This window comes from Melanerpes formicivorus, unplaced genomic scaffold (genome assembly GCF_026170545.1).
Source record: "Melanerpes formicivorus ecotype bairdi unplaced genomic scaffold, bMelFor1.0.p_v2 SCAF_36, whole genome shotgun sequence".
Classification (NCBI taxonomy): Eukaryota; Metazoa; Chordata; class Aves; order Piciformes; family Picidae; genus Melanerpes; species Melanerpes formicivorus.
In genome coordinates, this window is record NW_027142388.1 from 1067991 (window position 1) to 1319932 (window position 251942).

Consider the following 251942-nt stretch of genomic DNA (forward strand, 5'->3'; position numbering starts at 1 on the left):
TTATACACATAAAAAACCCCATTTCTTATCTGTCTAGGGCTTGGGGTAAGATTGGAGTCATCAACATTCTGCAATGGGTCTCTTTGTAATTCAACAAGTGAACAGAGAAGCAGAGAGCAAACCTTTCAGCAGAGCCTCCTCAGAAAAAGCAGGATGCAGGGCAATTTACAATGCATAGCGCTCACCTCTGGGCCTGATTCTCTTAGCTGCCCTGCAAGCAGATAACACCATCGGCACTGAGGGCCCGTGAAAGGCCTCTCTCCACAGGTGTTTGCCTGAAGGCTGTGGGAGGAGTAGTTTGGTTTGGAAGTTGCCCCCTGTACTTCCTGTGCAGAAAGGCAAACCTCTTTTTTGTCTCTGGGTTGCACACGTGCCATAGGCATGCAGAGAGCCCTTTTCACAGCTCTGCTGCATGCACCTGGACTTTTATACAACTATTTATGAAAGCAAAGACTCTGTTCCTTAAATATATTTACAGGGAAATTGGGGAACCCTCTGTTGTTTTTGCCACTCTTCTAGAAAGTGTGGGCTCAAACTGTTAACACCACAAAAGGAGGCAAAGACAGGAAGGAAGAAAGGTAGAGTGAAGTTTTACCTCATACTTCACTTCTTTCATTGGAGTAGAATGGTGTTGAGTTAGAACACAGTGACTAATGCCCCAGCACCTGAGGGAGGAAGGTCCAGAAGCCAAAAATGTATTCATATACCCTGTCACATTTTTATTTTCACTGCCTTCCAGGTATTCAGTGAAAACAATACCCAATTTCGTGCAGGTACTTGTTACTCCATCCTCGTATGCTAGAAGAATGCAAGAAATGTCATCACACCAGAAAAGTGCTTTTCTAGTCAGTGAGGCCATCCTGATACAGTGTCACAACCTGCCCACCACACTATGGGTCTTCACACAGAGCTGTGGGGATGGGCCAAGGCTGGAACTGTCTCTGACAAGAGGAAGATTTGGAGGCACCAAGAAGAAATACAGGCTCTCTGTGTCTCTGCTCTCCATCTCCAGGAAATGAATGCATGCAGCCTGCAGAGTTTAATTCTCTTTTGGTTTATTACTATTTGAAAATCAGTTTTTGTATCCCCTTCTACAGAGGCTTCACCTTCCAACAGAACATACAAAAAATACACACAATAGAAAAAAAATTGGAAAAAAAAAAAAAGATAGGTAGGTAAGTTGCTTTATACAAACAGGTCCCTAAGAACCCAAAAAGGCTAAAACAGGCTCGGTTTCAACAGAAGCAGGCCCATAAATAGGCAAGAGACTTCATTCAAGTAGGGAAAGAGTCATTCATCCTCACCTAAGATCCTTTCTTGCTCACACTGAAGACAATGGGAGGATTCCCAACAACTTCAGCAGGAGCAGGATTGGGATTCATCAGAGCCAATGGCAAACTTTCTGCTCCTTCCCTTCCAAGGCACTGTCTCTTCCATATGGCATGCAGCCAGGGAAAAATGCCAGTTTTCCTGGCTCATCCCACACTCATGTTTCAGTTGTTCACTCTACAGGACATCTGAGAACAGCTTTTTGTTTTCTCTCTTACACTCTGTATTTGCAATAAGCGAAGCAAACTTCCAGATCACAGCAGTACTGAAGACAGATTCTGAGCCCAAGAGGCCAAGAGCAAGTCTTGGTTGATTCTTTAAGAGCCGGCAGTCAGTCTGACAACTTTGCAGAGGGCATGTAAAAATTGCCTGGAGAAGGCACTGGTTTGTAGACACAGCAGTCAAAAAGCTATTAGCAAGCATGAGACTGATTTATTACAAAAGCACTTACCCAGGCTCGCTGTGTGACTGCAGGAAGCTCAAGAGCATTTATGGCTGCCAGTGGTTGTATGAGGTGACCCCATGGTCCAAATGGAACCCAGGAGCGAGAAGTGAGTCACTGGAACTTCAGTGAGACACCAGCTACCTGCTTCCTTTAGCACTTCTCAGCTCAGAGAACTCCTAGGTCTCCAAAACTGCAGTGCAGGTAGAGAGGCCACACAGGAAAAACTTCATTCACATAAACCCTGAGAGCAGATCTGCCAGGCAGCCTTTAAATGAATGTAAATATTTCACCTTTCAGGAACAATCATGGCCAAATGTTGCACTTTGCATTACCCCTGAAGTCAGCGAGGCCAAACATTGTGTAGCACAATTTGGCAGGTCAATCAGATCTTGGAACATTCTTACCCAGTGCTTTTCATCACCTCTTTTCATAGCTGGGAACAAAACACAGGAAGAGGCTGTGGAGGACACAAGGTGTTGATTCTTTACAATAAGGAAGTCATTATCTGCAACCACAGAGCAAACAGCTGTGGTTTTTCACTAACCTGCTTCAATCATTCCAGCCCTTAGCACAACCCCTTCCAGTCAGGGCTCTGCACCACTCTGCAGTTATAGCACAATGCTATTTTTAAATTGTTGGTGTTTTAGCCAAATAGTTCTCTGTTTTGCTTTACAGCTGCTAACACAGCTATCTGCAGGGCTCTACACATCTGAGTAGGTACCATACTGGTGTAGGAATGTGTGGAGGGTGAGGGCTTCAAGGGAGCAGGCCAGAAGACATTAGGCCAATGTTGCTCCTGCAACAGTAAGCATGGCCTCAGGCTGCAGCCCAGGAGCCCTGCTCAGGCTCGGGGAGTGCTCCAGGACCTGCTGCCTTCTGACAGGGACAGAGGACACAGAGCAGCAGATTGGGCTGAAAGCCAAATCTGTTCCCAAAGGCTCATTCACGGCAGCTGAAGGATCTTGTTCTAAAATGACATTCAGGATAAAAACCAGGACTCTCTCAGGGGACATGAGAATATTCCAGAATCTGTTTTCCTATTGGATTTGCTCATTTGTTTTGTCTCTCGGGGTGGAGCCGAGAGCATCAGCTCAGAGACTCACTGTGAGCTGACGTTCTAGTCAGTTACACTTGGGTACTGTGCCCTGCAAAAGGTGAATGGTACCAAGCTGATTTAACTTTCGTTCCAATATTCATAGTGCTGTTAAGCTGTACTCATTATGCTGAAAAAGCCAACACATGTGGTGATTTTGTTTGGCACTTGCTCTCAGAGGTTCTGCCACGCTGAACAATTGAAAGTATCTGATTGTTTTTGTGGGTGACAAAGAAAAGCCTTTCCTGTTTCACTGCTTAGAATTTTGGTAGCTGGTTTTTACTTTGTCCATTTATCTCTCATGAAACCCAAAGAGAGCTCTCTCTCTCTCTCTCTCTCTCATTCTTCCAACACTGAAGTCTGGAGTTCCTTTGAAGTTTACTTTGGCATCTACTTCCTCAAGCAAGCACCTTAAAAAAAACATTAAAGCTGAAAGTGGCATCCCACTCCAGACTCAAAGACACGAGTTCGGATACTGATTGCAAGGAACAAAGATTTAGTGAAAAAACAAGACACTAAAGTTACAACAGAGCCTACAAAATCTAGGTTAGCTTTCATACTATCCATTAGTTGAGTTAGATAGACATTCAGTTACACAGCTCTTCTATTCAAGTCATTCCTTACTGCTGACAGCAGCTGAGGGAGGAACAATAATTTCAGGGAATACATGGGAAATAACAAATATTCCCTAAGTCACTGGCACTCAAACAGCTCTAAAACTGTGACTGGGCGTTTGCAATTACTCAAAAGATTGGTAGGAAGACCAATTCCACACAATCTTATAGTTCTAGGCTTCAAAAAACAAACAAAACGATCAACCCCCACATATAATACTTTGCCCTACTGTAATTAAGGCACTGGATTGAGAGAAGGAAAAATCTGTGTTCAATTTCTGGTTCTGCTATCAATTTCCCACATCATCGCTTCAGCCTGAGTGCTCACACGCACCATGTGACTGTGCAGCAGGTGAGCCACGCTGGGATGTTTGCACACACCTAACACGTGACAAATGCAAGGTAATGTCACTTAATTCAACCCAGTAAGTTCACATTAAACTGCTTTACCTTGCATTTGTTATGGATTAACAGTACATAAAGATAAAATTCAGGCAAGAAAAGAAGCCTGAGGATAAGTCTGCGCCCCTATAGCCAACAACACTTAAGCATGCATGCAAGCAGTTTCTAGTCCTTCATATTTCTTTCACTCATTCACCTATAAGCACCTTTTTTTGTCTATCTTTAATGTTTAGATTATAAATGGTTTAGATATTTTCATCATACCTAATACACAAGGGTCTGAGCCTCAGCTGAGGAGTTTAGGGGCTCCTATTATTACAAAGCAATACTGCAGCTCTGATTATCTAAGCCTGTATGAACTGAAGTTCCCTTCCTAGCTGAAAAGAGGGCTGACTCAAACTCTGGATTGCAGTCCCACTGAGACAAGAAGGAAAGGAATGCTGGCCCAAAATGAGAACAGCAATGTCACAGAAACAAGTGAGGCTGCAGCTCAGGGCCCTGAGTTTTCAGCTGGAGTCTGTCTTCGGCTGCACGAAAAGCAGACGTTTCCCGAAGTGGGGAACAGAAAGTATTTGCATGTAGTTTAAATTGCTACCCAGAGCAAAACAACATGCCTCTAAAGAAGCAAAATGCTCTGAAAACACAACACTGCTAGAAATCTGCCCAGCCTCCTGCTGGCACTAGTCTGCACCAGTCAGCGTGCAGGATTGTTAACCATCACGTCAGGATTGTTAACTTCCTGCCCAATTGTCTCCCTGACCACTAGACTGACAAGTGAGTACTTTTCATTCGGTGTATTCATGACAACTTAGTAAGCACTTCCTTTGACAAGCAAAATGCACAGTTAGTGTTTTAGGTTTCCTTTTTAGTGCAAGGCTTTTCTTTCATCAGGTCAAATCTTGTAGTGTTCAGAATTAAATACACATGGTCAAAATTCAGCCTGCCTGTAACACTGAGGAGAGTGGAGCTAAAAGTAGGATGGAAATATACTGTGTTGTGGACTTGGCTTTTGGAGTTGGATGTTATGACCAGTGCACCCTAGGATAGGTGCATACAGAATGCTGAGGATATAAAGAAGAAAGCCTCAGTTCAACAGACACTTTCCTGGGGGCTTGACCACGAGCTACTAGTTAATCAGTGACTGCAGCTGCATTTGGCAATCCCAGTGAGTCATTACACTGACTGGAATGCCTGCTCTACCTGGCTTTCCTGGCAGCTTACAAGGTTGTCTCAGCTTGGTCTAGATTTCAGTATTTTGAAATGTTCTGTTTCCTTTCTGAAATGTCCTGTTTCTACTTGTCCCCTAAGCTTACCAGTACAGCAACAGCAATTCCATGAAGTTTTAGTTGAAGGTGGGTTGGTTTGGGTTTCGATGTTTTTCCCTTTTAAATGAGACTCATACCTAATGCCAGGGATTCTGGGGGAACAGGAATGGAGAAGAACAAGTCCTTCAGTCTCCTAACACAGATTAATAGCAAAACAACAAGTCCACGGCAACATGCTCTCAGTTTAGAAAGTGCTGGTGCTATAAAGAGAAAGCCATTGAGTATTCATCCCTGGTTTGGAATACTTGAGAGCAAGTACAAAAAAGTCGCTTCTTACAGGAGAGAAGCTGGGGCTTCTAAGTCTGTAGGATTTAGAACACCACTCCAAAATCCATGTACTTACAAAAGGCTCTGTAATTCTACAGAGAACCACAACAGGAATGTGCCATATTTCAGTGATGCACCAGCTGCAGGGTCTGGACTGGGAGCATCAGGGCAAGGCGAGGTGTTGCACAGCAGCAGTTTGTGGCTACATTCACATTTACTACAGACGGAGCTCCTGCCGAGGGTGTAGGTCCTGGGCTGAGGTGGTCAGTCCTGCTCCAGCACTGCAGTGATGATGGAGGCAGCTATTTTTTCATAGAATGCAAGCTTGGTGTGGGACTTGGGCTCTTGAGAGTGGCCTTTCTAGAAACGTTCAGTACACACAGCAACTTATTTTACCAGATCACTGCTCAAACCTTGGCTCATTTGCTCACAATTGTGATGCAGAGAAAACTCTTAGCACACAGAAAATGAAGGAATAAATGTTGGGAGCTGTCCTATGTGACCTTGAGCATCAACAGCAGAACCATAATTATAACTCAGAGTCTTCCTAACTCCTAACCCTGTGTTAAACAACATTTATACCTGGATTTGGTACATAAGACCAAGACAAACTACATGGGAAGAAAGGGAGGGTCAAGAAGGGACATTATTTATGCACAAGTGGTACTTTCAGATTATTTGGAACCTCCAACAGCCTAAAGCCCAGCTTCTTTGCATTTTGTCATCAATTATTCTACAGAAATATCCTTGGAAAAGAAAGGAGTTAAGACTGGCTTTTGCAAACCTGACCAGAGGCAGATCAGGAAAGCACAACTGCATCCAAAAAGGCCAGCACCCCAAGAATACAGCAGTGTGCAGTGGGGCCAACGCCTTAGCTCCTGGTTCTCACTTGCACACCTTTTGGGACAGGTGGCTAAGCTGCTCAAAAACCAGACCAAACGAGGGGAATGTAAAGCAACATACTAACTTCTTTAATAAGAGTCCAGTCCAATTCAGCCAAAAGCACTCTGTGAACCCCTGGGTTCATTCACACTAAACAAGTCAGTGGTACATAGTGTTAACCCGAGAGCTGATCGTCTTCACACCCTAGGTCCCCACATGACAAATGAGCACCAGTCAAGGAGACTGCAATGGTATTTTTCCTTCCTTTTTTGCTTTTTTCCTGTTTCTTTTTCTTTTTTTCTTTTTCTTTTTTTTTTTTTTTCCCCATAAAACTATTTCTTTCATAGACTTAAAACAATCAACTAGCCAAGGTATTAATTATGGTACATCTAATAAAAAAAAAAGATGAAAAATACTAACCCTACTGTGACTGCTGCTTTAAGAGTGCTCTGTGTATCGCCTCAGGCCGGCTTTTCAGTAGCCATTCACTACAACAGGTCCTAAAATAATAATAGTAGAGGATCAAAAACTTGACAGCAAGTTTAATAGTTAGAAGTAACAAAAAACAACCTCTTCTGAATAGTGATTTTTGTCAGCAGCTCAGTCCTGCTGCAGCACTCACAGCCTCACAAATCGCAGAAGGGGTTCAAATTGTTTCAGCGTTTCTGGGTTTAAAAGGACAGCTGCACTGTACCTGCTAGGTACCAGGGGCACTCCACTTCATGAAGGATTCAACAAGGGGGCTGCTTTTCAAACTTACTGTTTTCTCTGGGGTAGGTTAGGGAGGGTGGGGACTGGAGAGAGAACAAAAGCATAGCTCCCTGTAGCTGTAGCTCCCCGGGTGCCTCGGTCTCTAGGACTGTCTGATTCTCAGCTCAGTGCTGGCAACTTCTGTTTATTCTAGACCACCACAAAACACCAGCAGCGGCCTCTGAAGCTCCACTGGGTGTTTTGGGTCATCTCTTTACTCAAGGTCACCATCTTCTGTAATTTATCAGCTACGAAGCATTTTCTCCCTCTCCCCAGTAATGGTTTAAAGGTGGGGTAGGGCATGAGAGAAGGAGGGAAGCTAAAATGAATACAAAATTCTCAGCTATAGAACCACATTTCATTATTTCCTCTTTCATTCACAGCATCTTATCATTATAGCCAGACTGCTGCTTTGCTTTGTTAGGATCAAACCCATCTCATTTCCCCTCTGGCCCCATTGGTTGCTGGTCGACCTCTGGATCCACTAAGGATGATGCAAATGCTGACTGGACGATCTGAAACCCAAATGACTCCAGGAGAGACATGTTCTGTTGGGGTGAAAAGGGGGATCCTAGAGCAGGACCAAGGTCCCCCAGTGGCCCTCCAAGGGCCCTGACGTGAACTTTCTGTATGTGTTTGTTCAGATAAGACTTTGATCTGAAAAAGCTGCCACACTCAGGGCAAGGGTACTTCTTCTCTCCTTCTGTCTCCATTTTGTTTTTGCTGACTGCCATGTCACAGGAGAAGGACCCATTGGTGCTCTGTTTCTCAGGAGTCTTGAGGTCACTGGTGTCAGAGAGGTCTCCGTATGAATCAGAACTCTCAATCGGGTCCGAATGTGAACATTTCTGGCCTTCTATGGGAGAAAGAGAAGAGAGCAGTTTTCAGAACCTTGTGTCTCCAAAGCAGTATTTAGCATGCATTCAAACAGAGGACACTGTTAGCAGCATGACAGAATGGCACACACTCAACAGCTTCTAAAGCCCTTGACTATAGGTCCTTTTGGTAAACCACTGGGCTGCTATCAGAGCAAGCTGGCATGATACTGGATGCAACCATAACGGGTCTCTGGTTTATGGATCTCCTTTTTGAATCCCAGAGATGTCTCACAATGCTTATAGCTCAAACACTGCAGAAGGATGGACCTAATGATGAGTTTTTAGCTGTACACTTCACCCCCACACTTCTGAAGTACTGTTGACACTTTGGGGAGAGCCTATAAAGCTAATAAAGTACAACAGGCTGCAGCAAGCTGTGAAGAAACCTGGAAACAGTCAGCAAAGCATCAGGGAGCTACTGTAATGTAAGAAGTGCAAAGCCAGTTAGTCTTGAGGAACTCTTTTCTACAAGGTAAGCACAACACTGGTAGAAGTCACCTTCATAATCTAAAATTGTTCCATCTTTACATACTGCAGTGTGAACCAGGAGAGAGGTTAGGGACACTACTTTAAGTCATTTGGATACATATCCTGGCAAAGCCACTGGAACGTTTGGAGTGTTCCCTGTTCTCCTCTGGCATTGTGCCAATGAAGTTTGTCCACACTTTTTTGCTCAGCACATCTGAATGAGCGTGGGAAACCCAGCCCTAGCCCCCATACAAGTCTCTGCATACAAATGAGCTGTAGCTACTGTTACCTCCCAAAGACCAAAGAACCAGCTGGCACAACCCAAAAGGCAGACTGGCTCTGGACTAGGCATTACAAACCGAACAGGATATGCATGAAATCAACACACCACTGAGCTGGAGTAAATCTCTTGTTAAGCCAGCACACCACCCAAAACCAAAGGGCTCCTGGAGTAACTCAATCAGGACTTCAACAGAGATAAATTACACAACTGTAACTTTCTGCTGGCACAGACCTTGTTTAACCCAGCCTGCTGTGCTCTCCTGGGCAAGAGAAACAGAACTCTTCAGGACAGCCATGGCTTTGAAGAATTTTCTGCTGTTTCAGCTACACCAGGAATACTGACAGCTCAAACCAAGAAGCAAAACAAACTGCTCTATACAGATTAACACACAGCTTTACCTATTCAGAAGTTAAACACTCTTTGGCTAGTCTTCTGGTAACACGTATTTTTTCTTTCCTCCCAGAAGTTAATCACAGGTTTAGTAACAAAGCAAGTAACAGTACTATTATCACCTTCTACCTGTCCTTCTCAACAACAGCACTCAAAAGTATAGTGCAGCTACAGACAGCTGTGTGACTCCTCATCCACCTGAGGATGAATATTGCTTTCACCATTCAAGACTCTTTCTGAACTGCATTCTGCAGCTTCCCCTTGCTTCGCCAGAAATCAGAGACATGGTTTGACTGACATGAGATTCAAGTATAGTGAGACTAAGGAACTATCAAGGATCTGCACATTCAAATACTGACTGCTCCTAGGAAGATGGTGAAGATGAACTAACACGACTTTTTCAGTCCCTAAAATCAAAGAGGCTGCCAAACATTCACATACCCTTATGTGTCCACCTTCTTCCCCCAGACCTGTTCAACTGCCTACCAAGGACAGATGTTACACACTGTGTGATGCTATGTCACTTCTCTACATCTCCCTAAGCTTCTCTCCAGTATTTTCCCTGTCCTTCCTCCCTCCCCCTTCTCATGCCCAGCCCAACATCCCACAACACAACGTTCTACACAGAGCAGCAAGGTGCAGAGCAGCGAGTCTCTTGCCTTTGATGCCATAGGTCCTGACGCAGTGGAACGCTGCTCCCCCATTCGGGATGGACTCCTGGTGCCTGGAGACCTGGGGAAGGGGAACACCGTGGTGGGTTTTAACATGGACCTTTAAGTAGGAGGCAGAGGAGAAACCTAAACAAGATAAAAGGAGATGAGATCCTGCCATCAGCAAAGACACACATCTGCCTTCCCTCTTCCTTTAACCATTCTCTTGCTCCCACTCCCTATGACATTGTACTGGCTTGGCTTCTGCTTACCTACAACATGCTCACCTAGCGCTCCTAGACACAGGCAGGCAGTGAATGCAGGGCATGCCCTTCATTAGACTTCAGCTGCATTCTGGAAGTCATGATGAAAGAACAGCCTCCTTCAGAAACAAACCCTACATAAGCAAACCTAGCAGATGACATCAAACTCTCTCAAAAAAAGGCGTCAGAGACACAACACAAAGAGGCACCCATGTCTCGTTTTTTGTGCTGGTTTACTCATTTGATTTCAAAACATAATCACAACCTGATAATACTTTGGGAGATGCTTCAAATCAGTTCATTTTGTGCTGTTAACCCTTTAAGGAATGCTATTCAGTAACACCTCTCCTTGGTAAAGTGTGTTTCCCCTTTAGGTTGCTAGCACTGAGAGTGAATACCAACAAGAAGCTGAAACTGTTGAGCTTCTGAGGAATAAAATCTTGTCCTCTAATTTATTCCATTCAGCTCACCCTGAGTTTTAAAAACCACCCTAGCACTAATGTTTTGTCTGCAGTTAATAACAACAACAACAGAACAACAAAATTATACTATTAGCTCTGATCTGGAAGCCCAAACCAATGAAATTAAAAACTGACTTCTGAACCAGAGAGTTTGTTACATTTGTGCATCTCAAGGGTTAACATGAGTTGGCTCTTTTTTTAAGTCTCACAAATATGGTCTTTGGCTTTATTTAATGCAACAAGTTATCTCAGGTGTAGTGTGGAGTGGCTTTAAATTCAGTTTTAATAAGATTTGCAATTAGCATTAGGACATTTGCACCGTGTACAAGGCACAAGGAGGACACAGTGAGGAAGACTTCCTGCACAGGTAAGCCTGTCAATAAGTGTCTTCATTTTCTATGATATTTGTAACAGAGCACTATGGCACTTTCCTATTACAAACATTTGCCTTCAACAACTGAGAACACAACACAAGTTTCACCATCACAGACACAGAGTCCAGGTTCCCTTTCTGAACAGAGAAAGCCCAAGGCCAAGATTATTTTCAGCCAATACAGCTTCTACAGCACAAGCCCTTGCAAGAGAACTTCCACAGCAATGCATCACCTCAAGTAAGAACAGATCTACTGCTGGGAAACCATTCTTACGATGATATAACTGCATTTACATTTGGTGACACATAATGCTGTGTTAGGAAAGCTGCAAAACCAGCACTGGCACCTCTCTGGGGTGGATCTTCTGACAGCAGCTGTTAATTTCAGGCGCTGAATTTAACAATGAATGGGGCTTTAATATAGAATTCCCTGTGCCTACCCAACAGAATCGCTCTGCCCATGCTTTTCTTCAAAGCTGGGATTAAAGAGCATTCAGAGGTTGAGAATGATACATACAGGACCTGCAGAGCAAAACACAACCCCACAGCAACCTGCTGAAGGCAAAAAAAGGGCAGGTTGCTGAGAATGAACAAGAGGGAGGTGCTGCAGACCCCTGAGTTGAAGATAAAAGTACAGAAAAGTAGACACATGACAAATGAAGAAACAAGCACACAGAACTCTCAAAGTACAATGGAGCAGAATCACCCAAGTCAAGTCATTCAGTGAATTAATGTCCTCTGAAATAATGCCAGACTTACTCTCAGACACAAATTCTGTGCTAAAAATCACACTGGGCCACAAAAGAATGCATGTGGTCCAAATACCAAGACTGACTGTAGCCATGGAAAGAACCAGTGTTTGACTCAGAGAGAAAAGGCCACGATACACAGATGTATGCTTCAGCTGCAATGTACTCCTCCTATTTCATACAGGTGTCTTAACAAACAAATGCTTGCTGAGATGAGGGTCTTTATGTAGCAATGCATTAAAATCTCACTGCCTACCAATACAAAAACCAACTCAGCTGCTCCCTCTTACTCTCTATAATGCTTGACACAGGCAAATCTGAAGTTGTAATCTCTGCCACACAAGACTTTTTCTGAACTCTGCAGTTCTATTTGCAGAGTACATTGTTTCACCTACTGCAAAGTGCCCTCAAAGAGTGCTAGCTTCCCTGTGTGCACTTGGCAGATGAACATGTGAGTCATCAGCTTCCACCACAGCAGTAAGAATGCCAACTGCTTCACAGGAAAGGGAGATTTGTTTGTTCATTTGCCTTTATCTTTGTTATTTTTTCTGAAGCACTGGCACTGGCCTTTTCTTTTGTTTCCACCAGACCTTAATTATGAGTGCCTGTCCTAGGAAGATGAGTGATTCATGGACAACAATCCCTTAGAATCAAAGTCGGGCCAGTGCAAAGGACTAAGTGGCAGTAGCTTCCAAAGCAGGAAGGTATTTACTGCTTTACCCATAGACATTTTTCAGCTCTGCAGAACAGATCATTTCTTCATTTCACAGGAACCAACATTTTTAATGCATAGAGAATAAATTATCTGCTTTATATAAATGGGACCTATCCCTTGATCTCTTAGAGAACATCCATAAGGAGATAGAATATAGAAGTAATTGCAGGATGCTCCTTTGTCAAAAATTCTCATTTGGATTTATCTGGAACATCCAGACAACGTGTCCTGCTTTAATCAACTCTCTATTCACCATGAAATACATGAGAATTCAGCTTATTATGAAAAAAAAAGGTTAAAAAAGACCCATCTAACTTGTGACTGGAATATTCACCCATCTCCTCTCTCAGCTGAGTTCTGTGAAACAAACAATTTGTATGTGTCTGAAACAGAAAAGGGATCTCCTGAGCTGCACATCATTACAAAGTACCAGTTCTACACTTGCCAGAGTCATTCATCTACTCTGAAAAAGCCCCCGCAGGCAAATCAAGTTCCTAAGGATGGCAACAGAAGATTATGTAACAAAAAAAGCAGGAGCAGGTCTTCTTTATTTAAACTGATTAAAGAGAATTTGCCTTAAATAGTGAGGATTAGTTTTCATCATTCATTTAGAATTTAGATGAATTCTTAAGGGAAAAACAAACAGAAAATCCCAGGAATAAAAAACAAACACTGCACAGCTTCCCTGATTTAACAAGATTTAATTGCTTTCATCATTATTTTAAGCATAAAGGCCCCAAGTAAGAAAATAATCTGGAAAAAGATTAAATCAGAGATGGTTGTCTTCAGGCATTCTACTGCCACTTTCTAAAATAGGTAAATAAATAGAATCAGCAAATGGGTACATGCCTGCCATGGCAAACCAGTGGCTCCTGCTTTCAGTCATCTCCTAAGTCCAATAAACCTTTAGGGGAACGTGAGACACACGAGTTTCCACAGGCAAGGCTTCAGTCTGATGGGCTCAGTTGAGAGACTCAAAGGTCTCTTTTTAACACTAGGATATGTTCAGCTCTAAGAGGCACTTTTTCATCCTTTTGGGTTCTTTTTTCTCTTTGGTGGGCCAACATCCAAAATTCTCTCTACAACCAGTTTGGGCATTCTTGATGACAGTTACTATATCCAGAGCTTGATAACAACTGCACCCAGAACCTGACAATTACTATATCCAGAACTAGCTAAGTTCCAATTAACAAAGCACACCAGCAGGTTAGCTGAGGTCAGAATGAAACATCATGCCATTACAGCCACTTCACAGTCATACTCATGGGGACAGTGAGTAGCTTCTGACTGCACCAAAGCCTATCAAAGCCATGTTTCTAACCCAGGAATTTCCTCTATAATTCACCTCATCAGGCTGTTCGATTTTAAAAGATACTCTTTTAAAACAATGAACACCACAATTTGATTCTAGAACACTTTAGGTTAACAGTTCTGCTGTCTTGGGTCATAAATGTATAATCAAAATTCATGGTATACAACGAGATCACAAGCCAGTGTGTTGACAAATCCAGTGTGCATCTTCCCTTTCCAATGACTTTTAAGGATGGGTAGCTATATGTGGCAATAATTCACCAGGTTTAATTACATTTTCTAAGCACTGAGGTAAACTGAAATTCACAGCAGACTAAGTTCTGACTACAGACATGAAATACACAAACTATGAGAAGAAAGCAGTCACCTAAAGTCTGATGTACAACAGGCTCCCTACCCCTCTACAGAGAAGGGTGTATTTTATGCCAATTTCCCTGCACATTTAAACCATTCAGTCTTTTCATTGTTTGAATGCCAGACCTGCCTTTGTCATGCCTGCTCAGTGTTGAAAGAACTGCAGTGACATCCAGTGGTAGCCAAGCTGAAACTCGAGCCTGCAAAATCTTGGCAGCAAGATGATTCCAACCCACCCACAGGAGTTTCTGTTTGGCACCATGTTCAACTGAAGGAATGCAGGAGAGCACCTGGATCTTGGACAACGTCTTCCATATTGTTACACAAAATGAACTGGGATAACTTAAGCAACTTTTGCAGCAGACAGGCCTTCAGCTGAAAAGGAGGCCAAGCTTCATTCCATGACATCTACCTGCATCTTCAGAACCTGAAGATTTCCAGCCTTTTCAACTCAAACTATCAACATCACTTTCAGGACCTAAGGGACTGTTCAACTAATGGAAATATCTGCCTTGTAATTTAATGTCTCATTACTCATCAACTCCTAGTCATCCAATAGTTCCCTCTGCAAGTCCTCACATTAAATGCAGAACAGCTTCATTCTCAGATTTAACCTCTCTTAAATTACAAAAGGGAACATACATCATAAAAAGAATGACTCATCAGAAAAAGAAAGGTCCCAGAACACTGCAGCAGCCTCTTACACTTACTAGGCACATGTGTGTAAGCCAACAACATACTTTGAACTTGGGTATTCATCATTCAAAAAGAAAAGGACACCAGCAAGTACAAATTATTTTTCCAGTTTGCTGTACATGCCACAAAGTCTAAATTTACATCTCTCTTCACCTGAAGAGTACCATAAACAGATGGGAAAGCTTCAAAAGCTCTTACTCATATCGTTCAGTTTTAGGTAGTCCTGTGAGGAGCAGGGAGTTGGCCTCAACACCCACTTGAGATACTCTAGACAGCTATGAGAAGCTGTCTTTGTACAAATCCAGGTAAAGCACATTTCCAGTGCTCTTTACAGACCCTGGTTTAGAAACACATGTTGATGGGAAGCAATTTCTTGTGTTTAGAGGGAGAAATGGCTTGACTCTACTGCTGCACCAGGAGGTTAAGCAAAACTGATCATGTAGGTTATTTTTTTAATGTCCAGGGTAGAATTTTCAGCTTGGTGTGTATTTCAAAGATTCATCTTCCAAATGGACTCCAATCTAACCAGGTACAGAAAGGAAAAGAGGTGCACAGTGAACAACAGCAAGGCAAGTACCATGGCTACTGTATAGAGCTCCAGCTATCAAGCAAATCAAATTCTAAAAACTGTCTAGGAACAATTTGGTTCAGCTCTAAGCTGAGCTTCTTCAGGAGCTCTCAGCCATGTAAAAAGGCCAGATCTACAGCTCCACCAGTTTCAAATTTTTAACCATTCAGTAGGAAAACCAAAGCATATGGTGTAACCTCCTGCTGCAGGCAGCCCCAGAGCCTCACAGCTTCCCCTCAAGCATTGTCCCACCCTGCTGAAATAACAAAAGAGTTTCTTCATTACCTCGGTTACAGATAGTGCAGAAATTGCTTGGTCCTTCACTATGCTTCTTCAAATGATCTGCCATGTATGCTGCTCTCAAGTACTTCCCACACACCTGGCACGGAACTTTGTCTTCATGACATGCTAGGTGTGAGCGCAGTCGGTCACGAGTGGCAAAGGAAGCGTTACAGGTCTGCAGGTATAATGAGAACCATGTGACTGATCAACTCCGCTAAGAGCACTGCTGCTTAGTACTCTTTAAATACCTCAGATCCTGTGCAAACACACAGATGACATGATGCACAAGCCATTTTCCCACAAAAAAGTCAGGTGACCAGCACAGTGCACAAAATGTGATACTAACTCAGAGGAATTAAAAAGGCAAGAAAACAGCTCTAACATACTACAGGCAGTAAAGCTTAAATCAGGATAGAATTGTAAGGCCTTCACTCCTATTTGAGAATGAAGGTACTAAAACTTTAAGTAATGTTTAAGAAAAGAAATAGCATAAACCATTGCCTTTACAGTAAGTTCTGCCATTTCACTGAGCCATTACAATCACTTTAGACCACATAAAATGCCCTCCCTGTCCTCTTCTTAAATTTTATTCCCTGTCTGATCGGTCTAACTGGTACACAGAATCTCTTTGAGTGTGAAGACGTTACAAACAAAGCATCAGAGAATTGGCTGGGATGAAAACATGGTGACAGACAGTAGAAGAGCCATCCTGGTATCCACATTAGCAGTGCAGACAAATTATAGAAGTGAAGCCTCAGAACTGAGCAGGTATCAAAATAACGGCATGACATTGTAATCTCCTTACAACTTACCCCTGACCAAGGCATACCAGGAAACAAGCTTGATGTGGCATAGGTAATATTGATGCTACTTGCCCCACTTCCCATACGTTATCCACATGATGAGGGAAGGCTCCCTCCCATTATTACAAGCACAGCAGTTGGCAGGCACACAGGCTATGTGTGCAGCCCATTACAACAGCCTGCCAGTTCTGAAAGGCTTGCTCTGTCTCCAACAGGTGAAGGGAAATAAATCACCAGCAATACACTGTACAAGGTATTAAAGATCTAGTCTGAAACCACTGCTCACAAGTGCAAGAGGAAAACCAAGAATACACACGTTAGAACTGACCAGAGCAAGCAGGCAACAGTGGCATTCAGGATGTACCAGTGTTTTGTTTATACCACCTTGAGAGAAAATGAGGCAGTTTTAAGCTGTATAACCAGAACCCCCCAGGAGATAATGTTAGGCCGTGATGAGACCTGGGAACTGGATATATTCTGTCTTTTCAGGTATCAGTGTGCAATTCAACAACTATTTTAACAAAGACAGACTTGTTAAGTTAACAGTCCTAGTACAATTCTAAAATTGTAGCTTCAAATAAATGAAATTGATAATGCAGAGGAGGATAAACTATGTCATTTTACATAATTTAGGCAGTCAACAGCTGAATAAAAACAAAACATTGAAGGCAGCTGAAAAGTACCTATCAATTTCAGCAGGCTTTACACTCACTCGATCCTATGAGATGCTTAAGTACAGCAAACTCCCGCAGAGCTGAGGCTACTCTGCAGCAAGCACAAGACTTAGCACCTCAGAGGATCAGGACTTAATGAACTTAGAAAGACAACAGTCAAATGATCTAGATTTCTGCGACACACAGAGTTTAACTAAGCTCACAAGACAAAGATTTGTAAATTACAAGCAGTAAGGAGGCAAATCCTTGAATGTGAACATTTCTCCTCCTCTGAAATTTCTGTACACAGCGCTGAGCAAAACAGGTGCAGCTTTCACTTACTGAAATGTCCTTAGAGGTAAACACCTATTTAAGGCAGGATTCCAGCACTGATGCTAAGCAATCTGTTGGCTATCAACTAAAGATGTATAACTAGGCAATCAAGGATGACAGCCAAGAGATCTTTCATCAATGGGTCTAAAAAACACTGAGCCCCAGTAAGCATCCACACAAAGCATTGGGAGTGCATCAGTTGATGAAGCAGATCAGAGACAAATCACAAACACAGGGATGCCAGAAGGAAAACTCTTTATCTGTCCCAAACTGAATTTATCAGGTTGAAAGCTTAGGGAAAGGCAATATAATAATTTCTGTGTTTCTCACTCTTGCTGCTGAGTTGTGCAAAGCTCAACTTTGCACAAATTATATAGCAAATGTATCTGCAAAGAAGCTTAAAAATAATAATAATAGTAATAATATTAAGTCCAGTGGAGAAAGCAAAAACCACTTTAGCTGAATTGTAACAATGGGAGACAGGACTAGCTTTAAAGAAAACCCCAAAGTTAATATTCCAATAGTTAATATATATAAAAGGTATAGAGAAAAAAAAAAAAGTTTTACTTTACAAAAGATGTGAAGTGCTAAATGAGTGCTAAGTATTTATAATTAATTGTTAATCATAGAAGAAAACTCTCCAGTGCTTTCCTATCAAACATTGCACAGGTATATAAATAGATCAAAAAGAATAATAAAGTTTAAAAAACATTGTTTAAGAAATACCTCTTGAAGGTTCAACTTTTCTATGGATGTGGATGTCTCTGAGCTTATTCCATGGTGGCTGCCATTTTCCTGCTAATAGGCAGGAAGTAAGAGAAATTAGGACAGAAAGAAACTCATTCTGCATTGAAATCAATGGGAAAAGCACTGGACTTGGAATGCCAATTTTAGGTTTACTTAAATAAATAGACCTTTTTCTTTGTTAAAAGTTACACTTTAATTCAACCTCTTTGTTTTTGGTTTTTTTAGTTATATTTAAATTGCCAGAGGAGTAACCTGTCTCTTGCTTCTGAGAAGGAGCAAACTTCTGTTTTCTCCCCATGTGCTATCATACCTACATGTATTCAGATCACTGCTTCTTCCCAAATTGCAGACTAACTCTCACACCCTTCCCTCAAAGCCAACAATCTAACTTCACCCCTTCCCACAACAAGTCAGCAAACTGAGATATCCCAATCTGGCTAGAAAACTGACTTACCCCTTCTCCTACATCCTCAACTCACTGTCAGATCAATAAAAACAAACACACAAATAAATCACAGCGCAACAATCCAGTAGCCTTTTTGTGTTTTGACTGGATACCAAAGCAACTTCTTGGATTTGACTTCTCAGCTGCCTTGGCTCTGTGGAGGTCTTTCCTATGCTGAGTCTATCTCAGCAGTAATGAAAAAGCTCAGGTCTTTGTCTGGCATCAGGTGCTACAGGTGCTGGAACTTAGGGGTAGTTCACAGATCTGTGACGCACAGTTGTTATTTTAGGGGGGTGAATGCAATGTTGAGCACTGAACACTATAGCTATTACTGTCATGTCCAGCTTGCACGTGTCCTGCTTCTCACAGTGTCACTTTATATTTATACTGAGGTTGGCTTGACACCTTCATGCTTTTGTTTTGGTAGTACAAAAGGCATATTAGATAGCCACTGGTCTGCAAAGATGTACAAGAGCTCCAGTAAAATGCCAGCAGACTTAGTTAAATGATTTTTAACTGACAGGATTTCTCTTTTGCAGTAAACATAATCAAAGCATGAAAACAATGGGAATTTTCAGCAGGAATGGATTCAAAGAGGATACTCAAAGCTGTTCAGGCTACTCTCATGGGGGAGCTAATCTGCCAAACAAAATCAGTGAAAAGAGAATGGAAAATGAAGAAACACCATACCAATATTAAGCTATTTTCCTTCTCAGTGGCCAGATTCTGTGTTTAGATACATGTAATGGAAAAGAAGTGTCACTGGTTATGAGATAATCACAAAGAGAACTCCATCAGTTCATGCATCGGCTTTGAAACAAATTTTCAGTGTGACAGCACCCCTTCTGTGGTTTGTACCATCTACACCAGACCTGGGCACACTTTAGAAGTCTGACAGGGTATTATCAAGTATTGCAAAGACACACAACAGCTTCTTTAACAGATGTTCTACACCTTAAAGATTCATGAAAAATTAACTTTGCAGGGTTAAGCAGTCAAAAATCAAGAACAAACCAAGCCTGAATGACATCCTCTACTCTGTCCTGATCTTTGTAGTATACAGCCCCACACCTTTTAACTGAAAAGCATCATGCATACAGTATTATTCTCACAAGGAGAGAGGCTATTCTTAGAAACTGCTATCATAAATACAAGTGTGCAAGGAAACAGAGTAGAGCTTGGCTCTACAATCTCAGCTTCCGCAGTCCTTTACTCCCTAGCTCTTAGCGTGTCCTCTAATTCACACTTTTACAGAGTGCATATTTAACATTCTTAAACCAGTCAGAAAAATACAAAAGAAATTGTCAGGCATTAGCTGGCAAAGGACAATTCACCTCTGTGAACCTTATTCATAAGCTGTGTTAGTTTGGTAACCTTGACATCAATCGGCAAAAGCCTGAGGAGTTTCTGCTCTGGTCAGGACCTAAACATTCATTTCCATATTTGCACACAAATACCTGCTTATGGAAAAAAAATTGTAGTCATGTTCAGTTCATCCCCCCAGACACCTTGCTATCCCCAAAGTGTGAAGTCTTTTTGTGAGAGGAATCTTCCATTTACATAAATCTATAACCCCTAAATCATCTTAAGAAGCATAAACCAATTTAATGCTTCATATAGGCTAGCCAGTTAGATCAATGTGAGGGCTCTATGGCCTGATTTTCAAAGGTGCTGGGCTTCCACATGGGGCTCAACAGAAACTTTTAGATGGCTTCTGAAAAAAAATGTTCACTGGATTAGTCAAGTTGCAAAATGGCTCAAAACTCCCATTGTTTGGAGGAAACACAGGAGAGAAGAAACAAATGCAGAGCAGAAGGCAGCACTGACACAGGATGGGCCAGGTTTATAAAATGTGGCTAAAAAAAATCTAGAAGAAAGAAAATCCTCAAACCTTCACTGCCTTCAAAGAGAACAAAAATTACCTCACAACAACTTTTTGAAAAGAAATAATTAAATAAATCTTTTTTTCCAGAGACCAAGCATGGACACTGTGAGCCTAACAAATGGCTCATAACTTTGCCCAGCAACTAGGTGAAGGCAGTGGGTGATAGTGGAAGCTAATTCTCAACTTTGGTTTTAATTAAAACTTTGAGGCTCCTTTTAAGTCTCTCTACAAATGAATTACAAAGTATCTTTCTTGATTTGATCTTTAAACCCTAAGGAATAATGTATTGACTGTAAACCCCACATATAACATCAAGACATTGTATTACAAAGAATACTGTAATGATGTTAGTTACATTTTCCCCCAGATAAAAAAAAAAACCTTCCAACTTTGCTCAGTGCAATGTTCTGAAAGTTATGTGATTAAAAGTATCTTGGCAAGTTATGACAATTCACCAATTCTGTTTGAAATTATTCTCTAAAAAAAAAGAAGTCAGCATTTGAGCTTCCTGTTGGCAACAAACAACTGCAATAAAAAAGTGGGGGGGGGATGGGGTGGAGGGAATCACTGATGCCACTGACTTGCCTAGGGACAAGGTGGCTGGGTATGAGATGCAGGGTAAGACTGGGATAGAGCAGCAGGGAATAACATCTGGTAAAAGGGGAGGGAGGCAGGAGGACCACAGCTGTAGCTGACAAAAGGGGTTGGGGGACAGGGGGGATGTAATGCAGCTATCACTAGTGAACACTTATTTACCAACAGTCATCCCAGTTCACACACTGACACTTCACAACTGTCTGCACACATGAATGCAATGCCAAAGATTACCCAAACATCATTCTAAACCCCTCCAGCTCTTACCTGACACTTGTGAGGTCTCTCTGAGGTATGCACCTGTTTGATGTGTCCATTCAAGTGGTCCGGCCTTAAAAGAAAATACACAGAAGCACACTTAAAAAAAAATACTCAAAACAAACTTACCGTTTCAACAAAAAAACAACCAAACAAAGAAGTTAAGATCTGAACCCAGTGGTGGATCTGCTACAACAGGAGTGATATCGAACTTTCTAGGAACCAGGTCACCAGCTGGGACTCTACCTTGGCAAGCACCCTCTCCAACTGGCTAAAAAGGCATCATTTTCTCTGGAAAAAAAGTCTGCAACTGAATGATCAGAGAAAACAGGAAACACAAGCTACAATTTTCAAGCCTGCACATCCCCTTCCCAAATCCTATTTAGATCTGACAGTCAGGGCACTTTGATTTACAATTGCTGCATGTTTGAAAAATCAGACCCTTTTGGTTCATGTCCCGAGCACCGATGTAAGAAGCCAACTTTAAGCACCTCTGCGCAAATAGAAGGACTCCAAACTGTTGCTGGGACATTATTTTCCACCAGCAAGATGAAAAAATCCTGTCCTAACACAACTTGGTGGGGAGACTGCATTACTACAAATAAAGTGCTCCGAAGGTCCCCACTAGAAGGTGCAATGGAAGAGCAAATTATTACTGGAGGAAGTTAGACAATTCTTCAAAACCAGTAAAGCCTATTTTGAAGAAGTGAGGACTGAATAGCTGCAGATTTTCCTGGTGGGAGTTTCTCCTAGTGGGAAGAAAGCTTTTCATTGTATTAAGCCAAAACTGCTTGGAAACAAGTTCTCCTCCCTCTCCTCCCCCAACTTTCCAGCTGCACCAATGAGAGGGCTGGGGATGGAATTCACGCACCGAAGAAAGAAAATAGACTGAACTTTGCAGCCAGGCTGTTAAACCTGATGCTCCAGCAAATGGGCTGGAGCGGTGTAACCGGAAAGACTGGTTGGGGGGGTGGTCCTTCTAGGTACCTCAAGCCTAGCAACCTCACGTGCGGTGCTACTGAATGAAGGAAAGGATACTAAAATTAGCCATCATGGTTTCCAACCTCCTCTGGCTGCTCCTAGGGCTGAATACTGAAACTCCACGAATGAGTCTCCACTCTCCATTCATACTTGGGTTTACAAAGACAGACAAGACATTTGTGGCGTTTACTTTTGCAACAGCACTCCTGCCTGTTCACACCGCAACTGGAAAAAGGGAGAACTCCACATCTGCCTTCCAGTTTCCCTTGATGACAAAATCCTTTCACACAGCAACAGTGGGAATCTTGTAATAAAAGCTGGGAGATGGTCCTAGGTAGCACTTTCACTTCTAGCTACAGATAAATGTTTCATGTTGTGACTTTCCATCACTAAATGTGCAGTCCTTATGAAGGTGCACCCCTCATGTCGGTTTGAACAAAACCAAAACAAAGCAAAGAAAAAAAAAGGAGTCTAGGATTTTGCGATTCACGTCAGTAACCGAAAGTTCCTCTATCAAAAGGAGAGCTAGCGGGGCACAATTTCTACATCGATGTAACTGTGTCATTTCTAGCCCTCGCAGCACTTTGATTTGGTTTTGGACCCCAATTCCTTCCCTCCTGCTAGCGCAAATGAACCGCCGCAGAAAACCGACTGCTGCTACAAAACGAAAACAGAGCGTCCGCATCCCCCTCCCCCCACTACTGCTAGTCTCAAAGCGAGCATCAAACTTCCAAAGGCGCTTCAAATGCATTAACTCGGACTGCAAGATACCACTAACACGACTACGTGTATCAAGCTACTTATTAACTCCCACAAACAGCGACAACAATCAGCAACATTAAATGCACGGATCTTACGTATGTTGCAGGGCAGAAACAGGATCCCCTTCAGAAGGATGTAAACCCAAAGGACACAAAGATCATGTATTAAAAGATACTTGATGATGCAGCCTTTGAAATCTCACCTCTTCCTTCACATTTGGGTGATAAAAAACATTACGAACTAAGAGAAATGAAGGGAAGTTAAGAAAAAGAAAATTTTAAATGGATACCAAAAAAGTAATAATCTCGAGATGTATTAATATTTTGCACTTCAACAGCACCTTCAAACTACCTACAAATCAGTAGTCTCAAGACACCTACGTGAGGCAGGTAACTATTTCAGCACTCATTTCACAGAAGAGTCATTTGAGGGAGAGACCAACTGATTTGCATAAGGGCACGCATACACCAAGCCTGGGACAAAGCTAGGAATGTTACCCAGAAGCTAACTGACTCCCAGTTCTGTGTCTTAATTACTTTTAAACCCTTTCAAGAGACTGTAGAATAGCATCCCAGAGGAAACGCTGGAAGTATCGTTTCTCGAGACATTTCTAAGTGGAACAGTCAAACTGTCCCAAGTACAAATTGCACATTTCCCAAGGGATAGGAAGTACAACTTCCTAGGTTTCCATTTGTGCCTACGGTCCTTACAGGTATTCTCTTACCTGGAAAAGCCTTTTCCACAGCTCTGGCAGATGTAGGGCTTTCCCACAGAGCCGTCGTGAGATCGAACATGATAGGACATCCTGTCCTTCCGCTTGAACCGTAAGCCACACACTGGACAAGAGTAAGGCTTCTCGCCAGAGTGCGACAGCTTGTGCCGATTCAGGTGGTACACATCCCGAAAAATCTTGCCACAGATTTCACAGGCCACCTGTTTCCTCGTCCTGCTTCTTTTTCGGGGTGCATCGGGGTCATCCGGACCAGGGATACCATTTTCACCCAGTCTTGGGGGAGGGATGTCTATGTAGCCCAGCTGTAGGCTCGTCACCCCATGTTGAGCCTCATGTTGACGAAGACGATTGGCATCTGTAAACACTTTCCCGCAGAGGCCACAAGGCAGGATACCAGCCTCTCGCAGGCCTCCTGGGGCACCAAACATCATGGAGTCCAAGAGATTGGCTTTACGTGGACGCCCTCTGCCCCTCTTGGTGCTTAAAGTAGGAGCACTAGCAGTGACATTTTGGAAGGGTGAGGCCAGCAGAGGTGGGGACAGAGGTCCTGCCACCATGGGTAGGCGGTCCACACCCTGCAGCACAGGCAGGGAGGACTGTGCAGCAGTGAGCGCAGCCCGCGTGGCCTCGTCTTCAGGCATGCCAGCAATGCCATTGCCATTGGGTGCCAAAGTGGCACCGTTGGTCATGTCAAGAGGGAAGCCGAGGTCAGCAGCCCCCGGACGGAAGAGCATAATGTCGGGGCGCGCAGGGGGAACGAGGATCTGCACGTTGGATTGCTTGATGACCTCCTGGCAGATGTCAATCACGGAGCGCATCAGCAGGAACTTGGCGGCCGTCATGAGCTCCGGGAAGCTCTCCAGCCGCACCACGATGCGCGACGTGTAGGCGAAGTCCAGGATGTCTCCGAACACCTTGGAGCTGATGGTGTGCATCTCCAGCTCCCGCCCGCCCCCGGGGGCACCGCCGGCCGCCCCCTCCGTCGCGCCCCCCTCCGCGCCGCCGCCGCCGCCACCTGCCCCGTCGCCCAACTGCGCGCTGAACACCGACTCGAAGTACTCGCTGCAAGCGGCCAGCACCGCCCGGTGCGCCGGGAAGCTCTCGTCGCCCACGCGCAGGAGTACGTCGCAGAAGCGGCCGCCGTTCTTGCGCTGTTGGTTGAGGCTGTGCAGCATGTCGGCGCTGTGCCGGCTCACCTGGTACGTGTAGCAGCCCGCCGAGGGGCCGCAGGCGGCGGCTTCGCTCACCCGCTCCATGGGGCTGCGCCGCCCCGCTGGCGCCCGCAGGGGGCGCGCGCTCTCAGGCCGCCCGGCGGCGCGCGCCGCCTCCTCCTCCCCGCCCCTGTCCGGGCCGACGGCGGCGGCGCGCGCTGCGCTCCCTGCACAGCGCGAGGGGATTGCGGGGGGGGGCGAGACAAAAGGCTCGGGCGGCGGAGGGGCGCGCGCCGCGCGGGGCCGCCGCGGCCGCCGGCGCGCGAGCTCGGCCCGGGCCCGGCCGCCACGAGGCGCTGCGGCCGCCGGAGGCCAGGGGCGTGCGCGGCGCGGCTGCAGCGAGCCGGGAGGGAGGGGGGGCGGCTCCGGCGGCTGCGGCTCCGGGCTGCCGGCTCCGTCCGTCCCTGTGTGTTTGGAGCGGAGGAAAGATGGCAGCGGCTGCACTTCCTCTTGCACTTTCACCCCTGGGGGGAGGAGAAGGAGGGGGGCGATACCACCCCCCCTACAAAAATCCAGCGGGGGCCCCCCGGCTGCTGCTCCCCGACCAAGCGCCGCCGCCGTCGCCGCCGGCTCCCGTCCGAGCCCCGCCCGCTTCGCCGCACCCCGCACCACCGGCACCGCAAACTTTCCTCTCTTCTTTGGGCGAGAAGACCCCCACCCTATTCATAGAGACCCCCCCCTTCAGCCACTCGGGCTCCCCCCTGCCCCCCCGCTTCCTGCCCCCCTCCCTCCCCGCATCCGCCAATGCAAGAGCAGCCAGAGCCAGCAGGCCGGCCCCCACCCCGCCCGCCCGCGGGGGCTGGGGGCTGCAGTCTCCCCCTTCCCCAGCACCGATCCTCCAATGCCGAGCCGGCAGTGAAGGCCCCCGCCCGCGGCACACGGGGGTGGCCGGGCTGTGCTCGCCCCCTCCCCCAAATATCCGGGCTGCAGCTCGCCCCCCAGGTCCCCCTCCCGTCGGAGAGAGGGGGAGGGGCCGGGGGGGAGACAGAGGGGGGGGTGGGGGTGGGCTGCAGGCCTTCTACCCCCCCCCTTCCCAGGCACAAATTGTCCAATGCAAAGCCCTCCCGGAGCTGCAGAGGAGTAGAGTGGCCCCCACCTCTCCGCCTCGCCTGAGGAGAGCCCATCCCAGAGGGGCCAGGGTCTGCGGAGTAAACCGGCCTCCCCCCGGTCTTTCATTGCATTTCTCACCCCCACACCCACCCCCCCTCCGTACTAGGATCAACTCTCAGCCTGCCTGAAAGAGCAAGGCGCAGGCATTGTGGGGGAGGGAAGGGGTACAGCGGGGATTCTTCCCGTGCAAAAACGCCCGCCCCGCGGGAGCAGTTGAGAGAAACGATGCCCGCGGGCCGGGGGCTGCGGGAGGCATGGGCAATTGCACAACCCCCACTGCCAGCCTCCATGTTGGGGAAACTTTGCCCCGCTGATCCCTGCGCTGCCCGGGCTTTCCCACGGCACGCAGCGCACCCCCTGCTCCAGCGCTGCCGGGTTCCCGCTCCCCGCACTCAGCCTTCCCCAGGCCCTCGTTTCAACGCTCCTAACTGCACCGCTCCAACACGCTGGCAGGGCTGCTTGGACTGTCCTAGTGCTGAATCTTCCCGGAGTGCTCAAGATCTCTGTATGAAGAGGTTCTATTTCAGCAGCATCATTACTCACTTTCAGCTGAAATTTGCTTTCTGTCTCGGAGAAGTTTTTTTTTCTCCACTGTTGAAGATATATTCCCCCTCCATGCCTGATACACAGGCACACTCCCCAAAGGGGTCTTTGTTTTGGGAAAGACAACACTTTCCAGAGTGTTCGAGGGCACTTTTTGGATTTGTAACATCAAGCCTAATTAAGAATCCTTGGATGACCTATTCACCATCCAATATCTCACTTCAACTATTCTGTGGGAAACACTGAAATCAGCACATGGGAGGGCATCACCAGCTACAGAAGCCTTCCAAGAGCTCCAACTCAGCACTTGAATTGAAGAGTGGTGGAACTGAAAAAACATGCTGGGTACTGATGTGCAAATGAGTGCACCAAGCTTCCAGCTTCCAAAACGCAAAGTTACACTGTTGCTTAAGGCCAGGCAGTGCCCTCAGCCCGTACACCGATTTCTCCTGCTGTGGGTAGGAATTGTTTGTCTCCACTGCAGGCAGAAGAGTAGCAGCAGCAACTTTGTGTTGCTGCGTTGTGTATGCACACACCCTGATAGGAATGTGTATTTTTAGCAATATGAGGTTGGTTGAGTGGTGGCAATGCTGATGAACCCTGCTCAAACACACTGTACTGTACAGATAATACAGCACTCACAGTCTGTAGGTCTGTATGCCACAGACACAGGAGTTGTACTTGCTGCAGTGAGGTAAAAGGATTCAACTTAAACACGCTAGCTAGGCTGCGCACACACACGCACACACAGAGCAGTTAAAGAATCTGGAATTTGATTATCTTTCCTAGTGGCTTTGGTCAGTTCTGCATCTTTCCCCTCGGTGGTTTATTAATTTGCTTTTTTATCCCTCAGCCTCCTGACATGGTTCCTGCTTCCCATTTCAGTTCCCTCCTTGCCTGTTCTTTGTCTCTCCTCTAGGCAGGGGGAGGGGGGGGGGGTCCTGCCGCTCCCATTGCACTTTCCTCAGAACTTTCTCCAGTTGCTATGGAATGTTCTGGTTTCAGCTTCCAGCCCTCCTGTTTAAAAGGCACCATCCAACACACCCTGCCTGCTTCTTTAGGTAAAAGCTGAGTATTTACCCCAAATCGTGGATTATTTCTTGGCAAGTGATCCATTCAGCCTTGCCATGAGGACACCAGAGCAGCATGCTGGGAGCTGATGTTCTGGGTGATTGCTGGATGCCGGTCAAGATGACCAGCAGTATCTTGCACTCCCAAGGAAATCACGAGGAGACCAACACAGCCATGTGCCTTAGTTTCCCAGTGCTCTGAAGTGGGAAGGACTGCATCTCTCCTTTTCAGTACTTCCACTCTAAGTATACTGGCCTCCCCCACCTTGTGGCTTCACCAACATACTTAAAGGACCACTTCTTATAACTTCTTCTGGTCTCAAATCTACCGTGTCTCAGAGAATGAGGCTATCAGAGTAGTTGTTCAGTTTCTGTTTGCCACAACATAGCCAAATTCCTTCCCTTTGCAATAAGCAGTTTGTCCCACACTGAGACAAAATTTGGCTGATCAGTATAAACAGGCTTGGAAGAAGTTCCCTAAACATACTGTGATCACGAAATGTCATTTCCCTGTACTTAACTATGTATGTGCCCAGGTGTGGTTACCTGTGAACTCATTCATCACCACAGCTGGCTAGTTTCTGTCTTGAAAGCAAAGTCCCCCATGATATGAAAGAGGGTTTAAAATTTTAATTCAAAAATTTGCACTTTCAGTACACATAATTTCCTCTCCTTTTCAGATGACCTTAATTTATGTTTTCTGACATCTTCTGCACTGGGATTCGCTGAAGCTCCTCTGAATTCACCTCTCTTTTAAATAAACACATTTTCCTTGGCTATTTTATTCAGGTTCTCACTATTTCCTGTCTCACTTCTGCTCATGGGAATTCCTGAGCTGTCCCTAAATGCTTTGCAGCTGCCTGGTGTCTGCTGAAGCACTTTGATTGTATTTCAATAGTATTAAAAATCCTCTTTTGCTCTGAACATGTGTGCACCATTTGGGACTACATTGCTCACTTCACTGCAGATCAGCCGCTACTGGCCTTACTCAGAAGGGCAGACCTTAAACTGGTCTGCAAATACAGGAGGTAACAAAGGACTGCATCACAGTCCTATCTGTTCAGAGGTATTTGGGTGCATGCTCCTGAGACTTGAGTCACACTCATTTGTTGAACTTTTCTCAGCTCATGAGCCTGTGTAAGTTTGGAGGCTACTGGACTGTTTCAGATACCCTTTAAGCAGGTTAGTCACCGTTTCAGATGGATTATAACATTAGCAGCGAGGTGGTTTCTGCACAGGGCTTGTGCCAGCTAATTCAGTCATATGAGCCGCTTCCTTTCCATGCGTTCCACAGAAGTATGTAACGCTGCGTTTCATGGCACGCTTGCTGTTTCCATGAGTAGCTGTCAGTTCTTCTGAGCTTTCACTGGAATTTTAATTAACTGCGACTGATCCAACAAGCAATTAATTCAGCATTCATTACTTGTTAGGTTGATTATTACTTAAATTTAGTTTTGAAAGGCTTGCTCTTTTTTTTTTTTTTCACTGGGATTCGTCCCATGAGAATTCTAACCCTAGCAACAAGGACTCTCAGACCTGCAGGTAGCAGTTTCCTCTGTAATCTAGGTGTGAGTTGGTGATTTAGCAGCTTTCTCCTCCAGAAGCAGGCAAACGGCACTCTTGGTTAAAACTACTTAGCGGTCTCCCAAACCCGACATATCATGCTATAAAAAGTGCGCACAGAATGATTTTAGAAAGGGAAAACTGCACTGTTTGCTTTTCCTCAGTGCTGTATAGTCATTCTGTTCCGTGGCAGTCCAGCACAAACTCCTGGGAGCTGATGCTAAACTACAGAACTTTTTGTTGTTAAACTAATTTAACAGAGTCTCGGAAGCCAACCTTTGATACTTAATCTCCCTTTTGTTCCCTTCATTTCTTCACTCTGCCCAGTTTAACTTAATTCTAGACTGCCTGGAACCAAAGCAACCTGAGCCATTCAAAACAAGATTGCCACATTAAGAATCTGGTCAAAATGGGAATACAGCCTAGGATTCCATCTAATCGAAATTAATTAATTAGGCATCCATGCCCAGCTAGGCAAACCTGACAGACAACTTTCTTATGTAAAACATACATTTACAATACAATCCTAAATATGCAATGCAAGTGGTGAATGGTTGCTGTTTACAGATTAATAGCTAAACTACTGTGCTGGCCTGAGGACAACTTCAGATATGCCAAGTAAACTGGCATTAAAACGTTAATCCAGGAAGACAACTAAGAATGGATTCATCTGTATTTCTTACAACACTCAAAAGGCACAACTTTGTATTGCCTCAAGAGTCAATTAAGATGTTAATTGTGACAACTTCCTGAGTCACTTCACCTCAGGCAAAGGGTTTCATGGTCCCACTGAAATTTCAGTACTACAGATCTCAAAAATCTTACCTCTTGATAGGGAGTTCTCAAAATCTCCTTCCTCCAAGTGTGTATGGGGCTGGCCCTGAGTCAGCTCATGATAAGCACCTTAAGAAGGTGTGTCTCCTCTTCAGCATGAGCCATTCTTCCCTGAAGTACAACAATAGGGTTAATTAGCAGCCAGTTCTCAAATCGAAGTACAATTCATCGTGGGGAAAACAAAAAGAAAAAAAAAAAGAAATAGGGGGAAAAAAAGTACATTTGTAAAAATTGCAACAGAAAAAAAAACCAACAAACCAACAACAAACCAAACTCCAAGCCCAGAAAAATCACCTTTAAACTAACAGATTCTCTATATGCCTTCGCTTGCAGTTACGCTCTTTTCCACGAGGGAACTCTGGCAAGCTCGTTACAGTCCCATACCCCTAATTCTTAAAATCTAAGTACTCAGGTTATCATTTGATACAGATTCTTTTTCACTGGACTGATGAGGGTATGACATTTCAAGAGCCTTGTTTCGCCTGTGCTCACTGCTGAATTTCCTCCCTGTCATCTCCCTCCCACTTTTTTTAAACCTTGCATAAATCCTCACCACTAAGGTAAAAGCCTGGGGCCCATCAAGTCCACAAACATGCAGGTAGCATTAGCACAGCTGGAGGTCAGAAGGTAAACTGCCAAAACCCACAAGCACTGTACCACGTGAGCTAAACCGACCTTCTCAGTGTACTGTGAACAGACTTGATATCCACAAGTACTCGAGTTATTAGAATAAAAAGGAGGGAAAGAATCAAAGAATGAAAAAATAGCTAACTGAGCAAGAATGCATTTCTTGTTCTTAAGAAGGGTCTTTGTGCAGCTGATTGAGGCACAGGCTGCAGAAGTTATGCTTATTTCATAGTCGCAGATTTTACCACGTGCCTTACAATGGTAAATTTCACACGGTTATCCAAGTGTCTTGCAAGCCTCTTCTCAGCTTAGTTTACACCTCACATAAGTGTAACTCTTAGTGAAACTAAATTAATAGCTGTTTCAGAAAGAATTTCAGAATTTGACACATAATGAAGCAGCTTATTTAAATCAGGTAGTTTGACAGAGAATACTAAATGCATTAATGCTCGGCTCTCTATTGAAGTGATCTACAGTTATCAAACAGAGCAGTGCTATGGAAACACGAAAGTTTCAATCATTCTGCGGCAACTGCACATTCCTCTTGGGCAAAAATAAAACTGAGGCACAAGAAAAGGAAATGACTTGCTGAAAATTAATGAGTCAGCAGGACTGGAGTGTGTAGAATACGAGTTTTGGAAACCCATTTTTGCTACAGCTCCCCATCATTCAGGTCTTGCTAATGAGGTATGTGTCATTTCAGTCACATTCCTACCATTCTAGCTTGATGAAACAAACACTCCTGTCTGTGCCCAACCACTGATTCCATACCATGTCATGTTTCTTAATTGTTTGATGAGATAGCCTTCACTTCAGATGCAGCCTGCCTACACTTTCTGAACATCCTATGGTATGTTGCTTTCCTTACCTGATCAGAAATGTTATTGTAAAAGTGCTATTGTTATCTGCTTCCAGTTTACCCGTTAGTAATTCATCCCACTGCTTCATCACTTGGGTCTTTTACTCATCTATTCTGTGCTGACACAGCAGGCAGTTGCCACCTGAGAGACTGACTCTGCAACTCCTGTGCAATTCACAGCCTTTGGAAATGCACCCTCTTACAGATGATGCAGATTTCCCCAATGCAGTTCTTTCCATTTAACCCCCATACATGGACACTGTAATTAAAACCTGACAATTCACTACATCTCCCTTCAGCGTCCACTGTAAAACTCAGTTAACCTTTCCAACATATCTCTGTCTCTTGCATCTCCTTTCATCTTCTCTCAGGTTCCACTGGGGGCTTTTTCCTCTTCTGACATTGTGTCCAGTTTTCTGTATTTTTCCTGATTTTTCTCTTCTCTGACTAACCTTTCTGTTTAATAGTTTTCTATCATTTGCATTCCATTTCCTAGGCTTGACTGCTGTCCTCAGAGGACATCGTATCAATTCTTAATTTCCCAGGTGCCACACCTAACTCCCCATGGTCATAACCAGCCTATTTTCCAAGTGCCACATCACATAGAGCAACTTTGTGTTTAAAAATTCACAAGTCATCCCAGTTAATAAAAATAACTGCACTCCATTCTCTACTGGACAAGCCTTTCTGAAGCTTACAAGAGGGTGCTGTTATAGAATAGAAAATGGAATAGAATAAACCAGGTTGGAAGAGACTATCAAGATCATCGTGTCCAACCCATGAACCAATCCAACCCACCTAAACAACTAAACCATGGCACCAAGCACCCCATCAAGTCTCCATATGAGACTTATATACATATAAGCCAGGGGAGGTTTAGGCTGGAGGTTAGGAGGAAGTTTTACACAGAGAGAGTGATTGCCCATTGGAATGGGCTGCCTGGGGAGGTGTTGGAGTCACCATCATTGGAGGTGTTCAGGAGGAGACTTGATGGGGTGCTTGGCGCCATGGTTTAGTTGGTTGGGTGGTGTTGGATGATAGGTTGGATGTGATGATCTTGAAGGTCTCTTCCAACCTGGTCTATTCTATTCTATTCTATTCTATTCTATTCTATTCTATTCTATTCTATTCTATTCTATTCTATTCTATTCTATCCTATCCTATCCTATCCTATCCTATCCTATCCTATCCTATCCTATCCTATATAAGCATATACATATAACTGAATATGAACTACTTCAATATTCTAACCAATTAGAAAATGTTAACCTGGCTAGAAAAAAAAAATCAGACAAATTATTAATCTCTTACTACCTTCAGGTAACTAAGGACAATACACTGGGGAAAAAAAAAAAGTTAGGTGCCTAAATTCCTGATAGGATCTTTGTTTTAGTAAGTTTCTGGGGAAAAAGGGTTTAAGGGCACATACTGAGCAGCTGTGCATTAAGTACACTATGAATACCTAAACCAGGAAAACAAAACCACCCTGTTAAGTAAATCTTCAAACCACATCTTCTACTGACATCTTCATTCAGTCAGTCAACACTTGGAAAAATGGGTTTTAATTAGAGTCAGTGTGTGGGATTTGGAGGGAGTTTGTGAGAAAAACTATTACTGCCACCAGCAGCAAGTTCAGAAGTTAGCTGTCATTTACTGCAAAAACAGAGGTGGTCTTAAACCCTGAGTGAGAATCCAGGATTTGCCCTGTTGCTAAAAAGGACCACAAATACGGTCTGATAGTGTGGCTGAATTTAGCTGAGGCATAAACAACTCCATCTGAACTATCTGCTCTCCTACACTGGAAATGGATATTGTTCACAAGGAATAATTAGAAAACCCTGGACAAATACACGGTGGTGGGTGCTTTTATATTTACCCTGGCTTAGCTGTGCCAACATTGCCAGGAATAGTAACCCTGTTTTATTTGACGTTCTATTTTAGTAAGTTCTGGATAAACTTGCATTAATGACAACTCTGAACAGCTTATGAGATAAAAGTAGGCTTTTTTTGGTTAACATGAGACAAGCATGGGATGTGCAGAGGCAGAGACAGAAAATAGCATTTTATTTCCCTTTGCAGTAATTCTCTTCTTTTTGCTGTGTTAAGGAAAGACTTAACAACCCATAACAATTCTGTTGCCAAATTGTTGTAAGGCTAGTGAAGTTTTGTCATACTCAGAATCCTGACTGAAGATGTGGCAGGTGATTCTGCAAGTGTCGGTGTAAACACTTCCACCATATGCATGCAAGAGAGCATATTTCTGTTCAAAAACATTTTTATATTTAGATGCATCATATAAACCAGACTTTGTGATAAACTGGGACAGAAAAACCCTCCTGAAAGGGTACTAAACGTGGAGAAAAAGGTTTCTATGAATGCTGCTCATTCAGACAAGATAGGACAGGGAAACAAACACCGAGGCTCTAAGATCCTGAAAACATCATAGTATCATAGCATCAGTCAGGGTTGGAAGGGACCACAAGGATCATCTAGTTCCAACCCCCCTGCCATGGGCAGGGACACCCCACACTAGATCAGGCTGGCCAGAGCCTCATCCAGCCTGGGCTTAAACACCTCCAGGGACGGGGCCCCAACCACCTCCCTGGACAACCCATTCCAGGGTTTCACCACTCTCATGGTGAAGAACCTCCTCCTCACATCTAGCCTGAATCTCCCCACCTCCAGCTTCATTCCATTCCCCCTAGTCCTATCACTACCTGAGATCCTGAGAAGTCCTTCCCCAGCCTTCCTGTAGGCCCCCTTCAGATACTGGAAGGCCACAATGAGGTCACCTTGGAGCCTTCTCTTCTGCAGACTGAACAGCCCCAACTCCTTCAGTCTGCCCTCACAGGAGAGGTGCTCCAGCCCTCTGATCATCCTTGTGGCCCTTCTCTGGACATGTTCCAGCACCTCCACATCCCTCTTGTAATAGGGGCTCCAGAATTGGACACAGTACTCCAGGTGGGGTCTCACCAGAGCTGAGTAGAGGGGGAGAATCACCTCCCTCGACCTGCTAGCCACACTTCTCCTGATGCAGCCCAGGATCTGATTGGCTTTGTGGGCTGCAAGTGCACACTGAGAGCTCATGTTGAGCTTTTTGTCCACCAGCACCCCCAAGTCTCTCTCCTCAGGGCTGCTTTCCAGCCAGTCCCTGCCCAGCCTGGATTTGTGCCTGGGATTGCCTCAACCCAGATGCAGGACCCTGCACTTGCTCTTACTGAACCTCATGAGGTTGGCTTGTGCCCACCTCTCCAGCCTGTCCAGGTCCCTCTGGATGGCCTCCCTTCCCTCCAGCCTGTCTGCTGCACCACACAGCTTGGTGTCATCAGCAAACTTGCTGAGGGTGCACTCAATGCCACTGTCCATGGCACCCACAAAGATGTTGAACAAGCCTGGTCCCAGGACTGATCCCTGAGGGACTCTGCTTGTCCCTGGCCTCCACTGGGACATGATGTATTTCTTTCTGTTGTAAAGTACTTTTTCTTCCAGATCTGTTTGGTTGTGATACTACTGAAAGCTGGTTGAAAAAAATCCATGTTTGATTAGCTGGCATTCAACGGGCAGTTACAGACGGCCCTGGGGCAAAGTGGTGTGGCCTGGGCTCAGCTAAAAGGAGCACCGAGAAAACTTCAGCATGGAAGTTCCAGGTTTTACAAAGCATCAGCAAGAGGCTCTCCTACAAGCAGCAGAGCAGCTCTCTCCGATTCAGCAAGGCCGTGGCATGCTTTTGCGCACTGCACACCTGGCGATGGGCAGTACTGCAAGCGCAACACAGGCAGGACGAGGGCAGAGGCAGACCTCGGCCTGTGTGCAAGCACCAGGCACAGTTTAACCCGAGGGAAAGGCGGACGCCTCGTCACCCTCACTGGCAGCGAGTGCCTGGCGCGCACGCAGGTCTCTGTCTCTCACACACCTGCGAGACACCGGCCTCACCACTCAGCCCTTTCTCCCACGGCCAGACGCTGTCGCACCTCACAGAACAGCAGGCAGAACTTCGGCCTTACACCGGCTGCTGCAAGCACTGCGGCCCTACCGCCTCTCTGGCAGAGCCCCTCAGCCTCGCAACAGCCAGCTTTCTCCCCTCAGTCCCTCACCTCTGGTCAGTTCTGTCACTCGTGCCGATTCCTAGACCTCCACAGCTGCCTCAGCTCTGCTCTCTGCACACACACTACACGGGGTCGCACACGCACACGGAGGTATCACACACACACACACGCGCACGGAGGTGTCACACACACACACACGCACACGGAGGTGTCACACACACACACGCGCACACAGGTGTCACGCACACTACCCAGGTGTCACGCGCTCTTTCCCGCCGCCTCGCACCGCTGCCCACCGCCGTGAGGCGGCGCCAGCGCCGCGCAGGAGGCACCCCGGCGCCTCCAGCCGGGTCGCGCGGACTGAGAGGCGCGCGCCGCGAGCTCTTTCCCGCCCGACGGTGAGGCGCGCAACCGCCGCTTCTCGCGAGCTCTGGGGCCGCGCTCCCGCGAGAGGCCGCAGTCCGCCTGCGCGCTGCCGGGGCCGGGGAGGGGGCCGGGGAGAGGCGCTCCGGAGGTGGCTGCCGCTGGCGGCGGGGATCTACCGCCAAGATGAGCGGCACGCTGGCCAAGATCGCGGAGATCGAGGCTGAGGTAAGGCGCCGGCCTTCTCCCCGTTCGGAGGCGGACCAGGCATCGGGCGGCCGCGGTGCCGCGCCGTGAGGGGATGACAGGGCCCTGCCGGGTCGTGAGGCCCAGCGCGGGCGCCCGGGAGTGGTGCGGCCCGGCAGAACCTCTGCCGGCGGTGAGCCCTCGGTTCCGTGCTCTTGCAGATGGCTCGGACGCAGAAGAATAAGGCCACGGCTCACCACCTGGGGCTGCTGAAGGCCCGCTTGGCAAAGCTGCGCCGGGAGCTCATCACGCCCAAGGGAGGCGGCGGCGGCGGCCCCGGGGAAGGTGCGTTGTGCTGCGGGAAGGTGTCGGCCGCCTCTGCAGAAGTGGCCGCTCCACGCTGCCCAAGTGCGGGCTGTGCGACAGAAACCCATCTAACCGATGTGGCTTGTCCGCTTAAATCCTGCCAGGCTGTCTGCTGAATATAGCGTAGCAACCTTCCTCTGTCCCTCTTGTCCACATCGCTGCAGCACCTTACCGTGGTTTGTGGCCCCTTGTGGGATGTGGCCCACGTTGAAGTGTAAATGAACGGGCTCCCGCTTTCTGAGTAACAAAATGTTGTGTTTGCAGGAAATGTGGGCGTTTTACATGAAAAAGCATCTTGCAGCAGCCACCTGTTCTTGTGTATAAAGATACGGATTGTCTAAGCTGCAAGGAAAGGGAATGCTTCTCTTAGACTCAAGTCAGGTATAGGCCACTGAGAAGCCTTGCAGCCCACACTTCACTGGCAGGTACATGCTTTGTAGTGGTCCCAGGCTGTATAGTGAACTCTCTGTATTACACTGACACCCTCTTTGTAGGGAAGCCTGCCTGGCTTTCACTCAGGCAGCATTAAAGGTAATAGCAGGATGGCTGTTGAGAGCCTTAGAAGACAGAAAATATCAATTTTTAAAACAAATATTTTTGCTCCTTATTTGCAGGTTTTGATGTTGCAAAGACAGGTGATGCCCGAATTGGGTTTGTGGGTTTTCCATCAGTGGGGAAATCTACTCTTCTAAGTAATCTCGCTGGTGTGTACTCTGAAGTGGCAGCGTATGAATTCACCACCCTAACTACTGTGCCTGGAGTCATTAGGTACAAGGGAGCAAAGATACAGGTGAGATCTGTGTCTGTGAGGATAAGGTGGTATATATAGATGCAGTGGTCTTGTGGCTGAATGGTTAGAAGTGACATGTGGAGATGTTTGAGAAGACACTGGAAATGTTTCCATGATGTCCTGGTGTATCCTGCTTTTCATTTCTCCCTGAGCAGAAGTTACTGTGGTAGTTAGTGGTATCTAGTGTGGGGTGTCCCCGCCCATGGCAGGGGGGTTGGAACTAGATGATCCTTGTGGTCCCTTCCAACCCTGAATGATACTATGATACTGTGGTAGTTGTCCTGTTCTCTCTGAGGTGATGTGTTCCAGTAGGGCACGTGGGTTAACAATATCTAAGAGTCAGAGGGGAAACAATTGTGCCATGCTTCATTCAGATTTGCAGTAGAGTCAGCTGGTGTAGGGGAAAGGTAAAATTGGGATTTATTTTCTCTATGAAGAAAACCATTTTTCTCATGAGTTGCTTTCCTTCCTCTAAACAAGTAGCTGCTTGATCTCCCAGGAATTATTGAAGGTGCAAAGGATGGTAAAGGCAGAGGACGGCAAGTCATTGCAGGTGAGTACATTAGAGCTGGTGGCAGCACCCTATCACTGGTTCAGTTACTTATGAGAGTGCAGGGGTGAATCCCCACTTCAGATGTCTTTAAAAAGCTGAGGTTCGTGCTAGAATTGAGCTGCCTGCTGTGAAGCAGTAGCCATTCTCCTTTTGGTCTGTTTTCTGTGCTGGCCTTAGGCATTTGCTGAGTTTCTGCTCTGCCTCGAGGCTGCAGTGAGAGTATGTTACCACTTTGGATGGCAGATATGATCCCATATTAAACAAGGCTGCTGTCTTCATTTCTGGAGTTTGAATTCAGACAGGAAGGAATTATTTTTCCACCCTCTGTCATTGTTGAAAGATGTGAGGATCTGTCTGTCAGTAATGCTTGGCCAGCACTGCAAACTTCAGTCTTCTACTGGAATTTAAAAGCAAGCCACGTGCTGGCCCTGAGGGGTTTGGTAGTGTCATTACCAGTGCACTGTGCCATGCTTTTTGTTGTTTCCTCTGTGTGAGCCTACTGTTTTAAGAGACAGCTTTATTTTTGTGGCTCTTAGTTGCTCGAACCTGTAATCTCATTCTGATTGTTCTGGATGTGCTGAAACCCCTTGGTCACAAGAAAATCATTGAGAATGAACTGGAGGGATTTGGAATTCGTCTGAATAGTAAGCCCCCCAACATCGGCTTTAAGAAAAAGGACAAGGGAGGCATTAACCTGACAGCCACAGTAAGTTGGAAGTTTTCTTTAACTAAAAAAATACAGAGAAAGAAACATTCCCAGTTAATGCTATGCCTGGGACCATTCTTGTGCTATGACTTCCTTAGAAGCTGCACTGCTGTGCTGTGCCATAGTCAGTGTCTTGTCTTGGGGACCATCCATTCCAGTTCTAGGGCCTGGCCACCTCCTCACCCCCAAGTGACAGGCATGGCTGCTTTCCAACAGCTACAAGTTCTGAGGCCCAAAGGAGAATGTGCAAAAACTGCCTCTGGCTTGGGTGCTACAGCATTCTGCTGGAGAAGACTGCTCAAAGCTCCAGGCTTTCCAAGCTCAACTACTCACTTCCCTTTTGCAGCTGAACCTTTGAAAGCATAGAAATAGGTAGCAAAATAGATACTAAAAGCCAGAACTCTGCCCTGGGGTCAGAATACTTAATGTGGTGTTGTCTGGGCACTGAACCCACTGTGTGGGTTTGTACTGCAGCTGGTCCCAGATGGACAGGAAGCACTACATCTGACAGGCCTGATTGCAGCTGTCAGTGGGGCTTTACTATAACTAACGCTTTTCGGAGGTAAATCTTTTTTCACACTCCTAAGGCTAACTGGTAAAATCCCAGTCAAGTCCAGTAACCTGCAACACAGCTGTTCTTCCTAGTATTGTGCATGCAGACAGCTAGGTGACAGCATTAGGAACTGTGGCACTTGCTTTGACTTTAACTTCTGCCAGTCCTTAACCTCTGTCCACTTTCAGTGCCCTCAGAGTGAGCTGGATACTGAAACAGTGAAGAGCATCCTGGCAGAGTATAAGATCCACAATGCTGACGTCACGCTGCGCAGTGATGCCACGGCCGATGACCTGATCGATGTCGTTGAAGGAAACAGGTACTGCTGGACTCTGCCTTTGGCACACCTGCACTTGCTGTTAGAAAGAAAAGAAATGTCTTTCAAGTTTGCTTCCCACAGGAGCTAGGCTTGGCAATGTGCTATCCACAGAGGGATATCCCTTTAGAAGAATGAAGACTCCCCTTGCCAGCGAAGGTGCTGCCAGGCTGCTGTAACAGCATTTCCTTCTCTTCCCAGGGTTTACATCCCATGCATTTATGTCCTAAATAAAATTGACCAAATTTCCATTGAGGAACTAGACATTATCTACAAAGTACCCCACTGTGTACCCATATCTGCTCATCATCGCTGGAACTTTGACGATCTGCTGGAGAAGATCTGGGACTACTTGAAGCTAGTACGAATGTGAGTCCCAGTTTCTGCCTTCTCTGGAGCTGAGTGTGAGGCTGAGACCAAAGGATGCCTGCAGAATAGCTGAATGCTGATTAGTTTGTAGTGTTTTTCTCCTAGCTAAGCATGGCTAGTGGAAGCTGGCTTTTGTCACTGAAGTACATCAGAAATGTTCTCTTGTCTGCTGAGTGATGGACAGGCTGAACAACCCCAGGTCCCTCAGCTGCTCCTCACCAGCCTTGTTCTCTAGGTCCTTCATCAGATCCATTGCCCTACTCTGGGGTTCTGGAGTAGGTCCAAGATGTTAGGAAGAAATTCTTCCCAGCAAGAGAGGTTGGCCATTGGGATGTGCTGCCCAGGGAGGTGGTGGAGTCACCATCTCTGGAGGTGCTTAGGAAGAGCCTGGCTGAGGCACTTGGTGCTATGGTTTAGTTGATTAGATGGTGCTGGGTGAGAGGTTGGACTTGATGATCTCCAAGGTCTTTTCCAACCTGTTCTATTCTATTCTATTCTGTTTCCTTTGTGGAGTGAGGGACACAAAACTGAAGCCAGTATTTGAGGTGTGTCCTCACCAGTGCCCAGCTCAAGGGGATGATCACTGCCCTGGTCCCCCTGCCCACACTCTCCAGCACTGTCTTGTCTTGTGTTGACTCAAGATCAGGTCTTGTGGTTGCTAGGTCTGGATAGTGGCTTCCAGTTTTCTAGCAGAACTAGAAGGAGGTTTAGTTAGTCAGGAGGTGTTTGTTAGGTTGGACTTGATGATCTCTGAGGTCTTTTCCAACCTTATTGGTGCTGTGATTCTAACCATCACAAGTGCTCTTTGGAATTTGTAGGAAAATTCAGTTAGGACCTTGTGAAACTGAGTCCTAAGTACATCTTAAAGATTTCTGAAAACATGGAATTGTGGTCAGCCAGTGCAAAATTGTGAACTTCAGAGGTAGTCCTCTTTTCAGTCTGTCCTGCATTCATCTCTCTTAACTGAATGTAGTTGTTCAGCATTTCAGGTGTTTTTACTGTAAAGCATTCCAGGTTCACCTCAGACTTCTATTGCATTTCCTTAGATTAATTTGTGACTGAACCTCTGAACACTCAGAGTAACTGCAGCCTTTTAAACTTGTGACAATACCAAATCTGTTGTGAGAAGGGATTTGGTATGTCAAGGTATCTGGGCTGCAAGCTTTGTCTGATTTTTCCTAATATATGTTGTGCTTTTCACCTAAAACCCCTCAGTAGTTGGACCCCTAGTGCTATAGGTGTTCTTTCCATCAACTGTTCCCATCTCCTGTTTGTTGAGCACCAAACAGAAAGCTCCCTAGTAATAAGGCTCTGCAGTTAGAAGGAAAACCTACTGCACCCACTGGCTACTAGATACATTTGCAGCTTAAGAATGTCAAACAATTTGCAGAGTGTCTGCTGTCAGCACTGAAAGAGGAGAACCTGGCACAAGTGCCCAGCATGACAGTGCAAATGGCCTGTGAAATTTCCTGATGGGTTGACAGAGAAGGGTTTGGTATTGACTGACTGCTCCCTCTGCCTCACAGCTACACCAAACCTAAAGGACAGCTCCCAGACTACACCTCTCCTGTGGTACTGCCTTACTGCAAGACCACAGTGGAGGACTTTTGCATGAAGATCCACAAAAATCTCATTAAAGACTTCAAATAGTAAGTATTATTGTAACAATCATTTACAGGGATTAGAAAATCTCTGCCTCCTGCTGTATACTTCCATGCCTGCTGTGTACTTTCATTCCCCTGTAAGCTGGAAGGGAAAACAGGATTCTTTATGGAATAATCTGCCTGTGACAATTAATACTTAAATTACTGTATTTAATGTTTCTGTGCTCTTTCCTGGATGAAAGAGGGGAAAATGTTTTCCTTTATATTTGGGAAGGAGCAGTAGATGCAGCACCACGGGCCATTGGCCTGGGTGCACGAGTATTTTATGTGACTTCATGCTTTGTTTTGCTCTGCTTGTACCCTGGATCATACAGGCCACTCACCCAGGTACTTGCAGAATAAAAATAGGTTTGAGGCATTGCTCTCTGTGGTAGCTGGGTGACAGAAATAGCTGTTGCTCTGCTGAGTGCATGTTACACTCGTTTGAGTGTTGTGCCTTTTTAAACTGGGTTTTTCTTGTCCTTTCAGTGCACTGGTCTGGGGCTCATCAGTTAAGCACAACCCTCAGAAAGTTGGGAAGGACCACACTCTTGAGGATGAGGATGTCATTCAGATTGTGAAGAAATAAAGTTGTTCTTACAGCTTTTGCCAGTGTGGCTGAAGTTTGTCATTGGTTGTAGGTGGCAAAGAACAGACCATTTCCATCCAACTACAGCACTGGTTTTTATGGTAGTTCCTTACTGCCTGGTGAGAGTGGTGTAGTGCTGTGCCCCTTTCTGGCAGCACCTCAGGGTGAGTGAGGATGTGGGAGCTCTGGGGCCTGGGCTGATTCTCTGCTGTGCTGTGTGTGCATAGCTTTTCACACTGGAGGGAAGTCCACACACCAGTGATTGTTCTGTTCTAAATTGGAGCAAAACATGAAAAGCAGAGGCTGAAGAAAACTGCATCTTAAAAACAGTGCTAGAGGACAGAGAGTCCTAGCTGCCTTCATCTGAAATGTGATTGTTTGAATACTCAAGGCTATTAATAGTCCTGCAGTTGTGGCAACAGTAGGTTCTGCTCACAAGCACTCACTCCTGCAGTTCCACCCTGGCAGAGGATGCCTGCATTTTACTGTGTTAAAGACCTGTCGTCATTACATTTCTTACAAGAATTTCCTGCTCAGTTTAGAGAAGTCAAGTAAGTTGCCCAGGAGAAGCAGCCTGCTCCAAAAGCAGGGGTTTTGGTGCTTTTCAACAGAAGTTATAGCTTTAACAGAAGCAGAAAGCTTATCAAATGTGTTAGTCTGCCCTGCAAAAAAGCAGGAAGATGTGCTTTGATGGCAAAAATGCTGTGGACTTACTACACAGCACAGAAGTGCAGTGATTTCAAGACATCCATTCAAGTACAACAGGTTGTTACTGAGCCTAGTAAAAGATTCAAGCCTTGATTCTGCTCTGTATTGGTTTAAGCTGAGTGGCCCCACTCCTAAGGGCAAGGAGTGGAACACAGGGTTACACCTGCCCCACACAGTGCCAGAGGAAGCTGCATTGTGTCTCCCACAGCATGCTGACATGATGGGAGAGGGGGTGGCTGGGGTCTGTGGGACTCAAGATACATTCTATAGCTTGTGAAGGTTCCTGTTCAGGGCTTTTTGCACTCCTAGTTTCTGGGCTGGGGTCTGTCCCTCCTGTTCTGGTTTGCATGCAGCAGTGGCTGTTTTTCCACAGGTCTGTCCACTGTGGACCCTGGTACCTTTTCTCCAGGTTTGTTTTCCCTTTGTGTGATCTGATGACCCTGCAACAGAGTAGGCAGTTGTCCTTAACTGACAGTTCAGCTTTGCAAGCTCCTCTCCTTGCCTACAGAGAGGAAAGAGAGGGGTTTTCTCCTTCCCTACCTCCCAAGTGAACTGCTTGGGGCTGATCTGCCAACTGAATTCAAACTAGGCCATAAGCCCAACACAGTAGTAGTGCATAGGTGAGGTGCAGTGCAGGGGGGCTGTTGTTACCAGCATCAAGGGGAAGGGGCAGGGTGGAGGCTATGGACAGTAAACCTCCTTCACCACTTCCTTGGAGCTGGTTAGTTTTAGGAGTTCTAGTACCCTAGGGCCTCTCATTCCTTACTCATTCAGTGCTCAACAGTTCTGGGGCAGCAAGTCCAAGCTACCTTCAGCAAAGCAGACTGTTCCTCTGCCCCCAGGAAAGAGAAACTGAAGGTGACAGTTTGTGAGCTGGACCTGCAAACCATGGCCTCACCTTGCACAGGAACAGTGTTATGAACTCCCCCCCGCCCCCTTCTAGTAGCAGGTAACCAAGTTGAAGAGCAGTGGATACAGAGAGCTGGTAGAATCAACTTTATTTACAGAATGTCACTGGGAAAGTGTCAAGTTAAAAAAGTATGAAAACAGCCTTACAAGGACAAGCTGGTGATTGCATGTTCTACACAGATTGCTTTTGGAACAATCACTACAAGTACAGGTGACCCCCAACAGACTCCAGGCTGGAGCTTTCAGCTTGCTATTTCTGTACAACACTGTCTCTGCCCAACTGAAACAAACCCACCACAGCATGCTGGCAATTGTTAGAATACAGGCAAGTGGTTTCTCTTTTCTCTCCCCTGCTGCTGGTTTTGCATTCAGTGAGACCTAAGAGCGAGCAAGGACATGAGAGATTTGGCTTTGCTTTTCACCTTTTAAAAGCACAATAGCCTAAGCTAGAGAGAAGACATGACAGCAGTACTAGACAACACCAGTGAGAAGTGAAGTGAGGAACCATGCAGTAGAAGGATGTAAGAGAACACAGAACTGTTAGGAAAGTGAAACAGGCTTAAAAGGAACACAGTATATTAAAACCAGTCAGATCACAAAACTACCCCATCCTCCCCCTTTCAAGCCACAGAACAAGACTCCAAAGCCAAGGTTCACAGCAACTGCATCGAGAGATGCAACTAGACTGAGGGCAGCTCTTGGGACTCGCTTCATACACAGACCTGAAAGCAGCATAGAACAGACCACAACTATGACTGAGTTGAAGGGTGAGGATTCAAAGGCTCCATTTTGATGACCTTCAGTAGCTTTAGGTTTGAAATATTAAAACAAGGAAAACACTGCAGCTAAACAAAGACCAGCACCAGCCCTCTGACTAGTACAAGGATACCTCCAGACTCTTTGCTTATGGCACACCAAAGATCTGGCTTTATCAGCATTTCTGTAGCAGGTCCCATCCTCAGGGCTATTCAAAGACTAAACAACTTATGTGGTGGCAGCAGTCACACAAAAGGACTCAGACCTTTATTACAGACAGCAGGACACGGGCTTTTAGACACCTCAGCTACACTGAGTGTGCGGCGCGTAACAAGGTGAGAGGGAGGCCTGGAGGAGATGAGCAGCAAGAAAAGGCAAAGCAACTTTATCCTGTTGGCTCACACTTGGGATATGCAACTTTAATCTTAAAGAAAGCCCCACACGTACAATGGAGAAAGATCCAAACCATAGGCACAACTAAAGCTCAACTCTGATCAGCTACTCTTATGTACAGGCTGTAGAGATTCAAAAAGGCTACTCTAGGTGTGTATGTACAAAAGATTGTTTATACACAAGTCTGTACACAAGGGTCTATACATTTAGTCTTCTGCAGGAGGAATCCTTAGCTGCTACCTCTACACTAGAGAATATCAGCACTTAATTCACATATCTTACAAAAACAACAACAACAAAAAATAGACACTTCCAGGATTAAACTGGCTTTGTCTTGCATCTACATTGCTTCAGGCTTCACTACTCAAGCCATAATGGATCCTTTAGTCTTGATGCAGACATGAGACCAGGACAGGTGCCATGTGCTTTAGTCTCTTGAAAGCAAATCTTGCACAGAGTGCTAAAAAATAAACGCCCCCCCAAAAAAAAACCCAAACAGAGGTGAAGTCCTGACTAGGGACATTTGTATCCAGTCTAAAGAATCACAGAAGTGTTCCACCCAGTGGTCACGGCTCACTGCCGGAACTCCAGTTCATCCACACTGATGACTTTGGATGGCATGGAAGGGAGAGGCTGCTGCAAGACATCTGACCCAAACCATTTTGCAAGGCCAATGGGAGAGCCACTCCTCTGGCTGGGGCGGTGGTCCAGCTGTGTGTGTCCATGGGACAATCCAGTCCTAGGCAGCACGTTCTGAGAGGTTGTTTGTGCACCAGAAGCTGATCCCTGTGCTCCAGTACCTGTGGAATACAAAGCCATTAGAAGTACAGTATACTGAGGTCTGTCCTAGAGCAAGCCCCTGACAGCAGGGCTGAACATTTGATCAGCCCTGGGAATTCCAGGTGTCAGCTTTATTCATTTGTTGACATTGCCAGAAACCACCTGCCACTGCCAGCTCTAGACAACACCCATGCAGGGTTTAACTGGAAGAGCAGCACCAAACAGCATTTTGTTTGAGAGGGGTGGGTGGCCTGGAAGGAGACTGCACACATGCTGCAGAAGGCAGACCTGTCAACAGCAGCATCTGCCTTGGGACTCAGTGTTTCACTTGGACTTCCTTCTGGCAGAGGAAGCCTGCAGTGACCACAGTCCCTGATACCCACAAGCACTACTTTTATGTGCCTAAGTTAAAGCAGGTTCCAGTTAGCACAGCACACTGCTGTGGGCCAACAACTAAAGTGGCTGGAGCAGCCAGCAAGCCCCCTGCAACTGACTGCTGCCTGCTTCCCACCTACCTGATCGTTGTAGCTGCTGCTGCATCATCGCTAGCTGCAGAGGTGTCCCAGAACGTGGATTCAGGATGTGGTGGCTTGTTGTTGGTAGTGGATAAAAAGGCTGACCAAGGATGGGAGCAGATATTCCCTGCAGGTGAGAAAGGTCCACTCCAGGAGGAAGCATACCTGATGAACAAGATGAGGAAACCATAAGAAACTTGGAGCAAATCAAGCTTCTGTACATTTAGTTGGGCTAGAATTTCCTGCCTGGTTTTAGAGGTGAGCTTTGGTGCAACCAATCTGACCCATGAAGGGCATCAGCTGGTGCTGTCCCCCACCAAGCCAGCCTCAACAGAGAACATGCAGGAACTTCAGGGGTATGCATTACCTGCTTGCAGCAGAGGAAGGTGCTGTGGATGAACCCCCTGTGCCAGCATTCTCTGGACCAGTCCTGGGTGCAGTTGATGAGCAGGTCGTACGATCGGCACATGGGGAACAAGGGGTACTTGATGAACAGGACGAAGGAAAGGGCCTCCTGGGACAGGGGAGGCCATTGTAGGAGTCTTTCTACCAGTTGACTTAGGCCTGTAGTCTTGCTCTTTGGTGCAACGATTTGCTTGGGTAAGAGGTGTGGAACATGCAGAGCGCTGCAGTGCAGGTAGTTTGGTACCTAAGGTGGGCAAAGTTTCTTGATCTGCATTCTCCACAGAACTAGACAGTAGGTTATCTGTAGCTAGAATTGAATACAACTATTACAGTCCACAGCTAGAGACTACCTATGGAAAAATCAGACCTAATGACTGGATTTGCTAGCTGGATGCTGGGACTGACTGAACTGCAGCCACTTACTCCACAGTAAGCGTCTTATCTCCCTAAGGCTTTTGGACAAATGTGCTAACAATAAGCTTAAATTAGGTCAGAACCAGCAGTTCATTTCTCCTCTTTCAGAAATTTTGAGCTGGCAGCATAGATGAGCCAGTTCCAAAAGGTGACAGGAGGTACAAAGGATCCTCCTTAGACAAGATAATTTGGAGTTGTGCTGTAAAACCAGTCTAGAGTGGTTTTTCAGTTTAGATGTGTCCAGGGGTTAGCAGTAGCCTTCTATCCAACATCTGTTTAGCAAGATTTGGAACACTAAAGCACCTCAAGAAGCTACTTCCACTTAAGTAGATCAGTTAGAGCCTGAAATACCCTAGAATCATCTGCTATCAGCTGGGGTACCAGTGACAGCTGCAGTGCTCCAAGGAAAAAGTCAGCTGCACACCAGGGCCTGCAAGCTGCCTCTAGCTCTCAGCACTGAAGTACAATATCCCAGCAACTTTAGTGTTGCTGGATCAGGTCACTGGTGTTGAGCACTCCCTTTTGACAGCCACAGACATCAGTTAGGGTGACTAAGCGCTTCCTTCATCTGCTACAGTTAGAGCTGAGACCAGTTAAGCTTTTAACTGTTCAGTTAAGAGGTCTCCAGAGGGTTGTAACTGCTGGTGCAGAGAGATCCAGAAGCATTAGCAGTAAAAGCTTGTTCAGCAAGACCAGTTGCAAACAGTTTTGGACTCACTACTGCTCATGAAATGATAGAAAAAGCTAGAAAAGGATTGAAACCCAACACTGCTGAAGTCTGCACCTGGCAGAAACTCCTCTCCACAGCTGTAACCCTTTCTCTCTTTATAGACTCATTTCTACACTCTCATTTCCACAAACTGGGAATGTCTAAAGTTAACCTGAGCACGTGTGCTGAAGCTCTTGAATTCTACTCCAAAACTCATGTCTGTCTTAAAGCCATTACAATACCTTCATTTGGCCTCTGATTTTCATCTTTGCCATCCCCAGCTTTCATTTTCCCAGGAACTGGCTCCTCTTTGCTCTTCTCCTTGCTCTCGTACATCTTGCGAATCACTGAGGTAGGTGTGAAGGAAGGAGACAGCTGCAGAGAACATCACAAGGAGCAAACTTCAGTACCAACACACCAGGGCCTGAGTTTTCATAGCTATCTTCCCAGGGTTTCAGAAGACCAGATCAAGGCAATACTAATGGTGCTGCTTTGGTTTTGGAGAAGACAGTGGTCAGCAAAGCATCTGTGCCAAAGTGAAGTTACTCAGTGAACACGAAGCGCAATTCTTTCTTTCAAGTGGCCAGCAGTAACCTGACTGATTCACTCCTGTGGCCTCACCCTCTCCCACCAATCACAGCTGCTGTAATCTAGTTACTGCAGACAGTCTCACAGCTTCTGCTGCCATCAGTGTGCACCAGGTACTGACCATGCTGGTAATGGATGCTGCGGGGGCTGGAGAAGAAGCATTGCCTCTGTGTCCTGGGGCAGGTGACTTTGTCACTCGCTGTTGCCTGTTAACAGACAATAAGTCAATAAGCAGCAGCTCTACTCTTGGCACAGAGCCAACACAAGCTAAGTCATTAGTGCTAATATCTAGTGAAAGACAACACTCAAAAGAAAAATCAATCACTTGACAGTGTACCCCTCACGCTCCACAGTCAGACTCACCTGTTCCTGTAGCCATCTCTGCTTTTGTCCATTTGTGGTTTACCAAACCCATGCTGGTAGAAGTTTGCTGCCTGTATGGCTAAATCGTGTGGCAGTGCCAGTCCCTCCAGGGCAGCTTGCTGCATTTCCAAGGGACTCATCTGCAAGAGTTGCACAAAACCCCCATGAATCAAAGCTTAGCTTTGGTTGGGTTTTCTCCAAAGATACTGAAGATTTACTGCTGTAGCTACCTAAGCCTTCACAAAGTGTCTGCAAGGAAGTTTTGAGGCTATACCACATCAGGCTTTACATCCTCAACCCCAGTGAACTGTATTTGGCACAGACAGCTGAATGCAACAGCTAGCACATGCTTCCACCAGTTGGTTCTAGAGCACCCTGAGATGAACACAAACAAGCAGCACTCAAGCTCACCTGTGTAGCAACTGGACTCATGGGCTTCCTTACACCTGGAAATGGATCACCAAGCAATTGCTGAGAACCTTGTCCAAAACCTAAGGAACATTCAACAGCTCTGGTTAAAAGGGCTGAGGGTTTCTTTCACCACACACAGTATGTATTCCTAATCAACAAGTTCCACAGGGACTAAGGATTCCTTTAAGGCACAGCTCATGCCTGAAGTCTGCACAGATCACCAGGCTGGAGGCTGCTAAGTGTTTTGCAATAGAAATGGCCAAGCAGACCCTGAAAATGAGCTTTTCAGAGCAAGTGAGCCCATTCCTGCACATGGACACTCTCTGGGATGCCAAGCTGAGCCACCAGAGACAACCACATTGTTTGGAGACGAGTTTAGCACTAGAGACCAGTAAATAAACAAGCATCTTACACAAGAGGCAGACACTGAGGTGCCCACCAGGTGCTAGGAAATTCCTGTTCTGGAAAGCACTCCTCACAAGCTCCAGCAATAAACACCCCCCTGGCTTCCCAGCCAGCCTTCACTCATAGTTTAAAGCTAAGTGCCTTAGCTTAGTCTCCTAACTGTAAACAAACCCACAAACTTTCTGGAGACATTTGAGTAAAAAGTAAATATAATTGGCTGCTGCCTACAGAAGAAAAATAATGATAGGGCCTCTCTAATCCCATTGGTTTGCTAATGAGAGTAAAAGTTAGCTGCATAAACTACTTCTCTATTTGCTTCTTCTCTTTGCAATTTCTGCTTTTGCATTGCTCCCTTATCTCTTTCCTGACCTTCTGTCAGTGTATATTGTGTCTGTGAGGTACCAAGAAGGGAGGGAGGGTGAAAGGGAGAAGGAAGATTGGAAGCAGCTCCCTGGACTGTCTAGAGAGGCCTGGGAACAACTCCAGGGGGTCTTTGTGTTGCTACCTAAGTAGCAAATCCATATATACATATTCTGTATGTATTAGTGGCATTTTATATTTTCCCTTGCTTTGTAAATACAGCTTCATTTTGCTTCCAAACCTTCTGAGCTAGTCTGGTAATTTATTCTGGGGGCAATTCTCCCATTTTTAGGGGACAAGGGGATTCCAACCCCCCCACTCACCGATGGGTGATGATATTCTGTGGCGCAGGTAATCTGCAGAAGCAGCTCGAGCTGGGAACACAGGGGGAATGGGGGGAGAAGGTGTCCTCTGTGGCAGTAAAGAGGCTCCAGGTTCCAAACCACCTATCAGGCCACTTAAGACATTTGATGAAGCAGGTCTGGTAATGGGTGGACCAAGAAGTTCCTAGGAATAAGCCATGCAAGAACGTTCAGCACGTGCTCAGCTTGCACAAACCAGTCCACTGCACTGCAGGCTGCCAGTCACAGACAAGAGGCAGCTGGGCAGCTAGACAGCACTCCTGGATTGCCCTTAGAGCCAGGCACTTGGCCAGGCTTATCAAGTTGTGATCATGGAAAACAGCATGACCAGAGACATTTCTAAGTGAACTGCCTAGTGCCCAGCTCCTTCTTCACAGTCAGACTGCTGATGCCACAAGGCTGCCTTAAGTGCCCTGTGTTCTGATACCTTTTGCCTTCTGACTAAGCCATGATTTGAAGCACCTCCCCCCCATGGAGTACCTGCAGAATGTTCTTTGACAGAGGCTGACCCGGCATCTCTGGAGGTGACATTAAGTGGCTCTCAAGGCTCTGCTAAGAAAATGAAAACAAAGCAAGTTGATGCTTACTGAGATGTAGGTGACAGACAGTCTGATGTCTGTGGCAAATACTTCCACCTGTCCTATTAAAAGTAGAGGTCTGTGGCTCTGTTTAACAGTAGCACTCAGGCAGCAACTGAACTAACACCAATGAGTCTCCTGTAAAGAGTGGGCTAAGGTCTGCCATCCAGACAGTGCCTTTGCTACAGGTGCATGTTCTCAGTACATAAGGTTCAGACATGGTAAGCTCAAGCACAGGAGAATCTCAGACACTAATCAAAGCATCCCCTGCAGTACAGCATTCAGCCTCTTCATTACACAGGATCTTTTCTGGAGCTAGCATTTAGTCTCCAACTCTAGAAATCCAACAGCTAGACTAGACCTTCATACAGGTCCACTTCCAAGGTGGCAGTTATTTCACTTTAGAGTTCTGGGGCTTTCAGAAACTTAACATGAAACAAACCCAGTGAACTCTGAAGGAAGGAAATCTCTACTTCAGTTACTCTGGCTAGGGAATAAATGACCAAAGTAGCTCCCTTACTTTTCCCTCCAAGCAGCAATATTCCAAGTGTAAGGCTAAACTCAATCTGCTGCTGCAGCAGCCAGTTGTGGCTCACTGCTACCAGAAGGAGTTTTCAGGTCAGAGCCCCCCACCTTAGGACAGTTCAGAAGAGCCAGGTGTCTGCTACTCACATTGACTTTGGGCTGTGAAGGCAAAGTGCCACTGGCTTTCATGCTGCTGACCAGTTTGTTGAATGCAGTCATGTCTCCATCTTTCTTGATCTGCCTGGAGCCAGAAACATTCAATGCATCCTCCATCTGCTCAGCCATAAATGGAGTGCCAAGTTTACCCTCCTGGTCCACTTTCAGGCCTTTTAGCCCAGCTTCAACTTCTTCCACTGAAAGTACAACTCCTGAATGTGCTGAGAAACACAAGAGAAAACCTGGTAAACCATGGTTCTGTTCACAGGTGAGCTAAAAGTTCTTGTGCAGGCACTGAACACAGCTTGAGAGTAAGGAACAGCCAAAAGCTTGCTCAGATTGCTCTTCTAGCTCCCAGCTCAGGAGTGCTGCCATGCAAGACTCCACAAGAACATGCTTAGGTTTCAACTGACAGGTTCTCATCAGCTTTCCTCCTCCAGGACATGCTCTCACCACATTTTACACACTTCCTCTGCTCCTAATAAAGAATATTCATCTGACAACTGAGTTGTTCTTTGCCAACTGGGAAAACTCCTTCTGTCTCATACTCCAAGAGACTGGAGAGTCTTACAGCACAGTGTAAGTGATGGCTAACTGTCTGCAGTTCTCCTGAGCAGAGAATACATACCTGGAAACTCTAGATCCTCTGGAGACACTTACACACCTTGGTGTGCAGGGAATTTGAAGATTTTCTTTCTTCAAAATTAAAGCCACCACAGAAAGACTTCCCTGGCACACCCAGAATAAGGTACAAGCAATATTTTTGTCCTGTCTGCATTCACACACACCTGTTAGCACCTGACATCAAGGCTAGACATGCTTTATGGACCAGCTAACACACATCACAAGACACCTTAAGAGCAAAGGCAGAAGACAGGAGCATGCCATGAGGTGCTGTAGCAGATGATGGCCCAAAGAAGTAAGATTTACTAGAAATTTGGGCAAGAGGGTGGAAAAAAGAAGCAATGATGCAGACATGCAGTATGGAGCATGAGGAAGAAGTTGATGCTGGTAGAGAGGAACTGCCCTGAGAACTCTGCAACACTGGAGCTGTGCAGCATTTTATGGGAATACAGAGCCCACATCAGGAACTTTGGAACAAATGGAAGCTTCCCCAGGATTTTTGTGTCCCTTCATCCTTGGCTCATGAGAATCAAAGTTTTAAAAGCTTTTAGTAGGAAAGTCAGACTAAGAACACAGAAGAGACTGAAGTTCTACTGAAGTCAAATTAAGAAGTTCTCCACATGTTAGCCAACACTCTCTGCTCCCAGAATGGATGCTTGGGAATACCTGTAGTGCTTGGATGATTTCCTTCCTAGCCACTTCACACTGAACAGTAGCATTTGGTTCAGTCCACTTTACATGGCAATACATGCTGCTTGCCAAAGAGAAGCCAATTCAGAGGCAGACCTTCAGGTTTCCAAGAACACATGCACCCTGCACCCTCCATGCATGCTATGGGTCCAGACATGCAAATCCCTACCTTGGAGGTGGCCTCAAACATGAAGTTTAAAGTCAGCCTTAAACTCTGTTCAGAACAGCTGATGCTAGCAAGGGAATTCTAACTGACTAAGCTCCCTGGAACAGTCTTGAGAAGCTCAAGCTACAGCATGCACTTAACACCTCCATCCTCAGGCCACTCTTCATCTTTCGGATACCAAAGCTTAAATGGATCAATGTGATCCATCACAGATGCTTGCAAGAACGACTTACACTAAGGCTTTGGTAAAGCCAGAGTTTAAGTGCCAGCTTCAGAGCTGACATCACCAGTCTCCAGCATGAACAGCTCATGTCAATGCCACAGCCAGTACTGGAAACTCCCATCAAGACTTGCATCATCTTAACTTATGATTATCACTGGCCAGCAAAGTGCTCTGATACTGCTGATGTCATCCTGTGATCAGGATGAGAAGAATCAGTGATGATATCAGCCCAGCTAGGATCTGATAGTGGGTTTTCAGTAGCATCAGTAAACCTACACCACTTCCTACTCCTGGACTTGGCAGTTGAGGCCTCCAGAACACCAAGCCTCTTGCCTTAAGATTCTGCATCACAAGAACTCGACAACATCTGAAGAGGCACTTACTGCTCTCTCTAAGCTTTTCCTTGTTGGCTGAAAGACTTGAGAGAAGAGGTTTTAAGTCCACTTTGGCTTTCTGTAGCATTTCTAGGATGTCCACTTTGTTTTCAGAGTGGTCTTCCAATGGAATGGGAGCAAAGTAGTTTCCAGAGTTCTGGCCAGGGGAGAGAATGGCTTGCTCTAGACCTGAAACAGCAAAACCAGGAGCACTGCGACATCAGTTCACCAACCCAAGGTCTCCAGATGACCACACACTGGTAACCAACCTCAGCATGGGACTGCAAAGCTCTGCCTCACACCCCTTGCCCAAGGCCAGCTGGAAAATCACCAGGAAGCATGACTGGAACATTTATCAAAGAGATCTTACAGCTGCTTACTCAGCTTCCAAAAGAATGCCCAGTACTTCAACTGTGGGAGAACTTGGTGTCCTGAAGCTTTGGCTGCCATATTCTTACTGAAGGAGTAGGAAGGAATACGGAAGAAGAACCTCTAGCCCTACATTGTCCTGAAGTCTTACCTGCTAGCCTCTCCAGTTCCTCGTGTGGTGTAGATCTCAAGCTGCTTGACCGACTTCCAGAACGACTGGGATTAGAAAACCATCTGCTGAACCTGCTGGCAGACACTGAGCCTTCCCCCAGCACATCTTCGATCATCTGGGTGGTGAGAAAAAAACAGAAGCAAGATCAGCAACAGAGAAGTTTCACTGTGCAGCCAAGATTCTTCTGCTGAAGGCAACCAGATACTGCTCCCAGAGTCTGCAAGCTTTGAACTGCTTCTTGCCTTGCAATATGGCAGCATTTGTCTAGTCAGCATAACCCACCACACATCTGGTGCTGACACCAACCAGTGTGGAACAGCTTCATCTGAGCATCCAAAGCCCACCAACCATACCATTTTCAACTGCATGTGCCAGAAGTGAGCAGCATTTGCTACAAGAATGAAACCAAATTCCAAGGACAGGCAATTCTCAGATGGCTCAGGGTGGACCCTGTCACTGTACAGAAGCAGCACTCCAGAGCCACTGAGTTTTTGACCACCATAATTTAGTTCAGTTCCAGCACTGGCCAAGGACAGGGCCTGGAATGAAGCACAGACCACTCCCTGCCTTGTGAACACCCTACAAGGGCTAAGGCAGAAGGCCAGTAGCTGAGGGCTGCCTACTTGCACTGCATAGGCTGAACCATTCTGGGAAGAAGAGAGTGTCATCAGCAAAGCACTGGCAGCTAACAGCTCTCCCTCCAGACAGAGCTGAGGTCACTCTGCAGCACCTCAGTCTGAGGTCATTGCATTTTACAGCAGCTGTTTACTCTGCTAATCATCACCAGCACTTTAAAAAGGGTGCATTACTTCTGTCTTGCTAATAAACATCCAGTTCAAAGTCTGCTTTATAGGCAGAGATGCAGTTTCAGCATGCAGCACACAAAAGAACAGCTTCCTTCTGCCAGAGAAGCTCAAACAAGGGGCATGCAACAGGATTTCCAGCAGCAAAACCAAGATAGCATCGATCCATTTGGGTCTGACTGAATCAAACACATAAGAATTATGGGCATCATGTCAGGAAGGGCACAAATCTGCAGGAAGACTTGGTACAGACAGCAGCAATGCAAAGAGAACACTGCTGAGTCTGAACCTGACAAAGCATCTGCTCAGTACAGCTTCAGCAGCAGGTACTGCATGGCTTGGGAATTCCTTGCTTCTGAGAAGAGTCACTATCTTGCAGGTGTGCTGAAGAAATATCAGTGTCAGGTCTGAAGACAGTGTCAGTTAAGTAGAACAAACCCTCCACTGTGTCAAATCACTGCCACCATGTGACAAACATTTACCACAAGCAGCTCCCCCCATTAAAGTCTAACTCAGGATGCTCTCTGGCAAACCTGCATGCTTCTAAACTGCAGATCAAGTCTGTTTGGGCTTGTACAAAACCCTTCTCTTTCTACAACACTAAGCCTTTTAACTCCAGTTCTATCTACTCATCAGTTAGACCACCTAGAACAGTCAAGAATGGCTGCTTTAGGGAAAGCAGCCAGGTCAGACTAGAAACACCAGCAGATTAGGTATCAGGCCCATGCTTAGTCAATACTTGCTGGACCTGTCTTCCTGTTAAAAGCATGCCACGGTGCTGTGATGCCCAGACCTCGCTGCAGATAATTGTTTTCAACTATGCCAATTCATACAGAGACTTTTCTCTGAACACACCTGGAATACTTCCACAGAAGACCCACCCAAGACATCAATTTTGAGCCTTGAGGTAATGATGACAAGAAATGAACAGCAGTCAGCTGGCCTTAATCACACTGGCTTTGGAGAGCCAAGCCCATGGACACTACTTCAGAATCACACAACCAGGTTAGTTCAGGTTGGAAAAGACCTTTAAGATCCTTGAGTCCAACTGGGCTAAGTAGCTTCCTAACACTACAAAGCTAAACCTCTGCAAGCTTATCTTAGGCTTACATGCTGCACAAAGCACCTTTCACAAAGCAAGGAGGTTTAGCTTCCAATGAAAGCAGCAGGAGCAGCAAAAAAAGCTTCTCATAAATACAGCCAGACGTGAAAATCAAACAGCCTCACCGAAGCCAGGCCAGGAACACTTTTATCCAAATTGAAGAACTCATTGAAGTCAAACTCTCCTGGAGCTGGTTCTTGCAAGACAGCTTCCCTAGGAACTTCTTGATCTGCTGGAGTATCATTGGTGAGGACAGTTTGCGTCTCATCCTCTTCTGCCACTCCACCATTGCACTCTATCCCTTAAAAAGAAAACCAAGTCGTTGCTGAGTCACCAAACTTGCTTTCCAATGGGAACAGTGTCTAAAACTTCAAGCACCTGCCTAGGAATCAGAAGCACAGGACCAAACCTGTGATGTTTCACCAGTTACTGCGCTGGCTGCAGAATGCCCCAACTAGGACCCCTAGCTGAGAGCTTCTAGCATGTTGTTAAGACCAGATCAGGGAAAGTAAGGAACCATGTGTAAACAATGGCCTGCTGCTCAACCCAGGAAGCACACAGAACATGCCAGATGATCTGTAATGCCAAACAGGCACAACTAGCCTCAAAAAAAGACTCAACTTGCATAGCTACTGCTGCAAAACCAGCTACAACACAAGTATGAAAACTGCTGTGCTTGAAACTGCCACATTTCAGTTCAGGGAGCACACAACTATACCTGAACTGTGTCTACCTGGGGTATTTATAGCATTAAGAAGTCATCTTCTCTTGCCCTAGAACTTGGCACTAGAGCTTTTGCAGTGGTAGTACCTGTAGACTTGCAGTCCAGTGACTGCAGACAAAGCCAAACTCCAAACTCAGCTCACAGCTGTATGCCCAGTTCAGGGTTCCTAATATTCACCCTCAGTGTAAGGAAAAAACCAACTTCGAAGTCCCTCAGAAAAAGAGCTTAAACCAAACCTTTTGCACCCAGCAGGATGCAGAAATGGATAGTTCTAATAGCCTACATATCCCTGGTATCATTCAGCATCCACAAGGTTTTTCCCCCAAGCCTCTCACTCCTGTCCATCTTTTTTGAGAAACAAACAAAAAGAAATTATCATTTCAAGGCACTTGCTATCTGAAAGATCATAGAATGGCTTAAGTTGGATGGGACCTCAGAGATCTGCTCCAATGTCCCCACCATGGGCAGAGACTTACATCACATGCTTCAGGATGACCCAAGAGCCAGGCAAGTGTAAAATCAAAGCTGATAAATTCCATTACTCTCTACACGTGCCTGGCTTGCCAACCAGCACCCCTACACCCCACACACGCCAAGCCAGCAGGCCATTACCCTCTTTCAGGGAGGCTGTGCGTCGCCGTGTCCGTTTCCTCCCCTTGTGGTCCTCCTCCAGAATCTTGTCATCGAAGCCTGTGAGCTCAATGGTTTCAGACTGGCTGGTGGGGCCAGCCGAGAACCACTCCGGTTCCTCCTCCGTGTACGAGTCGTTCCTCCTCCGCTCCCCAAAGACACGCTTGCTGTCACCAAACTCCCTCTGAAGCAGGAGATTAAAAACATTTAGCCATGAAGATACAGCCTCTCAAGATCCCTCCCTGAGCTCCAAAGCAGATGTCCAACCTTCCCACACCAGTTCTGAGTTTAAAGGTTTATCACACACTCAGCTCACCAAGCTTCTAAGTTTTAAACTTCACAGTTGAGCTTGCTTCCTTACACTGAAGGCTGCAAGTGCCTGCATAAACCCAGCTTTGTATCCTGAGGTAGGCTAATGGTTCCTCCTTAAAAAAATAAGGACTGAAAGCATGGGAAGCTTCTACTGAGGTAAAAGACCTAGTACTTGTCAGTGAGTGTTGTCAAGAACCACACATGAACTACTACTCCTTTGAACATCTTGCTATTAAGTCTACCACAGGCAGTGTTTGTGAGGTAACCACAGGAGCTGCATCCCAGCTGAGCTGCCCAAAGGACTGACACCTAAGATTTTGAAGCACCCTTTACACCATAAAGCAGCAGCCTCCCTGCACAGAACACAGCTGCTCTGTGAGCACCCTGCCCCTGCTGCAGGGTCCCAAAGCAGCCAGGCAAGGAACCCACCCTGAAGCGCTTGTCCTTGTAGTCCCTGTCGCGCTCGCGGTCCCTCAGGTCCCGCAGGTCTTTCTCAGCGCCCCTGTGGTCCTTGTCGAAGTTCCGAGCAGAGATGATCCTCCCACTGCCAATCCGGCGGCCCCCGATGACGCGGACACCGTCGCTCTCCTTCTCCAGTGGGCTGCCGGCACGCCGCGAGCTGACCGCTGCTGTCACATGGCAGCCACCGCCGAAGCTTCGCCTCTGCGGACTTAAAACCACATCCAAGTCATCTTCTTTCACTCGCTCCCTGGGATCTGCAAGTCAAAGGCCACACAAAGAGCACCGAATGCAGCGTGTTAGCAGACACACCCAGGTTATCTGTACAGCAGCCTCCTGCTCATAGCCTTGCTGCTGTCCCACGGCCTTCTGGAGAACACTCCAGAGTTTTGTGAGGCCAGCCTAGGCGAGAGCACAGGAAGTGTGGAAGAAAACAATCCCATTTACAGCTAGATAAGGAGGAATGCATGCAGGCTGCTGGAAAGCACCTCCTTTCCCACCACAGACCTCTCAAGGACTCGGCCCTGAACTGGAGGGAAGCTGTCCCTGGCCCTTGCTCTCTTCTGTGGCTCTGTACACAGCCAGCACAGTAGGGGCAAAGCTGACTGCTGCCTCAGTGTGTTATCACAGTCACCACAACAGCAGGAACCACCACCAGAGAATCCTAGGCAAACAATTCCCAGAGACTTTCTTCAGCCTTACTGGTGGTATCCCAAAGGAAAGGTCTTGCCAACAGCCCATGAGCAGCGCTGTGTCTGGGCTGGAAGCACACTCACCAACTATCCTGCGCATGAGAGAGGTCCGGTCCGAATCCAAGTCTTTTTTAAAGCTCTCCACTGGTGAGGTTCTTCCTGAACTTGGATACAGAGATGCATGCCACTTCTCTGGGTCCCACACACCATCACTATGAAAAAAGAAATTGCAGCATTGTTTGATACTTGTAGTCTATTATTCACAGTACTGCTGCTGAAAACCTAGAGTTCAGTGACTAGCAATCTGCACTAGTGACACATCTCTACCCACCCTCTAAACCTTTGCCTTCATTCCCTCATCCCTGGCACACTGGACCCCTTCTGCAGCACTGAGGACTGTTAACACCCAATGTCAGATTATAAAAGGAACAACATATGGCCTTGTTGTTCCACTAGTTACTGAAGCTTGGTACACTGAAGCCCAGCTCAAGCAGATCATAGCACACTCTTTGAAGCATTTAGAAAACATCAGTTCATTGTAAAAGTATGAAAGTGAGGTTATCTGGCTAGTCAAATACTGCTCCTTAACAAGCTTACCAACAAGCCATCAGCACTCACTTCTGTTGTTAAATGAGGTACACTGTCAACATGGGAGAGCCATCCATCAAGTCAGCTTGCTGCAACATGACCTGGTCAGTCTGTGCTATACGGCCACCTATATTCTTGGGAGTTTGTCCTGCAGTCTGGAAGACTTGTGTGGTGTGAAGTTATTTTCTGCTGGATGTCATGTTAGAATCTTCCTTCAAAGCACAAAACTCCTAGCTAGAGCATTAGGCCTTTCTTAGTAGGTGAGTACATCTGAACACACTGCCAGGCACTCAGCTCTGGAGCATGCTCATCTTGCATCACTACAAATGCTAAACTTGCACAAATGCACACTTGCTACACTTTTTGCAATTAGAACTCTTATTTCCAAAGAAATGTCTACAGTTTGGGTACAAGGAGGAAAATACCTGTCATATTTTTCAGACAGACAAGAAGGTCTTTGCTTAGAGTAGGGACGCTCTTTAATGTCCAACAGCTCCTCCTAGAAAAAGCAAGAAGTTAGTTCCAGCTCTCACTCAGACAAGGTTTCAAGTGACCCAAAACATCTATTCCAGATTGCACATTCAGTTTAGTGTTTTACCCTAACAGCCCAAGGTTCCCAGTAAGTGGTTTCACTTCCTGTGACACTGCAGTGAAAGGCTGACACTAGACAGCAAGGTTGTCACTCCAGCTACCTGTGGCCACTGCACACTTGTGTAATGTCTTATGAGGGGATGTTCATTCCTCCTTAAACACATCACAGGCTGTTCACATCACACCTTTACCTATCCGCTTCCCTGGACAGGTCAGCTTATCAACCAGACAGGTATCATTGATACCAGAGCTGGTAAGTCCAAGATAGAATCAAGACTGCTCTGTTTAATGCTATGTAAGAATCAGCATTACCACAGCAGTAGTTAGTAATGCAGATGTGGAAACTCCAGCCAAGCTTGTCGTTTCTGAATGCTACCAGGCCAAAGATATCTAAAAGTAAGTTATACAATTACCCACACTACTCAACACCAAATCTATGCTGAGTGATTACTTCAGTGTTCCCCACCTTCTATCACTTTCAAACAGCCCTTAGTTTACTATGGCACACCCCTGAGGAGACATGTGATCAATCTACAGCCTCCCTGGAGCCTGCTGCATTTAAGAAGCATTCTAATGGTGTGCCAATCAGTGCTTTGGATCAGCTTTAACACAGCAGTGGTCAAGATGAATACTTCTAATTAAACTTTCTCATTCTCCTTAGATTAACTTTCTCCAATCCATCTCACTCCCAGTGAATTGATTCAGAACTGCACAGAAACCAGTGGGCAGCTAGAAAGGACCAAGAAATCCTAACAGCAGACACCACAGATCAAAACTGAAGCAGGAAACCTCTTCACCTTTTCCCAAGGATACAGCAGCCTCTAGAGTGCCTACATAATTTTCCCCATGTGATTAAAATCAGTTCATTAAACACAGGAGCTTGATACTTGAAAGTTTCTAGATGGCAGCTTGGTAGCCGGACAAAACCTTCATGTGCACACACACACATCCAAGCATCAGTTTGGAGTAGCTCTCAAAGTTCCATTAAAGGGAGGGGACCGGCCTCTGCCCACAGCTTCCCAAAATAAACCCTGACCTAGGAGGAGCATCAGTGCTGTAACAGTGTCACAGCCTGATGCAGCTATTACAGGCACTGACAGCACTGGCCACCACCAGACCAGGAGCTGACCATGCTGCTGGCCATGAGGGAGTCCAGAGGCTCCCACCCAGGCTCTATCACAATTCCTGCACTGAAGTGAAGAGCATTTGGATTGTTCCTTGGCTGTGCACCCTTGGAGCAAAAGCTTCCACAGAACCAGAAGAGACACTCAGAGCAGAGTAGCACTGGTGCTTCCATACTGTGTTTTGGTTTTTAACTCACACAATAGTACCTTCAGGTAAGGGGGGGAAGACTGTTTAGATAAGGATCCATAGTATGAGCAGATTATTTTCTTCCCAACAGTAAATCAAACTGTTAAAGGTGATCAGCATCCAAATCAGCAGCACATGTCCTCAGTAGCCCTCCCATCCTTAATGAGCTGAAACTGAATCATGTGCAAATGCTTTACAGTGTTGATTACTTGAGCACCTTGAACCAGCTACATTTAGGATGCTACTTGTAAAACAAAGAACAACCCACATGATGCAAGGTATTTTAACAGATTGATTTCTGGTGATTCTTGACTTGAAACTCCTTGGAAACCCACAGTTAAACAAGACTGGATGCCTTCTGGCACTAGTTCTGCCACTTCATACAGAGCAGAAACCATGGGTTCTGAATTAACAGAACTAAAGCTACACATGCACTGATTTCCATGCAGGGCTACCACCAGCACTAGCTGAATACTGCCCCAAAAACACAAACAGAAATTGAAGCTGCATTCAGTCATTACCCCTGAGAGAAGCTGCGCAAGACTGAGTACAGATACCACTTCTCCAGCAGCAAAAGTTCAAAGCCAGCTCCTCTCCTTCACTTCAGTTAACTGAATTACAAGGTCTGAACAATAATATACTTTGCATCCAAGAAGGTTAAGGGTGCAGCTTTCCTAAGAAGTTAGAACAAGGTTCCCACATAAGCTTTGCCAGCTCTGAATCCTCTGGTTTATTGCTGATGCCCAGTTAAAAAAAGCTGGCTCTACTATCTCAGCAGAGCAGAGCCAGGATAATGTATTCTTTTCAAAAACAACCTCCTAGGAAGCTAACAGTTCCCAGCTCAAGATAACACAGCCCAAGCACACTGTCTTGCCCTGTTTCACACTCCACCCTATTTGTTGCCAAGTGTCTAAATTCCCACAAAACACTGACCACCTGCTCCCAGAGCTTTCAGCAGTGGGAAGATCAGCCACCACTAGTTTCTAAAACCATGTTCCAGCAGTGGCACCACAACCCCAAGTAATATTTGAACCTTAAGGAGCACAAGCATATCAAACCCACTCAGTACTAAAAGAATCTTCCTTTGCCAGCTATTCAGTTGTTGTTCTCTCCCTCATGTGTGCCGTTAGGCACCACTGCTAAACAAGAGCACCTGTGTGCAAGTGTTAACACTAAGCACTGTCTGGAGTAAGTAAGTGCTTCAGCCTCCAGCAGCCAAATAGGAGCAACTCTAAAATTACAGAAGGCACCTTACTAAACACATGAAAGCTTCTGATAAGATCTGGTGGGCTACGTGTTCCAAGGAAGTGGCACCTACTAAAAGGAAACATTTTGGCCAAGTTCTTAAAGGAGCATTACTGAAAGCCAGCACCATGAGGTGCGAGTGTTTGAGCAAGCTCGTAGAACAACATACTTCATCATAATCTCTCCACAGCACATGCTGTGGGTGCTCAGATATTGAAATAAGGTGGTGGGAATCAGGAGCATACCCAAGACAGGATTGCACAGCTATGCCACATTTGACAAGTTGCTTATTTTATAGCCTCTTGCCAATCCTAACCCAGACAAAGGCTTTCCAGCCTTCGCATTGCTGCTTCCCTCTCACAGAGGCCTCCAGCCATACCTCTGCTTCTGTGATCAACAGCCCCACGCACAACTGTGAGAGGGAAAGGGGAGAGAGCCAACCTTTGTGTAGCGATGTGGGTACTTCGTTGTAACCCTGTTCAGCTCCAGGAAAGCATCACCATTTTCAGTGTCTGCCACACCACCTCTTTTATCCATGGTTACTGCAAAGTCTTTGGCCACGGACCTAATGAAAACAAAACCAAGCGATCAAATTGAGATGCGCGTTTCTAGCGAGTGCATTTTCCCTCCACCTTCAGCCTATTTAGCACATGATACAACAGCTCAGCAGCACATTCCCCAGATGTGCCGTTTTCATACTCGCAGCTTCCCCCGTTCCAGCCATGCGGCTCTCGCCCAAACGCCCGACCCGCGGCCGGAGGCACCCCGCGCCCCGGGACGGCAGCCCAGCTCCTAAGCAGCTTTAGCACAACAAAGATCCCTCCGTGGGCACGACCGGGAGAAGGAGGTGCCGAGCGTCCGGGCCGGAGGGAATGGGGCCGCCGAGACACCCCTCCTACTCTGCGACGCCCCGAGAGGACGAGCTCTACTCGCGTGGCGGCGTGGGCACCGCGGCGCGGCCGAGGCCCCGTCCCAAAGCACGGGAGCCGAGAGGGAGGACGTCGGCGGGGCAGGTGACTCAGCGGATCCTCACCTGCACCGGCGGCCCCGCCACCCCCAAGTCCTGCGCCCAGGCGCTAGTACTCACCGCGCCGGCGGCGGGCCTCCCAATAGCGCTCCGCCGAAGGCCTTACCGCCGCCCGCAGCGTTTCCTGCTCCCGGCCACCAGCTCCGCTCGGTCCCTGTCCGCTCCCCCTGCGTCGCGCTCGGCCCCCGTGACGCGCCACACGCGCACAGGGCCGGCGCCGTCCCCCGCCCGCCTCCGTTCGCGCGGCTCCGGCCCCCTCCGCGCTGGCTCGCGCGCCCTCTCCCTATTCGCCCGACTCTGTCTCTCCTCAGCCGCCGTAACCGGGGCCTTCCGCTACCCGCCCCGCACCCATTTAATGCACCGCGCGCAGGCGCGGCGGCGGGCGCGCGCACCGGGGCTCCCTCGCGCGGCGCCTGACTGGGAAAAGCGGGCGGCAGTGGCGGGTTGTGCCCCCCCGCGCTCCCCGGTGCCCTGTTCCGCGCTGCGATCTAGCCCTCCGAGACGGCGTCTCACTTTGCAGGCCCTGCGGTGGGTGAGGAAAACCCCCGGGGCCCCCGAGGGCCCGCAGGCACTCTCGCCGGGCAGCCCTGCGAGGGAGGTGGCGGCCGGGAACAGTGGCGGCGGGACGTGGTGCGCGCCTTGTGCCGGGTGCGGGACGCCGGGCGGCAGAGGCGACAGGGCAGATCCTGCGGCGGGCGGGCCCGCGGCTGTAGGGAAAGCGCAGGATGAAAGGGCGGGAAGCGGCAGGGCGCGCGCGGCCCCTTCAGCGCTTCGGACCGAGCCCGACACCAACGGCGATGCAGGGCGGCGCGGCTGACAGCTTCGTTCGCGCCTTCGCTGGACTCACCCCTTACTCGTAACGCGGCGTAATCCACGGGCTGGGGGAATTCTCCCTGACAGCGCCCGTCTGGAGCCGAGCACCTTCGTGCGTTCCCCGCGAGACAGTGAGAGGAGGTCTGACAGGGCCTCCCTCTGCTGCCCGAACCTGCCCTCAGCCCCTTCGCGCGGAGCCTGCGGTGCTGAGGGACCAACAGGAACGCGAACGGCAAATTCCGGTGCCCCCCCGCACACTGCCCTGTCATTTGTGTGTGTTTTAAAACACCCTCTATCCATCTTCAAAACCGAAATTCGGCATTTCCACGGGACAGCAGGAGGTGAATCGATGTAGTGAGCAGAGCAGCCTACGCAGAGGTTCGTGATGTCTTTAGCTGTTGCCAATAAGGAACAGAAATTGTTTCTGTCATGGGCTTCAGGAGTTAGTGAGCAAGACTCTGGCACTGTTGGGGAGCAGCACCCCAGTCCCTGCGACCACACAAAACGGCCCTGCTTTGCCAAACTCCTTGGCCAGAGAGGTCAGTGCAGGAGCAAGGAAGTGCTGTCAGGATCTGGTGAATAAAGTGTTCTCTTCCCTGCTCTCTAATGACGTGGAATACCACCATTAAAAAAACGGCCTTTCCTCTCGTTCTCTCAAACAGCAAAGTGCTGTGTTAGAAGTAAGCATTGCAGCCATTGCTAGTGAGCTTGCTTTTTCAACATGCACCGAGGTTGGAGAGCAGCCAGTGGGCCGCGAGCTGTCAGTGCTGTCAGTGGGCGGCCCCGGCGGGCTGTCATCCAGCCGCTCTCTGCTGCTGTGCTCAGTGCGGCTTCTGTGCGCGCTGTTCTGCTAGCGGGAGCTCTTCTGCTGGCTCCTGGAGGCGCGTCTCTGGTAGATGCTGCCACAGACACAGACGTGGCAAAATACGGGGTTTTTCTCTACTTGCAGTGCTTGTCGTCCCGAGGGCCTATGGCTGGACCAGTCTCGACCGGTGCGGGGGCATTGCACAGAGCCGGCAGCGCTGCAGGCGGGCCGTAAGCCTCCCTTCCGCCGCGGGGCGCTGCCTCTCCACCTCCGAGAGGTGTGGACAGCACGCTGCTCCTCGGTGGTGGTGGGTGGGGCGTGTCCCGTCCCGCCGTGAGGACAGCGGGGCGCGGGTGCTTTGGTTACGGTCACTGTAGACGCTGCAGCTCCCTCCCCTCGGACGCTGCTTGTGAAGGCAGCCGGGGCTGTGCGGGCGCCAGCGAGAACGTCCCGGTGAGGGGCAGGGTGTCGATACCCCGTGCGGAACTAACTTCGGCCAAACGGCCGGGAGGGAGGGAGGCGCTGCGGGGTCTGTAGAGCCTTCAGAGAGGCGAGAGCCAGCAGGATCAGTTCGTGGGATTGCTCGGGAGACCGGCACCGTGGCCTCCAGTGCCTCCAGGCAGAGCTCTGGAGTATCTCCGTGTGATTGTCCATAAGCACAAAAAGCGTTCAGATTGTAATTCCCTTCTGCCGACAGCAGTTTGGTGCAGGCAGATTTACTACAGTAAGTTTTTGTTTGATGTTTTTCCTGTCGCACCATAAACTTGCTTATAGAAACATCCCCTTTAGATCTCACGCTTAGGAGATCGCTGGTCATGAGTGTTAAGTGCTTGCACAGTGTCTTACTTTCTGAGACCTTTAGCAAGTAGAAGGTTCTGTGTGTACAGAAGTTCTCACTGGAGGAGGTGGAATTAATTTTCTTAATTTTCTTGTGCTTGGGAAGGGAGAGAAGCTTAGTAACCTTAAAAAAAAAAGGTGAAAAGGGTCAGTTTGATTAGATACTGATTTTGTCACCCTTGATTATTACTTTATTTCTGAATAAGGGAATGTAACTGAGGTTCGTCTCTATATAGCATCATTCTAAGAGAGCTTTGTTGAGTTAGGTGCAGTTGCTCTCAAGATTCAAATGGTTTTGATTTAATTACCAAGAGATAACATGAACACAGTATCATTCAACTCAGCAGGGCAGTGAGTGTGCAGACAGATGCTTTCTATGTTAAACATCTAGAGTTGCCTTAGGCTCTCTGTGTGCAGGTGAAGCAGGTGGAATTCCTGTCGTTGTTAAAATGCAAACTGCATTCAGCATAGATCCGTTTGCTGGATTCATCATAAATAACATGAGCCAATTTATTCTTTGTCCAGAGCTAGTAAATAACATTGCAGAGCAGAGGGTGCATTTGTTTGGTGCAGGCTTGGAACTACAGCAAAATGGAGCAGTACAGAAGCAGGTAAGCAATAACAAAATGCTACCTTGTTAAAGATCTTAGCTGCATTTTAATTGTTAAAAAATTATGGCACCTTGAGCATTCTTTGGGACAGAACAAAGTTGAGTTATTCTTATATGTAGGCCTATTGGTCTCTGTGCAACATTATTAACCATAAGGTGTTTCTTTTAAAAAGAAAACAAAACCCCCCAAAACAACAAGCAAACACACCACCCCCAAACTCATCACAAAACCAACTTTGGTGAGATTATGATAGAACATTCAGATATAAAAATGTTTTCAGCTACCTAGAGTTCCTAGAGAAATATGTCCCAGTTCAAGTCTTGCAGTCATCCTTGAGCCTCTATTTATATTTAGTGAACAGTCCTGTTACAGGTACTAATGTCAGGGTGTAAATATTTTGTATGTGCATTGATCTCTGAAGGCCAGATCCTTAGCTGTGAAACTGGCATAGAAGTTCCTATTTTTCTGCTGCCTGGGAATTACAGAGGAAGAGTACAAAGACAACTAACTAACTAACTTTGCCTTATTTCCAGATACCTAGCAAGGAAATTCTTCTTTCTGTGGGCAAAAAAGACATTTGGAGAAGTTCTCCCTTCCATAGCCAGGTATATAAAATGACACAAATCAAGGGCAGGGTTGTTTTTGAGGTTGGTTTGTTTGTGTTTGAAGTTTTAGTGCTGTTCCATCAGGCTAAGAGAGCACTGACTGCCAAGAAAATGTTTGGATGTATTTTGAGATGACTTGAAGGTTTCCTTTGACTACCCTTCTTGCTTCTGCTTTTAGTTTAATAGTTATGGTTAAAGTAAACAAATTCATAGGAGTTGTGGTTGTCTTGATAAAGTTGAGCTGTACATATAATGATGGGGTATGATTGTGCTACCTGCTTTAAATGGAATGGTTTTTCAAAGTTATAATGAGAAATTCAGCTCATTTTACTGTTTGCACAGTTCTTAATGTGTATCTACATGTGCTTTCTGTCTGTCTGGCTGAAGTACCTGATGCATTTCTGGGTTTAGTGTTCTGTCAGCTGCTGAAAACCAACACTTGGATTCTCTTGCCTGGTTCTGCTTTAATTTGCCTGTTGGTTCTTGTTTGGCCAGGCCCTTGGGGACTGAAGCAGTTCCCAGTAGGAAGACCTGCGTTTGTTACAGTCAGAAGATAGTGCCCTACATTCTCCAGTTTTGTTGTACAGTATCAAATATACTGTGTCTGTTTTGCTTGGCAAACAAGCTGTACTGTGACCCTTACCACCCTGCCTCTCCCATGTACTCAACGTGCACTGCTTTGTCTCTGGAAATTCAGGACAATGATTGATTATTTTTTCAGGAGGATGAGTGAAAATATGTCTTATAAAGCTCAGCAAGGAACATAAGCAATAATTAATGGCCTTTTTAGGTTTAAGAGTCCCCAGTTCTCCATAGCTTTTGTTTGCAATGCTCTCTTAATGCACTGCATAAAAAAACCCAACAAACAGTACAGCACATTTATTTTTTTGTTGTTTTCCTTTTCTGCTTGAGTGCTGGGAATGCAACTTGGCTCGGGGTAGGTAGCTGTGTATTGTGCTTTTCTGAGAGGCCTCTAGGTGCACTGGCCCTAATCCTTTTGTTATTATGCACATGACCAATTTCATTGAGCCAGTAGGATAGTTGTGAGCAAAGCTTGTGTGTTTGTTAGCTTGTGTTCTCATGGCTCCTTCTGTTTTCCTTCTATCACAAGGAGAAAGTGGTGATAAATTCTTTGAAAGCATTCATACTCCAGCTGATCAGACTTTCCAGTTCTTGGCTCATCTTGGCCACATGGAAGAATATTTGAGACACTATTTCAAAATTAAAAAAAAATATGCTTGAAATATTAGATTATGACCATTATTTTTAGTTAGGTGGTCAAAGTTCTCATTCCCTCATGCAGACTCTCCTGTATTTGAATTTTCTGTTGTTCACAATTCAGCTGAACTGTAGCATCTCTTCTTACTTGGTATCTGTTAATTAAAGCTTCTACTGAGGTGGAAGAATTTGAAGGTCCTCTGTGACTTGTGAATCCATTCTGTGCATGGCTTAGCATCCATTGGAAGGGACGGTACATGAGCAGATGAACACCTTCCTTTTTAGTACAGATGATGCACAGCTAGCTGGAAGAATTCTTAAGCCTGTTCATGTGTTCTTTGGGAAGATTTTAAAGAACACAGTGGAAATGCCAAAGCATTGTGCAGTCTGAAATGGCTTTTGTATGGATTTCCTATGTATACCTAAGATATTTTGAGTTAAAGAACAGAATCAGCAAGGACAACACGTGCATTGTTACCAGCTGGTGCTGGGTGTTGGAGCAGAACACAGAGCTGAGGGTAAAAGAGGGGAGGTTTTTGTAGGTCTGGTCAGCTGGCATTCTGATAGTTGGCAAGTCTGTTAGTTTTCCTTGGCTTTTGGTGGAGTATTTACAGACAGCTGCTTGCTTCTTGCCATACTTCACAGAGTATTGGAATGAAATCTCACAGCAGGGTGGTGGTTTCTAAATGCCATTAGAGGCCGTTAGGCTGATCAGACAAGGCTGGAAAAGAGGTATTGTAATCTTCATTAAAACAGATTTGTGGCCAAGACAGATACAAAACTGTATGAAATTTCCCATGTCCAAATCTTTCGACCATTTAGATGTTTTTATGACCAGAAGATCCTTCAGAAAACCTTTGGAGAATGGAAGGAGTGGTGGACTGCTAGCAGAGAAAGGAAGCTCAGCCTCAGAGCAGCCAGCCATGACAGGTTTGTGAAAGGACTTCCTGGTACTATATGTGTATAGCAGTAGGAGAAACTTTCTTAGGTTCTGAAGGAACTAATACCAGCAAGCAAGGTACATCAGCAGTACCTCTAGGCCAAGAGGTTAGTTTTATAAGGGTTTTCCCCTCTTTTGTCTTTTTGTTGCTGTTTTCTTAGGATGAAGTAAAAATTTCCTATCCAACACATATTTACAGTGCAACTGATCTTAAAAGAATCTTCCTTCTAGACACTGGGAGCTATTTCAGTAATGGCATTCTTTTTTCTTTGTTTGTTTGTTTGTTTTCCCCCCAGCCATCTACTCCCTAAATTGGTTTTCAAGGCCTGGAGAGCCTATGTATGCCAGCAGCAAGAAAAGGGGAACAAATATTCCATTGCTGAGTCTCATGGTGAGTGAAGTGATGGTAACTACCCTTATTGGGGGACATTCTGAGATGGGAGTTTCCAAGGGAAATAATTACACAGTCTCTGTCCCTTGTCAATGTTTGCAGAGTGACCTCCCTTCCCCGGGAGGTGTAATGCTTTTAAGTACAGATGGTTGTCTGTCTAAAAGCTGGCAGGGGGGTTCTGGCTGATGCACTGCTGTGTAGCTATGTGGTTATTTAGGGATGCCAGCGAATGAGCTTAAGGGCCTCTCCATCTGTTCTGGATTGCCTTGTTTGGATTTTGGGGGTAGCTTGGTTGGTGGTTGGTTTGTTTTGCTTTTTTAGTTTCTCACAATATGTGTTCAAACAGATAATTTTTGTATAATGTGTTACAGGAATTCTCTATCAACTGTGGCTACAGAAATTACTAAATTCCCTGTGGTATTATTTTATCTGTGTTCCTTATTCCTTCAGCTTGTGCCTTGTGATTGAAAAGAGGCCCAAGCTTTTGAAGTGCCTCTAGTCTTTCTGTGTAGATTTTGTTCTACAGTGGATGTATTCTGCTGGTGAAGTTGTCTGTCTTGGTTGCAGCTTCTTTTGGTCTAAGGGAGTATCTGTTTCCCTAAAGGGGCAGATATCTCTTTTAAAGATGATACTATGGGCTTGTTCTGTGTTGATTTGCAACAGAAGTTATCTGGTGTTCTCATGTATGGCTGTAGCCTTGGAATATAACAGGGAGTGGCACCTTTGGTAACAAACTGGTAGGCTCCCTAGATTTCCTTTTGCTGGGTGAGGCCAGAGTGCTTAGAGAAGCAGCAGTGTGTTACCAAGAGAAAACGTGGCCTGTTTTAAGGTAGGTTAATGCTCAATTCCCCAATCACAAGGAAATTTGTTTTTTAAAGTGCTTGTTTTAGTGTGTGAAGTGTGATCAAATCAGTCATGTTACTTTCTAGTAACTTTGCTTCAGCAGTGTCAGTTCTGCCAACGCAGACTGCTCTGAGGAGAAAGTGCAGTGCCCTGCACCCAGTGGTAAACTGGAGCTGGTGACATCACTTCTGGTTTGAGCTGCATCACCAGCCTGCTAAATAAACTGGGCTTGGTGCTGGTTGATTTCTGTGCTTGTAGTAGAGAGTGACTCCTGAAAAGCCACTAGTGAACCTGATGAACTTTTTTTTCCCCAAACGAGCCAAAGAAAAGGCTGTAGTTGTTGCCCAGGAAAGCTGCTGTGCGGAGTGTTGGTATCCAGCTCTATACACTGTAAGTGCCGAGGACAAAGCAGCGCCATTGTCTGATCGTTCACGCTGCTCTGAACAAGCGGCACGGTGCTGCCCGCTTTTCAGAGGTTCCTGTGGGTGTGACACCCGCAGCCAGGGCGGATGGGCGATCTGCCGCTCCGCTGGCCGCTGTCGTCTCAGGGTCTCCCATGAGGTGTCTGTGCGGGCTGAAGGGACTGGCGGTGGGGGACAAGTAGTGTTAGGGGCTGGATAAAACCTGCCAGGTTCATGCGTTTATGTTTGCAAACGCTGTGACCCGTTTGTTCTGCACAGCAAAGAAGCAAGCGTTGCTCAGGACCTGGCAGTGCTGGCTGGCGTATGTCGGTGTCCAAAGGACGAAGCATGGGATGCAGAGGGTGGCGCTGGCCTTCAGGGAGAGAAGCTGCTTGCGGTAAGCATGGAAACCGGCAGAGGGGCACTGAGCACAGGCCACGGCGTTCACCCGTGTTCTGCTGGCGTCCTACAGTGACTTTGTTCCATGTTCAATTTTTATTTATTGTTTTGATGCATTCAACATTGTTTTGGCAGCATACCCTGGGCAGTATGGAGAAGACGACACCAGCAGAGCTGTGCTGGGCGTAAAATGGATGTTTTGGCTCTGCAGCATTGGGCCCAGAGCCTGCAAATTCGAGTAAGTCCCAGGAGCTTCAGCTGCACCCATTACTAGCATTTTCAGTTGTACACACGTGTGACTCAAGTTCAGACTAATAAAAAATAGGCTCTGTTCTCATTTGCTTTGCAAAGTGCAGTCCTTATGATGGATGAACATAATGGAGTGAAGCTGTGTGAGGGGAAGTTCAGGCTGGACATTAGGAAAAGATTGCAGTGACTGACTACTCTCTCAGTGAATGATAGGATCCCCAGAGAAGTGGGCACAGCACCAAGCCTGTCAGAGTTCAAGAAGCATCTTGATGATGGGGTTTAGTTTTAAGTAGTCCTGTGGGAAGCAGGGAGTTGAACTTGGTGATCCTTATGGGTCCCTTCCAACTTGGGATATTCTGCGATTTTACAAAGAAAGTAAACATTTTATTACAAGAGCAATTTTTTGGCAAGAAATCTAGGCAAAGCAAGCTGGATCCATGTCTTATATTTGCTAGGAAGCAGACTGTCCAAATGAATTGTTGCTGTCATGTACAATTCTTGATGATAGTGAATGTATCAGAGTTCTCTCCACTAGAGAAACTAGCTACAGGTAAATAAGAGGTAAAAAAAGTGTGTAGGTATCCCCCCCAAAAAAAAAGTTTATTGGCATTCTTTGTCTTTGACCTTTTCTGGCCACACTGACATTCCTTTGGCATTTGTTTTGGAGGGGGATTTTTCCCTTTTATGGGGAGGGACCTCATTGTTCGTGGCTTTCACGTCTGGATCTCACTTGGAGCTTCCTGTTGCTGGTGCTCTTCATCTTCTCTTCTTTGTTCTGTTTCCTTAACCTTGTCTGTTTTTTTGTCCTCTTACTGCCCCTCCCCCCCCCCCCCCCCCAATTGCTGTCAGGCTTGGCTGCAATGGCGAGAGCTGTACTTACACAGACAGAAGGACAAGCAGAAGGAGATGAGGGCAGTAACTCACCATCGGTGCTGGGAACTGAAGAGATGCATGGAAGCATGGCTGGGCTACTTAAACCTGCAGAAAGCAAAGAAGCTTCAGAATGGTGAGTTAGGATAGAATAGGGCTCAGCCCCTTTGCTTAGGGCACTGTGATGCTTTTGTTTTCTAGAAGGTGCTGCGATGTTTATGTTTGCTCAGCATGTGATGAGATCCAATGTGGACTGTACAGTCACAGGCCTGCCTAGCTAGGGTTATATACTGAGCTGTCAGGAAGACTGGTTCCATAGCTGAGGGTGACTGTGAATTTATACTCCCATTTTTCAGTGCTAGGGCAATTGTCACTTTAGAACCAGTGACATAAATCTCATCTGGTCAAAATGAGCCCAGGATGGCATAAGCCCTGAATAATTTGTGTTTGTTTCCTAGAGCTGGCCCAAGAGCACCACCGCAGCAGGTTAGCCTGGCAGTGTTTCTCCGCTTGGTGCCTGTCATGGGAGTATAGGAGGAGAATGCGTGCTCACCAAGAGGACATGAAACACTTCGCAGCAAGGATTGCCTTGTGGAGAGCCTTTGCCCCCTGGAAGCATTGTATCCAAGCTCTATTTAGTTCCTGCCAGGGACAGGCAAAATCATTCCTGTAAGGGAAAGATCTGATTCATAAGCAGGACTGCTGTGCAGTAGTGTGAGTGACAGCAAACGTGTTAGTATTAGAAAGAAGGATGTAAGGTTGTGCTAACAACTAGCAAAACCCCTTCAGAGACACTATGTTAGTTTGTTGACAGCTAAGGGCCTGCAGAAGGTAATGTAAGGTTGAGGAGGAATTCCTTATTTAACAGTGAATCAGAAATTTATTGTAATTAAAAAAAAAAGTAAAAACTTGACTGTAATCAAAACTTGCAGAGGTAACAGTGCTGGCAGTTCAAATGTGGAAACAAATTTAGGTGGAGACCTGGTGCCCATCTGTGGGAGAAGGGTATGGGTATCTCTGAGTGAAATGTACTTTAACTCAGTGACAGATGTTGTGCTGTGTGTGGAAGAGACTCGACAGTGTCAGCTGGCTGAAGACCACTACAGGCATCATCTGTTGGTAAGAATGCTGCTGTGCACTGGGTGGAAGAGGCTGTGGAGGGAACTGGGGGAGTGCCTTCAATACTAACAGCAGTGGGGGGGGGGGGGTGGTAAGTGGGGGATGCCCCATTTTCTGCCATGATGAGTTTGGATCAGACTGCTAAATTCCAGCTATTGTGAAATGTGCTAGCTGAGTGGGGAAACTGTGCTGCTCAACAAAACAGTTGCTCCTCCAACTGGAAAACTGGTGAAGCAGCAGATTAATCTCGATGGTATCAGGCTACGATGCTTCCCACCCATTTCACCAGGGCACTGCATTTCCCCCCTTTATTTTACCTTGGTTTTTTTAAATGTATTTATTCCCACCTCCACCCCAAAGGTTTCTGTTTGCTTACACTCTTTTGCTACAAGAATTATTTTTTCCTCACTCCAGTAATGCATAAGACCTTGTGTAGAGGAGACCTAAAAAGGAAGTGGATCTTTCCTGTTTTTAATAAGGAGCAAGTTATGAGGAGGTGGATTGGGAAAGGATGTGGGTAGTGATGTTGATAGCTGAATTAGGAGTTGGATGTCTCACAATAGAACCCTGGGAAAGTGGAAGGGAATTTTAGTTTAGCTGGAGAACTGATAATCTGTGAGAGGAAGTGGGTGCATGGCTTGTGTGACAAGTTCTTAGCTGTTGCAAGGGGTAGCATCACACACAGATGATCTGTAAGGAGCGACCTGTTCTAAACTGCTCAGTACTTGGTGATTTGGATTGCAGGCAAGTTGTGTTTCCTGTTGTTACAGAAACTGGGGCTCAGGGGTCTCTATCAGAATATGGTGAGTGCTCGTCTGCAGCAAATGAGAAGAAACCTGTCAGTCCGTCAGCACCAAGTGACAGTGAGTCCTACCTAAGCTGTGCTACATAATGCCTTCTTGCTCGTGGCCACAGGCAGTCTCCTGTGTGAGCCAACCAGCAGCTGTAGACAAGGTGTGGTAGCTTCCTGTTCTGGGTTCACAGGGACTTTTACCAGAGAAATTCACAGCAGGCTGTAGAGCAAGTTGTATGAGGCAGCCAAGGCAGTGTGCAGTTCCATTAGGACATTTATAATTTCTTTCTTTTCTCTCTTCTCCCCCTTTGTCTGTGCTTCTCATGATTTGTTTTAGCTGCTGCAGAAGTGCTGGAGCCGCTGGAAGTCCCGTTTGGAAGAGAAGGAGGAAGAACAGCAGCAGGCCTTGACTTCAGTGGCTCATGCCCGCTACAGGTAGGCAGTTTGTGTGATGTGGAATCTGTGAGCCCTGGCTGTCTTTTCAATTCCAGTATACCTGTGGAGGCATGACCATCCTGATGCTAATTGCTTTTACATTTTCTGTGAGTGCTGGGGCCATAGATGGACTGGTCTTCTGACTTTCATGCACTGGTCTCTTTTGGTGAAGGAGTTCTGTGCTGCCATTCTCCCTTTTTGCTTGCAGGAGGGTGTTGATGAGACAGGTATTTGACACGTGGTTGCTGAAGGCTGGCAAGCTGCAAGAGTACAGAATGGGGAAGAGGAAGGTAAGGGTAACTGTTTGCCTTGCTTGAGACAGAAAGGGGATGATTCCTTAGTCCCTGTGTATGAATATGAGATAGCATGCAATGGACTTGGGTGTTGTAAGCTGCCTTTTCCCTCATCAGGGTTAAAGCTGGGGAAACCAATTACAACCAATATTTACTAATCACCTTTTTCAAGTCAAGCTGTCTATTAATAATAGAATCAAGTTGTTATTAATAGAGGATAGCTATTCACAGTTCATTCACTTACTCCCTCGCCCAGTAAACGTGTGTGTGCTCTCTCTCAAACTGTTTCATAATTACCTGGTTGAAATAGTAATAAAGAGCCAGACTGAACCCATGCAAGAGGTGCAGGGCTGTACCGACAAACTAACTGCTTCTGGGTCGGTGTCCCTAAAGTTCTCTAAGGGGTCCTTCATTTCCTAAGGTGTGTGTATAATCCTGCAGTCTTTACGTGGAGCAGCCACTGCCCCCTTCTGTGTGGTCAGAGTTATACAACTTGTAGTTGGTGGTAGTGTGTGCGTGGCCCTGTGCAGATAGGGCAGACTCTTGGTGTTCTGAGATTATCAGTTCTTGCAAATTCAACAGGATTGGTTTCAGGAGTTTGTTTCTTGGGAACCTTTCACATGCTACCTGCCAGCTTGTGGTTTTCCTCTCTGTGGCCTGCTGTTCTCTGGTAACAGTTGTCTACCTGCATGCATACAGATGCATGCAAATCAAGTTCCCAGAACTCACAGCAGAGGCGCTTTGATGTGTCCATTGCTGTTCAGTGTGATAAGAGGACAGCAAACAATAGACAGTTCTGTGCATGTCATGGTCAAGGAACTGTCTTCTGTTGTTTGTGACTCTTCTGTCCTGAATTCACTGCCACCTTCTTTCCATGGCAGGCTGTACTGCATTCTGACAGGCAGCTGTTGCGCCACTTCTGGTGCTTGTGGCGTGGGAGAACAGCTGCACGTCTGGAGGAGCGAGAGGGCTTGGTTCGTGCAAGGGATCATTACAGTAACCTGCTGCTGCTAAAGGCTTTCTGCCTCTGGAAGCAAAACACTCAGGAGAGAATTACAGTGTAAGAAGATTTTTATAAAGGAGAGTGACTTGGATTGGCCCTGTGGTGGCCTGCTTTGGACAAAGCTGCATTTAATTCATGATGATTCTGGCTCCTTATTTGTGCTCTGGAATCTACAACTTGTTTTGCAGTAAATAACTTGCTGAAAGTAACAAATGTGAACTCAAGTCTGTGCAGTAATGTGTATTACATTTGTTTCTTTTTCCTACAGGAGACTCAAGGAGATGCAGGCCTTAAGATTTCACAATTCTAAGTGTCTGCAGCAGATGTGGAACAAGTGGAGGAAGGTGAGAGAGTTAACAGATGGAGAAGAGCTTGAATCCTTTTTATATTTAGACTGCTTGTAGCTGTGTGGCTAGAAATTATTTATTTTAAACTCTGGTCATTCCTAAGCTCTCCTTCCTTCCCAGGTGGTCCTTTTCTCTCTGCTCTCTGCCATGCTCTGTTTTCACTCCCTCGTGTGTATATAGCTCTTTTTTTTTGTTTTCTTCCCCCCTCCTAGTACGTGGGACATCAGCGTGAGAAGTGGAGGAAGCTGGTGCAAGCAGATGTGCACTATCAACACACATTACTGGGCAGGACCCTGGCAGCCTGGAAGGTAGGTGGCAATGCCATTTGCTTGGAGGGACCTGTCTGGGTGCACTTCAGTGTTTCAGTGAGAACTGAATGAAGAGCTGCCACACTATCACTCTAGGCACTTACACACTAAGTGTCTTCTTAGGTAATAATAATGTCTACTATAGCCTAAATTGCTATTAGGAGTTGGCAGTGTCTCCTCTCTTCAGAGCTCTTGGCAATTGAGGGAATTTTACCTGCTGCTGCTTCTTTTGCAGAGTTACCAAGGTACAATCCAGTGTATTCTGCAGCAAGCAGCTGAACGGGAGCAGCACCACAGCAGGCTCCTGCTGCGGTAAGCCCGAGTTCCCTTGTGCAGGGCAGCCACTGCACCACACCTCTGGGAGATTTGGAGTGTGTAGTGCTGGAATGGACTCCTGTGCATTGCTGTTTCTGTGCAGGTCTTCCAGCTAAAAAGTCCTGCATTGCCATCTGTTTTGCTTCAACTCTTTTAATCTTTGTTTAGTTTGTTTTAGCGACAGCAGACAGCAAACTGTACCACTGCCTGCAGTGCATGGGTTCTGACTGCTGTGATACTAAAGCAGCCTGGAAGATGTAGAGGTTGTCTTGCATTGTAGCGAGGAGAGCAATTAAAGATGATGTCACTTTGGATTGGTTGTAGCTGCTTTAATTTTAGCTCCCTCATTTGGTTTAATGCTGTACAACTTGAATCACTTGCAGAGCTTGTCTGGCTCAGCTCAAGGTGCTAGATTTAAGGGTGTGTTCTGCCAAAGCACTGCATTCCCTTCAGCACAGACCTGAAGGGGCATAAGCTGATTTGCATGACTGAGTTTGAGAGTTGTGGTTTGATTTACCTGTGAGTGGGAAGATGCCAAATGAACAAGTGAGAATCATTCTTACTAATTCTTGTTTGTTGTTTTTCTTTTCTTTAATGCATTTTGGCTTCAGACAAATTCTACATACCTGGAGAAAAAACACCCTTGCTCTTATGTATGAAGCTAAGGCAGATGAGCACTACAGAAGAGCAGTCCTGGCCAAGGTAGGCTTCCTACAGCAGATACCAAGGCCTGAGTACAGGTGCTAGTTCAGGCAGGAGTCAGGTAGAGCAATTAGAAGAATTAAAAACTTAATCCAAGAACCACTGCTAAGATGTCAAAAGTGGGAGTCCCATCTTGTTTTTACAGGTGTCTCGAAAACACTCTTACTCTAAGTGAGCTCATGTCCTCTTCCTCTCCTTTGTTTCTCCCCATTTCCTTGAAGGAATGGAAAGCCAGTAGTATGATACAATGTACTAGTGTTACCTTGGGACAGGGCATAGATGGATGGAAGAGAAGAATGCCTTAAAAATTGCCAGAGGGACTCTCTGAAATGCTGCTGTGTTTTATTTGTAGGCACTATGCACTGTCTTGCTGAGCCTTACCTGAAAAAAGCCAACCACTTACTTGGAAGTGGTTGTGGTGGCAGCAAAGTGGAGTACATGGCTTCTCCTTCCAAAGAACATTGCAGTCTGCATCCTCTTCTTGCTTGCTCTTTCTCTGTAGGTGTTGTTGCAGTGGAGACAAGCTGCCCTGCTGCAAACACGTTGCCATCAGCAGAAGGTGGTGGCTGTGATGGAGGCCAGAAAACATTTGGATATAGGTGAGCTGATGCAGATCCTAAAGTCTCAAAAGACAATCAACTGTGTACAGTCCTTAGACATGGAAGTCTTGTGTGCCATCTCTACAGAAGTGACTGGGTGGTCTATTAAGCCCCATAGAATGGGGAATTACTTGGGTCTCCAGTGGTCTACTGAAGGTTGCTTGTGTGACTTTTGCTTCTCAATTGGTTCCCTACCCACATAAGACATGGTAACACTTCCTTCCTCAAAGGCATTTCCCATTACTAATTTGGAGAAGCTGAGAAGTCTCTGCTACGAGGGCAGTACAAGTAGTCTTACCAATTCCTGCCTCAGTCCTTCTCCAGGGATTACTACTGAAAGGCTATCTAACTCTGCAAGCATTTTCATGGCTTCAGCAACATTCTTGAAGTCTCTGAGTCACATTTCCTAAAGATAATAAAAAATATTACTGGCAGGAGGGAAGACTTGCAAGCCACAGCTCACTGGTACCTGAAGTGTTTTCATGATCCTCCCTTGCACTGAGTATTGCCCATGTTAAGTATTGCTAAAAGAGTCTGAAGAATAGCTGGTCACTTGGGACTCTCAGATTGTGTCCTTTTGGTATCTCAGATAATTTGTCTTCTTCCAACAGCACGTTTACAGACCCTCTTTCTTCACTGGAAGGAGTTAACTAGGGAGTCTCTGATGCTGAGGGCTCGGCAGCACAGGGCAGTACAGCACCACCACCAGCACCTACTCCAGAAGTACCTGGTGAAATGGAAGAGACATCATCAGCAGTGCCTTGGGAAAGTGGTGAGCAGGATCAGCAGTAAGCCAGGGTGGGAAGCTGCAGGTGTGGAGCAGCAGTTCATATCTATCCCCTGGTGAAGGCAATAGTGGTCCTGAGTGGGGAGGAGCATGGCTGCCTTGTGCCTTGAGGAGGAAGGTTGTATCTATGTGGTTCTTGCTGGGTTCGCAGCTACTTGCAAGTGGGATTACACTGTAGGGCACTTGGATATTGAGGGTGGCCTCGGCAGAACAAAGGGATGGTGGCAAAGGCTGCTTGGTGCCTGTTCTGCTCTAGTAGCACTTGGCTCAAGTGAGTGGGGTTTGTCTGCAGGTGGCTCACTGTTTCGGTTGCCTTGCAGCTGCTACAGAGACAGGGAGATCAGCTAAGGACTCGTAGGCTTTGCTCTGCTTCCTTCGCATGCTGGAAGACACGGGTAAGGAATTGTCCCCTTGTCCCTTTCTCTCCTTCATGTTCCACTGACACATGAGGACCACAGAAAAATTGTGTAGATATTTTCTGGATCTTTGATTCCACTGGCCCAGGAGACATCTTGCCATATAGTGGGTGAACTGAGTAGGTTATTCTGCTGTGGCTCAAGCAGCACCTCCTGCTGGGTTGATGCTCTGGCTAGTGTTCCTGGTGTGGGATATGTTAGCTCCTGACCTGGTTGCTGTGCAATTTTTTTCCCTGCCAGCTGTTGCAGCAGCAATGGGAAAAGCAGAAGACAGTACAAGCATTGTGGCACTGGTCCCTTTGGTTGCAGAGAAAGGTAAGGGTGTGGGGGTGCCAGGGGCAGGCAAGTGAATTTGCAGATCACATGCAGAGCTGCCTACAGTCAGAGTGCACATTGGATCTGTTCCCTTTCATTTTGGGGTGCTCTGTGTTGTTTCAGGATGCTGGAAAACTGTTATGAAATCCTCTTATCCGAGTAAAAAAATACTCACGTTTTTCCCTAGCCAACCTCAGCTGACTTCAATCCCTGTCCCTTTGTCCTTGTGTTGGTGTCCTGCTCTTGCTGTAGCCCTGCCTAGTACTGCCCAGAGGAAGTGCTCCTGTCTGCAGGGGAAGTCCCTGGCCCACAACCTGTCTTTCTGATGCTGCCAGCTCTCTGCTCCTGGTTTTGCAGGTATTTGATGCTTGGCTCAGGTTTGCAAGGGAGCAACAGCAGAAGAAAGTTCACACTGAAAATGCTGCAGGAGCTTACCACACTGCCCTTCTGAGAGAAGGTGTAACCCCTGCCTTGAGATACACCACCAACAGGAAACAGCTGCATGGACAGCTCCAAGCCCAGCACCAGCTGAAAGTAAGAGATAAGTGCTTGTTCTGATACATCCAGGCCTGGTCTGCCGTGATCTGCTCTGTGTTTTTATCTTGGAGCTCTCATTTGGATCTGGTGCACACTTTAGCCTGTGGTTTAAAGTACCCTATCCTTGCATCCACCTGAGACTTCAGACTTGTGTTGCTGTTTGGTATCCTTTGTTAATGAATCTATTTCAAAACTGGCCAATTCCTGCCATGGGCAATATTGCAGGTGAAGCCTTAGCATGTAGCAAGGGACTGGTCTCTCAGTTCTGTTCTAGAATAAAGTGAGGAGCTGCATTTAATCCTGCCTTAGCTTTAGCACCACTGATACCTTCAAAAGTGTGCTTCTGTCACTTTTGCCTTGGAGTATCAGCCCAGCCCTGCATGTGGAAAGGAAGGCAGGGATGCCTGTATTGGTTGCACTCTTCCTGCCCCTAGGCAGCTTTCCCAGCTCTTTCCCAGGATTTCAAGTCACTGGTTGTTCTGTTTGCTGATGTGCAGCCTGCCCCATTGCAGAAGTACTCAGTTAATTCTCCTTACCCCAATTTTACCACAGTGGACCTACTAATAGTGTTTAGAGAGCTGGTATGACTGTGAGGCCCTTGGAAAGCTCAGCTCCTTTCTGTGGTGCTCTGCCTGGGATGGGCTGTGGCTCACTGCTCTCAGCTGTTGCACACTGCTAAACTTTGTGTGTCGGGCAGCCTACAGCCTTCACCACTCAGGGGAGGGATCCTTGTACCATGCTGTGGAAACAGAAGGCTGTCTGCAAGAACTTAAAAAATCCTTGTTCTTTTCTGTCACCTCTGAAGAAGCAAGTGACATTTGAAGTGCCTGCTGTCAGCCCTGAGACAAGAGGACACTCAGCAGAGGAAGAGCCATGCAGTCGCCGACCTTTTCAGCTCACTTCTGGGGGCTCAGCTCTCAGTCACCTGTGAGTGTGCATCACTTGTTCCACAACAGGTTTGCGCTGGACTGAGGTCACCTACTGGCCAATCATTAGGGATTCTCATATTGCAGAGCCAGAACAGAGAGTTTTTTCTCTCTTGGATGAATTGGTCTTGCTGACCTTAAAGTTGCTGCTTTTGACTTTTTACTTTCTCCAAATTACAGCTCTGAAATTTTTCAGCTAAGCAGTGCTTTCACTCTGCTGGCTGTTCTGTGCTCCTTTTAGTTATGGTATCATTTCTTAGCCCTGAAGTGAGGGACCTGAAACTGCTCTGATTATAGAAGCTGAAACTGGTTTTAAGCAGGTGTTCATACTGAGCTTTCTTTTGGTGAAACTGTTCCATAATTAGCTTTAGAGAAGGGAAATTATCTCTCAATTTCCTGTCAAAACCCATCTGAGATTGGTTTGGGGACAAGATAAAGAGGGGAGCAGAAACAGCAAACTAAGGCAGGATTTTGTTAATGGTTTGAACTCACAGCTCTAAAGAAATCATTTCAGCTTGAATTGATGTGGAGGGTTTGGAGCAGGACAGGTAGCAGCAATGGAAACCTCTGCTTTGCTGCCTGACTTTATTAAAACCCCCAACATTGTGGTGGTTTGGTCTTGGGCAGTTTTTCAGTTGTTTGTTTTAGATGGAGGTTTCCCCTGCATGGGAAAGCAGCTCACTGGAAGGCTGGCTGCAAGGGAATTGCAAGGGTCTCCTCTCTTTTGCTCTGACTGCACAGGCAAGACCAACAGGTTGTAATGCACAGACCTCATCCCTCTTCCTTTACAGATCAGAGGCACCCTTTCAGCAAACATCTGTGAACAGATGTTCTGCACAGAGTGGGGCTTTAATGCCAGCACCTCAGCTGAAAGAAAGCCTGTCTGGAAGAGGCAGTGCCACTGCTTCCCACCCAGCTCTCACACCTCCTGCTTTGGGATCTGTACTGCTGTGGACACGCGATGTATGCCGTGCTGGTCAGAGCCCAGAGCCGTGGCCTCCCTCACCTCTCCTGCTCCAGATGAAAGCTGGAGCAGAAATGGTAAGTGTATTGTTAGAGGAAAAAGGAGCATGCTTACTGGGCTACTGTCAACATGCATGCTGCCAACTGCTGCCCTGGCCTGCCTGCCTGGTTGTTGAGCTTCTCCTTTCTTGTTCTAGCTAGCATCTTAAAAGCTGAATGGCTCTGAATGCCCAGCAGCTGTTTACCAGCAGTCTGAAGCAGTATTTCACGTGTGTTGTACTGTTAACTCATGCCATTGTTCCTGGTCATGTCCTTCCCAGCAGTTGGCTTGAGAGTGCTGCTCCTTCAGACTTCAGAGCAGCTACAGTTTGCCAGCCAGCTTACAGGGATTTAAGAGTAGCTCAATTTAGTAGCAGTGGCTGTAGCTGGGAGTGTATAGGTGCCTGCATTTTAAACTCCTCTGTTCCACACAGAATGGTAAGTGATGAAATATCTCCATGCAAGAAATTAAAGAGCCCATTTCTTAAGCTCTGCTTCTTCTGTGGTGTTTTAAGAGAGGAGATCAGTGCCTGCATCAGGTGTCTTGAGTGGGAGTAGGGCTTAGTAGGTCAGGTACATGCTACTTGGGCTTACGTAAGAAAACTCTTTGAGGGCAAAAACTCAGTATCATTCTGCCTTGTAGAGAGGAGATCAGCCTGTGAGTGGGCTCAAAGGAACCCATTTCCAAGACTCTCAACAGGACTCTGTGAAGTTGCAACCAAACTGGCAGCCACATTTGTTGTCACCTGAAGACTTGGTGGGGAAATGGAGTCACCAAACTGCAGGTAGGTCCTCAGATCTCAACTGCAGAAGTTGTGAGTCCTCCAATCTATGCAGGACTGCAAGTGAGCCCCACATGTAAGGGAGACAAGGCAGTCTTGTATGTCTGCATCAGGAGGTGAAGAATGTCAGGCACTTGTGTTTGGGATGGTGATAGAGTTCTGTGGGTTCTGCTGAGTCAGGGGGCTAAAGCCATGTTCTAGGGACTGAAGGATGGAAACTGCTGGGGTTGCTTCTTTTAGCAAGAAAAGCTCAGGTGTGGGGGCTTTGGTGCACACAAAGCTGTGTGCAGCAGGACTCACTTTGGAAGAATTCACACAGGAAGGTGCTTCATGTTTTCCCTGTTCTTACAGTATGATTGTAAAAGGTGGTGTCTAAGCACCTCTCATTGTGGTGGTTTTAATGATACAAGGACATGACATTTGTGTTCCATGGGACTAGACTTCCTACCTAGTTCTAGAGTAGATGTAAAACACCAAAGAATGAATAGTCCAAAATAGCATTTGTAGTATGACACCACTCACTAGAGCACTTGTGAGCTTTTTTTGGTAGGTTTAAACTGAGTCTTCAGAGTTTGCAGTGCTTAGGACTCCTGACCCCTCACTATACCTGTCCAAGGGTGACAGAACCTGTGAAAGGAGTTGGGAGGATTCCACATATCCTGTCTACTAACCTGACTTGCCTTGGTAAGAACAGTGAGAGTGTGCTCTGCTTCCCTTGTCAGTGCCTTGTATCTTCCATTCAGCTGGAGGGGAAGAAAGGCAGCGTGGTTGCAGAGAAGCCCTGGTGTTAGAGGGGGAGCTGGAGACTGAGCTCCGACACATCCAGCAGCAGTTGCAGTACTATTTCAGCAGGAAGCAAGAACTCAAGTATGTTGCTGGCCCCTTTGACCAGCCTTTCTCCTGGCTGCCAGCCCAGCACTGCAGCTCTCTGTCTGTCTACCTGGAGAATAACCAGGCTGTTCACAGCACAACTGGGAACAAAATAGAAACTTCTAGAGGGTTTTATTTTCTCCTGTTACGAGTATACTCCAGGTGAGAGGGTGCATGCACAACCTCCCCTGGAGTCAGCAAGTGGTTTAGTTCTACCTGTGGCAGCTGCTGGAGAACTGTGACAAAGGTATCCTTGGGTTCATCTGCAGGCAGTATAAAGGACCTAGGCAGAGGGGCTGAGGTGCAGCTTCTAGCACTTCTGTCATGAGGAGTGAAATGAGAGCTTTTCAGCTGCCAGTTACAAACAGTAGGGCTGGTATTTGAAGAAGGATCAGCTTCTCTACCACAACAAGGACATTCAGCTGTCAGAAAAGGAAGTCAGGAACTAGGAGCAGGAAATGGAGACAGCAGTCCTCAGACAAATTTATCTGATTTCTTGCAGCTTAATTTTTTTTTAAAGACTTTGATTATTCAGTACTTTGAGACAAAGAAAAAAAAAAAGGGTGTTATTGCAAGTATCAATTGCAGGTCTAAGTTGGCTTAGACTGTTGAGCTCCTAATTGGGTTAACAACACTTCTAATCCATTTTCCAGGTTCTGTCAGCAGCAGGCACAGATCCTGCAGAAGTGGCTAGAAATGAGCATGCAGCCAGGATGGATGTTCAAGGGACTAGATGGTGTACAAGGAGTTCAGGAAGAATTGGACCAGGTGTGTAAACAGCAGACAAACTGAAGTTCCTTAAGTGACTATCACTGTGCTTTGTACTCCACCTGAAGGCTGATAGAAGGAACTGCAGAGGAAGCTGTTAGTAACATACCAAAAGGGAAACCTGTCATGAGAGCAGACTGGGGTGTAGATCCATCTCCCTCGTTGTTCATAATGCAGCTCCAGTAGACCTTTCTAAGGCCACTTCAGAGCTGCACTGCAGGCTTTCCCACGTTCAGGGTTTTCTCAGCGGTTTCTCAGGACAGTGTAGCTCTGCCACACTAACTGCACCTGCACTGCTCTCTCCTACAGCTCCCAGGTGGTTGGTACTGCAGGAACCTCTAAAGCATGCCAGTACCTGTCACAATCCTATCATTTCATAGTTCTTAAATGGGATAATACATAAAGGCTGCTAGAGCTCCTTCCCTCTTCTGTCAGAAAGCCTAACTGTGCTCTTGCTGTACAGCTCATGCACTTGTCTTCACTTCCAGTTGCAGGCAAGGATCAGCACCCTCAGCAAAGCACAAGGAGCAGAGAGGCAGCACGTACAGATCCTGCTTGCCCGCCTGCGCCACATCCAGATCGCTCTAGATCTGTAATGCAGCTGAACCAGCAGTGCAGCTCCTGGGTGGGACTCTGCCTCCCTTTTGTGGCAGGGGTGAGAGAGGTCTGTACATGGTCTTACTGTCTGATCAATTGGGGAGGGTGAGAGAGGTCTGTGCATGGCATTCCCTGCTGATAAATTAACTGAGAGCTATTTGCTTGGTTTATTTTGTTCCTACAGCTGGCTGAAGGCCAAAGCAAAGAGTAACTAAATCTAGCTCCTACTGCACCCAGTACCTAGTTTAGGTTACCTTGCCACTTCACACAGATAAGCAACACTGAGAAGTCTCTTTATTTCAAAATGTTTGCAAGTAAATGAGTTCATGTCAGTAAGTCACACTTTGACATACAAAAATACTGTGCTACTGATACAGTTGAATTAAAGGGATTCTCCATGCAGGAGAAGTTCACAGCATTATCAGCACCCTCTAGGACCTCTGCTTTCAGTGCAGGGCATGCTGCTGAGCACTGCATGACACCAGTGCTTGGGGAGCAGCCAGCTCTGCACAGTACTGACACCCTCCCAAGAATAGCCACCTGCATGCTGAATCCTTTCCACCTTCTTACACTGCTAATAAAGCAAACAGCAGGTAACCCACCCTCTATTGTGACCCTCAGATACTGTGGATGATGATGTTGGGTAGGAAGGAATTAAAGCTTAGGATTGCTTTGGCTGTGTCTGGATGCCCTAGGCCCCAGTGGAAAAGGGGGAAAAGATTCAATTGTCTTTTCTCCCATCCACAGGAACAAATTTGCTTTCTACTGTTAATGTGACACTGAAATTTAGTTGAAAGGTTAGTCAGAGCTTTATCCTCTTGGGGGTGACGCTTGCCTTAGTCTCTTATCAGCAGCAGTTTAAAAACAGAGCACACTCCTCTAACCTGTACATGGCACTATACTGCTGCAGGAGGAAACTTGCTAGGGCCAACAAGTTCAACAAGATAGGTGGCAGAGAACCACTTCAAGCTTTCAGACTCCTCCCCATGTAAAGTGAGGAAACATTGACTCTTGGAGCCAAAGGAATTTTCTCCTGCTTGTCACCCAAGCAGCCACCATCATCCAAGTCAGGGCTCTGGCAGTTTCTCATCCCTCCTTTCCTGATGACAAGCTAAGCATACAGGACGTGGCAAACTGCACATTTGTACAACAAAGTTAATATTCTATTTTCTGCAGTGCATACAAAGAAGAAGTTTTACTTTAGGAAATTGGAGGTGGGCAAAGCCTACTCTCCGTGAAGTATCAGAAAAGCAGCTCAAGCAAGGAAGTAATAGCAGAACTCTCTCAGAGCACAAAGGCAGGTGTCTCAGGCAGCTCCATTCCCACCAGCTCTGAACAGCAGTCAGCTCTGTGTCAAGTGCCTGGACTTGAAACAGTTTGTCTAAAGACAAGTGATACATTGCTTGGAAACTCCGTTCCTCTTCGGTGCTTGGGCACGAGGTTTAGTCAGGGCCACATTCAACAGATTCAGGGCGTTAGGTTATAACTCTCCTTGATGTGAAGTTACAAAGAGGCTCTGAAGTTTTGCTCTAGGATGGAGCTTCAGCATAGAGCTTCCAGCCCTCAGCACATTCCTAGCACTAAGTACAGGAGTCGGAGCCACGTGGAGTGTTTGTATTCTGAGTAAGATGGAATTAGTGCCAGTGCATTAGAGGACCAGGATGGCAACTTGGGATTGCTTCCCAGATCCATAATGCTTTTATACGCAGTCAGTGCATAGGGCATTGGTCCTGAAGCATCTGAAACTGTTCTGTTAATAAAGGACTTTCCCAAGAATTCAGTGACAAAACAGCAATGATGATAAAAAGCAGAAAGTAAACCCACATTCTGGTTACCCTCTCATTGCACCCCACAAGGAGAACATCCCCTTTGTTTTCTAATCCCTTACTCCCAGAGCTGAAGTAACCATCTTCCACGCAAACAAAAATCTTTAAGGCCTGAAACAGCAAAATGAAACCCTGGATTGGAAACAGCACAGAGGCCTTGGGGTTTTTTGGTGGGGGTTTTGTTTCTTTTTTACAAAGCCTCTCTGGAGCTGAGAGGTTCTGTGAGATGGAATGTGGGCACAGTGATTCCAGGTTTAAAATACAGTGCAAAGTTCATTTTTAAAGGGACAGTGTCAGAGCTGGCTAACAGAAAAGCTGGCTGAATGTAAGTTCCTGTGCATTTTGCTCTAGACTGTGAAGCCACATCAGCCAGTTTAACTCTGGCTGTGCACAGGCACAGGCTGCCTTTTGCTAAAAGCTTCTTAAAATTAAATAAATATGAGAGCACATTCTTTACTCAAGGTCTGAAGAACAGATACTGCAGATATAAAGTACAAAGTCTGGCTCAGCCTGTCACTGTCCCTTTAAATACAGCTAATCTCTATCGCCACCCTTCTCCATTGCACCTGCACAGCCTAGAAAGGCTTAAAAGGGACTTACAGGTTCTGAGAACATCCTGTGGCACATTGAGGGGACAACATGAGAGACTACAGGCACAGGGTGAGACAGAAAGCTCCACAGGTGACCTCTTGAAAGGCAGCTGTCCCTCATTCAATTCTTTCTGCATGCAGCAGCATGCAAATGTAGGCCAAAAGTGTTTAACACAACAACCACATCTTCTGTTTTCCTCACCCAGGTCCTGCTGAGTGATGCATACTCGTTAAGGGGAACACTCAGTGGTGTGATAGGAATCCTTTTGGATAGAAAAAACCCTGCTGAGACAATGTCTATAGAGAGCCCAGCGCTTCTCCAAAACGGATTTTCTGCCCAGCTTTGAGGTGGAATTTGAAGTCCTTGGGTGCCTCAAAGATGAGTACAATCGTGGAGCCTAGGTTGAATTCCCCCAAGTGCTCTCCTTTCCTCATGGGGATTCCTTCCTTGTTGTTGTTGGATATGAAGCTGAAGTCGTTGTAGGAGCCTTTTGAGTAAGAAGGACTGTTGGTATGCAAGTCCTGTGCAGAGAAGGAAGCAATCATTAGTGGAGTGCAGGGTTCTGTGCTCCTCAGCACAGCTGCAGCTGTGCATTTCAGAGCAGCATCTGACTACTCAAGAAGTCTTCACTGCAGATGGCTCCCTTTAAATCACTGAGATCATCAGTGGTGTGAAACACCTTCATTTCAGGGTAACAGGGCTTCTTTTGTAATTTTCTGGGGTAGTTTCACTGTCCTGTCCCAAGCCCACCCAATACAAGGACAGCTGCCCACTGCCCTCTCACCTGGTCAAAGTAGATGCGGATGGAGCCCACGTTTGTGGCTCCTACAGCTGTCAAGGAGAAAAAGCCATGCTTCCAGTCCCCCGTGAGCACCACCCGCTCGTTGTGGCAGAACAGCTCCTTGATCCAGCGAGCCACCCCGGGGTTCACAGACATCAGAGAGCCTGCCACAGGGAAAAGCCCTTAGTATCCAAAGGCCAGCCTCAGGCTAACTGCAGCACTTGTGTCCCTTCAGTGTGGGAAGAGAGGCAAGTGCTGGGCAAAGGAGAAAGACAAAGCTGGAGGAAACACAAAGTAGTCAACAAAAGGCGCACTCTTCATTCTCTCCAGGAAGATCACCACTTTTGGGCAGAACCGCAGGGAACCTGCAAACCATGCTGATGAGTCACTGTCAGGCTTAAATGCCACCTGGAGCACCATCTAAGCTTCTCTTTGTTAAAGAATGCCAGGGGTTCACTTTCACACCAGGAAACGGTGCTTTTCAGGCTGCAGGCACCTCCATCTCCCTTGGCTTTCACATACTTCCATCTACAGCCTCACCTTGACTGCATTTGCAGGCAGGGACAGCCTGTCGGGGGTGGTAGTCCCTTTCAAAATAGCTGCCGTTTCTGAAGCCTGTCCTAGCATCAGTCACACCTACTCCTCTGTCACCAAACTGAGGAGGCAGGGACTCATTTCACACGATCTGATGCTATTCCTCTACCAAAGATGTAACCAACCACCTCCACGCTAATGTCACCTACAAATTCACAAATGACAGCTACTGTTGTCATCTATAGGCCCTTGAGAAAGCAGAATCAGGACAAAGGCAGAGCTAGTCCTTAGTCTCAGCCCTGAGACAATTGAAAGAGACATTTAATAAGCACATCAGATCCATCTGAAAAAAAACAAAACTGATGGCTACCAAAAGGAAGCTAAAGAAATTCTACAGCTCAGAACAGGTTTCAGTGGCTAGTTGTCCAGTGCCTGAGAGCAGCCCCTTCCAGTTCTCCTTGGTAAGTGCACAGAAGTAGTTCCTGAGACTGTGGCTGAACACCAAGCACCTCTGGCTGAGCTGCCCAGGAATTACTGATGTGCTCCTCTCCACAGCTGCTCTGCCTTCATTTTCCAGGGACAGAAACCTACCTGGGAAGTGGCGTCGGTGGGACACTCTCCAGTCAGTGGGCGAGTGGAAGCAGTGATAATCCCCTGGTGCAAGGTAGATGACACAGTGATAGAGCTCATTGCCCTCCTTTGTGACTAGCTGTTGCTGAAAAGAGTTGCCAGCTGGGGCTGCAAAGAAAGCAGGGAGAGGATAAGGGTTATTTCCCCAGTCAAATTATTTCAGCTGGACAGTCTGCCCTAGGACTAGTAGCAGCTGCAGAGGACTAAGTGCAGCCCATGTGTGTTGCTGAGACTACGGAAAGATACACTTCATCCAGGCCATCTGGTGCTGGGAAGTTTTACTTTCTCTTTAAAACAAAATTAGGTCCTGTGTTGTTCTAATGATTCTGGAAATTCCTTAATTGTGGAGTTTGCCCTTCCCTAAACAGAAGAGCAGAAACTCAAATCCAGTGAAACAGGCCCCTTGCCAGTTTAGATGCTTTCATCAAGACCCAAGGCCTTGGAGACAGCACTAGAGGTGCAGCAGACCAGACCAGTGACAGCAGCACAGGGTCACTACAGGTACAGGGCTTGACATAAATCTTGTCAGGGAGCCACCTAACCCTGCCTTGCTAACAAGGTGCTTAGGCACATTTCAGCAGGAGTGCTACAGCCTTGTTACAGGGGCAGATCTTGGAGTCGGTTATAGGAACCAAGGTGGTTTGGATCAGAATGAGCCAGGCAAGACACTAGAAGGCTACTGGGGAGAAAATGAAGAGCTAGAACAGTGACTTGCTTATCCCTAAATGAAAAAATCAGACCTGTTTTCGTTCCTGACAAGGTGAGAAAGAGAAGGGAAAAGTCCTCTCTTCCCTGCTGACCCTGCAGGAGCCAAGCAGAATTAGTGCATAAGTGGTGCAGCACTCACCCTGGCCGAAGCTCAGCTCCTCTCTGCAGATGCGAGGGCCCAAGAAAGACTCCAGAGAGTAAGTGACCCCTTTCACTTGCTCCACTTCACAGTTTTTCACCTGCCCAAAGTTCAGGATCTTTCCATCAGAGGGACTAATCTAGAACAAAGAGAGAAGCCCGTTGTGATCCCTTCCTTGCCCAGCAAGCAGAGGGGTGCCCCTGAGGGCCGGGTCAGCCCTGCTGTGCTGGTGCTCACCACACTGTGCAGGCAGCAGACCGGCCGCGCCTGTGGCTTCAGCTTCCTGCGGAAGAACTCGCTGAGGTTTCTGTAGTGGTGCAGATCCTCTACAGCTGCCTCCTTCATGTTAACTCCAAAGGTCCAGATGTAGAGGCTGTAGACAGGCTTCCGCAGCCAGGTGGGCAGCTCCACCTGGTTCAGGCGCCCCCAGGCTCGCGAAAGCAGGCGAGTTGGCACCGATTTGTAGAGCGCAACCTGCAGAGAGATGAACTGCACTGTGGCACTCAGGTCTTCCCACTGATGGCTCTCCCCTACTCCCTGGGAACCAGGAAGCTCTTCCAGGTGACTGCTCCCCTGAATTCAGGGGGTTACACCAGACACAAAGTAGCCTTCAGGTCAGCAGTAACGCTGCACTTCACCCTCCCTTCATTCTGATGAAGGACAGGATGAAGCTTGCTATAGCCTTAGACTGAACCCAGAATCTCCACATTCAAGTCAGTGGAAACAGCCTCACATGAGGCTTGCAGAAAACATTTTCTAGTAGAACACTCAGCAGCAGGATTTAATATCAATATATTCATATTTATGAATAACCAACCAAATGAAAGTTGACTGAAAAATACTTTCTGTGTTTGATGACACGCTCCTCAGATGCCTCTACTAATGAGGCCATTTCCCACACCCCAGTGCTGGGCTGCTTCAGTGATACCAGCACAGGTGAAGAAATGTGCCCACGTGACGCAGCTACACCAGCATGAACTTAGCCCAGCCTTGGTAGCTGCCAATTCCAAGAGTAGGAATTTCCTTTCTTCCTGCAGAAATACAGCCCAAAGCCTAAGACTGAGTAGCAAAGAACCAAATCAGTGTTGGTCAGAGTTGTCAGTGTTGTCGATGCAGCTGGACAGGTGACAGTGTCTTCCTGCTGGCAGTCTCAGAAAGTCACTCCTCTGGGGTTTGTGGGACCATCAGCCAAAACCCTCACATGATTGTGAGGTCACTGGAGAAGTAGTGGGTGTGGACCAGGGACTCCAGCCCTCTCTAACTAGCTTGGCAAAACAGAGTGACCTGCTGAGTCTGGGACTGGGGCTTGGAACAGTACAGTTCAGCTGTGTTTAAATCCCACCTAAACATTGCTTTTTATTTCCTCTTAGTCAGAGCCATCATCTCTTGTCAGCATTAACCACATCCTTCACAATCAAATATTGCAAAACATCCCACAAACTGCAAGAGAAGCAAGCTGGCTGAGCACTTGTCTGGTGTATCCCATACAGCAAATGAAGGCTTCACTCACTGCTCACCTGGCTGCAGCACACTGGAGTGCAGTGAGACTGCACACAGAAAACACTAACATAATCCTACCCCACTTCAACAACTTAAGTGTACAGTAGGTTATAAATGCTGAAGTACTGAGGGAAAAAGTGGTTTGCCATTTTGGGGTTTTGCCATGCCTTATCCAGTGTTAACTTTGAAGATGAGTTGTGCTTCCCAGAGACACTGAGAAGCAGCAGGTGCAGCTGGAAAATCCCATCAGGTGTCCAAAGGACTATTTCCTAGCCACCTTCTCTTCCAAAAGAACCTGGCTTTCAAGTTGTTGGGATCAAAGACATAAGAATGGCAATTCTGTTGCAGTTTTCAATCCAGCTATCTGTGTGGTTGTTGCATTCTGCAATTTTGTGGGGAGAATACCCTTGTGCAAGGCAACCTGCACCCTGCTCTCAGCAGAGTCAGAGCAGAGATTTGCAAATGTTCAAAGAATGTGGGGAACAAACCACGCAAAAACAACAGGAAGCAAGAGACTGTCTCAGTGTGGCCAGGAAAGGGAAGTGAAGAAGAGATTTGGTCTGTGTTACCCTAGCCTTGATACTTCAAAGTGATTAAATTAATTCACAAGTTTCTGTTGATGTTCCTGGGTACATCCCTGACTGTTAGAGGACAAAGAAATACTCTGCTACTGAATAAACCCTATCACTTGTCTGTGAAGCAATTGCCAACACCACTAGGAACAGTAAAAACTGAAGGGAAACATGAACTGCATTTCTCTGCTCTCACACAGGTGACCATCAGCCTGTCCTGTATCAAGGCTATCTCCACCCCACTGCCGCCAGCTGCTCAGGTACCCGAAGCGCAGGAGCCCTGCTCGCACTTACCCTGCTCATAGGCCTCCATCCCACTCTGGTCAGGGGCTTAAGGGCACCGAAAGGCAGAAGGTAATAGAGAATAGTCAGGGGCCAAGAACGGAGTTTCAGAGCAGGCCTAGACATACAGCTCAGCTGGCCCAACCTTCGCCTCAGGGCCAGCTGGGGAAACTGCAACCTGAAAGATTACATACACAACACAAGAGGGTCAGCAGGCTCTGCTCACAGCCACCAGCTGCTGCCAGCTGGCAGTCATTTCTTCCTGCTCATCTTTACTTCAACACTGATTCCCCAAGTCTCTACTCCTTCATTTGGATCAGGTCTTCCCTCTCCCAAAACAGAAGGCCAGTTTATCTCAAAAATAAATTGAAAAAACCCAAGTCCTCTGTACCCAGAAGTCATGGTCACTCTCACAGGTCACCTTTGTGAAGGGGACACTCAAGAAATGAAGGCAAGATGCCTTTGCAGATGACACTTGAAAACAAACTCACTGCTGCTTCACCTAGCTACCCAAGAGGAAAGGTGATTCTTCCACATAGCAGATTACATCTCCCAGAAAACATTTCTGTGCTCTAGCCATGAGATGGCCAAGGTGGGCAGCAAACAATGTTCCAAAAGACAGGAATCTTTGATGTTGGGACTTTAATAAGAACTCTGTGGAGGGACAATTTTAAGGAAAGAACAGATACTCAGAGGAGAAAAAAAAAAAATCCTTGAAACCTAATAAACAGAGGTCCCTCAGAGGGTTCACCCATTGAAGGCACCTTGACTAGATCATGCCTCAAGTTGTGCTGGAGCCCAGCTTACACAGACCTGTGGTACATTCCCTGGCCTTGGGAAACAAGCAGTGACTGGAGAAGCAACAGGAGAGGCACTCCTGAGCTTATTAACACAATTTACAGAAAATGGACTTCAGAAGGTTCTGGTGCTGAGCAGAGACCACATGGACACAGCCACAACACCCTGCTAGTGCTGCAAGGCAGTCTGAGCTTGACAGCCCAAGAACTAGCTCCTTTGGTCCTGACTGAGAAGGAACTCCTTTTGCACACATGGTCACAGGGAGAAGCTGAACTTGTAATTCTCAGAGGGAAAAGCTGCTCAGCTTCCTAGCAGAGGACATCATGGGCCTCAGTTCAGATCCTTGCAGGAGGTCTGGATGAGACAACACCCTTCAGGTTCCCATTTATTCTTTGGTTTCTTCTCATGAAGAAACCTTCTTCTTCTCATCAAATCAAAGTCTGCCCAGCTGAGGGCCAAACACTCAGATCTGGGCACTGCCTACATCCTGGCTAAGAGACTGTTCACACAGTGCTGAGGGCAGCCTGCCTGCAGCCTGGCTACAGCTGTGTATGCAGAGTGGGAACAGCAGGCTCCTCCTGCACAGCTCTCTGTCTCTCACTACACTACAGGATATAAAACACTGTGTGTGCCTTCCCAAGGTGGAAGGGCACTGGGAAATTGAAAGAAAATTCCCTTGCCAACATGTTCCTTACACAACTTGAATCACAATTCAAATATCCTTCAGGCAGGTACAGCTGTCACCACTTTGGGATGCAAAAATGGTGCTTTTGGCTCAGAGGTTTTTCCCTGAAGTGAACACTTCTTTCCCACCAAAAAAATGCTAAATAAAACCCAGAGTCATCTGTGCAAGGGGAAAAGAACCCCTGAGGAGCCAAGACGCTGTCTCAGCAGAGGTACCGATGGCTTCCTTCTCAGCAGGAGGTGGGACTGACTTCATGGCAAGAGGAAGGGACATTTCATGTTCTTCCCTCCCCTGCTTGCCACCCACCAGGCTGTGCCCTGCTCAGGAGCTGGTGGGGTGCATCGAGCAGAGGTCCCTTTAGGTTTCTCTTCCCGCTGCTCTCTCCCTCCCTCCCCACCCCCCCCTTCACTGCAGTCGATCCTGGACCAATCCCTGCAGAGCTGCATCCTGGCAGCTCGCTCTGGAGCCCTCAGGCTTCCCACTGCCTTGGCCTGGTTTCAGAGCAGTCCCTCGCTAATTTTTCCATTCTCCCAGTGATGGAGAGTAGAAAGGAAAGGCATAGAAGCCTCATTTCCCTGCCACACAGCAGCATGCCTCCCTCTGCCGATTCAGCGCATAAGGAGCTTTGTAGTAATTAGGCCAAACAAAAGCTTCGCAGATGGCCCTGGCTCCTTCTGCCCAGAGCCCTCCCAGCCTCCCTCCCTCCAGCCACCATTGCTGCAAAGCACAAAACGCTGCACAGTACCTGAAACGAGTTCTCCTATTTGGTGTACCACTGGCAGAGCCAGCCGGGCCTGGGCTCTCCAGTGGTGGGTGCTGGTCCCTGGCACAGCTGCCGCTGCCGCCGGTCCCTGAGCGCAGCCTCCGGACATGAATTTTAACTTTGCGGAGGTTGTAGCAAGAGGGTGGAGGGTTAGATAAAGCTTTGTAGCATCTCACCATTTCCCTGAATGCAGCTCTGGTCCCTGCAGGCTGTCTGACTGACACATCGTCAGGGTGCCGGCTGGTTGCAAGGCTCAGGCTCTTTTCCTTTTTCCTCTACCTCTCTCCTTCACTTGCTCTGGCACAGGAGAGGACACGGCGTCACAGTTCCCAGTTCACCCGCTGGCTTGTCTCTGGACTCCCCCTCTGCTTCCCACTCGAGTATCTGCTAGGAGGGTGGCAGCTATTGCAAACAAACAGGCATCGTGTCACGGTGCAACATCCTGCCACACAGCCGACTCCGCGCAGGACACAAAGGAGCCGTCCGCGTACGCAGCCCTTGCGGTCCCTGCCTCTCGCTGCTCAGCGTGGCCATTGAAATCGGCTCTCCAGGCAGCCGGGGAGGCTGCCGGGCAGCGGTGCACTACGGGCGGACGAGCAGCCAGCTGGCCTCCCACAGCTAACCCCAGCACCAGCCCGGATGGAGGCTGGCAGGAGGAGCGGGGGGCGGAGAGGAGGAGGAGACAATTCCCAACTTCAACTCTGCACTGCAGCAGCTGCCGCTAGAAGAGTTCTGGGGCTGCTGGGCACCAAAATCTCATTCCTGCTCTTAATGTCCAGCTTGGAAAGAAGAAAACAGAAAGGAAAGGAACGTCTGTCTATTTTACAACACTTGCTAGCCACCACCATCCATCTCCTGAAGGCTCCTTCCATCTCAAAGAGACTCACCTAGGGAGCAGCTAAGGGACATTCTGCAAATAGCCAGGTGCTTTATGAAATGAGCCCAGCTTGAGAACTGGCTCCAGAAGTGTTACTGCTTCTGCTTTGGGACTCTCGGTACTGTCACAGTTTACGTCCAGTTCAACTGGAATGCAAAACAAGCAAAGGAAGCTGCCTTGGGTTTCTTTAATTTTTTTTAATGACAAAAGGCTGCAGCACTTCTCTCTGAGCATTCTGAGAAAATTCCCTTTGACCCTGCTGACCACATCTCCTGTTGACCGGATTTGGATTGAAACCGGACCCCTGCTTCAGAAAGTGGAGGTCTGCTAGCTGCGTCTCACCTCAAGATGAGCCCAAATGCCCAGAACAGTTATGGGGCCAGTGCTGCTAGCCATCCATTTCACTAAATTGAATTTCTCTGTTACCAAGGCTGTCTAAGCACCATGAAAACCGGGTGCCTAAAAAAGTAGACCAAAAAGAGCACTGGGGCTCTGATGTGAGGAAAGGGTTGTATTTCACTGGGAATACTGGAGAGGTAGGAAGGTCAGCAGCAAAAGCTACAAATACCTAGCTAATGGCATCCCTCACAGGCCCTGAAAAGAAAATAAGTCTTGCAAGAACTGTGTCTTTTGATTTGCTTTCAACTCTGGCTCTGGAGCCCCTGCAATCAAGAGTATTTTTTTGGCATGAAAACTGCTAAATGGAATTCTAGATCTCAGGCAGTTCCAAGACCTGTGTGCCTGTTGTTGTTTAAGCTGATTTTGAACAACTGCATATGAACAAAATTCCAGTTAGTATCATAGTATCAGTCAGGGTTGGAAGGGACCACAAGGATCATCTAGTTCCAACCCCCCTGCCATGGGCAGGGACACCCCACACTAGATCAGGCTGGCCAGAGCCTCATCCAGCCTGCTCTTAAACACCTCCAGGGACGGGGCCTCAACCACCTCCCTGGACAACCCATTCCAGGGTTTCACCAGGTAATTGAAAGCACTCAGAAGATATCTTTCCTTCTTGAGCCCTGTGCCAACTTTTCATGTTTTCCTATTAAAAACATTGTTCAGTTTTTCTCTGGCTGGCACAAGAAACTCCCACACAACAAAACTGAAGCCATCTGTACAGTAAAACGATGGCAGCAGTTACCCAAAATCCTACCAAAGCTTTAAGAAAAGCAAGGAGGAGCACAGGGCAGTAATTTCTCTCCGTTTGCCAGAAACATTAGAAGCTGCCCCCAGTAAATACTGGATTTTAAATAGAAACAGGCTTCAGTACCGTTCCCTTAAGGGAGGCGAGCCCACGAGGTCTTTCAGTAGATTCAGTCTTAGCCCCCAAATGATAGTCACGAAATTACTCTATTTTAGGCTGCACAAGTCTGATTCTCTGACAGCATGGAACAAGCTAAAGAGCTCACCTGCTCCCTAAACACAAATAGACACTGAAATGTTCTCCAGCTAATGCAGTGGGAACTACCACCCTTCAAAAGAAAAAAATGTGGTGCAAGAGAGAGTCCTCTCCAGGAAGGGAGAAATGTTGGTGTTAAAAGCTTTTTGCTTTTTTTAATCTCCACTTCTTCAAAAAACTGAGTTCAGATGAGTAAAGAAGACCTGTTTCTCCTAAGGTCTGTTCTACTGACCTCATTACATGCACCCGAGTCCTGCTCAAACTCTGGCAGTTATGGCAAGCTGCCATCCCTGCTGGGGTCACCCCAGAACAGTGCAGAGTTCCTACAGTGCAAGAAGGCTGACATCAAAAATCCACCTGGAGTTTACCTGCTTTCCACGGGGAAAGAGACAGGAACTGGTGATCAACCAGCTCATGACAGAGGAACTCATAAAGCCATTTCAAGAGCTGGACTTGTTGGGATGCAAACAGTAGCACCAAGCCTGTGTTATTAGCTGAGACAAGCACCTTATGCTTGTTGGTTTGTAGGGGGTGGAGATCAGTACCAGACTCCCCTAGAATCCATGTCAGGTAAATAAAAGCAGCAGTTATCAGCAGTTACAAATCCCTGGAGAATTATTATCCAATAGACAAGTGCTAATCTGCCAGCTACATGACACCATTCTGCTCTGTCAGCTCAAGTAAGCATCAAAGCCAGTGACCCCGTTTAATTCCTTGTCGTTACTACCTCGAGCCTGCCCTCAAGGTTTAAAAAGAAACAGGAGAGCACTGCCAGGAAGACTAACATGCAACTGAACTGCAAACCTCAAGTCTAGGGTTTAAATCATAAGGATGAATCAACAGGCATGGAATGCACGAGTGTGACCAGAGGGCTCCATGCACTCACTTTCTACATTTGGTAGCAGAACTGCTGTTCAGAATGCACCGTACACATCCAAACGCTGTGTTCTGCTCTCTTCCAACCCCTACCATGCTGTTCAGGTGCCAGCAAAAACAAGGTCCTGCCATCAGGGGAGAAGTGACCGTTAAGGAAAGGTCTCGTTCCTTTCCCAGCAGCAGCTGTGTAACTCCACACACGTCATCTCTGCTCCCACCCCTTTCTCCGGGGACAGCCCAACAAAACGAACAGTGGATGCTCCACACCCAGTCAGGAGCTCCTGAACTCCGACACCACATACCCGCTCTCCAGCTGCCGGGGCCAGCGAGCGCGAAGCTAGCCTCTGCCCGGACCCCGCCACTCGGCCGGGAGCCGCCCGGCTCCGCTGCTTTCCGCAGGCTATTGGTGCTGGCTAAGAAAACTACCCTTCGCAGCTTTACCTACCCTGAATTTCCAAGATCCGTTACTTTTCATGCCAAGAGCCCTTTCCATGTATATTTTTCTTAATCTAAGAAAAAGCTTTGGATAGTTTCTCCCTTATTTTTGATGGTTTCCCTCTTATTTTACATTGCTGGTTTAGTGCACTCTGTACATAGAGGAAGGGGGGAAACTGCGATATTTTAAGTCATCCATAAAAGGTTGGGTAGTTCTCTAAACTTAACCCGGAATCCTGTGCAAAGAGCCTGTTCTACAGTCTCAAAGACCTCTTCTGCGAAGGAAGGAAAAGCTTGTATTTACTCTTACAAAGTGACATGAAAATTGCTGATATCTAAACCTGACCCAGCTATTTTGATATTTTGTAGTAACATTTTCCATTTCATGCCTAACGCCCCCCATATTTAGCTAGAGATACCTGTGAAGCCAGCTGTCTGCTCCGCCGGGGCTCTCCAGAGGAAGCACCAACCGCGTCACCCCTCCGCACACGGCGGGACCCTGCGGAAGCTGCCGCCGGAGCCTCGGCCGCTGCTGCCCCTCCCGCGGAGGGACTTAACCACCGGACTCTCAACTCCGATAAGGCTGCTCCAAGGAACTGATTTGGCTGAAGTCTGCTAGGAGATTACTCGTGAGAGAATCGAGACTTCAGAACGGCTCTCCTGAAACTTCCACCAAGCCAGAGACCAAGGAGCAGTCACCGCCGGGGCAGCAGGGCCCACACGCCCGCCCCTGCCAGCCCCCGGCCCTCACTCGGTCCAGCGCTGTCTACTTCACCCTAAGGAGCACCTTTTGGACACCTGAACAAAGCCACGGGCCCAGCTCTCCCGCTCCCAGGCCGGCCAAACCCCCCGGGGTCCCTTCTCCGACGGGACAGAGGACTGGGACGGCGGCTCCACCCGCACCCCTTCCCCAGCAGGCCCCCACCTACCTCCCGGCAGTCGCAGAAGAGCCGGGGAAACGGCCGAGCACACCACCCACCCTCCCGTCGCTGCCGGCCGGTGCTCGCTTTAAGGAAGGGGCGCGGGGCAGAGGCCCTCCCCCGCCTCGCCTCCCAGCCACTGGCGCTCCAAAACGGCTGCCTGCCCGCAGGGCCCCGGCCCCCTTCGGAGGAGGAGCCAGGCCCGCAGACAAGAAGAGGAAGAGAAAGCGGAGCGGAGCGGCAGACGCGCCGCCCGAGCGTGGCCCGGGGTTTGGGGTCTGGAGCACGGCCGCCCGGCCCCGGAGCAAGCCGCGGGATACGGACTCTGTCTGCCAGGGGTTGGCCGCTTCCGAGGAACGAGGAGGTCTCCCCATCCCGAGGAGCCCCTGGCCAAGCCAATAGGGACACAGGCTGTGCCGGGAACTTCGCCCAGCGCCCCGCGGCTGTGCTTTCACCGGGGCGTCTCGGTGCCTTGGCACAACCTGCCATACGCATGTTCAGCCAGGCACGGAAGTGCACGGCCTCTCAGCAAGATGCTCAATAAGCTGTACGGATAGGACAGATGTACATAATCCAAGAGCCATCTCGCTGGCCAGGTTAAGAAAATACTTATTTGACTTAGTTCAGCTCAGAAAACACCGACTCTCCAGTACAGCAGAGAAAACCATTTACACCGCCACACCCTTCAAGTATGTTGATGTTCTTAGACTTTGAACGTTTTCTGACCATCTTTGCTACATGCATAGGGCCACTACAAGGAATTTTTTTCTAATGGCATGTTTGCTCAGATGAAAACTCAGCACCAGGACAGGGGAGCAAGAATGAAGACAGGCAATCAAGTGGAGATTATACTTCTTTCTTTCAAAACTGGATTAAAATAAACAACCTGAGATTTTTTCATTATTAGCTCTTTCTTGAACTTGATACAAACCTCTTACCATAACATCAAATGTCTGTCTCCTCTGGGCCAAGAGAAACACCTTTGGCACTATACTGCCAAAACAGCATCCAGGATTCTCTGCTACACAAATAGGAGCAGTTTGTAATATCAATAGCAAAGACTTTCTTGTTCTCACCTCTGAGAATCAAGATCCTATACTCAAAGCACTGTGGTGACAGTAAACTGAGGCTGGAGCAGGACAGGGCTGTGGACGAATCTCTCCTCTCTATTACCAGAAGTCACCGCAGCTCACATCTCCTAAAGGTTCACCATGTTTTTCCTGGTCGTGTCACCCCAACAAGCACTGCTGTTTTACTCACACAAAATAGAACTGTGGAAGCAAAGGACAGCTACAAGAAGTTCCTCTCTCCAGAGGAAAAACTTTTTCATCCAGTTTTCATCCGAACTGTCTCTTTGTCCAAGGTTTTCCATAATAATTCTTTGGTCCTGTATCAACACTCTTTAGTACCCAGGAGAGAAGAGGTAAATGCCTCTGATTAGCATATGAATGGCACAGATGCAGATCCCAGCCAGGAAATGTTTTGTGACAGAAAGGATTTGAAACAATAAGCTTCCTGCATCTGATAAATATCTACCTGTCTCCCTCCAAGCCCTCTGCTTTACCTCATCTGATTAAAGGAAAGCTGATCCTCACTGGTACTCACAGTAGCAGACACACTAAGGCGTTAATCAGCTCAAGCTATTAGCCACATAATGTCCCTAAGAAAATCAGCGGGAGAAAAGGTCTATGGTAAGGAAACAATAGTTATGTCCTTCCCTGTGGAAAAACTTAAGGGACACTTAAACCAAGTCAATTTTCCCCCCCTCGCTGTTTTATGAAGCTTAAGGGAAGCAAACCCCCTCTTTGAATTCAATCAAAAGCTCCTCACACCATACCAGTATGTGCCTTCACAACAGGGAGAGGCTCCCTGCCTGCAGCACAATGATTACCCATTTCTGCCCCTGTCCTCTGCTCAGGAGCAGGGCAATCTGCCTTACACACAGAGCTGGCAGGTGGGTGTTTGCACGAGGTTGGTATTACAGAAGGACAGCTTCACAGCTGCAGGCTCAGCAGCGAGGGCACCTACAGCAGTGTCTTGCTCCAAACCACTCTTTCAAAGCCCACTGAATCCCATTTGTCTCTCTTTGCCTGTGCAAAGGCTTCTTTCCCTCTCCAAAAAAGAGACACCCCTCTCTCACTCCCAAGTGTGCTTCCAGTGATGCAAAACTCAGGACAATGGAAAATGATAGGTCAGCAAAACAGACACTCTGCTGTCCAATAGAAGGGAACAATGCAGCCCTTCTTTTCCTTGAATCCTTCATTGTTTGGAATATTTCTTGCAATGTATGAACATAGTTTCTCTTTTTCTTCACAGCTGTCAAACTTCCTTTCCTTCCCACAGAAGCATTTAACAGAACTTCAGCATTTAGTAAGGACTAGGATCTTGTTAGTGTCTCCTACTAGAATCTGCTGCATTTGGAGCCCTGCTCATCAGTTTGGAATTATTTGTGAGATTGCTCACTGCAAAACCCAAGTCCTTCAGAGCTGTTTTATTAAAAGCACTACATGTAGCTTCACCAAATAATGACAAATGGCATATCAGTATAATGAAAGTAAAATTTAATACAGGAATCAACCAATTTCAATCCCGAAGTATGAGCAATCACAAACCCCACTTGTTTTCAAGTATCAGAACTGAACTGGTGTTGCCTTTTAAAAGACATACTCCAGTGACACTTACCATTTGTTGTTTAAATCAGAACATAGAATCTTCAGCACAAAAGCTTCAGAACATAAAAGCTTCAGCAGGAAAAGTATACACAGAAGACAGCTGTACAGCCACGTTCCTCAGGAGCTACCATGGCCTAAGCTGTTATCATCTGGACTGCCTGATGTGGGTCACTAGTGAAAATGAATTTAGGGACTCCAGCCTAGTCCCCCACAGGCAGATGGCCAAACCACTTGCAAACTGGCAGTGTGCTCAGGAATGCAAAGAAAAGGGATGCTAAAGGTCATACAGAAGCATCTCCTATACAGCCTTACAATCCTAGAATGTTTAACTCCTTGCCTTCAGAAAGATCCTGAGGCAGGCACTCACCTGGCTGTTGGGAAGAAGACCACACAGGCAGCCTGACAGGAGCGCTGCACTGTACTAGGTATTGCCAAGGAGATGCAGCAGTTACAGGGAGTCATGAAGCACTTCCTGTTTCAGTGCTGTAGTGGCTGTTTGACTTATCAATCTGATATCCATACAGCAATTCCACAATCATTTCTAAACTCCTTGACATCCAGAAGGAACCCGCAAGAGCCATGCCAGACCTGTGTGCTGGCCACAGAAAAAGGTCTTGCTACGTATGCACAAACAGGTAGGTTAACCAGGTATTAACTCAGCCTCAGCTTCCTTGTGAAGCATACAAGACATGAAGCACAGGCAAGTACCAAAAGCAGTAGAGCTTGTGCAGTGAGAAGATAAACCCTACAACTACTGCACAAGCTATACTCATAGCTAGAGCTACCTATCCTAATCCTCAGCACTGGGTATTATTTGAATGCTACAGTATTTCATCTTAGTCTTGCCTGTTCTGATTCCTATGTTTAACTGTGCAAGTTGCATTATGTGCTTCATTTGCTATCTTACCAGAGTAACCTGATCTGAATTCAGTGTTGGCTGTGCTTTAAGCAGGGGGGTGGACAATGTGAGCTCCGTTTCAATGATTCAATGCCTACCAAACATATAATTCAATCACTTAATTAACTCTTTCCTCTACCTCTTATTGGACAAGTACTTAAAGAAAAGATGTCAGCTGTACTAAAAGATGGAGGAGAGGCCAGCACTTCCTCCTATATCACTACCAACTTCAGCCAAAACCATGGTCACCAAAGCGACAGAAACTTTAGTTGCATGACTTGTCAAAAATGCTTTGGCAGGAGGGGACAAATTAAACATTCCCTGTTTGAAACAAGACCTTAGCATCAAATATGGCAGAAGCAAAATCGCCCCAAGTTTCTTACCTCCCACTCCCTTGCAAGCTTCACAGGCACCTCTAAGCCCTTCTTCTCCAGCTGTTCCAACTTGTAATTCTCATATTTTCTGTAGCCTGCATATCCCCCCCCTGTAGCTACCAGAAGATGGAAGGGGCGCAGGCGGAAGACTGGTCCTACGGGAGCAGTATGTAGCTTCTTCCTGTCTGTAAGAGAAACAACAGCAGACTTCAGGAGACACAACAAGCACACAGCAGAGTTCTGTGCAGTGAGGGCTGTCATCTGAGGCGAGCGAAAGGCCATCAGGAGTGCACAGCACATGAGGTATGCACAGGCAGCTGCTCCTAGGTACTTCACCTGACAAACACCAACTGGGCATCTGTGGCTTTAACCTCATCCTCTCCCTCCTGCCCCATGTCCCTCCAGTGTTCTTCCCCAGAGAGAGCTCCCTGAAAGCACCATGGAGAAACCCGTAATATGAACTGCCTTGAAAGCACCCTCACAGCTCCCAGCCAGGAGATCTACTATGCTGCTGCTAGAGAGAAAACCAGCTGCTGCAAACAGTCTGTAGGGCTGTGGAGCTTCCTGCTTCCCAGTCAGTCCAGCTGTCATTCCAGTCAGGGAATCCCTCAACTGCACAGCTAACTGGAAGAGGAAGGAAATGACGACCTGCTTCACTGCAGGCTTGATAAGCAGGACAACAGGCACATGGCTGCTGTAATGTAGTGGCTGCATAAAAATGACACAGAGCATTTCCTCACTTTCTTGCTGAGAGCTACAAGCTGTTCCTGTGTCACACACACCTCCCATGTCACCTGTGAGATGTGTGTACACCACCCTGTCACTCAGCAACAGGGCAGCCACAGCACTGGGAGCTATTTCCCTTACCAAACCAAATGTGCCTGGGGTCAGGGGAGCCTAGCATAGCTTAGCAGGGCTGCTTCTGCCCTACTGCAGGCAGGCTGAAGGGGCTCAGCAATGAACACAAGGTACCACTGGCCAGAGAAAATGCCCAAAGGAACTTGATGTCATTGTCACAAGAGGGATGAGCCAGAGTCAAAACCATCACTGTAGGGCTTTGGCTGTGCCTGTGAAAGGCTGCATTAGCAACACGAAGAAATCAGTAAGCATTGAATATATTTCTAGGCACCCAGAGAGGCAAAGCATAGCTGCTTAGCAATCTGGGGAGCTTTAGTTCTAAGCAGTGTACCTGATTAGAAGCATCCAACTATTCTCCATCCCCCAAGCTGCCCAATGAAAGTAATTCTTGCTCACACTTTGGTTTACATGTTTGAATTACATCCCCTAAAATACATCATAATATGATAACAGCTTTATTCTTATTGGGGAAAAACCCAACCACCTCGTTTTCTGAGGTCAAAACCCAACAATGCAACAAGGCAGCACCTACAGTTACAGTTCAGATTCTAAAAAAATCTTTTGGCCTGAAGATGCACAATAAAAGAGAGAGATCATTTACAACAGCTGAATGTTTATACAGGCAGACATTTATTTGAGTTTACCAAGGCTCCACAACCTTTCAACTCTGTGTCCCGATTTCAACAGCAATGCCTGTACAGAGACCAGTGGTAGTATTACACCCTAAAGCCTTTACCTCTCCACCACATCTTTGGGTCTAAATTAGCAAAGCTGCTCAGCTGTTCACCAGAGCTCAGCAAATTCCCAAACCACAGCCCTCAGTGGGGACAGCTCTTTCTGGTCTGGACCCAGGGAGAAGCTGTTTCCACTTTAAGAGTCTACTGATTACACCAATGCCAATATTTCTCTCCCTGTGCAGAAGGCCAACCCATTTGATGTTCCACAAGCCACAGCAAACACAGTTTAATCTGCTGATAAATGATTTGAAGAGTTGACCTTTCCCCATCTCCAGCATTAATGGAAGAGCACTTCTGTAACTGGTATCTGAAGCGTGGTCGCTGGCACAGGCATCTAACACACCACCTAAACTCCTAAACTTTTTCAGCCCTGACAAAATACAATTCCATGCCTTTGAGACATCAACTAAATTAACACAAGCTTATGAATCCCAAGACAAAAAGATTAGTTACTGATTCTGGTAACAAATTTTTCCAAACATCCCCCCCCACGCACACATGCTACTAAGGAGACAGAAACAGATCCCAATAGACATTTCCCTTAGGGGAAATTTATGATCCCAGCCCCTCTTCTCCTGGCCCTGTTACACAAGTTCTCTTCCAAAGCAATAGCCTCAGTGAAAAGGATGACTGTCAAAGTGTCAAAGAAGCTTTAAAAAAGCTCAAGTACCCTCAATAAGGGCACATGAAAAGAAACCACTAGGGTAGCAGGTGTCATTTCCATGCCTGCTTTAATCTCCAGAACTTAATATTGACCAATATGTGGCTGTCATTTGCCTAACTTTGAGCAACCCTGAATTTAAAGACACTGAGTAGATACAAGCCTTCACTTACCACTGAAAAACGTCCTGGAAGGTGGCTGCTTCCACAGGGCTCCAGTTCTAACAGGCAGGTTCCCGTGCACAAGGAAGTTACAGCTAGTCAGCAAACTGCAAATACAACAGACAAGAGTGTTCCATAACACAGATGTAAGCACTTCAGTGCAGTGACCATCATAAATTCAGAGCTGAGTAACAGAGGGAAAGGCCTCCTCAAAGCATAGAATTTTCACCATTCCCTTCTAGCCTAGTTTTTTCCCCTAAAAAACCACCAACAACCCCCCACACACACCTGACAACCCAACTGCTCCTGCAGACATTTAATGTGGCATCTATTCCATCTTTTCTTAGCAAACAGTGAGTGTTTCTGCTTTGCTGAAAATGCAAAACAGACTTAGAACTGGCCTACACATGAAAAAGGTTCAACCAGGACTTGCCCTGTGTTCAATATACAACAATTCATTTTCCTAATAAATCTGGATAGGATTCATCCAGCTGTACAAGAACTCTCCCTGTGCCAAGCCTGTAAATAACCCTGTTTAGTGGAGTGCTCTGAAGCTGGGACAGGGCCATGTCCTGCTGCTAGCCCAGCTGGCAAGCCCCAGGCAGGGCAGGAGAGGTGCAGTGTTGTCACACCAGCAGGCTCAGGCCCTTGGCAAGAACCAGGTCTGGCAGGTCTTTGTGCAACCCACTCATTGCTGGGATACAAAGGCCACAATTGGGATGTCTTCATTTGTCCCTCTGACCTTTCATCTGCTCTTGATCAGTTACAAGCTGAGTACACAATTACCACATTAGCTTACAAGCTATTGCATCACTTAGGGGGTGAGTCAACGCCAGGAAGTGATTATTAAGACTTTTGAGAATTACCTTCAGGTGTCTATTGAGTTACACATAGCCATGATCTCTTGACTCAGAAAAGTCCACAAATGGCAGATTTCTTGGCTAGAAACCACACACTAGTAGCAGACACTTGCTAACAATGTTTTAATGTTAGCCAAGGACAAACAGCTCTAGTTTTCACTGACCCCCATGACATGGGGTCAGCAATATTTCGCTGTCCTTCAGCTTCACAGTCTGTTACACCACTGCACTACCCCAAATAGAATAGAATAGAAAAGAATTAACCAGGTTGGAAAGGACCTTTGAGATCATCAAGTCCAACCTATCACCCAACACCATCTAATCAACTAAACCATGGCACCAAGTGCCTCATCCAGTCCCCTCTAAAAACACTTCCAGTGATGGTGATTCCACCACCTCCCTGGGCAGCACATTCCAATGGCTAATCTCTCTCTCTGGGAAGAACTTCTTCCTCACATCCAGCCTAAACCTCCCCTGGCACAGCTTGAGACTGTGTCCTCTTGTACTGGTGCTGGGTGCCTGGGAGAAGAGACCAACCCCCACCTGGCTACAATCTCCTTTCAGGTAGTTGTAGACAGCAAGAAGGTCTACCCTGAGCCTCCTCCAGGCTAAGCAACCCCAGCTCCCTCAGCCTCTCCTCACACCCCCTCACCAGGGGTCTGGAGCACAGCCCTGTGAGGAGAGGCTGAGGGAGCTGGGGTTTCCTAGTTCATCAAAAGGAGCAGAAGGCTTTAGGGGTCCTTGCTATAAATGCATATAATGTGACAGGACAGACCCCCCCACAAACACTGATTCCTGTAACCACATGCTAAACCCGTCACGGCACTGCCCTCATCTCCCAGGGTATGATGTGCTTAGCGAGGCAGAAAGCACAGCCCACACTGCTGCAGAGCCTGGATGGTTTACACAGCACTGGGGTGTAATTCTGCCGTGCACAAGCAGGGCAGCAGGTGCCCTTGGCCATACACCCAGACTACCCAACTTTGCAACCTGTTTTGCAACATGCTAAAACACCTGGGATAAAAGGAATACTTGACCTAGCAGAGAGCTGGGAGCCCATGGGCTAATTCAGAGAGATTCAAAACACTTCAGAATTAATCCAGTTAGCAATAGCCTTAAATTTAACAGAGAAGTTTTACAACCCTATCAAAGGGGAAAAATGAAAAGAAACTTGGCTACAGCCCAAAGCACTAACATTCCCAAGATATCCATTAGTCTTGGTGCATAATAACCTACCACAAAAATGCCCAGCCAGAACAAAACTAGCTGTGCTGGCTTCACAGGAGCACCCTGGAGCCTGTTGCCAAGGCAGGGCAGACCAGGACTTGGTCCTTCAGCAGACAGATCATCATAGAGAAAGGATGCAACAATTAATTGCAGACCCTGAGCTCTTAAAAAAAATGATTTTGGTGTCCAACATAGGAAAAATCAATCTCCTTCCTACTCTGAAATCTGTCTAAACCAATAAAGATGACAAGACTAAAGAGTTTGCTTTCAGCCTCAACTTCCCTGCTCCTGACACTCTGACCTTTACAGGTACAAGTACAGAAGAGTGCTGGCCTCCTGCTTCTGTCACCCACCCGAGGGCTGCTGGAGCAGGAACTGATGGGCTCCCAAGTCGTCTTCAGCCCCCCGGTGACTTCATCTGTCCTGGGATGAGGGACAACACCCGGCTTGGACGGTAATGACACGCTCTGCGCAAGAGGCGTTTTCGCCAGGTTTTGAGAAAAGGTGGAGGAGGGGGGCTGTGTGGTTTAAGAACACAGAGCTGTGGCCAAAGATAATATTCGTAAACCTCCTCCGTTGCTGAGAAAAGCCTTAACTAGGAGATCTCCCCTGCGAAGGGCTGGCGGGCTCCGGCGAGGAGCTCTGTTCTGAGCCGGCCTGGCCGGGGCGACACGGCAGCAGGGGCTGCCCCAGCCTGCTGGCTCTGCATTCGCAGACAGCTGCCGGCCGCGAAGCCGGGCTCCGGTTTCAGCGGGCCGCAGGCTTTCCGTTCGGACAGGGAACCTTGCCCGAGCGAGGCCGCGGAAAAGCCTCGTCGCACACGCCCGGGCGACAGGGCCGAGGCACCGCAAACAGCCGCATTTGCACCCCGGCAGGGAAACGTCAATGACCGAGGCCACTGGAGAGCTGGGGGGGCTGCAGCCCCCAGCCCCCTGGAGGCCGGGTCACCGCCCAGCTCCTCCTCACGCCCCCTGTCCCCGGCGTGCCGGCTGTCAGGTGCTGGCTGTTAGACGCCAGCTACCGCCTCACCCCCGGGTTTGCCGGGGCCGGACAGCCCCAGCCGGAGCCTCCCCGCCGGCGGCAGCGCGGAGCCTCCCCGCCTGCCGGACCCGTACCTGCTCCGCCGCAGCGCGGCCACGCCGCCCCGCGCCATGGCCGCCGCCATCTTCCCGCGTCGCCGCCGCCGCGCACTGTGCCGCGGCCCGCACCGGAGGGCGGGAGACGCGCGCGGGGCGGGGCGGGGCCGGGCGGCGGGGCGGGGCCGGGCCGGGCCGGGCCGGGCGGCTGAAGCGGGGCGCGGGGCCGTGAGGGGAGGGCGGTGTGGAGAGACCCTGGGCTGTCGGGAAAGCCTTGTGTGGGGATGGGGTCATCCTCAGGGGAGAAGCGGAACCGGGCTGCTCCCCAGGGCGGGATATGCTGTGTGGGGAGAGGTCTTCTCTGGGGGCGTGTGTGGGGACAGGCCCGTCCCTGCCACACGTCTGTCCCGAAGAGATAAAGTATGGGGTCAGGACCGGCTCTGAGGCGATATGGTGCGGGGACAGGGCCCTCCCTGAGCTGATGTGGTGCGGGGACAGGGCCCTCCCTGAGCTGATGTGAAGCGGGGACAGGATCCTCCCTGAGCTGATGTGGTGCGGGGACAGGATCCTCCCTGGGCTGATGTGGTGCGGGGACAGGATCCTCCCTGAGCTGATGTGGTGCGGGGACAGGGCACTTTCTGAGCTGATGTGGTGCGGGGACAGGATCCTCTCTGAGCTGATGTGGTGCGGGGACAGGATCCTCCCTGGGCTGATGTGGTGCGGGGACAGGGCCCTCCCTGAGCTGATGTGGTGCGGGGACAGGATCCTCCCTGAGCTGATGTGGTGCGGGGACAGGATCCTCCCTGAGCTGATGTGGTGCGGGGACAGTGCCCTCCCTGAGCTGATGTGGTGCGGGGACAGGATCCTCCCTGAGCTGATGTGGTGCGGGGACAGGATCCTCCATGGGCTGATGTGGTGCTGGGACAGGATCCTCCCTGGGCTGATGTGGTGCGGGGACAGGGCACTGTCTGAGCTGATGTGAAGCGGGGACAGGATCCTCCCTGAGCTGATGTGGTGCGGGGACAGGATCCTCCCTGGGCTGATGTGGTGCTGGGACAGGATCCTCCCTGGGCTGATGTGGTGCGGGGACAGGATCCTCCCTGAGCTGATGTGGTGCGGGGACAGGATCCTCTGAGCTGATGTGGTGCGGGGACAGGATCCTCCCTGAGCTGATGTGGTGCGGGGACAGGATCCTCCCTGGGCTGATGTGGTGCGGGGACAGGATACTCCCTGAGCTGATGTGGTGCGGGGACAGGGCACTTTCTGAGCTGATGTGGTGCTGGGACAGGATCCTCTCTGAGCTGATGTGGTGCGGGGACAGGATCCTCCCTGAGCTGATGTGGTGCGGGGACAGGATCCTCCCTGGGCTGATGTGGTGCGGGGACAGGGCTGTTTCCTGGGGAATATAGTGTGGGCCATGGTGGTCCCTGAAGGTTTGTGGTGTAGGAGCAAGGCTGCCTCTCAAAGGGGATGAAGCTGTCTCCCAAAGGGAGGGACAGTGTGAGGAGAGACCTGCAGCCAAGGCAGCTGGGGTTCGTCTGTCCTTGAGCACAGCTGTGGGAGCACCAGGGCTGTCAGGGCAGGGATTTTAGTAGCTGGGGACCCAGGACAGACACAACGCTGTTCCCACAGATGTCAGGCAAGGTAGTGCAGTGACATCTGTTCCTACTCTGGTGTCCCTTGCTTCAATCCTAGCAGCACAGAGGCGACTTTGTAGAAATTACTTGTTTTCCACCCTTTCACATGCATCCCTAGATAAATGCATAAATGCCACCATATTGGGAAGTGTGGTAGGGAGGTAGCTCCATAGAGTGAATCAGCAGGAAAAGAATCTGAGTCCTGCTGCTGTGTTTCCACATCCTCAGTGCTTTAGGACATGACCCTCTGAGCAGACCTGACGTGATTAATGTTTGTTTGTTTTCCTGACCAGGCCTAAATGAAGTCTACAACACCTTCATGGCATTCTGCTTTTTGTACATCATCACAGATAGCAGCTTAGTGTCTGGATAAACATCTCAGGCATGTACAGGAAAGCCTTTTATTTTTAAGTAAGTGCAATTTAAACAGAGAACCAGATGCAGCCCTCGTGTAGCAGTAATATCATTGGCTGGCTGAGCTGTTGGGATGTGCTTATATCCTGTACCTCATGCAGGACTGGCAGGAATTTAAATCTCCAGGAAGGTGGGGTTTGATCCTGTGAGATGCCTTGCTACAGGCATTGCAAAAGCCATTAGCTTTGGTGTCTAACTGCACCCTGCTGGTGGGCTTGAAGGACAAGTTTCCCCAGGAGTGATTCAGAGCTTAGGGTGTAGTTAAACGAGACATGCTTGTTTATAATGTGTATTAGTTGATGTTAACTGAACTGGTTAGTGCTCTGTCCTGATCTAGTTTAATTGTTTTAAAATGACATTTATCATATGTTTTGGTCTTGCATCTATGCTGGTTGGTTGGGTTGTTTTGGTTTTAGCATCCAGTAGTGTATCGTGTCATAACATATACACCACAGTGACAGGGGAATAACACATAATGTTATATGTACTGCAGTCCCTGAGGATTAAAACATAATATAGTGTGTGCTGTAGTCCCTGAGGAATGAGCCACACTTCCCCAAGGGTGCTGAGCTGTGCTAGGCCTGTGCAGGGCCCACGTGGAAGGGTGCATTAATGCCACAGTTGTTCTCTTAGCAAATGAGAGAATGGAGGTCGTGGGACTTGAGAACTTCTGTTCAGGGAGTGCAGGTGAGAAATGTAATTGCTTCTGTGATGAGCTCAGTGGAAATGTATCACCTCAAGAGAGGCTGCAGATGTAGTGAGGGAACCTGTGAAGCACAGAGATAAGTGATGGAATCCACATATGTGAAGCAAGTGTGGAGTGGGGACTGTGAATGACTAGGGGAGAGTTGCTAGGGCAACCAGAGAAATCTGGGAGAAGCATTGCAAGAATACATGAAGCAGAGAAAGCACCAAGAAAAAAACTAAGATGAAGAAGGAAAACAAACCCAGGAAACAGATTTGCTTTCTGCAGGGCTCGGGGAATAGTCTGCTCTTTGCTGAACAGAAAAGATGAAACTACATTAGCAATAGTTCATACATCCTCACATGAGTTCAGTGTGCACGCTTCTGCTAGTGCACACACACACACATACAGTTGTTTTTTTCCCCTGCTGAAGGATTAGTGATGTTAATTATGGCTTCTGTACAGTAATTAAGAGGTTATACTCCATGCCAAGTGTTGAAGAACAAGGAAATCAGCCCGTTTGGGTGAGACTGCTGGACTAGAACAGAATAGAGCAAAGTCAAGAAAGTCAACAGTGCCACAGTTCTGTTACTGAACATAGCAAGAAAACCACTTCTGGGCAGGAGGATATGCTGCACCTGGATCAGTTCTGCCTGGAAGGGAGCCATGGGAACACTTCCTTTAAAGGTCCTTAGATAAACCATCAGCAAGTGAAAAAATAAGGTAAAAAGGCCCCTGCAATATTCTATAGAGAAACATGCTCAGTGGTTTGGACAATTCACTTAGCTTTGGATGTCTTTCTTGTAGCACAGATGTAAGTGTTGCCTGTTGGTGCCTTCTGAAGCAGGAGGAGCACCATTTGTTCCAGAAGCAGAGGCTTACCCTTCTTCCTGTGTCTGTTCATAACAAAGCAGAAAACACACATGTTTTCCATCTGTGGACAGGGACAGGGCACTGTCCCTTTCTGCTTTGCATGCAAGGATACACCATCCTCTGATGGCTTGGGGTTTGCTTAAATCTTGCTTTACCCTTAGTGATGCCTCAAAGCCCTTTGTTATCCCCCAGAAGCTCTGGTCATCACTGTGGAATTCCTGGTATGAGAAGGCAGAGCTTCGGGAGAGAGAGAGAGGATCCTTACTGAACTGCTGTGATCATGAAGACAGTGATTTTAATTGTCCTGATCAGCTTTACCTTGCTGTCTTCAGGTAAGGCTGGTGCAGAGAGGGAAAGAGAAATGTGACTTATGGATGAGGTGAGCAGGATGCAAACTCTAATGTGTGCTTTGGCTTTGTTTTCTTCTGTGCAAAGGAGCTGCAGCTAGAGCTGTGCCTGCGATTTCCATTTGCCTGCATGCTCCCTCTTTGATCACTGGCAGATGGTGACCCTGTTAGTTCTGAAGCAGCTCAATACACTGGTTCCTTAGGAATTCAGTGGTGGTTTGTTTCCTTTGAGCAGTTGAGGTCCGGGTACTCATTAACACTGTCAAAATCAATCAGTGTGCTGCGGGTTGCTCTCCTCTCAAACCACAATGGATTCTTTTGGGAGTTGTGCCGAATTAACATCAAAACAACTGGAGTGCTTGTGTCTGATGCTCTACTCAGAGACAAAAACTTCCCAGTTCTCATTGTTAACGTTATGTGTGCCAGGTAATATTTTTGTATGACAGGAATCAAGCACCAGAAACCCAAATGCTTAAGCATCTGAAAGTGATAATGTTGGAGCTGTTGTGGTGTTTTGTATGCATTCAGTCCTAGGTTTCATTGCATGGTATAAGAGCCTCTCAAGTTACATAACTGCTTGTCATTTTTATATGTAATAATCACTTCTTTCCCTCCTCCTTAAATAAATAGTATCTTCTTGAGAAGTATATGATGACATGTTTCAGAGTAGAAGGCATTTAATAAGAAGAATACAAAAGAAGTGATATTAGATCCAAGATGGAATAATTGGAACCTAAGGCAAAAAAGATTTGCTGGCATGTCTAGATCCCTCAGGGTGTAGCTTTGTAGCCAGTTTAAAGCAACCAAATCCTGTCTCCTCCTGGAAAAGGAGGTTTGACCTTCTCCTGTGGTTCCTAACCCCTTCTTTCTGCTGGCACTGATCTGGGATTTCTTTTTATTGCTTACTTAGTTTTCAGCTGATAAAAGGTCTGACAACTGAATAGTTCAGTTCTGCTACAGTTCTGCACAGTGTTCCTGTGCAGGTTATTTAATCTGTTTGACATCCAAAAATGAAGGTAATTCTTACTAACCTTCTTCTTGGACAAGGTGAGATTTTGAGGCTTTTGTTGTTGGTGTTTGTTCCATCCCCAGTACCAGATTCTTCGTTGTCAATGACCAAATCGTCCCTAGTTCCTGTCTTTCATGGTGGTTGTCATGGAAGATAAACCTCTGGAGGGAAAGCCAGCAAGTTACTTTGCATTTCTTCAGGAGCACTTAGGAATGCATTTGTTAATGACAGAAGAAGGCCCAAAGCCACAGAATTGCCATTGGAATGTCAAATAGTCCCAGTCCTCACCTCTTGTCTTGAGGGGTTTGCTTGACTCTGTTATGAAGTAGCATTTCGTTTTGAGTTGCTTCACAGTTAAGTTTTCATACTTCTCTAATGTAAGGTTTTCTGACTCCTGGAGCCCTGCTGTGGGTTTTATTATTTAAAATCAGGTAGTCTTTGTCTGGAAAGAAAATGGGAGGTAAACACTGTTCTGTCAAAGCTGGCACTCAGTGGGAAGTGCTGTTGTGACAAAGCATGCAGCCCAGTGCTCTGATACCTGGGACTTGGAACATCAGTTACTGTCTGCTTAAAAATCAACAGTCCCCTCTCTAAAGACTAAATTCAACAAGACTAAAGCAATTCAATCCCCTGTCAAACACCTCCCTCCATATTTCTTGACCTTTTGCAGGCTTGCTTCTGAATGTCTAGGACTTTAACAGGAACATTAAGTCTAGTATGGAGAAATCGTGCATGGGAATGTGTGTGTGAAAGCACCAGAGGGAACAGCAGAGCAAAGGTTAAAAGCTTGGCCTGGACTGATAACTGAGGACAGAACTGACAGCAATAAAACTGATGAAGCCTGGGGAATGCATTGTTTACAGAATCACAGAACCAACCACGTTGGAAAAGACCTCAGAGATCATCAGGTCCAACCTATTACCTAATACCTAACACCTCCTGACAACTAAACCATGGCTCCAAGTGCCACCTCCAATTCTTTTTTGAACACCTTCAGTGATGGTGACTCCACCACTTCCCTGGGCAGCACATTCCAATGGCCAATCACTCTTTCTGTGAAGAGCTTTCTCCTCACCTCCTGCCTAAACTTCCCCTGGCACAGCTTAAGGCTGTGTCCTCTTGTACTGACACTGGTTGCCTGGGAGAAGCTACCAACCCCCACCTGTCTACAACCTCCTTTCAGGTATTTGTAGAGAGCAATGAGGTCTCCCCTCAGCCTCCTCTTCTCCAGGCTAAACAACCCCAGCTCCCTCAGCCTTTCCTCGTAGGGCTTATGCTGCAGACCTCCCATCAGCCTTGTTGCCCTTCTCTGGACATGTTCAAGTATCTCAATGTCCTTAAATTGAGGACCCCAGAACTGGACACAGCTTACATCAAGATCAGAAGGTCTGTGCCCTGAGAAGGTCGCATCACAGCTGGCTTGTTAGGAGAAAAACTGCAGCATGATAAGAGGAAAGTGGCAACAAGGTTAGCCTGTGCTCTAAGTGCCATCCTCTTGTTACTCCAACGGGAGAACAGGCCATAGCCATGCAGATGTCCTTGCCTTTGTTTCCTCTATTTGTGTGGCAGCCTTGCCTGCAATTCGTGGAGGATGAAGCAAGGAAGATTCTGAGGTGAAAGATCATCCCATAATAATTGTTGATTCTTGAGAAATCTACCTAAAATGGATTTAATTTCTTGCAAAGTCTGCCTGGAATCTGGCTCATTGCTGCCAGCCAAGAGGAAGCAAAGAGCCACAGTGCAGACTCAACAGCAAACAGTTGCTGCTCTCCCAGTTGTTCATACAGCTTGGGCACATCTTTTGGGTGCCTGTAAGTGTGTGGATGTGTGAGCAGAATCTACTTATGTGGGAAGGTAACTAAAAGAGAATAACCTTCCTCTTCTATGAGTTGTTTTGGGCTTTTCCCCACTAAATCCCAGAAATCTTGACTCCTTTTTTGGTGCTACAGGGAAGAAGTTCCGGTGGTGCACCCTTTCTGACCTGGAGCAGAGAAAGTGCGCTGAACTCTCCAAAGCACTTCTGGCTGTGCTGCCCCTTGCTGCTGTCAATTCCTTTAATAGGATTTCTTGCATCAGAGCCCTCAACACTCACGACTGCATTGACAAAATCAGAGTGAGTTCACAGAGACTTTGAGACCAAATCCCCTTTTGAAGTAACTGGTAAAGAGAATCCCTGGGAGAGTACAAGGATCCAGAGATGAGGGGTCTGTGTATATGTATATATAAAGCACACAGTAGCTTGAGAAGCAAGAATTGGCCCCTAGGAGCATTCTACTAGATGTGCTGTTTTACCTCAGATAATGTCCTTGCAGTCTCTAGGAAATAAGTAAAAAGTTGCTTGGAAATAAAAGGACAAAACCAAATTAGTAAATTAAAACTTGCTCAGAGCATTGCCCTTGCCTGTGGGTTTTGGTCCTGCTCTGACTATGATGGTATTTTGTCTTCCCTTCCTTCCCTGTTATTTTTAGCCCCTAGTCAGCCTTTTCTGAAGAGCAGAGCCTTTTTTTGATATATGAAATCTTTGATTTGAATAAAACCAGACATCAGGCCCTCTGTAAGTGTAAGCTCTTGTGGTTGACCAGCTCTGAAATCAAATTTCCATTACACTGTGCTTTGAAAAAAACCATGAATGAAAAGGAAGCTGAGCATTTGCTGTAGCATTTGTACCTGAAGCTTGACTAGGACAGGAAAGTTCAGTTCCCTTTTTCAGTCAGTCCTAGTTGCCTCCAATGGAGTCCAAATCTAACCTGGAAAACAAAACCAAGAAAACCTTTCTTGCTGGTTCAGGGACTAATTTATGTCACCTTCTCATTCAGTCCTGCAACCCTTAGTAATAGATTTCAGTTCCACATTCCATGTTATGGAAACTTTATAGCCTGGAGAATTCTGAGAAGGATTTGGGGTCTTGGGAGAGCAGCAGGAGGGAAAGGGGACTGCCTTTTTCTTCAGCTGGCACCAGAACTGGGCTTTTGAAATGGAAGGCCCAAAGGAGAGGTGAGACAGATTGTTATTGCCAAAGAACTGGTATTTTGTGGAGGGAACAGCCTTCATTGCTAGCATTTCACCAAACTTAGTAACAGGGATTCCCTTAAAAATAAAGTAAATGCTTTTACAAATCACTGGCTGCTACTTCTCAGGCAGAAATTCTGCTCTGGAAGCTGCCCTGTTTTTGTCCCTGCAAAGACTTGTTGTGAGGGGTTTGCTGTTCTTTTTAAGGCAAATAAAGCAGATGCTGCCTCCTTGGATGCTGGAGATGTTTACTCTGCTGTGAAGCTGTATGGTTTGACAGTGGTGGCAAAGGAGATCTATGATCAAGGTAGGTTCACAAAACAAAAGAACAAGCTGTACTTCTGACCTAGCTGACAAAGCCCTGTGCAGCGAAAGGCAACGCTCAGGAACTCCTGAAAAGGAGTCTGTAAGTTCTCACTGCCTTGCTAGGTGTGTGGAGTGACTGCCAGCTGCTTGGGAAACTCCACCAGTAGTGCTTTAAAACCCAGGGGCCTTTCTGCCTGTGGTGCTGTCACTCTGATTGTCTGTACATGCCCCTGCCCTCAGCACTAGTGCACCAGAGGTCTACATCCTATAGGAAATAAGAAGTGGTTTATTCCCTCTGTGTCAGTCCTCCTCTGTGCTCCTTGCTCATGTAACTGAACACTCACTAGTGATTCTTTAAGAGATTAGCTTCTCTCAGGAGTTAACTCCCTCCTCACCCTAAAGACACAAGAATATAAGGTAGAGAATCTTCTTGTGGCAAGATTCCTCTTCATGCCTGCAGACCTGACCAGTCTGTGCAATGAGTGCTTTATAATGGAAGGAGAAACAAGTGTGAGCCAAAATCAAGCACAAAAAAAGAAAAAGTGTGGGCTGTGACTCTGAGAAGGAGGGCAGATTAGCAGGTGGGTGTAGGAAGAGACTGGTAAGGGGAGGGTGTGAGAAGAGAATGTTGTTTCAGCTAAAGAACTGTGACTAGTTGAAAGGATGTGTTTCAGGTGGTACCTTCTGAGGGTAAGACAGGATTTTTTTTCCATTACAATACCTGAACAGTGTGAGACAAATGTCCAGCATTCTGGGAGCAATTGCGCTGGATGATGGAGCTGGATGGTCCTGGAAGCCTTTTCCTCCAGGTGTTTACATCCTTGCTTGGCACATCTCTTGCATCACTCAGTTTGATGAGGTGCCAACAGCCAGGGTATGGTAAAGTCCTGGCATAGGTAACTGTGTTTCACATGCTTGGGAGGTTTTTTTCCTTCGCTGTGTTCACAGTAGTTGAACTCACATAGGAGAACTGGAGTTTAGTTCTTTCAGTTCCATGTCTTGTCCTGTCACAGGAAACTGTGTTTTTGCTGTGGCCATTGCCAAACGAGGAACTCTGGATATCCAGAGGCTACGAGGTGCACGCAGCTGCCACAACGGAGCCAGGTGGACATCGGGCTGGAATATCCCACTTGGCTTTCTCCTTGCAAGGAATGACCTCTCCTGGGATGAGTCACAACCTCTGAGCCAAGGTGGGTGATAGGAGCCACAGGGCTGTGTCTCTGCCCTCAGCAGCAGTGAATGAAGTACAGGCAGATGTGGAAAGAAGCATGCTGTGTGGAAATCTTAGAGCTTTGTGGATGAAAGACCTTCTTGGAGTGTTTTTGATACTGGCTGCTAGCTCTCTGTAGAGCTTTCCCAGTGATCTCAAAGCAGTGGAATTGTTACCAAAACAGGAAATCTTTGTGTTCAGAATGCAACAGGGAACAAGTCTTTGCAATATCTAACCAGCACAAGGATGATTTTTGAGCAGCACCACTTGATCACTGTTGCAGCAGATGTTTCACATCTGATGTTTACACAATGAAGCTGCATTTGTTGCTTTTTTTTATTAGTCCATGGTTCTAGTTATGTACATGATGTGTTTGGCACCTTTTCCTTCTTCTGTTTTTCCTCACTTGACTTTTCTCTCTTTTTGTTGTTATTTGGGTTTGTTTTCCCCCACCATCTGCAGTGATCAGTGACTATTTCAATGCAAGCTGCATCCCTGGGGTTGGTATTGCTGCTCCTCGACTGTGTGCTCTCTGCCAAGGACAGAAGTCCTATGTCAGGGACAAGAACCACTTCTGTGAGACAAGTGGTAATGAGCCCTTCTATGACTCTGAGGGAGCCTTCAGGTGAGCTCTGTGATACAGCTGCTGAGTCTGCCTCTGGGGAGAAAGAACTCCTGAGGGAGGGAAAGCCAGGTGATGTGTTTACCTTTGTCTATCTGCAGGTGCCTGAAGGATGGAGTGGCAGATGTTGCCTTTTTAGATCATCTGACAATTATGAGTGCCACAGGTAATCCTGAAAAATCAGATTCCTTGTTACCTCTGGCTGTGTCTGTCCTGCCTTGGAGTTTGAGGACATGCTGCTATTTTTGTTGTTTCCAGAGAAAATTCTGTCCCTGCAAGTAGTTCTTTGGCTTTGCTTGGCACAACTTATTTCCTGCTCTGGCAGGGGGGTCTGACTCGTTGATCTCCTGAGGTCCTTTCCAACCCCTAGTATCCTGTGATCCACACAGTTCAGAAGGAAACAGTAAATGTGCACTAACTGCTCCCAGAGGATTTTTAGAATGGGAGCAGTGAAATGTTTTTGTGCAGGGGATTTCTGCAGCCTTGAGTCCCTGGTGCAGCTGTCAGCATCGGCAGTGCCTGAGCTCACCGAGTCCTGTCAGGATTCAGTATGGAGCTGTGAAAACCTGCAGCTCCTCTGCACCTGCTTGGTATTTTTAAGCTCAGTACCAATATTTTTGCAGGTGACTAGAGTGGTATTTTCAGATAAGTATTTTTAAACATATTTAGAGGGCTACAGCTTGAAGAGTATTTTGGAGGACCTCTTGCTGAGGTCCCTCTCTTTGTGAAGAGAAGAGCTTAGCAAAGGCAGCTTCCCAAGCATGCTTGGTAGACTGTGCTGCCTGCATATCCTCTGAAAAACTCTTCACCTTCCTCTGTGCCTGCTGCCAAGTTGTGTCTCGCTTCATGGATCCCTGAGTGTCCTCTTGTTCCAGAGGCAGAGCAGCAGGAGTATGAGCTCTTATGTCCTGATGGGACTACAGCTGGGCTGGCTGAGTACAGCACCTGTAACCTGGGCAAGGGGCCTGGCCGTGGCATTGTCACCCGCCACAACTTCCAGAAGATCACCAACAAATTTCTGAACACAATCCAAGTGAGTGGTGTTAGCATCTCCAGATAGAGGTTCTGCTTCCACCTTCCTGTGGTCATTGTGGGGAAGGCTTCTGGAAGAAGGTTTTACTTTTCTCTTAAGCGTTCTTCTGTAGGAGGCTAGGAATAAGTAAGTAAAGAAGGGGAGGATTCTTAACACCCAAAGTGGAAAATGGCTCATGATGTGCAGCCTGTCCTGGGACTTGGGTGAGTTCTTATGTAGCTGAGGGAGACAGGGCCAGGGTTCACCATTGTTCCTCTCCTTCTCAACTTATAAATGGTATCTGTTACCTTAACATCCAGGAATCTGTTTGACACTGAAATGGAATAATGCCTATTTAAGTACAGATTTAAAGAGCTGATGAAACCATCCAGTTCTTAAAACACTGCAGTAGACAGGGAACAGTTCAACCCAGAAGGCTGACTCTGGTGGCAGCAGTTGTACAAAGTCTCTTGTTGAGGTCTTCACATGCTTTTGTCACACACCCCAGCTGAGTTCCCCCATGCCCAGCAGTGGCTATGCAGCAGTATCCCTAGCACACTCCTCAGTGCTCTCTTCATTCCCAGTGGAGCTACTTTGCATGTGGTGCTTGCCCATCATCAATCACAAGACAACTTGCACTGCTTTACCACACTGATCTTCATCACATATGTTTCTCACTCAGCTATGCTCCCTGAGTTGCCTTTCCAGGGTAGGAGACATTGAGCACAGCCTAACTGCTTGGAATAACTAAGATGGGGGGAGAAAAGTCTTCCAAAAAGTGAATTGCTTAAAGCTTTTAGGGCTGGAACATTCACTGACTGCATTAGCTGTGGGCTGGTCGCAGTCTGATGGCACTCTGGGTGTTGCTGTGGAGGGAGGGATGAGGCTGCATGGAAGGAGGAGCGGGTCTGTTGCAGTTACAAGTGTTGTTCTTGTCCCAGCGCTTCTTTGGGCAGAGAGGAAAGGAAAGAGCCAGGTTTGAACTCTTCACTTCAGCACCCTTTGGGGGAAAGAACCTGCTGTTCCGAGATGCCACTCAGCACCTGCAGCTTCTTGAGGAGCAGCTAGAGATTGCCTATGTCCTTGGTCTGGATTACGTGGCTCTCCTTAAGGGACTAGGCCATGAAGGTGAGAAGCCTTCCACAGGACTATAGTATAGTTAACAAAAGGGAAGGAAAAAGCTCTCTCTGTGTGTAATTTCTCCAGGCCAGGCCCGTTCTGAATATTCCCTTAACAAAGGACAGGCTGGTGATAGGTGACATGATCTCACTGTGCTCTTTCCTTCTGACTCAGGGAGCTCCTTGGACAACAGCATCGTGCGCTGGTGCTGCATCAGTGATGCTGAGCTGCGCAAATGCGAGGAGTGGGCCCTGAGCATCAAATCTGACCCTTTAGTCTGTGTCCAAGCTACTTCCATGACCAAATGCATTGAAATGATCAAGGTAGGAGAATCCCTCTGGTCAGGGTATGTAGTAAGACTACACAGCGGGTGTATGTCCTTGTCTGAGTGGAACAAGAGGAAAAGCAGCTTGTACACCAGGGGAACTGGTGGGAATGGGAGGGAATTTATGCAGGGGCATTTCCCACAGTGGAGAAGTACAGCAGCTGGTTACACAGTCACAAACCCCCTCAGTTTGTTATTCACTGTGGTGCTGTTGGCAGGGCAGTGAGGCTGATGCAGTCACCTTGGATGCAACACATGTCTACATTGCAGGGAGGTGTGGATTAGTGCCTGTGGCTGCAGAATGTTATGGTAAGTTCTTCTGTGACCTGAGCAAGAGGAGAGGGAATCAAAAAAGTCCCATTAAACACAGAGCTGGACTTCCACAGTTTGTAGTGGTTTGTGATGGAAGCACCACTCAATATATTATGTCCAAATGCTCTTCCCAGCCCTTCCACTAACTGGCTCTGGCATTTGGTCTGACTGGATGTTACATCTCTTCTGTGAAAAGCACAGAGGTGCTGACATGGCTCAAGAGGAGGTTTTTGGTTGGGTATTGCCATGTGAGAGGAAGGACAGCAGCCACAAATTCCTTAATGGTTGAAGGGAGACATTGCCATCTACAACCCCTTTTCAGGTAGTTGTAGAGAGCTGGGTGTTGGACTGTTCTATCAAGTAACTACTAATAGGATGAGAGGAAATGGGCTCAAGTTGCACCAGGGAAGTTTTAGGTTGGATATCATCCTGCAAGAGTGGTCAGGCACTGGAACAGGCTGCCCAGGGAGGTGATGGGGTCACCATCCCTGAAGGTGTTCAAAAAACATGTGGACGTAGCACTTTGAGACATGGGTTAGTGGCCATGGTGGTGTTGGGTTGAACATCCAGTTGGACTGGATGATCTCAGAGGACTTTTCCAACCTTAATGACTCTATGATTTCTCTCCAGGGGGAGATTGTGTCCCTGCTGCTGAGAGCACAGAGGAAACAGGGAAACTGATTCATCTTAAGCACAAAGGTAAGAGGACAACATTGAGATGGCAAAAGGTTTAGGTTTTCCTGAGACTGCCTGTAGGACTTCTGTAGGAATGTGCCTGTGTTTGGGAAGGGATTTGCTGTGTGCTCAGCAGGAGCTTTGCCGATAGCGGTGGGCAGCCGGGGCGAGACCTGTTGGCTAAGCCAAGAGTGCAGATCCTCTGCTGTAACTGAAGATACCACAACAGGCTGAGGGAGAGGAGAGAGGTCTGTGCCTGTCTGGAATATTTAACTGCCTTGGTCTCACTGGTTGTTGCCACTGTTTTACAGCTCTGTCACCTGTCTATGCTGTTGCCTTAGCTAAGAAGAGCACCAAGCAGATCAACATCCACAACCTCAGGGGCAGGCGATCCTGCCACAGTCACCTCTATAGTCCTGGAGGATGGTTACTGCTTTCCAAATACACAGTTGGAGCTCTGGAGAATGAGACTGGGAACTGTGACATTGGCTCTGGTAAGGGCTGCTCTGGGTTGTATGTTGACTACACCATGGAAATCTGGGAGGAAAATGGGGATGAAGCCATGAGGATTTGTCCAGCAAGTGATGATTGCAGTCTCAGAGGCTCTTTCCCCTATTGGGTTTGTGTGATTCTTCACATAATTTAGTTCTCCTCTTGGCAGCTATTAGGATGGAATTCTGTTTCTGTCTTTTCCCATGTGTGAAGAGGCTTTGGAATACCTTGCCTTAACCTCACCTCAGATTTCTTGACTCAGCTTATCAGAATTACTTTTGGAAGAGCTGCATGCCAGGAGCAGATGGGAACCTGTGCAAGGTGTGCATTGGAGACAGCAAGGTGGAAGGGGCCCGAGTGTCCAGCAGGTGTGCTGCTGGTCACAACGAACACTACTATGGCAACATGGGAGCACTCAGGTGAGCTGCAGCCAGAACTGGCTTATTACCTTGTTGAGGTTTTCTTGGGAGTTGTGGGGGTTTTATGTTGGGCATCTGGCTGTATAAACTTTTGCTGGCATGTATTCTGGTTTGCTTGTAGCTGCTACAGGATGTTTAGCTGAGTGGTGATTGAAAACAGTCATGAAATTGTGTCCAAAGCAAGACAGTGCTTCCAAACACGTAAGGAAGCCTTGTTGAAGGAAAGGGGTGGAGGATAGAAGGTCAGAGATCAGAGGTGATGCAGTAAGAAGCAGTATAAGGTACAGGAAAGAATTAAATTAATTAAAAAATAGCTGAAGTTGGAGGCAGAAAATGCTTCTAAGGTGAAAGTACTCCCACAAAATGTATGTGATGCTTTTAGTTACATTCTCTTTCCTGGCTAGGAAAGGGTGAGGCTGTGTGGACGTTGTGCCCCAACTTTGCCTTGGGGGCTGCTTAAGGGATGAAAGGCATTGTCTGATCAAACCTGGGGACACTGCCCATGAGATCTTAGCTGGCAGCACTGACTGTCCAGCTGTCAGCATGTAGCAGCTGCCTCTGATAACCTCCTGGTTCTTTCCCTGCACTAGGTGCCTGGTTGGCAATCCCAGCGGCAGAAGCTTCGGAGATGTAGCTTTCCTGGAACACTCTCAGCTGCTCCAGAACATAGCAAGTGAGCTGCAGCTACTCTCTTGTACTTTGAGAATGCTCAGTAGTGTCAGTGACCCCCACATAGTAACTACCACTCCTGAAGATGAGCTCTTACAGGTTTAAGCTAGACCCATGAAGTTGTGCTCATGCCTGGAAAATTGCAAGAAGCTTCCTGCATTCCAGTAAAGCTCAAAACTCCATTATGGAGCAATCACTGAGTGCTCAGATGAATGTGTGTTGGGGAGTTAATCATCCTTGGTGGTTGGGCTCGCTCTTGGGGAGCTCAAAGCTTTCAAAGGCAGGTGAATTTTCACAGCAGGCCTGCAGCCTGCAGACACTGCAGCCACAGTGCCTGTACCTGTCAATTCTAATCAGAGTTTGAAGGATGGAAGTGGCAGATAAGGGCAGTGCTGTAGGCTCTTTGTGCTGGAGATGTTCTCTGGCTTCATCATGACCCAGCAACTTCCTCATGTTGTTTCACAGGCACACACAGAATGAACAGTCCACATAACTTTCATAGGTAAAATAGCTGCAAATTGGTTTGCCTTTCACGTTTTTGGTTACAGTCTCCTCAGTTGTGCCTACTGCTCTGTCAGCCAAAATATGCTGCCTTTGCAGAGAGCTGAAGAGAAGGGAACTCCCCTGGGTTCAGACTGATTATGCACAATGAAATTTTCTTGTAGGCAATTGCAGTAGCAGAAGATACTTTTCCAAGGGAAGAATCTCTCTGAAATCAGGTGGAGTTCCGAGGGCCTGGAAGCCTACCAAAATTCATGCAGCAGTGAGCAGTTTGAGGAAGCAAAGGAAATGCAGGCTGAGCTGCTTTCAGAAAGGGGCCTGAGTAGAGATGGAGGCACGATAACTTGTTTGTATGCCAGTGTTAGTCTGGTTTGTGGCTGGAGGGTGCAGCTTAGCTGCTCTGACTTGTTTCCTCGGTGAGGACACTCCCCTGTGCCTTCCTGGTTCCTGCTTAATGCCCACGAGGTGTGCTGCATTTGTTTTGAACAGGCAGCTAAACTTCTGCCTCTCCATTTTCAACATCTTACATGAGATTCACCCTGCCTCCTGCTTCCATTTCTTAAAGGCATTTGATTTCACTTCATCTTTTCAGATCTGGACAGCTCTGGCTGGGCCACAGGTTACAGCCCTCTTGACTTGGAGCTGCTGTGTGCGGATGGGACACGTGCTGCAGTCACAGAGTGGGCAGCCTGCAACCTTGGCCCCATCCCCCCCAGCGCGGTCATGACGCGCCCTGTCACTGTCACGAAGATCTCCGACTTCCTAACCAAGTCCCAGGTGAGGCAGGGAACAGGAGAGGTTAGCATGTTGTCACTTTTTACCCATAGCTGCTGAACCCCTGGAAGTTCAAAAGCTTTCAGGTCCAGTATGAAAGAGTGTGCATATGAGGTTGAGGAAAGAATGGTTTGTATTCTGTAAGGGGACATTGGAGTACTGTGTTCAGGTCTGGAGTCCTCAACATAGGAAGGATATGGACCTGATGGAGAGGGTCCAGAAGAGGGCCATGAAAATGATCAGGGGGTTGGAGTACCTCTGCTGTGAGGACAGGCTGAAGGAACTGGGGGTGTTCATCCTGGAGAAGAGGAGGCTCCAGGGAGACCTAATGGTAGCCTCCCAGTACCTGAGGGGGGCTTACAGGAAAGATGGGGAGAGACTGTCTGCAAAGGCTTGCAGTAGCAGAACAATGGGCAATGGCTTCAAACTAGAGAAGGGCAGATTTAGATTGGGTATCAGGAACAAGTTCTTCACTGTGAGGGTGGTGGAACACTGGAACAGGTTGCCCAGGGAGGTGGTTGAGGCTCCTTCCCTGGAGATATGCAAGGTTAGGCTCGATGAGGCCCTGGGCAACGTGATCTAGTTGGGGATGTCCCTGCTGACTGCAGGGAGGTCAGACTGGGTGAGCTTTGGAGGTCCCTTCCGGCCTGGACCATTCTATGACTCTATGGTTTTGGCACCAGCTGCCAGTCTGCAGTGGGCATGCTTCTGCTGAGAAAAGCCCCTGCAAAACTGCATCTTTTTGTGCAAGTAAGGACAGAGCTATGTGTGAGTAGAACTTTTTTCTGCTAAAGCTGAGGGTCACCAGATTAACTTTGGTCTTTATGATCTGAGCTGTGGAACTTCTTTCTTTTTTGCTTAGGAATCTCTGAGAAGCAAACTGGATGCTGGATTCCATCTCTTTCGGTCCTGGAAGTATGGTGAAAGTGATCTGCTTTTCAAAGATGCTACTCAGTACCTTGTCCCTGCAAGTCACATGAGCTATCAGGACATTCTTGGAGAGTCTTTCTTTCAGCTGGCAGAATCAGTGTTCAATTGCACAGCTGCAGGTACTCTCATGTCCTTAATTCTGAGTTAATATAAAGCAGGAACTGTGCTTTTGTTTGGAGTGAATGGGGAAGCATGCTCCTGGTGGGTTGAAACTACCCCCCTAACTAAGTTGAGAGAATTACCTCCCAAAATAAAAATTGCCAGACTAGCTCAGTTTGGGGTGGGAGCAAATGAAGCTCTATTTACAAGCAAACTGAAATCTAGAAATAGGCAATGCAAAATACACAAGACATGTACAATATAGATATATGTACAATTAATGAACAACACAGAAACTCCTCAGACTCCCTGGATCCCTCCAGGGGGACTGTTCACATCCTCCCCCCACTTTCTCCACCACTTCCTGTTACCTTACACCGTAGTCAAAACAGAGATACCCCTGGCAAGGCCACGAGAAGAGAGGGAGAGAAGTTGCAAGCAGAAGCGACAGAAGAAGAAAAGAGAAAGAGCTGTTTATGTCTCTGCTCTATCACAGTATCACAGTATGACTAAGGTTGGAAGAGACCTCGAGGATCATCGAGTCCAACCTATCAACACAGACCCCATGACTAGACCATGGCACCAAGTGCCACGTCCAATCTCCACTTGAACCCCTCCAGGGATGGTGACTGCACCACCTCCCTGGGCAGCACATTCCAGTGACTAACGACTCGCTCAGTGAAGAACTTCCTCCTCCTCGAGCCTAAACTTCCCCTGGTGCAGCTTCAAACTCTGTCCCCTTGTTCTGGTGCTGGTTGCCTGGGAGAAGAGACCAACCCCTTCCTGGCTACAACTACCCTTCAGGTAGTTGTAGACAGCAATGAGGTCACCCCTGAGCCTCCTCTTCTCCAGGCTAAACAACCCCAGCTCCCTCAGCCTCTCCTCATAGGGCTGTGCTCAAGGCCTCTCCCCAGCCTTGTTGCCCTTCTCTGGACACGTTCAAGTGTTTTGATGTCCTTCTTAAACTCAGAACTGGACCAGAACTGGACACAGGACTGAAGGTGCAGCTTAACCAATGCAGAGTACAGGGGCACAATGACTTCCCTGCTCCTGCTGGCCACACTATTCTTGATGCAGGCCAGGATGCCATTGGCCTTCTTGGCCCCCTGGGCACACTGCTGGCTCATGTTCAGGCAGCTGTCAATCAGCACCCCCAGGTCCCTCTCTGGCAGCTCTCCAGCCACTCTGACCCCAGCCTGTAGCTCTGCATGGGGTTGCCGTGGCCAAAGTGCAGCACTCAGCACTTGGACTTGTTGAATGCCATCCCATTGGACTCTGCCCATCTGTCCAGCCTGTCGAGGTCCCTCTGCAGAGCCTTTCTACCCTCTAACTGACTAACATCTGCTCCTAACTTGGTGTCATCTGCAAACTTGCTGATGACTGACTCGACCCCCTCATCCAGATCATCAATGAAGATGTTAAAGAGGAAACATCCCATTAGCAATCCAATTGATTATATAGACTTCATCATTATTTTTCTTTTATATCCAATGGTAATTTATTTAACTTTCAGTCCTGGCAGTCAGGACCTAGGCTAAAGTTCCTCCTTCAAACTGTAACAATGCTCCATATAATCCTCTTAGCGACAGCTTTCCAAGGAGCACCGTGGTTGGAGCTCCTGCAGAGCCTACCCAAAAGCACTGAAACTGGAGCCGTGCAGGGACAGGCTAACCAACACATTTTGGAGCAAATGTGAGGTTATTGAAGCAGGAATGGTTTGCTCCCACTCTGAAAGCTTTCCCTTCAATTCCAAAGATAATTTCTGGTAAAAAGGTAACATGATGTTCATTTGGCTGTGCCAAACATGGGAAAAATAGAACTAATTTTATACTTAATTCTTGAATTAAACTCCAAAGAAGTTAAACATTTCCATTTTAAAAAGAGCACAGTGCAGAACTCAAGATCCAACCCTTGGCAGGGATGGCTTTTTCTCTCTGGTAAGAAATGCTAGAATGGGAGGAAATGGCCTCCAATTACTGTGTCCAGTTCTGGGCCCCTCAGTTTAGGAAAGATTTTGTGTTGCTGGAAGGTGTCCTGAGAAGGGCAACAAAGCTGGGGAGGGGTCTGGAGCACAGCCCTGTGAGGAGAGGCTGAGGGAGCTGGGGTTGCTTAGCCTGGAGGAGGCTCAGGGGAGACCTTCTTGCTCTCTACAACTCCCTGAAGGGAGGTTGTAGCCAGGTGGGGGTTGGTCTCTTCTGCCAGGCAACCAGCACCAGAACAAGAGGACACAGTCTCAAGCTGCGCCAGGGGAAGTTTAAGCTGGATGTTAGGAAGAAGTTCTTCCCAACAAGAGAGATTGGCCATTGGGATGTGCTGCCCAGGGAGATGGTGGAGTCACCATCACTGGAGGTGTTTAGGAAGAGCTTGGAGGAGGCAGTTGGTGCCATGGTTTAGTTGATCAGATGGTGTTGGATGATAGGTTGGACTTGATGATCTCAAAGGTCTCTTCCAACCTGGTTAATTCTATTCTATTCTATTCTATTCTATTCTATTCTATTCTATTCTATTCTATTCTATTCTATTCTACTCTACTCATTCTTTTCAATACACTGAAAGCTGTGGGAAGGATGCATGTAGCTAGCATGAAAACTGAAACTTTCTATGAGCTAGGGTCCATCTGTTGTAGAATCTGAAAGTCTGTGTTGAAGTCAATGAAGATCACACAGTAAGTTAGGCTTCTGTGAGTGTAAGCTGTTAAAAACCTGAGATTCAAAAGGGAATTTTATCTCCATTCTGCCATTTTAGTGACCAGTAGCTGAAGGCTTTATTTTTAAAGCTAGTAGCATTTTTTGAAGTGTACCATTTCTCCCTGGTTTGTAGGCATCTTAGACTTCTGCAGCCAGAACATCTGTGCATCCTCCTTGAACTGACAGCTGGCAGAGAGGCTTTGCATGACACACAGAGCGACATCGGTGTCGAAAACAAGGAAACCTGCAAGGCCAAACTGCCCAAAGCAATGAGCAAGGGAACAGCCATCTCTATAAATGTATGCTGAATACTCTCTTGGTTTTTTTGTTTTGTTGGTTTGGGGGTTAAGAGCAGATTTTATGCTTATAATGTAATGACACTCACATCTCACCCCTTGCTTGTTTGGAACATGGCACCATGTGGAAGACACAGGCCAGCCTGCATAAGCCACAGCACAGAAGTAGGATCAGCAGCGCTGTACAACTGTGGAGAAAGCAGCAGCTCTGTGGAAATAGCAGGGCCAGTACCAGGACTAAATTACAGACTGTCATGAGTGGCACAGGTTAGTTGGCAGCACTTTGCCTTGCTTGTCTTATGAACTGTTTCCATGCAGAAAAATCAGCTGATATTTGGGTAGTGTCAGCATTATCCTCCTCTGTCCATGAATTTGGCTGCAGCTAGAGAGCCCTTGTTGAATACACAGATGTGCTCTAGGTTGTGTAATTGCCACCAGAATCAAGTCAGCTTTCCTGCTTTGAACTGGGAAGAATGGATTTGCTTTTTTAACCAAGAGCTGATACTAGTACTACATTAAGTTGTGGATGAAAATGTTTTGTAATACATTAAGTTGTGGATGAAAATGTTTTGATTTAAAGCATCTAACAGCCAGCAGAAGAGGCTGCTTGCAGCCTTAAGGACAGCAGTGGATACAATCCCTCTCAGAACCTCCAGCCATTACTTTATAGTGCTTTGACAATGCTTCTGTGAAGTGTCCAAATATGCTTTATCAATTAAACAGCGCTGGGTTTACAAGCAGAAGCTGCCTGAACATGCTCTGAAGCCTTTTGAACAGAATGTGTTATGTATTCGTTTTGCCTGTCAGGGGATCGAGCTGTCAAGTGGCTGGCTCCTCAGGGGCAGGGTTCATTTCAGCTTGCAGGTATTCTCACCTTCATGCACCCTCAATCAGGCAAGGTTAAGAGTTTTAACTAAAAAAACAATTAAAACAACCCCTTTCCAGTCCTTGCTAAGTCTACTGCAGTTGTATCAACCTCAGCTAGCCCTAAATGAGATGGAAATGGTGAAGCCAGGCCAGCTGCAAGAGGTAAAGTCCATGTAACCTGCCATCTAAAAAAGACAAACACTGCCCCCACAAACCAACACCCACAAAACCAACATGAAACCCCTCCACCAAAACCCAGAGCAGCAAGGCAGCTGCACTCAGCTGTTAACAGTGCTAAGACTGCCTGATTGTAATTAATTTGTTTGACAGCCAGCTCGCCTTTCCTGTTGCTTCACTTAGAGTTGTCTCTCTCTGCTCCCCCTTTTCACTTCTTGATAAAATAAAGCTTTGCAGTCTGAGCAGCAGCAAGGGCTCCAGAGCCAGTGCACCTGAGCTGAGACTGCCCTGTCTCCTTTGCCCCCTTGTTGGGGGCTCATCATAGAGGGGATGAAACTCAACTGCTGGTGGGAAGAAAGGGGAGAGGTGAACAAGCAAGTCCCAGAAGGAGAAGAGAGCCCTGAGGAAGCTGAGGGATACCAGGGTGCTTCCCGATGTCTCTGAGGTGCCCCCTTCCTCTTTGCTGGAGCTCAGGTGCCACCTGTGGGACTCGTGTAACACTGCCGGCTTAGTTCTGCCCAGAGCAGCATGCAGCCGAACAAGTGGGCAAGCTGGGCAATACCCAAGCTCTTAGGGGTGTTTTCTGGCATAGACACCACAGCTGCTTAAACAGCCTTTCTGCTCTTCCTGTGCTTCAGCTTTGCTTCAAAAGCATCAGGCTGATGCTCGCACAGGCTGGAGCTCAGGAAGCAGGGTCTGGCTCACCTCTGAACCTAGCAGGAACTGCCTGGCTCCTGCTCCTTGACCACCTTAAGAGATGGCTGCTAGGGGTAGTAGCTAGGGTCATGCCTAGGAGCCCCCAGGTCTGTTTCTGGACCCCTTACAGTATGGCTGTGGGTGAATGAACACTGGAATTGCTGCTCCCTGCCCCACCAACTGCCTACCCAGTAACTTAACCCTGTTACTCCCCTTGGAGATGTAACCTCTCCCCCCTCCAGGCAAGACAGAGCCATTGTGCATATTTACTGAGCCAAGCCTAAAGAAGGCCTTAAAACCCAGAAAAGTTCTCAGAAAAAAAAATTTATTTCCATAAATTAAAAACACACACAAAAGAAACAGTAAAATTTGAGATTCACACAATATTGAAGAGAAACAAAATGCCAAGAGCATGATGGGAGCTAATGGCATGAGTGTACAGATTCTCAATGAGCTATTTGTTAACTTGTTAGCATCATACAGACCTTGAAGCCACAGTTACTGTCCATAATCCTAGAAAAGCACCTGGAACATAATACAGCAAAGGCTCACCTCAAATCAAACAGAGTAAGAGGAGCACTGCTTGCAGAAGTTCAGCCCCAGCAGGCAGCAGCATTCAGGCCTATGCAGGCACGAGGCCAGCCAGACAAACGCTGTTACATACATTAAGCAGCCTTGGCCGCTCCAGCATGGTGAAACTAAGAAGCTGTTGTTTGCTTGCAAAGTGATCTTTCACCTCTTAGTCAGCAAAGAGTTGCCTGGCTCCACAATACTTCCTATTACAAGACAGTACATGGCTACAGCTTTGCAATGCTGTGAGCAATATGTGCAGTGTCTTGCCATGATCACAGGAAAAAATCCTCTCTGGAGTGAGTTCAATTTATGGATGGGCAAGTGTACACATCCTTCAGCTAAGGCTGACCCCAAAGATGCATCCTTCCTTGTCTTTCAGTGCTCTGGGACAGGAGCAGCTCAGAGTGGCCAAGCCTTAGCTTTTGCTAGTGTGCAAGCAGCAGCCACAAGGAGTGAGGCTGTTCCACGAGTGCTGTAAAGAGCAAAACAGATGGGAAAAGAGTGTACAATGTGACTGGAGAGGGGCAGGAGCAGCTTTGTCTCAATTACATCTCTCCCATCATACAAATACTAAACCAAAACAGAATAATGCTGTATACCTGGGTTTCCACAAGCTAAGGTTTGGGACAAGCTAGGCAACTGCATTAGCATTTTGTAATTCCACTAAGTTTTCTTTGCTTTGCACTGCTGACCCTGTTAAAAAGAAAGCTAAAAAATGTTATTTCAAAGCAATCAAACAAGACAGAGCAAGGAAGCAGACAAAAAGAAACCCCACCAACAGAAAAAACCCCAACAAATAAACACAAACCCAAACCCACAGCCCAAAAGAAAAAAACCAACACATTCCATGTTTTGAAGCACATCAGAGGTCTGAACTTTGCCTGGACCCCAGCTTCCTCCCTCCCCCACCTGTATCTATGTGTCCACAAGAGCCCCAGTAAGGTTACAGCTTGGTTGTGTCACAGCACTAGAAGCCTCCCATATTAACAGAAGATGAATGGATGCTGTGTGACAACCCCATTCGACAGCAGAAAGCCATAAAAATATATCTCTCACTCTTGCTACAGCTTCCAAACAGCCAGTAACCCAGCACAGGGGAAGTCTGAAACAGTTTTTAAAAGGCAGCAGACCTTTAGAGTTCTCTTTCTATAAAAATAGAGGATCAGTTAAAATCTCCTACAGCAGCCCCCACAGGTGAACCAGACCTTGCTGCCGAGTTTGTCAATATGCTCAAACTTTGCCTACCTTATTTTACCCTCAAAACCCAAACACCACTACTCTAAATGTGTACCCCTGCCTTTTCTTCAGTGTTCCTGATTCAAGATAATCAGCCTCCAAGACAAGAGTGTAAACTTCTAGGGATCCCAGTACACAAGCTGGGAGCAAGCCAAGCCCAGCTTACATTTCCTTCAAGACTCAGGCACACAGTGTCATAGTTCTCTCCCATTCCTCTGCTTTCATAGCTCTGAAACTCAACAGATTGATTGTTGCTTTTTGGTTTTCTGTTTGGTCAGCAGCAGAAGTGGCAGAGCAACAGAAGATACTGAAAGTATTTTCAGCCCTGCTTTTATTGGGACTTACTAGAAATACCCCCCCGCTAGGTATGGTCTCAGTTTCAAAGGAAACTGAAACTGTATCACATGGGCAGGTAAATAAGAAAGTGCAAGTTTTAAGTGAGAAGTGAAGGAAAGAGCAGATTACTTCAATTTGAGCATCCCAGCTTGGCCTGAATAACTTCCATAGGCACTAAAGGACAGGAATGACTTGAGCTTCAGCTAGCATTCATTTGGAATTATGCTTCAAGTACATTAAACAGAAGTTACCCCAGGATGGAGCTGTCTTCCCTCAAAAGCTGCAGCTGAGAGATTGCCCAGTGCTGCACAATGGAAAACAACCTTGCATAATGGAAAAAAAGAGAAATATTTCCATGTGCTAGGAAGCTCTCTGCACAGCCCCAGCTACTGTGTGCAGCACTGCTGTACAGAGAATAGCCACTTCTCAGTGAAGATGGGAAAAACATTTTCTTCTTGACATTAAAATCAAGTTGATACTGTCAATTGAACTAAAATAACTTGGAAAGATTTTGTTGCTGGTCCCTCTGTGCAGCAGCTCAGCTCAGTTAAATAAAAACCTCTGCTTGCATATCCTGCAGCTTAAATATCCTCATGGGCTAATTACCTTTGCCTCTCTAGAGAGGAGGCTGGCATCAGCCAAATGGGTAAAAACTCTACACCTTGGGAAAACTTGGTACTGGGCACCATGTTTTTCTTAAAATATGACCTTTTTTTTGAGCTCAGTCATGTTAAAAGGTGTCCTCACGCAGCAAACAAGGAAGGTATACAAAGTGCAAGTGTTTTAAAGTCTAGTTATGTGGGGCTTCTGCTGCCTGAAGCCAGGAAGGGCACAGAAGCTCCAGAGGAACCTTCTAAGTAAAGAGCAGGAAGAAGCAATTGAAAGCAAACCCAGACAGCCACTTTAATTGTTAAAAAAAGTTAGTGGTATATCAAGAATGTGCTTGCTGGAGTTTCTCCTTACCAAACACCACCTCCTTTCTGCCAGGTCGTTCCAGACAGCCGTTACAGTACCACAGCAGACTTGAGCGTGCAAAGGATCCGAAGTACAGAGGTGTAGGGACTGATGCTGCACTGCTTCCTCCTTGACACACCCACTCCACCCCCTAGAGCTGTTTAGCCCTTATCAAACATTGGCTGTCATTTCCAGGCTGGGGAAGGTCGATTGTACGTGGCTGTATTCCACTCCAACAGGGACCTAGAAGAATCCCTCCAATTGCATTTAAAAACTAGGATAGAATAGCACCTTAAAAAGGGCCACAGCCAGAGCCGGATCGTGGGGTGTCAGGCCAGGGTGGCAGAGTGGTGCCAGAGGAAGTCAGCAGATTTCCCCCAGCAGGACTGAAACACTAAAGGAGCTAAATGGACCATTTTCAGCTAAACAGTTCCCTCAGATGCCAGAGGCCTGCTCCTGCTCAGCCTCCTTTGCAAAAAAGGCTTCCAGGTCCATTAGCTTCTGACTCAGAAGAGCATCTAGCTCTGCGCTCTGCAGCGCGGCTCTCTTTGCCCGGGTGCAGCTGCCCATGGCTTTGATTTTGCCTCGTGTCCTCCTCTTCCGGGGAAGAGTAAAGTCCTGGAACTCCAGAATCCGCTTTCTCTTCTGCTGGCTGACAGAGATGAAGTGTCCATTCTTCTCCTTGGGCTCCTCAAAGATGGTTTCCAAGCTCCTGGTGAAAGCAAAGGACAGAACTCATGAACAGTCATGAAGTGGATGACCACCTCACCAGGAGAGGGGTTCTGGGGAGTCTCCCAGCCCAAGGAAACACACTTCTAACTTGGACATTTTTACAGTGCCCCCCAGCCTCTTGTAATGCAAACTCATCTGCAGCTTTCACCTCCTACAACCGCACATTACTGCTAGCTACACTATTTGTAACCAGTGCAGAATCTCTTTTTGTCTGTAATTCAGTTCAAAAGCACAATTACAGAGTCTTGATTTTACAGAAGAAATAGATTGGAACATTAAAATGTAGCAGTCCTGACAATCATGGTCTGCTTGATGGCAGGCAGTGATTCTCAGTGCTAGAAAGAACATTTAGCTGCCTTTGAATTTTGAACAAGTCCGTCCTGCACCGGGATGGAGGCTGGAACGGATCAGCAGATAAAAGAAACTACAACATTGCTACAAACTTAGAGTGAAACAGCTGCAAAGCCTTAGTCCCTGTTCTCTTACACTCCTCCATACCCAGACAGCAAAAGGGATTATTGTGCAATTGGCTCTCTCTCCCACTTCAAACTACAGCAATTTTGAAACAACTTATCTCCTTCTTAGCCTGCAGATCCCTTTAATCTTCTCTCTCTGCCCAAACCATGTACATTTGTTTTCCCATGAAGAAGCAGAACCAACCTGGCTGGAGGAGGGGATTTATAGTTCTTGTTTGTGTAAATTTCTTCTAAACTAAATTCTTTCTTCTTAAGTCTGAAAAAAAGTAAAGAACAAATCAATCAAGAAAGAAGAGTATTAAAAACTGCCTCTCTTCACAACAAGCAGCTTTGCAAGAAACAAGTATGGTTTGCTTTCTGTGCCTAAACACTGATTATGTTTCAACTAACTGGGGAGAGGGAGGAATGAAAGATGAGGGAGGCTTAAGTACCTCATTTCACACAGTGTTTCGATGAGGTCTGGGTCAAGCCTTGCCATTTCTGCAGGGCTCAATGCTCCTTCTAGCAGCCTGTGATGTTTTAAGATAGTGATGCTCAAAAGAAGGAAGGGAAATCCCTTCCCAGGTCACTTTGTGAAAAGGCTTCCATTACAGTTTAGCAGATGAACGTTTCATCTGGAGACTGATTTTGAAGGTTATTGACACTTCCCTGGCAAGCTGATTTCTGAAGAAATACATTCTGTCAGAGCTGGAACTTCTGTCTTAGTGTCACCAAAACACCAGATGACTGACAGGACAAGCTTTATCCATAGCTGCCACTGTGGTCACCCACTGTACACAGAACTAATGTTTCCCTCAGATCATATTCCACAAACAAAGAAGTCCAACACAGTTTGCACCATCAGATCACTTTGTCTCACTCTGCCTTCTTTTCACTGCATGCTTAGCAAGATGGACTTTTTTCTTCTTTAGAAAACCATGCTATTGAGGCTTAGTTTGACACATTTTGCCTAAACCCCAGGCATCAGTTCCTATCCCACAGGCTTTATTTCTCCTTTCTCACTTGGAGAAAGCTATGTTCTACTTAAATCCTCAGTCTATCATAGGGCTGGCAGTGCTGTGTCAGTCTGCTCTTACCAAGGGAGCAACCCTCAGATGTAGCTCAGCTGGCACCATACAGAACAGTGATAAGAAAGAGAAGCAGTTGCTGAATAATGATACTGTCAGGCAGGAGATGTAAGCAACAGAAGCTCTGTGAGTCCACTCAAAAGATCCTGCTTACCTTTTTGGTTTGGGCAGTCCCATTGGAGTAAGGTTGGGGTCTGGCTTAGGAACAGTTTTCCTGATGCGGATCTGTGAGACTTTCTTTGGCCTCTTTTCTGGCTCAGTCTTACAAAATAATATAAAAACACCACCAGGTTAACATGAAGAAAACAATGACCACACTTGCCAGAAGGTGTCCCTTTTATGTTGAGCATGCATTAGTTTTAGAATGAACATTCCTCTCTGTTTTGCCACCTTCCTTCTGCTTGAATAAAAGCAAGCAGCAGCACAGATCAAGACCAGCAACCTGTTTTCTATCCTCCTCTTTAAGATTTACTACATCAGCCACAGCTTTGGAGAACTGTGGTGGGTTGAAGTGCCTGAGATAAATAAAATTTAAGAACTCACTTTTTTCAGTTCTGTGTCATCTTGGGATCCAAGACAGGCTGGGACGGACACATCAGCATCATTGAGGGCATGCACCTGGAGCTCGGATGCTGAAAGCCTAGCGGGGCACGGCAATGGTTCTGGAAGTGAGCAAGGCTTTGGTAACAGGAGAGGGAATGAGGCTTCCAGGCTGTAACAGAGAAAGAAGGGCACATATGGAGAATAAGCCCCAAGCTATGCTGCAAGTGCATTGCATGCTGCCAGCTGATGTTCCTGCATTGTAATACGGGCACTGCCAGCCATGAGTTCACAGCAACTGCCCAAGTGAGTCTACTCTTTCTCCAGTGCACAGATACAGCCAACAACTGCTGCAGCCTGCACTGATCCTGAAACAAACTGAGCTGCTAGTGCATCTACCATGCAGTTTCAAAACAACTCCTGTCCCTTTCATACAGCCAAACAGTTTTCTTTTCCATTTCAGGGAAAGAGTGGTCAGACATTGGAATGTGCTGCCCAGAGAGATGGTAGAGTCACCAGCAGCCCTGGAGGTGTTTAAAGGTCATTTGGATGCGGTGCTTGGGGATATGGTTAGGGGTGAACCTTGTAGAGTAGGGTCCTGGGTTGGACTTGGTGATCCTGAGGGTCTTTTCCAACCTGAATATTTCTGTGATTAGTAATTACTGATAGAAAGAGATTAATTCTCCTTCTCTGGCAGCAAATTCCTTGGACACCACTATTAATTATGCTTTTTGTTTACAGGTAAATTTAAAGCATAGCTTTTCTGTCTGCCATCCAACACTGTGCAAGGATGAAAGAAGCTTCAGTAGCTAAAGTCCAGCTTCTCAGACAGAAATAACACATCTGCAAGGGAGGAAACTAGCTTCTTTAGTGTCACACATCCATTGCATGCGAAAGGGCACCACAGGACTGAAAGTAACATGGTGTTTGCATTAACGCCTCTGCACACTTCTCCCCTAACATTTTAATCAGAGAACTAATCTTGGAGTGAAGTGCCAAATCTGAAAGCCAAACTGACATAAGCAAGGTGTTTCTGAGAGAGCTGATGATCCCACCACTCAGAATCAACATCAAAGTCCAGGAGCCTCACCGTATCTCATGACCTGCGGTCTGCAGCGCTTCCACGCTCTGTACAGGGAGGTGTGGTAACATGGCATAGCTGGTTCAAAAGAAGAATGAAAAATAACAACAAAAAAAAGACAGAAATTAGCTCCACACTATAAAAAAAGGATGAAGGAAAAATTGTCAGCATAAGCTGGACTGTAAGACAAAAAAATGCTCATATCAGAACGGGAATAGAAGAGTAGAACAACACAAGGGCAAGCCATGTCGCCCATTCAGCCCACAGCACTTCACTGACAGCTGACAGGAAAACCCTGCTCCCACTGAGAGGTGGTAGTGATGAGGAAAGTGCAGAAACAGGGAGACAGTAGTACCCTGAAAGGTGTAACTGTTTCTGTAAAAGTCTGCATTCCTCATTCAAAACCTCCAGTTTCTGGAAGTAACCAAACCCCTTGGCAGTGCACAGAGGCACCAGGAACAAGAGAAAGGAAGGATTTGTAGGAGGTGACCTGCCTGTTGTCTCTAACCCCCACAAGCTCACTTCAATCTTTCTTAATTGATTGGAAGAACATTCCATGAGGCTTGGTATTTACCACAGCTCTGTGGCATAACAGTCAGCACAGGAGCTCTAAGTCCTTTAATGTTCAGCACTATTTCGGTGCTCACACTATTAATAGCCCAGAGGAAAAAAATAATTTAAAACCCAAAGTTGGGCCAGGTTTTATGACATAAACCTGAAACCCTGCACTTGCTGTTCTTCCAGACTAACTAAATACATTTCAGTGCTCTGCAGTGAGGCTGCAATCAGACTGGAGTGCTAGGAAAGAAATGAAAACCGACCATGCTGGCAGCTCAGACAAGTCCAAACACAAGGAGGTCAGAAACATGCATGTCTTGTGTTTGGCAGTTCCTATCAGCACCTCCATCAACAGTGCATCAGACCCCTGGGTGCCAGATGCAGAGCTCCCTGTTTTCTGCAATAATGATACTAAAAAACTACATGGAGAGGGAAAAAAACCACCCCAAACACTGCAGAAATGTTTAATCCAAGTGAGCATTAATTAGCAAACAGCTTTCATTTCATGAATGCTTTATTACTGCCAGTGGAAGCGACAGAAGATTTTTAGGCAGGGCAACTACTGATTTTCCTTGGGACTAAAATCACTGAAAGAAGTTAAGTTTAACTTCCTCTTCCACAAGAAAATGGCCTGCAGAGAACTTGAAGCCAATTTTTATCTAGTCTGTTTTTAACTACCTTAATCCAAACAGGCAAAGATGGAGCTGAGGATGCTTTCATACTGCTCCAAACATACTGCTTGTGTGCTCGCATTTAGAGACCAAACACTTAATTCAGAGGAGCTGTAGGTTTGTTTTGAGTACACACAGATTTAAGAGAGATTTACTTAGTTATCCTTTTGTCTCTGTTCCTGTTAATACCTTTAAAGCAAATATTATTAGTTGAGGAGAGGAGGCTGCCAATCTACAGCAAAATGAGCTCTAAAATGGTGCTGTATTAGAAAATGTTAGGTTTTGACCTTTATGTTGTTTTACAGGCAAACTTGTTTTCCTTAACTGGAAGAGAATTTTATTTGCTGCACTTCTGGAAACTTCTGAAACCATTCTTTTCAACTCACTGCATGCTACAATAACTTCACCTGAAAGAAAATCTCAGTGAGGCAGAAGAATTAAGGCTGCCTCAGACACCCCTGTGAGGTATTTTAGAGAAAACAAGGTGAGTTTTAGACTGTTTTAACTCCGGGCTGTTTTTTCACTTGAAGTGATAAGGTTTGATTTGGCTTCTTTCCCTTTGGGATAAAGATCATTCATAGCAAAACATTTGGTTTTCAAATTGCCCTCATGTAAAGGAATTCAATCCTCTTACACTTTAGCTAACAGGATACACTGTAACAAGCTGCCCAAGAGTCTCTAGACTCACATACAGGAGAATACAGGAGAGCAGAAGTCAGCTCTGGGTAAGATGCCTCAACAACAGAAAAGTGTAGCTTCAGCTCAGACACAGAGGTTAGTTGTAAAACGTGTTTTACAGCTTCAGAGAAGGGCAGCAATGTCATATGTTTAAGTTGAGTGCTCTAGCTGTAATTTATTGGTACAAATACTCCCAGAGTGCTCATTGGAGCACTGGAAAATTCAGCCTGATCCTGACCCACATGGGAGTGCGAAATAACGCAGGTCCCCTAGAACGTGCTGCAAACTTCTCACTCTGCCATTAGTCAGAGTCGTTCTTCTCGTGCAGGCAGCTCCCAGCATGGACCAGCACTTACATAATCTTACTCACAGCTTTGGTGATGGAGTAGTACTTACATAAGCTTACTCACAGCGTTGGGAGACGTCAGAATTTCTATTAACAAGTGATAAACTGTGAGGTATGTTCTCCATCTGTACACAACAAAATGCAGTAGTAGCTACCTGGTAAGATTTTTGGTTATGTCAAGTTATGACATAGGATAAGCCAAATTCAACAGTTCTCCTGAGACTGCCACATTGAACAAAAGAATTAATCACATTTTTTACAGTGCTCAGCAGCCTGGAGACTGCCCAGGAATCTCAAGACTAGAAAATCAGTCACTGAGGCACAAAAGGCAAAAATCTTTGCTCAAGGGAATGTTAAAATCCTGCAACAGAGCTATGAACTACTTCTCTCATTCTGTTTGTCAGTAAAGAGATCTCAGATGTGGACAGCAGAGTTACATTAAACAGAGCAGATTTCAGTCCTCCTCCCACTCACAGCTAGTGACAGAGAAATTAATTTCCAACCTGAACTGCAGCTACACTTGTTTGTGCCAACAATACATGGGGCACAGGCTCCCAAAGGGCACAGCATACACAAAGAGGTTGCAATCAACACAGAATAGTCATGGAATACGACTGAAAATTTAACTGAATGTCACCCCCCACCACTTAGGATTCTTCCTGATCTGAAATTGAGCATTTTACAGTGGTTCCAAGTGGCACTTGTGGCTCAGACCTCTGAAAAAAACTTTCCTACCTCAGGAATCCAGTTGTTCTGCAGTCACTCTGAATAGACCTAAAGAAGGAGCTCACCTTTCTGCTTTATATATTCTGATGCATGGTGTGTATATTTTGCAAGGGAGAAGAAAATAGAGTTAGCCATTCTGCCAAAACAGGAGAGGGTTACAGAAGTGAATGCAAATAGATTTCAATTCAGCTAACAGACTGTTCCACGGGGTGAGGGGGGGAAAGAATCTTCCATGCTGAGCTGCTTCTGCAGCAGAATGTGGAGATCTGAAGTCCGGGGAAACTGACCCTGGAATGCAAGCTGTAACTCCCCTCTCCCTCCCAAAAGGCAGCAAGCGCCTGCCCGCTGCATCACCTCAGAAATAGGTGGATGGAGTTTACCTGTTGTCGATGCCCACACCTGGCTGCCACTTGCAGGGACTGGAATGGAGAGGATTGATTTCGGAGAGGCAGGCAGAGGGACCGTGTTGGCTCCACATGGAGAGAGCCCTGCCCAGTGAGTATGGCAATGAAGAGGTGAGGTCATCTGCCACAGAAGGTGGGTGCCTTGCCCCTTTCAGGCCCTGTGCGAACTGAGATATAGAGAGTCTCTGGATGGTAGGAATGTGACTGGTTAAATTTCTTCTTCTGGTCCAAATCCTGTAACATCCAGGGGAAGAAAGTGCTAACACTGTGTGAAGGCCAAGCATGGAGTAGCCTCCTCTTCTTCCAGCTACGGCATTTCTTCCACGGTCAGGATGAAGGGCAGGAGCCCCAGGGGTTGTTACAGAGTGAGAGGAATGCAGCTCAGCATTGAGACTGGAACCTTCCTCCAGAGCTGTTAGACCTGAACTGCTCTGAGACAGAAGAAGAGAGAAAGTCCACTCTGAAGGCGGTGATGCCATTTGCACTGGTCTGTGATGCAGAGAGTGCTGGGATGTGATCCCTGTGAGGTCTGGCACAGGACTGGAGTCCAGTTTTATGTGAAATGACACAGGGAAAGCCAGGGAATCCAAAGAGGAGGCTGGAGACTTGTGGCTCAAGTCTGAAAAGAGTATTTTGGTAGATTCTAGAGGATAAAGTGCCAATGGCTGGAAGCTGAACATCTTGGTGCACCAACTGTCAGCCCAGCGTGAGTGTAAGCTCCTGTTGATGCAGGAAAAGGCTTCCAATAGGTTCTTCGATCTCCGCTGGCTGCACCGCTCAGCCACTGGGAGAATTTCTGAAGGGTATGGCAGAGCTTCTAGGCCATGGGTGCCCTTGGCAGGTGCCAGCAATTTGCTGGCCATGGCAGACAGCCTGCTCAGCAGTGCTGGTTCTTTGGTACATTTCCTAAATTTCAAGCTGCTCAACAAACTGCACCTCCTGGCGCTCTGCCCGGGCACACGCACAAAGCTCAGGGCTGCTTCCACTTCCATCACCGCTGCTCTATGCGGCAAGTACAGGGACTTGAGAAGAGTTTTGTCCTGCTTAGGGAGGACTTCTGTGGGAACCTCAGAGAAAGATGAACTTTTCATTTGCTTGGGTTTTCTGACAGTTTTCAGCTGACATAATGTGGGAACCTTTTTGCATGTCCTTCCAGGCTGTATTTTCAATGGAAGAGGTCCTCTTATTGTATTTGTAGTTCTAAAGGCACCAGGGATTCCATCATACCCTAAATTAAGGTTCAGGTTTTCCATTTCTGAATCCTGAGTCTTCACAATCTGTGAACTAATAACATCTGTGGTAGTCTTTGGCCTTTTGACTTCTTGTAAAGTGCTACATGGTTTATTTTTACTGGTTCTGACAGCAAAAATCTCCTCTGAAGGACCTTCAAGCTTTCCATTTCTTGGTGTCACCAGCTCCTTCGAGGAGCTGCACAATAGCTCAGAACTGTGCAAGATGTGGGGCTGCAGTGTGAGTTTGGCTTTCTCTGGGCACCCTGACCTCTGCTGTGGCTGTGCCCTGTCTGGCAGATGTGCTTCCACCTTCCCACGCTGCTTCTTTCGTTGAAGTACCTGGCACTGCTCTGCTTGGTCAAGCCTCTTGGGGCCCAAAGGCTTCCGCTCCTTGCGAGCAGAATGAGTTGGTTTGGTGTCCTGGCCTCTTGCCCTGCCCTTGAGACGATCTTTGCTCCGTGCATGCAGTGTGTAAGGCACACAGACCTCAGTGCCACCCACACAGCTTGGGGGTGGCTCTTTGCAGCTGCCTGGTCGCATACTCACTCGTGGGGGAAGCGTGGGTGCAGGCCTGCACTGCAGCCCTGAGGCAGTCTCTGCATCAGGTGCACCTTCAGCGTGAGCACCCTGCACGGCTTCTGAAAGCAGGCTGGTACCTGCCAAGCCTGGGAGCTGTGTATCCTTGTTTCTTTCTTTGGAAAGATTATTTAGGTTAGATCTTGGGATTTCATCCAACACCTTTCCACAATTCTCAGTGCTGAGAGGGACTGTTTTGCTGCCAGACTCTTTTGAATCATCTAACAAGACTCCTAGACAATCTTCTCCGCTAGGAAAACAATTTATGGGCAACTTTCTTCTGGGGGCTACTTCTCTCCCCATCTTCTCTTCCACACATGTGCTCTTAACCTTCTCTCCACGGCGAGTTCCTTTCTTTGAGGTCACATCCCTGTCTTTTGGAGCTAACACTCTGTGCCTCTCTTTTCTTAGGCTTTCTTTGCTGTGTCCACAAACTCTTGAGCTTTTTGCACCATTCAGAAAGCAAACTGCCCTGTCACTCCCTGCAGATGGCATCTCAGCAGTGCTGGCTTTTCTCTTAACAGATGTGGCTACAGGAAGAGGTTTTGTCACTGAAGAATCTTCATTTAAGCCTCTGGCTGAAGCCGAACCACAGTTCTGTGTAAGTGTTTGCTCAGCTATCACACACAGCTTTTCTTTCTCAGACACAGAGGTTCCCCAGCTCACAGCTGGGGGCCTTCCTGAATCCACCTCAGCCCCAGTGAAAGATTCCTGGCTGTCACAGTTTCTGGGATGGGATGGATCAATACCCTGTTGAGCATCACTTTCTGTACTGGGCTCAAGTGTTAACTGCAGGCAAGAGTTATTTAAGGTAGGTTTTATTCTCAGACAGTTTTGGTTCTCTCTCTCTGAGAGCACTTGGCTGTTTTCTGGCTTACACAAGGGACTCTGCTGGGCTGATGAGCAGGGCAAAGATGGGGCACTCACTGTACTTCCCTGCTCCTTCCCCAGCTTCAGCTTTGGCAAAGGTGGCTGAGGTTTGTCTCCTGCCAGCGGCAGCTCTATCTGCTCTTTGAGATGCTGCTGTGAACAGTGTGGTTTGTCACCAGAGGCATTTCCTTCCAAAGCTCTTTTACCTTCTCTTTCACACTTGCTCTCCTGCTTTTTGATTGTCTTCTCTTCAGGTGAGTGACTGCCAAAGCCCCCACACTCCAAACAGTCCTGGGTTCTCACACCCTTTATAGAGTCCAGCTCCCCTGCCTTGCATTTCAGGGGTCCCTGCAAACTGTCTTCTCTTGCACATTTCTGACCCAAGAGAGGGAGGTCGTCTCTTTTTTTTAACAGTATCTCTTCACTTAGCCTGGAGCAAATGGATAGTTTGTGTCCTTCCACTGAAGTAGCCATGGTTTGTAAGCCAGTGGGTGGTTTATTTAAACTTTCTGAACGTTGCTTGCTGCCTAGAATCAGGTCACCAAAGTCCCTCCCAGGTGCAAGACAGGGATTTTGCACTGGACAGAGAGCCTGTCCTGTTTGGCTGGTGTGTGGTGTTTGAACACTCAAGCTGAGTGTGCCCCAGACTGCAGCAGTGCACTCAGGGGTGTTAGCTGGGAGGACTGGCACTTCTTCCTTCTCACCCATGGTCAGCTCTCTCTCCTTCAGGCCTACTGCAGAGCTGCAAAGCCCAAAATTATCACAAACAATTTCACTGCTGCCTGTTACTCTACCACGATCAAATCCTTTCACAGCCTCCATGCTCTTATTTGAAACCTCCCCTCTTACCAAGGCAGCAGGAGGCTTCTCTGCAGTATAAGCTGAGCAAGACCTGGGTTTTGCTGTGGAAGTGTCCTTTAGTCCATGTGGATGTGTACCTCTGCTGCTGCGTGCGTCTTCAGAAGGAAGAGATCCAAGTGGCCGAGGGAAGTGTGCTGCTGGAAAGGTGACTGCCCTCTTGCTGTGATATGCAGCTGAAGCCTCTCCTTCCAAATTACCATTTTCTTCAACGTTCTTATCAACCTCAGCATGAGAATAAGGACTGTTCTGGAAAACATCACCCAGACATGTGCTCCCTGATAAAACACAGGAAGCATTGGCAGCTACACACTGCTCTCTCATACTCCACTTATGACAGCTCCCCATGGCACTCTGTTCATTCTCTGGAGCAGTCACCACAGGCTCTGGATTCCCTGCTGAAGGCTTCATATTCTTTTGGGAAATTTTCTTTGACCTAGTGGGGTTATAAAAAGTCCTGGAACTTCCTGAAGACTGGAATTGGTCATTGTGAGGCACAACTTCAGGGACTTGTTCCCTTGTTGCTCCAGAAGCACAAACTGAGTCTTTTCCAGGTACATTATCCTGAGCCTTGTCCCTGCTTGAAAATTCACTAGCAGGACAGGGAGGACTCTCCTTACAATGAGGTTCTCTTGATTTTTGTGCCACAGGAGGTAGAGTTACATTTAGTGTGTAAATCAAATCAGCATCTTTGCCACTGGACGAACTGACATCACTAGTAGCTCCTGTAGCTTCAGCTGGACTGTCAGCCAACTGTCCTGATGTTATATTACTCTTGGATTCCTTTTGAAACAGTTGTGCTTCAGGTGAATTTTTTTCTGGCTTGTTACTAAAACTCAGACAGCTGTGGCTACTGGGAGGAGGAATTTCACTGGCAGCATCATACAAGCCTACATCTGTCTGCTCAGCTCCAGGGCAGGCAATGCTGCTCATTTCCATCAACAAGCTACTTGTTTTTACATCATCCCTGAAGAGATCACTGGCAGAGAATTGCCACTGATCCTTTTTCAATTTAGAATCTTCTGATGGGACCATTTTGAATTTTCCTTTTGAGGACTCCACAGGAGATGCAGCAGCAGAACTCAGAACTGGATCATTTTTAGCACTAGATAATCCTTTGCTCCTTACCACTGAGGTCTGCTCTACGGGTTTGGATGTGGAAGTTTGATTTTCTACAGGCCCAGTTCCATAATCATGGAGAGCCTGATTTTTGATGGGTTTGGGAAGATCCTTTTTGGAGGTTTCAGTGACAGTTCCATGGACTGCAGTACTTTGTTTTTCTAGTGGCATATTTCTATGGTCCAGATAACAGAAGCTTTTCAGAACTGAACAGGTAACTTCAGAAGATTCTGTGGAGAGTGTTCTACAGCTTTCTACTGATGACAACCTAAGAGGTTCACCAGAAGCACTGCTTTCTTCATCCTGCTGATAAGTCTGGCAATTAGCAAGTGGTGCACTAAATTCATTACCAGGATTTTGTCCACGTAACTTTTCTTCTCTAGTCTGCAAAGCAGGTACAACATCACCCCCAGCTCTCAGCGGCATGGCAGCACAGGCTCTCAGCCCTCTGTATTCACTCGTCTCTTGTGGATGCTCTGGGGTGGATTCAATGTCTGTGCCCTTCAAAGGCTCTAGGAAACCTAATGTGCTGGTTCCTGAAAGCCCAGCTCTGGCTGTGCCTGTGCCTGCCTCTGGGCATTCAGTGCTCTCGGGTGGAAGACCTTTACTCACTCTGTCCTTCCTGCATCCTGCTTTACTAACTATCCTAGTCCCATCAGCCTTCATACCTTGTACTTCTTCAGTGAGCTTTGGCAGAGTTTCAGCTGTCACCTGAATACTTGCTTGTTTTCCTCCTGTGTAAGAACAAAGAAGGCCAATCAGAAGCATGGACTACACTTACAAGGCATTCAGCTAAGTTCCTGTCAGTATTGCACACAGTAATGTGTGCAATGTTGGTTACCAAAACGATTCTGAAGGGAGAACTGACACTAGCAGTTCTGCTGCAAGCCTTTAGAAGACAAACCACCCCACCACAAAGCTAAGATGACAAATGCAATCCTTTTCCATACTGACATTCCCCAGGAGCTGCAGGCATCCAAAGACCTTTCTTTTTCAGACTCCTCTAATACCAAGCTGGGTGCAATGCAGATCCAACAGCTCAATGTATAGGAAGTCCTGGCCAACATCATCATGCTTATTTGTAATATCAAAGCTCAGAACACAGCTGTGCATTAGCAGCCATTTCTGCTGCTTCCTCCCTGAAGGCTTTTTGTCAGGAGATGATGCAGCTTTCATTTAGCCCAAGCAGAATAATGAAGGTGCTAAGTCACAAGGTGACAGTTCCTGTAGCACCTTGCTATTCAGAGTTCCCAGGAACACAGTTGCTCAGACTTTTGGAGATCTTTTTGTTATTTTCACTAAAGACCAAGACTAGCTGGTATTCCTCAGCTAAGTACAAGTTTGGTTATGAGAGCAGGGAGGTGAAAGAAAATCCTTAGTAGAGGCAGACAAAGTTTAGAGCTAGAAGGTCACAATGAAATGAAGAATTAGATTTGTTGTGCCTTTCCTTTGGATTCTGCACTTTTTGGTTTGTTGAGCCCTAGAAAATGACTGACTCCCACTTTTTCACATCCTTGCTATTGCTGCTCTCAGATAATCCAGCTTGGAAGCAGAAGGAAATGGAAAACATCTGCTGTGAATGCCACCTTCTGCTTTGGGGTGGCAGAAGGTAACTAAAACATGTCTTGTACATAAAAGATCTTCCGGCAGCTGCCAGGAAAAAGCAGAAGCTGAAGTTTCCCTATTGTTCTAGCTACACAGGGTAATAGTTTTCTGCTCTAAAGCAAGTCAAATCAGCTATTCCACCATCACTCAGCACCTTTAAATCAACAAAATGTAACCTGGGAGAGAAGCAGGGGTAGACAGGGGTACAACTAAACATGCACCTGTGCTCTTCGGAGAGCCCGCAGTCCCAGTGCCACACATTGTCCAAGACTTCACCTCATGCTGCTGCAAGTGAGGGTTCTCCTGAAACAACAGAAATAGCAGAGGGGATTGACCCATTTTCTGAAAGCATTAGCATGTTTCAGGGCCTGTCCCTGCTCAACCAGGTTGGTTTAGAATCAGAAACCCACCAAGGAAGCTCAGAAGGTATCAGCCCTTGCACAGAGGCAGCCTTGGGTTGCAAGTGGCTCACACAACTCTTGTCATTCCTTTCTGGTCCCATCAGTCACCATCGTCTCACCATTAAGCAACCACGCATGCAGAATAGATTTGTATTTAGCAGCAATCAAGGTTGGTGATGTAAGCAGCTATAATTCAAGTGTCCTAACATGCAGATTGTCACAAACATGAATCAGAAGAATAATCCAGCCCCGAGCCTACCTTGCATCCCCACACCACTGCGGCATGCCTCTGCTAGGACCTGTGCTTTCTCTGGTCTTTAGCAGATCTTGCCCTCAACAACCCCCCTTCACTTGGCTCAAAAAACCCACAGACCCAGCAGCAGATGACCTAGGTCTGCTTGTGAGAAACCCCAAACCAAACCATGACCCTGCAACCAAAGCACTTGCATTGGCAAACTGAGTGACTGGGGACCATTTCATTCACTTGATTTTCAAGCTTTCAAATAAATCAACCAGGATTGAAATCCAGAGTCAAAGCCACCCAGCCACGACTGTAAAGCATGCTCCTGGGCACCTCACCCAGCTGCCTCCTGGTTGGCATGTGTTCACTCACAAGACTTCTTATCTCCTCTCAGGCCTTTGGGGGCATGTGAAAATTATTCACAAACTTCACTGAAAGTCACCAAAAATCTCAATTCTTAAACAGACTTTTGTGACTATTCTTTGGCACAGCTTTCAGCAGCCTTTGCCTAGAAATAACAGTTTTATTATCAGTGTTAGCTAGAAAGGAGGGAAAAAGAAGCCCTGAGCAGGGCTTGTTTTGAAAGAAGCCTTGTTTTGAAAGAAGAGCCTAAATTAGAGTGATTTCCTAATTACAAAGCAGGATTCTAAAAACAAAGATGAAAACCTTAAACACCCCAGTGAAGCCCCCTTAGGCATTCTAATACTATTCCCCAACTGAAATAACTGTGACTTGGTGGTTGGTGCCTTAACTGGAGATGATGGTACTGGTACAGGGTGGTGTACCCACAGGCCATAGATATCGGGCAAGGAGCTTCTGAAGCCCTTTCTCCTGTGCTCTGCTCCATCCCTGCCTCACACCATGCCAACAACATTGAAGAGTTTGCTCTTCTAGAATCTGATGCCCTGCTGAAGCAGTCTGATTCCTCACTGGAACCACCATAAGCCAGCTAATGACAGAGATGCCAGAAGATACCAATAGTAAACAGTAAACCACTTGGACACAGTCCTCTGCCTAGTCACTCTAACCCCAAACTCCAAACACCACATGGGGATGGACTTTTGCATTTGCTTACTTGTTCTGACCCACTTTCCCCAGGAGTTAAGGCACAGCATTCAGCATGATAGTCCTCAGCAACTTGTGCCTCTTTGTCTTCTTTCTGGTATCCATCACTGCAACAGTCTAGTTTCCTAAAGTTTCTTTTTTTGTTTGTTTCATCCTTTTCAAGGTCTCCAGCCTTTAGCAATGCCTCAGTAAGGGATTCTGCTGGCCCATGAGAAATCACCTTGAGCAGATCACCCAAATCCTCTGTCTTCTGGCAAAAGTTTTCTGCTGCAGAAGTCCTGTGATGCTCAGCTGACAGACTGTCACTGTGTCCTAGCACAGGCATGGATACTCCAGACTTTGCATCTAATCCAACATTAGGCTCCGAAACAGCCATGAGTTCAGTGGAGATGCTCTCTGGCAGCCCAGTGCACAACTCCTCTATCACAGCACACACAGAAGAATCGAGGAGAGATTCCACCCCAGATAATAGCATCGGGGCAGCTGAAGATTGGTTGTCCTGAGCCTTGCAGTTTACTCTAAAAATAAAAGCAGTGTTAAATCAACACACACTGGGGTAATCTCTAGGTTAAAAGGAAAACCTTCATTCTCCAAGATTCAAGCACAGATGCTGGAGAAAGATACTTCCAAACACCTTCTCAAGAAAGGAGATGGAGAAACGTTTGAGCATCTGAGCAAACGCTTCATTATCAAGAGATGGGAGCACAAAGAGATATCCCCAAGGCTCTCTTCCATTCAAACACCTCCCCTGCAGGCACAACCTCATCTTCTGCAAAACTGGAAACGAGACCCTGGGATTTTCTTACATTTCTAATCTCTGGGGAAGAAAAAAAAAAGCAACCCCAACTAACAACTTTCCTCGGATATTTTCTGCCCCGAAGCACTCCTTCCTGTGACATCATCCATCACACGCGGTGCCTGGCAGCTCCTCTCACGTAAGCACCCGACAGGCTGTACGCGGGATGCGCGGTGCCAGCACTGCTCTGCCACACAGCCCTGCCACTGCTGTCAGGGCCCAGGCCAGCCCAGCTAAACACTAGTCCCCAGCTCCCACTTTGCAGCGAGAGCGCTTAGCAGCGCACACCACTCTGGAGAAGGCAGCGGTTGCAGCCGGTCTGATACAAGCGCTGTGGGGGTGACAGACCCACGACTTGCGAAGGCCACGATCCGGCCGCTCCCGAACCCGTGTGCACGCACAGGAACCATCGGTTACTCGGTTAACAAAAACACCGGACCACTAGTGGGGCGCTGGGCTCGCTGCTCCCCAAGCAAATAGCCTCTACCGAAACAGGCTACATCTGCGCCCGCCTTGGGGTACACACCGGGACGGCTGTCTTTGGGGAGCGATCCCCTTCCCGGCGGTACTCGCTAACCCCAGCCCCGATAAGGAGCTCCGGCTGAGGACAGGGCCGGCGCTGCTCCTTTGTCCGAAGAGCCGCTGCAGCGCGGACACTCATCCCCACACCCCCGGACCCTTCTGCATCTTCCGAAGTAGAAGTCCCCGCTCCGCTCCGCCCCCGGACGTCGGCGGCCCGACCGGAGGCGAGACCTGCTACGCCCGTCCCCGGAGTTCTGCACCCGCCCAGAAGTACCACACCGGAGATAGGCCGCTGCTTTCGCCAGTTATGCAGCAGCCGGTGCTCCCCCCGGTGCCGGTAGGAAGCGGGTTAGTCCCGCACAACCCCTGCCGCGCCCGGGCAGAGCAGGCCCCCTGGCAGCCCCTCGCCTCCGACACGCCTGGGCCATCGCCGCACGCTCCCGACCGGCGGCAGTGGGCGGAAGAGGCGGGCCCGCACCGCAGACCCCGCTCCGCCCGCAGCCCGAAGGCGGCCGCGCTCCGCTCCCGTTACCTTAGCGGCAGCGGCCGCCGGCCCTGCTCCTGCCCGCACCGTCGAGCCGCGCCGCCCGCCCCCTGCTCGATCGCATCACTTCCTCATCCGGGCCCGCCGCCCGCTCCTTCGCTTCGCACACCCGGCCCCGGCGATAGCTGCTGTGGCTCCGCCCCGCCAACGGCCGGCCCGTCCCTCCGCGGGCCCGGCCCGCTCCTTCCCGCCCGTCTCGGTGGTTGGCGGTACGTAACGCGCGCCTGCCGGCCGCTCGGCCCCGGATGCGGAAGTGGCGAGCGCCGCCTGAGGGACCTCGTCGGGACGGTGCCGTTGCGGCCGCCCGCCAGCGGGGGACACAGGACCGGGAGGTCAGGGCCCCGCTCTCGTCCCGCTGCGCGGCCGGTAGAAGGGGTGGGACCGCACTCCGGCTCGGCGGCCGGAGGCGCTGCTGTGGGGCTGTCTCGGCCCGCGGCGCCCGGTGAGCTGCCCGGAGCGACGAGGCGTCCGAGGCTCTCCGCGCCGGGGCTGCAAGGTGTCCGCCGCTCCCCTTCCCCGGAGCTGCCGGGACTCCGTCCCGGGCCGCCGCGCTGCCCGCTTTGCGCTGCGGCCCTGCTTGAGAGTCGCGGCCCCGCCGCTGGCAGCTGCTCCGGGGGAGGAACTCGGGCGTCCCGCTTGGCTGCTCCCGTTCGTACACGGGTAGCGGGACGAGCGCCGGCGCTGCCGCAGGAGGGTTAGGGACCGGTGGGTTTGCTCGCTCCGTTCCACCTGTGCGGGGCCGGACGCTTGCCTGTCTGGTGTCCGCTGTCCGGGTGTGTGTTTCTTGCAGAGCCGCATCCGTTGCGAGTGTGAAGGTTTCACAGAGTTTATTTCGGCAGACTTTGGATGCACAGTCTATTTTCCCGCCATGCCTTAGCAGCTCGGTAGCTGAAAACCCATCAGTGAGCTCCATATCCAGCCTGTTTGAAGGGCATACCTTTAAGCTGCTCTGTGTTTTGATTTGTGTAAGACCCGAGTTATTACTACAGCAGCTTATGTTTTAATAACTTTTAGGAAGAAAGCCTTATTCCTAAGGACAACTTATGGTTTAAATGCTCTTCTAAAAAGCTTGGATTGTAAAAGTAAAGGTCTTCCTGCGAAACATGCTTGCCTTAAATGAAAGTGGCAGGAAGAAAGTGAGCAGTGGCTGATGCAGTTAAACCGGAGTAATGTGAACCCCTACCTCAGGCGCCAGCTCTTGCTTGGCCCTGAACTCTGTGGCGCTGCCCTCTGCGGGGTGCAGCTGCTGCGGGAGCCCGGAGCCATCTGAATGGCGAATCTGGCAACTTTGAGAGATGTGGGAAAGGGCATGTGAAAGAGTCGGGTGACAAAACCAGCAGATACAACTGTCAGCACAGGCTGGGGTATACTTTTTACTGATAGAGCAGTGAAGGCTCCACGTGAACATAAAGAAAATCTTTCTCCCTGTGAGGATGGCCGAGCCTGGGAGCAGGCTGCCCAGAGAAGTTGTCGAGTCTTTCTCTGGAGACGTTCAAACCCCTCCTGGATGCGTTCCTGTCACCCTGCTCTGGCAGGGGGGCATGTCTCGATAGTCTTTTGAGGTCCCTTCCAACCCCTGTCGTTCTGTGATGCATGTAATGTGAGGTTTTGTGGTGGTTTAGGCTGGGTGCTGCCGCACAAACCACACCTGGGATGTCCCAAAAGGGTCCAGCCCAATGGGTGGGCACAGGAAGCCAGGTATTTATCCCATAATGCCCTGCTCCCCTATAAAACATCAGCGGGGGGGGATCCTCTCTTTCTCCCCTAGATGCTGCCTAGATAATGGGGTGAGCCACCAAGGCTGGGTTGGAGGGGGAGAAAGAGCCCTGGGGAGGCTTTGGGTGTACCCCCAGCTGGTGGTGGGATGTTCTTGGGTATGTTTTGGGATATCTTTCTCTTTTGTCACGGTGCTTGTGGTTTTCTGTAAAACTTTCATTGTTTTTGCATTTAAACTTTCCACCATTTTTGCAGTCCATTTGTCTGAGTCCTTTCTTTTGCCCATGGTGGGAGAATTGGTCTCTCAACCTACCACAGGTTTGAAACTTACTCTTGAAACACAAAAGACAGGATGCTGGAGATAAGTGCTGGCTCTGGCAGGAGTGCTGGTAGGCAGGTCATTACAAAGCTTCTAGTCTGACATGTAGTAAAGTTTGTAAGGTGCCTGCATTTCAGGTGTGGTGTTCCTGGCCATGTGGTGGTAGAAGTGCCTCTATTCATGCACAGAAGTGTAAAGAGTGAGTTTGTAATGACAAGAGGACACAGTCTCAAGCTGCACCAGGGGAGGTTTAGGCTGGATGTTAGGGAGAAGTTCTTCACAGAAAGAGTGATTTGCCTTTGAATGAGCTGCCCAGGGAGGCGGTGGAGTCACCAGAAGTGTTTAAGAAGAGACTGGATGGGGATGCGTGGTGCCATGGTTTAGTTGATTAGATGGTGTTGGGTGATAGGTTAGACTCGATGATCTCGAAGGTCTTTTCCAACCTGGTCTGGTCTATTCTATTCTAATCTATTCTATTCTATGTGTTTGTTTTTCTCTCCATATTAGATTTGCAAGATGTCTTCAAATGTTTTTACTCAACGCAGCTGAGAAGAACTGGCACTCAAGATGAGAACCAACAAGGTGTACAAGCTCGTCATACATAAGAAGGGTTTTGGAGGCAGTGGTCAGTATCTCCTGGTTTGTAGCAGGCAGACCATCACTCTTTTAATTGAACGCAATTAACTGATGCATTGATCCTTTTAAGAGAACAGCTGAGACAGATCTTTGATGTACAAGCAGCAGCAGCAGCCAGAGCTTGGAAAGCTCTTTTAATAGCAGTAGAATGAAACTGCATTTGTCAGAGCAGAGAGGTTGTGCCTGTACAATAAAACTCTTTAATTCTACCTCCTCCTCTGTTGTTGCATCACTTTTAAGTCACCCTAATAAGTGACAGACATGTCACTCACTTGTGACAAGTTTTGTAATTTGAAAGAAATGTTCTTGCCCCCAGGAGCAGCCAGGCTGCAGTGGCCAAAGAGGAGCACTGCTGTGTAGTCAGCACAGTGCTTTGCTGATGTGCTCATCCTGGGCTGGTGCACTTTGTATACAGTTAACCATTGCATATGTTTGGTATAGATCTCTTCACTGCATATGTCCTCATTCATTTATCTCTTGTAGATGATGAGCTGGTGGTGAATCCTAAAGTATTTCTTCAGATCAAGCTGGGAGATGTTGTGGAGATTGCCCACCCCAATGATGAGTACAGGTGAATGCTCTATTTGCTGGTGTGGTTAGAACACTGAACACCTGTTGCTTCTGGAGTAAGAGGTTCTTTGAGCTGATACAGCCTTGCTTCAGGGTGATGCTGTGGGGTTTTTCTGCCTGAAGAAAAGAGTGTTACTGTAGCAGGAGTCTATGGAATTCTTTGTGTTTGGTGTTAGTCTGTTGATCTTTCATAGGACAATTAGCCCTGTCATGAGAATCCGCAGTACCTTCATCCTCTTCACAGAGATGCTGTTACATAATGACTGTTCTTTCACCCTATAGTATATCCTAGGCAAAGTGAAATCTGGGTGGTCTACTTTCCCATGTACACTGCTATCTGTACCTAAAAAGTGCTTCATGATTACAATAGGTGTAAAGAGCATGACAGGGTGGCAGGCAGAAAGGATGATGTGTGAAGCTTTCTAGATATTTCTCTTTAGCTTATCACAGTATCACCAAGGTTGGAAGAGACCTTGAAGACCATCGAGTCCAACCTATCACCCAAGACCTCATGATTATCCCGTGCTTTTTGTTACTAAATAGTTTACAGTGAGATTTACCAGAGCTGACTGTTGGTGTCTCAACTTGTCTGCCCTTTCTTTTTTACATGCTAGTCCTCTGCTTCTGCAAGTGAAGTCCCTCAAGGAAGATCTGCAGAAAGGTAATATTTTAGACCTGTGGGCTGTGCAGTGAAATCGTAGACAAAGGTGATGTGATGGGGCTGCACCTGTGGCTGGCTAATGCCTGTGTTTTAGCTCTGTAAGACAGTCAGTGCTTTGGTCAGGAAGGGTTGGGTTCTAATGCCATCAGAAAACCAAGAGCCACTTTAAAGTCTGCTTTTGGCTGTGGTTTAAACAAAAGCGGTTTGCTAGCCTTGTTTCTGCATTCTCTGCCTAGCTTTACGTCTTGTCTTGCAGGAATTAATTCAACCTATATTTTGAATTTCTCTCTCCTGCTTTGATTTTAATGACTCTTCAAGTTTGCCACAGCCAAAAGGAGCCAAGGCCTTTTGCTGAGGCCCTAAGTGTTTCATGACAGCCTCACTGTACTGCTCTCGTGCTTGTAAACCACTTGAAGCCTTTTGGGGTATGTTCAGTTCTCTGTTGTCTTTTCTCTCTCTTCTCTGTGGCAGAAACTATAAGTGTGGATCAGACAGTGGCACAAGTGTTCCGCCTGCGGCCATACCAAGATGTCCATGTGAACATCGTGGATCCAAAGGTCTGTGTCTTTGTAGCCTTTGCCATCTGTCCCTTCACTTAGCTCAGATCACAACTCTGTGGATTTTCATCTGCAGTAGTATTGGAAAGAAGGCGCTGAGTGTTCATTGAAAGGTCTTTAGCCTTTCTTAAGAGAGCCAGGCTTGGGCAATTGAACTGTTTGTTTTGTGTCTCTCTTCTCCTTACCATCCTTGTCTCTTTCTGAAGTCTGTGGACCAACTTCCATGCAGCTGGATAGAAATTTAGAAATTTCAAATACCTTAACATTCCAGAAATTCAGGATGGCCAGGCAAAGGAAAGAGAGAACCAGCCAGTGGCCTAGTCAGGTGAAGAGCCATGGCATGGATTTGCTTTTTTTTAAACACATTTCATAAAGGTCCCAACTATCAGAAGGGCTTCAGGTAGAGCTAACATTCAGCACAAGGCAAAAATCCATAAGAAATAAGGCTTCCTTAATGTAACAAACAATGAAAGTAATTTGTTCTACCTGTGCTTCCAATTTGCACTGAAACTTGGGTCTTTTTCTGGTCATGCTGTGTGGTGTCTCACAGCTCACAGCAGTTCCAGGTACATGCACAGCTCCGGTACTTACCCTGATGTGACTTGCATCCATTAGGAGTGTTGGCCCTCCCTGGAATATTTGATTCCTAACATATTGAAGGGCACTACACAGCATAAACAAGTAAAATCTGAGCACTGTTTTTCTTCTGTTTCCTAGGAGGTGACCTTGGACTTGGTGGAGCTGACCTTCAAAGATCAGTATATTGGGCGTGGGGACATGTGGCGGCTGAAGAAAAGCTTGGTAAGGCCTCTGCTGTCCTCGTGTGTAGGATGAAGAAGGTTAGAGACCTTCTTTGCTGTGGCTGTAAAGCAAAAGAAGTGTTTTACAAGGTAGAGGAAACTGAGGACAAGACCAATGTCAGCAGCTCCTGGGAGGTGATGCTGTGAGTGAGAAAGGAATGTAAAGGTGTTGCAGAAAACATTCATCCCATCATATGCTGCTCCAGCTTCTTAGTGTTAATGACTGCCTTGGGCAACAAAATGCTGCTGAGAGGTTTCTATGGCTTATGACACTAGGAAGGAATTGAATTTAAATGTTTTTCAGGTAGCAGTGTGCTGAGGTATCCTCTCTCCAACAGTACCACTTCATAAGCAGCTATTAGAGTGTTTGTATCTCTGAAGTGCAGGCTTTGGCTCTTGTGAGCTCAGTGAATCAGACAAACCCAAGAAAAACTTGTGTGTGCTAAAAACTAGTTCCTGTCTGTTGCAGAGGTTCTGTGGGCTGAAATGAGCCTGCTGAATGCACTTGGTGGGTTTTGCAGGGCAGAAGTCAGGTGCCTGAGTGTGGATGGCTGGGTTTGTAAATGGTTCTCCTCCCTCTGGGGCTGCTGCACTCACTGCCTGTGGCTTCTCTCCCCTAGGTCAGCACTTGTGCTTACGTCACCCAGAAAGTGGAGTTTGCAGGGATCAGGTCAGTACCTCCCCTGAGAACTTCCTGATGACTTCAAGGAGTCCAGAATGTCCAACTGAGCAATCTTCTCTGGGAAACCCTTCATGCTTTCTTGTGTTCTTACCCTTCACTGGATTTCTGTCTGCACCACAAGGTGGGGGAAGGCTCCGTCTGATTTGGGGTGGAAGGAGCTAGTTGTAGGACAGCTAGACACACTCCTTGCCTCTGATGAATGCCAAGTAATTTTCCTTTTATTGGCCCTCCCTTTCCAAGATGGGTTCATAGTTAGATGAGTGTTACTTCAGTTGCTGTTGAGATGACAAAGGGCCAAGGAAACCTGCAGACGTGACAATTTTTGATTCAAGATCAGGTTTTAACCAAACAAACTTTGGCTCTTCTTCAAGTCACCCTTGAATGCAAATTTTGGTGCACTTTTTATTTGCTCATCTACTGATTCTCTAGTCTTCATATTCACTCTAGATAGCAAATACTCTGCACTCCTTTTCTTCCAGGGCACAGGCAGGTGAGCTGTGGGTGAAGAGTGAGAAGGTCACTTGTGGCTACATCAGTGAGGACACCCGGGTAAGATTCTGGGGCAGTGCTGAAGTGCCAGCATGTTAGAGGGGAGATGCTCTATGGTGCAGTGGGCACAGTCATACAAGTTGCTCTTTAGTTAACTTCTGCTTTTGGCCCTTTTAGTGGAGGTGTCTTGTTTTAAGTCAGATCTTCTGTTCCTTTGCAGGTTGTTTTCCGCTCCACTTCAGCCATGGTTTACATTTTCATCCAGATGAGCTGTGAAATGTGGGATTTTGATATTTATGGTATGTGGGGAACTGCCCTGCCTGTGGGTGTGGCTGGCAGCAGCTATTCTTTCTGCCCCTGCTAGGAAACTGCCAACACTAGAAAATGAACATGTCCTGCCTTAGTCCTAGGCCCTGCTGCAAGGTATGCTGTGGCCCTTACTTGCAGTGCCAGGCTCTCTCCACAGCTTTCCTGTCCCTACTGCAGGGCCTGGATACCATTATCTCGGAGATGAAGTCAAGGGGGCCAACTGACTTTGAAAACATGGAGATTGGAAGGACTTTCTCTGAACATGTTTGGTGATGGGGGCAGGTGCAAGCCTGTGGGAGTCCTAAGGCCAGAAATATGTAGAAGTCCTGGGCAACAAGGACCTTGATGGTTTAGATTTCTGTTGACTTGGGTTAGTGAGGAAGCACAAACCCCACCTTAGCCCAGGCAGAGTCAGCTGAAGTGTTGAAACTTTAGGCCTTAGCAATGAGTCACCTGTGTCACTGTCCTTTTCTTTCTGGCTAAATTCTCTGGCAAACCTCTCACCATTTCCTTTGACCATGTGTTCAGGCATATGGAACTGGGCAGCTGTTCAAATCTGAGCAGGGGTTCAGTTGTGCATGCTATGCCTGAGAGGTAGGACAGATGCCTTCCCAGCATGCTGCAAGGGTGTTAGAAAAGTGACAGTGAGGGTCTTGTTTACATCCTCTGAAACAGAGCCATGCTTTTAAATTTTTCTGTCTCTTTGCTTTAGTGATAGAGCCATTCCCTGTGCACACAGCTGCTCTAAGAACCCCAAGAATCTCAGGGTTAAATATGCCCCAGAGCTGAAGCAACTGCTGGTATTTCATACATTGTTTACTTTGCAGGGGACCTGTACTTTGAGAAAGCTGTGAATGGTTTCCTTGCTGATCTCTTCTCAAAATGGAAGGTAAAGAGCTGAGTTCAGCCTGCTCTGAAAGAACAGCTCAGAGCCATCTTAATGAGCCCATTGTGCTAGTCTGAGGGGGTTGTGTCAGGCAGTGCTAGGATTTACAAGCCTGAGAGATGGCTCCTGGAAATCAGGAGTGGTCACAGCAGGTCTGTATTAAATCACACATGTGCTGAGGGACTTCAGTACTGATCTGTTGTGTCTGCTGCTTTGTATCACATGATTTGCTTGTGTGGACTGAAGTCACTGTGTGTGTGACAATGTTTGTTTGGAGCATGCCCAACAGATCTGTCTCATTTTCATTATGATTTCTCTCCAGTGGAGAGTTCTTAGGAGCCCTGCATGGCATGGCTGTAGAACACATGGCTTGCCTATAGTACCACTTCAGTAAATTTGGGATGGCCCTGAGCAGTGCCAGGGCTCATGGGGCTCCTCAAGCTTTTCCTCTCAAGGCCAGTGTGCTCTTCACAGCTGAATTCCATTGCCTGTGCTAGCACTGGAGCTGTTTAGGGGAGTTTTAATGCTTTATTTCTCTGGAGTTGGTCAGGGTATCTCTAAACACTAAGAAGAATACCAACATGCTATCTGTATAAACAAATGGAAACAACTCTCTTTGGTTTTTAAACACAACTCTTGGAGCCTGGCAGCTGCAGAGAAGTTTGTTTAGACAGCAGTGGAGAGTGCTGCTGTTCAGTGTGGTGTGGCCTGGAAGCACAGGCTGCACAGCAGACCATTGTGGTGTTTGATAGAGGCATTTGCAGCATTCCTGTATCCTGCCTTCTGAGGAGCTTTGGTCCTAGGTGTGAGGGGCAAGAGGCTTTTATTGTGTGTGTATGAACAGAGTTTTCTGCTGAATGGGACCCTTAAGATTCATTTTTCCTTCTGTTCTTCTGGGCAGGAGAAGAACTGCAGCCATGAAGTGACAGTGGTTCTATTTTCTAGAACATTCTATGAAGCCAAGTCTATAGGTATGTGTGTGAGTTCTGCTTTTCCATGTTCCTGTTGCTAAGCCTAGTTCCTTCTCTCTTGGAAGTTGGTCACAGGCTGCCAGTGACCTTTCCCCCTTTTTTTTCAATGCCTATGTCCAAACTATTCCCTACCAGCACAGTGGGTGCACAGCCACTTACTCAGCTACTTCAGTGAGCTCTTCACATAGAATAACATCTGTCAGAGTTTCCTCCTCACACTCCAGCCATCACACTGGTATAAACACGGTCTTAATATTGTCTAAAAGGTCTGAGGTTTCTCAAAGTGGATTTGGATTCTTTCTTAAACAGCACTGGCAGCTTCTTACTAGGAAAGAGGAATGCCTGTGCCAGAGCAGGGCATCAGGAGTGCTTGTGCTTCTCTTGCAGATGAGTTCCCTGAAGCCCAGCGTGCCTCTATTCGGCAGGACCATGAGGGAAGGTTCTATGAAGACTTTTACAAGTAGGTCTTGCTCACAGCTGGTTCATGGGCACAAATGCAGCTGTTCAAGCTGCCATTTGATTCTGGGTTCCATCTTGTTGATGCTGCTTTGCAGAGCAGTGATGTTCTCTGGCACAGAGTGTTGATCACCCGTTTAGAAGCAAGGGGTTCTTCTGGCTAGGGGTGTGCGCTTTGTGTGCTGCTGCACCTCAGGGACTGCTGCGAGTACATGGTGCCACTGTGCTGCCTAGCAGAAGGGAGAAACTCCTTTTTGCTTGTCCTCTTGCTGTAGTTTGTTCATCCCTTCTCACTTCACAGTTTCCTTTTATGGTCCTCATTGCTTGTGTTCTATCTAGAGTTGTAGTTCAGAATGAGAGGCGAGAAGAGTGGACCTCATTGCTCGTCACCATCAAAAAGCTTTTCATCCAGTATCCTGTGCTGGTACGCCTGGAGCAAGCAGGTACCAGAGTCCTCCTTTTCCTGGCTTTTACCCTTTTCCCTCTTTTTGTGTTGTTTTTGTTGAAGCTGTCTGTAACTCTGTAGTTTCAGCCAGAGTTGTACAGCTCAGTGCTCTGCTGGCTAGGCTGTTTTGCTTGGGTGTCTCTGAGAAGTGCTAGTGCCAGCTGTGGATGTCATCTGTTGCAGCAATAGCATCTTCTGCTGATGCAGCTTTAGCTTGCTGTTTGGCTTTGTTTGGGGTTTTTAATTTCTCTCTTCAGACATTGCCATTTTTTCCCTTTTATTTCCAGAGGGTTTTCCTCCGGGCTACAATTCTACCTCAGCACAAGGGAACTACCTGGAGGCCATAAATCTTTCATTCAATGGTAAGTTATGAACAATGGGTGAAAACATACATGGGGAGAACCATGGATGCAGCCGCCAGTAACTGAGTATGAACTTCTGTGGCCTATGAAGCAAAGGGAGCATTAAGTGGTTAAGATCTTGTTTTCAGCCTCAGAAGTCTTGTGTGGCTCTGGAAAACCAGTGGCTGTCAAATAATGGAGTGTTTGGTATTTTGTGCTTCAGGAACCATTTCCAGGGCCTTGTTTAGGATGAAACCTTTTAGCAGTGTATCTGTAGGAGGACCTCTGGGAATAGAAGTTGTAATTTTAAGTTATGGAAGTGTTTCAAAATCAGGTTGGATCAAATGTGACGTAAGGGAGGTTGATCTATCTTTCTTGGCAGGGAGATGGGTTCCTTGTGCTGGAAGGGCTTTCCAAAGCGCTGCTTTCTGTGATTCTGTACATCAGATGCTCTGTCACCTCAGTGGCTGTCTTATTACTCCCATGGGATGGAGCACAGAATAGTATTTGTAGTTATTAGTAATAAGCTTTATGCTTTGGTGGGTTTTGAGGGGAAGGTTGGTTGGTTGGTTGTCTGAGGTGTTCTAAAGGAAAAGCTAGGCATATGGGGAAGGTGCTGCTGTTGCTCTGTGTGGTTCCCATCTTCCCTTCGGCCCTGCCTCTGCTGCAGCTCTGTTACCATCCCTTGGTCAGCCAAGGCTGCATGCAGCCCCTCTCCTGCTGCCACATGCCGCGTGGCAGCTTGCTTCAGGGCGCTGCTGGCGCAGGGTGCCCTGCGCTGCCACGAGCCCTGGGCAGCCAGGCCCTGCTGTGTCTCGCAGTGTTCGACAAGCACTACATCAACCGCAACTTCGACCGCACCGGCCAGATGTCCGTCGTCATCACGCCCGGCGTCGGCGTCTTCCAGGTGGATCGGCTGCTGATGATCCTCACCAAGCAGCGCATGATTGACAATGGTGAGCGTGGGAGGGCAGAGCTCCACCCTTCCCTTGCTGTCACTTGGGTACCCTGGGGAGGGGGTTACAGCCTCGCAGCTGTGTGTTTGCCCCTCATGGGCAGACGTTCAGAGAGCATCACAGAAATGTTCGGGTTGGAAAAGAACCTGAGGATCATCAAGTTTAAATGAGAACCCTCTAACTGAGAACTACTCTACAAGGTTGACCCCTAAACCATATTCCCAAACCACCTTTAAACACATCCAGTGTTGGTGACTCCACCACCTCCCTGGGCAGCTCATTCTGAAGCCTGACCACTCTTGCCCTGAAAAAATTTTCTCTAATGTCCAGTCTAAACCTACCCAGTCACAGCTTGAAGCTGTTCCATCTTCTATCACTAATTACCTGTGAGAAGAGGCCAGCACCAGCTGCTCTATAACCTCCTTTCAGGTAGTTGTAGAGAGCAATGAGGTCTCCCCTCTGCCTCCTCTTTTCCAAACTAACTATCCCCAGCTCCCTCAGTCGCTCCTCATAAGGTTTATTCTCCAGGCCCGTCACAGCTTGCCCTCCTCTGCACTCACTCCAGCACCTCCATATCTCTCTTGCATTGAGGTGCCCAAAACTGGACATAATACTCAAGGTGTGGCCTCACCAGAACTGAGTACAGGGAGACAATCACCTCCCTACTCCTGCTGGAGTACAAGGGGAAAGTACAGGGCTTGCAGGCATATTAGCTCCTTTGGGTGTGACACAGAACCTCCCTGCCCGTGCAGACCTTTCCCTTAAAGGGTGATATGGCATTGCTTGCATTAGTTCAGAAGAAACTTTTCTTCTGTCCCCCCTGCCCGTGTTGGTTTGTAACCATACCAGCTGATTTCCATTCTCAGTGTATGTGATGTGAATGCAGATTGAGCCTGCAGCTCAGAGTGATCTGTTTTGGCTTAGTGCTGCTTGGCAGATAGCTGAACTCTACTCTTTGCTTACAGGGATAGGTGTGGACTTGGTATGCATGGGAGAGCAACCATTGCATGCTGTACCACTCTTTAAGGTAAGGCCTGCTGCTTTCCCCCTCTCCTGCTAGAGATGTGACCCATTTTGTGACTAGCTAGGCACTGGTTGATGTGCCTCTGAATTACTCTTGCAGCTCCATAATCGCTGTGGGCCTGGTGACTCCAGACTGGGTGATGACTACAATATCCCACACTGGATAAACCACAGGTAGATGAACTCTCAGCCTCTGCTACACTTCTGCTTTGCTTTGCACTCTATAATGTGCAGAATTCTCGTTGTTCATTTCCTCTGCTCTCCTTGCAAACCAGTCATGCATTGCAGTAGTCTCACAGAACTCTGGGTATTACTGTTATTACTGCAAATACAGGAGAGCTGTGTGAACTGCACAGCGCTGTGCAGACAGTGAGGCTGGAGAAAGGAGGGGTTCAGGTGTAAGCATATCAAGAAGAGGCCAGCACTGAAGCTGTCTGGGAATGCAAGGCTGCTCTTCAAGGCAAGAGTAGCCTCTCTGAGGCTAATCCATCAGTGATTTCCAGTGCAGAGAAAAGGGTCTCCTTTTCTCCTGGAGCTAGCACAGATTCTTGGGCTGTTTGCTAGCAGCTAACCAGCAATGTTTGGTTCTTAGAAGGCAGCTGAGCCACCCTGTTTTTCCTTTCAGTTTCTACACATCCAAAAGCCAGCTGCTGTGTAACAGCTTTACTCCACGGATCAAGCTGGCAGGAAGGAAGGTAGGTATCTTTCTCTTTCCTCTTCTTGCTGCTAGCTTGAGATGCCTTTCCTCAGCCAGGTCCCAGCCTTCCTAGCGAGCATTCCAACAGTTGTAGTGAAGGTTCTGTGGTAGAAGCCAGTGAAAGCAAAGCTGTGGTGGTGGTTGTAGGACTGTGAATGAAGGGCTAGTTTGTAGGTGTTTCCTTTCTAGGATGCAGCTAGGTAAGAAATGTTTTAGCCACTGTGAAAGTTAGAGTTTCATTCTGTAACAAAGAACTCAGGGGGAAGAAAGGGGTTGAAAAGATGTGGTTTGTACTCAGGTTTCTGACCGAGTGTTGTGCTGTGGTCTGGCTGCCCTGCTCAGTCAGCAGCATAAATTTTAAGTCTGATGCTTGATCCCACTGGAGGATATTTCCTTAGAACATGCTGACTTCTCTCTTCTGTCTTTTCTCTTGCTCTGTCTTTTCCTTTTGGTCACTTCACCCTTCTATTGTTGGACCCTCCAGCCACAGACTGAGAAAGCAAAGAGTAACCGAGATGCCTGTGAGTAATCCTGTTCTGGAATGATCTGTCCCACTTACTCCCAAACTAATAACCAGCTGCAGTAAGACATGACACGAGCAAAAACACTGTTGGTGAGATGTGGGAAGGGGCAGTTGTTGCAGAAAACCATCAGGACCTCAGTCCTTACCCAGGATGCTAATGTGCAGAGATCAGTTGCCTTCTTGGCACAGAGCTGCGGTGGAGGGGTGAGTTTGTGTCCTGGGTGCCTGTCAGCTGGCTAGAGGAATAGATGGTATCACACTGATGTTAGTGGTGCTGTTCATGGCAATGGGACAGGAGGGCACTCACTGGGCTGTTATCAGTGCTGAGCACAGTCTTATAAAGATAGCAGCCTGCATTCTTCTGATGCCACCTCATCTCAGGAGGGGTGTGTTCTCTAGGTGAGGCTGTCCCTGCTTTCCAAGATGCTTTGAATGTGCAGCTCCCTTAGGGCAGACTCCAGGCATCTGTTAATATCTAGACTGAGTTGTTGTTTGCTAATTTTGTGGCTTACATATATGAGGGAAGGATGTTAGAGAGGGCCTCAGAGACACCAACTTGGGTAACTGACCCGCTCCAGCTGTTGTTCTCATGAGACTTGTGTATGTGATTTCTTTGGGAACAGAGAGTTGGGTGCTGCAGACCTTGGACATTCCTGAAAGAGGTTCCAGTATTATGTGATTTGTATTTCAGCATTAGGGGCTCCTAAAGATGCTGAGAATGCCCTGCCTATCCAGGTGGATTATGATGGCTATGATGCCCAGGTGTTCAGACTGCCAGGCCCATCCAGAGCCCAGCGCTGTACCACCTTCAGGTAAGAGGTTTGTGAGTGGACTTGTTCTGGAGTAGCTGTGTTGTGGGGTATTTCTTGATGCATAAAATGGTTTGACAAATAGAGGCACAATCAAGCTCCCTGTGCTTACAACTGAACAAAAGGCTTTGTCTGTAGCTTGCATTTCTGGCTGGTTGTCTGGTATTTTACCTCCCAGTGTGTGGGATCTAGGAAAGGGCATTAGAGGACTTTGTCCTTGCATCTTTAGTTTTATTTGAAGTAGAATAAGACTAGAATTCCTTGCTAAGTTCCTGGCAGACTTTGCAAGATGGATAAGGAGGTGCTTGCACAGAGTTGTAGAAACAGTATGAGTTGGATGCACTGCTTAGACTCTGATGCCAAACAGAGAGTGGTGGGAAATCTTCCCTGACAAGTGATGCCCTTCTGATGTGAGAAGGAACAGGTGAGCTGAGTGCAGGTTCTCAAATATCCTGTGGCCTCCCATCTGAGGAGAGAGGCTGATCGTTTTCAGCTTCTGGCCAAATTGCTTGGTCAACCTATAAATTCTAGTGATTTTTTTCAGGACTATGGGATCAATGACCTCATTTTGAAGTGTTCCCTTGCTTTCTTCCTTCTGTGGTATTGCCTAACTCTGCAGAAGCTGTGTGTGGGGCCTGGCTTGCTCCTGCGGGCAGCCTGCAGTGATCCATGCTGGAAGGTGCCAGTGCAGTTTGGTATAGTGAAGGACTCCAAGGAGTTGCCTCATAGCTTTGTGTTTCTAGAACTGTAGGCTTAGGTCTGGTATCTTTTAGACCAAACCTGATTACCAGCTTAGTGTGAGGTCTGTAGAACTGGATCAAGAGGTGAGCCTCCTCTTTCCCCAGCCGTTGTGCTGGAGGCATTTCAGTGCTGAGCTCTGTTGTGTGGTGCACAGGACACAGCAGCCCTCTTCTTGGGTGCTCCTAGTGAGTATTGACTCTCTTACCTGACTTGGGCCTGTTCCAACATGGGAATTAATCTTTTTCATATGCCTGGACATTTCTGTTTCTGTTCAGCAGGGCTGTGAGGGAGAGAGAAAGTCGTACCAGGAAGAGCTCCAGTTCCTATGATGTCTCCTGCAGCCCTTCTCTGCAGAGCCGCACACTGCCCCCCGAGGAGGTGAGGAGCCAGGCTTCTGATGACAGCTCATTGGGCAAGATCTCCAACATCCTGATGATCCCACGGCCTCATCTGCACCAGTGTGAAGTCAGCAGCTCTTTGGGCTATACCAGCACCAGAGGTCAGCCTAAGGCAGATGGGAAAGTACCACAGGTGGTGAGAGGGGAGAGAGAGAAGATGTTGGTAGCTGTCAGGCTAGCAGAAGGGAGGTGGTGCATCCATGGTCCACCTTTTCTGCAGCTCCAGCTGGGTGTGCCTTCTCCCTGGGATATCCTTGTCCAGTTCCATCCCTTTCTCATTAACTGGCTTGTTCTAAATAGAAGTGTCCTGACACTGATTTGTTCTTTTCCCTTGTCTCTTGCCTTCTTTAATATCTGACTGTTCTCCTGTGCCGCCCTGGAAATGTGGACACACACAAGGAACTTCTCATTATCCAGGTCACCTACAATCTGGCAAATGAGAACTGGCCTTGGGAGCGAGCCCTGGGGACCCTGCTTATAACTTTTGTCTGTGGGGATTTGTTGTCATTAAGAGCCACTTTCTGGCTCTTTCCTTCAACAGCGTACTGCTGAGCTACCTTGGTGTGTTAGCACTGCTGGCAGTCTGCTTTTTCCCCTTTCCAGTTTCATTTTGTCCTCAGGCAGCATGTGGTATCTTCACAAATCCAGCTCATTCCTGAGTAAATCATATTCTTCCTGCAAGCTTCTCTACAATTCTGTCCTTGAAGGCTCTTTATTTTTGGTTGGTTTTTTTTCATGCCATATGACACATGATGCCATGTTGATCCTGTTACAGGAACTGGATTTGCTGGTGTGGAACTGCTGTCACATTGCACTCCACATTACCTTTACTTTTCATGTTTTCCTCTGCTGTCAGTTCATGCACACCTGCTGTGGGGGTATTTCTGTTGCTGCATCAGTCTGAAGGATAGTCCTTGTGACCCAGCTGAAGGTGTGCAGCTCTGTGGGCTGTAGTGGGGAGGGGAGCCAGAGTCATTGAGGTTTTTCATCTGTCTTCTGAAAGTCAGTCCTGATTTTAGTGGCCTATGTTGCTCACCTGTATCTCTGCTGTGTCTTTAGCACTCATCCTGACTTTCCTGCTGTGTCAGTCTTGAATTCTCAGGCATTACAGTATCACAGTATAACTTAGGTTGGAAAGGACCTCGAGGATCATCGAGTCCAACCTATCAACACAGACCCCATGACTAGACCATGGCACCAAGTGCCACGTCCAATCCCCTCTTGAACACCTCCAGGGACGGTGACTCCACCACCTCCCTGGGCAGCACATTCCAATGACGAACGACTCGCTCGGTGAAGAACTTCCTCCTCACCTCGAGTCTAAACCTCCCCTGGTGCAGCTTGAGACTGTGTCCCCTTGTTCTGGTGCTGGTTGCCTGGGAGAAGAGGCCAACCCCTTCCCGGCTCCAACCACCTTTCAGGTAGTTGTAGAGGGCAATGAGGTCACCCCTGAGCCTCCTCTTCTCCAGGCTGAACAATCCCAGCTCCCTCAGCCTCTCCTCATAGGGCTTGTGTTCAAGGCCTCTCCCCAGCCTTGTTGCCCTTCTCTGGACATGTTCAAGTGTTTTGATGTCCTTCTTAAACTGAGGGGCCCATAACTGGACATAGGACTCAAGGTGCAGCCTAACCAAAGCAGAGTCCAGGGGCACAATGACCTCCCTGCTCCTGCTGGCCTGCTGGCTGCTCTGTAGCTGACTTAGCTGTTGGTTTCTTTGTGGCTTCATTTAGTACAAATTGGCACACTCTATAGCCATGCTCTGATGGCAGCTGCAGTCCTCTTCCTTGTCTGTCTTCTTGTTTAGGCTGTAACTTGCAGGCTGTGCTGCAACCCTTTCAGCTCCTCACCCTGCCTCCTGCTCAGCTGTCCTCATTGCCACCTACCCCAGGCAATCTTCATGTCCCTCAGCAACTCATTGTCGTTTGCACGGTTTCTGTGTTTCCTAGATGTCCTTGAGAACATGCTGGAGCCTCAGCAGCGTGACTCCAGTGCCCCTGGGAGGTTCCACGTGGGCAGTGCGGAGTCGATGCTGCACGTGCGGCCCGGGGGGTACACCCCGCAGCGTGCCCTCATCAACCCTTTCGCCCCGTCCCGCATGCCCATGAAGCTGACCTCCAACAGGCGGCGCTGGATGCACACCTTCCCCGTGGGTGAGTGCTGGGCTCCTGCCACCCCTGCCTGCTCCAGACTTCAACAGGAGATCCTCCTGAGCTCTGCACTGCCACAGCCTTCGTTTGGAGACTCTTAGTGAATGCTGGCTGCCTTGTAGTGTCAGTGACTGTGGAGTGATCTGAGGCTGATTCTCATAGAATCAGTAAGGTTGGAAAAGACCTCAGAGATCATCAAGTTCAACCTATCACCCAAAACCTCGTGACTAACTAAACCATGGCACCAAGTGCCATGGCCAATCCTTTTTTGAACACCTCCAGGGATGGTGACTCCACCACCTCCCTGGGCAGCACATTCCCATGGCCAATTACTCTTTCTGTGAAGAACTTTCTCCTCACCTCCAGCCTAAACCTCCCCTGGCACAGCTTGAGACTGTGTCCTCTTGTTCTGGTGCTGGTTGCCTGGGAGAAGAGACCAACTGCCACCTGGCTACAACCTCCCTTCAGGTAGTTGTAGAGAGCAATAAGGTCTCCCCTGAGCTTCCTCTTCTCCAGGATAAGCAACCCCAGCTCCCTCAGCCTCTCCTCACAGGGCTTGTGCTCGAGACCCCACACCAGCCTTGGTGCCTTTCTCTTGACACTTTCCAGTATCTCAATATCCTTCCTATACTGAGGGGCCCAAAACTGGACACAGTACTCAAGGTGTGGCCTAGCCAGTCCTGAGTACAGGGCAGAATGACCTCCCTGCTCCTGCTGGCCACACTATTTCTGATGCAGGCCAGGATGCCATTGGCCCTCCTGGCCCCTGGGCACACTGCTGGCTCATGTTCAGCCAGCTGTCAACCAGTACCCCCAGGTCCCTTTCTGCCTGGCTGCTCTCTAGCCACTCTGACCCCAGCCTGTAGCACTGCATGGGGTTGTTGTGACCAATGTGCAGCACCTGGCACTTGGACTTGTTAAATGCCATCATGTTGGACTCTGCCCATCTGTCCAGTCTGTCAAGGTCCCTCTGGAGAGCCCGTCTACCCTCTAGCATATCAACACCTGCTCCCAACTTGGTGTCATCTGTAAACTTACTAATGGTGGACTCAATCCCCTCATCAATAAAGATATTGAATAGGATTGGGCCCAGCACTGATCCCTGGGGCACACCACTAGTGACTGGCCGCCAGCTGGATGTGGCACCATTCACCAGCACTCTCTGGGCTCGGCCCTCCAGCCAGTTCCTAACCCAGCACAGTGCTGCTGTCCAAGCCATGGGCTGACAGCCTGGCCAGGAGTTTGCTGTGGGGGACGGTGTCAAAGGCCTTGCTGCAGTCCAGGTAGACTACGTCCACAGCCTTCCCCACATCCACCAGGCAGTCACCTGACCATAGAAGGAGATCAGGTTGGTGGGGCAGAACCTGCCCTTCCCAAATCCATGCTGGCTGGGCCTGATCCCTTGGCCATCCTGCAGGTGCACTGTGATTGCCCCCAAGATGATCTGCTCCATGATCTTTCCTGGCAGTCAGGTCAGGCTAACAGGCCTGGAGTTTGCAGGTTCCTCCATCCAGCCCTTCTTGTGGATGGGCATCACATTGGCCAGTTTCCAGTCATCTGGGACCTCTCCAGTGAGCCAGGACTGGTGGTAAATGATGGAGAGCGGCTTGACCAGCTCATCTGCCATCTCTCTCAGTACCCTAGGATGAATCCCATCCAGTCCCATGGACTTGTGTGTATCCAAGTGGCTCAGCAAGTCCCTAACTACTTCCTCTTGGATTTCAGGGGGATTATACTGCTCCCTGACCCCATCTACTAGTTCAGGAGGGCAGTTATCCTGAAGTCCTCCTGCCTTAGTGTTGAAAATGGAGGCAAAGAAGGTATTTAGTACCTCAGCCTTTTCCTCATCTTCAGTTACAATGTTCCCCTCCAAGTCAAATAAAGAGTGGTAGGTTGAAATCACCCCCAAGACAAAGTTGCCAGACCAGCTTGGTTGGAAAGCAAATGAAGCTGTATTTGCAAGCACACTACAATCTAGAAATAAGAAATGCAATGAATATGTACAAAATATACATAAACAGCACAAGAATCCCCACTGGTTCTTGTGGACAAAACCAGGGGGCTACCAACAGCTTCCTCCTCTTCTCCTGCTTCATCCCTGTACACAGGACAAGAGAAAGAAGGGCAGAGAGTCGCTTGTTAGCACTTAGCCCCAACAAAGAACGTGCCAAGGTCAGCAGCAGCCAAGGAAAAGCCAGCTAGTATCTGCTAGAGTGAAGAAGCTGAAAAGAGGAGGAGTTATACACTACTAACTTTATGTTAGTAATCAGACCAAGGGAACTATTTAGACCTTATCATTATTTTTCTCTTTACATCCAATGGTAGTTGATTTATATTCTACCACTTTCCTACTCAATCTGTGGAAAATTTTCCTAGGCACAGCCTAAAGCTACCACACTGATGAAGTGAATCACATCTGAGCTGACTTTCACATGCTGAACTGCTCTCATTTGTCTAGCACTCTGTAAGCAGGCCCTCCAAAATGTTGAAAGGAATACTCTGCTTGGCTGGCTTTGGAGAAGATGCCAGAGGTTCAGGTCTTTGAAGAGCTGATAAACAGCTTTTCTTTATGTCCCTCGGTTAGCATTGCTTGTGTTGACAAAAGGAGGGTGCAGGCAGTGCTGAATCTGTGCAGATGTGATGACTGCTGATCCAACTGTCCCTGTGCAGGCCCATCAGGAGAAGCTATCCAGATCCATCATCAGACCCGTCAGAATATGGCAGAGATGCAGGGCAACGGGCAGCAGGATTTGACGCACTCCTCTGCTGAGCTGCTGGAGCTGGCTTACCACGAAGCCACAGGGAGGTGAGGTTCTGAGGAGCAGCCTGTGTAGGCTTTGCTGAGCATCCTATTGCCTTAAAATTGTACAGTAAGTTTGGTAATGTCCTGTCAGTGCCATCTCTGCTTAAATTTAAGAGAGAAAGCTCTCCTGGCAAGGCTGCAGGTGCTTTACTTCTGCTTTGGGGAAGGTTGCAGATTGTCATAGTTTGTAGTGAATCATTCATGGGACTGGTCAGAACTGCCTTATAAAAGCCTGTGTCTTTAGTTCTTGACTTGCTATCCCAGCAGCTGTGACCTTCATCCCAGAACAGAGCACTTTTTAGCACAGAGCATTGTTTGGGCTCTCAGTAGCTGCTGAGTGATTCCAGTGCTGTCCCTGCAGTCCTGGTGGGAAACGCAGCCACACCGAGATCAGGGGAGGATTGCAGATGGCAGTACCTGGGCTGTCTTACAAAGCAAGCTCAGGTCACTGTTGGGAGCTTGCACTGGCTGTTGTCTGACCCTTTTGTGAAATTCTCTTATTGGTATATTTGCTGCATTTTGTCCCTCTTCTCACTATTAAATGTCATTTAGTTGCTTAGGTAGCTTTGTTTCCTTTCTCAGCAGCTTTGGTGCCTTCCCTGCCACGTGTTTCTTTCCTCTCGCGTGCTTGTAGAAATTCATGTTGCAGACTGGCTCTGCCCAGGGTGGGTGAGGATGCTGCTGCTATACTCTGCCTTTTTAATTTTCAGATGCTTTTTTTCCATGCTGCCTTCAAGCAATCCTTCAGGATGTTGCACTGCCTAATTATTTCATGCTCTTTCCTCCCCTCTTTTATAGGGAATTTTTTTTGTCCCGTCTTGTACTTTGCATTGTCCTTCAGAATAATTTCTGTTGTGTGATTTTAATATTGCATCATCCTCCCCACCCCTATTCCCTGCTTAAAAAAAAAAAAAGGGAATATTGTCTTTTTATCACTTCCTAAGTGCAGCCTGGTGTGCTGAAGTCTCTCACAGTCTCATGTGCCATATTCTTGATCGTTCTTTTTCTGGATCTCGTTGTGCCAATGTACTCGCTCAGAGCATTTGCTCACTCAGAGCATTTGCTTTATGGACCATGAGATCAGATCTGTAAATAATGAGTGAGCTCTATTTCTCTCCTGGGGGGTGCTGGTTCTGCACTGTCCTGCAAAGACAGCTGGTTATTGCTGGAGAGAAAGTGCTAACAGCATGGGCAGATAGGGAATACTGACAGCCTCCTCTGTGCTGCTGCTCTGCAAACATCACCAAGAGCACGTGTTTAGCACTGGCCCAGTGTGGTGGGTTGAAATTATCCCCCAACTAATTTGGAGAGCTACCCCCAAAATAAAATTGCCAGACTAGCTCAGTTTGGGATGGAAGCAAAGGAAGCTCTATTCACAAGCAAACTAAAATCTAGAAATATGCAATGCAATGAATATGTACAAAATACACAATGCATGTACAATATAGAGATATGTACAATTAATGAACAACACAGAAAATCCTCATCCCCCCCTGGATGGATCCAGGGGGACCATTCACCTCCTCCCTCCACTTCCTCCCCCACTTCCTGTTACCTCACACAGTAGTCAAAACAGAGATACACCTGGCAAGGCCAGGAGAAGAGAGAGAGAGAGTATAGAATAGAATAAACCAGGTTGGAAGAGACCTTCAAGATCATCGTGTCCAACCCATCAACCAATCCAACCCACCCAAACAGCTAACCCATGGCACCAAGCACCCCAGCAAGTCTCCTCCTGAAAACCTCCAATGACGGCGACTCCATCACCTCCCCAGGCAGCCCATTCCAATGGGCAATCACTCTCTCTGTATAGAACTTCTTCCTAACATCCAACCTAAACCTCCCCTGGTGCAGCCTGAGACTGTGTCCTCTTGTTCTGGTACTGGCTGCCTGGGAGAAGAGACCATCATCCGCCTGTCTACAACCTCCCTTCAGGTAGTTGTAGAGAGTAATAAGGTCACCCCTGAGTCTCCTCTTCTCCAGGCTAAGCAATCCCAGCTCTCTCAGTCTTTCCTCATAGGGCTTGTGTTCCAAACCCCTCACCAACTTCGTTGCCCTTCTCTGGACTCATTCCAGCAAGTCAACCTCCTTCCTAAACTGAGGGGCCCAGAACTGGACACAGTACTCGAGGTGCGGCCTAACCAGTGCAGTGTACAGGGGCAGAATGACCTCCCTGCTAGTAGTTGCAAGCAGAAGCGACAGAAGAAGAAAAGAGAGAGAAAGAACTGTTTATGCCCCTGCTCTATGTCCCATTAGCAGTCCAGTGAATTGTGTGGACCTTGGCATTATTTTCTTTCTGCATCCAATGGTAATTTATTTAAGTTTCAGTCTTGGCAGTCAGGATCTAGGCTGAAGTTCCCCCATCAAACTGTAACACCCAGCTGGGGTGGCAGGCTCCTCACCTGGGGTTTGTGCCATCAGCCCTTGTCCTATGCGAGGGGTGAGGCAGGCTGGTGTGGGACAGGCTGCTCTGTTCCTGCAGGCACGCCAGCGCTCGGCACCCTGGTGACAGCGCCGCTTTCCTGGGCTTCGGTGCAGCAGAGGAGTACTCCAATGGCCTGGCTGGCACCAACGGGGCAGGTAACAGCACACTGCTGGAGGCTGCTGCTGGGGGAGCAGGCCCTGCTTCAGGGGCAGTGACGAGGCAGGGAGGCCAGCGCAGGCTGGAAGGGAGGTGGGCGAAGCATTGCCAAGTAGAAAGGATCGGTAGTGCAAAAGCAATGTTCAGCCTGGAGTGAGCTGCTGATGCTCTGACTTGGGCTTTTGGATACACAGTCCTGTTTTGGGTTGGTTTGTGGTGGGGTTTTTCTTTGGTTTGGGATTTGTATTTAATTCTCTAGCTTTGTCTTATAAATTTTACTATGGGAAGATCCTCATTGCTTACACAAAGGAGCAGTCAGGCAGTTGCTTAGTTCCATAATGACAGTGACATCCAGAGACAAAAAAGAACTCAACGTGCCCTGATGTGGTTCACAACGTTTTTTCTGGGCAGAGTTGCCTCCCTTTGGATTAAGAACCTTGTTTGAATATCTCTTACCCATAGGAGCTGGTGGAAAGAATGTTGGGTTGTCTGGGGTTTTGGTAACTTAGCTCCTGACTTAATGGAGCTGCTTTTCAGACGGGCATATAGGAGGGAAGAAGTTGTTTTGGAGTACAGCGTTCAGGGCTTCTGGTTTGGTCTTTTTTTGTTTGTTTCAAAACCAATTTAAACCCTTCTGAGTGACATTTGGGGGAAAACAATGATGTTTCCCCCCATGCTCATACCTCGAGGAGCAGTTAGCAGGTTTAATTTTCTTCTCTTATGTTCACTTAGTCACATTGAAAATTATTTTTGTTCTGTTGTTTCCTCTGTGAATTTCATCTGAATACATTTCATTTTCTTTCTTTCCTTTTCCTTTTTCTGCCTTCCAGTCAGACTTTATTTCTTCTTGCAGCTGCTAGCCTGTGTTTCAGCTGCTGGATAGCACTTGTAGTGCAGAGATGCAGGCATGTCTTGTCATTTGATAGCTGGCCTGTGTCTGGTGCCTGGGTGTAACTCTTGTGTGTGGTGGACGTTAGCCTGTCTGCCTGTCATTGTGAACACCTCGCCTGACTGAGCACCCTCAGCCACACTGTGACTCAGGGATTTGACTGATGTCTGTTCCTTGTGGTTTGAGTCACCTGTGAAAGCAAACAGTTTGGTGGTTTGGGGTGTTTTCATTTCCAAAAGTAGGATTTCTCAGCAGGTCTGCTTCTCCTCTGCTGCCTGCAGCAGGCTTTGCTGCTAGGTGGGCTCCCCAGTGAAAGGCTGCCCCGTGTTTGCACTGATGGCCAGCCTGCTGTCTGGTGTCCAGCAGATGGTAGGTGACAGTCGAGAGCAGGCAAATCCTCCTGCACTTCCCTAGCTCGATGGCAGATGGCATCAGTGGAGCTGGTGAAAGAGGGATGCCAGCCTGAGCCAGCTCTGCTGCTTCACACAGATAATATCCTGTTAGTAAGTGCTGGTTAGAGGAGCTGCTGGTGTGGGGAGAGCAATTTTCTGGGTAATTCCACAGAAGCTGGGCTCATAAAATGGCTCCTCTGAAGTGTTTGGAGGCTTGCAGAAATTTGTGTCCTGATGAATGCCTTTTAAGCTAGCAGCTTTCCTTGTCTCCTTCACTGGCTGTTTCATGCCACAGCACAGGATTGCTGGTTCCACAGCTGTATGGAGAACCAGCTGAGGGCACTGATCCAAATGGGGCATAGCTGGGCTCTGTCTTTGCCTGGTTTGTTTCACTGTGACCAGGCAAATATTGGTGTGGAATGGAGATTGGGAAGAGCTTAGTCAAGGGGTACCACAGTGTGGGTTTGGCTTAGTGCTCCCTGAGCTGTAGTTTTTGTGCCTGTTTTCCACATTAATAGGCAGCCTACAACAAATCCATTGGACAGTGAGAAGGATCATAGTGTCTGCAGGCCTCATCACAGCGAAACAGAAATGTTCAGGAGCCATAAATCCCTTATCAGCCTTTATTCAGGCTAAAATAAACAGAGTTTTGCTCCAGAGCTGATCATCCTGTCAACAGCTGTCATTTAAACTCCTTTCACAACAAACAAAAACTTCCTTACTATTTTTCCTAGTGAAGTATGGACCAGAGTGTGTCCTCCAGGTTGGAAGTTGCTGCCTTCCCAGGACATGGTAGTTTGAAACAGTCTGTAATTTATATATTGGAGCTACTTAGGTGCACTAAGGGCTTTAGTAATGCTTTCCAAACTTTTAGGCTGTCAAGGAATAAAAAGGTTGCTTGTTTGTGCTGAATCCAGAAGATCAGCTGCTTGTTTTGTTTCCTCTTGGCAGAGAGGTAAAATGTGTGCTGGTATTTTGTGCCTGAAGACTTTGGGATTGGAGTAAATCTGTACCGTGATTTTCAGAAGTTGCTTAGCCTCTTGGGGTCTTAGCTCATTAGAATTTGTATGTGGGTTCTCTTCTCCCATCACATGAAGGTCTGGTACCATTTCCTTTCTTGCTGCTCTGAGTTTTATGAAATTGTTCTTCTTAGCTTATCCCTCATTTGTAAATTGGAATAAAAAACCCAACACAAAAGATGCTGGGTTTGGGTACTGAATGTATTCAGAAGTGCTTAGCTGCTTTTCTCCACCCCCTTAGTTGTCTTTGTGTGTTTCTCTGCTGTGCAGAACCCTGAGTTCTTTCCAAGGAGACAAATGCTATGTTCTTAAAAACATGTGCATGCTTTGGGTTTGTTTGTGTGAAGTGGAAGTGAAGTGCATAACTGCTCCAAATGAAATACAGACTGCTTTCTTGTAGGGATGAACCTCAAAACTCAGAACAAGGAGTCCTTGGAAGATGCTGCCTCTAACTCTCCAGATCCAAGTAAGCAGGAGGAAGTTTTGGAAAAGAGCTTGGCAAGGTGGGAGGATGTGGGGGGGGAAAGGGCCTATACCTATACAGAGGCATCAGGAGGTGGCAGGCAAGAACCCAAGGAGCCTGCTTGGCCTTTGGCAGTCGTTTATTTTCCCTGCAGTCATTTGCAGGATCTTTCAGGGCTGTGTCTCACTGTGAGTGCAGTTCTGTGCCTCTGAAGAATACATGAGACTGGTTGTTGCACTACAGCTGAAGTTCTGCCCTTACCACATGCTCTTCTGCAAACAGCTGAAGCTGCCTCTTAGTATGAGAGCTTGGTAGCAGTTAAGTGGAGCAGGAGTGCAGTCAGCTGCTGGCTTTGGGGCTGTTTGCTGAAAAATGTCTGGATCCAATGCAAAGCAAGTGTGGACTGCTTAAGAAAACTTTTGGTAGCAGTCTGTCCTGTGTGCAGGGCTCCTGCCATGAGTGTGAAGATCTCTCGAGTAGAGTAATTTGGTCTGTCAGATCTTTATGAGGAGAAGTTAAGAGCTGGTGGTTGGCCAAGTACCTTGGCACAGGTGGTTTGAGGCAGGGTAGAAGGCAGTGCAGTAGTGCACTGAGGATTTGATGTCAGTTAGTTAGATTTTGCTTCTTAATGTCTACTTTTAAATCCAGACTGCAGCATATCTCTAAGAAAGGGTGTGAGGAAGGATTGCTTTCCAATTATTTTCTGGTCTCCCCACACCTCTGGGTCTGTCCTCTGTTCTGATAACTGTGGGAATATTCCCTTCTCTGCTGTTGTACTGTTCCAGAAAGAGGCTGCTCTACTGTTCTTGCTCTCCACATCCCCAGCTCCTCCTGCAGTTATCTAGGATGCAAAGCTGGTCTGATTTTCTTGTTCAGACTTGGAATGTTGTTCTGTTTTGTTAATCATCAATAACTGCACCTGACTTGCTGTAGTTCTGGAGAAGCAGTGGCTGTGTCAGCTCTAGCTCTCTGTCAGCAGAGAATTAAATGCATTAACTTGGAATGCCTTTTGCATGTGGGATTGATTCAGCATGTGCATTGCATTGTTTAACAGACTCTGTCTCTTTCTCTCCCTCCCTTCTTCCCCTCCTGCTTTCCTTTTCCCCTCCCATTCCACCCCCTTTTTGTCCCTGTTGCCTTTACACCAACTGTTTTTGTCCCTCATTCTTCCTAACCTTCGCCTTCACGCACTCCTCTCATCTGCCCTGCACCCTCTGTTTTGATGGTGGCCATGTACACCCCCTTGTGTGCCCCCCAATGACACAACGAGGCAGTTCTGACGCTGTCTGCTCCCCCCGTAGTGCCAGGCTTCTGTTGTACAGTTGGAGTGGACTGGAAGTCTCTCACGACTCCGGCGTGCCTCCCCCTCACCACCGACTACTTCCCCGACCGCCAGAGCCTGCAGAACGACTACACCGAGGGTTGCTATGACCTCCTTCCAGAAGCTGACATGGACAGGTTTGGCCAGCACCTCTCTAAAGTGGCTTGCAGTGAATCCAAGGGCTTCAGGTGCAGTTGGTGGAGGAGGAACGCTTTGGAGCCTGTACGAGAAGGATGAGCTGCTGAAGATGTCAGCAGCAGGATACTCAGTTTGCTCTTTGCACCTTTTTTGGTGTTGCCATCTGCCAGCATCGTGTTCTGTAGCCTTTAGAAAGTGCTTGTCTGCAAATGTTTACATCTCTTTTCTTGTTTTCTTTCAATCAAGAAGTCAGCCTCAAGCTAGCACCTTTGTTATTCTGTCAAGTGTTTTGGAACCAGTAACCCAGCAGGCACACAGTGCCCACCATCCTTGTTCTCACTTCCAGGGGGAACTTCAAAGAGTCTTGGTGGCAAGTAGTGTTAGTGGGATAAACAGACCTCCTCAGCTTGTCTTGGAGATCTCTGGTAACCATTATTTAACAGGATTGGTTTGCTGGGTTGTTTTTTCTTGCTGAAGCTGTCTCATCTCTTTAAACATCTTTTCAAGCTTTGCCCAGCTTGTAAGACATCAGAAAGGTCTGTTCATATTGCTGCTTTGTGGGAGCAAACCAAAAACGTTGGTCAGGGTGATTGAAACATGTGGGAAGTAGCAGGATGAGTGAAGAAATACCTAAAAGAAATGTCAAATGCCCCCTTAGAGCAGGAAGATGAAGCTCAGAGAATAGGTGGTTGGAATAAGATGCCGTAGTGATGTGTCTTAAATCTCCCTCTGCTCTAGACTTGCTGGTGTGGCAGAGGGAGAGGCATTGCCTGCACACCTGCAGCTCTGGGCTCTGCTGAACACTTAGACACTGCTCTGGGATTCTCTGCAAAGTGCTGTAACAGCACTCATTGGTGAATGTATGGGAAGTTTACCAGCTGTTGTAAGCAAATCTGTGCTTTCCAAGGCAGCTGATCCTCAGCTGTTCTAGGCAGAAGGGACCTGCTTTGCTGTCCTGTTCTGCAGGCAGAATGCTCCACGTGCCCAGAGCAGGCAGAGATCCTCAGCTGGGAGGTGCAGAGCTAAGAATAGGTGTGTGGTCAGCTTCCTTACTCTAGTCCCCTTAACCTCTGTGTTCAGGAGAGATGAGGAAGGAGTGCAGATGACAGCCCAGCAGGTGTTTGAGGAGTTCATTTGCCAGCGGCTCATGCAGGGCTATCAGATCATTGTGCAGCCCAAGCCGCAGAAGCCAGCCACAGCCGTGCCGCCCCCACTCAGCAGCAGTCCCCTCTACAGCCGAGGTGAGTGACTCCCTGCTGACCACCCAGCCTTGTCTGTCTCTCCTTCTGCCACTCCCTCTCACCCCCATGGATGAGGACCAGATGCTCAGTGAAGCCCTTTTGTGATTGTCTTTCTTTGCTGGGAGAGTCTGAGCTGGGGCAGCACAAAGAGCTCAGGGCACTGTGAGGGGACAGGTGCAGGATTGTTGAGCTGTAATAAGAAGCTGGCCTCATACTAAGGAAGGTGAACCCAGTTGAAATACGGCTTGAGCGCCATTTGAGGACTGCATCTGAAACACAGTTCACATGCTGCCTGCAGGGCAGGCACATCTCTAGATATAAGGCTCCCAAATGTGTGTGTCTGAAGTAGTTTCCTAACTCTGAACTGGCTGTGAAGGTCCCAGGTAGACAGGCACAGCTTCATTGTCCTGAAACCATGAGTCAGCTAAACCTAATGAAAGCCCAGAGGACTGGAGTGGGTTCAGAGGGTATCATTTGCCCCTGAGAGAATCTGACCTTCTGCTTGTCTTCTGAGTTCATCTCTGGATCTGCAGTGTGACACTGTTCACAGAGCAGGGCATGCACACAAATAGAATGTGGTTTGGGAGTGAGCAAGCAAGGCTTCCTTTGGTAAAGTCCTGAGCCTGAGTGGTTAGTTCCAGGAGTGGAGGGAGGAAACAAAAGTGGAGCCCAACTTTACCATCATACCTGGCAGTTTATCACCACTTGCTATCATCAGTTCTCTAGTTGTCCTCACTGGAGGTCTGTGTTGGTAGTGTGTAAATTCTTCTTTGCTTGTGATACTGGCAAACCCTAACTGTCAGAACAAATCCCTCATTGTCCCTATGTTCCTTTAAAATGTGCCCTGAAAAGATGCCTTGAAGTTTCCTTGTGTTCAGAAGCCCAGTTCTAGAGTCTCTCTCTAGGTGCAGTTTGCTGGCAGAGCTGTAGTTGCAGTAGCTGAAGGGAGTGTCTTGCTTCTTACTGTTAGGTCTTGTGTCAAGAAACCGTCCCGAGGAAGAAGATCAGTACTGGCTGAGCATGGGCAGGACCTTCCACAAAGTGGCACTGAAAGACAAAATCATCACTGTGACTCGATACCTGCCCAAGTGAGTCCCTCTGGCTCTTCCAGCTGCTCCTGCTTGCATGGAAGGACACAACTGTGGGGCCTTCTTGCTCATTGGGAGAAGAAAGAGAAGCCCTGCTGCTGCTGAGATGAGTATTTCCATTTTCTCTTCTAGGTATCCATACGAATCTGCTCAGATAAATTACACTTACAGCTTATGCCCCTCACACTCTGACTCTGAATTTGTCTCTTGCTGGGTAGAGTTTTCCCATGAGAGACTAGAAGAGTACAAGTGGAATTACTTGGATCAGTATATCTGCTCTGCCGGCTCCGAGGATTTCAGGTGAGAGCTTCTTTTCCATCCAGACTGTTCCGTGTCCTAAATGCTTCTTTTTCCTTTTTGACCTAAAATTTCTTCAACAAGTTCAACCCACAAATGCTCAGCACTCCAGGGGGAGTAGCTGGCCTGCTTCCACTTGTGTGGTGCTAGCAGCTGTTGCCTTGGAGGAGTCTGACTGTTGCTGCTGCATTCTCTGGTCTTTGACATTAAGGCTTGATCACAAAGCTCAGCGTGGTTTTCTTCTGCTGCAAATGCAAAGAAGTGTGATGGCATTTTGTAACTCACAGATGCTTTTCTTGGCTCCTTCCAATTAGTTTTAATCTGCTGGAGGCTTGCTGGAGTCCTAGGCTTAGCTTGAATGTGGTCCTACTCCCAAATTATGCAAAGTAGGGCTTGTCAGCAGTGTGGAACATCTCCACCAGTCCCAATAGCCTTTTGATGGCTTCTCTCACCAAAATCAATCTGTCTTGGTTTCTTTTCAGGTCTCAGCCAAAATGTCTCCTACTAACAGGTGTACCTCTAAAATCCCTTTTTCTTCTCATTTTCACAGAAGCAGCCTGTCTCTTACAGATCAGAAGATGCTTCTCTGTGCTGCAGTTCCTCTGAAGACAGCCTTAGTTTCTCTTCACAGCAGTGGTTTAATGCTTCCCAGGGATGCTGGTGGCCACTCCTTTGCCTGTCTGGGAGATGTCCCTGCACTCCCTGCCGCCTGCAGCAGATGGTTGCAGGTTGCTGCTGCCAAACCTTTCACAGGAAGCTTTGCTGACCTCTGCCCTGTCTCCCCTGTGCCTGCAGTCTCATTGAATCCCTCAAGTTTTGGCGGACCCGCTTCCTGCTGCTGCCGGCCTGCATCAGCGCCACCAAGCGCATCGTGGAGGGGGAGGCGCACTGCGATGTGTACGGGGACAGGCCCCGCTCCGAGGAGGAGGAGTGGCAGCTGCTGGACGGCTTCATCCGCTTCGTGGAGGCCCTGAACCGCATCCGGCGGCGCCACCGCTCCGATCGGATGATCCGGGTGAGTCCCGGCTGCTGGCTGCCAGCTCAGCCTAGCAGAGACCCTGAGACAGCCCCAGGCAAGCTGAGGGGTGTCTGTGTGCAGGGATAGCCCTCACACAGGGCAGTGCTGGCTGCTGCACTCATTCTGGTTTCAGGTGCTGTGGCCTGGTTAACACCTTGCTGCTCCTGAACTAATTAAACTTGCCTGGAGTTAGTATCCAGTGCTTCCATGGCTGGAGCCAGAGCAGCTCACTCAGAAGCCAAGCTCTTCTGCAGAGCACAGCTGTGCCTTACCCTCTGGGTGCTGTTTTTGACCCCAGCTGGTCTTCTCTTACCACAAGCCTGCTGGTACCTCTTGGCAAATGTTGGTTGCTTGGGCTGTAGCTGTGGTTAGCTGGGACACATTACTGCACCTTCTGATGCAGGCAACTGGTAAGGAGGTATCTGAGAAGTGGTTAAGCTGCTACTTCTGGCTGGGTTGGTTGTGTGCTGCAGGCTTAGATGGGCTGTGCAAAGAGAACTCAGTGGGTGAATTGTTGGTGAAGGGTGGTTTCAAGAAGGTGACGAGAAAGCTGTTAGTGTGCATGAAAGTGCCTTGCAGTTCCCACACTGAGTGGGTTAGCTTCTGTCAGAGCCAATCCACCTTTTCCAGTGTAACAGCCAGCCACCCAGAACACTGGGCTGGGCTGTTTCTAGCGTCCCTGTGCTTTAACTGTCTTGTTGAAGTACACCTAATAAAGCCCTGCTGGTTGGTGGTGCTGTGTCAACTTCTCAGTTAAGCCTAGCTTGGCTAAGTGTGCCTTCATTTTTTTTCTATTCTCTGGTAGAAAGGGTCTGCCATGAAAGGGTTGCAGATTGCTGGTCCAATTCCCACCCACTCTCTGGAGCAGTCTGGGCCTCCCATTGGGAAGAAAGGAACCTCAGCACTCTCAGCTCTGCTGCAGATGGAAGCCAGTCAGAAGTGAGTCTCTGCAGTTAGGCTGTGTCTAGAGCTCTGGACCATCCTTGCTGTGTATTCCTCCTGGGCTGGCTAAAGCAGCTCTGGGAACCTTTGCCTTGAAAATGGGGTGTGGGATGATGTGTCTTCAGTGTCCTTGTGGCAGGGCTGGGGAAGTACTGGGCTTTGCAGGTACCAGAATAAATCCCAAAGGCTAGAAAGGAAGATGGAGACTAGAGAAGTGAATGTGCAGTCATTCAGAAGGAGCCTCACAGTCCCTTCACATCAGATTGGCAAATCACAAACAGATGTTCAGTGAGCTGGGACAGAAGGTCAAACAAGTGCGCCTTACCAGCTGAGTGGTCTCTGTATGAGCACTGGGCAACAAACAGAGCCTGCAGACAGCAGCCTGTTTGCACTGGAAACATCTGTTAAATACCTGTGAAACCTCTGAGATTCCTGTTCAGAACTGATCAGGAATGGTTCAGAGAAGCTCAGAGTCCTGCTGCCAGCTGTGTTGTGCACACAGTTCAGAGCTGTTGCAAAGCACATGAGCAGTGTCAGAGGTTTTGCAGTGGAAGGTGGTGAGGCAGCTGCCCCACAGGGCTGGGCAGGGTCACAGGGCTGTGTTGTACTTGCAGAACTTGGGCTGCGCTCTGTGCTTCACAGTGTGGGAGAGCAAAGGTCTCAGAATAGAGCAGTAGCCCTCTGCAACGTTTGCCTCGGGGTAGAAGCTGATAGTGAGTGCCTGAGCCAACCCTGAGTTCCTTCCTTCTGCTGTAGGAGCCTGGGGGAGCAGCAGGCAGCGCTGCTGTCTGGGAAGAGCAGCGGGCAGCCCTCGGAGAGCGGGAGCATTGCCATCACCCCCACCTACGTGGACAGCCCACGCAAGGTAAAGGCTTGCTGCTGCTTCTGCAGCTGCTCTTGTCACAGAACCACTGCCCAGATAACAGAAGGGTACTTCTTGGGCACATGGCTACATTATCCCACAGCTTTCTCTCTAACCCAGCAAGGACTGGTCCTGTACCAGGGGTGCCCTTAAGCCTTTGTGTACAAGGGCATAAGAAGAGGTTGGGGCACAACCACCCTTCAGTTCTTCAGCAGGGTAAGATGGAATCCCTGGGATGCCATCTCAGTAGGCTTTGCTAATTTCAGTGCTGTTTGGGAATCAGCCCATTTCCTTTTCCAGTGGCACATTCCATTGCAGTCAGGCTTTGAGTTTTAGATTTAGCAGCACAGTGCTGTCTGCACCTATCTGAAGGCTGTCTCTGAGAGCAAACTCCAGCTCTACCCATGGCTGTCTGAAGCTTCAGGGGAATTTGAACAGCAGGAACTCCAGTCACTTGCATCTGCTGAGAGGAGAGGATGTGTTAGTGAGTAGTGATTTAGATGCCATTCCTGGCTCTTCTCCAGGCTGAAGAAAAATGTTTTCCTGGAGTTCTCCTCAGACACTTGAAGGCTGTGCTATGACTGCTGTCCCTCAGCCTTCTTGGCCGTTGCCCTGTGAGTGCCAGAGAGCAGAAACTCCACTCGAAGTTTAGCAAGCAATCTTTCATTGTTTTTGTATATGAAGAGTGAAGATCTTGCAGCAAAAGTGGCAAGGAACTGAATGGAGATACATCACTGAAGTGTGACCTGCCTTTGAGTCCAATAGCTGAAATACTGCAAGGAAAAGTCCTTAGATTCCCCACTATCAATTTACCCATCTTTTAGCATCTTGTGTTTCAACATCCACCCTTCTCTGCCACCAGAGACACGTCTGGTTTTGTTCTGGAAACCTGGACATTTCTGGCTGGAGTGACAGAGTAACTGCAGGCATCTCACTGGAGCAGGCCCTGCTAGGCTTGGAAGAAGCAGATGCAGCAAGTGAACTGAGACATGTTTTGAAGCTTTCAGGTCGTGATTCAAGCTTTGCATTCTCCTCTTCAACCAGTTTGGGAACTGAATACAGCAGCTGTAAACATCTCTTTCTACCAGTGGTGTGAATATCTCCTTCTAGCAGTGAAGGTGGTGAAAATTCCATGGAGGACACAGAGGAACGTTGTGTCAGGTTTGCCTCACAGCAGAGCCAAGAAGGCCAAACTGACTTCCTTAGCTGTGACACCTCATGGGAAACAAAGTAGCAGCCTCTGTGCTCTCAGCAAATGCTAATAAGCAACAATCTGGTGTAACTTTAACTGTATTCAAAAGCCTCTCTTGGAGGGCTGTCTGGGGAGTCGGAAAGACTGATGGAGTTGAAAGCCTTTCACACTCCAGTAGTAAACACTCCTATAAATATTTACAGATAGGGAACTGGGAGAGAAGCACTTGGGCTCTCCAAACCGAGGGCTCATGCTTGTTGGTGAGGTGCTGGTGAGCAGGTAGTCCTTATCAGGCAATTGGGACCTCACTTCGAAACATCAACAAGTGTGTGCCTCATGTTTCCAGGGCAACACCACCCCTTAGGGCTCACCTAAAGCATGAGGATGGCTGCTGGCTGGCTGGGGACTTGCAGCTAGAGTACTGAGCAGTTGTCACAGCCAGGTGTTGTTCTGGGGCATGATTCCATGCTGGAGTTAATCCAAACCAAAAGTGAGCCACTGACTTGACCTTTGCTCTGTGCCAGGGTGGAACTGAGAAGTCACTTCAGTGCCCAGTTTGTGGGCAGTGCTGCAGGACTCTGACACAGTGAGACATGATCTGTTTGGGAAGTCTTTGCCCAGGTAGATGCAGGGTGCTTGGCTCTGTCTGCACCCTGTGAGTTGCCAGCCACATAACCCCAGTGCTGCTTCTTTCCAGAAAGTGTTTTAATGCCATGTGGCAGGGGATGCATCACCTTCACTGCAGGCTAGACAAACTAATTTGCCTAGGGAGCAGAGTAAAGAATTGCAAATAGGGAGTGAAAATCAAGCTGGATTCCACTGCATTGTCTCCTGTGACAAGAGAATGTTGACACATCTGTGCCTAGCAGCTGGAGATAACTCACCCAGGGTTTGCAGGCAGGCAGGGAGCACAGCACAGACAGTGTCTGCTGCATCTTGCATGAACCATTGAACTCAGCGTTGAAAAGATCTTGGTGATGAATTCTTCTTGCCTTTCCTTTGCACCATAGCAGACCTACCCTTGAAAGGAAGAGTGTGAAGAGAACTGTTTTGCTCTCCCTTTGTGTGCTGGTAACTGGCAGAGCAGTGGAGCTGTTGTCCCTTGGGTGTTTGGCCTTGCATGTGCACTGCTGCAGCTTTCTGGAGCACTGTTCAGCGCTGCCTTTGGGATGGAAAGCCAGCATCCCTCAGGGCTTTCTGCTGTGCAGTGTGGAGGGCAGGCTGTAGTCCCAGCTGGCTCTTGGTCAGTGTCATTTTCAAAACTCAGGAAAGCATCAGTGCTGAGGAGGATCCAGGGGGTGTGATGGAGGAGCTCCTGATGCTTTGCCTTCTGCTGCATCCGGTGGTCTGGGTCTGTTTGGGTTTGCATTCTCCTCATACTTTCTCTCTGTGGTCATTTCATACTTGCACAACCTTGTGTTTGCTTTTCTTCAACTCCTTGTTCCTGCTGCTGTTGCCATTAATGGGCCTGCTTCCGCTGATGCCTTCAGGATGGGGCCTTCTTTATGGATTTTGTTCGCAGCCCACGCACAGCCTCCACCTTCTACTCACAGGTTAGTTCTGAATGGGACCTTGGCATCTCTGGCTTTTGGACTGAGGTGGTGGAGAGCATTTGTTGCCCTCAACTTGCCACGTGGGGAACCTGTTTTTGCAGAGCTGTGCCTTGAGAGGCAGGTGTGTGCCAGCAGCAGGACAGAGTGGCTGCTGCTGGTGGCTGTTTCCCTCCACCACTCAGCGTCTGTAAAGTGCTTTGGATGTGCCCTGCCTCCCTGTCCTTTGCAGTGCTGTCCTGCTAGCTACTGAAGCTGCCTGGTTTGTGTTTCAGTAACTACTCATTTTCCATCTTCCCTTTGCTAAACCAACTGACAACAGCTTTACTCATCCTGTTCTTGGCTACATTGCTTCTGTGGTGTTTGACTGACAGGAGGCTCTGGGGAGATCCTAATCAAATTGTGTCCTTGGAGTCTTAAACAACTGAGGGCTGAAAACATTGGTGTCATCTTGGTCTGAAAGAGTCACCCTGACAGAAGCTGTTTGTACACTTAGCAGCAGTCAGGAGTGAGCAGTGACACAGTGTGTCCATGGAAGATGCTGCACTGAGCTGTGAGGAGGCTGTGGGAACTGGAGATGCCATGTCGGAGCATCTGCTGGTTTTTGCTGCCCAGAGAGAGACACCTGCCATTGCAGAGAGATCCTTGGAGACAGGAGCAGTGACTCTGATCTGGCTATCAGACCTGTGGCAGACTGGCAGCTCTCTGCTTTCAGCTGTGTTTGTGCTGTGGAGCCATCGTGGCACAGCAGCCCTTGTGTCTACAGCAGCCGGAGCTAGGGAGGTGCTCTGCTGGCGGAGTTCCTCCCGCACCTCTAGCTTTATGTAATGAGCCTTTCCCAACCATACATGTCAGTGACAGATGGCAGCTACAGCCTGTGCTGTGCTGGGGCTTCCAGCATTTCTGTTCTCTCTGAAATGATTTTCTGTTAGCGCTGTGAACTCCTCAGTCTACTGTGGGAACAGTGCAAGTGTTCCTGCGGGAGGAAAGGGTTCTGGTTGTCTAGGAGACATAGGTGTGGGTGGGTGCCAAGAGCCTCCTGGTGTAGTACCCTTGCAAAGGCAGGAGGATGAGCTGATTTTGTGCATTATGAAACCTGAACTCCCTGTGATACATTTGCATAGTTTTGTCTGAGACTTGGGGCTGGAGCTATTTTTTCTAACTGCTTACTACTTTCCTGTAGTGACTGAGTTTCCTGTTCTGTCTGTGGCATGTTTCTAATCCCAGTTATTCACTCCTGCTGGCAGAGGCAGGTTGGGGCTGCTGTGGCTGGTGTGCCAGCAGTTCCCTCAACACAGCTGGTTGCTGGGTGGGTGATCATCTGTCCTGGAGTCTGGATTCATGTTTGTCAATAGCTCTCAAGTGATGACAAGAGCAAGACTGTGTTTAGCCTTCCTGCATATGCTTGTGCTTGCCCTACAGTATTGCTTGTTGACTGCTAACTTGAGCTGAGGCACCGGTGATGTGTGGCAGGCGAGAAGATGGGAAATGGATTACAGCAGGAATTATATCAAGGTGTTGCTGTGCTTGCTCCTTGCAGGTCTCCATAGATCAGTCAGTTCCTGGAGCTTCAGATGGCAGCACATTGGTAACCACAGGGCAGTTACCTGACAGGGGGAACACCCAGCCCTTGGGAAGCTCCCAGAATGTGGCAGAGCAAGGCTATCCCACAGCTGGTGCTGCAGAGGGCAGGTAAGGGAAGCACAGCAGTGCTGCAGTGCAGCCCTCCTCACTTACATTGCCCTTTCTGGTGTTGAGGTAGGGACGCTTCAGCAGGACCCTGAGAACAAGATCTGCTGTGTCTGTCAGCACCAGGAGATGCTCATCACAAGGCCTCACTGCAGCACTTCCACGTGCAGCAGGAGTGGTAGTAAAATAAGCCTTGCACCCCAGTTTGCCAGAATTAAATGACACAAGGCCTGATTTCCCCACCCATATGAAGAGCTTCCTTCTTCAAGAAGTGAAGCCTGTTAGCAGAAACCCAGGCTTTGAATTGACATCTGTCTTCTGTCCTGTGGCAAAGGCACCCTGCAGGTGGCATTGGATCAGCCAGGCTGATGAAATCCAAGAAGTTCTAACCTGGAGGCAAGATGCTGGGGAGGAAGCAACCGTTACAAATAAGCTCCACTAGCACCTGTGTCCTGTAGTTGTATATTGCAGTAGAAACCCAAACCTGACCCAAAAGGGTCTGCTCCCAACTACACCCAAGCAGGACTGTATGTAACATAGTATGAACTGGGTCAGTGCAGCAAGCACCTGACAACCTCAGGGGGAAGAATATGGGTCTGATGCTTTCAGTTGTCCTTCTGGAGATGAAAAAGGAAATATATGTGGCAAAGTCATTGCTGGGATGAGAAGAGAGAGCATTTGCCTTAAGTGTATGTACGTGAACAAGTCTGGCAGCTCTTGGATTGTTTTGAACATGTTTCTGTTTGCTTCCCAGCTCCCAGCAGTGCTCAGCCAGCTCTCTAACTTCCTCCTCTACACTGATGGAGATTCTCGAAGCCATGAAGCACCCCACGTAAGTTTTTCATATCTGTGTTTGGGATCTGCCCAGGTGTTTGTGAGAGGACACAGGGCATGAAGTCACTCAAAGGAGAGCCCCATCTCAGCTGTAGAAGCTTGAGGCTTCCTTTTGTTGTTGAGTTGCAATCTCTCCAACAAGAAATTGTTGAGGGAATTGAGGTCTGAGCATTGCTGCAGAGAATTCCATTGTTAGAATCCCAGGATCTTGTCAAAATCTCTGTGGAACACTGTCAGTGGCAGCTCTTCCTCCTGTTATCAGAGGCTTGGGGTGTGTCACTGTGGGGGCACTGCATTTCTTGTCCTGGATCTTTATGCCCCTTTTTTGCCCAGCAGTGATTTTTGTCTTTGTACCCTGAAAGCTCTTGGAGGCAGTCTGTGCTAACTTGTGTGGCTTGCTGTGCTCCAGCACAGGGGTCCAGCTGCTCTCCGAACAGAAGGGCCTCGCTCCGTCCTGCTTCATCAGTGCAGAAGTGGTGCACTGGCTGGTGAACAATGTGGAAGGGGTGCAGACCCAGGCCATGGCCATTGACATCATGCAGGTAAGAGAGCTACTGTGGGTATAGGGAGGGCCAGGAACACCTCACTTGGAAGAAGGGATTCTTGTAGAGGAGAGCACATCAGTAATTTGTTTCTGCCACTGAAAACTCTGTTCAGCAGACTCTGAGCTGATGGATTCACAGAGCAGCAGCACATCCTTCACTAGTCATAGATGCTCATAGATGCTATTTTTTCCACTCCTGCATGCTGACAGTCATCTGCATGACCCCTGATGAGCTGGCAGCTACAAAGAACTCACTGTTGCATTAGAATTAGGAGGCACTGCAGTGTGATTTGATCCTGATTTTGGTTTTGATTTGCCTTCTGACCATCAGTTCCTGAAGCTGCAGTCAGGCCAGCACATGGCCTCTCCTTGCAGAGTGCTGAAGCATGCACACTATATGCAGAATACACTGCTGGTGTTCATGGCTTTTTTTTTTTCCCTTTCCTATCAAACTGTGTCAGGGGCAGAAGGTTGGAAATGTTTTGGACTTCATTCCTCTGCTGAGATCCCATCTCAATTAACAGAGAACCTAGAATGCTGACAGCCTCTTACCTCCCTATAAATCCATCTATAAAACCAGAGCAGGGGAAGGGAGGGAGGCAGGCATCTGCAGAAATGTCAAACACAGTTTCTCAGGGAGATAAGAGCTTACTACATTTACTACATATCAAGGCATCCTGCTGCTGCTGGTCTGGTTAGGCACAGAGCTGGGCGAAGGGGTGTCACAGAAAAGAAAATGATTCCCTAATGTTCTCTGGCAACCTTTTTTTTGTAAGTGGAAGAGTCACTGCTCCTTTTATTGTGTTTGCTGTGTTTTCTTCTTTTGTTCAGAAAATGCTGGAAGAGCAGCTCATTGTCCATGCATCCGGAGAAGCTTTGAGAACCTTTATTTATGGCTTTTATTTTTACAAGATTGTTGTGGACAAAGAAGCAGACCGAGGTCAGCACTGTGGTACCGCAAGACTTCCCTCACTCTCCCTTTGCACAGTCACTGCCTGTGCTTGGTTCTTGTGGCTGCTGCAGTAGAAAGGCATTTGGGGAGCAACCAAAGGTGGCTGCTCAAGGAAAGTCAAAGGAATTCAGCCTTTCTAGCTAAACAAAAGAAAAAACTAAGAGGGAAAAACCCAAATAAGGAATTGCGGCCAGCATAACCTAATGGTTTTCCTTCCTCTGTTTCAGGAAGAACTCCAGCTCTTTGTGATCTTGAACCCTGGTTCCTAACTGTGCTCTCTCCTTCCCCTTGCTTTTTGCACAGTGGGCATGCAGCAGCCTGCCATGTGGCACACAGCTGCCATGGACGACTTCTCTGCCTTCCAGAGGAAATGGTTTGAGGTGGCCTTTGTGGCAGAAGAGCTCCTGCACTCAGAGATCCCAGCCTTCTTCCTGCCCTGGCTGCCCAGCCGCCCAGCCTCCTATGCAAGTAGGCACAGTTCCTTTAGCCGCAGTTTCGGAGGACGGAGCCAGGCAGCTGCACTCTTAGGTAGATGCACAGCACAGGTGACAGCTGGGGAAGTCCAAGGGGATGGTTTGAAAGGGGAAGAGCAGCCAGCCAAGGGTATGATCTCACGTGGACCAGCAATCAAGCTGCAAATTTCATGCTGGCCTTACCTGTGTCTTGCACGTGGCCTTGTTCTCGTGTGCTGGGGGTGTGCTTCACTTGCTGTGCAAGCAGCTTTTGCTTCTGAGGCCTGGAATAGAGGAAAAGGTGTTCTTTAAATACTACTTCTTCCTCATCCTCCCCCCCTGCCATCTTCTGGAATCCAGAGAGGAAATACTGATTTGTCTCTTTGCAGATCCAGACTCTTCATCACAGGCAACCTCTAATGAGCATAAGGGAATAAGTTGAGAGCACAGCAGAGTAACCAAACTGCTCCAAGTGCTTCTTCATCTCAAAGACTGCAGTGAGATCCAGATGAGGCAGAAATTTTCTGTGATGTGCTGAAGGCTAATCTGGACCATGTATAGCCATATAGGATCCTTGTATTAAAGTCTGGGAAGCCCTGCTACCCATGATCCCTGCAGCATGGAAGCAGTGGGGTTTGTGTATGGAAGACACCATTAAAGTACCTGCAGCTCAGTCCTGTGGGGGTCTGACGCTGCCTGCCACCCACAGCCCGTGAAACACGCCAGCTGCACCACTCACTCTGCTGCTCTCAGCTTTCTGCTATGTTTCCAGGCCAGCCTGAGTCACTTCCTTTTGTTCCTCTTTCTCTGATTAAAATGACAAGAAAAATCTTGGCTATGGGTCTGCAACTTCAGATTTATGCAGATGCATCCAGTGAAGCCCTGCCAATTAAGGGTTAAAAAGAAAACGGTGCTGCTCTCCTGGGTTGTGTATTGGACCCTCTGGAAAGGAGTGACTTGCTGGTGGAGCATCTCTTAAAGCTGAAGTTGCCACAATCCTTGTGTATTTCTGACAGCTTTGTTTGAAGAGGAACAGCATCAGAAATGGGGAAGTGCTAAGGATAGGAAGTCTGAGCTAATGGTTAATTCCCTACAGCCAAAGTATGCCAGAGATTTCTCTCTGTCACACAACAGATGTGCTGCCCTGGCTGGCATCCAGCCTCCTTAGCTCAATGACCAGCCAGAGCTGATGCCTGAACAAAGACTGGCACGAGAGTATTGTGAGGGCTGGAGGCAAGGGGGCAAGATCCTCCTCCTGCTTTGTTTCTTACTCATTGTCCAGCCCAAGAAAACCACTTCACTTTCTGCTGTCTGCCCTCTTCCATGAGAGGCAAGACTGGGACTCAGCAGGCTTGCACCTGGGGAAGCAGACAAAGGAGAGGAGCTGTAGTGCCTCTCACCTTCAATGCTAGCAAGGAAAGGATTCCCCCAGCACATGTGTCTTGATGCTCCTGTGGCCTTCCTTTTACGCTTCCCTTGGAGTTCTGTCCATTCTGCTGTCTGACTGCCTTGCAGTCCTTTGATGGCTGGCAGATGTCCCCAGATTGCTCACATGCAGTCTGGTTATTCCAGGAGAAGCAGTTTCTCAGGGAAAAATCCCATGTGGAGCTTTTTCCCTACGCAGAGCCCGGTTTAATGGACATTTCTGTGCTGTCCCTCTCCTAACCTGTATTCCAAAAATACTTCATCAGTTCATCTGAGGCAAGGAGCTTTACTAAACCCAGATGACCTCTGGTCCACGTGACTTCATTTGTTCCTCTCTTGGCATTGATTTGGTTGTGGTTTTTATTTCTTCCCCTCCCCACCTTCCCTAATTGTCAGGCTGTGACACAAAATTGCATGCAAGACCTGGGAGCTCTGGAACAAGCTCCTTGTATCTCTAAAATCCTTATCCCTCCCAATTTCTCTATCACTTGCCCAGTGATTGTCCCCTTTCCCTTCCTAGTGGAAGCCTGACCTGTGATGTAGCTAATCTTGTCCCTTTTGATTTGTAGCAGTGCATGCACTAGCAATTGTAGTTGTGTATTTGTGGTCTGTGACTGGAGAATAACCTGCCTGCTCCTCTCCGCTGCTCTCAGTAAAGCATTAGTTAAATACTCAGTGGTACAAGCCAGTTGGGAAGCAGGTGAGTCCTCTTACAATCAGAACTACAGAAGCCAGAATTTATTCTGTTAAAATCTGAAGCTTCTGCAGTCACACAGCTGGGCCTTTCCTTTTGATGAGCTCACCTGGTTGGGCTACGTTGCTGTTGCTTTACTTGTGAGTTCCAGCTGCAGACAAGGTGGAGAGAGAAGCTCCAGCCCTAGCAGGGAGTCTGCACTGTCTGGCAAAAGGAAGAGTCCAAGGGAGCAGGGAGCTCATTCTTCACAGCCTGCTGGTGTGGGCACTGGACTGCGGTGTCATCGCTGACCTCTTAGCTAATGGCCGACAGCTTCCTGGCTGAGCTGCTTTGCTTCACAGCTTTGGGGGTGTTGCTTTCCAACACACTTTGGTGCACATATGGCACAAGCGTGTGGTTCCGGCCACGAGCGTTGCACTCTGTGCTATTCCACTGAAAAGAAGCCGAAGGAAAAGAAAAGGACCAGGTGTTGGTCTGTCTGGCAGTGCCAGACCAGCACAGGAACTGCAGAGGATACATTTCCCAAACAGAAATGGCTCTTATTTACAAAAAAACCCAGGATGATCTTTTTTCTCTTCCTGTCCCTGGGCTGCAGTCACAGCACTGTGAAGGAATTTCTCATAACCTTGACAACTGTCTCCTGCCAACTTGCAGTAGAAGGGAAGGTGGGAACCTTCCATCTCCCTTGAGGAAGAACTTGAACCATTTTTTAAAGTGCCATTAAGCCATTAAATTTTAAAGTCATTTAAAAGCTGATGGTATAAAAAGGGCCACATCTTCCTTAAGAAGTACGATCCATCCCTCATGCACACAGAGGGTTTGCAGTAGCAGTATTGCAGCCCTTTGGTCGGTGTCCAGCTCTAGCATTAGAGAAAAGACAATCATGTGTTTGCCTACAGAGAAGCTGAAAGTGGCAGCATGCTTTATAGCAGGACATTGGTCCCAGTCAGGAGGTCTGGATTCTACCCCTGCCTGCTGTGTGACACCAGCCAGATCACTTCCACTTTCTGTGCTTCCCTTCCTCTCTTGCCTATGTTGGATATTTTCTCTCACTGGGATGCTGGGGTGCAGGGCACAAAAGGAGCTGGATCTTGGGCACTATCCCAGCACCTACCACAAAGCACTAGGAGGTGTTGCAGTGGTAGCAAGGCTGCTGCATGAGCCTTGGCTAACTTCTCATGCTTGTACAAAAAGTGTTGGCTATGCAAGTTTTGTGGTGTGGGAATGTGGGACATTGGTACAGCCTTAAAGAAACAAGAACTTGAACTTCTAATCTCCTTCATCTGTGAGATTTGGCAGGGCCCCTGCCCTGTGTTAAAGCACCCTGCTGGGGTGCATGCAGAAATCCTACAGCAAATTTGCAGTGGCTTGGGTATGGAGGAGCTGCCAGCCGTATTTAATTATGCACTGTAGCTGCTGGACTCGGGTTCTGTCTCAGTCACAGCTCAAGTGGCTCCTGTCTGCCTGGGGAGGGAACTGTGTGGCACAGACCCCCGGTATGAGTAATTGCTCAGGGGGTTTGTCTTGTGATCTGGATGAGCAGCATCCCGGAAGTGTTCTGCTAGCCCAAAAACGTTTGGGGAGGAGTAGGAGGACAAACTAATTTCAAGTAGCTTGACTTGTCTCTTCTGTTCTCTTCATCCTGTCTCCTGCCCTCTCTCAACTGCATCTCTGAACCTGCCCCCGCATGGTGGCCATGCAGCTGCCACGGTGCCTGAGCAGCGGACGGTGACCCTGGACGTGGACGTGAACAACCGCACAGACCGGCTGGAGTGGTGTAGTTGTTACTACCATGGCAATTTCTCTTTCAGTGCTGCCTTTGAAATCAAGCTGCACTGGATGGCAGTGACTGCAGCTGTCCTCTTTGAGATGGTAAGAGATGATGTTCTGGGTGGCCACAGCAACACCCAGCTGGCCTCTGTGTCCCTGAGACCGCTGTGGACGCAGGTGGGAAGGATCGGGGTGGGGGCAGTGGCTGGACCTGCCCTTATCCCATAACTAATTCACTGATGGCTGCTGGCTTGGCTGCATCTGGGCATCGCTGCTTGTGCTGTCTGTGGACATGCTGGCTGCAGAGCAGTGCTCTGCTTCCAGAGGGATTCCTGCACAGTATCCAGAGATCAGTGTGGGTCTCAGGGTGGTAAATTTAAGCCCCTCTTAGGCAAATCTTAAGTCCTGAGCTGGACCTTTGGAAAAGAATCTGTTACCTTGCATTTCTTCTGTCCCCTTACCTGGGAGCTTGGAATCTCAGTGGAACTGCCTTTGTGACAGGGCTTTTCCAGGTAATATCTTCCTGTTCAGCTTTTATTTCTCATTTGCTGGATGGAATGGAAAATGCAAGTGCTTTGTGTCACTTCTCAAGGTTTAGGTTTTTATTTTCCGTTTTCCCTTTTGTAGCCTCTGCAAAACTCAAATCATTTACCACCGGGTTTTACCCCACCCTGCCAGAGAGCAGTAGGTGATTGTACTTTTATTTGAAATCTATAGCAGTTCCAGTAAAGCAGCAGTGCTTAGCCACTGATAAGTGGGCTGAATCAGTTCCTGACAAACGTCCTGGCTTAAAGTGCTTTCTGATGGATGTGGCACTTGAGAGAGGGAAGCCTGATGGCTTGCACTGCTTTGCTTGCAAGGACGCTGATGTGCTTGCCATGCAGAGGGAGCTGAGCCTGTAGAGAGTGGAGCAGTTCTGCTCTGTTCTCAGAGAGTGAACTGCTGCTCTGCACAGCAGGGTCCTCCTTCAGCTCCAGGTGTTGTGTGATTCACCACTGGAATCTTTCCTCAGGTCCAGGGTTGGCACCGCAAAGCCACATCCTGCGGGTTCTTGCTGGTGCCGGTCTTGGAAGGGCCCTTTGCCTTGCCCAGCTACTTATACGGAGACCCACTTCGAGCTCAGCTGTTCATCCCACTCAATGTCAGCTGCTTGTTGAAGGAGGGCAGCGAGCACTTGTTTGATGGTAAGAGATGGGAGCGCCACCCCTTGACACCTTTCTGTGCAGACAGGGCCCCTCCGGCCTGGCAGTGACGGGATGCGCCTCAGTCAGCAGAGGTGTGTTGGCTCCGTGCGGGGCCTGTCCTCGCTTTGCTGCAGCCACTCTCAGCAGGGTGTGCTGGGAGAAGCTGTGCTGGCAGGCTCATCAGCATGCAACAGTGGACAAAGTTGGCAGGCAGAAGTGGCAAGCACAGGAAGGGTGGTCTCCCCAGTGAGCTCTGTTGCCATAGTGCTGCATACCCTCGTAGAGCCTAGATCAAGCAGTCCAGTCTGACAGAGGCTGTAACGCAAGACTTTGTTTTGCTGCTATACCCTGCCCACAGCTGCTCTGCAATTGTATCCTGCATTTGTTTATTCTCCCCCTCAGTGAGATTAGGCTTTCAGGACTGCCATGCTCTTATTTTTTGTTGCCATGGTTACACTCAGGGTAAGAGTGTTTGCACATGTGATTAAGAGCTAGAAACTGCAGTCTCCTTTTCTGCAATGTGACCTCGCCCTTTTGAGTGATGCTGTTGTGGTAGGTCTCAGGTGGAAGCTCAGAGAACTCTGTCCCCTTGCAGAGAGAGGCAAAATTGCATTGTGAGAAGGGACAATTAGCAAAAGACTCTGTTTTAAAATAGTAAGGGTAGAGTAGGGTAGAGTTTTCTTTTTCCATTAGCCCTTGTCCAGGTGTGAATATAAAACTCTCAGTGACAAATCCCTGCACTGTGAGGCTGCCACAGTCCTGCGGCTCTGACCTAAGCATTTGCAGAGCACTCCGTGGTGCACAGTGGCAGCCCACTCTCTGTCCTTGCCCCCTCCCACACACCCCATTATGTTCCTCTCCTTCATCTCAAGAGACACAAATTCAGGGATGAATCTGCCACTGGAGTACAAGAGATGAGTCTCTAACAAGGCATTCAAGGGACAGCTGACAGAAAAAAATGTGACTGAAAGAAATTGCTTGAAAAAATGAAGTGCAGAGACATTTTCTGAGGTAAAACTGAGGTCCTGAAAACCAAAGAAAATGAAGTGGCTCTCCTAGGTAATTGTTACCTTTTTGGTTGTTGCAGGCTTTGAACCTGAAACATACTGGGACCGTATGCATCTCCTGCAGGAAGCAATAGCACGCAGGTATGTGCAGAGCAGCAGGGCAGAAGGGTTCCTGTCTCCCTGGATCATGCAGGATGAAGGCCTGTGCTGAACAGGCCCTCCTGAGCTGTGTGGGCTCTGCTGTCTGCCTCATCCAAGCCTGCCTGTGGATTATTTGGCTGCAAATACCTGGAGTGCCTGGAGCTGGTTCTGTGGGGGCAGGGGGCAGGTTGACTGTTGCAGCCTGTCACTCAATAGCAAATCCTGGCATCCTCCAGGGAGGAGATGGCCTTTGACAGGTGCCCTGCCATTCTGAACCTGATAGACTGACAATGATTTCTTTCTGAGAAGGGGCACTTATTTCATGTGGACTTAACAGTCGTGAACTGGATGACAACTAATGATTGACAGTAGGCAGGAGACTGGGATGTGAGCTGTACACAGGAGGCTGGGCTCAGATTCATCAGGAATTGTTGGAAGCTTTGGATACTATCTAGCCTTGCCCTTTTGTGTGCTTTAGCTGCCAGTTTGTTTCATGGTGTCGCTAGCAAGATATTTCTCATGGCAGAGAAACTGCCTTTTGTGATGAACTTGAGCCTCAAATGAGCTTCTGTTAGCTTAGAATGCAGAAGAGGAGTCAGTAAGTGTTCTACAAGCAGCAAGGAACTGTCAAGTGAGCTGCTGGAAGGTCTGCATGGAGTATTGAACCAGCTTGGAACACACCCAGAGAATGTCTCTCTTGACTATGCTCTTCCCTCACTTGTGTGCAGCTGCAGTGTTTGGTCAGTCTGCTCAGTGCCCTCCCAAGCTGAGCTGCTGGTGCTCTTGTTTCCAGCACAAGGCAGGACAGAGAGCAGTCTGCAGTCTGAAGCTCTTGCCCTGCACCTAGCAGTGGACAGAGAGGTGGAGAAGCTCAGGTCTCCTCAGCCCAAAAAAATAGGAGAGGCCTTGTGACAGTGAAAGGGTTTCCCTGGTACCCCTGCCTTAGGCTGAAGGAATCCTAGCTGCTGTGGCTCTCTTTATCTTTTTTTTTAATGATTATTCCTTGGCATTTGTTTATCCAGATTTGGATTTGTGCAAGATAAATACTCGGCCTCTGCCTTCAACTTCCCAGCTGAGAACAAGCCCCAGTACATCCATGTCACAGGTGAGCAAGATTTGGCAGGACTGGGGCAAGGAGGAGGAGGAAATTGGAAACTGAAGAATCATTCTCTGTGCAGTTTGTGTCTTGTGTCAGTGATGCTGGTCCTTATGATGTCCCTAGTTAGGTGACAGGCAGGTGATCAGCCAGCACAGACCAGAAAACTGGAGAGGCAGCAGGAAAAGCACGATGTCTTGCTGCTTGATCAACAGCAGGGGTTTGAAATCTGAGTTGTAGTATCTGTGAAACTTTCCAGGAGATGGAGGAAGGCAAGGGGGGAGGGGAAAGACAGAGCTTATTCAAGTGCAGTGTAACTAAATGTGTATGGAGAAGCTAGGAGGAGGGAAAACTGCTGGGACAAGCAGTGCTCTGTTCTCATGCTTAATGTCAGCTGCAGATGCACCTTGACCCATCCACACTGTGTGGGAGGCAGAAAAAGCATTTGGGATCCACTTGCTGCTGTTATTGTTGTAAGTGTCGGTGATCTGTCAGCAATTCTGAGCTCCATGCAGGATGTCTCACACTAAATTGCCTTCAGAGGGGTTGCTGAGACACAGAGAGAGCTTCTGGAAAGCTGCAGAAGAGCATGGAAACTGATGGAATGTTAGAAAGCTGGATCAGAGCCTACAGCTTTGCTTCACTCTCTTGTACCAAGAGCAGGGGCAGACCGAGCCTGCTCTCTCCAGGGCTGTAACATGCAGGAAGATGTAGTGAGTAAAAGCAGAGGAGGGCAAGTGCATCCCATTTCATCCTGCTAAAAGGCCATTAAATGAAACTCAGACCAGCTCAGAATTTAATGAGTCAGCTTCCAGTTGCAGGGACTTGGCTCTGCCTGAGACTTGAAGTCCTCTCTGTTTCCTCCAGGGACAGTGTTTTTGCAGCTGCCCTATTCCAAGCGGAAGTTTTCCTGCGGGCAGCAGCGCCGGCGGCGCAACTCCACCAGCTCCACCACCCAGAACGTGTTCTGCGAGGAGCGCGTGGGCTACAACTGGGCCTACAACACCATGCTGACCAAAACCTGGCGCTCCAGCGCCACTGGCGACGAGAGGTTTGCTGACCGCCTGCTGAAAGACTTCACAGACTTCTGCTGGAACAAGGACAGCCGCCTGCTCTCCTTCTGGACGGACTGTCTGGAGAAGATGCATGCTAGTGCTCCATGAAATAGGGTTGTAGCTCTTGGGGAGGCAGCTGGAAGCTTCACCTTGTGGCGAGGAAGCAGAGGTGAAGGGTGGCTGGAAAGGAAGCCTCTGTTGCGCTCATCCTGAGGCTCCAAGAGGACCTGATCGGTGTTGCTGTTGATATCCAAAAGAATTTGATTAAGTCCCTGGAAAAAGAATCCAAGCTCTTGGCTTGCCAATATCTATCACCTGATCTCAGCTTTGTTTCAAGTCACTGCAGTCCTCCATTGCCAAAACTTGGGTTAGAGCAGAGGTAAAGGAGGGTGAGCGGAGATGGTTTTCAAGGGCACAGTGAGATGGGAGCAGCTTTACTGACCTTGGAAGTGTGATCTGTTTGCATCTGCTGTGCCTGGCAGCAGCCTGCCTCTTTTCCTTCTGAGGTGCACCTAAGGTTGTGTCAATATGTAAGATAAAAGGTGAGGGACACTTGTTAAATTTCATACGTGTAAATAAGTAAAAATGCAGAAAATAAAGTGCCCTGATGTTTTGTTGTAACGCCAGGCAAGAGTGCAGAATCATTAAGGCTGGAAAAGACCTTCAAGATTGAGTCCAGCCATAACCCAACTACCCTGACTGCTGAACCCTGTCCTGAAGTGCCCAGGAGCTGCTCCCTGCAGCAGCAGCGTGCTGCCTCCTGCGCTGCTTGGCTGTGCCTCGGGCAGCTGCTATGCGAGCAGCAGCTTCCTCGGAGCAATCTGCGGGGGTGTGGGGGCAGCACTGCACCGCCCCCAAGCGCAAGGGCCGTGAGGCCAGCGCCGACTCCGCACCGGCCTTGCAGGGGCTGCGGGCAAGGGTGAGCCTGCGGGGCTCTGGCGGCCCCATGCTGCGCTCCAGCGCCGGGGAAGCGGGGCAGGACGGAGGGAGACCGGCCAGAGCCTGCGGGGCTCGGCGGAAGGAGTCGAGGGGGGTCGGTCGGGGCGGGCTCTGGGATGCGCGCTCCCTGTTCCGGACGGGACGGGGCTGCTGGGGTGTCTGCTGCTCAACCTCGCAGGTATTTAGCAACTTTCCCCGCGTTTGTCCGAGGGGGCTGGAGCTGGACTAGGGCTGGGGTATCCCGAAGGGACCCACGGGGCATCGCGCCGGCCTCTTTTTCTCAGGAAAATGGGCTCAAAGCAGCCCCGACGGCCCTGAGCGCTGGGCTTCGCTGGAGGTAACTGCCTGCCCCCGTGCCGGGCCGGAGCAGAGGCGCTCAGCCCGAGCGGCTCTGGGCTCAGCGCTCCGGCGGTGGAAAGCTGCAAGCCGTGGATGTGAGGGTTAATCTCGTGTTGGATTTGGGGGCACCTGATGCGAGCACAGGCCCCGGAGGCACGTGGAGGGCCAGGGCAGTGCCGCGGCTTTGCGGTGTCCCCAGCCGCGTACAGGGCCCCCCAACAACCCTGCTGTGGCCGTCTACAGCCTCTAAGTTTTGGGGCAAATGTAATGCCTCTTTCCCAGCTCGGTTTTCTCAGATACAAACCTGATGTGGTTTTAGTTGTTCAGGGCTGGTTTGGGTCTATTTTTATTGTAAGTGTTTGAGGTCTTCAGGCTGCTTTTAATAGCAGAGTGAAATTCTTCCTTCCCCCTCCCCCCCCCCCCCCTTTTTTTTTTCTTCTTTTTTTTAAGGCATTCTGTAAAAGCTAAAAATAGGAGATAATAGTTTTTATCTAACCACAACTTTGTGCATTGCACAGAAAAGCTTTCCAACAGGAGGTGAAGATGAAGCGGTTCATGGCCATGTTAAACAGGAATAAAAGCAAGGATCCTCCACCTGCCGAGCTGCTGGATCTAGCAGCACAGCTCTGCCAGGACCACCAGAGCTCCTCTCCTAGTCTGGAGAAGCTGGTCAGGGCCATGATGGGATGCAGACACGAGATGTATTTTCTCACTAACATCCACGTTGTCCGCGCTTTTGTGTCTGTCTACCTTCGCCAGGGGCATCACGATACAGCCTGCAGGCTCCTGGAGGTAGGGATGTGCCCTTGGTTTCTTCAGGGGGACAAAAAGCAGGGTGAAAAAACAGCAATGGGAGCTGTTAGTGCAGAGGTACCTGAAGGGCAGCACTGGAGCCCTTCCAGCTGGCACATGGTAGGGGAAGGTGATGTGTGTGCAGAGGCTAAAGCTCCAGGCAGTTACTGTTTATCAGCCAAAGGGAAAGAAGGGGACTGGATGATGATGGGGTTGGTTGTGGTTTGTGAAAGCAGGAGTTTTGTTCTTGGAGTTTTTCCACCAAATTTGGGCTCAGGATGCAAAAGCTTTGGGGAGGCCAAGTTTAGAGGGCTAGCCAGGATGGGAAGATACGAGGATATCACCTCAAGGTGAAGGATTCTGGCCCCTAGGAATGTAGCCCTTTTCATTAGGAAAAAGAAGGAATTATGTAGGCAGCTCCCCATGTCCATTGGAGAAGGGACAGTGAGCTGTGTGCTGTCAGCTTTATCAAGCCAGTAGGAGTCTCTTGAGTAAGCTTCTAGTTGTTGAGGGTGTTCTCCTGTATAGGAAGCCTGGCTGCCTTACCTGGCAGGGGGTTGCTTACATACTGGTTTGCTTTAGAATTGCAAGGCAGAAGAGAAGGAGGAGCTGGTGCAGCTTTGGCATGAGATTCACTACCAGAAGGCTATGGAGAAGCAGCAGGTGGATTTTCTGACCCCACTGCAGAAGTTCCGTTGCAGGAAGAGGTAACTATGGCATAGGGGAGCTGACTTTTTTTCCTCCGCTGCAGTTAGCTGATGCAGGAGTAGAGAGGCAGAGGCTGGGTTTGCATCTCAAGATAGCCTAGGTTTGAGCTAGGCTTTTCTTGGCAGCTTGACCACTTGTGAGAAAATTCCCATGAAAGCGAGTGACTCTGTTGGGGTCAGTTGTAACCCAGTTCTCTCCCGTGCACAGGAATCCTCCACCGCTGTCCCTGTGTCCAGGAGGCCTGAAGACTCGAAGCTACTCAGATGACGTTCGGCGGCAGCTGCGCAGCTTCGCCACAGGGGTGACAGCAAACCCAGACAGGAAGCAGCGGGTAGGGAGCTGCTGCTGCCAGCCAAGTCTCCCATGTTACAGCAAAGCAGAACTCTGGGATCAGGGCTCTGCAACTGGTTTCATGCTAAATTCTTGTTTTCAGAGGCCCCAGTGTGGGGGGGATTCCCCACAGCTGATCTTTTCCCTAAAGATTTCCCAAAAAACTCAGTCAGTCAGTAATTCCACTTGCTTTGGCCAAAAAGATGAGGGGAAGGAAGTTTCTCAGTGGGCTCTTGACAGTTGAATTCTGTAGTGATTGAGCAGAGGCAGCAAACCAGGCATCACTCAGAAGAGCTGTGTCAGAGTGGTAAGCAGCTCTGACTCCACCGAGTTACAGCCTGTATGAAATGTGCTCACCAGAACAAGTTCGGCACTGAGCTGGAGTTCAGAGTGTGACAGGCAGTGCTGAGGTGCCCGTGTGTCTCCCTCACTTGGAAAGGGACACATCAGTAAGGAAAGCAAGACCTCAGTTTATTCAGGCATGCTTACTGATTGCTGCCCTGCAAGGTGAAGGCTTCAGAGTTTGGAGTCTGCCTCTATGGTGCTCAGATCCTCCAACACCTTTTTTCTCTGAGGTAGGATGGCCTGGTGAACACTTCTGCAATGTGAAAATGGTTTCTTTCTTTCTTACCCTTTTCGTAAACCAGCAGCAACTTCCACATTTTCATTTTCACAAAGGAAATCTGAATTAGCAGCATAGTGAAGTTGCATAATTGAGCCCTAAAAGGTCACAGCTTTGTGATCTCCATTATTTAACAGTTTGAAACAGCAGAATCGTTTCTGTGGTCCTGATCCAGGTGTTTACTGCGCTCATGGTTGGTGACAGCTGTTTAATGTAGGAAATGCTTTTGTGTTTATCCTGTCGGTGTCATGTTAGCAATATGAAGCTGTCATCCTGTGACAAGAGCATGCTTTGCTGAGGCTTTACATTTATAGCACTATAAGATAGCAGGGTATGGTTTCCTTTAGCATGCAACTCGACTAGGGGAGCAGGGTGGGATGTGTAGCTTCCAGCAACTCTTCTGAGTTTACAAATCCATCTTCTCGGGATCCATGCAAACTTACTGGAGACCTAGTGAGCAGGTGTCTCTGGGTTGGAAAGCTCTTCTGCTGGGCTGCTTTTCAAACTAAAAGGGAAAAGCCTGGTTGTTTGGCTGGGATTTATTCGTTCTGTCTTGATCTCTCCCTTTACCTGGGTGTGCAGGAGGAGTTGGCTAAGGACATGAACCTGCAGCCAGCTCAGGTCTATAACTGGTTTGCAAATTATCGACGCCGTCGGAAGGCCGGCCCCGCTCCTGTGGAACAGCTCAGTGGGTCCTGCCCCAGGGGGGCTCTCACTTGCTATCTCAGGGAGGAGCAGGGTGAAGGATCCTACACTCCACAGGCTGCAGGTTTGTCTCTTCCTTTTTGGCTTAGGATGTGGTTCAGAAAGCTGAAAAATGATTTAAAGTTCCCTCGGGAAGGACCTTCTGTCCTGAACAGCATCTCTGTGCTAATGGGTCAAGAGGATACTGGAGGACTCTGCTTCAGTGGAGTGCCTCATTGTTTGGGTAGGGGCTGTCACTCCATAGAAGGTGCAGAACTTGCTAAGGTGAAAAGTCATCTCACTGAGTGAATGTAAACACAGGGGAGGCAGCAGGTTTTAGGCCTTCAGCTTTGAGAGCAGGGCAGTGAACCCAGTATTTCTGTGCCCTTGCATAGAATCTTGACCAAACTTCAGCCATGGGGAATAAGAAGGCCTTGCTGCATTGGGCAAATTAGAGTTGTTTCATTGCTTTTTGGAGAAACTAGCAGTGTTCCTTCATCTGCCTGGCCTGCAACTTTCAGATGGATCTTGTGTAGGCATCGGCTCTGAGCAATTGGAGATAACCCTCAGGCCCTATGACCCAGTGTGGGAGCTGTCAGCTGCAGATCTGGATAAGCCTCCTGAAGGAACATATTTAAAGATGCTAGAATCCAGGTGATGTATGAAAGTCTTTACAGTGACAGTTGAGAGATTAAACAACCTTTAAACTTGTTAATGGGAACTGACTCTCACATCAGTTCCCAGGGGGCATCACTTGAGTCATGACTCAGTAGAGGGGAATGGTCCATGCCTAGCATCAGGCAGAGCAGGTAGCAGTTGATCTCCCAGCTGTGAAGGGCAGGATTCAAAGGTGCAGCTGAGTTCTTCCTCCTCACAGAGCACTGTGTCTGGCTGATGCATTTCCTCTGTCGTTGCAGCTTTATGCAGAGCAGTGAGCTGTGTGAGGGGAGGACAAGCAACACCTTCTGGAGCACTCACAACACTGAACAACCTGTGGGCTTTGGCACTGAGGCTGTGCTGAAACCAGGGACCTGCTTTAATGCTGCTGCTCTGCAGCCCAGAGAAATGGCAAGCAGCAGTGTTGGCAGCCCCCAGCTGGCTGGGTGTACCCTGTACCCTTGTGGGTCCCTGACCTTCTCAGATGAACAGCTGGCCATGTGGCAGGCCCCTTGCAGCACCAGAGGAATCTCCAGCTCCATGTGGACTTCAAGTGTGGAAGGTTAGTAAAACTGTCCCCAGGCCTTTGAAAAAAGTTTCCCAGCTTCTCTTGCCTTTGCTGTAGACACTTGCTCCCTTAGGTGGCTTTCTGATGTCATGACTCATGGGAGCAGGGCCTCTTTTGAGCTCTGCAGCTCTGCTCCTGCAGTAAGCTCAGTGAAGAGACCTGTGGATTGAAGGTGTTGAAGCAGATGTTCTTACCTGTTCTTCTGCTTACACTGTGACTCCTTCCATAGGACAGCAATTCTCCAGCAAGGTGAATTCCTTTTGGCATTTCCACTGGTAGAGTCCTTTCAGGTTGTCTGCTCTCCTTGTCAGTTTGCAAGCTTCTGGGGTTTTGAACAACTCTCATTCGTAAGGGATTGCCTGGGCAGAGTCTGGGAACTTCTCAGTTGTGATGTGGCTTTCACTTTCCTTTTTTTCCTTCTTGCTACTTTTTTCTCTCTCCCTCTGTTTCCTTCCTGTCTAGTCTTGTTCAGGTGGTTCAGTCTCACCATCTCTTGTCTTCTCCCTGTTCTTCAGAGCAGCCTCACTAGGGTACAAAAGCGGTGTCTGCCTGCTTTTGCTGTGGGTCTACAGAACAAAGTGCTGTGGCTGCCATTTACCCATCCTGTGGTGAATGTGGAGCAAGGAGGGGAGGACTAACTGCCTGAGAAGTCTGGGGTGATGTTATCTGTAATTGTCTTTAATGTGAGCATTTATTTTAGCAGGTGTCAGAGCTCCCTTGAGCAAAGTCCCTCAAGGAGGCTGTGTTGAGGCCAGTTCAGGAAGGACCATTCATCAGTCAGATTTAGAGTCTGAAAGCTTCATCCTTAAAGGAGGACAGCTAGGGACCCTGGAATCTGTCCTTCCCCACAGGTAAAGGCAGCAGAAAGCACAGGGCTTCTGAAAGGCAGGAGTAATGGTGGTGCTGGGGGTTTAGCCAGGTTCACATCCCCCTCCTGAAGAGCTGCAGAAAGACTGTAAAGATGCACTGCAGGGGCCTGACCCTCCTGGTGTCCATCACCTTTTGCAGATCTTGGTGTCTGTGTGCTGGAAAGGGGAGATGCTGCCTGAGTGCACCTGTGCTTTGCAGTGGTGGCATGAGGGAGATTCGGGACCAGCCTCACCAGAAAACATAGGAACCCTCTTTTGAAAGCAAGTGTAGCTTCTGAGCCTCTTGTCTGGTTTTCTTTTTGTCAGAAAATCGTGACCTACACTGATCCAGTGAGAGCTGATTCTGGGGGCTGGGTTGGTAGGGCCCATACTTAATCCTGAAATAGTTTTTGTAGATTCATAACCTCATGACAAGATTATTCCATAGTGCAAGCTTTCCAAATTGGAAGACAGAAAGGCACAGCTCTGTCTTTCTGTTTCCCACCTGCAATAAATGTTTCAGACTGCAGGTTTTCTCTTGCGCTTGAGATAAATTCACAGAATGCAAAGCAACAAAAATTCCTGCCATATGTTACACAACTTCCACCACCTTATGTAAAAACAAGCACTGCCAAGCAGGCACTGCCAGCTCCAACTGACTGGTCTGCAAGACCAAGCAGGAAGCAGCAGCCTCATGTCATAACCCTTCTGCTTGACACTGGCCACAGTTTGTGCCAGGGTGACACTGTCAGTGACATGTCAAAGAGGTAGGTAGAAGCTGCTTTATTGATGCTGTATAGAGAGGAGGCAGAGGCACAGAGAGGCTTTGTGGCTTGTCAGGCTACAAGGAAAGGCAGTGATTCATGGAGACAAAGATGGGCTAGGCTTTGCCTCCTAATTCCCTGCTGAAAACTTCTCTGCCTTTTCCCCCTGGTGTCAGACTCCTTACTCAGAGCTGCTGGAGAGAGCCCAGGTCTGGGCACTGCAGATCTGCTTTGGTGGTTGTTTCAGGACTTGCAGTTTTAAATGTGGCTAAAGGCCATGAAAGATCAGTGAGGCTTGCTGGCAATATTTTGGCTGGATTTCAGCTCCAGAGTGAGCTCATGGCTATTTTTAAAATAGGTTCCATCAGCAGAAGAGATCTGTGGTGAATTCTCCTTGTTGGGCATGCTGGTTGTGCCAGGAACCCACACACCCTTTGTTGTGTTCTGGTGAAGATGTAGCTGTTTGAACTCTGTTGCTAACCCATTCAGTGGCCTGGTCCAGCTTCCCCAAACCCCTGAGGTCCCTACAATACCACCAGTGTTATGGAACATGGATTGCTTCAGAAATGAGCAGGGCTTTAGGCAGCAATTTCATCTAGGCCCTTTTGCAATTCCTCTCTCCAGAGCCAGGAGACCTCCCATGAGGAGTCTTGGGTAAGATCACCATTAGGTGAATAGCTGTGAATGAGAGTCCCCTTTGTCATCAGGCAGAGCCCTCCAACAGAGCTACTGAAGTCCCATGTAACCAAAGGCATCTTTGGCAATAATGTTGCAATAAGCATCACTCATCCAGGGACTAATCAAAGAGTCGCCAGTTAAAACTGGGCTGTCCTGGGATGACTGTGGAGTTACCCCTGCTTTACAGCTGGGAGTGAAGTACACAGAAGGAAACTCTTTAGCCAAGGTCACCCACCTGGAGTGGATACAGTGTTAGGCTTTCACTGCCTCCCAGCACCTGTGCCTCCCTGCTTTGTAAGTGCCAGGGCAGAGCTACCAGTCAACCAAAGGACCCTTAGGCTGCTTGTCTTATTTTTGAGGGTGCTCACCTGGCAAGGACTTGGCCTGAAATCTTATTAGAACAATTCCCCTTGGTTTCCTTCATGGGCTTTTTGCAGTCGGTCCCACACACTTGGGCTGCTTCCAAACCTCTCATGATCTACAGGACCGTGAGGTGGGAGTGTGAGGGGGAGCTAGGCTGGAAGCTGACTGTCTCCATCTGCTCCTGCTGCCTGACAGGAGGGTCTGATCCAGCCAGCGAGCTGGCAGTCCCTGTGGGACACAAACAGATTCTCACTCTTACAGAGGGTGGGGTGGTGCCCTCTGCCTCCACCAGCTGGGGCAGGTGGAATTCAGCCCAGCTAATGGTTCATGCAGAGCAGAGCCTCTGCAAACAGCAGCACGCTGCACACTGGGGCAAGGCAGCTGCATCCCTGAGCCAGCCCTGAGCCAGAGCACAGTGGTGCTGAGCTGGGTGCAGCTCTGTCCCTGCCTGCAGTGCCCCTGCCCGTGCTGCTGGCATTCCAGCTCGGAGTGCTGGGAATCCTGCCGTGGGGCTCTCCTCTCTGGGTCACCCAGCACCCTCACCCTGCCACAGCAGGCAGTCACAAAGGGAGGCTGCCTTTTGGCATGTTGCATATTGAACTCAGGGAATTTGTTGCTAAGGGCATTGTGCTTGTCAGTGTGAGCAAGCTGTGGAGAAGGATGAGAGGAATTCTTGGGGGGGCTGGGGCTGAGTTAATTTGTCATTAGTGCATGCAGTTGCCTGAGTGTAGCCTCTAGAAGAGTCCCAGGGCTGACTGATGGAACCTGGGGGGAATACCAAGGAAGGGCAACCTGACACTTGCTGTGCTGCTTCTGCTTTTTCCCTCTGGCACCTTTGTTCTGGGACTGTGTGCCCATTTACACCCCGGGCTGTTCCCTGGGGTGGTATGGGCAGTGTTGTTGGAGCACAGATACTTTGGGGTTAGTGACAAGGGAGAGGATACCACAGTGCTTGAGTACCCAGTGTCTCCGACTTGGCCCAGTGCCTGCAGACTGTGACCTCTCTCCAGAGGCTGGCAGAGCCCCCAAGGGAGTTGAGGGTAGGGAAGCCATGTCCCCAAACTCTCACCCTTGCAAAGCTGCAGCAGAAGGGTAGCCAGTGTTATGGCTATGTCTCAGGCCACCATTGTGTGTTTTGACTCCTAAGATCGGTGCTTTTTCATCGTGTTCCAGGAAAGGGACATTTTGGTGGGCGTGTCTCTGTTTTGGGAGAGTGCTCTGGGGGTAAGGAGAGCTGCAGAAGGAGCTGTCATCACTGGATGCTGCTCCTGGTCAGGCTAGTCCTGCCAGGGCAGAATCTGTGTTTTCAGGCCATAATGATTCAGAGAGATGGGGCAGCTCTGACAGAACTCTGCTGAATGGAGCCTTGCCAGTAACCCTCTTGCCCTGCTGCAGAGTGTTACAGTGAGTAGTCAGTGCAGCAGAAATACAACTGCATGTACTTGATATTTGCTTCCAGTTCCTGTCATGCTGTGCTTGGCAAGTCTCAGTGCCCACCTGTTCCTGCGCCCTGCATGGAAGAAAGCCAAGCCTTGGGACAAGGCCAGGTAAGAGAACACACCCAGTGCTCAGAGCAAGGAGCACAGCTCTGCACACAGTGCCCAGCTGCAGCTCTCATGCAGGACATGGGAAGGCTGCCTGTGTATTTAGCATGAAACATGTTTGATCCAGGCATGCCCTCTGGAACCCAGTTCAGAGCAAGTTGGGCATTCCCTGGGTAGCATCTGGCAGATGACAGGAGAGGTGCTTTAGTTGTTTTTTTCTACTTGGATTGCTTGTCAGACCCTGACTTTGCTAAATGTATCTCTGAGCTGATGGCAAGCCTGTGCAGATCCTAAATTTTGGGTACACTGTGAGCAGTGGAGACCTCACCTAGCACTGTGGGGAGCCAGGTGACAGGAAGGTGGCTGCCGAGGGCCCTCCCCTCTGAGGAGCTCTGCAGAGTTGCACTCTGCACTCTCACACCTCTTCAAATCTGCCATGTAATTTTCATTTCCAAGTGTGTGTGGGTTTTGCCCTGTTCTGAGATGGCTGAGAGCAGTGCCCAGAGCGGTGTTACTGTAGGAGGCTACAGAAGAAGGTAATTCCATGGTCTGGGTGCAGCCCGTGTGCATTCTCAGTCATTTTAAAGCAGCAGAGAGCAGAAGTTAGAAATCTGCTGTTTGGGAGCACAGCTGGGAATTAAGTGTTACTTAGAAATAGGACCCAGGAAAGCGTTATCTAAACTGTCTCTTGGTTGTGGAGCTGGTTTTTGGTCTCACACGTGCTGGTCTACCAAGCAGCATCCATTTCTGTCTCTTGTAGTGTGAGCTGCTGGAAAAAACCTTTTTAAAAGAGGTTTTGAAAAGCAGGAGACCATATCTGCTGGCTTCAGGACAGCAAACAGCTGCAGGCAGTAACAGAACCTCTTCTGAGCCTCTGAAAGCATCAATATAAAGATCTGTATCTTGGAAAGGGGCCTTTTTACCAGCCATAATGTGAGCCAGGCGAGTGGCAAAGCTTCAGGCATTAATAATGAAGGAGCCTTCTCTAGGATTGGCAGAGCACACAGTCTCTTAGCTGCAGTTCTCATCTGCTTGTCTACATTCCTGCACTGATTTTGCAATGGTACAGAGACAGGACCCTAAGAACAGTGTGGGCTCGGGGTCAAGACACTGTGTGATGCCTCAGCTGTCAGAAGGGGACACCTTCAAATTCTATGTCACAGTTACACAGTTCAGGAGGTGAGGAAAGCAACTTTTTTCATATTTTAATGCATTCTAGAGGAAGTTTCTTGTTGAATCAACTTGCCCTGACTGGCTGCAGCAGTGTGTCCATGTTTGGATCCTGTGTCTGAACCACAGGGTGCAGATGTACATTTCCATTTGTCCACACATGACTTTCAACTTGCTTTTTGTAGGTCATGCATCCCATCAGAGCCAAAATCAGAGTAAGACAGAACAAACAAACAAACAGAAGTTAATTGTTGAGATATTCCTTCCCCTCCCTGAACAGAACTCCTTTGTTCAGGTGATCACTCCCTTAGTTATTTCATCCTGGTTTTACCCTCTGTCATTTACATTTTATAGGAGCCAGTGCCTTGGGCAAAGGGAAGGGAATCACTCTTCTCTGAATTACTGAGAGTTGAATTGTGCAGTCATTTTTACACCCACATCCTGTACAGATGGATTGCTGTGTCTGAACTCAGAGGGGAACAAGGACTGTCACTTCGTGCACACAGCCCCCAGCACTGGCATTCCCTCCCACCGCAGCCTTGCTTTACTGCACGTCTGCCACAGGAGCTCTTCCACTGTGAGTTACAGCATCATTAAAGATCCTGTATGGTGAAGCTTTGACTCCTTCCTGTGTCTTTCAGGTCCTGGAGGATCCAGTTGGTGAGCAGTTAACCAACGAGACATTCTGGGCAGCATGGCTGCTCTTTGAATTCTCAGCCAGCAGACGAATGTGACTTGCCTGCAGAGGCACTCAGACTGGTCTGCACTTCCCCATCCTCTCCTGTTCTTACTGAATGAGGGGTTGGACATGGAGATGAAGAGTGGGGTAGAAGGATAAGGGCTTTTCCTAACGGTTACAAAGTTTGGTTTAGTTACAGTTGTGCATTATGGACTGCAGGTTTGTACTGGAGCAGTCTGAAGCTGCACTGTAAATCAGAAGAAAAAATATCAAGTCCCTAGTTCTGTGGCAGTTCTTACCCAGAGCTCAGATCTGAGTCCTCCCTTACATCATGAAGCTCCTGTACTTATGAGTAGAATTCAGTTACAGTACTCAGCACTGGATATTGAGTAACTTTTTCTTAGGCCTGACAAATGGGGTCTCAGCTAAGTGCTGGTAAAATACTGCTCACTGTCATCTCTGTATTGCTGAAGTTCTGCTGAGCACAGCTTCCAGAGTGTTCTAAACTCTTTAGTGCCACAGATGACACAAACTGGAGCAGGGTAGTTTCCAGTGATAAAGTCAATGTTCTTGCAGGGTTGAGGGAGGGCATACCAATGTTGTCAGTTTTTAATGCTACCTGTGTCTCACATTGCCCAGGAAAGAAGGATGAGTGAAGGAGGTAGGAGCTGCTGAATCCTCTTGATGTGTTTTCAGTCCTTAGGTCTGGATGCACGAAAACTGCCGAGGCAATTGTGTCCTCCTTGAGGTGGTCTGTAGCAGGCTGGTACCAGGCAGTAGTAGCAGGCAAGCACCTCTTCCTGCAAAGCAGCATGATTGTGCAGACACTGTTTCCTGCACACTGCAGTAAGCATGGTGCTGGTGCTGCGTTTGGCTGGAGGCTGTGCGCCCTGCAGGGCTACGCTGTGTGGTGGCAGCTCTCCGGGGGAGCATGCACAGCCCTGTTCCTTTTGCCCAGTACTTTTCCTTACTTAACCCAGCCTCAAGGCTGCCTGTTGCACTCCTCCATCTCATGCTGTTCACATATCAGGAGCCCAGTTTCCTTTCTTTCTCAAGGAGACTGAAGAGCAGAACTGTGTATGAGAGCATTAGCGTGCAAAGTAGAGCAGAGCCTTGAAGAAGTCCACAGGGCAGTGTTTTGGGTGTTTTCTCTTAAGTGTTACTGGCTATTTTTTAAATCTGAGGCCTGAGCTATACAAAAGAGAGGCCTCTACTACCTTTTGTACTAAAAGTTAGCAAATAAAGGTTATGGATGACTCTTTCTCTAGGTACCGGTGTGAAGTGGTAATGCAGACATGGGCGTTAATTATGCACTACAGCCCTGGCAGCAGCTGCCCAGGGAACACCTGTGCGGCTGTGCCCCCGGAGCTCTGCATGTCTCGCAGCCGGGAGGCCGTGTTCTCGTCAGAGGTTTGGGGGGGGGTGGGGGTGTGTGTTACGCTCCTACTTCCCTCTCCCCCAGCAGCGCGGCCATGCGCGCACCCGAGAAGAAGTCCCGGGTGCGCCCGGGTGCCCAAGGCCGCCCTCCCGCTTCCCGCCCATTGGTCCGGCACCCGCCGCGCGGGTAGCAACAGCGCCAAAGATATCCTGCGGCCCTCTGATTGGCTGCCGCCCGCCGCCGAGCCATAGCAACAAGCGGAGCGGGCGCGCGGCGCCCCTTGGCGTCCCGCGCGGCGCCGGTGCCGAGGGTCGGGGGCGGCCGGGCACCGGCACGGGAACGGCGGGGACAGCCCGAGCCGAGAGGTGCTGCTAGCCCTGCCGCGCCGCCCCAGCCCGTTTGCTAGGCATGTGCGCTGCGGCGGGCGAGACCTGCGGCTTCTCTGCGGCCTGTGATTAAAAGAAAACCAGACACTGGTGCGCCAGGAAAAGTGCAACGGCTTCCATGCGGGAAAGCAGCAAAACCCACCCTGCAGCTTGATAGGTTACTGTGTGAGATGCCAGCTAAGGTACTTCGATTCTCAGCCCTAATGATCCCTCACATCACCGCTAGCGCTACGATTTAGCTGCTCAGGGGTATGTACCACCTGCGGAGGAAAGCCAGAGAGTTTCCCTTTCCCTGCTGTTGGATGCATTGGAGGGAAGAGGAATGATGCCTCTCTTCCCCTGAGACTTGTTTCAGTTCCTTTCACATATTTAGCACTGTTTCCTGCCAGGGAAGATGATCTAGATGAGATTAGCAGTACATGTATGGAAGCTGTGGGGACGTGTCATTCAAAAGCGAGCAGGCTGTTGGCTAAGCAGACAGCCGGTGCTGGGCACTGCAGGTGTGTTGGTCTGGGGGGAACCGACCTTTGCTTCACAATTGGCCTCAGCGGCATCGGTGTCCCGAGGCCTTTTAAGTGGTTCAAATAGTTCAAGAGCACAGTTGTTTTGATTTTTATTAAAAAGGAGAGGTTGAGTTTACCAGAATGTCTAAGGAGGGCTAGGACAACAAACCTCTTTTTTAATCAAGCCTAGAATATGAAAAAGGCTTTGCAGTTAAGGCAGAATTAAAGCTTTCTCTCTTATACTCCACTTGATGAATTTCAGTTCCAAATTTGGCACAGTTTTTCTCTGGAGGACAATGGAATTTTCTAGGTCATTTCCCAGATGAAATATCTTCTGGAAACTTTTACTAGATGATTTGAAGCTTGATATATGAAGTCCAGCAAATTAGAAGTATTTCTTTTTAGGAGATGTCAAGTGGCTGAAGTACAATATGTTCTGGCCCACTAGCATCACCTGGATATGGAATCTGCACAAAACACTTTCAGGGAGCTAATTGCATTTGGACAAGAATTTGTGAGCTGTGCCTGCAGGTGATCTCACAGGACTCAACTGTGCTGTTACATGTAGCCTGCTGCTTCCACATCAGAGAGCTAGAGCAGATGGGCTGTACAGCCATGTAGTAGACTAAGAGATCAAGTGAATCTCTGCTGAATGCCAGTGGTGCTTAGCATTTGGCCTTCTCTGCCTGTGCTGCTGGGTGGAGTTTGGACAGCATAGTGGAGTTCTTTGTATTGTATTCATATTAGGCTAGCATTTGAGTTGAGTTTGTGTCTTAATTTGTTCTCATTTCTTAGATGTGATTTGTATCCTCATCATGTTCTGGTTTCCCTGTCCTACCATATGTAGCAAGCTCTGGATGTGTTTATGTTGTTCTTCTTTGGAGCTGTAATTAGAAGCACTCTGAGCACGTGGCTGACCTGCCCTGAGCTGAATGTGATGTACCTGCTGTTGTCATTCCTCCTCCTCAGCATGGCATGGCCTGTCAAAGGAAGGAGCTTGCCCTAGATAGAAGAACAAAAGCCATTTTTAACCTGAACATTCATACAAGAGCCCAAAGCCTGGTACTTTAATGTGTGAATTGATCACAGAAAGGGGATGGAAATCTAGGAGCACATTCGTAAGTTGTTCCTTGGCTGTCCCTGAAGTGAGAAGGACACTTTTCCACTAGGCAGGCATCTGCTTTTTCCAGCACTCCTCTTGGCAGTTCAATGGATAGGCCTAAGACCAGCAGGGTCAGAGACTGAGCTGTTGCTTATCACTAGTTGTAAGTGTGGCACAGAAATGTGCATGGCAACTGCTGGTGAAAAACTTTTTTGAGCTAATCTGCTCCAGTGCTGGCGAGGATTCATGATATGAGAAGCAGCTTTCCTTGTCCTCAGTCCCGTTGACAGTGCACTTACTATGGCTGTTACTGAAGGGCACCTCTGAGGCCCACTCAGGATGAATGCCTGGAGACACAGCCTCAAGGTTGGTATTTTCAGGCAGTCTCTGTTCTGGGTGCCTGGCTCAACTTGCTTGGGGCCTCATGTTCAGAGGAAATGAGCTTTTACACAGCAACTCAGGTAGGGCACCCAGAGGAAGAGGCCACTTCTGACAAGGTTGGCAAAGGTATTTTGTTTTATCTCTGCGCTTCATTAATTTTATCCCCAATTCTTTCATGATATGTTCTACAGTGGAAGGGCATTGCTTCAGATCAGTCGTTTTCAATGGGATTTAATCCAGTTGTAAGTCAAACTAATCCACTCTGGTAAAATGTGAAGAGCAGTAAAAAATCATTTGTTAAGAAAGACCTGGACTTATTTTTCAAATGTGGCTGCTGATGCTGAGTCCTTCATTGTGCATGCCCAGCATAAGGTATCTTCAGGGTGGCTCCAGAAATGCTGGACATCTAAATTCTGATCTTATCTATAGGCTCGGCGCCTCTGAAAACACAGGGATTTAATAGAAATGAGGTAGGGTTTTTTTTGGTGCTTGTTTACTTTAGTGTTTACTGAAAAGAAGTTGAGTGGTTTTTGCTTTTGCATGTGGAGGTTTTTTCCAGTATGGTGCTGTGGTGACAGCCGCTGATAAGCAGGCTTTTTCATGTTTTCCTGTTTATGCTTCTGAGTTCTGATTACTTTGATTACATAAAGAATAAAACCACATTCTAGACAGATAGAGTGGTCTGAAGCAGATTGTAAAGAGTTAAAGCTTTCAGTTAGCTACTCTGTTCCTGCCACTTAAAGAAACCCCCACAACTGAGCGTGCTTCACAGCCTCCTATGCATATCCCTGAATCATTCTGACAATTACAAACTCTGCCATCTCTTTTATTCAGACACAGTGCTTATTCTTCACTGGACTCTGAAAGGAGCAAGTGCTTGAAAACTGCACATTTTGCCAGAGAATTCTGAGGATCTGTCAATTGAAGTCTGCACAGGGGTTGGGGCATGCAAAGGCTGCTGTGTGTGGATGCTGTGGTGTAGTCTATGGGGATCCCAAGTGGGTGTCAGTGTACAGAGCTAACCTTTCCCGTGGAGAGCCTTGCAGGGCTTGCACACATGGCTGCCTGTTTGGTTTAGAGATCATTCTGTGATGGTGCACAGATACCCACAGCATGAACCCTGCTGCTGCTGAGCACTCAGCACTGAAGGCTTTCTCCCTTCGTTCTAGGTTTTATCTCCCAGTTGTGAGGGAGGTTCTGTGAGGATGATTCAAGACACATTGAAATATGACAGATAGTGGAATATTTTCACATACACTGTGACAGCCTAGAGGGTTCCATTGGTCATTAAACTGTGGTGTGTAGTTTGGCTAGAAATATATTGTTACAATTACAGTCCCTTGTGGTTGGGGGAAGAATCATCACACTTCAGCTACACCCACTCCTATCTCGTGCTCTGATCTTGTCATTGGTTACACCTTTCCTCCCTGATGCTCACTTACTTCACTTTACTAGGGGGATGTGCTGCCAGGATTCTAACAATAAAACTTGCAGACTGTCCTAAGCCTGTGAAAGAATTTCTCCTCTGAGCATCATGCCTCACATGAGTGCCAGTCACCGTGTTTCCAAGATCAGAAGATGCCCACAGACTCTCCAGCTCTCCTTCTCTGCCTTACTCATCTCTACTTCCTCTGCTGGGATGTGGAAGCTGGTTAACCTCCTCCACTCACTGGTAGTTGCTTCTGTTCTCTCAGTTTTTCTGTCTTGTCCCCAGGACTTCTACCATTTAGCAGTTCCCCAAATAAAACATTTCCTTGCTGCATGGAAGATTGTTTGCTGGAGAGGTGAGGAAGATGTTAGTGGCAGGGGCTTTGTAGCAGCAGGACAGGCAAAGGAGGAGGCTTTCTGCCAGGAAGAAGGGCTGGGAATGGCATGGAGCAGTTCCCTGTTGTGTTTCCCTTTCTAGCTCTGTCCCCTCAGCTAAACATTAGCACCAGGAGACACCCTGTGAGGCTGCGTTGGTGTCCCCGCTGTCCCCGTGTGAAGCCGAGTAGTGAAGTCGAATGGCATTTCAGCATGGAGCTATTTGTGGAACATCGATGCTGTGCAACAATCAGATGGGCCTGTGGAGCAGAGCCACTGCCTTAGGTCATGGTGCAATTTTCAGTACTACAAGTTTCTCCGTCTACAAATTCTTGCTGGGTGTGGTCACTTTGCCAACAGCTCTCAGTCCTGCCTCATGCGAGCGGCCGCTCTGGGCTTCTGCCGGAGCTGTGCTGGGAATCGCGGAGCTCTGTAGCGGCATGTTCGGTGCCTGGCAGCCCGGCGCCGCAGGAGAGCCCCAGGCACGCAGCGCTTTGCGCCCCGTGCAGCACTCCGGCAAACGGGCTGCTGGCATTTACAGATCCGTATTTTTAAGACATTTTAACTTGGCTTTTAAGTGTTGCAGCGAATTAAAACTCCTTGCCTGAGCTCTACTGTGTTCTCCTTTGTACCTCTCATGTTCCGTGGAGCCACTGCTAAGGCTGCAAATCTAGAGCACTAGGCAGAGCACAGATAGAATATCGGTACCCACCCGACCTTATCGGTGTGAACTGCAGTTTCTTCACTTTCTTTAGGTTACTGCAGAAATGCTGCATACATGGTTGCTGTAGTCCTTTTTCTTAGAACCCTTGGATATAATTTATTTATTTTTTTTTTTAGGATCAGGGAAGTTGCTATCATCTCCTGGATTCAGGGTTAAGAATTTTTGAGATGCTTTAGGCTGAGAAATTGAAGTCTCCATTACACAGAGGCTTCAATCAAAACCCCAAAAAGCATTTAATGGGAATGGGGTTTGTGCATGTATAGATTAATCCACGTGTATTTGGCAGATCAATGCAGATTGTCTGGTTCAGTGGGTGAATAACTGGTTTTGAAAGTACTTCGTAATCTCTTTCCCTCGGGAGTCTGAAACTGCTGCACGAGACCAGAAAGCTTCTGCTAGACCCTACAGATTTTCAGAACAGTTGGAACATTGCAGACTGACTAATCTCTAATAAGAAGTTACTACAACTGCAGGGTTTCCACACTGGAGAAGTATCCTGGGAATTCTGGATTAGCCCATCTCTCACTGTTCTTGCCCAAGTGTTAGATACATTAAAATCTGTACTCGTCCCTTTTCCAGAACATAGTCTTGCTGCCCGTAAAGGAAGCTTCATCCTCAGGTAAAGTCAGTGCAAATTTTGCACTAGTGATGGTGATGAATTAGAGTGATACTTGGAATCTGTGCTGTTAAGGCTGTGTCACTGCCTTCTCCTGGAAACGGGGGAAAAAAAATCCAGCTAGGAGAGAGAGGCTGAGTTCAGCCTGCGGTGTGTAGGTACAGCTGTGTGCTTCACAGCAATGCACCGAGCTTTCCTGAATGTTCCAGCAATCCCTTTGTAACTTGCTGTGTGACATTTTTATCTGTCATGCTTTATTACATGTAACTGTTGTCATCTTTATCATTTATGTCCTGCTGAAAAAAAGAGTATTCATCTATTCCCTTTTGAAACTAACCGCAGTGTTTATTTTAAATGACATCGGTGCTTAACAAACAACAACATGAAGAGTTGAGGCTAAAAGCTCCTGGCTGACACAACAGACTGGAAAAAGTGTGTCGTGAGTGAGACCAGCCTGCTCCCTGGGTGCCCAATGTGTTTTCTGTCCTCTCCCTTGGTGGGGAGGACAGACGTGGAATTGGTGTAGGTGCTGTTGCCCGCGTCAGTGATGCTGATTTGTCTGAGGGTAGGCACGGCTTTCGATGAGGCGCAGAGCAGCTCCCTGTGCGCAGTGAGGTTCTAATGCTGTTTGGGGGATAGACAAAGAATGTTAACCTCTGGCATCAGAGGATGAAGGTGGCTGCTGGCATTTCTGCTGCCACCGGCAGCAGCTCTGTCACTTGTGCAATGGCTCCTGTGAGGTGATTTGTACGTAGGGCAGGTACTCACTCTATTAATGAAAGAGGAGCTCGACTGCCACAAGTTGAAACACCCAGGAAGATTGCAGTTAGTTGCCTCGCTCAGGCAAGGCAGCAGACTCGGTCCGCATCCGCCACCCCCATCCCTGGGCCCTTTTGGAGCAGCTGGGACCCGGGACGCGTGTTTCCCTCTGCTGCTGCAGATGGGTGCACAGGCTGCAGCCGGGCCGAGGGCCGCGGCAGCACAAAGCCGTCATGGCGCAGAGGCGGCGGCCGGACACGTGAAAACGGCGCGCCGCTCCCCACAGGGCACGGCCCCAGCGGCAGCCGCGCTCCGCCGCTTCCCCGGGCGGGGCGCGGTCGGAGCTCCGCGGTGGCAGCCTCGCACCATGTCATCGGCCGCAGACAGGGCAGGGGAGAGGAGGGGAGACGGCGGCCGATTACCGAGTACCCCCGCGTGTCGCGTCCGGCGGAGCGGCCCCGGCCGGGCTCTGCAGTGCCCGCGCCCACCGCCCACCTCCACCTTTGCAGCAGTAAAATGCAGCAGAGACAGCGCGCAGGCGCTCGCCCGCGCCGGCGCCCCGCCATGGCTATTTATAGCAAGTGACGTCACCTACAAATAGAGCGCGGGGGCGCGGCGCCCCCGCCCCTCCCCTGCAGTCCCCGCGGCTCCGCCCCCCCGTTGCCTTCCCCGCGCGCAGGCGCAAGCGGCGGCAGCAGCGCGAGGCTCCGAGCCGGGCGCAGAGGCGCGAGCTGCTCACGCCGCGGAGGGGACGCAGCGAGCGCGCGCGGCTCCCGCCTTGCCGCGGTCCCTCAGCGCGAGGCGCACAACCGTCGCCTCGCGAGCGGAGGCTGAGGCGAGCCGAGCCGGTCTGAGGCAGCGGCTCCTCCGGGTTCCCTTCTCGCACCGCCCGCGCGTTTCGAGGAGCACATCCCAGGCCCCCCGTTTCGTCTGTCTCCGAGGGGCGCAGAGTGCCCAAGCCCAGCAGCCACCACGGAAGCGGCTATGGGGGACAGAGAGCAGCTGCTTCAGCGAGCCCGCCTGGCCGAGCAGGCGGAGAGATACGACGACATGGCCTCGGCCATGAAGTCGGTGAGTGGGGCCGGTAGCGTTGTGGCTGTGGGTCGTACCCGGGGAGGAGTGTGTAGGTGGGTAGTGGCGGGGGAGGGAAAGGAAGTCCGGGCTGGTGCGAGGCGGAGCTGGGTCCCGAGTAGGATGCGAGCCGCCAGGTCCCACCCGTGGCGGTGAAGAAAGGAGAGGGCGGTAGCAGGAACCAGACCAGCGCGCCGGGACAGCGCCGGCGTGTGGGGCGGTGCCCGTGACTCCTCTGCCGTGGAGGGAGATGAGACAGACGGCGGTCGGTCCCAAATGAACCTAAACACCTCTTTATTTTTGTGTTTTTTCTTCTCTCTTTTCTTTTAATTCCCTCGCAACGGCTCTCTTGCAGCCCTCCTGCTCCCTCGGCCGTCCCTGCCCTGGGGGTGTGGCTGTCCCTGTGCCCTCCTCTCGCCTCTCTCCCGCACCCCGCCAATCCGACGCGTAGGGCAGTGGTTTGAATGCTGCCCGCGGCGGGAACGCGGCGGCTCTTTATCTGATCCCTGCCCGAGACAGGGTCCGGACTCGCGCGCACGCCCCTGCCGTCTTCCCGCGGGGGGTGCGGTGGGTTTGACCTTGGGGTGCGTCTCCCCTTCCTGGGGAGTCTGGGACACGAAGCGCGGAGGGGGGATGGCCGCTGCGCGGTGGGTGGCTGGGGAAACCACGCACAGCAGGAGGAGCCCCTGCCTTTTCTGGAGGCTTCTTTTGCCTCGCGATAGAGGCACGAATAGAGATCTCGCCCACAAGCATCAGCGCTGTGACTCGAAGATAGCAGTTGCATCCGGGTACAGCAGCTCCCCAGTGGCACAGAGAGCGTTTTTCATGCTTTAACGTTGCCATTTTGTCTCCTCTGTGTAAGGTAACAAATTCCCAGTGCATTCCCTACACAGCTGAATACTCGTGTGTTTAAACAGTAAGTTACAATTGCAGCTCGGCTCCTTTCAGACCAAGCAGCGAAAATTATTTGTAATGACATGTCTGTACTGATAAAAAATAAAATTGCAGAGTGATCAAACTTCCATCATGTCTAGTCCTTTAAAAAAAAAAAAAAATCTATAATCTGAATGTTAAGGGAAACATCAATGATGGTAAATGCTTCGCAGTGCCTTCGCTGTATCTGGTTACATTTGGTTTGTTCTTGCTGATCTGGCCTTTGTGAGCCCCAAAGGCCACAAGAGGAATCAAGTTTCCCTTGAGAGTACTGCTGCTGAAGAACTCGAGATGGTTTTAGTTTGAAAAAGCAGCTTCAAGGGGAGTTGACGTTTTGTGAGAATCAGTCTGTTTAGAGGCAGTGATGTATGTCACCTCCCTTTAAAAAGATACTTTGCTGCTCTTCCTCACTTTTGCTATTGAGTCATCATAAATACTATGACCAATCTAATCCTAAGCAGCAGTACTTGAGTATCTCAGAGGCTCTAGGTAGTAAAATAAGCTGTATTTTAATGATATCACTGCAAGTGTTGATGCCTGTAATGTAGGCAACAGCTGCTTCTCTTGAGTGTTTCAGTTGCTAATTCTAAGATGAAACAGCAACCACTAAAATCCACTGCTGCTCTAGAAGACTCTCTCTAGCTGTAGTTAGTAGGTATCTCTTTATTTTTCCAAATATCATTCTTCTAGTAGTGCATGTATGGCTCTGAACATGTGTGAGACAGAATACAGTTGCTGTGCTTCAGGAAATAAGTAAACAAATTGCATATGACCCCATGTATGTCCACTTAGTTGTAAAAACTGCTTATAATTTTCATCTTGAATCCCAGTACTCTTATGTAATATGCTACTTTTGCTTTCAGGTAAGTTGTATAATGATGAGCCTCTGTAATTGGGAGCTTGAGAGTGCTTTTTAAGAGAGCTATGTCTTGAGCATTTATGGAGCATTACTTACAGATACCTGACTATAAAGAAATGCTGAGGTAACTTCTTATCCATATAGAATAACATTCAATTATTCTGTGCTCCAGACACACTGTACTTCTGTCAACAGGAAATCAGTCGAGCTCAGGTGTCTCTTCTCAGTGCAGGATATCTTGATTTGAAGGTTCTTCTGAAAAAAAAAAGGCAATGTAACCTGAGTGTAAGGTATCTAAGTATTTTTCAAAGATGCTATATGGAAGTAGTGTGCTTCCAGTTGTAAAGAGAAGTGTGAAGGATTTCGGTTGTTGATAGCCCCACACGTTTGCAGTACGCAGTATAGCTAACGGCCTTGCAGTTCCTCCTAAACCACAAAGCAATAGTGAAAGCGTATTTGCATGGGTTTTGAGACTGCCACTGAAGGAAGAAAAAAGTGTAAGACTGCCATTTCTGGTGTTGCTATAAAGCTGGAGAAACACAGTCTTACCAGGCCCTTCTTTTAATGAAAATTGTTTAAACAAGGATGCTGCTGCTCAATAATAGAACTTTTTGTTGGTTAAACTGAATTTTCTTGGGGAGAATTTTGGTATTTTGGCTTATAATATGTAGGCAGGAGAGGAAAATGTAACTTTCTTTTAGTTTGCTGCTCTAAATTTCTGAGCTTAGTATTCTTTTTTTCCCCGAAAATACTAGAAATTAGACAATTTGTAGATGTACTGTTACTAAATGGCATTCTTCCAAGGGGTGTGGTATTCTCCGCATTAAATGCTGCTGCAGGACTCCAGCTGTTGGCAGTGACCCTACATGGTAGGTAAAAAGTTACCTCTCCACACTCCAGAAAAAGATGTACTGCTAGTGTGTTACATGATGGAACAAGTACTTGAGCATCTTGAGAGCACAGGACAGAGTGGCTTTGGGTTTAGATCATCCAGAAATAAACATTTTAGTTGTATAGGCCTTTAGTATTTCAGGTGGTACTCATCCTGTTTTGTAGTACTCAGGACCTCAATTAATGTGTATTGCTTCTCTAGTACAGCTACATGGTAGAGAGAGTCATTTACACTGCAAAGCTGGCAAGATCCGAGTTATGCGAGCTGTGTGATTTTGAAACCCATTGCATATGAAATACTACTCCTTGTGAATTACAACCTTGGAATGATTCAGTTGTTTTAATCAAAACAGTTTGAGGTTCCAGTTCAATTTATAGGCTTTTCTGTACATGTAAATGGATTTAGCAGTTTGGAATGTTCCATGTTTTTAGTGTAATATCACTGAGTTTTCCTTAATTTTTTTTCCTGTTCTATTTCTATGCAGTTTCTTTCAAGTTCTGTCATTTAAATTTGCCTGCAGGTAGCAGGAATCAGGGTAACTTTTGTATTACTACATTGTATAAGTACTCACTACCTGAGTGATAGATACTATGAAAACACTAATTCCATTTGTACTACGCAGAGCTTAATCATAATGACTGCAGAGCTTCTGTCTCTGCTGTTGATGAAAGAATGTATCGGGGGGGGAAAACTACAAGAGCTGCACCAGTTTCCATTGTCTGTGCTGTGTTCCAGAGTCATAGAGCTGGTATTCTGGATGCATTTAAATTCATCACTAAGAGTGTAGTCTGAATATTTATAGCAGACTTTGTGAAAAACTGAGCTTTCTTTCTGTCAGTGCTTCTACACGACACAAGCATGACTCACTTCTGTTTGGTGAATGTGGTTTGCAAAGGCTTCTGAATACCTGTTCTACTGCAACAGAATTGTGGGGCTTTTGCTCTTTAAGTGTTGACTGCAGAAATAGTTTTAAACTTTGAACGTTGCAGATTGACTCCTGTCTGGCAAAAACTGGGATGTAGAAGGAGTTTTGAATTTTGCACTTAATGACGGAAATACTGGAAGAAATTTGCACCCTCTTTAAATTTGATCTCTGTATTTTCAGGTAACTGAGCTGAATGAGCCTCTCTCAAATGAGGATAGAAACCTGCTGTCTGTAGCCTACAAGAATGTAGTAGGAGCAAGACGATCTTCCTGGCGTGTCATCAGCAGCATAGAGCAGAAGACTATGGCAGATGGGAATGAGAAGAAGCTGGAGAAGGTTAAAGCCTATAGGGAGAAGATAGAAAAGGAGCTCGAGACAGTCTGCAATGATGTTTTGGCTCTCCTAGATAAATACTTGATCAAGAACTGCAATGACTTCCAGTATGAGAGCAAGGTCTTTTATCTGAAAATGAAGGGGGATTACTACCGCTATTTGGCAGAAGTTGCTGCTGGAGAGAAGAAGAACAGTGTTGTGGAAGCCTCAGAAGCTGCCTATAAAGAGGCTTTTGAGATCAGCAAAGAGCACATGCAGCCCACTCACCCAATTAGGCTTGGGCTGGCACTCAATTTCTCAGTGTTCTACTATGAAATCCAGAATGCTCCTGAGCAGGCCTGCCTTTTAGCCAAACAAGCCTTCGATGATGCCATAGCAGAGCTGGACACACTAAATGAGGATTCCTACAAGGACTCCACTCTCATCATGCAGTTACTTCGAGATAACCTCACTCTGTGGACAAGTGATCAGCAAGATGAAGAAGCAGGAGAGGGCAACAATTAAAAAGCTTTCCTCTGATCCCTCTTTCATCCACTCACCATCCCCATCATCACCAACATTTCCTTGCCACAGTCACACTAAATATCTAGTGCTAAGCATATCTGTATTGTACAGCTGTTGAGATCTGCTGTCCTCTTTATCAAGAAGCAGTTTCAGATCAGTCTTCATGGGCGTTGATAGATTGGTTGCTTCATTGGCTGTATTTATCTTAGTTGCACTTGAGCAGTGCAGAAAGATGCATAGTAAATGAGGCATTTTTAGTTTGCCTGTTGATTGGAAAATATGGGAAAGAACAATGGCAAGCAATTGAAGAGAGGTTCCAATTGATTTTTTTTTTTCCACTTGAGCTGTGACAGTTCTGTTGAGCAGTACAGTTTGTGCATGCAAAGTAAATTAGCCACCCCAAATTTTCTTTCAGTCAATGGAAACACTTAAGTTGATGTGAAATGACAGCTCTGTTCATCAGTTTACAAGAAACTGTTTGAAATGTGAGGTTTCAGTAGCAATTTGGGTTTTTTTTTGCCTCTAACTTATGTGCACAGTTTCTTTCAATGCAGTGCATCTACCTAAGAGTTTTGATACTTGTAACCTTTTGCAGTTGTTTTGAAGTTCCATGGATTTATTTTTTGTAAACTCTTTGGCTGTTTTGTTGTCTGTGTATTCTGACAACACTATGTCAATATTAGCCCATGTTAAGATGGATGACTGAGATGCCAGACTTCTAAATTAAATGTTTTGGAGTTAAATGAATAAAATAAACCGCTGCTTCGGGGATGTTATCTCTACGTGAGGTGTCCTGTCTTTTGTTCAGAGCAGAGGCTGAGTCACCTAACACATCACTGATGGGTTAAGAGTCTGATGAGTTGTGCTGCACGCTAAACAGACCCAGAACAAAACAAACCTAAAACGCCAACAGCCATCTACAGTGTGATGCCTCTCACCGGTGCGAATTGCAGTTACCTGCTTCCAACAGAAGCAGTATTTGTTCTTAATGCCTCTTTACTTTAGCCAGCTGAAGTGTAGTCCCCAAGCTGATGTGCTTTTGTTCTTTTTTTTCTCCCTAGAGTTAGTGCTCTATGTGTGTATTGCTTCTGTGCACACTTCTGTAGTGGTGTATTACACAAGCAGGAAGAGCTAGCTGTTATGTTTTGCTGTATCCAGACTGCTACTGGCACCTGAGCTAGCTCAACAGTCATGTAAGTTCTCACTTATCTAAATGTTTTTCTTTGATTTGGGCAATAAATATTACTAGTCTGAATACCCATGACAACTATGTGCACATTTTAAAAGCAGCAGCACTGGTTACTGTGAAGTAGCTGGAGAATCAGATGATTATTTTTTTAGTGATAGATTTGTGTATATTTATTGTATGACCTTCTAGCTAATTCAAGCTGCTATACCAGTCAGTTGGTGACAACTGTAAGACTAACGCAAAATCTGAAATGGATTAAAATACAGATCCTTGAGGTTGTGCTGCTGTATAATCCTCAGGTGCTTGACCTAAAGCAGTTTGAAGCGTGTACTTCACATAAATTATTACTGGCTGCTGGGGCCTATTCTGCATGACACTTTCTCTTACTGGCTTCTGTCTCATTAAGTAGCCTACAAGTCCCTGTATTCAGTTCCTTTTTTTGCAAGTAAACCTTGCAGGAACCTTCTGGTCTCTAGAAGCCATTTGGGTTTTACATGTCTCCCAGACTCTTCGTCATTCCTCTCAGATTTGCTGACCTACCCTGTAGAACCAAAGTAAAGCTTGGCACTAGGGCTGCCTCTTTATGTTGAAACATTCTGGCTGGTTAATATTACTGGCAATCACTAGGTTTATTTTCTTCTTGTTTATAGAAGTATCACAATCTGTTAATTCAAAACTAAAGAATCTGTTCTCATTTGAGTTCTGTCTTGTGCAGATCCTTTGCCACCGAATCACCAGTGTTACGTAGTCTGTGAGGGAGTCAGCAGGTCTCTGACATCTCTGGATTAGGCAGTGGAAAAGCAGTTACACAGTGCATAAGAGCCAAATGGAGAGCAAAGGCATCCTGTAGAATGCTGCAGTTCCTGAGTGCTTTCATAATTCCTGGAGGTAAAGTTTCTAAATACCAGGTGGTGGTGGTGATCTGTGCTGCCTTTCATCTGGGTACCTCTCTGCTGGCTATCAGAAAGTAAGAAATGGTGTTTTGAAATGGCTCACAGACTAAGCTGCTGGCAGGGTGGGGTCCCTTCTCCCTGAGGTGTAGCTTTAAGTACCAATGGGTTAGAAGGTAGCTGCCTAGTAGGAAACTAAGTAGCTGCAGTTCCTTCATTGCCTCTTCAGGAATCCCTGTCATGTCACGCATCCTCTGCTTGACTGGTGGCATTCTGACAGTTTGTGAGGGTAGAGGCTCCCAGTGATCCTGGAGGGGATGGAATAGGAGGAGTGCTAACTGGGAGGTGCTGCATACTGGACTTGGCATGCTCGCTGTCTGAAGGTGAGTGGTTCTTCAAAACCAGCTAGACTTTGTACCAGCTAGCAGGATCTAAGAGCCTGAGTAGATGTGGTTGGAGAGTAGCAGCTGCCTTCCCAGAGTTCCATATCTTGTGCTAAGATCTTTTGAAGAAGGATTTCAAGGAGCTGGGAATAGTAGGAGCTTCCTAATTGAATGTCCTGACACAAAGCTCAGCAAAGTACCATCAAATGTGACAGTAAACTGTCAAATGTAGGCAACTTATTGTTAGGTGCTCCTAGCAAAGTAGAATTTGGACAACAGACAAAAGATTCTCTCATATTTCTAGACTAGCTTCCTCTCAAACATGCAAGAGTTGAAATTCATCATCAGGAACAGCTGGCAGGTTGCTTTCCTGTGTGTAGCGCCAGGTGTTGTGTTGGGCCACCTGTGGATTCAAGATTATTCAAGCTACAGTCTCAGGCTGCCTGAGTCATGTTCAAGTTCTTTGGAGGGTGATGAACCTAGAGGCAGGTAAGTGAAATCAATGCCTTTATCCAGGGAACTCTGCACAGGGTCACAGTCCCAGAAGTTCTGGCTTCATAACAACTATAACTGGTGACCGTACGTGGGTGTGTCATTTTTTGTCCTGGGTTAATCCAGTCTGCTCTCACAAGCCCCTGTCCCCAACACAGAAGGGAGAGTAGCAGGCAAGTCAAGTCTGGGTTGAGATAATTTGCTTGGCAGTGCTGCAATGCCCAGTGACCTGAGCTCGTGTGCAGAGAAGTGCAGCAAAATGCAGCAGCAGGAGCCAGCAACTTCCCCCCCACCCCTGGCCCAACCCCCAAACCCAGAAAGCAGAAGCATCAAGGGGCACAGGAAGCCTCTCCTGTGACCATCTGTGTTGCTTTGCTCCAGCCAGCACTTTCCTTGTGAAGCTCGCATGGGGGTAGCACAGCACTGAACCAGGTGATTCATTGCCATTTGTTAGATGCTTGTCTGTAATCCCCAGAGACCACTGGGGCAGAGCACTGAGTGTTCCAGTGGTGAGTGGAGGTAATCCTGAAGAAATCACTCAGGCACAATTAGGTGCTGCAATTAGTGTGAGCCATTTGCACATCATTTGATGTGATTGGCTCCATTTTAGGATTTAATCTATTAGTAGCTGAAATCATCTGGTTCAGTAAGTCTAAAGCAAGAAACAGATCAAAGCATATTTTCCACTTGACTCCCAGGGATGTGCTAGAGAGCCAGTTCCATCTGCAGTAGGTCCATATACAGTCTGTGGCAGTTGGAGAACTCCAGCCTAGCTCGACCATCTGAGGAACAGCAGTTACTCAGTTTTCTCAAGCAGAAAGAAAGGATTGCAGTCAAGCAATTGATTTCTTTCCCAAGCACATAACACACACAGTGGAAGGAAGCAGGAATTGTAGGGGGTAGGCAAGGAAAGCATTTTGCTAACAGGCTTTCTGACTGTTGCTGTTTCCTCAGCATCACAAAAGAACATCTGATTCTTGCAGAGGGCAGAGACCAGCCAATGTGTACAGAAACACAGGAACTGAGCAACTGGTTTCCCTGCTGGGTATGGAGAATGTTCTCTGTGCAGTGAGAAACTTGTGTTTAGCCCCTGTCTTTGTCGGAAAGCACAGAAACCCCTCTCCCCCCACAATGACAGTTGGATATTTTGTGTTGAAATGCAGTCCTGGTTCACTTCAGAGAGATACCTGCCCCGGAGAGCCTGTCAGGACTTGTGGGCATCACTGAGCAAGACTTGTGTGTGCGCTGCGGAGGTGTGTGCGCCATGCTGGCACAATGCTGGCTGTAGCGGCTTCCCGTCTCCATGGCAACTGGAGCCCTGCTGGAGCCATCCTCTCTGTTCCTGTCTCTGCATCCTGGATCCAGAAAAGGGAGCAGAAGGCCAAAGCTGACATTTGGCAGGGAATGGCACTGTTTACTCCAAGTGTTTGTTGGCTGGCCACTGCCTTAGGTCAGTGTGTTTCTGTGGACATGCTGCATGTCCTTAAAGGGCAGGAACATCTCTTCTTGTTCCTTATGTCACCTCAGGCTTTTTAAAGACTGCTATTTGCCACGTTTGAGACAAACCCTATTAAGCCTCTCTGGGCTGTTGTTGTGGTTGGAGCCTTAACTGGAGTTTAAGAGCTCAGCATGGTCCACCTCTCTATTCCACTTCCACTTTCCTGTCACAGTCCCTTTATCCAGTTGTGAAATGTGGTATTAGAGTTCTTGCTATGAGTCCTTCTTTATCCTAGCTGTCTCTTTCTCAGGGCAGTCTCTCTCTCTCTCTGGTGCTGGTTGATGCAGATGGTGCTTGAGCTGGGCAGGGATGTAGAGAAGAATCAGGAACCAGGAAACTGTCTTTGTCTTTGAAGGGGAAATCAGGAAGAGTCTGTTCCTGTAGAGAAACAGGAACAATCTTTGGTTGTGGGGCATCAGGAAGAGGTGCAGGTGAGATGATGCAGAAGTCCTCTGGGTTGGTGCTTGTGTGTGGTGAATCCTGGACGCCACGTTGTTATTAAACTAGGAGAAAAAAGCAACTTATAACTATTATACAGTGGCTATATTACCTTACTCTGCATTACCCCTCTGAGTTTATCCCCTCTCAGCCAGGGTTATGTTTTGCTGTGGAATACACTGAATGTGCCCAGTTTCTAGCATGACCCAGTATGTGTGGCCAGGCCCCTCAGCAGAGACCACCTCTTGGGTTGGTTTGCCCCCACCAGCAGCAGGGAAAACCCACACTGACTTCCCCCACAGGTTTTTCTCACAAATCACAGGAACTCCATCTCCATCCACTGTTTGCAGCAAGTTGGCCTGGGCAGGACCAGCTTAGTTTACCAGTCCTCTGCTATTTGCTAACCAAGTGGCTTGAGCTAGATGTTTTTCCCAGTTCCTAAAGGTTCCACCCCCCATGGCTTTTAGGGTGGTCTTTAGCAAGCCATTGTAGTGCTCGACCTTCCCTGCAGCTGGTGCATGGTATAGGATATGGTAAATCCACTCAATCCCATGTTCTTTTGCCCAGTCTCTTATGAGATGGTTCTTGTAATGGGTTCCATTGTCTGATTTGATCCTCTCTGGGGTGCTGTGTCTCCACAGGATGTGTCTTTCCAGGCCCAGAATGGTGTTGCAGGCAGTGACACGAGGTACTGGATAGGTTTCCAGCCACCCTGTACTTGTCTCCAGCATGGTCAGTACATGCTGTTTGCCACTGTGAGACCGAGGAAGGGTGATGTAGCTGATCTGCCAGGCCTCTCCCTACTTATACTTCGATCATCTCCCCCCATACCACAGAGGCTTCACATGCTTAGTCTGCTTGATGGCAGCATGGATGTCACACTCATGAATAACCTGTGAGATGGCCTCCATGGAGATGCCCACTGATCTGTTCCCAGCCCACCGCTATGTGGCATCTCTCCCTTGGTGGCCAGAAGTGTCATGGGCTCAGCGAGCTAAGAACAGCTCACCCTTGTGTTCCCAGTCCAAGAGTCCAGAGGGAGATTTTAGCAGCCAGATCTGCTTGGTGGTTGTGCTTGTGTTCCTCAGTGGCACTGCTCTAGGGGATGTGTTGTACCTTTATTGGCAGCCTGTCCAGGCGGGCAGCGATGTCTTGCCACAGGTCAGAGGCCCAAACAGGCTTCCCTTTGCTCTGTCATCCATTCTTCTTCTATTCCTTCAGCTACCCCCACAAGGCATTGGCTACCATCCAGGAGTCAGTACAGAGGTAAAGCACTGGCCAGTTCTCCCCTTCTGCTACATCCAGGGCCAGCTGGACAGTTTTTACCTCTGCATAGTGATTGGATTCACCTTCTCCATCCCTTGCTTCCGCCACTTGCCTTGTCAAGCTCCAGACAGCTGCCTTCCATCTCCCCTTGCTTTCTACAAGATGGTTAAGATCCATCTATGAATAAAGCATTTTTTATTATTTTTTATATTTTATTGTTTTATAATCAGGGAGATCATTATATAGAGGAGCCTCCTCAGAACAGGTCATTGCCTTCTCTGGTGGCATTCTGAAGTCAGTACCCTCTGGCCAGTTGGTGATCACTTCCACTATGCCAGGGCATTTGAAGCTCCCCATCTGAGCTCGCTGAGTTATCAGGGCCATCCATTTACTCCAGGTGGTGTCTGTGGCATGATGTGGGGTTGAGCCTCTCCCTTTAAACATCCAAGTCAGGACTGGAAGCCTTGAAGCTAAACAGAATAGAATAAACCAGGTTGGAAGAGACCTTCAAGATCATCGTATCCAACCTATTATCCAGCCCGCCCAACCAACTAACCCATGGCACCAAGCACCCCATCAAGTCTCCTCCTAAACACCTCCAGCAATGGTGACTCCACCACCTCCCCGGGCAGCCCACTCCAATGGGCAATCACTCTCTCTGTGTAGAATTTCTTCCTAACATCCAGCCTAAACCTCCCCTGGTGCAGCTTGAGACTCTGTCCTCTTGTTCTGGTGCTGGTTGCCTGGGAGAAGAAACCAACATCCTCCTGTCTACAACCTCCCTTCAGGTAGTTGTAGAGAGCATTAAGGTCTCCCCTGAGTCTCCTCCTCTCCAGGCTAAGCAACCCCAGCTCCCTCAGCCTCTCCTCACAGGGCTGTGTTCCAAACCCCTCACCAACTTTGCTGCCCTTCTCTGGACTCATTCCAGCAAGTCAACCTCCTTCCTAAACTGAGGGGCCCAGAACTGGACACAGTACTCGAGGTGTGGCCTAACCAGTGCTGAACACAGGGCAGAATGACCTCCCTGTTCCTGCTGGCCACACTGTTCCTGATGCAGGCCAGGATGCCATTGGCCCTATTGGCTGCCTGGGCACACTGCAGGCTCATGTTCAGCCTACTGTCAACCAGCACCCTCAGGTCCCTTTCTACCTGGCTGCTCTCCAGCCACTCTGACCCCAGCCTGTAGCACTGCATGGGGTTGTTGTGGCCAATGTGCAGAACCTGGCACTTGGATGTGTTCAATCTCATGCCATTGGACTCTGCCCATCTGTCCAGCCTGTCGAGGTCCCTCTGCAAAGCCTCTCTACCCTCCAGCAGATCAACTCCTGCCCCCAGCTTGGTGTCGTCAGCAAATTTACTGATGATGGACTCAATGCCCTCATCCAGATCATCAATGAAGATGTTACAGAGCATGGGGCCCAGCACTGATCCTTGGGGCACACCACTAGTGACTGGCTGCCAGCTGGATGTGGCACCATTCACCACCACTCTCTGGGCTCAGCCTCCAGCCGGTTCCTAACCCAGTGCAGTGTGCTCCTGTCCAAGCCATGGGCTGACAGCCTGGCCAGGAGTTTGCTGTGAGGGACGGTGTCAAAGGCCTTGCTGAGGTCCAGGTAGACTACATCCACAGGCCTCCCCACATCCACCAAGCAGTCACCTGATCATAGAAGGAGATCAGGTTGGAGAGGCAGGACCTGCCCTTCCTAAATCCATGCTGGCTGGGCCTGATCCCTTGGCCATCCTCTAAGTGCTGTGTGATTGCACTCAAGATGACCTGATCCATAATCTTGCCTGGCACTGAGGTCAGGCTGACAGGCCTGTAATTCCCTGGCTCATCCAACCGGCCCTTCTTGTGGATGGGCACCACGTTGGCCAGCTCCCAGTCCTCTGGGACCTCTCCAGTGGGAGCAGTGACTCAGTCCCAGTCACCTCATAAGCATCTTGGACACCTTCATAGGCAGCTAGGATTTCCTTTTCTGTTGCAGTGCAGGTGGCCTCAGAGCCTTTGTAGCCCTTACTCTAGAAGCCTAGGGGCCTGCCCCTGGTTTCACCAGCAGCTTTCTGCCACAAACTCCATGTAGGACGACTCTCACTGGCCGCAGTGTACAGCACGTTCTTAATCTTGGGTCCAGTTTGAACCAGTCCCAGAGCATTAGCCTGGACCACCTCTTGTTTGATCTGGTCAAATGCTACCTGTTGCTCAGGTCCCCAATCAAAATTATTTTTCTTCTGCATTACATGGAAGAGAAGTTTCACAATTTGACTGTACCCAGGAATGTGCATTTTCCAGAAACCCACAAGCCCCCACAGGACTGTGGCTCTTTCTTACTAGTGGGTTGCACCATAGTGGCTACCTTATTCACCACCTCCTAAGGGGTATGGTGACAGCCATCTTGCCATTTAACTCCCAGAAACTGAATCTCTCTGGCAGGTCCCTTTACCTTGCTTCTCTTTATGGCAAAGCCAGCCTCCCACTGGAGATCGATTCTCTTCTCACCCTTCTGGTAAACCTCTTCTGTATCACCCCATATAATGATGTCATTGATGAACTGCAGGTGCTCAGGAGCTTCACCATTCTCTAGTGCAGTCTGCATCACCTCATGGCAGATGGTAGAACTGTGTTTCCACCCCTGAGGCAACCTATTGCAGTGGTATTGAACTCCTCTCCAGGTGAAAGCAAACTGGCCTGCATTCTTCTGCAATGGGAACAGAGAATTAGCAGTCAGTTGTGGCATACCCCTTGGCTGCCTTTGATTCCAGTTCACACTGGAGCTCCAGCATGTCTGGCATAGCAGCACCGATCTCCCCACCCCCCCCTCTCATTTTCCCTGATAAGGAAAAAGGAGAGAAAGTTTAAAAATATATGGGTAGGGAGAAAGAGAAGGAGGTAAATCTACCAAAAATAATCTGGAGTCAGTTTGGAAGTAGGGGAAGTAAATTTTTTAACAACATTATATATATAGCAGCAACAGGGAGGGTTTACAAGGGTAAGGAATAAGGATAAATAAGAAAACATACAAAACCAAGCCTGGATGGCCTTGAGTTTCCCTGGATGTATGTGGATTTTCAGTCCTTTAGAGAAGTGTGGATGCAGTAGGGAGAGACTTACGTGGAGGAATCAGGAGACTGGCTGCAGCTGTAGGCCCTCTCAAGCAGATGAGGCAAAGGAAAGCAAGACAAGGGAGCAGTGTCATCCTTTTTATAGGCTTGCTGGACAGGAAGAGGGAGCGGAATAGACTACCTTTGACCTGGGGGACCCCTCCTCCTGGGAGGGGGAAACCAAGTCCCTCTCTGTTCACCTCGATCAGGTTTCTTTTGTGGCCTGGAGGAAGCAGGGCTCTCACAGCCCTGCCCCCAGGATGGGTGTAACGCAGCACGGCTGTAAGACGGTATGGAGGGATTGGGAAGCTGAGACATTTGCTGTCATCAGTATCGGCAGAGTCCAACATTGTTAAGAGATGAGAGTGCTGTGGTACTGCTGCTGATTCACTCGCTTGCATAGCTGAGACTTTCTTGCATTGGGACTGGCCCTAGACTTCTCTTTTTGAGTGTAAATCGTGTTCATTTTGGTATGCAGCACTGCAATGAACATCATCAATTACAGGTATTTGAAATTGTTTAATACTAAACCATAAATGGTGCTCTGCTTTTGGAAATGCCTCATGTTGCAAGCTGTTCTGAGCCACTGGGAGGGAATGGCAATCTCTAAAAGCTCACTTCTCAAATTTGTAGTGATTTGTGTTAAGGCCCATTTGGAAAATACCATGGAGAAAACATTTCATTTGATCAGAAATGGTAAGACTTCATGATAGAATATTGCTGCCTGTTAGAGCATGAGTGGCATTTTGGTGTGCTATTTGACATTGCTAAAGAAAAAAAGGTGCAGGTTCCATAAATTGCTCCATCTAAATTTCATCTTGAAGGTTCTGTTTGTTCTTCTTCGACATCTGACCATCATCTCACTGAAGAGGAAAGCTGAAATCCCAGTGGTGGGAGTAGTTCTTTCCATTAAATGTTTCCCATCCTTCCTGCCATCTGTTAGGTGCTTGCTTGTCCTGCCTGGGCCTTCATTTCAGTGATGAAAATGTTTGATAATCAACAGTGCAGCAGAGCTGACCCTGTGCTTGGCTGAGTAATTATTCTTAAGCAGCCATGTTGATACAAGCAGCATTGATAAACTCTCCTGTGTTGTGAGTAAAATTATCACTTCATTTGCACTGCTCTGGCATTCAATGATTTGTTCTGTAAGCTTTTAGTGCACTCTGGGGGGTCTCAGAAGAGGTGTGCAGATGTAAATTTTCCCCTGACACTTTGCTGGGAAGGCAGAACTCATCAGTTGAGGGAGGTGCCACAGTGTTAGTGCCATGATAAGTCACTTTTGACTACTCTAAGAGTGGACAGAATTAATTCACTTCTAGCTCAGTAGAGCCTAGTTCTGCCTGAGCTTAGTAGGGCAGTGTTAGTTGTGTTTAGAACAACTGCTTAACACAGTTAGTAAGTAGATTCTCTGTGTGCATGTGTTTTGGTAATTCTGCCAGAAATTCTGATGGATCCAGAGGTCAGGAACTCATTAAGAACCACTAACAGACCAGATCTCTGGGTAAGGCATGAATAATTCATCTTGTTATCCTAGTACAATCACAGTAATATCTTGATGCTAATTAGCAGGTGGGCTGGTACAAAGTCAAGAATGCCCAGGAGATGCTCAGTTAGCAATTCTTCTACCTGCTGCTGATAATTTATCTTTTCTACTCTTGTGATTTGTTTCTTATTTGATAGAAGCAAGCCTTCCTTTGGGGTCCATCCTCTCTGTTATTCTAACATCTATCATTTTAAAAATCAGTTACTTTTTCAGGGTTCAGCTAGCCTGAGAGCTGAAGCATGTGGCAGCTTTTGGGAAAGCTGTCTGTGAGGTGTTGTTATGTCTTGCAGTGTTGCTCTGTCCCTGCTGGCAAGCTGCATTTTATAAACCCTTTCTTCTATTACCTCTTGTAACAGTCAGAGCAGGATTTGCCTTATTTTTAATGAGTGAAAAGCATAGCACTGAGTGTGGTAATGAAGTCATTAGATCTTTGTATGTATTATTTATGACTTAGGGAACACAGTTTCAAGGAGCTAATGTTTTGTTGGGGTTTTTTTTCCCCTTTTACTACTTGTCCATTATTCATTGTCACCCCCTTTCTCTCTTTATCACAGTATCACCAAGGTTGGAAGAGACCTGGAGGATCATCAAGTCCAACCTATCAACACAGACCCCATGACTAGACCATGGCACCAAGTGCCACGTCCAATCCCCTCTTGAACGCCTCCAGGGACGGTGACTCCACCACCTCCCTGGGCAGCACATTCCAATGGCGAACGACTCGCTCGGTGAAGAACTTTCTCCTCACCTCAAGTCTAAACCTCCCCTGGCACAGATTGAGACTGTGTCCCCTTGTTCTGGTGCTGGTTGCCTGGGAGAAGAGACCAACCCCTTCCTGGCTACAATCACCTTTCAGGTAGTTGTAGAGGGCAATGAGGTCACCCCTGAGCCTCCTCTTCTCCAGGCTAAACAATCCCAGCTCCCTCAGCCTCTCCTCATAGGGCTGTGCTCAAGGCCTCTCCCCAGCCTTGTTGCCCTTCTCTGGACACGTTCAAGTGTCTTGATGTCCTTCCTAAACTGAGGGGCCCAGAACTGGACACAATACTCAAGGTGTGGCCTAACCAATGCAGAGTCCAGGGGCACAATGACTTCCCTGCTCCTGCTGGCCACACTATTCTTGATGCAGGCCAGGATGCCATTGGCCCTCCTGGCCACCTGGGCACACTGCCGGCTCATATTCAGGCAGCTGTCAATCAGCACCCCCAGGTCCCTCTCTGTTTGGCAGCTCTCAGCCACTCTGACCCCAGCCTGTAGCTCTGCATGGGATTGCCGTAGCCAAAGTGCAGCACCTGGCACTTGGACTTGTTGAATGCCATCCCATTGGACTCTGCCCATAAGTCAACTCACAGCATCTCATTTTTTTCTCTTCAGGTTGGAATGTATCATTGTTCATTAAAGGGATTTATTAGAAGTCAGACTGAGGGCCATTATCACTTCACCTTGTCTTTTGCCACCATTTCTTAGAAATTCCTATTTTTTAAAAAAGTAAGAGAGCAGCCTGAAACAGAGCTTCATCAATGCAGAGGTTTTAGTCTCACTGCTCAGCCTTTAAAAAAGCCACAAACCAAAGCACTCCTCCACACCACCTATTTTCCACTTGTTTTCTTCTCTACTTTTCCATCATTTTGCGCTGACCCTGACAACATTTATTTCCCCAGTCTCTCTGCAGAAGTTGGTCACATTTGGGCAGCTGGTGGGTAGGCCCCCATGACTGTGTCATAGTATCATAGTATCAGTCAGGGTTGGAAGGGACCACAAGGATCATCTAGTTCCAACCCCCCTGCCATGGGCAGGGACACCCCACACTAGATCAGGCTGGCCAGAGCCTCATCCAGCCTGGGCTTAAACACCTCCAGGGACAGGGCCTCGACCACCTCCCTGGACAGCCCATTCCAGGGCTTCACCACTCTCATGGTGAAAAACCTCCCCCTCACATCCAGCCTGAATCTCCCCACCTCCAGCTTCATTCCATTCCCCCTAGTCCTATCACTATCTGAGATCCTGAGAAGTCCTTCCCCAGCCTTCCTGTAGGCCCCCTTCAGATACTGGAAGGCCACAATTAGGTCACCTGGGAGCCTTCTCTTCTCCAGACTGAACAGCCCCAGCTCCTTCAGTCTGTCCTCGTAGGAGAGGTGCTCCAGCCCTCTGATCATCCTTGTGGCCCTTCTCTGGACACGTTCCAGCTTGGCCTGGGTTCTGTGAGACAGGTGCACAGCAGCTGTGCTGTGAGTACCTTTTTAATTAGAGAGGAAGAGTATGAGGTCTGAACTTGGGACCTGATGCTGGCTTTGCTTTATATCTCTCTCTCTGGTGTTTGTGCTTCTGCTCATCAGCACCGTGAGATACTTTTTTCTCCCTTTCCTCTCCTCCTCCCCTTTTCCTGTTTGTCTCCCTCAGCCACCACATCCTTCCTAGTGCTGCTTATCATGGAGATTTTTCTTCTCTCTCTCTCCATGCTCACTCTGCTGTGTATGATTAAGCACCTGGAACGTGTCCAGCCTGAAGTTTTGCAATGAAACTCCTGTGGTGTTTTCTGCAGTAAGGCTGCCACTTGAAATGCACTGCAAAGGAGTCAGGCCTTATGTACCCTAATGCCTGTCTGCAGATTGTGAAGGTGCTTGTTGCTGGTTGTGAAATGCACTCTTGCTGAGTGACAGCAACAGTCAGCATGAAGTCTTGTAGTGGGAAATGTGGCAGTGCCACGAACTGTGTAAAAATGTGTCCAGAAAACTAGGATCTTCTGTCTGCTGAAAGGTGCAGCTTGTTGAAGGGATGGATAAAAGGCTCTGCAGAGGGACCTCGACCGACAGATGGGCAGAGTCCAACGCGATGGCATTCAACAAGTCCAAGTGCCAGGTGCTGCACTTTGGCCATGGCAACCCCATGCAGAGCTACAGGCTGGGGTCAGAGTGGCTGAGAGCTGCCAAACAGAGAGGGACCTGGGGGTGCTGATTGACAGCTGCCTAAACATGAGCCAGCAGTGTGCCCAGGTGGCCAAGAAGGCCAATGGCATCCTGGCCTGCATTAGGAATAGTGTGGCCAGCAGGAGCAGGGAAGTCATTGTGCCCCTGTACTCTGCATTGGTTAGGCCACACCTTGAGTACTGTGTCCAGTTCTGGGCCCCTCAGTTTAAGAAGGACATCGAAACACTTGAATGTGTCCAGAGAAGGGCAACAAGGCTGGGGAGAGGCCTTGAGCACAGCCCTATGAGGAGAGGCTGAGGGAGCTGGGGTTGTTTAGCCTGGAGAAGAGGAGGCTCAGGGGTGACCTCATTGCCCTCTACAACTACCTGAAGGGTGGTTGTAGCCAGGAAGGGGTTGGTCTCTTCTCCCAGGCAACCAGCACCAGAACAAGAGGACACAGTCTCAAGCTGCACCAGGGGAGGTTTAGACTCGAGGTGAGGAGAAAGTTCTTCACCGAGCGAGTCGTTCGCCATTGGAATGTGCTGCCCAGGGAGGTGATGGAGTCACCATCCCTGGAGGCGTTCAAGAGGGGATCGGACGTGGCACTTGGTGCCATGGTCTAGTCATGAGGTCTGTGTTGATAGGTTGGACTTGATGATCCTGGAGGTCTCTTCCAACCTTAGTTAGTTAGTTACACTGTGATACTGCACCCCCTGCCTTCTGAGAGTCTGCTTTTTGTGGCTTAGCCTGAAACGAAGTTGCATCTACTGCTATGCTCAAATTAGGAAGGCTTCTAAAATTCATATTGTTTGAGATTTGGGTCTAAATAGAGCCACGGACGTTCAGCTTCCCTTCAGCTGTACAAATGGAGTTCCCTCTGGTAGGTGTCACAGCTGCAACATTACATTGCTTAACTGCTGCGTTACAGCCACAGTTGCTACACCTGTTTCTGCATTAACTCCTCCTAAAATGAATGGTGCAAGGCAAATGAAGGTTTTGCTTTTTCACCTGTGTGATAGGCTTGGAAGCCAGTGCTAAGCTTTTAGGCTGCCAGCCATCCTCAGAAGGCTCTGCTTTTCATGACTTTCACAGGGCTGTGTATGCTGGTAAAGCACCATGTATCAAAGTGACAGCCTTGCCTTGCCAAGAAGCTCTTTCCCAGGAGGTTTGGAGCCATTAACATAAAGCTGGTAGTAACAGTGTCCACTGCCTGAGACTATCTGGAATTAAAAGACAATTGCATTCAACAAAGATACTTATCTTCAGCAAATTCAAGCATTTGAAAGTATAATAGAATTGGAAGAAGATTTAGGAAATTAAAAAGAAGGGGCACTCTCCTTCCATCTAAATGAGAGTCTGAAGCAGCTTTCAATCAGTGGAAAACACATTTCCATTTGTCATATGGCCAGGTTCTTGTTATTTTCCAGAACAGAATGAAGAGGCCAAAGGAATCTCCCCCACAAGGTCTGTACAGGCATGACAGTCCCATCTAGTTATTGGCATTGCTGAGCAACTGAGCAGCTGCTCAGAGCCCCTGAGCAACTGGACAGTCAAAGAATGGAAATGTAACAAAAAGTACCTGCTCTGTACAGTGTGATTGCACCTGGTGTCTCTGGGCATTTTGGATGCTTTCTCATGGGTTGTCAGAAGTCTCTCCCCTAAATCAGCATTAAAGCCATGCCTAAGCTTCATGTGACCATGCATGCTGCAGGTAGCAACTCTGCCCTAAATAATGTGGCATCAAAGTAGATCAGGGCATTCATATATATATATATGTAATAGTTGAAAAGTCTCAGAATATCTTTTATCCCTTCTCCACTTTTTTTCAGTCTCCTACCTGTCCCTTGTACTCTGTCCCTCTGTTCCTTTTCCTCACCTTTATCCTTCTCAGAAAGCTCATCCTTTTACCTCCATTATCTTTTATCCTGCTCTTCCCTGAGTTCTCTTTTGTCCTCCCTGACCTATCTTCCCACTGCAAATACTTTTTTTTTCCCTGGCCTCATGGAGCATCACCATGGTGACCACATGATGTCATTGCACTGGGAGCAGTTGCCCAGGAAACCACGTGATGTCATTGCACTGGAGATAGTTGCCATGGTTACCGAGTTGGCTGAGGTAACTGGGAAAAAAGAGGCTGTCATCTGACCGGTGGCAGGAAATGTTCCCATTAATGGGAAAAAAGAAGAGACTTTTACTTGTATTTTGTTGTTCCAGGGAGGGCTGCCTATGATTCATAGGCCCCATTTCTTTCTCTGATAATTCTGTGTGTTCCACCCGGGCTGCTTTCCCCTTGGTCTCTGTGATCTTGCTCACCTGTTTCTGCTGTTGAACGCTATGGTGAGCCCCGGCAGGGAGGCATCCGACTGTGCTGCAGTACAGACGGCGCTCCGGGAGCTCAGCTCTTGCTGCCTGATGCTTCCATCTGCTGGAGACTTTTGTTCTTGCAGTGTGCGCACCGCTGTGCTCAGAGATCCACACTCTTTGTTAATTAACACCCTCCCCCCCCCCACCCCCCCCCCCCCCGAGATGTCTTAGTTATGAATTACATTAAAAATGGCCTCTCTATGATGTTAAGTAGCTAACAAAGTGCTCATACCTGCTCTATACCTTTACACCTGAGAGGTGTGTGACTGTCTGCCTGCATTTTATCTGAAACACGAGACAAAACCTACAAATATCTTTCCAGGGGGATGTTGTGTGACTTGTGACCCACAGCTGTGTTTTCAGCAAGAGACTTCAGAGGCTGTGGGACTGCTTCTTTGTGCTTTACGACCCAGAGGCTGGGGCAGAGATCCACTGGGACATGATGTTTGTCAGGATTGGGCTGCCAAAGTTCTCTATGTGCTATGGCACAGCAGCGTCATTGCTCTTGCTCCCTAAGCATCACTGGAGGGGACCACTCCTGTAATCACTGCTGGTTTGGGGTTTTTTGGAATGAAAGGAAAAGTGTACAAATGAAACCCCTAAAAATCTGCAGAGCACAAGTAAGATTTGTTCTGTATTTCTCTTATTTATGACAGGGTTGTCACAAGCAATAATATCAGAAGACTTTTGGACCTGATGCAGTGGCATTAAAATACAATGTGTTTATATTAGATAAACATTGTCAGTTAGAATATGAAGGAAATGACAAGCACATCTGCCATTTATGACCCTGCATTTAAGACTAGATGTACTAAAGGGATCATTTTAGAGGAATTTATGCAAACTATATATTTTTTTTCCCTATAGTATAACCCTCTATGAAGATAACATGCTTGGCTCTATTTCTTTTCATTTCAATCTGCTTTTGAGAGACATTTGTTTATATTTGTATCAATAAACAGCACTGAGCACAGTGTCTTTATAGAAAGGTCATCATCAGGTTGGAGCACCTTGCCCCTGCCTACCTGCAGTCTCTGCAGTTCTGTGCCCTTTGGGATCATTATTGCACTGAGATCAATATCTTCACTGGTACATGTGGAAGCTCGACATGCTCTGCATGCTGCTGGCCTTCAGTTGCTAACTTTCTGAATTTGATGTCACTGTTAAGCTTCTTGGCATACCTGTGCTTGATAAGGTGCTGTGTTGTTTGAGGCTTTCACTTAATTACACAGCGAGCAGGCCAGGTGCTCTTTGGTTTGAGGCAGAGATGGAATGATGTTCAAAATGCAAAGCACAGGGGTAGAAGCCCTGCAGCCCATGTCCAGAATTACTTGACATGGACAGGTAACTGTGGCTTACCTCAGCAGACAATGGTAAGCTGCCTTTGAGTAGGATTAGCTGAGCTGCAGTTTGGGCGATTGTGTGGAGCCTGGAGGCAAAGCGTCGGCATTCCTCCTTTTTCTTGTGGGGTTCCTTCATTTGCAGGAGCAGCAATATCTGAAGCTCCACTGGCCAAGCCATTTAATAGAAATTCTTTTCTTGGCTTTAAAGAAACCCCAGAGGCCATCCTGCTCTATATGCAAATCAAAGCGGAAGAAGCGCTGCCATGCAGGGGCGCATTCCACTGCTGATGTGTGTACTTTCATCCTGCCTGTCTTGACAGTCAGTATCTTTATGGCTTGCATACCAGTCAGAGCCTGGGCAGCCTAGGCTGCAGCTCACACGTGCAACTCTGTGCACCTTTGAACTGAGCTGGAGCTGCTTGCCGTCACTGTTCATGGTGCAGGTGTCCTTGCTGCTGCAGATAGCTTTCTCATTAAGTTGTTAACAACAATTCAGTACTTAATCAGCTGTCAGCTTGGACATTCCATTAAGAATCTACTTCAAGCAGCCTCAGGTGCCTCATATGTGATGTTGCTGTAACTCTGAACAATGCCATATCCCACGGAAATTATGGTTTTGTGTGTTCTTTGCTTTCTAGGACTGCAAACACAGGGGTGCTGGGGTGTATTGCTTGTAAATGGACACCAGATTTTATTTAGAACCAATTCCCTAACAGATGGGGAAGAGAAACACAAAATTGTTGCCCCACAGTTGTCAGTGACCAGAGTCATAAAACTGATGACAGTTTTTTCACTATATAAAGTAACAGGTAGAAAATGTCTCAGGGCAGTTGTCCTCTGAAAAATGTATTTCTGCCATGTTAGGCACAGTATGATGCTCCTTGAATTTGAATCTAATATTGGTTATTTTAGAGGAAGAGTTTGTGTGTGCCAGAGGAAGGGAGGGCAGGTATTGATCTGAGCAGCTGAGTTGTGTGTAAATGAATTGATTTCCTTTTCAGGTCCTGGAGAAGGAGCTTTGCAGCTGGTTATTCATACTTGCTACTTCTGTGTCACCAATGCACTGGCTGCTTTGTTAAACTGGCAGTAATGATTTCTTTGCAATGAATGAAGCAGTGATGGCAGCATTGCCTGGTGAAACTGACTGGCATACCAGTTTGGAAGGTTTATAGAAACTGCCTCCTCCACACTTTTGTGATGTTCTGTCCCAAGTCCTTCTTTACATCCTGTGAAGCAGCAAGCAGAGGCAATTTCATGCTCCTGTTCTTGAGTTCTGCTCAGCCTGGTGCAATAGCTGTTGAGGAGGCCTGGTTGCACTGATCTAGCCTGATGTGATGTGACTGAACAAAGGAGAGAAATCAAAGAGGGTTCTCTGTTTCCACAGGCTTGCTCTCATCTTTCCTCCCTGAGCCAGCTCCAGCGGTTCAGTGCACACCTGATCCATTCAGTACAGTTCTCTTCACTGTGATCTGTAGACATGGCTCTCATACCAGTTGTTCCACTGTATATTTTGGTGCTGCTTCCACCTTCTTTTTTCTTCCCTATCTACTAGATCTTGTTTCCATGTGTTCAATTACCCTGTCATTGTGTTTCTTGGTCCAGATGGAGCTATGGAGTATTCTTCTGGGTATGGATTTGTTTCACTCTGAAGTATCCGACTGCTTTAGATGAAAAAGCTGAGCAGACAAAGGCCAGTGGTGACAGTGGGAAGAGGTAAGTTTCTCCTTCTGGAACATAAGATGTGGAGGGGAAAGGAGGGATCTATGGTATCCACTCTGAGGAGCATTTCAGGACTGTCAGTGAGATGTGTTCAGCAGCACCCAGAGAATTGCCCTTGCTTGCTGCAGTTTTACAGCACCAAAGCTGCCTTCCAGACCAGGCAAGGAAGTTTAACTGATTCTCTCCATCTTGTGTGAGTGAGTCTCTAGGACTGCATCAGTGTTTCCGTCCTCATGCTGTAGATTGCAGAGCACCTATTAGAACTGGAAATTTCATGTGGTTGCTTTCCACAGAAGCTCTAGAGGCAACATCTGCAGAATAAGCCCGTCTCTCACAGCACCATGCAGCAGCTCATTAGCACCTTCTGTTTCTCTCTCCTGTCCCTGACTCACAAGCAGACTCAGCAGCACAGAAGTCTCTGTAAGCTGAGTGTTGAACCACTCTTAACTTCCCCTCAGTAGGTCTTGTTTGTGTGTGTCTGAAGCTACCAGTCACGAAGCAGAATGCAGACCCTAACTCTGCAGGGTTCTCTTTGCTCTTAGTTTTGGTTCCAATGCCTGCCTTGCCCAGGTCCTGTGTGGATTACATCTCCATCAGTGCTGTGAGGAGTTCAGGGATCACAAGGCTGAGCTCTTTAGTGGCCACATCAGGCACTGTGGGAAAGACAGCCCGAGTGGATAAACAAGGTAATTACCTGGAACTCTGTGCTGGAGCTTCACGTTCCACGTGGCCTGTTGCTGTCTTCATGGTGTTATAAAGACTGGAGTCAGTCAAGATTTATGTAAAGCTAATGACTTTATTATTTCCGGGGACATGATGGGGAAAATAAAAAACACAGATGTGGCCTTGTGTCCCACATGGGGACAGCCTGAGAGAGGTGGGGCTGTTCAGCCTGGAGAAGAGAAGGCTACAGGGAGACCTTAGAGCAGCCTGGCAGCACCTGAAGGGGGCTACAGGAGAGGTGGGGAAGGACTTTTGACAAGTGCTTGAAGTGCTAGGACAAGGAGCAATGGATTGAACCCTGAGGAGGGCATATTTAGACTGGAGATAAGAAAGAAATCCTTTCCAGTGTGGGGGGTGAGACAGTGGAACAGGTTGCCCAGGGAGACTGTGGATGCTCCCTCCCTGGAGGTGTTCAAGGCTAGGTTGGATGAAGCCTTGGGCTACCTGGACTAGTAGGAGGCGCCTCTGCCCATGGCAGGAGGGTTGGAACTGGATGAGCTTTAAGGTCCCTTTCAACCTAAACCATTTTATGAATCTATGGAACAGAAATGTTAGAGGCACTTAAGAGTGGCACTTGAATGATCTCTGCTGGCTGCAGTCTTAAGAGTCTGTGCATGTTCATCAGAAGTCTGCTTTTTCATCAGAGAGGTTTCTGTAGCCCAAGATTTGGTTTCTGTGGAGGTGGGATACCCTCCTGTGATCACAAAGCATGCTGAAGGTCTGGAAAAGGCTGCAGCCACTCCCTTCTAACAAGTTGTTGTGCAGAAAAATACCAAACAGACTAAGCAGCTTGGGTTTTATGCAAGATTTCTGCAGGATGAACCACAGTGTAGCCCTACTGCTGAATGTAATTCTTGGAGTATTATCCTGCTTTTTTTAAAGTGGGCAACCAGGAATCTAATGCAATTATACTGAAGTAAAGTAAGTGAGGATAGTCTGCTTTGAATAAGGGCTGGTCACTGATCTGGTCACTGTGCACCTTACAGATGCTGAAAGTGGGAATCTGTGGTTTGAGCAGGAGAAGGGAGAGCTCCCTGCCAGCTCACCACTGTGGTCCTTGCTTTATGATAGGTTAGCTCTCCTCTTCTGAAGACATCTTGTTTTGGAAACCTTGTCAGCTGGGATCTCTGGCATGGTCCTGTACACAGCTCATGTGCAAACCTTATTAAAAGGCCCACAATGTGTTTGTTGCCAAGGAGACATAAGCCATTAAGCCCTAGAAACATCATTCAGAACCAGATGTTAGCCATTAACATCTACTTTCTCCATTAGTGCCATGAAGCCTACACAAAGCAGCCTTGCAGACTCCTGGCTAATGGAAGTGGTGCAACTGGAGAACAGAAAGGTGAAGCAGGGAGCTGCAGTTCACTGCGCTCTCAGTATGGCCAGAGCAACCAGGCTGCAGGACTGGGTATGTTTCCTTCTCTGGTGTTCTGTTTACCCTGCTCCTGTTACTGTGTATTATGGGTCACATTAAAGGCAAACCTTTGCCAGGCAAAGATCAGGCCTGTGTTTGCCAAGAAGTCTGTTTGGAATAGGAAAATGAAAACTAGGAGCGGAGAAAGGGAAGGGGGAAGTGTTTCCCATGGGTGGAAGTTTAATATTGCACTGATTTTGAAGCTGACTTTTCTGCTTTTGATGTGTATTCCATTATAATTAGTTAGGTCACAGCCAGCTTAACACAGAAATGCAGTTATAGAGAGCAGGAGGTTTATTTTTGTGTTTTGGACAGTCTCAGTTTGCTCTTAAAATTGAGCAGCTGTTTTCTTCCTCTTCAGCCTGGAAACTCCTTGTGAGGAATCCACTACAACTACACAGCCACTCCCTGCCAAGTTTGCATTGTGCTTGTATTCTAGGAGATACTCCTAGCATAAAACCGAGGAGGCAAGTGAGCCTGGCTCAGTTTTTGACTGGTTTAAACAGCTGCCACTCCTGAGTGTTATCCAGGCCCACAAACAGGAAGGATCCCAAGGGTGGTGATGTCACTGTCAATGTCCAGTGGCCACCCTTGTTCATCTTTGGGATCAAGAAGTCAAAGGGAAGTCCAAGTCATTGTTGCCCTTAGTTCTCAGCTGCCCCACTGGTTCTAAACTATCCTTGCTGCATTTGAGAGGAGAATTAATGCTGCTGCCTGGAAAACAAAAAAGGCTGACTTCAGTACGGTGGGGTAAGGCTGATGAAATACTGGGATGTGTAGCCTCAGGCTCCAAGTCATCCACCAACACTTTAATGTAATAAATCAGGTGTAGTTAATTGGTGAGGTCCATTGTTAGCTTTGCTCAGACTTACTCAAGCCCTTACCTGCTACTCCAAAGAAGTTCTCTATAAGAACAGAACAAATGGTGCTCAGGAGCTTCCAGACTTTGCCCCCACAGCCCTGATGCAGTTTCAGTCAAGCTTATGCAGCTTCTGTTCAGGTAAGTCACAGTGAAGCAGTGGCACTGAGGTATGCTCTGCTGTCTGCAGACTTTTGTGGAGTGTGCCTGAGAGCAGCCTCCAGGATTTGGCAGTGAGGAGTAAGGAATGAGTGGTGACAGTGCTGGGTTTGGAGGTGTCACTGTGAGAACATATATCAGAGCTGTGAGCCTCTGACAGGAGAGCTGCATGCAGAGATAAGGTCCTCACACATCTTGTGTGGCAAGATGGCCTTTGAAGAGCAGGAAACATCTCACAGATCTCCAGAGAGCATCACCAAATTTGAAGTTTTGCCTCCAAAGACCATGAAGGGCAGAGCTAGCTCTGAAGTTAGATCAGTTCACTGAGGGCCTTGTCCAATTAGCTTTTGAAAGCCTCCAAGCACAGAGGTTTTTTCAGTCTTTCAGGGCAACTTTTTTCAGGTCTTAACCTCTCACACTGAATTTCCACTCAGTGTCCAGTCAGTTTCTCCTGCTGCAGTCTGTCATCATTTGTTCTTGTCCTTCTGCAAAGAGTGGCTCTGCCTTCTGTGTAACTGCTCTTTAGAAATTTGATGACAATTGGATTCCTCTCCCAAACCTTTTCTTCTTGATGCTAAAGAAAGCCAGGCCCTCAGCCCCTTATCAGACATTATGTGATCCAGGCACTGAACGGGTTTAGCGACCCTTCACTGCACTCTCTCCAGTTTATCAGTATGATTTGGTGATGAAAGGCACAGTACTGGATAAGGCATCTCTCCTGTGAGGGCAGGCTGAGAGAGTTGGGGTTGTTGTTCAGTTTAAAGAAGAGAAGGCTCTGAGGAGCCCTTATTGTGGCCTTCCCATATCTGAAATGGGCCACAAGAAAACTGGGGAGGGACTTTATAGGGTGTTGGGTAGTGACAGGACTGGGGGGAATGGATCCAAGCTAGGAGAGGAGAGATTTAGATTAGATGTTAGGAAGTTCTTCATCATAAGGGAGGTTGAAGCAGATGAGCTCTGAGGTCCCTTCCAACCTGAGCCATTCTAGGATTCTCTATGAATGGCAGCCCTGACTTCCAGTACATGAACTAATACTTGAACTTGATATCATATCTGCACTTTGAACTATTGTCAAGGTCAGCTCATTGATGAAGATATTAAAGGCTGGGCCACTAGCAGCTGCAGCCTGGCATGGCTCAGGTATGTGAACAGGATCTCACAGCTCTGCAGATCTGATTTGCTGTCAAGGTCTAGTACATTGATGAAGATATTAAAGAATATTGAACCTGATAAAACTTGTAATCAGCTTTCACTCAGACTTTGAGCCATTGACCTTTCAGGCTGATGGTGCAGCCAGTTTTTTACCTACCTCTAACACTTGCTCAGATAGTCCACACCTCACCAGAGTACTGCAGTGATGCTGAGGGAGGTGATGTCAAAAGCCCACAGAGTCAGTTGCCTTATTGTAGAACCTGGGCTCATCAAGCAAAAGTTTCCCTTGGTCAATCTGCAACAGCTGCTCCCAGTCACCTTTTATGTCCCTTGTGTGCCTGGCAATGACTTCTGGGAGGACTTGTTCCTCTTCAGCTAAGGAAAATGCCTATGTTTTACAGGAACAGAAAGTAAAACTACAGCAGCAAGGTGGCCAAAGACTTAGAAAATTCTGCCTTGGTATCCTAAGGGAGAATGCCCTCTCCTGTAGGTGTGACCTGTGGTGATTTGCTTCTTCCAGATTCATTGACAAGGCTACTGTGGGGACACTTGTGCTTCAAGAGTGCCTGGATACTGTCTTTTATGATCTACCATTCAAACACAGGTTGTGGGCTGTAGCAAAAAACAGCCTGAGAGTGCCTAGCAGCTGGGCTGCAAGCTGCTCTCACTTTCAGGACTAGCAACAGAGCTGCAGGCAGCTAGCTCCCCTTGGCTGAGAACACAAGTTCATGAGGAGGTGCTTCAGATGCAAAAGGCAGCACTGCTGGATGGTTTTTCAGGTGCTGACAAGACATGAGGAGTTGAAGGGCTTTAGTTTGTCAATCCAGACAGTGTCTCAGTCCAACAGTAGCACCAAGAGTGCAGGACTGCTCTGCAAGTATGCAGAAACTACCAGTGGCAGCAGGATTTTGGGATGGGAGAGGCTCCACTTATGTCACTGAGTGGGGAGCCCAGTGCTTGCTTGGCAAAGCAGCAACTGGCATGGAGCAGGCACGGAGCAGTGGGAAAGGAAGCCTTGGGACCTGGCACTGCCACTGCTCTATTTCCAGGCAGTTTGGGACTTCAAACCTGCTGACATAATGTGGGATGTGGCAGCAGCCATGTGGATGCACAAGTGCTTGTGGCAAGCTTCCTTTACATAGCTATAGGGAGTTAGCTTTACTGTTGCCATCTCTGACAGTGAAAGTTGTCCCTGTCCTGTCTCCATCCTGTTGAACCAGTATGTCTTGATGGATTTGATTTAACAATGGCTTGCTCATGAGGGTCACCTCAGTTCTGACATGGTCTGAGGCACCCTGTGTTCAGATCCATTGAAGCATCTGATCAGATGAAGAGTCCGAGTGGTGAAATGAGTCTCCTGTCTGTTATTGTCAGTCTCTTTAGCAATCATTAACAAGTAGTAAAATAATAGCCACTCTTAATCACTTTAGTGTCCTGTGATGGTAAAGAAAACCAATTAGTGCTCCCTACCCCTTGTGACATGGGAGAAGAAAGGTACATTTTAGGACCTCTTTCAGGCAAGCAAGGTCATCTCCAGTGAATGAGCATGGCAAAATGGCTCTGTGTGTGCTCTCCTACAGGAATACCTGATGCTGCTCTGCAGGAAATCTCTGAGGGTTTTCAAAGTGGCAATATAGTGTAAGAAAGGAATGTTTCTAGATGTGGAAAGAATTCCAAGGAGTTGCAGTTTTCCAGCAAGCACACCTGTTTGTTCACAAATTTCCAGCAAGCACTCTGGTTTATTCACACAGGTTCTGTGCCTCCTGACAGCCAAAGGGCCTCAGTTGGTGTAGTCATGGACGTTTACTCTTTAATAACTACATGGGTTGCTTGCCCTCTGAAGTATTCAGATCAAATTTTATCTGAGAGTACAAATGGGAACAGACTGCAATTGTCCCTCTGGGCTACACCCAGAGTGTCCTGGAATGTGAATCTGTCATCCTATCAGTGATCTTTGCATGATGTTCCCAAAACATTTGCACTTCTTTTGTGTGAGCTTCAAGGAGGACTGCCAACATTTGAGGAGTTAGAAGAGATTTTTGCTATCCTAGGACTAATCTCTGAGAGCAGAGTTATGCAGTCCTTCTGGATGTGATCTCTTTGGATGGCAATGCAAGCTATATTCTTATCTGGAGTGACTTCAGTACTCAACCTGATCTACACAGGCAAGTCCTAAGTGCTCAGTACAGTCCCAGCGAGCAATGTCCTGATGATAGGAACCGACGCTGAAAAGTATGTCCTAAGTTTTACACACCCTTCTTAAACATAGTCTACTACACTTTGCAGCTGTACCTGAACCATGACAGCTCCCCTCCTGAAGTATTGTGAAAGTAAAGGGTAATTGAAAGCTAACCACCTCCTCTTGCTCTAAGCAGGTGTAGAGAACCTGTCATCAGTGCATAGCTTTCCTGGCAGTTACCACCCAGCTCACATTGACCATCCTCAGTCTGTCCTAGGCTGTGAAAAGCTTTACCCAGTGCTCCTTGTTTCTGATAGGTACCACCTGTGGATTTGACATCCTGCATTAGTGCAGCAAGGGTGTGGGGAAAAAGCAGAGGTATAACTGATGGAAGAAGCAGAGCTTCTGTTATGTTGGATTTAGTTCTGATCTGTTCATAGAATCATTTTGGTTGGCAAAGACCTTTAAGGTCATTGATCTATTGCAGATCATGCTGGGCCCTGAGCTTTCTGGCAGTTACTGGCTGTCAGAAGTTATCCCAGCCCAAAGGAGGTTTTTCTTTCAGTGATACTACTTGAAAAACAGGTGAAGCTCTGTCTTGCATTCTTCATTAGGCTGCTATTGATTTTTCTTGCTCCTAATTGATAGCAATGTCCTTTTCTGTCTTTAAAGAAGAAGAATGGAGATGCTGAATCCCCATGGCACCAACAGGACAGCTCATGGGGGTTTCTTTGGAGAGGGCTGGCAGGGAAGGGAGAAGCATTCCAGGAGCTGTTCTGCCCTCCTTTCAGTATTGGTGTCGTTATCCTGTACATGGATGTGTCATGTTTCCATTTAACACTGCTGAAACAAATGGTTTGGTGCATGACAATAAAGGTGGCTTCTGGATTTCAGCTACAGGTTGTGCAGTGAATGCTGAATATTCCTGCAGTGACTGAGTTTGATAGAAACCTTGCTTGGTAAGCAAATTTTGGACCAAGAGTCTGGCAGCATGAAAGAGAAAGAAAGAAGGGTCCAGTGCTGGGGTTTCAGTTCCATTATGCTGATTCTGGGATGGCTCTTTCAGGAATGCAGAGAATGGCTCTAGGAGGTTTTCTTCCTGAAGAGCATCTGCTGGAGAGCTTCCATGACCTTCATCCTCTCTGTTCTCCGCATTCTGTAGCGGTTTGGGGAATACTTGCTGGTCCAGTCGGTCAGGCTTGCTGGTGGTTTGAGGCAGCAGATAACAAACCATGGGCCTTTTGAAGCCATTCTTTTTTTTCCTTTTCTTTTTTCCCTTTTAAGCCATCCTTTTTCTTCTCCTGCCTGCATTCTTAGGTGGTAATGGGCCTCTGTGTTCCCTCTAACAAAGAAAGTGTGATAACATTCAGCATGCTAATGTCTGCTTGACTCTTGCCCCTGCTTTGAGCACCCTTTCCAACGAGCAGCACTCTCAGCGCCCTTAGAAACGTGCTGTCCGAAAGAGCAGCAGACTGCCTGCCCGAGGGATTTCGCAGTCCCAGACCCGGGAGAGCTGATTCATTTTAGCAGGACTCATGCATATTCTCAGGAGTTTCCTTGCTGCAGAGGCCATCATGTTTAGTTACCAGTTTGTCTCCTTGCCTCACAACGGGAGGGAAAAAAGATTCATAGCACCTATGGAGACCAGGCAGGGATTTTCAACCTGCTGGTGTCATCAAATTCAAAACAGGGAAGCCACCAGTTTATCCCTAGCGCAAATCCCAGAGACACCCACACCCCCGTGTGTCATCCTCCCATCTCCCACTGACGGGGTACAGGGGAAATCCCGACGCGAATCCTCCTCCCCTCACGTGTGCCAGAGGCTGAGACAGCAGAGACCTACTGCTTTTCCTTCTATCTACATCATGGAGTTTAGATCTTCATTCCCTTTCAGTAACTCCTCTCCTGTGAATTTCACTTGTTAGTTTCCAACAGTTTTATCATCCTTCTGTGACTAATTCTAATTAAATCCACGTTTACTCACTTAAGAGAGATTATACAAAGAGAAAAGGCTTGGGGCATCACACAAAAGGTGTGATGCTGAAATGATCCCCCTGTATCCTTACTCTAACTGCCATCATTGCTTATTAGGACCACCTCAGGAAGGCTTTGCTGAA

The 251942-nt window shown here is 47.8% G+C and overlaps 10 protein-coding genes across 46 annotated transcripts; 6 read left to right on the top strand and 4 right to left on the bottom strand.

Moving 5' to 3' along the window:
- Positions 1 to 1044: 1044 nt before the first annotated feature.
- Positions 1045 to 24998, bottom strand: PATZ1 (POZ/BTB and AT hook containing zinc finger 1). 5 transcript variants are annotated; one of them, XM_068157188.1, is made up of 6 exons: positions 23734 to 24998; positions 21276 to 21339; positions 18064 to 18135; positions 15552 to 15723; positions 9786 to 9923; positions 1045 to 7963 (listed from the first exon to the last, which is right to left on the bottom strand). In XM_068157188.1, exons 1-6 carry the CDS (start codon positions 24996 to 24998, stop codon positions 7545 to 7547), a joined length of 2130 nt encoding a protein of 709 aa, XP_068013289.1. In that variant the 3' UTR covers positions 1045 to 7544. The 5 variants fall into 5 exon arrangements, with proteins under 5 accessions (XP_068013289.1, XP_068013290.1, XP_068013291.1 ...); XM_068157189.1 differs by lacking the exon at positions 18064 to 18135; XM_068157190.1 differs by lacking the exon at positions 9786 to 9923.
- An 11078-nt stretch (positions 24999 to 36076) lies between these two features.
- On the top strand, positions 36077 to 42057 carry DRG1 (developmentally regulated GTP binding protein 1). The gene is made up of 9 exons (XM_068157193.1): positions 36077 to 36196; positions 36376 to 36499; positions 37135 to 37310; positions 37794 to 37863; positions 38400 to 38569; positions 39311 to 39441; positions 39640 to 39807; positions 41334 to 41456; positions 41940 to 42057. Exons 1-9 carry the CDS (start codon positions 36155 to 36157, stop codon positions 42037 to 42039), a joined length of 1104 nt encoding a protein of 367 aa, XP_068013294.1. The 5' UTR covers positions 36077 to 36154; the 3' UTR covers positions 42040 to 42057.
- A 1669-nt stretch (positions 42058 to 43726) lies between these two features.
- EIF4ENIF1 (eukaryotic translation initiation factor 4E nuclear import factor 1) lies at positions 43727 to 63816 on the bottom strand. Of its 6 annotated transcripts, none has more exons than XM_068157200.1 (19): positions 63539 to 63816; positions 62893 to 63016; positions 59730 to 59803; positions 58801 to 58928; positions 57995 to 58281; positions 57236 to 57437; positions 56025 to 56200; positions 53974 to 54109; positions 53463 to 53642; positions 51368 to 51597; positions 50598 to 50669; positions 50079 to 50262; positions 48991 to 49070; positions 48580 to 48719; positions 48338 to 48422; positions 47871 to 48003; positions 46468 to 46812; positions 46101 to 46265; positions 43727 to 45605 (listed from the first exon to the last, which is right to left on the bottom strand). In XM_068157200.1, the coding sequence occupies exons 2-19, from the start codon at positions 62986 to 62988 to the stop codon at positions 45379 to 45381; spliced, it is 2940 nt and encodes a 979-aa protein (XP_068013301.1). In that variant the 5' UTR covers positions 62989 to 63016; positions 63539 to 63816; the 3' UTR covers positions 43727 to 45378. The 6 variants fall into 6 exon arrangements, with proteins under 6 accessions (XP_068013301.1, XP_068013295.1, XP_068013299.1 ...); XM_068157194.1 differs by having other exon boundaries at positions 50598 to 50666; positions 63539 to 63620; XM_068157198.1 differs by having other exon boundaries at positions 46468 to 46530; positions 63539 to 63620.
- Positions 63817 to 63933: 117 nt separating this feature from the next.
- Positions 63934 to 92847, top strand: SFI1 (SFI1 centrin binding protein). 5 transcript variants are annotated; one of them, XR_010989596.1, is made up of 33 exons: positions 63937 to 64669; positions 65241 to 65373; positions 66459 to 66544; positions 67078 to 67149; positions 69190 to 69297; positions 69604 to 69698; positions 71222 to 71339; positions 71477 to 71579; positions 72440 to 72596; positions 72919 to 73080; positions 73509 to 73579; positions 74350 to 74442; positions 74710 to 74807; positions 75016 to 75097; positions 75982 to 76160; positions 76372 to 76447; positions 76663 to 76758; positions 76994 to 77070; positions 77685 to 77775; positions 78278 to 78374; positions 78986 to 79146; positions 79482 to 79556; positions 79818 to 79892; positions 80250 to 80426; positions 81235 to 81356; positions 82147 to 82396; positions 83001 to 83142; positions 83862 to 84006; positions 84663 to 84777; positions 85266 to 85441; positions 89684 to 89770; positions 90497 to 90641; positions 91954 to 92847. XR_010989596.1 is itself a non-coding variant. In XM_068157201.1 (30 exons), exons 3-30 carry the CDS (start codon positions 66525 to 66527, stop codon positions 85371 to 85373), a joined length of 3165 nt encoding a protein of 1054 aa, XP_068013302.1. In that variant the 5' UTR covers positions 63937 to 64669; positions 65241 to 65373; positions 66459 to 66524; the 3' UTR covers positions 85374 to 85639. The 5 variants fall into 5 exon arrangements, 3 of the variants coding, with proteins under 3 accessions (XP_068013302.1, XP_068013303.1, XP_068013304.1); XM_068157201.1 differs by lacking the exons at positions 89684 to 89770; positions 90497 to 90641; positions 91954 to 92847 and having other exon boundaries at positions 85266 to 85639; XR_010989597.1 differs by lacking the exons at positions 83862 to 84006; positions 89684 to 89770; positions 90497 to 90641; positions 91954 to 92847 and having other exon boundaries at positions 63934 to 64669; positions 85266 to 85351.
- Positions 85647 to 109320, bottom strand: PISD (phosphatidylserine decarboxylase). Of its 6 annotated transcripts, none has more exons than XM_068157207.1 (8): positions 109257 to 109320; positions 106067 to 106161; positions 103647 to 103822; positions 90821 to 91057; positions 90584 to 90722; positions 89698 to 89844; positions 88576 to 88736; positions 85647 to 88312 (listed from the first exon to the last, which is right to left on the bottom strand). In XM_068157207.1, exons 1-8 carry the CDS (start codon positions 109304 to 109306, stop codon positions 88088 to 88090), a joined length of 1230 nt encoding a protein of 409 aa, XP_068013308.1. In that variant the 5' UTR covers positions 109307 to 109320; the 3' UTR covers positions 85647 to 88087. The 6 variants fall into 6 exon arrangements, with proteins under 6 accessions (XP_068013308.1, XP_068013309.1, XP_068013306.1 ...); XM_068157208.1 differs by lacking the exons at positions 103647 to 103822; positions 106067 to 106161; positions 109257 to 109320 and adding exons at positions 92950 to 93115; positions 95360 to 95585; positions 99703 to 99765; XM_068157205.1 differs by lacking the exons at positions 103647 to 103822; positions 106067 to 106161; positions 109257 to 109320 and adding exons at positions 92950 to 93115; positions 95166 to 95585; positions 99703 to 99765.
- A 1127-nt stretch (positions 109321 to 110447) lies between these two features.
- LOC137450554 (serotransferrin-2-like) lies at positions 110448 to 141757 on the top strand. Of its 7 annotated transcripts, XR_010989598.1 has the most exons (20): positions 110448 to 111265; positions 113019 to 113158; positions 116132 to 116295; positions 117399 to 117498; positions 118511 to 118687; positions 119170 to 119332; positions 119431 to 119495; positions 120205 to 120362; positions 121283 to 121469; positions 121635 to 121783; positions 122004 to 122094; positions 122728 to 122796; positions 123084 to 123266; positions 123527 to 123683; positions 124274 to 124356; positions 125446 to 125630; positions 126490 to 126676; positions 129477 to 129906; positions 139909 to 140087; positions 141681 to 141757. XR_010989598.1 is itself a non-coding variant. In XM_068157229.1 (19 exons), exons 3-19 carry the CDS (start codon positions 113107 to 113109, stop codon positions 129524 to 129526), a joined length of 2220 nt encoding a protein of 739 aa, XP_068013330.1. In that variant the 5' UTR covers positions 110448 to 111265; positions 111902 to 111955; positions 113019 to 113106; the 3' UTR covers positions 129527 to 130867. The 7 variants fall into 7 exon arrangements, 6 of the variants coding, with proteins under 6 accessions (XP_068013330.1, XP_068013329.1, XP_068013328.1 ...); XM_068157229.1 differs by lacking the exons at positions 139909 to 140087; positions 141681 to 141757 and adding an exon at positions 111902 to 111955 and having other exon boundaries at positions 129477 to 130867; XM_068157228.1 differs by lacking the exons at positions 139909 to 140087; positions 141681 to 141757 and having other exon boundaries at positions 110448 to 111955; positions 113022 to 113158; positions 129477 to 130867.
- Positions 131683 to 151728, bottom strand: PRR14L (proline rich 14 like). 6 transcript variants are annotated; one of them, XM_068157212.1, is made up of 9 exons: positions 151575 to 151728; positions 149945 to 150242; positions 148239 to 148320; positions 141734 to 147146; positions 138384 to 138452; positions 137297 to 137465; positions 136908 to 137014; positions 135871 to 135942; positions 131683 to 135190 (listed from the first exon to the last, which is right to left on the bottom strand). In XM_068157212.1, the coding sequence occupies exons 2-9, from the start codon at positions 150197 to 150199 to the stop codon at positions 134914 to 134916; spliced, it is 6444 nt and encodes a 2147-aa protein (XP_068013313.1). In that variant the 5' UTR covers positions 150200 to 150242; positions 151575 to 151728; the 3' UTR covers positions 131683 to 134913. The 6 variants fall into 6 exon arrangements, with proteins under 6 accessions (XP_068013313.1, XP_068013312.1, XP_068013314.1 ...); XM_068157211.1 differs by having other exon boundaries at positions 149735 to 150242; XM_068157213.1 differs by lacking the exon at positions 149945 to 150242 and having other exon boundaries at positions 151575 to 151727.
- A 41-nt stretch (positions 151729 to 151769) lies between these two features.
- Positions 151770 to 199954, top strand: DEPDC5 (DEP domain containing 5, GATOR1 subcomplex subunit). Of its 8 annotated transcripts, none has more exons than XM_068157223.1 (43): positions 151770 to 151918; positions 154129 to 154246; positions 154741 to 154828; positions 155442 to 155488; positions 155960 to 156045; positions 156763 to 156846; positions 157466 to 157515; positions 158007 to 158076; positions 158237 to 158315; positions 159153 to 159214; positions 160113 to 160182; positions 160570 to 160642; positions 160978 to 161081; positions 161371 to 161445; positions 162246 to 162380; positions 163346 to 163407; positions 163504 to 163577; positions 164029 to 164098; positions 164585 to 164621; positions 165315 to 165435; positions 166449 to 166672; positions 168516 to 168719; positions 171387 to 171522; positions 174002 to 174099; positions 176801 to 176866; positions 178138 to 178321; positions 179403 to 179563; positions 180534 to 180651; positions 180784 to 180951; positions 181744 to 181963; positions 182772 to 182905; positions 183665 to 183773; positions 186453 to 186515; positions 188053 to 188204; positions 188956 to 189033; positions 189445 to 189577; positions 190411 to 190519; positions 190835 to 190999; positions 194805 to 194974; positions 195885 to 196056; positions 197144 to 197204; positions 198227 to 198309; positions 199168 to 199954. In XM_068157223.1, the coding sequence occupies exons 2-43, from the start codon at positions 154189 to 154191 to the stop codon at positions 199461 to 199463; spliced, it is 4749 nt and encodes a 1582-aa protein (XP_068013324.1). In that variant the 5' UTR covers positions 151770 to 151918; positions 154129 to 154188; the 3' UTR covers positions 199464 to 199954. The 8 variants fall into 8 exon arrangements, with proteins under 8 accessions (XP_068013324.1, XP_068013318.1, XP_068013320.1 ...); XM_068157217.1 differs by having other exon boundaries at positions 151771 to 151918; positions 190835 to 191059; XM_068157219.1 differs by having other exon boundaries at positions 151771 to 151918; positions 178165 to 178321; positions 190835 to 191059.
- A 510-nt stretch (positions 199955 to 200464) lies between these two features.
- Positions 200465 to 212301, top strand: ANHX (anomalous homeobox). The gene is made up of 9 exons (XM_068157234.1): positions 200465 to 200472; positions 201152 to 201425; positions 202008 to 202132; positions 202341 to 202464; positions 203668 to 203854; positions 204291 to 204423; positions 204687 to 204988; positions 209107 to 209194; positions 211003 to 212301. The coding sequence occupies exons 2-9, from the start codon at positions 201177 to 201179 to the stop codon at positions 211031 to 211033; spliced, it is 1239 nt and encodes a 412-aa protein (XP_068013335.1). The 5' UTR covers positions 200465 to 200472; positions 201152 to 201176; the 3' UTR covers positions 211034 to 212301.
- A 7102-nt stretch (positions 212302 to 219403) lies between these two features.
- YWHAH (tyrosine 3-monooxygenase/tryptophan 5-monooxygenase activation protein eta) lies at positions 219404 to 224991 on the top strand. The gene is made up of 2 exons (XM_068157235.1): positions 219404 to 219763; positions 223553 to 224991. Exons 1-2 carry the CDS (start codon positions 219677 to 219679, stop codon positions 224207 to 224209), a joined length of 744 nt encoding a protein of 247 aa, XP_068013336.1. The 5' UTR covers positions 219404 to 219676; the 3' UTR covers positions 224210 to 224991.
- Positions 224992 to 251942: the final 26951 nt, after the last annotated feature.

Coding starts and splice junctions, on each gene's coding strand:
- PATZ1 (XM_068157188.1), bottom strand. CDS start 24,998: ATGGAGCGGGTGAGCGAAGCCGCCGCCTGCGGCCCCTCGGCGGGCTGC. Junction 21,340..23,733: donor TGTGGAAAAGGCTTTTCCAG/GTAAGAGAATAC, acceptor TTTTCTTTTAAG/GCCGGACCACTTGAATGGAC. Junction 7,964..9,785: donor CAGGACCTATGGCATCAAAG/GCAAGAGACTCG, acceptor TTTCTCCCATAG/AAGGCCAGAAATGTTCACAT.
- DRG1 (XM_068157193.1), top strand. CDS start 36,155: ATGAGCGGCACGCTGGCCAAGATCGCGGAGATCGAGGCTGAG. Junction 38,570..39,310: donor GCATTAACCTGACAGCCACA/GTAAGTTGGAAG, acceptor GTCCACTTTCAG/TGCCCTCAGAGTGAGCTGGA. Junction 39,442..39,639: donor GATGTCGTTGAAGGAAACAG/GTACTGCTGGAC, acceptor TTCTCTTCCCAG/GGTTTACATCCCATGCATTT.
- EIF4ENIF1 (XM_068157200.1), bottom strand. CDS start 62,988: ATGGATAAAAGAGGTGGTGTGGCAGACACTGAAAATGGTGATGCTTTC. Junction 54,110..56,024: donor GTGTTCCTGGCCTGGCTTCG/GTGAGGCTGTTT, acceptor CTCACCACCCAG/ATGATCGAAGATGTGCTGGG. Junction 46,813..47,870: donor AAATCAGAGGCCAAATGAAG/GTATTGTAATGG, acceptor ATTCAATTCTAG/CTACAGATAACCTACTGTCT.
- SFI1 (XM_068157201.1), top strand. CDS start 66,525: ATGGAGCAGTACAGAAGCAG. Junction 79,147..79,481: donor AGCAGTGCCTTGGGAAAGTG/GTGAGCAGGATC, acceptor GTTGCCTTGCAG/CTGCTACAGAGACAGGGAGA. Junction 79,557..79,817: donor TCGCATGCTGGAAGACACGG/GTAAGGAATTGT, acceptor TTTCCCTGCCAG/CTGTTGCAGCAGCAATGGGA.
- PISD (XM_068157204.1), bottom strand. CDS start 100,188: ATGCGTATGGCAGGTTGTGCCAAGGCACCGAGACGCCCCGGTGAAAGC. Junction 91,058..99,702: donor TCTTCTGCGACTGCCGGGAG/GTAGGTGGGGGC, acceptor ATCTCTCTGCAG/GTTGCGCTCTACAAATCGGT. Junction 88,313..88,575: donor TCCGCATCTACTTTGACCAG/GTGAGAGGGCAG, acceptor TTCTCTGCACAG/GACTTGCATACCAACAGTCC.
- LOC137450554 (XM_068157228.1), top strand. CDS start 113,107: ATGAAGACAGTGATTTTAATTGTCCTGATCAGCTTTACCTTGCTGTCT. Junction 116,296..117,398: donor ACTGCATTGACAAAATCAGA/GTGAGTTCACAG, acceptor GTTCTTTTTAAG/GCAAATAAAGCAGATGCTGC. Junction 126,677..129,476: donor GTTCAATTGCACAGCTGCAG/GTACTCTCATGT, acceptor CCTGGTTTGTAG/GCATCTTAGACTTCTGCAGC.
- PRR14L (XM_068157211.1), bottom strand. CDS start 150,199: ATGCTATTATCTGGGGTGGAATCTCTCCTCGATTCTTCTGTGTGTGCT. Junction 137,466..138,383: donor ACCGCAGGTCATGAGATACG/GTGAGGCTCCTG, acceptor TCTCTGTTACAG/CCTGGAAGCCTCATTCCCTC. Junction 135,943..136,907: donor GGACTGCCCAAACCAAAAAG/GTAAGCAGGATC, acceptor ACTTTTTTTCAG/ACTTAAGAAGAAAGAATTTA.
- DEPDC5 (XM_068157217.1), top strand. CDS start 154,189: ATGAGAACCAACAAGGTGTACAAGCTCGTCATACATAAGAAGGGTTTT. Junction 191,060..194,804: donor CCAGGCAGCTGCACTCTTAG/GTAGATGCACAG, acceptor GTGGCCATGCAG/CTGCCACGGTGCCTGAGCAG. Junction 194,975..195,884: donor CAGCTGTCCTCTTTGAGATG/GTAAGAGATGAT, acceptor ATCTTTCCTCAG/GTCCAGGGTTGGCACCGCAA.
- ANHX (XM_068157234.1), top strand. CDS start 201,177: ATGAAGCGGTTCATGGCCATGTTAAACAGGAATAAAAGCAAGGATCCT. Junction 202,133..202,340: donor AAGTTCCGTTGCAGGAAGAG/GTAACTATGGCA, acceptor TCCCGTGCACAG/GAATCCTCCACCGCTGTCCC. Junction 204,424..204,686: donor TTAAAGATGCTAGAATCCAG/GTGATGTATGAA, acceptor CTGTCGTTGCAG/CTTTATGCAGAGCAGTGAGC.
- YWHAH (XM_068157235.1), top strand. CDS start 219,677: ATGGGGGACAGAGAGCAGCTGCTTCAGCGAGCCCGCCTGGCCGAGCAG. Junction 219,764..223,552: donor TGGCCTCGGCCATGAAGTCG/GTGAGTGGGGCC, acceptor CTGTATTTTCAG/GTAACTGAGCTGAATGAGCC.